At 41.4% G+C, this 237,584-nt stretch overlaps 19 protein-coding genes, 1 long non-coding RNA gene and 1 pseudogene across 34 annotated transcripts; 9 read left to right on the forward strand and 12 right to left on the reverse strand.

The window, feature by feature from the left end:
• Nucleotides 1-334: 334 nt before the first annotated feature.
• Nucleotides 335-1,941, forward strand: LOC146666032 (uncharacterized; annotated as a pseudogene).
• Nucleotides 1,942-5,129: 3,188 nt separating this feature from the next.
• On the forward strand, nucleotides 5,130-43,312 carry lrrc75bb (leucine rich repeat containing 75Bb). The gene is made up of 4 exons (XM_085411272.1): nucleotides 5,130-5,604; nucleotides 18,074-18,202; nucleotides 20,101-20,213; nucleotides 42,487-43,312. Exons 1-4 carry the CDS (start codon nucleotides 5,317-5,319, stop codon nucleotides 43,097-43,099), a joined length of 1,143 nt encoding a protein of 380 aa, XP_085267398.1. The 5' UTR covers nucleotides 5,130-5,316; the 3' UTR covers nucleotides 43,100-43,312.
• A 9,686-nt stretch (nucleotides 43,313-52,998) lies between these two features.
• rnf34b (ring finger protein 34b) lies at nucleotides 52,999-74,434 on the forward strand. Of its 2 annotated transcripts, none has more exons than XM_085413839.1 (8): nucleotides 52,999-53,128; nucleotides 62,439-62,657; nucleotides 64,627-65,142; nucleotides 68,866-68,928; nucleotides 69,051-69,252; nucleotides 69,345-69,368; nucleotides 69,564-69,605; nucleotides 71,159-74,410. In XM_085413839.1, the coding sequence occupies exons 1-8, from the start codon at nucleotides 53,123-53,125 to the stop codon at nucleotides 71,341-71,343; spliced, it is 1,257 nt and encodes a 418-aa protein (XP_085269965.1). In that variant the 5' UTR covers nucleotides 52,999-53,122; the 3' UTR covers nucleotides 71,344-74,410. The 2 variants fall into 2 exon arrangements, with proteins under 2 accessions (XP_085269965.1, XP_085269964.1); XM_085413838.1 differs by lacking the exon at nucleotides 52,999-53,128 and adding an exon at nucleotides 58,998-59,128 and having other exon boundaries at nucleotides 71,159-74,434.
• On the reverse strand, nucleotides 58,341-60,106 carry LOC146666035 (uncharacterized). Its single transcript, XR_014912718.1, has 3 exons — nucleotides 59,963-60,106; nucleotides 59,518-59,677; nucleotides 58,341-58,679 (listed from the first exon to the last, which is right to left on the reverse strand). It is a non-coding gene; the product is annotated as an uncharacterized LOC146666035 (long non-coding RNA).
• Nucleotides 74,435-75,510: 1,076 nt separating the features above from the next.
• On the reverse strand, nucleotides 75,511-105,693 carry kdm2bb (lysine (K)-specific demethylase 2Bb). Of its 3 annotated transcripts, none has more exons than XM_085413836.1 (21): nucleotides 104,947-105,693; nucleotides 104,253-104,397; nucleotides 104,071-104,149; nucleotides 103,882-103,928; nucleotides 102,655-102,833; nucleotides 102,393-102,499; nucleotides 100,204-100,297; nucleotides 99,905-100,058; nucleotides 99,677-99,792; nucleotides 98,987-99,107; nucleotides 98,201-98,607; nucleotides 98,006-98,092; nucleotides 92,480-92,710; nucleotides 87,047-87,190; nucleotides 86,871-86,957; nucleotides 86,407-86,733; nucleotides 83,483-84,558; nucleotides 83,228-83,391; nucleotides 81,722-81,883; nucleotides 79,751-79,969; nucleotides 75,511-77,712 (listed from the first exon to the last, which is right to left on the reverse strand). In XM_085413836.1, exons 1-21 carry the CDS (start codon nucleotides 104,989-104,991, stop codon nucleotides 77,531-77,533), a joined length of 4,173 nt encoding a protein of 1,390 aa, XP_085269962.1. In that variant the 5' UTR covers nucleotides 104,992-105,693; the 3' UTR covers nucleotides 75,511-77,530. The 3 variants fall into 3 exon arrangements, with proteins under 3 accessions (XP_085269962.1, XP_085269961.1, XP_085269963.1); XM_085413835.1 differs by having other exon boundaries at nucleotides 86,407-86,741; nucleotides 86,870-86,957; XM_085413837.1 differs by lacking the exons at nucleotides 103,882-103,928; nucleotides 104,071-104,149; nucleotides 104,253-104,397; nucleotides 104,947-105,693 and having other exon boundaries at nucleotides 86,407-86,741; nucleotides 86,870-86,957; nucleotides 102,613-102,750.
• A 534-nt stretch (nucleotides 105,694-106,227) lies between these two features.
• orai1b (ORAI calcium release-activated calcium modulator 1b) lies at nucleotides 106,228-108,325 on the forward strand. The gene is made up of 2 exons (XM_085413840.1): nucleotides 106,228-106,488; nucleotides 106,594-108,325. The coding sequence occupies exons 1-2, from the start codon at nucleotides 106,375-106,377 to the stop codon at nucleotides 107,149-107,151; spliced, it is 672 nt and encodes a 223-aa protein (XP_085269966.1). The 5' UTR covers nucleotides 106,228-106,374; the 3' UTR covers nucleotides 107,152-108,325.
• A 1,112-nt stretch (nucleotides 108,326-109,437) lies between these two features.
• On the reverse strand, nucleotides 109,438-111,868 carry morn3 (MORN repeat containing 3). Of its 6 annotated transcripts, none has more exons than XM_085411278.1 (7): nucleotides 111,779-111,868; nucleotides 110,979-111,146; nucleotides 110,722-110,879; nucleotides 110,477-110,636; nucleotides 110,204-110,388; nucleotides 109,709-110,040; nucleotides 109,438-109,619 (listed from the first exon to the last, which is right to left on the reverse strand). In XM_085411278.1, the coding sequence occupies exons 2-6, from the start codon at nucleotides 111,121-111,123 to the stop codon at nucleotides 109,975-109,977; spliced, it is 714 nt and encodes a 237-aa protein (XP_085267404.1). In that variant the 5' UTR covers nucleotides 111,124-111,146; nucleotides 111,779-111,868; the 3' UTR covers nucleotides 109,438-109,619; nucleotides 109,709-109,974. The 6 variants fall into 6 exon arrangements, with proteins under 6 accessions (XP_085267404.1, XP_085267401.1, XP_085267399.1 ...); XM_085411275.1 differs by having other exon boundaries at nucleotides 109,709-110,064; nucleotides 111,729-111,866; XM_085411273.1 differs by having other exon boundaries at nucleotides 109,709-110,064; nucleotides 111,699-111,857.
• A 235-nt stretch (nucleotides 111,869-112,103) lies between these two features.
• On the forward strand, nucleotides 112,104-120,987 carry tmem120b (transmembrane protein 120B). The gene is made up of 12 exons (XM_085413845.1): nucleotides 112,104-112,254; nucleotides 114,665-114,783; nucleotides 114,942-115,058; nucleotides 115,141-115,200; nucleotides 115,303-115,398; nucleotides 115,491-115,580; nucleotides 115,698-115,763; nucleotides 115,846-115,907; nucleotides 119,280-119,372; nucleotides 119,638-119,702; nucleotides 119,888-119,956; nucleotides 120,526-120,987. Exons 1-12 carry the CDS (start codon nucleotides 112,192-112,194, stop codon nucleotides 120,640-120,642), a joined length of 1,017 nt encoding a protein of 338 aa, XP_085269971.1. The 5' UTR covers nucleotides 112,104-112,191; the 3' UTR covers nucleotides 120,643-120,987.
• Nucleotides 120,988-121,339: 352 nt separating this feature from the next.
• Nucleotides 121,340-128,822, reverse strand: rhof (ras homolog family member F). 2 transcript variants are annotated; one of them, XM_085413847.1, is made up of 7 exons: nucleotides 128,554-128,822; nucleotides 128,138-128,184; nucleotides 124,905-127,258; nucleotides 124,589-124,676; nucleotides 123,500-123,609; nucleotides 123,036-123,170; nucleotides 121,340-122,791 (listed from the first exon to the last, which is right to left on the reverse strand). In XM_085413847.1, exons 3-7 carry the CDS (start codon nucleotides 125,031-125,033, stop codon nucleotides 122,627-122,629), a joined length of 627 nt encoding a protein of 208 aa, XP_085269973.1. In that variant the 5' UTR covers nucleotides 125,034-127,258; nucleotides 128,138-128,184; nucleotides 128,554-128,822; the 3' UTR covers nucleotides 121,340-122,626. The 2 variants fall into 2 exon arrangements, with proteins under 2 accessions (XP_085269973.1, XP_085269972.1); XM_085413846.1 differs by lacking the exon at nucleotides 128,554-128,822 and having other exon boundaries at nucleotides 128,138-128,275.
• Nucleotides 128,810-144,289, forward strand: setd1ba (SET domain containing 1B, histone lysine methyltransferase a). Of its 3 annotated transcripts, XM_085413844.1 has the most exons (19): nucleotides 130,720-131,103; nucleotides 131,362-131,513; nucleotides 131,762-131,860; nucleotides 132,151-132,421; nucleotides 133,307-133,428; nucleotides 133,816-134,904; nucleotides 136,547-137,266; nucleotides 137,848-138,021; nucleotides 138,110-138,203; nucleotides 138,295-138,503; nucleotides 138,600-138,681; nucleotides 138,777-139,121; nucleotides 139,259-139,390; nucleotides 140,009-140,547; nucleotides 140,807-140,974; nucleotides 141,060-141,185; nucleotides 141,302-141,421; nucleotides 141,762-141,899; nucleotides 142,007-144,289. In XM_085413844.1, the coding sequence occupies exons 1-19, from the start codon at nucleotides 131,043-131,045 to the stop codon at nucleotides 142,178-142,180; spliced, it is 4,815 nt and encodes a 1,604-aa protein (XP_085269970.1). In that variant the 5' UTR covers nucleotides 130,720-131,042; the 3' UTR covers nucleotides 142,181-144,289. The 3 variants fall into 3 exon arrangements, with proteins under 3 accessions (XP_085269969.1, XP_085269970.1, XP_085269968.1); XM_085413843.1 differs by lacking the exon at nucleotides 130,720-131,103 and adding an exon at nucleotides 128,810-128,911 and having other exon boundaries at nucleotides 139,259-140,547; XM_085413842.1 differs by having other exon boundaries at nucleotides 139,259-140,547.
• Nucleotides 144,290-146,870: 2,581 nt separating this feature from the next.
• On the reverse strand, nucleotides 146,871-150,604 carry car15 (carbonic anhydrase 15). Its single transcript, XM_085411279.1, has 6 exons — nucleotides 150,451-150,604; nucleotides 150,231-150,376; nucleotides 150,029-150,121; nucleotides 149,877-149,943; nucleotides 149,628-149,788; nucleotides 146,871-149,531 (listed from the first exon to the last, which is right to left on the reverse strand). The coding sequence occupies exons 1-6, from the start codon at nucleotides 150,542-150,544 to the stop codon at nucleotides 149,307-149,309; spliced, it is 786 nt and encodes a 261-aa protein (XP_085267405.1). The 5' UTR covers nucleotides 150,545-150,604; the 3' UTR covers nucleotides 146,871-149,306.
• Nucleotides 150,605-154,223: 3,619 nt separating this feature from the next.
• Nucleotides 154,224-177,691, reverse strand: dgcr2 (DiGeorge syndrome critical region gene 2). The gene is made up of 11 exons (XM_085413848.1): nucleotides 177,295-177,691; nucleotides 167,425-167,457; nucleotides 164,139-164,261; nucleotides 158,651-158,728; nucleotides 158,358-158,562; nucleotides 158,027-158,103; nucleotides 157,750-157,932; nucleotides 157,454-157,657; nucleotides 156,889-157,041; nucleotides 155,990-156,226; nucleotides 154,224-155,890 (listed from the first exon to the last, which is right to left on the reverse strand). Exons 1-11 carry the CDS (start codon nucleotides 177,374-177,376, stop codon nucleotides 155,658-155,660), a joined length of 1,608 nt encoding a protein of 535 aa, XP_085269974.1. The 5' UTR covers nucleotides 177,377-177,691; the 3' UTR covers nucleotides 154,224-155,657.
• Nucleotides 177,692-179,377: 1,686 nt separating this feature from the next.
• On the reverse strand, nucleotides 179,378-186,643 carry ess2 (ess-2 spliceosome associated protein). Its single transcript, XM_085413849.1, has 10 exons — nucleotides 186,252-186,643; nucleotides 183,697-183,865; nucleotides 183,482-183,565; nucleotides 183,102-183,271; nucleotides 181,581-181,698; nucleotides 181,319-181,452; nucleotides 181,041-181,143; nucleotides 180,636-180,745; nucleotides 180,437-180,552; nucleotides 179,378-180,338 (listed from the first exon to the last, which is right to left on the reverse strand). Exons 1-10 carry the CDS (start codon nucleotides 186,396-186,398, stop codon nucleotides 180,059-180,061), a joined length of 1,431 nt encoding a protein of 476 aa, XP_085269975.1. The 5' UTR covers nucleotides 186,399-186,643; the 3' UTR covers nucleotides 179,378-180,058.
• A 242-nt stretch (nucleotides 186,644-186,885) lies between these two features.
• On the reverse strand, nucleotides 186,886-193,080 carry LOC146666045 (visual system homeobox 1). The gene is made up of 3 exons (XM_085411281.1): nucleotides 188,047-193,080; nucleotides 187,733-187,965; nucleotides 186,886-187,594 (listed from the first exon to the last, which is right to left on the reverse strand). The coding sequence occupies exons 1-3, from the start codon at nucleotides 188,261-188,263 to the stop codon at nucleotides 187,514-187,516; spliced, it is 531 nt and encodes a 176-aa protein (XP_085267407.1). The 5' UTR covers nucleotides 188,264-193,080; the 3' UTR covers nucleotides 186,886-187,513.
• Nucleotides 193,081-195,167: 2,087 nt separating this feature from the next.
• LOC146666046 (uncharacterized) lies at nucleotides 195,168-198,324 on the forward strand. The gene is made up of 2 exons (XM_085413854.1): nucleotides 195,168-195,372; nucleotides 197,600-198,324. The coding sequence occupies exons 1-2, from the start codon at nucleotides 195,243-195,245 to the stop codon at nucleotides 198,310-198,312; spliced, it is 843 nt and encodes a 280-aa protein (XP_085269980.1). The 5' UTR covers nucleotides 195,168-195,242; the 3' UTR covers nucleotides 198,313-198,324.
• rnf185 (ring finger protein 185) lies at nucleotides 198,318-203,508 on the reverse strand. 2 transcript variants are annotated; one of them, XM_085413856.1, is made up of 7 exons: nucleotides 203,353-203,508; nucleotides 202,848-203,116; nucleotides 201,250-201,268; nucleotides 201,018-201,130; nucleotides 200,874-200,928; nucleotides 199,727-199,844; nucleotides 198,318-199,643 (listed from the first exon to the last, which is right to left on the reverse strand). In XM_085413856.1, exons 2-7 carry the CDS (start codon nucleotides 203,009-203,011, stop codon nucleotides 199,546-199,548), a joined length of 567 nt encoding a protein of 188 aa, XP_085269982.1. In that variant the 5' UTR covers nucleotides 203,012-203,116; nucleotides 203,353-203,508; the 3' UTR covers nucleotides 198,318-199,545. The 2 variants fall into 2 exon arrangements, with proteins under 2 accessions (XP_085269982.1, XP_085269981.1); XM_085413855.1 differs by having other exon boundaries at nucleotides 198,318-199,646.
• Nucleotides 203,509-204,326: 818 nt separating this feature from the next.
• LOC146666048 (chemerin-like receptor 1) lies at nucleotides 204,327-225,761 on the reverse strand. Of its 2 annotated transcripts, none has more exons than XM_085413851.1 (3): nucleotides 225,623-225,761; nucleotides 206,361-206,491; nucleotides 204,327-206,247 (listed from the first exon to the last, which is right to left on the reverse strand). In XM_085413851.1, exon 3 carries the CDS (start codon nucleotides 206,237-206,239, stop codon nucleotides 205,235-205,237), a length of 1,005 nt encoding a protein of 334 aa, XP_085269977.1. In that variant the 5' UTR covers nucleotides 206,240-206,247; nucleotides 206,361-206,491; nucleotides 225,623-225,761; the 3' UTR covers nucleotides 204,327-205,234. The 2 variants fall into 2 exon arrangements, with proteins under 2 accessions (XP_085269977.1, XP_085269978.1); XM_085413852.1 differs by lacking the exon at nucleotides 225,623-225,761 and adding an exon at nucleotides 207,348-211,802.
• On the forward strand, nucleotides 213,588-216,013 carry iscub (iron-sulfur cluster assembly enzyme b). Its single transcript, XM_085413850.1, has 5 exons — nucleotides 213,588-213,747; nucleotides 214,745-214,858; nucleotides 215,042-215,152; nucleotides 215,263-215,341; nucleotides 215,438-216,013. Exons 1-5 carry the CDS (start codon nucleotides 213,646-213,648, stop codon nucleotides 215,527-215,529), a joined length of 498 nt encoding a protein of 165 aa, XP_085269976.1. The 5' UTR covers nucleotides 213,588-213,645; the 3' UTR covers nucleotides 215,530-216,013.
• On the forward strand, nucleotides 221,119-223,544 carry LOC146666050 (uncharacterized). The gene is made up of 5 exons (XM_085413857.1): nucleotides 221,119-221,278; nucleotides 222,276-222,389; nucleotides 222,575-222,685; nucleotides 222,796-222,874; nucleotides 222,971-223,544. The coding sequence occupies exons 1-5, from the start codon at nucleotides 221,177-221,179 to the stop codon at nucleotides 223,060-223,062; spliced, it is 498 nt and encodes a 165-aa protein (XP_085269983.1). The 5' UTR covers nucleotides 221,119-221,176; the 3' UTR covers nucleotides 223,063-223,544.
• Nucleotides 224,330-229,714, reverse strand: tmem119b (transmembrane protein 119b). Its single transcript, XM_085413853.1, has 2 exons — nucleotides 229,220-229,714; nucleotides 224,330-227,278 (listed from the first exon to the last, which is right to left on the reverse strand). Exon 2 carries the CDS (start codon nucleotides 227,263-227,265, stop codon nucleotides 226,417-226,419), a length of 849 nt encoding a protein of 282 aa, XP_085269979.1. The 5' UTR covers nucleotides 227,266-227,278; nucleotides 229,220-229,714; the 3' UTR covers nucleotides 224,330-226,416.
• A 620-nt stretch (nucleotides 229,715-230,334) lies between these two features.
• LOC146666052 (uncharacterized) lies at nucleotides 230,335-234,373 on the reverse strand. 2 transcript variants are annotated; one of them, XM_085413859.1, is made up of 3 exons: nucleotides 234,083-234,373; nucleotides 233,717-233,820; nucleotides 230,335-233,291 (listed from the first exon to the last, which is right to left on the reverse strand). In XM_085413859.1, exons 2-3 carry the CDS (start codon nucleotides 233,738-233,740, stop codon nucleotides 231,990-231,992), a joined length of 1,326 nt encoding a protein of 441 aa, XP_085269985.1. In that variant the 5' UTR covers nucleotides 233,741-233,820; nucleotides 234,083-234,373; the 3' UTR covers nucleotides 230,335-231,989. The 2 variants fall into 2 exon arrangements, with proteins under 2 accessions (XP_085269985.1, XP_085269984.1); XM_085413858.1 differs by lacking the exon at nucleotides 234,083-234,373 and having other exon boundaries at nucleotides 233,717-233,988.
• Between the last annotated feature and the right edge of the window lie 3,211 nt (nucleotides 234,374-237,584).

A 237,584-nucleotide genomic window follows, 5' to 3' on the forward strand; every position in this document is an offset into this window, starting at 1 on the left:
ATTTTTATCTAAAGGCAGCTATGTCTGTGTCATGGTCAGTTTTGAGTTTGTCGGAGGTTTGGGGATTTTTTTTTTTTTTTTTTTACATTCTTTTTTGGGGATTTTTAAATTATTGTGGAATTTAGTTCTGCCTGAGAGTCTTACATCTGGGTCCTTTTCTGTCTTGCCTCACACACCATTTTATGACAGTCTGGCATACAAAAGCATATAAGGAGCTCATGGCAAAGCCTGACCCCAAACCATCTATGTGGTGGTGGTGCAACACAGGTTGGTAAATCAGTTCCTATGTTGCATGCAGGTATGTTGAACCACTGAGACACGTCAGCTAAGAAGCATGAGTGTGGCTGGGAAGGTAAAGGAATGCCTCACTCCACCGCCATAAAGAGCAGTGAGCAAAGTGAGCCACAGGTGTTCTCGCAGCACGCTAATGATTCTCCTTGAATTTAAATGTTAGCCCACGTCTCATAAACCACACGGTGACTGTGGTGTCCCTCAAGCAGAACAGAGAGAATGAGGAATCCAGGAGATGGAGCTGCAGATCATTAAAGATTTTTTTCCGTACACCTGCTGCTCCTGGAGTAGGCCTCCGCCTGTGAGCGCCGACACATCCTGCAGCACAGCATCCCAAAGGCTCTGCATCAGTTTGGAGACACAAGGGCAGATGAAAGGTGAGATCCACAGTAAACAAAGAGTTCGATTTCGTTCTAAAAGTCCACTTGCGTCTCTCTTCAAGGATCTGTATAAGATTAGTATGACTCTTCAGTACTGCTACAGTAAGTCAGAAATTATAAGCTTTCTCATTATCCACTTCAGTTTTAGAAAAAAGGCCTAGATTAATAAACTAATTTCTGTGTTGTTGTTAATCTTGTGTTTAGAGAAAGTGGCTGTTACCTGCTGCCATAGGCCATAATGATGGTGTCAAGGCAGAATTAAATGCAAGATGAAGGGGGGACAACCCCTCTAAATTAGATGCTTGACAGGGGTTATACTAGGTTTCCATACAAGGAAAGAAAACATGTATGTAGGTTCTCAGTCATCCAGGTCATGGTAATCTAAGGAGCTGACGTTCCCTGACATTGTTCCCTGACATTCAAACACAGCTGTTCAAACTACATGTCAGTGAAAAAGGATTTTTTTTACCTCTAGCCTCACTCAGCCTCACAGGTGGGTTCTCCAGTTCCACTTTCACAACTGCACCTAAATACTTTTGAGGTGGAGGGTTGTTAAACAACGTTAAAGGAAAGTTAAAGTTAAAGGAACGAGATTTAAGGGCCCACCAGCAATCTGGCAGTACTCGTCACCAGTGCATGACAGAGGGCACATCCAAAGGTCTCCGCGGTCCATTTTTGTAGTGACGGCCCATGAACTGTTCAAACAAGGATTCGCTGTTGGGACATGGAACTTCTTTGAGGCGATCTTTGTAAAGGGTGCACTGGGTGGTGTGGGAGGAGCCCTAAAGAGGAAGGCTGACAGTCTGGTCAGCAAAGGGACAGACATTCCTGATGCTACAGAACTGTTTGCTGCGTTACAAAAGACAGAAATGGTAATCAGGTTGTTTTTTGCCAATGATGATGCAGTAGAGAAAGCAGTTCAGGAGATGCCCAAAGATGTGCCATCAATTCAATCCACAATGAGGATACATCAGGCAGTGACCATTGCCCAGGCAAAACTGACATGCAGGGATGTCGGGTGCCTGTGCACACTAAATTCTGATCTGTGAGTGCTTTAATGCAAAGCATTTCACACTCAATCATTAACAGATAGCACCCAAAGCCACAGATATTCTGTGGCAAAGTCCTGAAGTTGTTGGCGAATGGTGTGTGGTAAAGTAGTGGTGACCTCCAACCAGGTGTCATCACAGATACACATGTTGAGGTGCATGAACAAAACTGGGGTCATCCCACCACTGAAGCCAGTCACAGCCTGCTATATGGAAATTGAAAAAGAGGCCCAAACTAGAGAGGGACTCTTAGAAAAGGTTACATAAGTTTGTTTTCACACACACACTGACATGCACACATTCTCAGGACATGTTCAATCCTGTTACTTTGCTTTGTTTCTGCAATTATGTCGCTTAATAAATATGATGAACTTGAGGTTTGTGTCAACTTGAACTGATAAATGTACCTTTGGATCTTTAAAAAACACAGTTTCTGTGTGTACATAAGGATTTTTGGTCACAAATATCAGTTATTTGACTTTCTTGACTTTTCTTGGAAAGTCAGTGGAATTCATCCATGCTTTAAACGTGTTTTTTGAGTTTTGATAACAGGACTGAAAAAAATGCAAGCATCTTTGGCTTACAAGGCTTGTTAAACTTGTTAACATGACAGCATTACACAGTTGCTGCAGATTTATCAGCTCCACGTCCATGATGTGAGTCTCCTGTTCCAACACATCCCAAAGGTGCTCTATTGGACTGAAATCGTGTGACTGTGGAGGACATTTGAGAGGACATTTGAGAAACCAATCTCAGATAATCCAAGATTTGTGATGTGGTGCATCACCCCGCTGAAAGCACCCATCAGAAGATGGGTACACTGTGGTCATAAAGAGACATGGTCAGCAGCAATACTCAGGCAGACTGTGGCATTTAAACGATGCTCAGTTGGTTCTAAGGGACCTAAAAAAATGCCAAGAAAATATCCTCACACTGTTACACCACCAGCAGCCTAAACTGCTGGCACTAGCCCAGATAGATCCATGCTTTTTTTTTTCAAAGTCTGATTCCTACCATTGTAATGTCACGGTGGAAATCAATGCCCATCAGACCAGGCAACATTTTTCCAATCTCCTGTTGTCCAATTTTGGTGAACCTGTGCAGATTATGACATTTATTTTACTGTTTTTAGCTTATAGAAGTGCTGATCAGTGTGGTCTTCTGCTGTTTTAGCTCATCTGCTACAAGATCCAGTGTGCATTTAGAGATGCACTTCTGCGTACCTTTGTCATAATGAGTATGTATTTGACCGACTGTTGCTTTCCTATCAGCTCAAAGCAGTGTGACAATTTTCCTCTGACCTCTGACATCAGCAAGGCATTTTCACCCACAAAACGGCTGATCACTGGATATATTGTTTTTCAGACCATTCTCTGTGAAGGAAACGGTTTCCAGGGCCTACTCCGTGGATCGGCTTCCTCCGAGGCGTGGACGTCTATCAGCAGAGAATGTACCTTCACCTATCAGCAGAGAATGTCCCTTAGTCTGTAACACAGTCAAATATATTCTCAAGTAATATTCAAGCATGCCATTCAGCGTGTTAGTACGAGCTCGGGAGCAGCTTGGGAGAACAAGAAAACAGAGACTGCTTCAGGTTGTCTTCCCAAATTGACTCAACTTTATTCACAAGTATAACAGTTTATATAGAGGGTAAAATTCATGAGACAGCAGATTATCAGTTTAAACCAGTACAGACAGTACATAAGGCAGCGTCTTCCTGCCCATGGGTGAAGAAGCATCCTTTGTGTAGTTTATCAGTTCAGCTACAATTGTGATTATCTCAGCGACATATTTTCAAGGCACAAAACAAAGAGTTCTTACATTAGTGAAATCTGAAACAAACTGTGACAAAGTGGGTGAGAAGACCATTTGTCTACATTCTTAGTTAACATTCTTGTTTTGATTTAACCATATTTCACATGTAATCTGCAATAGGCAAACATCTACTATCCCGGGTTTGTTTATGTTCTGCACTTTTACAGATTATATAATATAACATCTTGGTTTAAATCAATTCATGCAAGTTTGTTAAGTTAACATGTTATTTATTTCAACTGTTAATTTGTATTGTTTGAACTTACCTTTACCTACCTGTCTTCCAGAAGCAAAAGGAGGAAATGTAGTTCTACTTCCTGCTTTATACCTTCTGGGTTCATCTGAGGTCACAGGAAGAGACCAAGGGCAGGAGGGGAAGAATTCTTATAATTTAATAAAGTTGATTTTAAAGGGTTTATAAAGAAATAGATTTAATGTTGTGATATGTATTGATTACACCAGAGTTTGTTGCCAGTCAAGAGGAGTAGTAGAGGATGAATATAATCATGTTCATCTCACCTACCTACTGAATGGAATAGTCCAGAGGAGAAAGTGTTTGATTAAGGGGACTATTTAAGCAGACGAACTCAGGTGTTTCGGAAGAAGGGTTCAGGTCAGTGTAGCTGTGTGCAGTTTGACCTTAATTTCCGTTGATTTAAGTTCAGTTATGTTTATTTGAATTGAGTTTATAGAGTTGAGTTTCTTATTTGTTTCTTTGTAAATATTCTTGGGCCACAGAATGGTGAATAAATCACTTGCTACACTGGACAGCATCAGTCTCCTGCACTTCTTTGACCGCTTAAGTCGAGTCCTACCACACAAACCATTTGGCCTTCAACAGGCGTCTAAAAGATTAAGAAACTAATGTAGCTGAGGGAGTGATCTCTGTGGTATTTCAACCTTGTACCAGCCTGTGATTCTCACACATCAATTCTTGGGTCAAAGAGAAAAATAACTAAAACAAAGGGGCCTTATTGAATGACAGAGTTTTCCTGCATAATGTCACTATAAAACAATATCCAGTAAATGCTCCCATGGTACTAAAATACCTAACACTCTGTAAACCCTATTGATGACTGAGTGGGAAAATCCCAGTATGACAGTCTGACTGACACCAACAGCCATGACACGTTCAGTCAAGTCACGTAGGTCACATTTCTGGCCCACTCTGATGCTCACTTTGAACATTAACAGGTCGTGATTGTATATTTAAGTTGAACATGTGTACCTAACAAAGTGGCCAGTGAGTGTAAATACCACTGAAGGCAGGTGACCCATACAGACGCCCCAAATCTCAATAAACAGACGCATCAAAGCATCATGTTGTGATAACAAATTTCACCAAACTGACAAAAACTCAAACTAAACATATTTTCTGGATGCTTTTATTTTTATTCACTTTATTCGCACCCAGTTTCAGATTGTAGTTCAGCTTTAGCCAACTCTAATAGCTATGCAAGAAAACTCAGCTGAGTGTTTTCCTGCACTCTCAAGCTGTGCAGCGAGTACCGATCTGATTGGCTGAGAAGAAACACCATCCCCGAGTAAAGCGAGGGATGCCAGAGTGCTTAGGCAGTGCATGGACAGATGCAGACTGAGAGAAGACGGCGGCGAAACCAGCCGCACATTTACGGTGGCGATGCTGTGCGGTTGGTTAGTAGCCTTCAAACTTTGAGGCACTATTTTATGCATCTCCTCACATTTCAAGTTAAGTGTGATGTTTTGGCTGCACGCTGAAAATTCGCTCTCCGCACCAACAGTGACACATCCTCCCAGGAGTGATGGGCTCTAAGTTGACCAGACAGAGAAGTCTCGATTTTGATAGCAAATTGTCAAAAAGGAGACGCCAGAGGAATGATATTCCTGGAGAGAGCGAGAGGAGTGGCGGCAGGAGCGGAGACTTCTTGTTTACCTCCCTGATGCTCAAGTCCGACAAGCTTCCAGGGATGCTGCGGAAAACCAACCACAGCCCATATGTCAGGCGGGTGGCTTGGGTCCGGGAAATCCAGAGGCTTCTCCGAGAGCAGAAGATGGAGCAAGCGGCCGAAGTGCTGAAAGTGCTGAGAAAGGCAAGAGACCGAGCTTATTTTAATCATGCATGCGCTTACTGTGGAAGCTTGGGGGAGGGGGGACTACTTTATTCCTAGTGTACCTGAAACTTTGTGACTAAAGAATGGAAGGTGGTTTTTAAGCAACTGGCCTTCTTAAATCGCTAGGAAGCTGGTTTTGCGTGAAACTGTGTGCTTAATGTTTGAACCATCCACAAGTGCATTTGTAAAATTCTGTAGTTCAGTTTTTGCATGTCTGCTAAAACCTGGTCACGTCTAACAGAACATTCACTAAAAGCAGAAGTTCAGCATAATGATCACACCCCAGCTAGTAATAGCCTTTGGCCATCAGCGTTTCTGATTTCTAAAATCCTGTGCAACTTCTCCTCAAATGAAGGCATGCTGAATAGTTCCATAAAGTCTGTTTCTTTGGTTACATTCTGGTCCAATCAAACATTATTATACTATGAATAATGATTTTATTTTGTTGTTGTTGTACGGCATTTCTTAACACATTGTTGCAGAGCTCTTCACAATTACAAAAAAACACATTAAAGATAAGTATACACAATCCATCATGCAAACACACAGGCACACACAATCTTTTGATTGTGTTTTTTCATAAAGGCATAGTTCTGTGCATCCATTCGGTTTGAGTTATATCACAAAAATACTGGATGAAAGATTAGAGAAACATATGAAACCACAGAAATTAGTTCTCAGTAGTTATTTAAAACACACCCACTTATTCAGCTTACCTGATAAACTGAGGGGGCTGATGTACTACAACCTCAAAAGAGTTTACAATAAAGTCAAAAAGATTTCAAATTAGAGCTTGGGTCAGTATATAAAGACTGCTCAGATGACCGGAGCCTGGAGCCTGGCCATACAAGGCTATAAAGGCTTTATATGAAATTAGTAACACTTTGAAATGAATTCACAAATTTCACTGGATGTCAGTGAAAGGGAAGCCAGGATAAGAAGGGTGGTGGCCATGTTTTTTGTGAGCAGCTGCAATTCTGGATGAGCTGATGATGGGCTAAGCGGGACTGAGGGACGCACATAAAATGTGAGAGATGAGAGAAAATTAAAGTGCGTACTAAAAGCTCTAAATTATGGGTGGGTCTAAATGATCTGTGTTTGATTTATGCATTGTTTTTTGGTTGAACGAAATAGGTTTGAATGAGCTTAGAAATGTGAGATTAAAAATTCAGATGCTGGTGAAATATTAAGATTCAGATGATGAAGATAGAGATGATAAACTCAGGCTCAATATTTTTATCAGCCTTTTATATTAACACTGAAAGTGTGAGTAGGCGGACTTAAGAACCTGGGGTGACTCTGTTTACCAGTCAAGTTTATAGAGTATACAAAGCCTGTATATAATGTAAATGAATGGCATGTCTGTTCACTGTTTTCATTGTTAAGAAGGCTTAAGAAGCAGTTTATCCAAAAGTCTTGGAGGTTATAATACACCATTGTTAAAAATAGCTCTAATCAGTCCCCGATCGAAACACCTTTCTTTCCCCAGCTTCATAGCTCTGAAATAATATACAGGTCTAGGGTAAGGGAAGCCTTTCTTCTCTCATCTGTTACACATTGCTGTGTGTTGCCATCTCTGGGTTAATCCTTGCTCTAGATTTATACAAACTAGAGAAATAAGAAAAAATAAATATTTTTCAAGCTTGAAGCCTGAGCTTCCTGCTGCCTTCTGTTAGCTGTGATCAAAGGGAACAGTTCTGAAGTTCAGACAAAAGCAGTTTTGATCAAGAGGGCCTCCTGTCATGAAAAGTCCCTGCCCATCTGTAGGGTGCTGTAGAATAAATTATACAGATGTGTGCAGATTAAAGCAGGAAACAATGCCGATGGGAAGCTCTCAAAAGTCTGAATTAAAGACAGATTTATGGGTATCCTTCTGCTAAAACCAATAGCAGAGCACAAAATAGGATGAATTGTTAAGCTTCATACACTATTTGCATGAAGCAGGAGGGAAGTGACTCATACATATTCCTTTAAGACTTCAAAGTGTCTATGTTTATTAAAGCAGACCTACAGTCACTCATTTCTTTTTATTTTTTTAAAGGATTTTAAAGATCAACATGTAGATTTGTTGGTCGTGTGCAGGGGCTGCTTTCTCCATAGCTCGGCATTTAAACTGCTCACGAAGCACGAATAGTCTCTCCATCACTCAGTGAGGTGAAGCCAGAGCACTGCTACGTTGATGGGGCTGAAGCCAAGTGTCTGACTAATAATACTTCAAGACTGGAGGGAAAAAAAACTGCCAGTTGATCTCCTGTTGTTGTTCTCTAGCAGTAAAGCAGCTTTTCCTCTCAGGGACGGATGGTTTTGGAGATAATCACCTCGAAGTGATGGATGCTGGAACAAGTGTCTTTCACATCGAGGAAGTCGTTTCAAAGAGGAACGAATAACATCGGCCCCCACATGATATCTCTGTGGTAGATCTGCCTTCTGGGCCATTAAGTTAATTAGTTTGGGATCTTCTAGATATTTATTAGCAAACAAAGAATCAGCAAATACTGATATTAATTACCAATATGTAGCTATGGAGAAAACAGTAATTAAACTGCTCCACATTATTGTATGTGACCTTTTTAAAGATTAAGATTAGTTGTCAGAAGCACACTCATTTTATTAACTGGAAAAACATCCTAAATAACAGTGGGCTAGAAATGGATATAAAAAAAATACATGGAAATGCGGCATATAAAGCAAAAACATAATTTGTACAATTCTAACAAGCTTGAAAATCGATATTTGGTATGGCCACCTTTAATTTTTCAACACAGCCTAAACTCTCTTAGACAAGTTTTCTTGTCATTTGTTTAAGTTGTCTTCAGGAATAGTTCTCCAGGCTTCTTGAAGGATATTCAAAGCTCTTATTTGGATGTTGGCGGACTTTTGTTTCGCTCTCTGTCAAGATGATCCCACACTGCTTCAGTAATAATCAGACTCGGGGAAGCCAATCTATGACTGATAACATTCTGCTGTTTGTTCTTCATTGGCAGTGTGCTTCAGATCACTGCTGATAAATGCACCGGACGCTTTCCCAGTCGTATTGCATGAAGAGTCAAAATCTGACTCTAGTTTTCTACATTCAAAATTGATCAATTTTGACAAGATCTCTGACACCACTGGTTGAAATCCAGCCCCAAAATATGACAGAGCCTCCGCTGTGTTGCACAGATGGCTGTAGACACATCACTGTTGTACCTCAATGTAAACTGACGATGATTTAAACCAGAAATTTAACATTTGGATTCATCGTTTCATAAAACATCTTGCCACCAATTTTTAGTCCAGTTTTTGTAATTTTCATCCCGTTCTTTAAGAATGGCTTGTTGACAGCCAGCCTTCCACTAAAACCGTTTTGATGCGGGTTCAGTGAGCAGTAGATGGATCAGCTGAAGGGTCAGATGCATCTCTCGGGTCCTGTGTCTGATCTCTACAGGATTTTTCCTATTTCTTAATTAGATGACTTTCAGATCTTTTTTAGACCTGCCACTTCTTCTTTTGTTCACCACTTGTCCGGTTTCCTTTTTTAAGACACGCTACGTCAAGTTTTTGGCTCTTTGGGAATCACCTTGTTGGTCTAAAAAAGCTATTTTATGCCTGCTAACTGTGTTATCTTTGGCAATTTTTGGATATCCAAGTAAAGAAGTGGAGACGTGTGTTTTGCTGCTGGTAAGAAAATTTGGCTCTTTGCTAAGTTGTCTGTTATGCGTAGACACAATACCAGTTATTCAGTTGACTTAAAAGCCTTTTAATGATTGAATAAGTCAGAGGTTGGTGGTCAGTGGCTTAAAAGGAAAAAAAACTCTGAAATTGGTCAGGTGAAAGGACTGGACTGAAAATGAGTGAAAACGTAGTCAGTGTCCACTGTTAAAGTTTAAAATGTCCTGAGAAAGCTTGGAAAACTATTCCTCAAGACCACTTAAAAATTACAACAGCCTGGCTCCTTGGAATTAAAATACAAAAGAAAATCAACTTGCCTTAAGTTTGTTAATATGGTAATAACAGTATAGCTGGATTGCAGCCAAGATGCAACCCTCTTAATGGCAGCATTCTTGCTTATGTACATGCGAGGTAATGTTTTAATAGTCTAAATAAAAGCTTCACACTGAATCACGTCGGGGGGCTGCTTTGAATGGATTTTACAGTGTGACTGGTCCTAACGCTGATGAGTTAGCAGCTAACAGAGCTCTGATTAGAAAATCAATTATTTACATGTGTAGGCTATTTATTGCTAATCATTTTCAGTCAGCCAAATTAGATAGATAAGATAGATAACTCTTTATTGTCATTACACAGTCATACCTAGTACAGTAGTACAACGAAATTGGTGCCACGTCAGCACTTAATAAATAAAAGAATAAGTGAATGCTTATTGTACATTATTTTTATTGCACACCAAAAAAGTCAAGGGAGGTAGCCATTCAGGTCAGCTGTTAGCACTGATTAATATCTAACTGTTACTGTAACTGTTGTAAAAGCTGTCCTTGAGTGTGTTTGTTTGTGACCTCAGCAACCTAAATCTCCTGCCAGACGGCAGCAGCTTAAACACCCGGTGTCCTGGGTGTGTGAATCCCATAGGATGCTGCGTGCCCTCTTGAGACAGCGAGTGCTGTACGGGTCCTTCAGGGAGGGAAGAGGATGTCCAATGATTTTTTGGGCCATGTTGATGACCCTCTGAAGTGCCTTTTTGTGTGCTGAAGAATTATACAGAGATGCAGTATCTCAGCACACTTTAACTTGAGCAACAGTAGAAGACGATCAGCAGCTCCCTCTTCAGGTCCATTTTTCTGAGGATTCTCACAAAAATGGAGACGCTGTTGGGCCTTCTTTACAACCGTCGAAGTGTTTGAGCTCCATTGGATGTCTGTGTCTATGTGCATACCCATTAACCTGAAACTGGACACCCTTTCTACACACTTCCCGTTGATGCTGAAGGGCTGCAGCAGGGACTTCCTCCTTCTGAAGTCGACTACCAGTTCTTTTGTCTTGGTGATATTGAGGTCCAAGTTATTGTCTACACACCAATCCGACAGCCTCTGAACCTCAGCTCTGTATGCTGTCTCGTCGCCCCCAGAGATGAGCTCCACCATCGTATCATCTGCGAACTTAATAACTGCGTTGACTGGGTGCTGATACAGTCATGTGTGTACAGAGTGCACTGTAGGGGACTTAGTACACAGACTTGTGGAGAGCCGGGGTTAAGGCTGAGGGCTGAGGAAAGAAGGGGACCCACTCTAACTCTCTGTACACGGTCTGACAGGAACTCTCTGATCCAGCAGCAGGTGGTAGAAGGAAATCTGATATCGAGCAGTTTAACTATTAGTCCGTCCAGGAGTTTCGTATTAAAAGCAGCAGCCTGGCATAACACCCCTGTTGTTCCAGGTGAGAGATGGCATTTTGGACAATGGCATCTTCAGTTGATCTGTTAGCTCTGTATGCAACCTGGAGCGTGTCGAGTGTGAGTGGCAGGCAGGACATGATGTGGCATCGGACCAGTTTCTCGAAAAACTTCAGTATAACAGGTGTTAGAGCAACTGGTCGGTAGTTATTGAGGCTGCTAATGTTGGTACACTTTGGCAGTAGGACAATTGTGACCGACTTTAGGCATGGCAGGATGCAGGACTGGGACAGTGACGTGTTGAAGATCAAAGTGAAGACCCCAGCCAGCTGGTCTGCACATTCTTTTAGGACACTCCCACTCACCCTGTCTGGACCGGCGGCCTTCCTGGGGTTCACTGCCCTCAGTGTGCACCTCACCTCATATACCTGCACCATGAGGCTTGGGCTGCTGCTGTTGTCCGATGTTTGAGCTGCGGCTGCCTGTTGTCCCTTCACCGTGAAGCGTGCAAAGACGTGGTTCAGTTTCTCCGCAAGCGCCTCGTTGCCCTCAGCCATCGTGGTATTTCCAGGCTTGTACTTGGTTAGGTGCTGAACTCCCTCTACATTTTGTTTATTTGACTGTGGGGGTATGATAGATCTGAGCACAGTGAATAACATTTAACCTCCTAGTACAGGGGAGGGCAACTAGTACCTGGCTTCCACATATGTGAACATCACATTTTGTGTTGTCTAGACCAACATACTTAATTTTTGCTCTACAAGGGCTTGATAATTTAAAATGAATGTCCTCATATGTGGATCTCATTTTTCTCAGAAAAAATCTGGTAAAAAAAAAAAGGTAATTCTTTGTTTTTCCATTCATCAGGTCCCAATCAGCCCAAATAACAAAGAGAAATTAAAAATGCATGTCATGAAAGAGTTCAGGTCTTAGGAGGTTAATGTTTCTTCCAAATGGGTTAGGGTTAGGGATGTGCAGCTATAATGCTAGAAATGCAGCACCAAGCTAATGCAGGGAAAAGCCTGGCTTTGTCGAATTTGCTTCATAATACAGCCACCGAGGGAAGGACTTAGCTCAACTCTGTCTGAGAGAAACAAAGTATATCAGCAAGTGTCTTTAAAGCTTGCTAATTAGCATGTGTTATAAATGTTACAAATAAGTTAGAACTTCCTGAAGTTTCAGGTGACTAACAGGGCGCAAGAAGTTTTTTGTTTGTGTAACAGAACCACAGAAGACCCGTCCACGTTTGCATACTTTTCAGCATCTTTATTCACGGCTTTTGAAATGTACAAAACAGCTGCAGCTCTTCAGCAACAACAGTCAGAGAGCACAGACTTTAAGCCGGCGAGTCATGATTGCGGATGCCGTGCAGGTGCGTCTGCCTCCCCTGCAGCAGTACCGCAGACTACACCCCGCCACACTTTGTATCTAGAAACAGTTTGGTTTCTATACACAGGCTAATGAACAAGCTAGTTTCAGAAATACTTGACTTTTTGTAAAGCCAGCACTGGATGCAAGTGTCTACTTCAAAACCAATATGTAGTGACTCATATTAGCGTTCCCATGTATCAACGTGACAGCGAAAAGCAACAACCAAAATATCATAAAATACAGAAATAGTCATCTTACTGTGTCCTGACACCTGTGACCAAACATACAGACTCCATCCTACCCTTACCAAAGTGTTGTTTAAGTCTTTACAGCTTTCATTTTCATATTACAGCCATGATATTTTGAATTTAGTCCAGTCAGTGAAGAAAAAAAAAGGGTTAGCATAACTGGAGTTGGAGCATCCTTCACCTGACAGCTCTGGCATGTTTCTTCCTACATAAAATGGTGGGACTGGATTTGTTGCACTCTGCAATATATTTAATTGGATTCTAATGAACTGCATGTGTGGGATGATGTTCTGCGGTTTGGAGCTCATCGCTCGATTCAGACTTTTTTGTGACAAAGCACACACCAGATTAGATATGCAGCTTTCACAGGGGACATTTGTCGTGGGATCTGAAGGCACACAAGCGTATGCACAGGCATCGTCTCAGTGAGAAATAGCAAAACATTTCATGCTTTTATAATTAGGAATCGGTCGGATTAATCCACGGGATCAGATCTTGTTTTGCGTAGTTGAAATGTCTTTCGATTTAGCTGTGAATGCTCCACAAAGAAAAAAAAATCATATCTGATGCCGCAGCTGCGCTATGGTTAACACGCATCATGATCATAATCTCCAAAATCCTCTATGCCTCCACTTTTAGACGCATGTGGCACCTTCTGTCTCCAATTAATGAGGTTTATTGAAAGGAGAGCTGGTCTGGAGGATAGCCCGGCGTCAGGGAATCCCACAGATCTCTGCTGTAATAAATCAACACAAAAGCTGGAGGAGGAGAAAATGCTGATGGGAGTTTTCCTCTTTGCCTCCACTGTGCCCCGCAGTGTTATGGCTGTCAGCACATATAGAGCATGTCTTACACAGTTTCAACCTCCAGCCTGCAGTTTGAAAAGCTTTTCAGTTCATATAGAGCTGACAGTATTTATTTTTAAGCTCCACGGCCTCTTGTTGCATGCTTACATAAAACTGCCATCACAGTAAACTGTTAAAGGAAGATCGGCCAGTGAAACACGATTTTATATTCTTTTCGTATTTAAAAAAAAGGGTCTGTAGTCTGTTGATATATCTGAGTAGGGAAACTCTTTAATTTGTCTTGAACTAGGAAAAGACGTTGATGCTTTATGCCTTTAAAGACCAGATTTCCTTTGACTTCCTTTCCTTTTGCTGCCAGCCTTTAATCTTCGGATTATTTGGTCTCCTCCGCTTCGTTCATATCTTCTCCGCCGTTTGTTGTTTCTTTTTTTAATATGGCTTGTTGTGTGTTTACGTGTCGGCGTCTTCATCGAAAAGGTGGCTGACACTGCGTGCTGCTGGGGTTATTCAGCGCGTCTGAAAACATTACATCTCAAACACTCAAACTTCAATATACTCTATTTACATTGTCGCCACAAACGAAAATAAAGCCCGGTCAAAAAATATCATCAGCCACCCCACTGGGGATGTGACCTGTTTTATGGTTTTATTAAAATCTTCTGCACATCACACAGTCTTCTGGTTATGAACTATCAAGATAAAAAAAAAAGCGACGTTAGATTGAATCAAAAAGCATTATCCTCAAATGGATTAGAGGTCTTACATTTTTTCCCATTTCAACTGGTTAATGTAAGTATCCAGCTCCAAATATCACACTGATTGCCCATTTTAGCATCCCTGCATTCAGCCCTTTAGTGGTGCACCTGTGACAGAGGATCTGTTGTCTTCACAGCATTTTTTTTTTTTTTTTTTTGGGGGGGGGGGGGGGATTATTATACATGTGACGTCTGATGCATCAAACAGTTGAGAGGAGATGCAGTTCACAGCCTCACACCATTTCCTACAGTTTCAGGGAAACATCTCAAACCAGCAACAAAAACCATCCTCTTAGTTGTGACTGAACATGCTACAAGTTTTATCCATGTTGCAAAAGTTCTTTTTCGGTGTCTGTAGCTTTACCTTTGTTTAATGAAATAACCCTGGCCTGAGAACCAGGCAAAATAAACTTGTGTTCTTGCAGGTTGCACAAGTATAGCTATAGTCCTCTCACATGTTAACTGAACCCTGGAGTTTACCTGTGCGTGTTTTGATTAAAAACCCACATGAAACTCTGGCAGAAATTGCTACATTACGCACAATGTTGTCGGATGTGGTGGCATTACTACTAGATCTTCATTTCTCAGATGCCTGGGGGGAGTGAAGACTCTCGCATGTACTTGTGCAGGCAGAAACAGTTAAAGTTAGCAGTCTGACAGGTTTGTCTCTGCAAACAAAAAAAGGTTGCACTGTGGATCCCGGTGGGCTGTACTGAAAGCCTGAATGAGGACAATTGTACATTGTTATATGTATGTTTACAAAGCTGAACAAATTTTTAAGGTCCATAATCTCTTGTTGTGTCCTTATGTAAATCTGCCATCACTGTAAACTGTAAGAGGATGGGCCAGAGGAACATGTTTTTCTATTCTTTTCATGCTATAAAAATGCCAGTAATCTCTTAATATGTCTGAGTAAATCAACTTCAATTAGTAAAAGATTGTGATGCTTTATGCTTGTGTGCACGTCTCTGTAGATCAAGCTTTTTTAACATTTGCAAAGCAGATACAGGGCAACAGAAGTTTCATTTTCTCCACCACTGTGTTGCTATAATATGACAATGGTGCTCCCCACCCGTAGCACCACTCCACAAAATCTGCTCACGAACAGCTTGAGCAACATGACAATGAGGCACTGATCTACCCTGCAAACTGTCTAGCGCTCAGTCCAAATGAGCATCTGCAGGATGGATTGAAAAAAGCCCAATCAGCAGAGGCACTAACCAATAACGATCTGCTTGCCAGTGTCTAGATTGAAGGTTTAGCTTCAGCAACATTATGTGCCCAAAACTGAGTTTGGCTGACTACCTAAACATACTGAATGACCAGGTTTGTCCATCAGGTGATATTTTCTCCCCTGATGGCAGAGTCATAGTCCAAGATTCACTGAGCTCAAAATGTGCAAGAGTGGTTCAGGGAGCATGAGTGGTCAGATTCTTCCATCATTAACACAAGATGTTAGCAAAGAAGTAATGAAACCGTGGACAGAAATACATTTTGTGACACTGGATAAGTGTTTGACTTTTTGGGGTTTTCAGGCCAGAAGGTAGAAAGTCTTGAAAGAGTGACCAGACCCTAAAAAATAATGAGTCATTTCTGCTTTGTAGTCTTTCATGTGGAGAGTATTAGATTTCCTGGTACCAAATGGTAACACTTGGCAAAGAAGCTTTGATCCAGTTGTGTAAAATACACTTTTTGGCAATTAAAAGAAGCTTCTCCAGAAGTCTGTAGTGTAAATGGTAAATGGCCTGTATTTGTATAGAGCTTTACTAGTCCCTAAGGACCCCAAAGCCCTTTACACATCCAGTCATCCACCCATTCACACACTGGTGATGGTAAGCTACATTGTAGCCACAGCCACCCTGGGGCGCACTGACAGAGGCAAGGCTGCCAGACACTGGCGCCACCGGGCCCTCTGACCACCACCAGTAGGCAACGGGTGAAGTGTCTTGCCCAAGGACACAACGACCGAGACTGTCCAAGCCGGGGCTCAAACCGGCAATCTTCCGATTACAAAGCGAACTCCCAATTCTTGAGCTATGACTGCTAGCTACTGCTAGATGCAACTCTCTAAAGGATAGGCCTAAGAGGAAAACACCAGGATCATTTTAAATTTTCATTTTAAATATTCTACTATGTTCCGTAGATATAAATGACCACAAGCTGGAAATTAATTTACTCCCAGAAGCAATGAAAATATGTTCCCCAATCAGAAGAGAACAGAGAAGGGAGAGAGCAGTTGATCTTGTACAAAACAACAGGGGTGATATGCAATCTGTGAAGAATCTTATACTGAGTCGCTCTGTCTATTGCATATGAGGGCAGATTTTATAATGCTCCCTGCCAGTCATCCTCTATATATTCTGTGCCTGAATCCTTTTCCCACTTATGAGCAATATTAGGCAGCTCATATTCATCAGAGGAACAGAGAAGGGAGTAGAATAGCGAAATAAAAGACTTCCCAGATTAAGGCTCTAAGACAAACCGCTCTATGATGCTATAGGTAGGTAACTGAACCCTGTAGGTAGGTAGGTTAATAGAAGTAGAGGTGAGATTAGAAGATAAAAAGTGCCTAACTTTCAAATATCCAAAGAATTGTTCCTTTGGACACATTATCTCCCCGTCCCACAATAAGGAGAAAGCAGATGAGCCAGTGCCAGCAGGAAAGTCAGCATTTTGGACAATAAGGGACAGCAAGGATTTCATATTATTCCTTCCAAGGTATTTAGTAATATAGTGCCAGTCTTTAATACTGTTATATAAAATAAGATGGTGCTTTACCACTGGGCTTATATTACTGACATAACGTGACCAGACTCCATAGGAAGCGTGGAGAACTCCAAGAAGCAATACATGATTCCAATTTAAGATTTGCATTAGCCAAGACCAAAGATGTGAGCATGGCAAGTCTGGTTGTAGAACAGTAATTTAGGCATGGAAAGGCCACCCATGTCTGTATGTAACTGTAAAGGTATAAGCCTCTGTCTAGGTTTTTTGCCATGACAGATTCATTTAGAGAAGGCCTTTTGTATATCCTGAATATTCTTCTGGGCAATTACAGAGGAAGCATCTACAAAGTTTATAAAATATGAGGGAGGATATTCATTTTAATGAAACTAATGTGGCCTATCAGAGAAAGTGGTACGTCATGCCAAGGTCAATGTCTTTTCTTTTTATTGAGGAATAAACTGGAAGAAAATTAGGTTTCCACAGGTCCTTTAGGTTTGGCAATGTTTTGATTCCCAAGTAAGTAAAACCAAATACAGACCATTTGAAAGGAAAAATTGTTCATTATAGTTTAGTCCACAAATTTTACCAACCTCCAACAGCTGGTATAGTTCTTTCATTTGAAAGCCTCAGTTTTACTCCTCTTTTATAATTGTTCCTATTCCCACTCAGTATTGATAAATCAATTGAATCATGTCAAACAAACTTTTTGAACGCAAAGAGAAACTACAAATTGCAGTCGATCATGATCACCAACTTGAAAATATTAGGTCTTGTTTTTCATCTTTTTATCTTCTTTTTTTCTCTTGTTTTTTAAAGTCATCAAAGATGTTTACAGTGGGAAAAGAACAGTTCAGAGAGCTCATTAAATGCTCACAATTACAAAGACATTTGGCAATGATGAGTGGATGTTAACTACAACTGTATATTCTGTACACTGCCCAGCACACCCTAATCAGCTACGTTGGGTGGAGAAACACAGCTATGATGGGAAACACTCATCAGCTGACCTTGTGTTAAGGAGCCGTGATGAAAGGGAATAATGAACATAGCTGACAATACTGAAAGTCTATTTTCAGTTAACTAGCTATGAAATCTCAGTTTAATATTTAAAGTGTGGTTCAGTTGAATCAAATTCTGTTTTTGAAATTCTAATCCATGGGTTAGAAAGAGTAAATTGAATCACTCACATCCTTTTTCTTGTCTCTCCTTTAGGATTTGGGACTTCAGGGAACGTCACTCAATGACATTTTGTACAAAAATGCAGCGTTTCTAAACCTGGTGGACCCCATTTCCCACGAGTTGCTGCTCAGCCTTGCCCGGGACCTGCAGTGTCCAAAAAGGGTATGAATAAAACAGTTTTATTCATAGTGAACATTCAAAGCAGCTGTTTGTTTACAGACTTGACACCAGTAAAAAGGACAAGCAGTACATTTCACACAGAGGCTACACGCACGCCTTCATTAGCCACGCTTAGATGCTTGTGTCATATTCATTGTCATGCTATTGCAATAACAATGAACCATCGGTTTGCTTTGTGCAGGCACAAATGCAGAAGACAGGAAGAATGGAAAATATTGTAAGCGCTGACTCATTAGCATGACAGGTTAGGGATGAATATCAGGGCCAAACAGAACCAGGGTATGACTCTTCATTGTTACTCTGCGCTCGGTTAGCCCAGTTGCAAGTGGGAAGCAGCTATGCACCAGGTGTATTAAATTACCTGCTCTGGTTGGGTTATACTGGAAAGCACGGTCAGGTGCCAGGCAGCCAGAGGTCAACAGAGCTCTTAACCTCTAGCTGCCTGGCTTTAGGGGGCTCATTACCCTGGCACTAACAGTGAGGGAAGTTTGAGGGCTTTGATAAATAGCCAGAAAAATCAAACTGGGGAAGGTAATGCTTTCCTCTTGGAACTGGGAAATCTAGGAAAGAGCAAAGAGAGATTTTCCAACACAAAATTTGAATTCTGCCCAAAAATCAAAGCCACTTTTTTTTTTCTTTGTCCAAACTGGCAGTCGGCTCGTTTACTTGCAGCACAGCATACAAATCAGACACGTTGAAATTCAAAGTACATTTCAATCTAAGGTAAGAGGCTGAAGACATTACAGAATCTACTCAGAGTGGCTGTAAAACATGAACCCAGAAGCTATTACGGATACAGTTATGAAAGAATGGCTGCCACAGGGGGAAAAAAACGTCCTTGTGGTGTAGTTATTACTTACTGAGTTCAGATGATAATCACCTGGAAGAAACTCTAATCTTATCTTTGTTTACTTCAGCGAGGAAAGCCCTGGAGGTAGGGAAGAAAAGTGAGAAGCTGGCAGCAATGTTCTCCTGACTGGCTGGCGACCCATGGCAGGATACTGTGTTAAACGTGACAAGGGTGTATAGCGGCAATGTGGTGGATATAGGGCCCCGCAGGTGCTTCTGTGGCCAGTATTTTCCACCTTAGATTTATTTAGGCTGAGCATTCAAGGGCATACCGTGGGTTAAAACATACATCATATGCCAGTGTCTTGTTTTAATGCAGACCCATTATTAATGCTTAGCATTGCTTATAGAGTTACAGTACTGCACTCTGTCAATAACTCTGGAGCACGCATTTTTCTAAGAACACTTTTGCTCTGTAAATCAGCATGCGCTGCTTAACATCGTGCTCATTCATCCAAGTGGCTGAAAGAGAAGCACTGAATGTTTTGAAGCGCGTGACATGTTTGTTTGTCACCCAAGAAAAGAAGAGGCAGCGGGAACGGTTAATCGCCTTAAGGTAAATTGGCCCTGTCTTTTTTCCTCTCTCGCCGCATTGCCTCTTTCTAGTTGTCGTGTTGTACCATTAATTAGATTTAGCCTGCCCAGCGCAACCCGTTCCAGTGTTTGACGGAGGAGGGAGAGCGAAGAAAAAGAATGTAAAGAGGTGCCGGAGAATCAGGAAGGAACAGGAACGCAAAAGAGAAGCTGAATTACTGAGTCATGTGGAAAATGTTTAAAGCAAGACAAAGAAATACTTTGTAAACATGTAAAATTTGGTAGTTTCACAAGTATTTTTTTTTTCAGCAGTAATAAAGGAAGAAAATATATGCTAATTACTGACTTTTAGTATATCTAACATCTGGAAAAGCTGTCCAGTATCACATTGTTTGCTTAGTTCCCTGTTTCAGGTGTGCTCATGCATGAGGAACAGTTTGTTTATAGATTTGTGGCTTGCTTTTCTGTCCCTCATTCGCCCCTTTTGTGTGTTGCAGGAGACTGACTCGTTTAAGTCTACTAACAAGATATGTCGCCAGCTGATTTACCACCTGACCCCTCACTCCAAGTGGACAAGACAGAGCGTGCCCAGGAGAAAGTCCCAGGCCTGGTGAGTGTGTTCTCTTGGCTACCGCCTGAAACTGTGCCATCACACAGTAAATATATCCTCACCGTGTGTGTCAGTGTGATTCACAACCCTCCGGAGCATCTGTGGAATAAAGCAAGTGTGGAACAATCTCTGTGTCTAGGAATATGTTCCTTGACTTCTTGCTAAGCCCTGCTCCTCTTAGCTCATGCAGCTAATCTATCTCCAACTTACCAGGAGAACAGTGCAGATTTAAGATCCAGTCAGATCCCCTGGCAACCACCAGTCACTAGAGGAAAATGTAAAGTCCTCAACCAGCTTGCAAGTGGAGGTTGCAAGGATTTGGGGTTGCTTGGGGTTCACTGACCAAGCTCTAGATTTTCCAACATAAGGAGCCCAGACAGGAGAAGAGAAAAATCAGCGTCTCATTTGTAGAGATAAGCTGCTGAATTTGATGGCTGGAATGATTGTGTGCAACAGATTTTATATCAATTTGCGCACTAATAAAGCTACACAGCTAAGATAACTGCTCCAGTTAGCAGAAAGGGGTTTCTTTGGCTCAATTTTAAATTGTTCTTGCTGTTTTGTCTTAAAATAAGTCTTAAATATGCTACTAATTAGACAAAGTAAGGTTCTTTCTCAGTGCAGAGTGAATTTAACAATATGGGCTTTAAACTATTCAAGATCTGTATCATCAGAGCTGATCGGATCATTATCATTTATCATGTCATTTCAACAACAATCTGTAGAGCTCATCCTCTGACTGTGAATACATTTGACCTGCCCTGTCTGGATTTGTTTTCCATTTGGTTATTAGGTTATGATGTGAAAACTGGCAGTTGGAGTGGGATTTATGTTTCCTGCATGCTGCTCTTCTTAAAAACATTATTTCCTTGCTTACATTAGCCAGTCAGGGTTGCATTAGTAATACAACCAAGGGTACCATGACCACAAGGCGTAGCTTGCACTTCTAACCCACAACCAATCACAGGGGAACACTAAATGACAGGTTTCATTTTTTCTTTTAAAAAAATTGTTTACCTGATGTTTTTTCTTCTACCTAAATAACATTAGAGCTGATATGCCCTTACAAATCCTTGTGTGTAGCCAGTAATGATGTTTTTGTATCATTAATCAACACAAAACATAAAGACAAAAAATGTAGTATTCCACTGTTAAGGACATTTCTGTGCTTTTTAAGTGTTTCTTATATTCATTCACATAGTTTTGCTTCAGTTATGAAGCGATATGGTAAACTACCCACGCTGACATCGGCTCAGGTGGCAGAATGCAGACTTTTAAAGGTCGTCAGTTCATTACATGCAGCAGAAGGACCGATGAGCTTATGCCACAGAGAGGCGTCCCCCATCAATAATTCACAAAAATCGCTGCTCCCCCTACGTGTTGGTCAGAATTTGATCAAACTTGCATACAGAAATTACTTGATGGGTCTTCATCTGTGCAAACTGTGCTCAAGGTCAAAATCACATATGTTCAAAAACCTGTGAATTGTAATGGCTCGTGAGTCAAATGAGCATCACTATGGTTCTGGTCTTTACCACTTATCCTATTCATGGCTGTTGGTGGACTGCGAGCCTATCCCAGCTGTGATAATAACACTGGGATAGGCCGATGAACCGCTCTTTAATTTTTAATTTGTACTGACATTTATCTGATCACACCCCTGACCAAGATCCTTCCTAAGAAAAATAGAAGACGCATCTTTAACGCAGTTCTTTTCATCTGAACTTAAGTCCTCAGGTTACAGTTTTCCACCTTGTGCCCTGTATTTGTTTACATGGACATGTTTGTGATCCAAATCAACTTTCAGTGCATAGTCAGTCAGTCTAACACCACCACTAGCCTGCCTGTGCTCTCTTGCTTCATTTACAGTACATTTCTTAAACATCACTATAAGACTGGACTCTCACACACGTCACCACACATTTCCTATAATCCTATAATTCCTATAATTTATAATCCTTATCTTTATAATCTCTTCTGCTATTTGCACATTCTTTACTGTAAATTCCTAAGTTAATTTGTAAATTTTTGTAGTAAACTGTAAATTGTAAATATTGTAAAACTTTTCTTCTGTCATTTAATGGTCGGGCATTGTACAGCTACAAGCATTTCACCCCCATGTCATACTGTGTATGGTTGTGTGTGTGTGACAAATAAAATTTGAATTTGATTGACGTTTTAAATACAGCATATTATATCTGTGCATATGTACAGGTATAAGGTTGTATTATCTGCAAAATAACAAAGTCAAGAATGAATAAAGTAATTGTGAATCTTTTACTTTTGTTGTTTTACTTACTTTAGTTATGAAAAGTGGAGTTTTTCCTGGTAAATGTAATTTTTCTTGTTGTAAAATAACACATCACAATGTGTGCTTACTGGGATGTGTCCGTTTTCTCACTGGCCTCTCAACAGCAATGCTTCTTTTTTCTCTCTCTCTCATCCAATACTGCTGTGACTGAAACACTGCCAGTGACAAGTTTGACAAACCCAGAGCGTTAATCGCCCTCTCGTTTCCTCAGTAGTAAAATCTGCTACAAACCTGTCCCGTGTCACTTCATACACTGTTTTGAGTTTTATAAATAATTACTACAACAGTTCCCTGTTGTATTATTTTTATGTCTCTAGGTTAGTTGTAAATCGCTTTTCATTAGTTCCCTTCCTGTAACCTTAGTCATCTCTTTGTGCTTCGTCCTTTTGTGTCTCCCTGAAGTCTGCCGTGCCTCCCGGTTTGTTTACCTTTTGTCTATGTCAAGTTCATGTGTATTAGTCTCTGTCTGTGTTTGTGCTTCCTGTTTTATTTTGGTGATCTCTTGTTCGTGTGCGCCGTCTTGAGTTTTGCTTCCTTTGTGTCGTCTGTTATGATTCTGCTCGTCAATGCCTCGTTCTCCCCAGCTGTCTCCACTTCCCCTAATCACCCTCCTGTGTGTGTTGTCTGTCTCTCTGTTCTTTGTCAGCATCTGTTTAGTTCCTGTTTCGTCTTGTGCTTAGTGTTTTCTCAGTCCTAGTAACTCCGGTGTATTTCTTAGCAGTTTATAGTTTTCTGTTTTCCCCTTTTGGACGTTTGCTGCTTTTGTTCATTTTTTGCCATCAGTTGAATAAAGAGTTTGCTTTCTGTTAAACCCCGCCTGCTCGTGTCCGCATTTGAGTACAACTCAGCTTCCAGTCTGCACATCCTGCAGATTATGACACAGATCCCAAAGGTGCTCTAATGGATTTGAATCTGGTGACTGTGGAGGCCATTTGAGCACAGTGAACTCATTATCGTGTTCAAGAAACTAGTTTGAGATCATTTGAGCTTTATGACCTGTTGTGTTATTCTGCTGAAAGAAGCCATCAGAAAACAGCTACACTGTGATAATAAAGGGATAGATGGTCAGCAACAATAATCAGGCAGGCTGTGGTGTTTAAATGATGTTGGTACTAAGGGGCCAGAAGAGTGCCAAGAAAATATCCCCCACACCGTTACACTACAGTGTCATCACCAGACAATGTTTTTCCAATTTTCTGTTGTCCAACTGAGGCTATAATTTACAGGGGAGCCCCTGTATATTGTAGCCTCTGTTTCCTGTTCTCGGCTGACAGGAGTTGAATCTAGTGTTGTCTTCTGCTGCTGTAGCCCATCTGCCTATTGTAATGAATGGTTATTTGCATTACTCTGTCCTTCCAGTCAGCTTGAGGCAGTCTCGCCATTCTCCATGACATCAACAAGGCATTTTCACCCAGAAAACCGCTGCTCACTAGATGTTTTCTCTCTTAAACTAGAGATGGCTCTGTGGAAAAATCAGTTTCTGACATACTCAGTCCTGCCTGTCTGGCACCAACAACCACATAAATCAAATTTCTTCCCCAGGCTGGTGCTCAGTTTGACTTTGACCATGTCTGCATGTCTAAATTGAGTTGCTTCTTTGACTGGATGATATTTTAACCAACCCCTAAACTGATGTACTTTGTGAAGTGTGCTTTAAGTGTGTTATCAATGCTTGAGAGGTAGAGAGAGAGCGAGATAAAGGATGTAAAGGAGTAAACAAAGGACACTGATTTGATCAGCTCGAGAAAAATCCGTGTAAACAAATAAAAATGCTCAAACTCAGTTAAGTAACAGTTACATTTGAGGAAACATTATGGGGGGAAAAAGAAAAGAAAAACAGTGCTAATCATAATAATACGGCACTCTCCCCGAACAATTAACCCAGATCGAAAGATGGTTTGACAGCTAGAGTTGCCTTCCCGCCCGAGTCTCTTGGTTGCAATGTTTCGAAATAACACTCAATAAAACAACAAGGCAGACACTCCCAGTGTGCTCATTAGCAAGCTCTGTCTCTCTCACAGCTTCGGCTGCAAACATCCACACAGCAGCACTTTACTGTGGCTGTCTCTCTGCTGCTGGATACGATGCTGTCTGAAACATGCAGAAAACGTGGCTGCCTTTGGATTAGATTAAGCATCAGTTTACTTGATTTCAGATGCTTTTCATTACAGCTCAATCTTCTCTTTCTCAATCCCTCACTCCTTTCTTTGGCAATCTTCTCGCCCACCTTTAAGCTCTTCTCTTTCAGTAACCCCCCGACCTTCAGTTCAACCTATTTGAAAATCCCCTTCTTGCATCGATTTTCTCCCTCTCCCCCTTTCCTGTGGGATTTTTTTCTCTCCTCCTTGTGAGAGTCCATTTTGTTCAACAGTTGCCACACCGAGCGGTTCTGCAGTTTGAGTCGAGGCTCTGGGGAAACGCTCTGGGGGAAAGGCCTGTCAGTGAGAGAGAGGGAGAGAGAAAATCTGGAATCAGTGCAAGGTAGCAGATTAAAAGTCACACGCAGCCCCCGCCTGCCCTCCCCTTCTTCCAGACTCACTTTGAATCGATCAACAATTTGATCTTTTTATAAAATGAAAAGGCGATAGCTATTACGTAAGCTGCATTGTACCCTCGCAATCTTATTTTCTCCATTAATTGATAATGAGAACCCATCTGTCGAAGTGTCCCCGTGGCACACGGGAGATTACTTTCATGAAATATATGCAAGTGGTTCCAAATGTTCAACAGATGACATATAAACTATAATTCAAGCTTTATTACAGAGTCTTGTTTTTTTTTTTTCTCTAACACTGTAAGTGCAAAGCAAGTGTGTCGCGCATAATATATTATCGAGGCAGTTTCATTCTTACTCTGCAGCTGCTTGTGCCAGCTTTCTACAGTATTGCCAAACATCCAGTGGAGTTTTTAATGTTACCGTAATTGGTATTGAATTTCAGATTAATCAAGCTCATGCTTCATATTGCACTAAAATTGCGCCTCCAGCACATTTTGAAGAGATTGGAATCCAATTGCAGATTGCTATTTCATTACTCATCTTTACTGCAGGGCAATAATTGATGCGATGCTCTGGCAGCAGATATTAGAGGCGTCTTCAGGTAAAATTACTATAGCTCAAGAAGAGCACTCATCCTAATAGGGTAGAGAGAAAACCATCCAAGTATTGGAAAAATATCTGTGGAGCTGTTTTTTTGGTTGTTGTTGTTGTTGGTGTATTTGAGTCAAGATTTAACTGAAGCTCATCTTCAGTTTTGTTCGTCATGCTGTCCAATGCTGAAACCAGGCGCGGCTGTGACAGCTGTTTTGAGCAGGTGGGAACAGCTGCGGATGAGTGTTGATAACCCAAGTCCTGATATTTGACCCAGACCTCACACTGCTCAAACTAAACTGCTTTTCCACCCACATTTCACACTGTGAAGGATGTCCAGATGCCAGTTTCATCACTTTCATTTTGGCTTCAAGTTTTAACAACTGACATCTTCCAAGGTCTTGTTCGTCTGTAAGTACTCACGCTTTCATAGTGATGTAGCAGTGATTTAGATGTGTTTAGTGTGTTATGAAATAGTCAGAAAGAAAGCATCTGGAAACATCTGATAACATTTAACATCTGAGATCACTTTACTGTTGCACAACTCAAATATTTTGTAATAACACAAATTTACAACAAAGATTAAAAATGCCACGTGTTCATCGGGAATTTCAGTGGAAACCAGCAGAGTAAAGGGAAAAGAAACAAGAGGCAGATATCTATAATCTTGAGCTTCTGTCATGTATGAAGTATTCATGGCTGGACCATCGGTTATGCTTTGTTTTGCTCATTTTCAGCCTGATTTCTGGTCATACCTCAACTGAAGTCCAATCACAACATGTGAAATGTGCACCTGTCTTCCAGCACATACCGAGCAGCCTACTGGATCATAGACAGTATGGGACTATATTTTAATGAGTTGTTAGTTGGCTGTTTTTGCATAAACAATTTCGACATAAACATTAGATCTCAACTCAAGAAACAAGTACACTAATAGCCATGATCTGCCTAAATCTTGCATCTACTGCACAAAGCTCACAAATGTGTCATTCTCCTTTCTACCAGAGTTGAAATGCCCTTCCTACTTTAACAAGATCACCTTTTCCGTGCCTTTGCTCATAGGCTGCACTTGCACAAGTGGCACTTCATGTCATGTTGTCACTTCGGAATCACACCTCTGCAGCACTAACGAGTGAAAAGCCATCCAGGCATCTTCACTATACAACTAATTTTGGTTGAGTAGTGAAAATTCTCTAGACATCTCTTTAACAGTTTGGATGCCCATGACCACTTTTACAGCTTCAGCCCCGAATCTGTGACAGCTTTTCACTAATCACAAGGGAAAAAAGCTCAGTGGGATTTTCTAACTAGCTTTTTTCTGCTCTCCTCAGCCTCATTTGCTCTAATCTTTAAAGAACTCCCGTCTTCCTCGTTTCCTTGCTGTTATTTCGAGAATTCCCCTTTTGCACAATCCTTCCAGAGCCACAGCAATATTTGACTCAGAGCTTACCTCAAGACAACATTTACACTGATGTGGTTTTAAAAAATGTCTGTCTTTAATTTATCTTTCTGGGAAAGTCAGACCAGATGGGATATTTATGGTGTTTTTAAGGTGAAGTTCTGAAAGGACACCATGATGGAAGCAGAGCTACTCTAAGTGTTAATTTTAAGAAACGCAATAACAAAACGCTGCTTTGACTCATTGGCTTTAAAAAGGCTGAAATACACCACTCAGATCAAATAGACAGCAGTGAGAAATGCACAGTGAGGCGCTCATAAATTAAACCAGACAGTGATGAGAAGAACAAAGGCACATGAGGACACATTCAAGTTATTTCTATTTATTATTATCTTAAATGTTTAACTTAACTCAAAATTTCAAGTTGTTTTTCAATTTTGATTTAATTATTCAGAAGTCGAATCTGTAAGTCAACATTTTCAGCTAATAAATCGATATTTTGGCTTAAGAATGGTGAGAAATCTTTTTTAATGGCAGAGACTTCCTTAACACACATCCTGTGAGATACAGGGAAAAGAGGGGGAAACTGCTAACATGAGCAAAGGCAAAGAAATAAAGAAATTTCAGTAATCTTAAACACACTGACCATGAAAGTTTCTTGGCTCCCTGACGATGTATTCTACTCACTTTCATGTCATGATGTCCTGACTTTACCTCTGCTGCTGTGATAATTTGCTGGGAACACCAAGTGGGTCTCAACTTGGAAGTGATGTAACTCAAATATGCACCAGGGGATGGAATAATAATGCTTACCGACATTGGATGGCGTGGGAAACGTTAACACCGAAAAGAGAAAGCAAATAAAAGCAAAGAAAGCTGGATCTGTTCACTTCAGCCCAACTGTGACAATGAGAAACTTGTTTTAATTGTGGACAGGACTTTAGTTACCGGCCAGGTTTTTTAAACACTGCAGGAGGAAGTTCTTGGTCTTTGTGCACAAGGTCTGTCAGACTGTCAGAGTTCTTATTTATATATTCATACTTTGTGGTATCCAGTGTTAAGGAAAGATATTTCAAAAATGTATGCAAACATAATCTGTTTGAAAATAAGTGAATGAGAGGGAGATGGGTGGAAATGCAAACTGGGGCCAATCATCCAAAGCAAGAGAAGAGCATGCGGGCAGGGTGGAGCGGTTGAAGACAAGTGTCGGATTTCATGTGTGACAGAAAGAGTGAGAGAGAAGGTTAACAAGATGGTAGTGAGACCTAGTCTATTGTTTGGAGACAGTGGCACTGACAAAAAGACTGGAGGTCGAGCTGACGATGGCAGAATTGAAGATGCTCAGGCTGTCATTGGGAGTGAGCATGATGGATAGGATTACAAATGAGTATATGAGAGGGACAGCTCAGGTTGAGCAGTTTGGAGACAAAGTCAAATATTCAAGAGTGAGATGCTTTGGTCGCATGCAGAGGAGGGATAGTGGATATATTGAACAAAGGATGTTGAAGAATGAGCTGCCAGGCAAGAGGAAAAAGGGAAGATCTCATAGGAGGTTCATGGATGTAATGAAAGACATCCAGAGTCTTGGCGTGACAGGAAAGTATGCTAGGGTGAGATGTGGTGACCCCTAAAAAAAGAAACCAAAACAACACGATGATGTAAACACGATCTGTGGAGACAATCAAACAACAGTGTTACTTTAAGCTTTGTTAAAGTTTTTACGTCTGCATAAGGAAATACAACACAATGTCAACCGAGCAAGGCAAACTGGTCCTCAGCTCACATCCTTGGCCTTTCCGTGAAGGGAAACTGAAGAAGCTGACTGGAAACATGTGAACATATGTTTCATGCAGTGTAATGGTGTTATAGCGACAGTATAGCACTACACATTTCAACCCTGCTTTCTGGTTGAAACGTTGCCTTTCTCAACACAATACACAGGACACTGTTTTATATAGTAGTAGCAGCAGCTATACTAGTAATCCAATCATGTGTGTGTACTAAGTGGTGCAAATACACGGAAGAAAAAGCCTTTAAAGGTGTGTCGTTCATGGGACAGCACCTGATTAGGCATTTAGTCCCAGACAGTTCCTCTAACTCTGGTCTGAAAGCACCTTTTGGTTACTTTCTGACTTTAGCTGTTGTGCTTCCTTGACCTATTAAAACCATGAAACTGTGGACAGACATTTTTTTGTTCTTCTTTAAGCCATCAACAGTTGAAACTTACATCTGTCCAACACTTTAGCGTAGAGCTAAATATTAAGCTGTTACCAATAATGTGCACATCTGCTGCTGGTAAAATTAACTATCTAGTTCTTCTTTAATATTTTTACTGTACTTGTGACATCTGCAAACTAAGTTTTGTGTCATCTGCCTTTAAAGCATGCGTGACCTATTTGTCTGGAGCCAAATTACCCCCCTGAAGTGTACTCTGGTAGTCCAAACAGGCTCTGACACAGCGTGCCTGACCTCTGACTACGCCTCAAGGTCAACGCATAACTGAGGAGGGGAAAGAGTTTGTGGGAAAATATGAACTACAGATGTCTGTTTTTTGTAAAATGTGACCGTCCCTGTTTTTATTTCCCTTCGGCGATGGAGTACTCTACTTGAATGCACGCCACATTCAGTCTCCTCGATCTCCTGTCTCTCTGACCTCCACTTTTAATACAGCCTTAAAGATCCATCCACCATCCTTGTCCATGAATAATTGAGGGCTTCCCGTGGAGATCCTGCAGAGTGAGGCGGAGGGAGGAGGAGGCGCTCAGTGACTTCAGGGCACGGGGTGACAATTAAATAATTAGAATGATTAAATGTGTTGATCTTTTAACTGAAGATCGCTGGTGTAGTTCGTTTAACTGAAATAAAATCCTCTTTATGCATTTCAAGAGCTTCTTTCTGATGGTTTCTCCTCTCCTAACCGTTCATGTTTTTAACTGTGAATCAGAGATAAGGCTGCTTCACTAAAACATAAATAAGGATTGTTGTGTTTTTGATGATCTGCGGGGTCTCCTTCCTTGAAGGCTGACACAGATCACTCCACACGATCAAGCCCCCGGGCCTGTGTTTGGAGCCCTGCATTTTAATGCTGGTTTCATAACTGCGCCGTGACACGGTGTAGCAGAGACAGGCACACTCCTCCATGATATACAGTTATGTAATGCAAACTGTTTCTATGTGTTCTGTCGCAGCGCTCTTTCCTCCCAATCATCTAGTTTGTCACATGAAATCAAATCATGGGTGAATTTATAGCTCACCCGAGAAGCACGTGTTGCTTCTGCCACACTGCGCAGTTGAATTGTGGTACATCCTGTACCGAGAGGTTTAAGTATCATCGGCACAAAGGCAACGATATGCTTTTGGTTTGAATTTACATGTCATTAGAAGAGATCCGCGTCATTGCGTCGCTGGGCCGTTTGTGTTATTTTTGGTGTAAAATGAACATAACAGGGCGTTAATGTTAGTGGTATTTACATGGGAGTCAAAGACATTTGGTTTCTTTTGCGCTGTACTGTACATTACTTACATTTTTTGGTGGGAAATTTTTTTTTTATGAGAAAAAATGTCACAGCAGGTTGTGCAGTCTGACGTGTTTTCCACATCGATGTGTGAAGAGACCTCTGAGAGTTGTGTGATGGAGTAGCTTATAGTTGTGGTTTATAGAAACTCGACAGACCCTGGAGTCTTTTTTGTTCCTGTTTTTCTTTGTGCTAATTAAAACTCCACCTTCAGACTCGTACGAAAGGCGGATGGTGACTAATGGCGCTGCATCTTTAAGGGTGGGACTGTAAGTTGGAGACTGTTCGACCTGTGTTTTCCATGATTTGTGTCTTTCGGTGAGATGAGACAAAAAAACAAAACAAAAAATAGCGAGAGCTTTTCTCATTTTAAGGGCACACGCTGTCACTTCTTTCTCAGTCAACACCGACGTTTCCCCGAAACTTCGAATTCAAAGTTTCCAAGAACCAAGTGAATGATTTGAGATGTCAAAACACTGCACAGCCTCAAGCTGCTGCATTGACAGTGTACAATAGAGGCAGCCTTAATCAGCCCATCCGCTAAATGTTTCACTGAAATTTAATCCAAATCCAAATGAGCTTTGAGGCTATTTTTTCCTTCCCAGAAAATGTGCCATTATCCCCATGAAACTGGAGGACTCTGGATGGTGTATGTAATCACCACTTTCATGTTTCCTAGTGCATTTTCTGCAGGAACCGTAGTATCAGTATGACAGTTGCATAGTTGTGCAAATTCAACTCCATTTTTAGAGTCGCTGTAAAGAATCCTCATTAACACGGGCCAAAGTAGCCTGAGGCGTAAGAGTGACACATAGCCGATGCTATAACTGAGTCAAGCTCCACAAGCTGGTGGAGAAAATGTTGAGCCTGCAGTCAAAAGGCCTGAAGTGACATCTGCAGAGAACTGAAGGATCAGCCCTTTAGCAGCTCACTTTTCAGCGATGAGTTTGTACAGTACATTGGATCCTTGTAAGGCCCTCCCTGACTGAGACAGACTACCACGCATGTATTATACAAATGCCCGGAGGCAAAACAGTTCAGATCGATCTGAGGTATAAACAAGTCAAGACCAAAGCGTTGATGAAGCAGACATTGATCTGGTCGTGCCACGGGTCTGTGGTACAGCATCCACATCCAGTGTTTCTTAAGTGCTTTTATTTTATTGCCCTGAAATGAATCTGGTGTATCTCTGCATGCTCAGCGGGAAAAAATTCAAATCAAATTTGTAGTTCAGAGAAGTTTCTCCTCACAGCTGAGATCAGGGGCGGAGCGTGGGGGTGGCTTACGGGGCTTAAGCCCGGGTTGTTTTGTCAGAAGCCCGGGGTATTTTGGAGTGTAATTTTTTCATAGTTAGATGCCTGGCTGACAACTGTATAAAACAAAAAGTACACACAATATTCGAAGCACATAGTGCACACTGTGGGAATTTACGACTGTGCGTGAATCCCCCCCTGATATTGGTATGATCCAAGCTCAGGCACTAAGCGACTGAGCGAGGGGGCGGGGCAGCTGCTGCCCGTGAGTGCGCTGTTGGAGAGACGGAGCCAGCCATACTAAGGAGAGCTTAAGTTTGACCAGGTACCAAAGCAAATCATTCGTACCGTACAAATAATGTAAATATGACGGTGCATCACGAAAGATTGATATGAAACTGATCACTTGACCAATATTACGTTACTTGCTCTTCAAGTGAATCAACAAATGGCGAAATGAAAAGCCGAACAAATGCTATTTTTTAGAGAGTCTTAGCTTACGTGTGTTTATTTCATATTTTCAGTTCTTACCCTCCCCGACTAATTCGGTTTCAGTTATGTACTGAAATATAAGAATGGACATGAGAGGCTTCTTTCAAAGAAAAACTCAGGTAAATGTTATTTTATATATTATGCTTTGTATGTTGTTCAGTATATTTCTATGCAAAACAAGAGGGATTTCAGTACACAGCAGGATATTCACATTTGTAACCAGATATTTACATACACTTTAGGGAGAAAACATAAAACATTTTTACTGTACAACATCAATTTAGAGTAAACTTTTGTTTTAGATAAATATTGAAATATCTTTTGAATCAGTTAAATGTCAGAATAAAGAGAGACAGAGCTTCTATTTTTTATCACTTTCATTAAATTTAGGAGTACATATACACTAAGTTTATTGTTAATTAATAAGAAAACTCCAGACGATTCCATTCTGAGCTGAAGAAGCTTCTGATTGGTTAGTAGAGTCCATGTGAGTAAACTGGTGGCACAGCTGTGGATGCATATAAGACAAAACACAGAGCCTGTTTCTGTGACATGGGAACATCAAGAGATGTCAACCAAAACACCAGGAAAAGAATTGTGGAGCTCCATAAGTGTGGCTCAGTTTGAATACAATTTGGTGCCATTTACAGTTAAAAAACACAGACAGTTTCTCTCTTTACTCTTAAAGTTAACAAATATGTTTTTTATATTTATCAATCTAAAAAAATAAACATTTAGTCTGATTTGATGTTACAATTAAAAAAGTGTTTGTGTTTTGATCTGAAGAGTTTGTAAATATCTGGTTTCAACTGTATATTTGATGATTGTCAGCACAAAGAGAGAGAGAGAGGAGCAGAGATTGAGATGGAGAATGAGGACAGAACAGAGATGAACAAGAGCAGGTGAGACACACATGTTAGTCAAATGGTTGTTTACTAAAAGTATCACTGTATCATAGGTACTCATGTATCTCGTACCTAGTGTTTCTTTTTAGGTTTGCTATTTTTCAAATTCTATATTTATTAAGTTCTGCAGGCTTGTTTGCACAACAAGGCTAAATAATTATATAAACTTTTCTCAATCTAAATATTGGACTTTGGTAGAATTAAATAAATAAGTGTAGTGCAGGTCTATGATGATTTTTAGTGCTACTATCATCTAGTTCTGATTGTGGTTATGTCTTGGTTAAGTCCTCAGTAATCCTGCTTTTGAACTGTTGTAGTCCTGTTTTAATTCTGGATCAGTTCTGCGTCTGGTTGAATTGGGGTTTAGTCCCTGTGTCTTGATACAGCCCCGACTTCGTTCTGTCTTGCTGCTTAATTAAAAAACTAGTTTAAGGTGTCCTGCATGTGTGATATATATATTTCCCTATATGAAGTCATTCTTTTTTGAACAAAACTCAAAACAGAGCCTATTAATCTTTCAGTCATTTCTACACCCCCCCTCCCCCCCCTCAAAAAAAAAAAAAAAAATCCCACATGCATACTACCCTTTAGGGCTAAGCCCCGGGTGTTTCAAATGTCTGGCTCCTCCTCTGGCTGAGATACTGCTCGTTATTCTCTCTGATGTGATCATGGACATGCTGAACTTGGTCAGAGCTGTGCAAATGGACCACAGACCTTTTCTAATAACATGTTCTAATGAGACAGATTATATAATATAAATGATTTATTAATGGGTTATAATTTGTAATAAAGTATTCAGCTTTCATGCTTTTAAGAGACTGGAGAGAATATGGATAATGCCACCATCAAATCACCCACAAACTTCAGCTGTATGGCCCACACAGACATATCTGCTTAATAATGCTTCAAACCAAGAAATTAATATATTTCATAACAGAGACCGGAGACTTCTTGGATGGGCTGTTAGTGTAATTGATTGCACAGCAAGACCTTATTTGTCAAAAGAAAATTAAATAAAATAACGCTATGAAAACACTACTCAGAGGTGCTGTTAGAGGATTATAGAGGTTAGGGTTATAGGTTAGGGTAAGAGTTTTTTATAATTAAAGAAAAAAGTGAGAAAAGTAAGAATTATCACATTAAAATTATGAGGGGGGAAAAAGTCAGAAATCTACGGTGGCCCCAAGGGGTCAAATATACTGTAATTTAAGAAGACGCTTGTAAATTAACAATAAAAATTGCTGCAAAAGCACACAAAACACAATGGAAATTGAATAAAAACACAATAGAAAAAAGAAAACATCTGAGGGACCGGAACAAACTTAAGAGAAGCAGAGAATTCTTCAGTGTTGTGAGGGAGAAAAGGGGTAGTGTGTGTTTAAATCGCATAATTCATACAAAACCAGCGCATGTTTGCTATTAGCAGTAAAATGTTAGCTTGTCATTTCTACCGTCTCCACAAAAACACTTCCATTGTGTTTTGTGAGTTTTGCTTTGTTTTGGAGGGGTTTTTTATAGATTTTTTTTGTTCTGTTTTATTTGAGGTCAGAATTTTGACTTTCGCCTCAGAATTATAATTTTTTTCATCATTGTGAAAAAATAAAAACCCAAATTCTGTGATTAAAGTCAGAATTTCTCACTTGAGGAAGTTACTTGGAAACAAAACTCCCTTTTAACAGGAATAAAAATGCAGTAGAAACAGGCTCAGGGAGGGGCAGCCATCTGCCGTGACCAGTTGGGGGTCATTTTAATAACTTATAATGACAGTGAGGCATATTTAATATCATACATCTCATTATTGTTAGCAAGCTTTTTTAATTTTAAAAAATAACTGCTTAACAGTAATAGTTCTTTACAGAAACTATATGCAACTGCATGAGTGAAAAGATGAATCGAGATGTCAGCCATGCAGTTAGCATCTCAAGAAACAGATTAATGATTTTTCCCAGGTTCTCCGCTTTCCTCCCACAGTACAAAGACATGCATGTGAGGTTAACTGGTCAGTCTAAATTGGCCGTAGGTGTGAATATAAGCATTGTCTTTCTCTTTACGTTTGCCCTGTGATGGACCCGTGACCTATGCAAGAATACCCCGCCTCTCATTCTATGCCCAGATAGGGTTGGCTCTAGCTCCCCAGGATAAAAAGAGATCCATGTAGTCCACGAGTCATGAAGTCTGCAGATAAGATTTTCCCCACATTTCTCACCCTATCAGCTCTTTTTAAATGTGTTCATCTCCTCAGCCTTCCATCTCTGCCTGGTTCAGTGCTGAGAAAGTGTTTGGTTGCATTCAAGCAAAAATTGATTAGTACATTGGTGAAGGAGGGAAGCTGCAGACTAATGATGGGCACTTAACTTTTTGAGACAGCTAGACTGAGTGGAGACTAACGGGGAACAGAAAATGAGTGTGAATGCAGAAATCAATGGACCTGCTACGACCGAGCCTTAATGGAGAGGCTTTAATGCTGTCTGGGGATGTATAGAACAAAATTACAACTCCTACATGTATCTGGTAAATGTTTCAGTGAAAATGGGGAAAAAAGCCAAAGTTGTATATTTTACATCTGGAAATAAAAGTTGCAAATTGAATATGAATATTTTTCTATTCATTTTTGTTTAAAAAAAAAAAAAAAAAAAATCAGCTGTTATGTATTCAAAAGGCACAGAAGTCGCCGGGCAGCCTAGACTGAATAAATCTCTGTCTCAACAGCAGCAGATTGTGCAATAGATCAAGCCACTGTAGGTTTTTTAATCAGCGCTAACTCCATTGCAGTCTGAAACACGCTGAATCACTCGTGTAGCTCCTAAACCGAATTCTCAAAAATGTTTCATTAAGTCATTATTCTTTCAATTTGTTCTGACCCTTTTTGTGCACTCCACTCTCTTTGCCTGCACTCATTTTTAACGTCACAAACCCCAGATGTTTTAGTCTCCACCTCTGGGGTTTACATAACTACAAATCAACAAGGACCCTGGTTCAGTGGATAAAAGTTAACAACATCCCAGAGGAAAGACGGCATATGAAAAGCAATTAGACAGCCTGTGTGAACCCACATTTAAGCAGCCAATAGTTTGACACATGAGACTCAGCCATTATTGGATTCCTGCGCTGTTGTATCAGTTGCTCCTGAAGATGTCAATAGATGGATTTTCCTCAGTTATTTGCTTTTAAATTGGTCCCGAAGCTGGGGACGCTCTCGTTCACATCATATTTATGGGGACGTGCTAGCCTTTGAAGTTGTTTGTGACTGAGCTGGTCCAAGAGGAAACGCACCACTGCCTACAAGTGTGCAACCACATCAGAAAGAGCAAAATAAGACATTTTGTTGTTTATGTTGTTATCATTTTCATGCTGATGGACAGTTGCATACACTGTGGCTTTAGAAATCCTACTTATGCCCCCTGGGCCTGCAGCTAACTAAGGAGCCCGTGGGTGGAACTGAGCTCACGGAGCTGGGAGGAAGCACATTTTGGGGGATGGGGGGGGTCTTTACTCTGTCTCATTAAAATCATATTAGAGCCCCACCTCCCCGTGCACCACCTACTCAGTTGCAGCACCTACTGTGCCTGTCTCATGAAATAGCTCTTTCTACATGAATGCAAAGGCACCACAGGTGAGAGGGAAAGGTTCTAGCAGAAGGAGGAAAACCTCCTATAAATAAGTCAGAGAGAACAATAGTCACTTAGATGACAGTAAAGAGCAGAAGCTGCACAGTGGAACAGAAAACCTGTGGTTGATTAACCCAAGAAGACTTCTCCTGCTTTTTAAGTTGCTTCTTAGCAATGTGCAAACCTCATTCATCATTTTCTGTTTTCTGTATTATTAAACTGAGAAAAAATTATTGAATAGTAATTTAATTGTTAACATATAAGAGATCACAGAATTTGCCGAGAAACTAACGTCAAATATGAGGAGCGATCCCCAAACTAGGTGTAACAGGGGGACAATGAGAACGAATCAGAGGGGGACCATGGAAAATTAAAAAAATATATATTACAAATTAAGCAATGAAAATTAGCATAGAAGACTTTGGACAGTTTTCAGGCTCCTGTGCTGTGTCACATGCACTGGTACAGGTAGAACATAAAAATTACATGAAAAGTAGCACTGAAAAAAAAACCTTTGTTTAACTGAATCTCTGCAAATTAGCTTCTTGAAGGTCAGACATACTTGCACATCAATTGCCCTGGTTAGGATTTTATGTTGTTATTATGTTAGGTTCACTAACGTTCACTGTTATCAGCCAATCACATGGCAGCAACTCAAGGCATGCAGACGAGATCAAAATAACCTGCTGAAGTTCAAACCAAACATCAAAATGGAGAAGAAAGATGAATATCACTTTGAATGCTGCAAGACTGCTGGTGCCAGACGGGCCAGTTTGAGTATTTTAGAAACTGCTGATTCTGGATTTTTCACACACAGCCATCAGTTTACAGAAAATGCATTAAAAAGGCGAAAATATCTTGTGAGCAGCAGGTCTCATGGTGAAAATGCTTTGTTGATGCCAGAGGTAAGAGATGAATGTCAAGACTCCTTTGAGCTAATAGGAAGGCTAAAAAAAACATTACAACCAGGGTATGCAGAAGAGCATCTCTGAACACACAGCATATTGAACCTGCAGCAGCAGAAGACCACAATCGGTGCCACTCTTGTCAGCAAAACTTTTGTATGGGCTGAACAAGAAGATTGGTGTTGCCAGGTCTGATGACTCTCAATTTCTGCTGTGATTTCCAGATGATAGGGTTAAAATAAAATAAAAAACATGACAGCATGGATGTGTTGTAGTACAACCCCAACCTTTTTTGCACCACGGACCAGTTTATGCCCGACAATATTTTCACATGTTGCGGAATAATACAACAAAATAAAACCAGTACCGGTACCAGAAAAAAGAAGATTTATTTATAAGACACGGGAAAAGACCCAGGGAAACCAAGTTAACGATAAAAACAATTAAAAAAATAATGTTAAAAACCCTGAGAACCATCAATTTCACACCCGAGCCTCAACTCTCGCAGCCCAGAGCAAACAACTCGCGGACCGACACCAGTCTGTGGCCCGGGGGTTGGGTACCGCTGTTGTGGTATAATGATGTGGCTATATTTTCTTTCTTAGCATTGTTTAAATGTCACAGCTTACCTGAGTATTGTCCGTGACTATGCCCGTCCTTTTATGACCACAGTGTTGTGATGACCGTCTTCTGATTGCTGCTTCCACCACAATAACTCGCTGTGTCATTATCTCAAACTGGTTTCTTGAACATGGCATTGAGCCACTGTAATCAAATGACACAGTCAGCAGACATCAATCCAGTTGAGCATTTTACCCTCAGCAGTACAAGACTGATGGGGTATTGTCATCACCCCGCCGGGTGGGCGGCCAGGCAAGTGGCGTGCACACCTACGTTTGTGAATGCGATAACTCGAGGAAGAGGAGAGGTAGGCGTTTAAAATCAATAGCATAAGTGTATCTACTAAAAATATTGGACGAGTTCGAGTCTGACCTCAAGGTCAGAGGTCATGTTTTCTGAAAATCTTGTGAATGCGATAACTGGAGAACGAGGCGATGTAGGACTTTGAAATTTATACCATGCATGTATCTACTAGGAGGCTGCAGTGTAGCGCTGGCAGCTGCCAGTATTTTTAGGATGTGATGGAACAGGAGATTCACTTTGTGGATGTCCCCTATAATACATAACCCAAAAATACGGTTTTCATTCTCATATGAAAACTGTTCTAGGTCTTTTAATCTGTTAATTATTAGAGGTTTAGGTGTACCTGGTGCGTGCAATTCAATAACCTTTTGAAGGGAGCCATTCAAAAATGAGAGAATGAAGGGGTGAATATGTTTGCTTCAGCAGATCAGATTTAGAACAGGAGAGACTGTGAGGCTGTGAACAAAACAAACCGAAGAGGCCAAGAAAATAGAAAAGAGCAAGAAAGTGAGAGGCAGTGAGCAGGAGTGAGGATATGAGGGAGGGAGAGATGAATTATAGCCTACTCCTCAAATCAATAATCTTGCGAATCGCAGCCCCGGTGTGCTACAGATCTTCTTCTTTCCCTTAACCGAGCAGAGAGGGTGACAGATGTAAAGAGCACAGCCTGCCAATTTATGAGGCTCCCAGACAGACCAGAGAGCAGAGAGAGATGTAGGGATAATCCTTTATGCTGGCCTAGATCGTTCCTGTCTACATCGCCTTCAACTGGTGCAGAACGCTGCCGCTCGCCTGTTGACCGGTTCAAAAAAAAGAGAACACATCACTCCGGTTCTCTGCTCTCTCCACTGGCTCCCAGTTGCCTTTAGGATTGATTTTAAAATCTTATTGCTGGCTTTTAAGGTTTTAAATGGCACTGCACCTTCTTACCTGTCAGAACTCCTTAGTACTTATCGCCCCAGGAGATCTTTGAGGTCAGCCGACCTGATGCTTTTAGATGTTCCCAGGTATAAATTAAAGACAAAGGGAGAGAGGGCGTTTGCTGTGGCTGCACCCAGACTGTGGAACAGTTTACCTCCTCACGTCAGACTCTCCAAAAGCCTAGAAACTTTTAAAACCGCTCTTAAAACTCACCTCTTTTCATTGGCTTTTAGAAAGGTTTAATTTATTTGTTTTATATATTTTTATTTTATTTTTATCAGCGAGGTGTTATTACGAAATTGTGTTCTATTGTATTTTTATCTGTATTTACTGTACAGCACTTTGGTCAGCCTTGGTTGTTTTTAAATGTGCTCTATAAATAAACTTGACTTGACTTGACTTGACTTTACTGCGCCTGAGGAGGCAGAGGGGCGAGGAAAAGCAAACAGGACTAAGACAAAAACAGAATGAACCTCTGGTCGCTCAAACAGAGCGTTTTTCTGCTGTTTGTTGATTTTCTTTAACTAATTCTCCATTTGTTTGGCATATCTGTTTCCTCTGACTTCTTCAAAAAAAACAGTGTTCTGCAGCAGGCTCTGTCTACACACTCCTGTACCGCCCTAACATGTATGTTTCCTCCTTTTAGCTCAGCTATCCATATTCAACCAAGTTCTTTTATAAAGCAAATGTTTTGTTGAGCAATTCCATGACAGATCTGGAAGTCTGATAGTTACCGATAGTAGTATTTCACCTTTCACTGTGTTCCTGCTAAATGGAGAGATTCCGTAGTATCCATTCTGTTGTGGCGGGTGTGGTTTGTGGTGACCTGCAGTGGAGACTGACACCTGAGTTTGTTGTTGTTGTGCCGTATGTGTGGCTGGCAGCTGGGAAGCCAGAGTTAAAAGAGCAGCAACCGGGAATAGTGTTACAAAGTGCAAATATGTGGTCGGGTCCGTCCTTACTGCCACAAACTTGTTCTTATAAATGATGCTGTACTTCCTCTTATTCTTATAACATGCAGATTGCATGGGGTCCTAAATCAGGAGATGTAAACACAGAGGGTGCAAGGTGCAAACCACTGGTTACAGTCAAGAACAAGAATGCCAGATTAGACTGCCAGAAAAAAACCTAATAGAGCCTGCACATATATTTGGATGAAACCAAGATGAACTGATGCATACTGCAAACATGTGGAGGTAATGTTGGGCATGTGTGACTGCCAGTGGAACTGGGTCACTAGTTTTTATGGATGATGTAAGTGCTGAGAGAAGAAGCAGTGCTGCAAAACCGATCAGATGGCACTTCCCAGCGCACAGGGATAATGACCCAAAGCAAAGTGCAAAAAAAACCAAGAGTTTCTCAATTCAAAGAAATTGGATATTCTTCAGTGGCCAAGTCTGTAAACTGATCTCAACCTAGTGGGGCAGGTTTTTAAAAAACTGAAGACAAAACTAAAGAAACCCACAAACAAGCAGGAGGAAACCGCGTTTGGTAACATCCACGGGTTCTACACTCCAGGGAGTCAAAGGCATTTCCTCCAACTATCAAAAACATATATTATATATTTAAAATTGTGTTTGTTTGTCCAGTTACTTTGGATAAACATTCTTGAAATGTTAACATTTATAAAAAAAGATTGTAAACAGTTAATGCGAGGCTTTTGTAAAACCCCTTAAATTAAAGCTGAATGTCGGCACTTCAATCACATCTTGACTGCTCTGGTCCAACGTGGCAATCTACAGAAGCAAAACCACAAGAATTGAGTCTTTGTCCAAAAAGTTATGGACCTATCTGCATAGGAGTTTCCTTTCAGATGGTTTCACCCTAACATCTGTTATCCACAGTTTGACTGACATAGATGGTGACGTGTTGCTTTTATCACTTGTGTGTCTTGCCTTTTCGAGACTGTTTGTACGTGCATCATCGACTCTTTTATCCTCCTGTCTGTTCTACACAATATCCTAACAGCCATTTATCAAATCCTGACAGGGAAAAGTTCAGGGAAGTACATGTATTTGCCTTCTTGCTGACAGTTTGTGGAGAGGAATCATGCATCTCTCAAGTGTATACATTAAATTTAAAGCTAACGCCAGTTTCTGGCTAAATTAACTTAATAGGGAGTCAGTCCAATGGTAATCATCGCCTCTAACGCCCAACTTTACACTGTCTGTATTCTTATAAAGCGTACTGCAAAATGTGGCGCATCCTAATGCTCCTGGCATAAAGACTCAACTGCGAATACTCTCATCTCTAAACTGCATTCATCTCAACTCCAGTGGCTTATTAACCTGTCACTCACAATATTTCAAACACAAGTGGCCCGATTTTCTTTTTTCTAACCCCCAAAAAACCCAAACTTTCCACTGAATCCCTGTTTTCAAAATAATCCGTGTCCCAGGAGTGACGCTACAGTCCCAGATCATAGCAAGGAGACTCATTTGTCAGGGTAACATGTTTACTTTTGCTTTGTTTGCTCGGTTTGCTTAATCACAAATATTTTAATTTTCTTGTCTCTGTGGGGTTTATTTTATGGATTTTTTATTTACTAGTAGAACTGGAGGTGACACAGAGGTGAAAAAAACAGATGACACTCAAAGCTGAAAACACCTGGCGCCTTTCTACGCCGCACATTCAGCACCGGAGACAAAATTTGTTGTTTGAGAGCCTCGGGACGAAACATAAATGCAAATTCTCTTCTGCGTGTTATTGTGGGCTGAACTCAGCCTAATGCTGTTTCTTTTTTTGCAGTCTTTTTTGCAGCAGTGGAACATTTAGAGTCTACATTATGGAGCCCTTAAATCAATAATGTCTGTATCAATAAGTAACACCTACTTGTGTTTGCATAACTAAGCATTTTCTTGCACATTTAATGTCTGCAGCAAATCACCATTTTGTACCTCGGAGACCAAACTTTTGAACATCGTGATAATGATTTGTTTTTCTTTTAAACAGCCTGAAGACCACGCTGAAAAAGAAGCTTTCGGGAGACGTTGTCAACCTGTCGGGAATCCCGCTCTCCGGCCGGGATGTCCACCGCGTGGCCTTCTACCTTCAGAGCAGCAGTGACATGGTGTCCGCCGTAGACCTGAGCTTCACTGAACTGCAGGACGACAGCTTACGCATGCTGCTGCCCTACCTCAGCTGCTTGCCGAAACTCACCATACTTGCTGTTAATGGCAACCGTCTGACAGCGGCCATCCTGAAAGACCTGACAGATGTAATGAAGGAGCCCAAGAAGTTCCCCACGCTGGCCTGGATTGACTTGGGGAACAATGTGGATATCTTCACCATCCCGCAGCCGCTGCTCGTGGCGCTGCGGCGCCGCTTCGGTTTACGCAGCAGCCTCCCCACCATCTACGAGTACAGTGAGGCGCAGGCTTTCGGTAGCTATAACCCGAACATGGAGACCTCTGTGGAGGAGCCTAGTCTGTACGAGGAGGGAGATATAGTAGAAGATGATAGAGAGGAGGAGGAGGAGGAGGAGGACAGACTGGAGCTTCAAGCCTGGGGCTTTGGAGAAGAAAGCATGTCAAAAAATGTGCCGGTGCACTTCTGTGGGAGGTGATCGCCCAGAGCTGCTTTCTTTTTGACTGGCAGCCTTGCATATCCCTCTGTATCACCTTGCTCCTCCTGCGTTAGCCGATGTCAGTGTGGTAGAAGATGCTTACAGTGACCCACACGTTTCTGAAAATAACTTTAAAATAAGTAAATGTGCTGTGTGTCCCTCTGGATGCTCTGACTACTGAAATTAAATGTGAGAATATGTTTGCGGACTGATTTATCCTTCATTTATCCAGGGGAGTCTGAACTGATCCAGCTTCCAGTGCTTCATCTTACTGAAGTTGTGTGCTTGTCCCACTTGGAAGCTGGAGCAGCTGTGGATTAAGTGCCTTCCACGAGGGCACATCAGCAGTAGCTGCTGAGGAAGAGGGGAGTGTTATTAATTCACTTTCTCTAAGCACATCCTTTCTTTTTTCCATTCCTTGCCTGAATATGTCAGGGTCTGATATATATGTAAGTAACTATATATTCTGCACATGTGATGTGACAATAAAAGTGATTTGATTTGATTTGATTTTATCCTGCATAGGAAACACTTAAGAAACAGGAACATTTAACTTACTTAGAGAAGAAAGAGTATGGAAAGTATAAGCAACAAGTTGACTGTAATGAGTCGTTCATCAGCACTCCTGATCCAAGACTGTACACTGGGTAATTATTCACTAGAGCCAGCTGGAGGCACTATATTAGTGATTCGTTCATAGTTATCCATAAAGTGAGGGGTTTGATTGAAACACAAAGTGATAGAGTAGTCATGAGGAACTGCTGAGGCCACACAGACAGAGTAACAAATATTAAATATTAATTAGATTTTTAGTAATGAATAAGCAGTTATTGTTTTGGGTTGATGAATATTTGGATCAGAGTTGATGAATTTTTGTATGATTATGAACCAGTCCTCCTCTCCCTCCTCCGTCCCACCCAATCCCTAACATCCTGTCACACCAACCCTCTGCAATTACTCCTTCACTACATCTTTGAATCTCTTTTGTGGTTTTCCTCTTTTCCTTCTCCCTGGCAGCTCCATCATTAGCATCCTTTGTCCATTATCTCCACTATCCCTCCTCTGCACATCTCCAAACCGTCTCAGTATTGCCTCTCTAACTTTGTCTCCAAACTATGAGTACCACCATCTCCAAGTCATACACCACCGCAGGTCTCACTACCTTCCTGTAAACTTTCCTTTTGACTCTCGCTGCTATCCTTCTGGCACTCATCATCTCCACCCTGCCTGCACTCTCTTCTTCACATCTCTTGTGCACTACCTCTCTCTTTGGATGGTTACCCCCAGGTGTTTCACCTAATGGCACACTAATATCGTATTTTCCAGCTGGTTCTGTAGGAAGTAATTGTCAGAAGTTCGGGTGGGAGAGCACTGATGAACGACTGATTACATATCGGTTCATTCCTGAGTCATTCCTCTCTTGTTCTAACTAAGCAAGTTTTTTTCTGCCCTTTATTGTAAAATCTTAGAGCTTTTTTGTGATATGTATGTTTTATCTGGAAATAAATTAAAGTAATTCTGTTTTCATTAAATATGATTTCAGTTTTGCTACAGCTGGGACTCTGCATTTCTTCAGGAGTTATTTTTTTTAATCGATCAGTTATGATAAGCTAAAGCATACTGAATGATGCTTCAAGTCCGTGCTGATGTGCCGACAGAAGCCCTGATGCACGCATGGACACATGCTGGCAGGAGCACACAGAGTTTGTGAGCTGCTGATGAACTGGTTACTGCCTCTATCAGGGCTCGTTATGCCCCTTCAGTCAGAGACGGTGTACAGAGGATCTATTTTTTTTCTCAGCAAATAGGACCGTAGCCCCAGATCATTTCGTCCAATGGTGATCATCGAATGATTCCGTTTATGAATCAGACAACAAGAAACGAGAAGGAAACCGCCTATTTTGAAGATGTTCTCACAGTTTTGTAGACTACAAGCAGTTCTGCTTTTTCTTTCCCTTTCTGCTGTTACGCTCCCACGGACAGATCAGATTTTGTTGTGGCATGAGTTTTGTTTGTTTGTTTTTATATATATGGGTGGCTGCCACCCTTTTGTATTGGTTTTAACAAGTGGGCATGACTGTTTACTGTAACACAGCATTTAACCCGCAGACAGATAGCATCTACGTGTGCACTACATTTCCAAATACATTTCAAATTCTTTTGAATGGGGAGCTTGATGATTTCTTTTAAAAAAAAAACTGCTGTCTGTGAATACAGCTCACACTTTATCCTACCAGTATTAATGTGGTCTGTTCTCTTTCAGTGCTGTTATTCATGAAATTCAGAGTATTTGTGTTTACAGGGGGACATTAATGAAATGAATCCTTGGCTTTTGTGTGTCTGTGAGATGGTAATTAGACTGTGTGCATGAGTGTGTTTTGAACATGCAGAGTAAATTACTACCTTTGATCACAGAAATGAAATGTTTACTCATTTGCGCAACTTCGTCCCTGAATTCGCAATCTTTCCTGTTTTTATTGTTAATATAAAAATAAACGAGTGACTCAGCTGCATAGCAGAAATGAAAATCTGTCCACATTCTCGATTTGATAGATAAGACGTTGACCTTCCTGGAAATTCACTGCGGTAAAGTCGTTTGAAAGTTTACTCAAATTTGACTTTGGCTCGCGAGCCTGCTGTTCCTTCAGAAGTAAACACAGTTTGAATAACATTTCCCTTCTGTGGACTTGTTTCTCGCTAAAGTGAGAAATAATTCTGTTTGGTGAAGCATCTGGATCGCTCTGCTTACATAGTTTGTCTCCTTAAGAAGAAGGAGAGTGATCGCCCTTATTTACTCTGATACTAGTCATTCCTTTACCGTGTACCCACATCCATCCACGCTGACTTTGTCAAGCTGCAGTTTTGACAGCTCGCTTGTCTAGTTTAGAACAGGGGTGGAAAATCAAAACAGGGCACTCATGGGAGCGTGTGACCAGTATAATCACTGGTTCGTTAACACAAAGGACCGGTTTCACACCATAAACATTCATTCGTTACTCTGTAGAAACACTAAACAGTCTCTCTTTGTTTTAAGCCTGCCATGGGAAAACATACCCACATTTCTGTTTTTCAGGTTTTACCGGTGCTTTATACTCTGTCAGTCTTATAACTGGGAAATTTACTCATCTGACTGGAAAGATGTGTGTCAGATCTATGGGGGCATAAGGTATATTTGATGTTTGTATTTTTATGACATGCACGTATATATATATATATGCTTTAAAGAGATATATTCCTCCCACCACAAGTTGCACCTAAGTCACTCTGCCTGGAAAGCACATGCGTACTCTCATTCATCAGGAATACTTTAAACTTTTTCAAGGGGCTCCAATTTCAGCAGCTGGTTTCCATGTTTCATGTTCCATGTTTTTAGTGCTGCGTAGAGATGAGAACGGTTCCTTGTACGGGCCTGTCAGAGGCACCACCATATCAACATCCTGATGGCTAGTTGTGGCTCTGCTTGCAAGGCATTTTTATGTTTACAGGAGCAGAGCCTGAGGCTGTCCAGCTGTGATTCCTGTCTGTCCCTCTTAAGGAAACACGAGAGTGTCAGATAACAGAGGATGTTGTTCTGGTTTGTAGAGGACGCCGAAACACTATGCAGACATTTACAGAAAGAAAGAATGTATACTTTATTGATCCCCGTGTGGAAATTCCTCTCTGCATTTAACCCATTCACTCAGTGAGGCAGTGGGCAGCCATTGGGCACCCCGGGAGCAGTGTGTAGGGATGGTACCTTGCTCAGGGGTACCTCAGGGTAGCTGTTCAGGGGAATCGAACCCCTGACCTTCCGATCATGGGGCCACCACTCTACCTACTAAGCTATCCCTGCCCCTATTTACCTCTGGAGCCTCACATCTGTGCAGTTTGTGACTACTGTCTCAAAAATCAGAGTGGACAATAATAAAGCATATTTACTTATTGTAAATACTTTTACTGGCTGGGTTTAGTTTCTCTGCCTTTCAAAACAAAGATCAGAGGTGTAACACTGCCGTTGGGTGTATAACTATTATATTTCTTCAGGCATTCTCGTTAAGATGAAAATCGAGCACAAAGTTTGAACAAGAAAAAAATGCAGCAGCAAAAACAACACATCACACTAAACAAAGAATCATTCAAATGTTTTAGGAGTCCTAAAGTACATCAACGCTCACACACTCCTGTCTCATCGGTCCACTTTTAGCTTTGACGGCAGCGCACATTTGTCATGATGTCGCATCGGTAAGATTATGCAGTGTCACATTTATTTCTGTCCAGAAATTGCATTATGTTTTCACCAAGTGTAAAGTCTTCTCCAGAACAATCCCCAAAATTCTGAATCGGGTCAAAATGCAAACTCTGTGGTGGCCAATGCATGTGTAAAAATGATGTCTCTCACATTTTGAGCCAGATGAAACCCAACATTGTCATCCTGGGATATGGCATCCGGAAGAAGAAAAACCCCTGATGGAAAAACCTGGTTATTCGGTATGTTCAGGTACATGGTTGGCCTCATTTTTGGGCACCTGGTGTTTCTAAACCTAGACCAACAGTCCACTCCAAGCCTCTATTTGTTTAGTTCAAATCCAGTGGGAACACTTTTTTAGCCAAGAAGTATATATAAACATGTATTCTTCCTCTTTCTCTTTCTCTTAGTTTGACGTCATAGGTAAATGTCACAGACATTTTCTACAGAATTTGGAAAGCAGAAGACATCAAAGACTTCCCATTCATCTAAACCGAGGGTAATTCCTCAACAGGTTTTACTATGAATCTGAAGTTCCCTTAAACAAGAGAAATCCACCAGTAAAGCTTTTATGGATTACCTTTGAATTATCAACCATTACATCGTCCACCTAGTATGTGAGCAGCGGGAATAAAATGCTGCTTTCGTGTCAGTCCAGGAATCATTTATCACCAAGTTTTAAAATGGAGCTTTTGAATGTACGCCACTGGCATGTGCTGTAGCCCCCTGCTGAATATGATGTACATGTGATAAGGCAACGTGAGAACATAGCTGCAGTTTTATCATCTCAAAGTGTTTGCACATATTTTGGGATAGATTGCACTCCAGGGTTTTCTGAACCAACAGTCCAGTTCATTACTCATTGTTCTGGGTCTTCTCAGGCATGAAATGCATATTAGCAGGTTAGCAAACACACTGCATTACAGCCATGTTTCATGTTGGCAGCAAAGGGAGTTTATTCATTCACTCAACTTTCAAAACAGGGAGTGCTGGATTTTCTCTGGAGCTGAAAGTAACAATAAAACATTTTAAAAGACGTCATAGCTACAGTGTAAAAATCTGTTCGTTTGTGATAAATTATTATTGAGTACAAATAAAAAGTGAAATAAAGTAAAATAAAAAATGATTTTCTTCTATTAATTGCATGAGCTAGAGTATAAGTATAGCACAATTGTATTTCAGTAGATTTGCTCCATTCAAAATATTGTGACTAAAACTGCTTTTTCTGTGTAATAAAAATACAGTACACCAAATACTTGAACATTTGTTTAACTTCTCCTGAGATGTGCATGAACCCAAGCCTTTAGTGAGCAGTGGATTGCTCTTTTCTTGGAAAGCATACATGCTCCATCTAGTGGCGTTTGTTGGCTGCACAGAGCCAGCTCCGGATGTCAGCTGAAAGAAGAGCTTGTTAGTGCAAGCGGTAGTTCAGAGTTTATTCCACTCATCCATGCATTTCTGATCTCACCAGGAGAACAGATGAGAAACTGCGGTAAATGTGTAATTAATAAAGCAAACACACATGGCTTATTTCTTCCCTACCTCAACAAAAAGCGATGGGGGGACCGATCAGTCATTCCCATAGTATGCTTTGTTTCACAATCCTGGAGACTGATAGCTTCTGGACTCTCTCCCAGAGTTTGTAGTCCTTGAGTTTGAACTTGTCATATGGTTCTCATCCAAAGTTAGTTTCTACAGACAAAAGAACACAAACCACCTCCAGAAATGCGGGGGTTCCAAAAACACTGCTTCGAAAGTGGTCTTTGCTTTGGTCTTCCTCATTTGTGGCAGTCAAAGAATACAATTTATTTCTCACGGGAAAGCACCTTGTCCACTAATGTTGATTTCCTATCAGCGACAAGGTCTTCTTTTATAATTTGCATAACTAGCAGCGTAAATCAGTTACTAAATTTGTTCAGATTTGAGTGCAGCTGTGAGAGTAAAAGGCAAATGAGGGGCATGCTAAGAGGAAAAGAAGACAGTGTCCAGTGTGTGAGATGAAACATTAAGGTGAGAGCTTATTAATCAGTGACAGTCTTAAAAAGTCGGTTAAGGGAAAGCACCGAAGATAATTTGGCTACAGCCTGTGAAATCTGAAGATGTGCTGCGTCTCCTTATTTGGATCTGATAGACCTGAAGATTTATTTCCCTTTCACTCAGAGGTGAGCTTTGCTTTTTGTCACTTTGATATTTTTAAGCTAATTCACTTAAAAAGGATTTTTTAAAACCCGCCATGCAAGACTAAACTACTGATATGCATCATCCATGTACCTGAATGACATACAGGAGTGGAAACATGCTAGTTTAGTACTCCTGTGTCCAGTGTGCCATTAAGTTACAAATGGAGTGTGTCCAGATCTGCTGATGTTTATCAAGTACTTAAGATGGGTTGAACAATACACGGCTCAAAAACAATCTCCAAACTTTTCCTCTTCAAGCAGTTTCCCAGACAATCTGAGCACAAAGAGAAGCAGGTAAGTTAAGGTATATGAGCCAGGCTTCACTAAGTGCGGTGATTACAACAATTCCAATCGCTTCCTTAAGAAGAGGAAGTCAACAGCCTCAGGTGCATGATAACCCACAGGTGCAGAGAAGCCAGAAGGCGGGAACACAAAACACCAAAACCAGCACACCCGATGGTTACTGTACTTTACAATGTATCACTTTAATCTAATAATGAATTTGTGTAAAGTTGGAGACTGTAAAGTAATGAAAAGTTATGCCTTGCACAGTAAAGTCATTGTCCTGGGTCACTTTGACCCAGCGCCCTTGGTTTTCTGAATGCAACTGACACCCTCGTCTCGACGAGAAGCCTGGGTTCGGGAGAGCCCACTGAAGACATCCACCTTTTTGGAACCATGATAACAGGGTTCTTGCTGATCGGCGCTGGCTTGTCCCTGGCTTATCGAAGAATAAAGAAAGCGGAAACGGCTGTTCAAATCCCCACAAGGCTGCCCACTATGTTGATTGGAACGATGGAGCGAGCCGTGGCTTCTCAGAATGGGCGCATTAGACGCAGCACGGATGACATCTTGGAGAAGCTTGCAGCTGCGTTGAGTGCTGAGACTCTGACAACGTCTTGGAGAGGCTCACGGCTGTCGTGAACACTCGTGCTCTATGAGCAAACTGGATAACATCTTGGTGTAGCTGGATAACATCGTGGAGAGGCTCACGGCTCTCCAACGGGAATGGTGAGGAACCAGTGATGGACGTTAGATCGACTGTAAAATTGACATGCAGTTTTTCGCATATGCGGCTACCATATCGGCACCAGCTGCGGTCTCAAGGCTGGAGCTGAGCATAACAAACAACTTCTCCCCTGATAACAAACTGTGTTTGGACTCTTCGTTCCAAACGCCCTTGTATGCTTATCTCCAAGGCCGAGTCGGACGGCGGGTCTGGCCCAGCGCTGGATGAATAGTTGCAGGGCAGGATGGCTGTGTCTGGATCGGCTTACTTCTCACCCCTTACCCACCCCTGTTGCTTGTCACGTGCTTCATGATGTTGTGATGTGGACATTTATGTGCTCTTTGTGCAGAGGAGGTTTCTTTTGTTTTCTGTTCTCATGCTGTCCCCCCATAGGAGCCCAGCATGAGTAGAGGTCTCTTTTTTCCCCTCCTGAACTTGCCCATTGTATTGTACATTTCAGTGTTTTTCCATGGTACTACCGGTCTCCTCCCTATGTGATGTCTGTGTTGTGTATGTAAGGTCGCGGGGGGGGGGGGTCCCATTTCGCTGCAGGGCAACTTGCATGTGACAAAGGCTTTCTTGACTTGATTTTCTTGTGTTTTTGTATTTTGTTCTTTATTTATCCCATGGTTCCCAGGTTGTTCGGTTAAGTTTATTAGATTTACCCCATGTCTTTACCCCAGAGTCTGTAACTCTAATTGCAGAAGAGTGTAACAGTTGAACAATTACTTTTAACTAATAAAAAAGCAACCACATGAACTGATTTCCACACATCTTCTGTCAGTTACAAGCTAACTGTAACAATGTAAGCCAGGATCCATCTGTGGTCACCACATCAAAGACTTTATATAAAATCTGTCCTGTTGCACAAGAGTATGCTCTTCCTGTAAAACTCTAGAGTGTACCTCTAGAGTTTTACAGAATAATTTAACAAAAGATTTGTTTAATAGCCAAAAATGAAAGCACACAAAAGGAAACGGGGTCACAAACAATAAAGCAGAACATCACAAAAGGGACCATAAAAAGCAAAGAACTTAACAGCCAGACAAAGATTCGGAAACACATAGGACTACAAATATATAAATATATATCTCAGGGCACTGAGACAGAATGAGGGAGGGGCAAAAAAATCACAAAAGGAAGGAACAGAAAATAAAACTGTGTGACACAACACAGAACAGACATTGGATGTAAAACAGGATATAACTCCCAGAAAAATAACACTGAGACGTGGGAACCGCACTACACTAGAGGACAGAGAGAGGTCAAAGCAATTTAGACATGACCAGATCAGAAGGAGGAAACACAGATGGAAATAAATTAAAACAAGCGATCGTACACAAAGAGAAGAATTCAAACGCTTTAACATCACTGGAACAAAAGAGCCTTTGTTCGTGGTGGCTCTATCAGATCAGAACTTGAACAACTAGAAGCAGCAACCACCAAAAAGTAGTTTAAAGATACGTCGAACATGCTGGATTATATGTCTACCTCTACTTGGTTGCATGTTTTTAAAATGAAAGAAAAAAGTAGAACTCTTCCATCCTGCAGTGCAGCCACACAGTGCAAAAAATATTCAGGTCGAATCTAAAACTCTAAAGTCTGTCACTGCTGGCCTGAAGGGATCCACAAATTTATTTTAACGTGGCTACGTGAAATAAAATCACCATAAGGTCACTGTTTGATGTACTACTGTGGATGACAGTGAATTTAAAGAGAGTCGGCACTGTACTCACTTCACACACAACAATGCGTCTTGTGTAGTTACCTCAGATGCACTTTTTCTCTCCTGCACCACTGCTGCAGCAGCTGCGCGTATTTCAAAGACGCATATTTTCTGTAGGATTTCGTAATATTACACACTAAGAACATCGGGAGCATCCTTCATGCCTGCGGCTTCCTCGTGTCTGAACGATAATAACTCACTGAAGGCTATCTGCTGCCCCCTGCGGGCTTTCAGCAGGTACTGTCTATGTGAAGAAAGAAAACACCTCTAATCTTCTTACTGCAGACGATATCCTTGTGCGCACACAGACGCACACGCGCGCACACACAGAGAGGGGCTAAATGTGCCTGTAAATAAGACTGTAAACGCATTTAGTTTTGGTACAAACAGACAGAAATAACACAGCGTGTGCTGGTGCGGAAGATAAGCTTAGTTATCACCTCTTCCTGCAGATACGACCCCTTCAAGCTGATGTGTTATATTTTGCGATTTCAAGGAGTTTTCATTGTGAAAGGCACCAAATTTGTGTGAGAGCTGTTAAAGCTGACCACCTTATTATAATGCTTATTGCTGCTAAGTCACCAGAATAAACCAACGCTGAGGAGAGAAAAAATAGCGTGATTCGTCTGGCACGCTCAGATGCGTCCTTACGCACAGGCGTGAACGCCTACTCCGGTGATGTGTCGGGGCGGATTGGCTGCTAAAGATACCAGAGTCCGTGTGCTCTTTGTGATTGGCTGTGGCTGTCTTGGCCATTACGTTATGCTTACTCCATACACACTGGTAGCCGGAGAGAGGGAAGACGTAATGGTTTGATTTCGTGTGCACTTGCAATGGTCGTCGTTCTGACATTACTCGGCAAATTCCTCAGACGAGAGGTGCAATGAAGGTATGTGCCTGTTTCTGCAGCTCGTTTGTGATTTGGATTGTTAACGAGGCTCATGCGGTGCCGTGATGTGCAGGGGGTGCTGCATCGAGAAGCAGGGAATATCCCCATCCTAATGCCAGTTAATTTCATTTGTGTGCAGTTGTATCAACAGGCTTGAACGCTGCAGACACTCTTTAATTTTTTAACTTGCCATCACATTTCATTACTCGCCGCTGTCATTCCAGCGCCTGACAGTCTGGGGTTTGCATTATTTTCCTGTCGAGGGTGCAAGCCTGGAAACGCTTTCCCCACGTCTCCAGCCATCCTGATAAACACTGGGTACAGTGTGTAGCCTTTTAATGAGCCTGCTTTGACCCCAGAGTGCTAGTTCAGTGGCCAGAGCGACATCCATTCATCGTCAGGCTTTAATCCGCTCTAACGAGATAGAGACACTGCGGCCGGTGAGTGAGAGAGCGTGGGGATGTTCGGGAGACGTCTCGGGATACCGAGAGGGTCACCTCTCAGGTCCAAGCTGTGTCAGGCTGTGCAGGAGTCTCCTTCCTCTCAGTGTGCGCTTGTGTATATGCGTGTGTTTGTTTGTGTGCGCCTGTGCTGTAGCAGCTACAGGCTGCAGCATAGGAAGGAAAGGTGATGAAGCTGTCTGGCAGCTTAGGACAGATAATGATGAAGACTACAACGATGATGTCATTGGTCCTCTGGTGGTGGCAGGTTTCTGGTGGCAGTCGGTGTGAAAGGTGAAGTGAAACAGCAGCAGCATCAAGGAACGTGAGTGTACACAGTACGAAAACTGTGCTGCTGTCGGTGGCAGTTGACACTTAGTCATCTGTTACAGTTAAAGCTGACTGGATGATTTTTTTAAAAGCTCATCGCATGCATCAGTGATTACCTTAAAAGGGAAATGTCCCCCTTTTTATAAATAAAGCCTCTCTTAATTCCAGAGGTGCAAAATAACCAAATACATAGCTTTTTAACTCCTCACTAAAGCACTGCTTTGGATTGGCGTGTCTCTTTTTTTCTGTGAAATCCTTTTCCTACTATTCATAGTGAAATGATATGTTCTTTGTGCCAGGTCAGGCTGTTTCTTTAGTCACCCCGAAGTGGCCCAACACACAGCAAACTTATGGAAGCATCATCAGCACTGAAATGCTGCAGGGATTTCAGCAGATGGAACATTTTCTGAAACATGCCACTGAAACATTTAAACAGAAGGGCGTTTTAGCTTCTTGCGTGGTTTGTGTGTATGGTCACATTTTCTCACTTTGCAGCATTTCTTGTAAATGTTGAACATGTGTTGGCCCATCACCCCGTCGTCTGTTTTCCTGCACGTTTTAGGCTGCAGTGTGTTGAGGAGGGTTTTTTTTTTATTTTTAATATTATTTAGGTTTTGCCTGCCAAATTTTTACAGTCAAGTCTCTAAAGATTGCTGGATTGTTATAATATTTGATGTTTATTTGTGTTATGTAGGTTTTCTTTTACTAATCCCCCTTTTTTCTTGTTTTGGAGCTATGCTGCTCTTCTGTTTAGCTTTGGATTCATCAGTGTTATTGTAGCTTCTCATTTGGCTCTTAGTGGGTAAAAAGGGAAATATTTTTTCTATAGTTGCAATTAGTGGTGATGCACCCATCTTGAACTTGTGAGCCAATTCTGATGCTTAAAATAACCATTTGGCTGATTACCAAAGAAGTTGTTTGTTTTTGCAGTTTTCCTCCTGTGTGCTAAGAAAACAAGGGAATAAAACTCCCATCATATCACTATATTCAAACATTAAACAGGTGCAAAATTTATGTGGCACAGCAGAAAAGACATTTTGGCCAGAGTCATCAGTAAATGTCATCCCATTTGCTGGCAGGTTGATGGCAGCGAACAGGGACGATATTGATGTTTGGCTGATATATCGGTGCATTTGTAGCTCTTAATGGTTGCTTTTAACTAACTTGATTTTATGTGCAAGGCCCGTCCTCATAAAATAGAAGCTTTTTTGGAGAATAAGTGAGCTGGGGTTCAGGTTGAAATCACAGAGGACGTGATTTTTGACTGAAAGGCTGTTCTGATAAATTTTTTTTTTTTTTTTTTGCTTGCAGATTCAACTAAGACCTTTTTTTCTTTTTTAATGCCTCCCTTCCTCCCCCCCTCCTGTTTATCACAATATTGTGGCAGATAAGAAAACAGACGGCTTAACTCTGTGAAGTTAATTTTCCCGAGGCACATCATCACTCGCTGTGTCCCGGGAAAGCAAAATGGATGTGACGTTTTATTGACTAATCTGGTTTAAATTGAAAAGCAGCTTTTCTGCCCCTGTGGACGGGACGGCGCTGGGTTGTGTAAGCATGCATCTCAAAACGGGAAAGACTGCTGTACAGTCTGTGCTGCCAGTGCCATTTTATTCAGAGTTAAACCTCTGACTTAAGTGGTTGGCTTTTTCTTTTTTTTTTCTTTATTTTGCATTTAAAAATTCTCGTTTTCACGGCCATCTCGAAGCCCATACTGGGCATGGTGGGAGTAAATAGTCACAAATCCCCGCTTCCAGTGTATCACACTTTGTTCCAAATGGGACTAAACTGACTGAAGCTATAAAGAATCAAAGGGGTGCACGAGATTCCTGGTGATATTTCATGACAGTTTTTATATTGCAGGACTGCAGGACTCGGCATCTGTTTCCAGGGCTAAATCCAGCCAAGTCGTCCTTTGCCTTCAGAGTAGACTTTGTCAATTTCACATTTTGCACGCACAAATCCAACTTTGCCTGTAGCAGTTTGATTTGCACATGCATATTTCTCCAGACTTTGACATCTGCATCCTCCAGCAGACATCACTGACTGTATTTGTGTCATAATTTAAATGGAAAAATATCACATTTAGCTCCATCATCTTCAGACAAATGTCTAAAGGCGTTAAATCAATTAGTTGTTGTTTTTTTCTGAAACCATTATCTCCGGTATAAACAGGCAGCCAGCTGAATTCACTTTTCACAGTGTGAGTGACATTTGCAGTTGATACAAGAGGGGGGGAAACTGAGAGAGATTCAGGAGAGAGAAAGGAAATGAAAAGGCGGGAGAGAGGTGGTGGATGGTGGAAGATTAGCGTTGAAGGCCCCTTCAATAAAATATATGACAGTGCAGTTTTCTCTCAAAAGTCCTCATAATAGACTCTGGTTGGTCCACATGTGCGTGCAGACTTGCAGAAGTCAGCCCCAGGTGTCATTTGTATCATTTAGACAGATGTAGCCAGAGAACTTTGGGTTTTGTTTTTTTTTGTTTAGATTTCACTCCTTTAACAGAAGAATAATATCCACTTTTACAGATTTCCCTCTGTTTATCAAAGCCTTATGCTTACATTACCACAAACATCATTCAGAGGTTCACATTGAGTACTGCTACAAGAAGCCAAGACCCAGCCGATGACTTAATTCAACAATGCAACGTGCGTCAGTGCTTTCCGAGTCCTGCAAACACTTAAAATACATCTTAAGTTTTGCAGTTGTGTTTCTTGCAAGGGGGAAAAGGTAAAGGAAGAGGGATGGGGACGTGACATCAACAAAGGTCACCATCGATAATCAAATTATGCTATCGGGGCACTGCAATGCACCAGTAAAGCACTCCCATTTAAAGTATTTAAAGTTTATTTCCCTTCTACGCTGAATTCCATTCTTATTATTCAATTCCTACATTTCCCATAGTGCAACTTGAGTAATTTTATTAGAACCCCATCCTCGTGTTGTTTTTGTAGCTGGCTTGATACATGTTAGTCTATATTCAAAATGTCAGTTATAAGGACAGAAAATAAAAGTAAAAGCAGTGTCAGAGCTCCAAGTAAAACAAAGTCATTTATGTTAATTATATAGTCCAATTCATGTGCACTTATGTAATTTCAGCTCTGCGTGAGAGTCTCTGCTGCCGCTTTGCTGCTCTCCTGTCCTCTCTGTTTCACTGTGGGGGCAGCGTGTTTGCTTACTATTACATATCCACGTCCAGAGAAAGAGAAGATCTTTTGTTTGAGAGACTGTTTCTTCATTTGATGTTTAGTAGTTCAGAAAGTCATGCACAAACGCTATCAAAAGTCACCCAGTACAGTTTGAAGCAAGGTTAAAATCGTCTGTCTCAGTATGTGACTCATTTCTCCAGTTTGCGTCAGTCTGTCAGTGACCCATTTAAGCCTCATCTAGGTTCTCATCCCGGTTACACTTGTGGATGCTTGGGCAGTTTTTAAGTTTTTATCTTCTAGGCTCATTTTATGAGGTCGGCTAGCTGTTTGGCCACACAAGGCCTCTCCCCTGTGGGTTTTTCTATTTAAATCCATGCCTCTGTTAGATTTTGCTACTTTCACACTTTAAGCTTGTGTGTAGGGGCTAGTCAGTGTGATGGCTGAACCCCAGCAGCAGTGTGTGAAATGTGACAGGTGACAGGAATGATAAAAATGCACAGTACAGTATCCCCAGAGGTATCATTCAAGTTAAGACTGTTGAGTGAAGATAAAACAAACAAAACAAAGCACAAAAAAATAAATAAATAAAACGCTGCCCTACATGTGATGTTTGCACTTGTCACTTGTTTATTCAGGACTCCCTGCCTACAGAGCTCGCAGTGTGCTAATTGAAGTGACACGGGGAACTCGTGCTGCTGGCTTAAAGCCAAATAAGACTGTTTTCATGGCCAGGCTGCAGTGGCTCCTCATCCTGGAGAATGCAGTAAAATTCCTTTTAGTGGCTTCATTCCCTTATGAGAGAGGTTTTATCTAACCGGAGACTTCTTAGCAGCTAACCACGGGGTCAAGTTTGTGCCACAGGCGAGTAATACAAGATTTAGTGTAACTCTACATAAATATATCTGGATAAAGTGAGCAGCTTGTGGAGGAATGTACCAAGGATAAGCAGCAATCTATAAAAAACAAATAAAACCTATATAATAAAATTAAAAATGTACTTTTATTATATAGCGGGTTTTTTTTAAAATATATATGTTTATAGATATTTATTTCATTAATATAACATAATATACTGGTGGATTGGTAGCCAGGTAGCTACCAATCCACCGATAATGCGTGGTTGTATGGTTTGTTTAAGTATTGAGAAGGAGACAGTGAGTGAGGCATCTGGGGTCATCCTCTACAACAAATTTGACAATCAGAAAAGTTCAAAATCTCTTGTTTATTTTTATTTTACTTTTTTACATTTTTCTACAATATGTAATTCATCCAGTCACCTGACAGCAACTCGGCAGGTTTTGACATGGTCAGGAGGACCTGCTGGAGTTCAAACTGAGCATCAGGATTAGGAAAAAACAGGATTAAAGTGACTGAACGTGGCGTGGTTGTTGGTTCCAGAGTATTGTAGAAACTGCTGATATACAGGGATTTTTCCACACAACTACCTCTCAGGTTTACAGATAAAACTGGTGTGATAAAAGAGAAAATATCCAGTGAGGAAAAAAAAACCAAATAACCTCTTGTTACAATCAAGGTCCACAGAAGACCATCTCTGGACACACAACAAGTGAAGCGTTGAAGCAGATGGGGTACAGCAGCAGATGACCACGCCGGGTGCCACTGCTGTTAGCTAAGAAAAGGAAAATTGGAGATAATTCGGCATAAACAACTGCGAGCTATGCATTCAAGGATTCGGGCTGGTCCTGGTGTAATGATTAGGGGTGCAACGATACTCGTATCGATATTGAACCATTCGATACAGTGCTTTCGGTTCGGTACGCATATGTATCGAACAATACAAAATTTGTAATTTATTTTATCAACTTTCCTTCTGACGATGCTGTCTGTGTTGAGCGCTCAGTGAATCTGCGTTCGACTACTCAGCCTAGGCTGCACTGTCAAGCGCAGATCCACTGAGCGCTCAACACAGACAGCATCATCAGAAGGACGAGCGCAGGGCAAGCTAGCGAGACAGAAGTTAAGCTCTCCTTGCAACATGGCAAATTGAACCTCCCCCACCCTCATTCAGATGTGGCGTTTGGAATTATTTTGGTTTTCATGTGACGTATGACTCTGAAGGTAAGCGCGTCATGGACTAAAGTAAAACAGTATGTTGGATGTGCCACGCAATGCTCAATTACATGGGTGGGAACTAGTGTGTTAGCGAGCAGTTAGCTCGTTAACGTGTTAGCCGTCTAGCCCCAAGCAGGGGTAGCTCGTTAACGGAGATTTGCCGCTGACAGCACTAGTGGGAACACAACGAATATGACTGCACATTTACGCCGACGTCATCCTAGTGCAAAGACAAGTGGAAGCAGACAAAAACAACAAGCATGCATGCTACAAACTTTACCCGAGTCATTTAGACAGCCGTTAGCACATGATTCTCCTTATGGGGACCTGATATGTTTAATATTGTGGCGAGCTCAGACAAGGAGGAGATGGAGGTGTCGTTTGGTCTTGCTTACCGTGAGCTAGCCAGGGAGCACAGCCGTTTATTGACATCTGCAGAAGAACACTGCCGCTAGCTAACTCCTCAGCGCGGGAACCGCACAGCAACAACAACACACAGAGCGCCCTCTGACCCCGGAAGGACACACCGTCGCAGCGAGAAGGCGTCACCCGTCACTATGGCAACATAAACAAAACATAACTGTACAAACAGAACCCTGAACAGCCCTGACCCGCTACATAGCCCCCGCCTAAGGGGTCAGTCGTCCCCGACGACCCCATTGCCCCACACAAAGTCCTGCAAATGTCCAGGTGCCTTCTTTTGGCGCACCGGCCGGTCACGACCGGCGGGGGAAAAGTCACTCGGGTCAGAACATGGGGTGCCACCATCATCCCACTTCTGACACCAATGTGGCGAGCTCAGACAACGAGGAGACGGAGGTGTTGTTTGGTCTTGCTTACCGTGAGCTAGCCAGGGAGCACAGCCGTTTATTGACATCTGCAGAAGAACACTGCCGCTAGCTAACTGCTCAGCGCGGCAACCGCACAGCAACAACAACAACAACACACAGGGCGCCCTCTGACCCCGGAAGGACACACCGTCGCAGCGAGAGGGCGTCACCCATCACTATGGCAACATAAACAAAACATAACTGTACAAACAGAACCCCGAACAGCCCTGACCCGCTACAATATGCTGCTGAGAATATAGCCCAGAAGAAGCGTATAGTATAGCTTTTATTTTGGAAAGAGCCATTTCTCTGTAATAAACTCTCTTTTCCAAAGATGAGTGATTCCTCAATCAGATATATTTATTTTTTTAATTACTTTTGTTTCAGCAATATTAAATTTAAAAACTGTACTTTTGAGTTAAAATATATATTTATAATTTTAATAAATGACAAATTAAAAAGGCATGAACATTTTTTTTTGTATCGAAAAAATATCGAACCGTGACACCAAAGTATCGAACCGAACCGTGAATTTTGTGTATCGTTGCACCCCTAGTAATGATGTACTCAAATGGCCTTCCACAGTCATAAGATCTCAATCCAATAGAGCACCTTGGGGATGTGGTGGAACCGAGATTCACATCATGGATGTGCAGCAGCTGCATGATGCTAACATATCATGTCAATAAGGACCATATGGAGCAGAATCTCTGAGGAGCACAGCTCCCTGGAATCTATACCCATGCGGCAATGGGAGGGGGGTGTTTGTATCACTGTAAAAGGAAAACTTCCAGCGTTTTGGAAAGACGAAACGATCTCTTCAAAATATCACCTCGGGCCGAGAGTAATGGAGGAAGACATTTTCCTCCATACTTCATTTTACAGGCTAAACAATTTATCGGTTAACTGAAAAATAATGAACCAGTTGATGCCATGTGAATTAAGTAGTAGCCTCAAAAAATATGAATTGAAATCGGGCAAAATTGTTATTCATTAATTTAATGACAGACAAACAGAAATGCAGGCAGGGAGACAGAAAGATTAATGGTGCCCACCGGAAACAGTCATTCATTCATTTAATGAGATTAGTTAATGATTTGAACTGTGGAGCCGGTGGAAGTGGACTTTTCCCCTCCGCGTCCCGAGTCCACATTTAGTGTGTCTTTTCTAAGATTACATAACGCCATCCTTAAGCAGATGGGTGAAGTCAGATCACAGGGTGTTTGTGACAAGTCGGAGCAGAGGGCCGTCTTAAGAAAAGATGTGGCAGGATCCCGTGAATTCCTTTGTTTTTCCTTTGGAGCCATGAACCAAAGAGGGCTTACATTATGCTCATGTCAGCTATTGATTCAGCAGGCTGGGGAACAACAGAAGACATATTCTCTCCTCGCTGTCCTCCCCCCTCCTTCCTCCCCGCATCAGTATGCTCCAAGGAGCCGTAGCTCCCATCGCACCATCTTTGCTCCCCGTCTCTGGGCCATTTTTGAGATCTGCAGACGCATCCGATTTATTCTTTCTGCGTGGGGCATTTTGCTTTAATTTTACATATACCAACTTAAGTCTGGAAGCTACCTCGGGACGTTTAGAGTATGTATTTACATCCACCTCTTCCCATTTGAGCTACACAAGAATAGCCGTTGGCTTGGACTCTTTTAACGTGGCTCAAAATAAATTAAATTTATAAATTTAAGCCACAGCGCTGTTGGTAAAAATGTCATTAATATATTTTTGAGACGTCTTCTTTCTAATTATCTCTGACCTGCAGGAGCACTCTCAATAATGTGCTTCTCTCTCTTTCCGGTCATTGATCTCCCCTGAGCACAGTATTACTCAAGTGTCGTACTGTAGTTTGATATTTTATATGGGTCTTTATGCAATATTGTACTTTATCTTTATTTGTTTCATAACTTTGTAGGTTCTAATTAACAGTACAGTAATTATAATTAGTAAAGAAATTATGGCGTTATGATGTATTAAGATAAGATCATACTTAATTAATCTTCACAAGCTACCCAGAGGTGTAGTTTTAAAGTAATTAAAGTTGGCTCTACCTTTATCTGCCCCAATGTTAATGATGTTTCTACAACATAGGTTCTATTTTTCAGTCATTTGAAAGTAAGTTAAAAGACCTAAGTGCTGTTCTGCTCTTCCCTAGCTCCATATTTCTGTTTCTATCGGGGGTTTGATTGATTTACAGTTCAAAACAATCCTTATTCACCCTACTGACCTAAGTGCAGCCCCTCATCCAATCCCCAAAACTAACCGTTTTAGCTCCTCTTGTCTTTCATGCGACTCTGCCAACAGAAGGGCACAAACAAAAATGTTTTTATTATTACATCTGCCTGAAAAAGAATTTAAAATGTCATCCTCAAATGTCATTAATTTCATCGATGATAATACTTAAGTACTGCATAAACTTCTGTACTAGATGTCTCTAAAAGTCATATCTAAGTCATGTGGGTGTATTTCTGTCTGTGTTGTTATAGGCAGGAGCATCGTCCATGTGGGCGTCATGCTGCGGGCTGTTGAACGAGGTGATGGGCACGGGCACGGTGCGGGCCCAGCAGCCGGGGTTTGGAGCAGGCGCGGGGCCCTTTCGCTTCGCCCCCAGTGCTGGGTACTCCACCTACCCCCCCACCAGCTCAGGGAGCGCCGGGCAGCTGTGCAAGGCCTGCGGACTGGCCTTCTCGGTCTTCAGACGCAAGGTAAACACGGATGTCAGCGAGTGACATGTGACAAAGCAGTAAGTGGAGCCTATCCCAGCTGTCGTAGGGCGAGAGAGTCACATCATGCCAGTGCTATATAAAAATGAACTCGCAGAGACTGCAAAGGTGCGAAGTAATCCCTCACACTCAACATTTTACACACCTTTTTTCAGCCTTGTAATCATTCTGTGCGGTTGTGAGCAGCGACTTTTCCTTCCTTGTGCATTCAGGAAAACGCACCCTAAAGTTCGGAGTCATCTTTTTTCTTTTCTTTTTTTTCTTTTAAATCTTGCAAAAAATTTAGAAGTTTCTCAACCTTAAAATCCTATTTATTATATTTTAATATAAACCTAATAACTTATAAGATTTATACATACAATATTATATTCAATCCATAATAAATGATGTAATTCTTTACTATTTTTAAAGGGCCTATGTTGCTCTTCTTAATCAGCACAATCATTAATTTGAGATACCTTTTAATTTAAGGAGCAAGGCCAAATTTTCACTCTTCTGTTCTCATTTTCATTTTCTCCTCAGTTCTCATGGCTCTCATTAGTACATGGAGATCTGCCCAGCTCTGAGGTGCCCCCACCAGTCCTCACCGAGGCCTTCCCCAAACCACAGTCGTAGGCATAGATCCATCTTTGTTACAGCAGCCATTCTCTTACAAGAAACATTGTCAATCTAATTGGTCCCTGTTAGTGAAGAGTAATATTATTCAGACTGGTCTTTGATACTTGTATATATCTATCCCATTTTGGTGCAAGTCAAGAACATTGTTTTGCGCTATTGACAGAAATCCTTTAAAGAAAAGCTCAAGCTGTGCATGATGAGGCAGTTGTATTATTTTCCTACTTTTAAACTTTTCATAATGTGAATATTAGCCTCCACGTAAGCGTAGCCATTGAGAACTCACGGGCTTGTCTCTTTTTGACGTCTCGAAACTCTAAAACTTCAGATTTTTGAACATTTCATAGTATTTATTCCTCTAATGTATATTTATTCGCTGGTTTCTGCAGCAAACGCGCTGTTTTAGAGTAAAACTATTTTTAAGAGGACTCTGCTAAACATCTTACGTGGTTGTGTTAGAATGTGCGCCGTACCTTTCCAGGGTGTCTGCACAGCTCAACATGTTAGCATGGCAGAGTTTTATCTGCCTGGCAGTCAGACGGACTGATTAAAACTCTTCCTCTTTCCACGCAGCTTCACAGATGCCGGGTTGACTTCCATTTCACTGTCAGTGTGGTATTTTTATGGTATCTTTATAAAAAGAAGGGGGGAAAAAAACCTGCTGGGGGATTAACAACAACTGATTGAAGCAAAGTATCTGTTACGGTGCAAATGTGCTTCTTGTGAACCAAGAGCACATTTGTGCACAAGCGATAAGAAAATGTTTACAGCCGTGGCCGACCCGCTTTCCTGCCCATTTGAAGTGTCAATCTACTCAGAGGCTCTGTATCAGGAGACAGTGTTAAGCCTGTTAAATGTCAAACATCACCAGGAGCTACAGATGGTTTACGTCTCTTTTCTGGACTCTCTTTCCTAGAAATGACTGGGCACTGTTTCAGATGGGACTCTGTGTTCGTGGTTATTAAGGTTTCTCTTTGTCAGGGCGATTCAGGCAGAGCCAGGCGACTCCTGCATGCAGTATTTAAATAAGTGGCTATATGGGGACATGGCTGCACTCAGTACTGATTAAAAGGAATGTCTGTCAAAAGCTAAACTTTGCCCATTTTTCAGAGGTCTGATCTGATTAGATTTCTTTCAGAAGGTGTTTCCCTTATTTATTTATTTATTTTTAAAGTGGCATAAATGGTGAAGAGTTTATAAGTTAACAGGCCAAACATCATCACCCTTATGTTGCTGAAAAAGAACAACTTCAAGAACAAGTTTGTTTGCGTCAGTCAGAAGAGAAAGAATAACTGATCACATCACATCTGTCTTTCAATCTCTCCTCCCCCTGCAGCACATCTGCTGTGACTGTAAGAAGAGCTTCTGCGCTCTGTGCTCGGTGCTGCAGGAGAACCTGCGCTGCTGCACGACCTGCCACCTCCTGCGCGGCACGGCCTTCCAGCGGCCTCGGCTCATGCAGCTCAGGGTGAAGGACCTGCGCCAGTACCTGCTGCTGCGCAACATACCGACCGACACATGCAGGGAGAAGGAGGACCTGGTGGACCTGGTGCTCTGTCACCAGGGCGCGAGACAGGGCGCGAGGCAGACCCCGAGACCGGTGATGGAGGAGGATGAGGAGGATGAAGAGGAGGAGGAGGAGGAGGATACACATGAGGAGGAGGAGGAGGAGGAGGAAGATGAAGAGGAGGAAGATGAAGGGGGAGATGACACAGACAGCCTGCACTCGCTCCCGCACTCACGTGCCGCCTCGCCCCCTTCCGCAACGCGCTCCACCTCTGAACAGTCGGTCCTGTCCGCCTCTCAGGGAGACGTGCTCAGCCCAAGTGACAGCTCAGGGACCACCAGCCAGGTCTGTGCTCACAAACACACCGCTTTCATTCAGAGTGTGTCAGCATCCTAACAACGAGCATCCTGGCAGCCGCACGTGCACAAGCATCATTCCCTGATTTACATCCGCCATACTTCCTTCACATCTGTCCTCATTCTGTCCGAGATAATTAATTTCAGAGGTGAAATCAACATATTAAGTTTCAGAGTGGCTGTTTTAACTTCTTCTCTTTTTAACTCGCTAACAAACAAGCACTCTCGTGTGCATAGAGGGCTTAGATGTCTGTTTCATTTGATTTCATGCTTTACTCTTTCCTTTGTGCTGCTTTCTGTGTTTTGTTTTGTTTTCTGGTCTTGTTGCTTTGTTATGAATGAAAAATCGACTCCATTGAAGGGAAAAAAGGTTAACTCTCCTCCGTGGTACTGGTGCAGTGTTCAGCAAAATATCCATGTGACAGCTGAAAACAGCTGTGTTAGCTATGTGGGCTAACTCTGTGTGTAAGTGCAAAACCCTCAGACCAGCCAGCGAGGCAGATTAAGCCCTTTGCCTTTTTTTAGTACTGTTACATGTACTGAGCCTGTTATGTAACAGGAGCACAGGTTGAGAACTCCCCACAGCGTCACAGCTGCAACCAAACAGCAGAAACACCACTGTACACTCCTCCTCTCATCTCTTCATGGGATGGGCACTGTGCAAATTTTAGTTTGTGGCACTTTAAATTTCTTACCACCAAATTTTGACACAAATACTACAAAGACAGTCAGACAAGAAAGCAAAAGTCATCTAAGACATTTGTGCTAACTTCATGAATTATTGAGAAAACAATCTGTCAAAAAATTTGGACGGTCCAACTAGATCACTCCAAACGGCACTCTTAGACTAGACATATGTAGGATATGGGGCTTTTTGGGGGGTGAGATCTGAACTAATCTAACGTATGTACCAGATATATTTGTGCCATGGTCTTCCTAAAATATACCTCATCATTAAAATTAACTGAGAATTAACAGGCATCATTGCCAGTAAAAGTGTGGTGGCAGACGAAACTTCCACGTATAGTTACAAAAGCTCAGTGAATTAACATAAAGACACAGTCACGTTTTAGGTACATCTGATTTTTGCTGTTTGAATATCAGCAAATCGCATGACAGCAAATCAGTGCATTTAGGCCTTTAGACAAGGTCGGCAGCTCAAGTTCAAACAGAGCATCAGAATGGCGAGCTGAGCATGTCAGAAACTGCTCGGATTTTCTACGGTTTATGGAGAATTGTCTGAAATAAAGAAAATATCCAAGAATCTGCAAACCTCTGGGCAAGAAGATGCCAGAGGTCAGAGTAGAATAGCCTGATACGAAGGCAAATGCAAGTCAAGTAACCACTAGTTAAAACAAAGGTATGCAGAAGAGCATCTCTGAGCATGCAACACATCAAAACTTGAAGCAGATGGGCTACAGTGGAGTCTCTATTTCTGCTCCAGCAGAAGGACCGATGAGTGACAAAGATGCCCGGTGCTGGAGTTGGCACCATTTCAGCAGGACAAGCCACACAGATCCTGCATGTTGCAGATATATATGTTATATGTTGAGATCTGTGGGGTTGTGAAATAATTCCTGATAATGTCCCTAGTGTGGTGTCTGCTTTTGTTTGTTTTGTTTTCTTTTTTTAAATGACAGTGTCCACTTTGCTCAGGGCTCTGCTTTGTGATTGATTAGTGGTTAACATCACTTGTCGTCTATTAGCTTTAGCTTCTGAAACTACACATTGCAGTGAAATACCTTTTTGGGTGATGCAGTTTTTTGTGTGATAATGCAAAGCCACTGCATGAACTGAGTAAGATTTTCATGCTCACTTAGATATTCAAACTCTCGAGTTGATACCACTTCAACCATTTTCACAAAAAAAAGGACCGTACACATCGTTGCTTTTGATGAATAACCCATTTTCTCTGAGGCGATGTTTGGGGGATATTGGTGTCACTTTTCAGACTGGAGCTGGAAAATAGACTGAATATCAAAGAAAGGGGGGGAAATTGGATCAGTTGCTTTGAGATTTAACATTTCAGTGCACAGGATGATTGACAGGATTGTTTTATCACAATATAATGTCAAAACTAGAAGCCTCTTTGTTTGACAAGATGCCGTAATTTCTCTTTTAAATTACCTTGACATTTGTAGCTCTCTGGCATGAGATACGACGATATCGGCATCCATCCAGGAGGTTATGGCCCTTGAAAATGTCTGGACATTTTTTGCTAACATTTGGTATCAAATCTATGAATCAGTAAGCATGTGATGGAACCTGACACATTTCAAGGAAATCCTTCTGTGCAGAGCCAAAATAAAAACTATCTAGCCCGTGTATGTTTTGTTGTACACAAAAGCCTTCTGAACGTTTTGTTTCTGCTTGTGCTTCTGCAGCCTTGCTGGTTAATTCAAGTGCTTTCTAGTACTTCTATGTCGTTTTGATGGTTGAATAAAATCTAACATCATTCATGTGTTCCACTGAGGTTCGGCTCTCTGTGAGAGTCGAGACTGCAGCTCATGTTTGTGTCTCTGAGGAGTGCCGTCTGAGCAAAAGCACGATGTCTGCACAAAGCGTTAGGCACCTAGCAGCGCTCCTGATGGATTCATTATTAACACGTCTTTATTCAAGAAAGACAATGGTCTGCGGGAATGTGCTGAAGCAGAGAGAGGGAGTTTAGTTTTTATGGTCTAGAAGGAGAGGCGCTGAACTCAGTGGTATCAATTAGAGCTTATTTCAGTGCCTCACGAGTTCGTTTTGTCACACAGATAAAAGAACAAAGAGGGCAATATCAGCAGTGATAGCACAGCTACACAAAACAGAGCCTAAACTCTTCTGTAGCTCCTTTCGTTCTCTTATTAAATACAGCAAATTCCTGACCTCCACCTTCAAAGAGATTAATTAACTGCTGAGCTAAGAGGAGCTGTGACAGTGTTTAAACATCTCTGTTCATTCGTTGGCTTTCTGAGCAGTTAAAGTCACAGATAGCGGTAAAGTAATTTCTTTTATCGTGGCAATGATGAAACCTTGTCACACAGAGCAGGAACAATTTATTTTATTATGCTTTCCATAAAGGTTCCACATTTGTTACTTTGACCAAAAGAGGTCTAAGCCATCAGGTAAAATGGCAAAGTATGTAATGTTTATCTCTGCAGTGTCTTTTTTTTAACTGCAATAACCGAGTGGTTCTTGTATAGAACTTTTTATTGTGATGTAACATTTTATGCATTCATTCAATAGTGTTGTAGCACATGTATTCTGAAAGAATAGGTTGTTCTAACAAAAAGTCGTGTAAATAACTTCAATTCAGTTTTATTTATGTAGCACCAACACAACAGTCGAACTCAAGGCGCTTTATATTGTAAGGTAAAGACCGTACAACAATACTGAGAGAACTCCAGTAATCAGATGGCCCCTTTGAACTAGCTTTTGGCAACAGTGGGAAGGAAAAACTCGCTTATAACAAGAAGAAACCTCCAGTAGAACCAGGCTCAGGGAGGAGCATGAATGTGCATTATATACCTGAGATTTTTAAAGTATTTTTACACAGGGAAAAGAACTAATATGGGATGTGCATTAGATCTTATGAGTTAAACTACGAACTACGAAAATCAGTCATTGTCACACCTGAGAAGTCTTTGGTATTTATCTTAACAAGTTCAAAATCATTGTGACAGTTGGATCTGACTTAAGTTAACCTGACTGTTTGTCTCCACTCACACAGGAGCATGATGATACTCCAACAGCATCCCTCTTGAACCTGGAGCCCACGGAAAGTCTCATAGAGGTGTGAGACCCGCTTTTGTGCACATCTACAGCGTCGAACTGTCCGTATCTTTAAAGTCAAAGGAAATGCTATCCTGTTGCTCTGTAAGTGATTACGGCTCTGCTGCTGTGTGTGGATTGCAGGTCAGTCCGGCGACACAAAGGAGGATCAGAGCCTCGCTGTCGGATCTCGACAACGAAGAGGCGATAGAAAACCTGTCCGTCCGCCAGCTGAAAGAGATTCTCGCCAGGAACTTTGTCAATTACTCTGGCTGCTGCGAGAAGTGGGAGCTGCTGGAGCGAGTGCATCGACTCTACAGAGAAAACGAGCAGAACAGGAAGTCAAGTGAGAGCTTTGAATTTTCATTGTTTCTTACAAATTTCACTATTTTTATTTTTTGCTTGATGAACACTTTTTTTTTTCTCCTTGTGCTTTAGTGGAAAATGTCAACATAACTGCAGGTAACTTACATTTAATTATGTCTATTCATCTGTGATTACAACATTGCATTTATGCCGCTGATGTGCTGTAATTATGTGAGGAAGCATTTAATGCAAAACAACCTGCTTATTTGCTGCTTCACTTTTTATATTAATGAGCAAGTTCACGTCCCCCAAACTAATCTTCTTTGTTACTGCCCCTTCTTAACTATATAGTGGTTGCATATCCTCCACCTCTCTGCAACAGTGGAGTTGGAGGTAAGATGTGTTTCTAAAAAAAAAAGCCACATCACACACTATTTCCATCTCCTCCATGATCGCCATTGTACTGATACTGCATTTGCAACTCATCTGCTAGACCAGTTAAGGCATGCTGCAGCTGCTTTTACTCACCCCGTCCTTTACCATCTTCCTCTTTGTTGTGATCTTGCAAGGGTGCTTTTTATTAAGTCATTATTTCCTGCCTGGTTCGGTGTGTCTGCATTCTGTCACTCGTGCTTCTTCTCCTGTGTACATCATCTCTGTTTATTCTGAAGGACAGCCTCTCATGCCGTCGTTAATGCCCTCTTTAAGGGCTTTTACCTCTTGATGAGCCGTCATGGTGCTTCAGTGGCAGCATGTCTTCAGGTGTAATTGCATTGTCAAGCGTCCTCGTTGACATGAAGGGCTTGCGGATCACATTAGCTCCTCTTATTAGTCAGCTGTGCACAGGCAGCAGACAGGCTGCAGCTGCATTGGTCTTTTCCTGTCACGCTAGATGTGAGCAGCAGGACCCAGATTTAGGCCAGTCAGCTGATCAGTCAGAAATCATTTAAGTGTTAGTAAAACCAGAGCACTGATACAATTTGCCGCTGTGATTTTAAATGGTTTTGATGGGAGAGGCTGTCTGCCTACCATCAGCATGTGTTGATCATTATGCATGGCTCTGTTCACAAGCTGTCACAGGACGGCTCAGCAGTTTCCTTTTGTTAGTATCGATATTTTATCTCCATCTCAAAAAAATAAAACCCCCTATTTTGCCCTGCACATGGAAACATTTAGCACAGACAGGTTTATGTTGCTCTATTTGGCACTAACACACACATTTCAAAATAGAGCCTAGACTAAAACCAGAGCACAGACCTCTTGACATGTCTGCTAGTTCAGTTAACCATACAGAAGGCCATATTGTTTGCAATATACAGGGCTCCAAAAGGAACCAACACCACAAAGACAGTCAAGCAAGCCTCGTTGGCATCGACATGTCAATCAAAGTTGCCGTACCCCTAATAATGCCTGTCTTTAATCCTTAATCAGATTTAAATGAGATGGCAGCATCTTGTGGCATTTTAGAGCTTCACCCGTTTTTAGTACCTCAGTACTGGCTTCACTGTTTCAGTCCAAGAGGAAGGACCACATGCTTTTAAGTTTTTTAGTTTAGTTTTTTGTTCTTTGTGTTTTTTTACTTTGGCATGGAAAGTGCAGGGATTTAGATTAGTCCGAGAACTAACTTGTCACCAAATAAAATGAATGGTAATATTTTTAATCGCTGGAGATGGAGAGCTTCCACCTCACAAGAAGTGTAGATATAAATATCTGCAATAAAGCTTCAAAGTACTTTATCATTTTAAATAACATCTCAAACCCACAGGGAGTGTAGGGCTGTAGTTTACTGGGCCGAACATTGGTGATGGTGTTTGTGCTTATTATTCTGTCTTGCATCTGCACCTCAACGCTGATCTCCATACACTCTTATGAGCCCACAGCAAAGAAGGATTTCTTATTGAAAATATTTATTTTACATATATATATATATATATTCCCATCCACAGATGGCGTCAAAGCTCAGCTGGCGGCTGATGAAAACCTGTGTCGCATCTGCATGGATGCCATCATTGACTGTGTGTTACTGGAATGTGGTCACATGGTAACTTGCACCAAATGCGGAAAGAGGATGAGCGAGTGCCCCATCTGCAGGCAGTATGTTGTGCGGGCCGTGCATGTCTTCAAGTCTTAAAACTCAGTGTGAGCGTGGGTGAGTGGGTGAATGTCGGCGCGGCTCTCAGGCGTGGCCCGAGCCCTGAATTTATCACTGAGAATGAACTGCTGTGCATGACGTCTCACAGGGCCTAATGCTGCAGCAGGCGTGAGCAACTTCTCGGTCTTGAAAACCAGACTGTTGTATCTGGCCTACCACGGTTTGCCCCCCTGCCCTCCTTACTAACTTATGTTCCAGTCCCCTTTTCTGTACCCTGGTGGACCGGCATCGGCTACATCGGGACTTTCATTTTCTCTGTCTTTGGTCGTAAAACACACAGAAGAAGCCCCTGCCATCACGTTGTACTCGCCAGTTTCTGTATAGATTCGACCCACAAGAGAGGAGTGGGCAGGAGGTGGTCCTGCGGGTACTTGAAGTGGACCGCCTTGTTATTTGTGGGGAAGAGAAGCAGTTAAAATATAAGATCCCAGGGTTTGAGTCAGTATGGTTTACACAGTCATGCCACATGGCATTGTGTCATTCTCCTTCAGTGTTGTTTTGTTTGTTTCTTTGTTTCTTTTTAGGATGTGCAATATCAGAAAAAAGTAAAAAATAAAAAAGAAGTGTTCTTAGAAAATATTTATTATGCACCAGGTCGTCTCACACAGGAGCATGTAGGGTGCCAAAAAAAAATCATGCCTTGAGTTGATATTTGGTTAAGTTTCACAGTATATGCATCACATAACCAGCAAGCTTGGTGTGATACCTTATTCTTATTTTTCCATTTACTCAAATGAACTTTGGGGAAACAGAGTGTGTACACGTGAGCCGGTTAACACTTACTGTGTGAAGGATCGTTTCTCCGTTGTCTCATCCAAGACTCCTGCAGTTTGCCGGTTGGTTAAGTCACAGTGTACATTCCTGCTAGATCTACTGTGCGAATGTTTATTAAGACAACGACAACAAAATGAACTCAAGGCCCACTTTCAAGCTTGTTGTAGAGCTTTTTGCTGCATTTTACAGTCTCTGTAATGTGATCGTTCATTGATTTGCCATTGACATGTTCCTTGATGTCGCATGACTTAAGGTGGGAGATCATGTGAAAGGCCTCCTTCTTCTCCTGTGTACATTTTATTTCCCCACATCCTTTCTCCTACTGGTCCATTTCTCCTCACAGTCATCGTTAAATGTACCTTAGGAGCTAAACTGATTTATAAATCTCACACGTCCACCAGTGATTATAGACAGGATGCACGTGAGACAGTTTTATTCCATCATCTCACAGTAACTCTAACACAGTGGAATATAATTTTACTGCAAAATTGTGTAGCAGTTGTTACCAACTACGTTTCCTGATACAAAAAAGCAGAAGAGATAACATATCACTTATCCATGAAGGACTTAGAAGATGATTAAATCAACAACTGTAACACAGCTATAAATGCACAACTAAGTTAATCAGTTTAAGTCTTCTTGCATTTTACCAGCTTCTAAGGGAATTTTTCTGTGGACAGTAGAACCAGTCGGGCTGACAAATGATCCTGCTGTGCAGCCTATCATAAATAAGTGATGTTGCCTAATAGGTCTGACACAATGGAAGCAAGAGTTTCTCATTTGGCAGCTTCTGTACTCAAATCTCTCTCCCATCTTTGCCGGGAGGAGCTGAGAGGTGAGGACGACACAGGAGCGAATGAAGTGAGCAGCTTCATTTAATGAAAACAAACCCATGACATGCTGCTGGACGTCCCAGTAGGAGGTACTAAGTGGACCTTGAGTTTAGCCCCTATATTTATCTACATTTTAAAGTTGGTTTAGTCTTCTATAGCTTTCACCAAGCAATACCGTTTCATTTCCAAATTGATCACGTGTTTGTGTCATCCTTTTTAATGTCAGATCGTAGGAAGGCAACAGGTGCTACTCTTTTTTTTTTTTTTTTTTTTTTTTTGAGTGAAACTTCCTCACGCAGACGTTTTGCCACGTCGTTTCCAAATATCCATCACACAGTAAGAGGCAGCCTGATTTACTTTAACCTGTTATGCAAATAAAACATTTTGTTCTTGTCACGAGATCCAGTTAACTCGGATGTCACTGAAGTATCTGTGTGTACAGTATGCCTGTGGTAAATAAAATAACTGCAATTTAATCGCTGTTAAGTAAATTGCATAGATAGCTTTTATTGTTGTTTACTGATACTTTATTAAATGTATATTTTTCCATTTACCTTGGAGTTGACAGGATTAAAAATTCTAATCATTACAAAGGTTTAAAAAAAGGAGAATTTACTGTTTTTCAGAATGTATTTCTGCTAGTTATGGTCACATGAGTTTGATCATGTCTCTCACTATTAAAGTTGCATCATAGTCTTGCTTTCTACAACCTTTCTGTTGTCTTCTGCTTCCAATTCACTCGCACCGTGCGATGTAGCAGTCGCTGTTACTCTGTCAGTTTGTTGTTGCTGCTGTCTCTCAAAGATGTCACTCACGGGCAGCTAAGGTATTATCAGAGTGAGAGCACATCATAAGCACTCGTAATCCTGGATCTTTATATTTTTGACTGTTCAACCTTTTTATTTTGGTAATCAAGATATTAAAAAAAGAATTTATTCGATTCAATAAAATGCAGTACTACAAACCAGAATGTAAAACCCTGCTTTTCATTTTATAAAACTGTGATATTCTCACTGATTGATATACTGTTTAAAAGTCTTGAGCCAATCCATGACTGATAGTGTTTTTCTATCCAAGTATGCTTTTACTGCAATGGCGGTGTGTTTGGGATCATTACAATACAAAAAAATTAAGGTAATCAGACACTTTCCAGACAGCATTGCAGCTATAGTGTCAATGGTTTGGGAATCATCCTGTTGAAGTAAAAATACATTTGTATGCCTGTCAAACTGTGTTATATTGGATTTTTTTTTCCAAGAAATGGGAACAAATGATGGATAAAAGAAACTTTTCTGTGAAAATGGTTACAGAGTAGGACTGGACTCAAAATTACTGAAAAAGTAAAATTTACAGCACCTTTTAAGAAAAAGATAAGTCCCTCACAAAAAAGGAAATCGTTACCTAAATGCAAATCTAGAAAGTTTTTAATTGCTGGTCCATGTCCATGAAGAGCTGTAAAAGTCAGAACCAGAATCTTGAAATGGACTCTCAATTTAATGGGGAGCCACTGCAGTTGGATCAGCAACAAACTAGGCATAAATCTCTCAGGGGCTCAAAAAGGGGCTTAATGACGAAAAAATTAAGTTGGACAAGGCTAGGCACTTATTCAGGATATGCAGCTTAGAAACATCTTGGGGCTTAAAAGAGATATACAAGGGAATATATAGCAAATGCCCTCAAAGGTGCTCAAAATGTGCTGAAGAGGGAGCAGATATAATAGAAATATTAAAGGTCCTAGTACAGAACCTTGTGGCACACCATAGCTAAAGGAAGAAGACAAGGACCTGAAGCAGGAAAGCTTCGTTCAGACAGATGATGCGAACCACTCCAGAGCAGATCCAGATATACTCACCCAACATTTTAGCCTATAAAACAAAATGTGGTGGTGAGCAGTATCAAAAGTGGAGATCAGGTCCAATATTAGTAGACCAGAACAGTCTCCAGCCTCAGTCGGCATCAAAATCTCACTGGACACTAAGAAATGCAGTTTCAGTAGAATGAGCTCTAGAAAACCAGATTGAAATTTGCCATGTAAACTGTATTTGTCCAAGTAAGCTGCTTAGCCACAGCCTTTTCTAAAATCTTAGCAATAAATGACATTTTAAAATTGGTCTCTAATTGCTAAGAAGAGAAGGGTCAAGCTTGTTTTTTGTTTTGTAAATGGATGGATGATAGTGTACTTAAAATTAGCAGGGACTTGACCAGAGAACAGCGAGGTGCTGATTATAGTGAGCACAGAGGGGCCAATAGAGTTAAAGACTTTTTTGAAAAAGCAGACAATTTCCAAAATCAAACTTTGAAAGACCTCCAGAAACCCAGGAGAAATATTGTTCAAGACCACTTTTAAAATTCTCAATAAAGTCTGGCTCGTTACAAGTAAAATATAAAGAAATGAGGGGTGGCTCAAGAGTTTTGCACAGTACTGTATAGGAGCCAGCGTGTATTAAACACAGAGGTAAATCTAACATGACCAGCTTTCCAGTATAAGATACAAACCTGTTACTGATTAAACCCAAAGGACGAAACTCACACACTCATCAGTATTTAAAATGAATTTAATATCTCAAAGGTCGACTCTGAAGAGGCTTTGCGTGTACATTATGTACAGATAAATAGATCTGAAGTAATGTACTAAAATATTTCATGGAGACACGGCCTTTTAATAAAAACATAAAATTTTAAATGTAAACCCATCCACTGAACTGTATGGACTGGAGTGCTATTCAAAAATTACGCAAAAGACTTCATTTTAGAAAAATCTGGAGTTTTAAAGAGGAAAACGAAATTCTATTAATCACTAAACTCATGAGTCAGTCAAAACTTCCAACGACTTCTGAATGTCTTAATACAATTATAAAGAGTATAGGTGCACAGTAAGAACATTGCTTATGAATTTGAAACTTTATCACTGAATGACAGGTCACAATGTACTTACATCAGAAGATCAACTCAAAATATCATAAAAAAATAAAAAATAAACCAGTGTTAATGTGTTTTTTGTTTTCAGTGAACTTTCTGGCTAACAAAGAAAAAAAGCCTTTTTTAACTTTTATATTTTACAGAAATCTTTCATACAACCCTCTGCTGACCTTTTCACTTTTCTCCTACACTGGATACAGTGTATTTGGTCTCATGCTGAGTTTCTGGTGAAGGCCTCACATTTTGAGATTGGAATGGCTTCACTGTTATTGGTTTCACTTGTTTTCTCAATGTTGTTGTCAATTTCCTTGGAACATGACACTTTAGGCATATAAAGCCCAAAATAAGAGCGATTTACAAAGTAGAGACACTCAGCTGCATTTTTCATTTGTATGTCTGATCCTCTTTTCTAAATTTAAACCTTATGGGCTTTACAGATTCTTTACTCCTTGCATGATTCAGCACAGTCTCTTCTTTATGGTAACGTGGAGTTCAGCAGGAGTAAACATGGTTATATCGTTTAACTGTTACTAACTCTACTGACAGTGGTGTAAACATGTCTGCATGCAGAGCTAAAACGCTTCCTTCCACAAAGCACCGGGAATACTAAAGAGTAATGGAGATGTTTTTATCTTATAATAGCCCAGTTACCTACAAGCTGTTAGTAAAATTAGCAGAACGTTTTAGTGTTTAAAAAATATGCTTTATACACTGTACACTGTATAGTGTATGTAAGAATGCATTCATGTATTCGTATTGACCACATCAGTGCAAATAACTAGATATTTCATCCAAACAGACATGGAAAACAAAATATACAGTACCTTTATCTAAAAGGAAGCAGAACTCTGGCATATACAATAATAAAATATAAAAACACCCACACAAACAAAAACTACCATCCTACAAGTCTGGCAACAAATCGTTAGACCTTTGTCTCTCGACAATAAAAAGCTTAACAGTAATGCCAACTAATAATCGCTTTCAGTGCTGTGATACTGTACAGTGGTGCATTTAATAAAAGCTACTTTTAGCCACTCCCTTATTGGAAAGGGGTCACCACAGCGGGTAGCTCCGCGTGTTTTAATTTGGCTGTTGTTTTTCTTTTTTTATGTCCGAATGCCCTTCCTGACGCAGTCCTCAAAGGGATTCGTGTCTCCTCCCCGGATACTGGGGGTTCCTTCGCTTATTAGGCGAATTTGAAAACCACTACAGCATGGAGCCACTACAGTGGTCCATTTAATACTGCACATAAATGTATGAAACACTTTCTGATACAAAAATATTCTTCTATAATGCAATAAACTTTGCATTGAAACAAAAAATAGTCTATAAACACCAAAAAGATAACCAGGATACAATACATAAAACAATCAATATAAAGAATAAATAACGTATAAACAGGTGTGACAACAAAAACTTATATATATATATATACATATATATATATATATCTCCATTACAGGACCATTTTTACATTCTTGCTTAGCAGCGCAAACTCCCTTTATATCAGTTTTACAGGAGTCCTTCACGCTCTTTCACACACAAGTAAGCAGTCTTCTGCTGCCTCCATGTGGACGGCACTTTTACTACTTGTGAAAAAAAAAAAAAAAAAAATCACACCAGAGTTGTCCGTGTGCCTAACTGATCTTCTGCAGCAGTTTATCCTCAATGAGTTCAAACTGCACACTGACGGACATTTCGGCGATGAACTGGTCACATCCTTCCTTGGTCACCTGTTTGCAGTATCGCAGGTCGATATGGCAAATGCTTCCACAGCGCTTGAAATAGGTCAGCGACTGGTCTGTGACCCTGTTACAGACTGCAGGGAGAAATTGGGTTGGGAAAAAAATTAAATGGTGTATAACAGGTCACCTGCGCTGAAACAGACTCTGCACACGCATGGATTAATCAGCCTTTTGGGACAGGAGCTCAAACGGTCTCAGTATGGTGAGGTTTCTAAAATGGCCCTTTGATTTACCGCGTTTACCATTTGATAATATTCTTGGAGGAAAAGTATTGAGTTATTTTTATCAGTTCTGCACAGGCCACTGAACAAGATTTCCTCTCCAAAATTACAGTACTGTGCAAAAGTCTTGACTCACCCCTCATTTCTTTATGCTTTGGATCCAAGGAGCCAGATTTTCTAGGAATTTCTTCATGCGATCTTAAGCAATAGGCTTTGTGAAGGCAATTTTTCTTACACACTGGCTGCTTTTCACTATTTTTCAGTCCAGTCCTTGTACCTGACATTTTCAGAGTAATGTTTTTGTTTGTCTGTTTGTTTGTTAAGCCAAAGCCACTTAAGACTGACCTATGAATCATTTAAGAACCAAAAAGGTACCTAAATCTAGGGATAAACCAGTGTTGTGTCAACACATAACAGAAAGCTTAGCAAAAAAGAAATTTAAAAAACATTACTAGTAGCCAGTCAGCTCTGCCTGGTGCGCAATGCAAAACTAAACAAGCACAGGACCAAAGAAGAAGTGGCAGGGCTACAAAAATCTATCTACAACAGATAAACAGTATCTGAAAGCTGGGTCCTGAAGAACTAGAAAAACATCCAAAGACTGAACACAGGACCTGAGACATGCACCTGGCCCCTCAGTTGATCCATCTACTGTTCACTGAAGCCTACTTTGCGGTCTACAAACATCAAGTCAGAATCAGTCTCAGTGGATGGCTGGCTGTCAAGACGCCACTCTTAAGGATTTGAAATCATCAATTATCATCATCGTTCGTTTGTATGGAGATACAACAGTGAGTGTCTACAGCCATCTGGTATTGTGGATCTTGTCAAAATTAATGGAATTATGAACGCAGGAAAGTACCGTCAGATTTTCATTCACCATGTAATACCATCTGGAAAGCATCTGATTGGCAGCGGCTTCATTTTTCAACATGATGCACTGCTAATACAGTAAAAGCATACCTGGATAGACAAACACATGACGAAAACACCATCAGTCATGGATCAGCCTCCTCAGAGCCCAGACCTCAGCATTACTGAAGTAGTGTGGGATCATCTTGACAGAGAGCAGAACAAAAGGCAGCCGACATCCAAAGTAGAGCTTTGAATGTCCTTCAAGAAGCCTAACCCTAAGAGAGTTCAGGCTATGTTAAAGAATAAAGACCGAATATTGACTTTTAATCTCATTAAAACTGCACAAACTGTTTTTGCCGTATATGCTGTACTTCAGTGTATATTTGCACAATTTTTAACAAACTTCTGCACCTAATTTCAATTTTCCCAGCAACATATAAAGGAATGAGGGGTGATGGGAGTTATTTGCACAGTACTATAACTGCATTATTTATTAATATTGGACCCAAGTTTTCTAAAGCACGGTGTTGCTAATGGGGCTAAATATCAAGCTGTTTTATACATTCAATACTCAATACTTGAAATGTGCAATTCACTTGTATTTTTATTTTTTATTCCTATTTATTCTATTTATCCCCTTTGTATATTTTATTTATATTTGTCTCTGTATTTATATATATGTGTGTGTGTGTGTGTGTGTGTGTGTGTGTGTGTGTGTGTGTGTGTGTGTGTATGTATATATATATATATATATATATATATATATATATATATATATATATAAATATAACAATTCTGTAACTGTAACTTCGGTCGTTGCTGTGCTTTTTGGAAGTCGAATTTCCCAGAGGAACCCACCCGAGGGATTAATAAAGTTCTATCTTATCTTATCTTATCTTATCATTCACTGGGATTATCTAAAGGGGACAGAGGTGATAATTCAGTATTCAGGTCTAATACATTTTGATTTCAGCCACAAGTCAGTGCAATGAGTCTAATCCAGGCAGATTTAGAGCCTACAAAGACAGACTCATACCTGACAGATTGATGTCAGTGAGTGAGTCTCTGGTGGTTGTCCCCGCAGCAGTCAGGATGTTAACCGACTGGTCAGTAACGTGGTTGCAGTAGCTGAGGTCCAGCTTAGATAAGAGGGGCATGTAACGAATGATGAGGCGCAGAGACGTGTCAGTGATGTCCAACCCTGCCAGACGCAGGTCCTCTACGTTACGCAGTTTACTCCTGTTGTCCAACTGACCTACAAAATGTGTAAAAACACAGGGGAGGAGATTACCAGAGGGATTAAGTAAAGAGAGATGATTCATGGTATATAGTTAATGAGCATGGAAAAGAAACAAATCCCCCAACAGTGAAGTAATCCTACTAACAACTGCTGTCTCTGGATCTAAAGCCTGACATAACTCATCTCTCTGCCACAAAGCTGCATTGTTGTCTACAAACAACATTAAAGGCACACATCGCACATCTGGGTGACATGTTCCTACAACATGGCTGCTTTAGCCAAGACTCCAATTTTGCATTCATTCATGGCTGATAATTCTGCATTCAACAGAAAATACACCAGTTACAGCAATTTGCTAAATTGGAGAGGCCAGACTTTTTAAATGTATGCAGGTCTTCAACAGGAACCAGTGGGTTGGCTCTCAGTCTGAGTTACAGACCAGGTAAGGAAGTGGCCAATTATTGATAGACTGATTAATTTGATGTTTTATTTTGGTCAGTTATCAGAATTTGTTGACACAGAGCTCTTTTCATTCATTTCTGATACTACTCAAAGGTCTCAATTTAGTTTAGGTCAGGATGCTGCCTGGACAGACCCTGCAGGACCACTTTAAAGTCAAACAATGAATTGCTCTATCTTCACATGGGTTCAGTAAGAAATCAGACAAACTAAGAACTACTGAGCAGGGAGAGTAAAGTATGTTTAAAATCCTGCCCGAGGCAGTATTTATAGTCTACATATTATTTATGATAAATGCAATTTACACTACTCTTGCTCAATCTCAGTCTTAATTTTGACTCTTCTTTAACTTTGCCTCATTTTTATTTTTATTGGGGGGGGGGGGTTTCAAAGTCACTGTTGTATGCAGATTTTGCACACATCCATCACACAGTAAAGGCCCTTCACTATGCACCTGAAACATTTTAACTTTGTTATTTATCTACAGTACACGGTACTATTGTTATTCTTAATGCTGTAACACAATAATTTCCCTTTTAGGATCAATCAGTTAATCTATGCACCAATCAATCTACTTTTCCTATCTATTATGGCCAAACACCTCCACTTTGGTCTCAAAGTCTTGTGGTTTGCGCAGATGCAAACCTAAGCCTCTTTTTTAGAGAGAAGATACGTTCCCCTGGCAACCCTTTCAAAGAAGTCATACTTGTTCAGTCTTTTTTCCAATTTTGCCGTCACGAGCTTTGACATGCAAAATGCTAACAGAGACTTGTAGTCTCTGAGATGTAGCTCTTGTGTTTTTCTGCACATTGCACAGTCTGACTTTGGGGAGAATTTGCTGGGACATCCATTTTGCCACTGAGGTGCTCACACTTGCTGATGATCACTTAATCAAGTGCTTTTTTTTAGCAGCACCTGGCTGCTACTGACCTTCTTAATCCCTATGAAAGCTGTAACAGTGTATTTGGCTTTCACTGGACTCTATGCATGTGATAGAACTGCCATTTGACTGTGGAGGCTTTTTAAAAACAGTTTTAACAGGTTGAGATAAATTCAGGGGAAGGGCATGTGTGAAAACAGCTCTCAAAGATATTTAGTTTAGTACATAAACTTCATCTGAGCTTGTCTTTAGATGAATTTGTATTCTACCATTGTGAAACGGAGTGACTTGAAGTATAGTGATTCAGAAAAGAAAACACAGACAGAGTCACTATACCAACAATCTCCTTTCCCCCCCTCTGTAATCAAGCTCTCTCACTCAGTCAATAATGTTGTCCTGGTGTTCTGTGACAGAAAAACGGTTGGTACCTGGCCTATTATCTGTGGGAGGCGACAGCAAGTCTCTCATCTGAGCGTCTTTCAGTCCCTCGACCCACTGAACATCCAGAGTTCGCAGGAGAGGACAGCTGGAGGTGCAGAGAGCAGAGACGGCTACCCATGAGCATCCAGAGAGAAGCAGCACACGTAGACCTGCAAGGACACAAAAAACCTTGTTATAGACAGTTCTTAAAGTTTGGTTTGCTGTTTGATTTCATGTGGACAAATGCAACAATGTGGCATCTGCTTCTTCGTTTTCTGTCTCAGATGCAGTATTCTTGGTGTAGCAAAGAAAAAAAAACATCCTCTACAAATGTCAGCACAGAAAAATTACATTTAATCAAATACTCCCCCCGAAAAAATAAATAAATAAATAAAATAAAACGCACATAATGAATGGATTTGAATTAGAAATTCTCTGGAAGATTGAACAGTGACATACCATCCACTCCGATACAGTATTATACATTATAACGTATACAGCTGCTGGCAATGACCACAGGGTGAATCAATGCACCCTCGTGGCTACACAGGTGTAAGTAAAACCTGTTCACACCACTCTTCCAGAAACCTTATGAGATGAGCTGCAGCGACGACTGTGGCTGCGATTTGGGCTGTGTCTGGAAAGGTTTAACACCAACTACATGCACTGGTTGCATTACATTTATGTTGCAGTATTTCTGAACTCTTGGAATGCTAACACATACTAACACGTGAACTATATAAGGACCACAGATCTAAATAATTTTATTACCACAGAATCAGCCATAAACTCCAAACCATAACCACATTTACCTCCACAACCAGGCAGAGCAGCTGCAGCAGAGCTAACAGGCATTAGCTCCACACTGCGGCCACTCTGCCTGTTGAAACATCCTTTCAATAGACTGCAAATATCCTCTAACAGTACAGCATAAGCCTCAAGAGAAAAGGAAAAATGATTCTGAATGATTCCCAAAAGTAGTTTGAAAATATTTTTTCCCATATGTGACCATTAGGGGGCTCTGTAACATGATGAGCTCACTACATTTGGTTTTGCAGTGAGACAAACGTGCTGACCCCCCCCCCCCCCCCCCCCAAAAAAAAAAAAAAAAAATTACATGATATTGCCTTATATCTGGTTTATTTGCCACAATTATGGCCAAAGGGTGGTAAAACTGTTTTGCAGCGAGTCTCTTTCTTTTCATGACTAAGCTGAGAGTGAAGACGTAAGACAATTACAAATTGTCCCAATCCATTTTGAGTCAGTCCTCAATGGACTGACACTACATAATGAGTTAGTCTCAATACATATTGATTGAGATTAACTAGTTTTAAAAATGTCTCTTTCTAAAGCCCGTCAGACCAACTCCCTAAATTGTGTCATGTTTCCGGTGTTAATAAACGGATAAATACACAAAACTGCCACATAAAATCCTTCATCATTACCTGTACATGTCACTAAGGCTGTTTCATACAGACACAAACACACCTGTGTAGATGGGTGGATTTACTTACCTGGAAGTCTGTTGATGAGCCAGCTGAGCTGCTTCTTGGAAATGTTGGTCCAACTGAGGTCTAGGGCTACCGGCTGTCTGCGGATGATCCCGCTCAGCATCAGGGGAGTGATGGACTTGCAGCGGTTCAGATTGATGTGCTTCCAAAGCCTTTTGTCACAGCACCTGATGAGAGAGACAGCGGACGTTTTCGCTGGACTGCTGTGTGATGAAGTGCAGAAGGCACGTTTTTCATCTTCACCATCTTTCTACTCACCATCTGTTCCAGGTCCGGCAGACACGCATGCAGACGCAGAGATCTCTGTGACTGAGGTGACCGAACACCATCATCCAGGTCTCTCGCTGCATCACATGCGCTTCGCCGTCGTTCAGGGGCAGTCTGTCGGGCGGGGGGCTGATGGGAGGGGGCCGGATCACGTGGCGCTCCATTTGGATACACTTCGGTGGCGACCGGCAGGGAAGCGGTCGAGGGCATATTGGTGCGATCGGTGTGTTTCTGTTCCAACTGAGCGGCGAGTAGCCACGCGGCATCCCGTTCATCTCCCGCCCCCGGTGTCGCAGCCAGTCGCCCAAGTCGCTGCTGCCATTATTAAGAGGCCACCTGGGCTTCTGTTCGTCCACTTCACTCTCGGGCTCAGATTTCACTGGCCTTTGATTCTGATTGGTCAAGCTGTCTTCTGTTTTCAGCGGCAGTCTGTTTTGATTGTTTACGCCTTCTTCCATTTTAAGGGCTTTACGACTCGGATTGGCAGGTGGGTCCTCAGTTTTTAGTGGTTTTCGGTTCTGATTGGTCAGGGAGTCTTCGGTCTTAAGTGGTCGACGATTGAGGTTGGCTGGGCTGTCCTCCTCCTTCTTCACTGAGCCCAGCTTCTGGCTGCTCAGACAGTCTTCTATCTTCGGAGTCTCCTGGCAGAACTCTTTGCTCGCCTCCTTGTTGGGGAGCCGCTTACGCTGATGTCGTGCTTTAAGCTGAGCGGAGCTTCTCTCTTGGGCTTCTCCCGACTCACCGCTTGGTCCCGCTCTGGGAGAGTTAGAGGATGTCTGGTCACTTTCTCTGGCTGCAGACGTTCTCAGCAGCGGGCTTAGAAGGACTTTAGCTTTGTCCTCTGCATTATTGTCCCTCTCTTTTTTCACCGTCACCTCTTCCTCAGCGTCCCCATCTTGGTCCTCGTCGTCATACTCATTTTTCTCCCTTAAATGCATCCTCTCCAAGGACAGCCCATCTTCTTCATGATCCTCCTGGTCGTCTTCTTCATCACCGTGATCATTCTCTCTCTTAATATGCTGAAGCAGCTTCGAAGTAAATGAGTCATCCGGTTTTGAAAGCTTCTTCTAAGAAAGAAAAGAGGGAGTGTAATTATGTTTTGAAAGCAGACAGAATTATCAGTTTTTCCACATAAAGATCAGGACTTTCAATTAAGTTCTTGTTTCTTTGACATATTTTAAATATATTCGAGTTTTTAATTAAACATCTGCAGACAAATATTTGAAAACTTTAGTGCCTGTCTGCATTTTATGCAACATCTTAAACCAAAGTTGACAAAAAAATATCGTACTCTGCAAAAGTCTTGAGCCTCATTTATTTAATTTTCACTGGAAAATTACCACCTTAATCTCAAACACAGCCTGAACTCTCTTAGGCAGCTTTCTTGTCATTTCTTCAGGTCTTTAGGAATAGTTCTCCAGGCTTCTTGAAGGACATTCAAAGCTCTTTTTTGGATGTCGGCTGGCCTTCGTTCTCTTCTGAGGAGGCCCATCCATGACTGATAGAGTTGCACTCCGTGTTTTCCATCCTGGTATGCTTTTACTGCGTGCTTTCTACATGAGATTGCATGGTGGATCAAAATCTGACTGTAATTTTCTGCTTTCATAATTCCAACACCACTGGCTGAAATGCAGCCTTAAACCATGACAGAGCCTCCACCATGCTTTACAAACTGCTGTAGACACTCACTGTTGTATCTCTCCTCACCTCCTCCATGTGTATAGTTGTATAGTGTAGTTGTATAGTTAGTAATTATTACCTTTGTATCCCTTAATTTTACCAAAATTTAGCATGTTATTTATTTGTAATTTCTAGTTTTATATCTCTTGGAGATATATCTTTTATATAGTTATAAATGAACCATGGGGGCTTGGGGTGAAACAGAATTTCGGTACACTGTATACTGTGTATACTGCTGTATTGACAATATGAATCTTGAAATATATTGATAACAATTAACTAAAACTAAAAACTTTATCACTGCATAAGGCCCGTTGTCACTGATTTTCAGTCCAGAACTTGTGTAGTTTGTCATACCTCAGTCTGTTTCCCTTCTATAAGAATGGCTTCTTGACAGCCAACCTTCAACTAAGACCCTTTCTGAGGCATCAGTGAAAAGTAGATGGATCAACTGATAGCTCAGATGCTATGCAATGTGTGAAATCTTTGCTAAATGTTTTCCAATTTCTTGAGGACATGACTTTTGTTTTAGGCATGTCACGCCTTCTTTTTGTCCAGCTTCCTCAAATGTTTTAAGGACATATTGCACAGTATGCACTATGCTGTGAATGCATAAGGCATATGGTTTTCAGCTAGTTGCTCTTTGGAAATCACCTTCTGGGTAACGACATAATTACTACTTTATTTTTATCAAACTGTGTTTTCTTTGGCATTTTTCATAGATTCACCAAAATAAATGGGAACAGATTACATGTTTTAGAAACAGCCCGCTAGTAACAAAGTGCCAAAATATAATGGTTTTCGTCTGTATTGTCTATTACATATAGACACGGCATTGGTAGGTGTCTTTTTTTTTTAACCTTAAGGATTCATAGATCACCGTTAAGCAGCTTACCTGGCATTGAAAAAACACTGATTTGAAAATGGTCAGATACAAAGACTGCTCTGAAAATGAGTGAAAAAGCAGCCAATGTCCAAAGAAAAACTTTGGAGGGCTGTAACAAAGCCAGGTGAACTATTGCTCAAGATCACTTAAAAAAAAAAAAAGACAGTCTGACTTCTTAGAAGCAAAGTATAAAGAAATGAAGGGTGGTTCAAGAATAGTTATATTCTTCCATTTTTGGTTTTCTGCATCTTCACCGTTTGTAACATTTCCGACAACATTAAAAAACTATTTTAAATATATTTTTAAAAAGCCTAAATAAAAAAACTTTACAAAGAGACATGAGTCTTACCTTCTTTTTAACAAAGCTAGGCTCATCATTTGTGTCAAAAAGTTTCCTCTTTTTCCTAAGAGGATTGTCCTCCAATCTCGGCCGGGGCATACCATCTAGAGAAAGCAAGGGGGGGCGTTTTTTAGGAGGCTCCTCGTCATTTTTCTTTGCGATTACATCCCGTTCCACCTTCCTCTTCACAGCAGAAGTGGTAGTCAAGGCAGCAATAGGTGTTGGCGCCACCATGGGTAGGTCTGGCTCTTCCTTTGAATCTCGGTTTAACCTCGGTTCTTTGAGCAGCGAGCCAGGAAGGTTGGATGCATACTTAAACCCTGGGCCTCTTTTTTGCTTTGAGGCCAAAAGGTTAGGAAAAAAGAGAGCACAACTTTATTTTTCTGGTTCTTAGATTCTTAACTAAAACTCGGCTGTTTAACAAATGCATCACACACACACACACACAGAATAAAGTCCATACTGATGCTTACTTTTCCAGTTTTCCCAGCATGGTTACATTTTGGGCACTCCCAGCAGTTTGGCAGCTCATCATTGACTACTCCATTTGAATCTTTAATCTGAATAACAAGAAACACACTGGCTATTAAACAGCGTTTGACATGAAACGAGCAATTATTCAACAGCTGACTGACACTCAGGTCTTCACCTTGAGACAGTTAGGGTGAACGATCTCGTTACAGATGGAACACTCCATGAGCATAAGGTTAAACTTCTCTTCCTCATCCTCCACGGTGTCCTCCTTGCCTGCCTCGCCACAGACGAGACACACTGCTGTGTGGGGTAGGACGGGCTGGAGGAGGGAGAAAAAAAAAACAAAGAAAAGACAGTGCAGAAGATAAAGGCTCTGCATCAGCTCACTCTCGTCTTTTTAAGCAATTCTTTGTCACAACAAAATTTAACCCACACTTTTTCAGAAGGGTGAAACAAAGCAGAGCTGGAACTATTTGCTGCCATGGCTTTCAACAGCCTACTCCTCATATGACTCAACTAAGGACCCAGAAAATTTTAAATCCAATCTGAGTGATGGAAAAATGTAAATTGACTGGCATTTATATAGCTCTTTTCTCGTCTTATCGACCACTCAAAGCACTTTACACTACAAGCAACAGTCGCCCATTTACACACACGTACAGACAGATCGTTTTATTCTATACATCCAATACTTTCTCCATCATAGACACACACAAATCACTCACTGGAGGCAATCTGGAGTTCAGTTCCCAAAGATCACATGGACCAAACGCACAACATCAAGCCATTTGCTTCAGCTCCCAGCTTCCTCTATCTCCTCTGAGCCACAGCAACCTCAAAGTAATAATAATGTAATATTGATGGAAGATTGACTTCACTAATTGCTAAGACAGTAGCTGGTTTATAGAGTTGTATAAGCTACCCTTAATTGTGATCTAAAAGCCTGACAGCTCAAGTTTGCCACCATAGCTTTAAAAAAAATGACCTGATTTATTCATTCATTTATATTCCATATGAATCCAGAGTGTTATAGCCCTAACAGCTAGTTCATCATTTACCGTGAGGTTCCAAACAGATTTACAACAACATTAGCCAACTAATAAATGGGCTAAAGCAACAGAGTGGCTCTTGATGAACTGTGTGTAATCGCTGGCTCTGATGACTGCTCTCTATCTGTGTTAGAGTAAGTTAATATGAAGGGCGAGTTAAGCATGTTTTGCATTATTTAAACACGAGTCACGGTGGCTAAAAAGCCGAAGACCCGACAGCTCTCGCTATCTTTTAACTAGCATGATTAAACATTAAAACACAGTCCTTCTCATCATATAAAAGGCAGAAATAATCAAACTCAGCCTCTCTACAAGTCTCTGTCCTTGGTACTGAAACATTTAGACCAGGCCATTATCACTTTCTCTGTGCGTCTATATAATTGCTACTGTAACAGGTAATATCTGATACTGCTACTTGGATTCTTTTTTATTACACAGCTACAACAAACAGCAACTAAAAAAAAAAAAAAACATTCAGGCAGCTACTCCAGAACCAAACATAATAAATTATAGTTATACTTATATAATAATATAATTACTATTTTCTTATAATAATTATAATAATTATAAGAAAGCCAGGCTTATGAGTTTCTCACTTTCTCAGTCATTGAGGTCATGAGCCATTCGGTCTAGCATTTGAGTCAAAGACAACTGGACTTCTTTCTATAGATTCATGAGGATGTTTCACCTCTTCATCAAGTGGTATCTAATCCTGGGATCTTTATGTTTAAGGTCACATGAATGTGTGAATGACAGCTGAAGCACCTGGAAAAGGACCTCAAGAATTGTCTTAAATGTGGTACCAACATCTGAAACTCTTCAATCAGTTCTGAGAACTCACCACACTCGAGAGGCTTCGTGAAACACCTTCACAAACCTAAAAGGAACTGCAGTTTCCTTCAATGCTTAAGACTACCATGACCTGGATGACTGAGAATCTACACAGAAAATATTGCCTAGGGAGGGAGGAACACCCTTCAATTGGTGCAGGAATATGAAACAGTATCAAGGAAGTTGACTAAAGGAACCACCTCTGCTTTAACCTAATGTGCAGACGCCTTGGGTCCACAGTCGAGGGACATAAAGCTAAGCAGAACCAGCTGCTGAGTGAAAGGATAACACTGGTCTATGTCACTACAGATGCACTCAAGGACAATAAAGTGATTGTGACTGAGACTTTTAGTTTAGCTAACAATAGATACAACAAACAGCTATCCTAGCTCTGTAAGTACTTTAAAGCTCACTGAGGCATTAGAAGTTGTTTGTTTAATCTGTAGAGAAACCAAGCTGTCGTTTGATCAGAGGTTAAATACTTGAATTATTTCTTGTCGAGAAGGTTTGACTTCTTCACTGATAGTGACACCAATATGCAAGAGACTTACATTTAAATAACTTCATCATCAAACAAAGAAGATACAGTAAGTTTTAGATAGCTTATGTAGGCGTTTCCATTCATTTTCAGTATTCATCCAAAGTGAATCACCCACTGGGTGTACCTCCTTATTTCACCAAAGGCTTTGAATTTGCCACCAATCAGGGACTTCAGGAAGTTAAAACAGTGAGTACCGTTTATATAAAACAGAAATGGAAATGTGAAACTAACAATTTTGAATATAAGTATATGAAACTCGTGGAGAGTCCTAGTAGATATGTCACCACAGCTGTGCAGACGCCTGCTCAGGCTCTTCAAGGTGCTGGAGGCATGTGGCTCCCAGGAGGCCAATCATTATCACTTGTTGTCGAGCTTCGAGCAGCATCAGTGACTATATCTGATGAGAATTACTTTCAATTGGAAAGAGCTGCTTGTTGGATTCCTATATTTGAAGCAGTGAATACAGCTGCTCTACTGGTATGAGTTTGGTGAACTTTTGTGATGGAAAGGAATCAGCTCTCCCAATTTTATTCTATTTTTTTTACATTAATGTGTGTTATTTATGATGCTTGTTCCCCTGTAGCCAACAAGCATACCACGATTTGTTTGTGCGTTCTCCAATGAGCACAAGAACCAATGTTAATTCGTTAACCAATACTTTTCCTCAAAGATTCTTTTTTTCCTGATGAAATTAAGATAATAACGGAATAAATCAACAACAAATCAAAACAAGTTGAAAGTACTCAGGACAGATGAGATCCAATCAGAAATAATGAAGCTGTGATGAAAGGCAGGACAAGTCGGAAGTGATCCAATGAGAAGTAATCTCCTTGTAATTGTGTAAGGAAGGATTCAGCTAGCATCCATGCTTCCTGTTTCTAATGAAAACGCGACAACATGTCAACGCTTCGGAACAAGAAAAGAGCAGATATGTGGAAGCTCTTCACATTTGATCTCAAAGATGAGAAGCTTTGTAAACCGTGCTGAGCGAACCCTCACAGCCCAACATTTACACTTTATATTTTAATCAACTGAATCAGCTTCAGATTTAGCCTACTATAATGATATTTAGTCTAATAAAACTATAAGAATTTAGATGCCTAACTTATGACTAAAACTAAATGACCTTTTAGTCAACAGACTACAACTACATCGAAATTGCTGTCAAAATTAATGCCCGAACTATACTTCAGCAGGAAATCTACCCTCTTTTAACCCTGCGGCATAACCTTCCACGTACCCTGACATCTATCTTCCGAGAAATTTAACTACATGTCAGGTCACGGCGTAGGGCTAAGATAGGTCATAAGTAAATTTCCTGCAGAAGCCTAAATCAGGCACACTTAGGAGTACATCCATCCATCCTCTTCTGCTTATCCTTTTCAGGATCACAGGGGGCTTGGAGCCTATCCCAGCTACCATACGGCAAGGTACAGCCTGGACAGGTCACCAATCCTACACAGGGCTAAAACAGTAAGAAAGGCAACCATTCACACTCACATTCACACCTACGGGCAATTTAGAATCACCATTTAACCTAACCCCACTAACTGCATGTCTTTGTACTAGGGCTGGGCCATATTATACCGTTCACGGTAATACCGGTATAATGTTAGGCAACGATAGGAAAATGAAATATCGCGATAGAATGGGAGTAAAACGCGCATGCGCAGTGCCTTTGTTTTCATACGCACATGGCCGATTGTTGAGTGAAACAGATGAACCAGAATTGGTTTGTAAAAATGGTGCAACTTCCGTGATGTGGAACTGGTTTGGTGTTTGTCCGTCAGATACACAACAAAGCACATTTTTTTGCAGAACATGCAAGCGGCCGTTGTTATTGTCGTATTTGTCGGACTAAGATGCTCTTAAATCTGGGAGTAATCTGGGTCCTAAACTCCGTATGCTTCAGGTCAAACAACACTGCAGCATCACTTAGAGTTAAAAACTGTCTAAATTCTTTCATCTTTAATAAAACGATCAGCATTGCTGCTTTACCAGGTGTAACTATAAAGTTTAACTTCCAGGCATCCATGAAAACAAAAGTTATTACATTTAACGGAGTTAGAAGTTAGCAGGAAGCTAGCGGAAGTTAGCTCGCTAGTTTCGCTAGTTACCTAAGCATGATATTGCATGTTCTGACTGAGAGATTTCTGAAAAAAATCAAACGTACAGCTCTGCTATCACTTCCAACATAAATGAAGACAGGAAACTAAACAGCAGTGACGTTTGTAGGGTTACTGAAGTTGGGCTAGCTGGTATATAATGATGTGCTACGTGATTGCTAGCGACACAGCTATGTTAGCATAACATAAACAGTGAAGCTGGAGGACGAACACTAACACTTTTCCACTTATAAAAGTTAACGTGAAGGTTCTTCATGGTTAGAAACAAATGCAATCGCATGGCAGGATGCTGTAAACGGACCAAACTTCAGTCAGGAGAACAACTGAGATAATCCATCCACAATACGAGGTTAGTCATTACTATACTGCAACAACATGGGAATAGAGCAGCTGCCAGAGAATTCAACATTAATGAATCAATGGTACAGAAGTGGAGGAAGCAAGAAGAATGAGTTTAATAAAGTTTGATTTATCTGACTGCTTTGTTTCGCTTAATGTGCCTTATAATCCCGTGCACCTTATGGTCCGAAAAATGCGTACTGCACACTGCAGTTTAATGTTGCAAAGCACCTCTTTTTAACTTCAGTGGATATTATACATGGTTATGCTCAGGATATGTCAGCCCATTTCTACTGGAAATGCCTTTTGGTTAAACTTTCAGCAAGGAATTTGCATTTGCACTGTTACATTTTTATAAAGCTTTAATGTACATAAAAACCAGCTTCTTGTTTAAGTGAAAATAAATGGAAGGTTGTCTTTTTGCGCTAGTAATGTTGTGGAGTTGTATTTTGTCTCGCATCAATTATATCGTCGGTTATATCGTTATCGCAAATTTTCAAATATATATCGTGATAAATATTTTTGGCCATATCGCCCTGCTCTACTTTGTACTATAGGAGGAAGCCAGAGTACCCAGAGAAAACATGCAAACAGAAAGGCCCCGGCCAGATGGTGGAGTCGAACTGAGGACCTTCTTGCTGCGACCCAACACTGCTAACCACCGTGCTGCCCACACTGATGACTACACCACACAAAAGTTCACTCACACACATCATACTTACAGCAATGCACTGCCTCATGATGCAGGACTGCTTCATGCGTCCCGGCCCGCCGAACTTCTTCATGTCTTTGCAGAAGTGACACTCTCCGCACTCCGTCCGCAGACACGCCTCGCATTTCCGACAGCGTGTCCGTCTCCTCCTGGCTCCAGATGTACCCCGGCTGGCCGACAGCTTGACCGCTGATGCGGGAGATGCTGCCATCTTAGGTTTTGGCCGGTTGGGAGGCCGGGGCTAAGGAAAAAAAAAAAGAAAAAGGAAAAAAGAAATGGTAAATGGCCTGGATTTGTATAGCGCTTTACTTAGTCCTTAAGGACCCCAAAGCGCTTTACACTACATTCAGTCATTCACCCATTCACACACACATTCACACACTGGTGATGGTAAGCTACATTGTAGCCACAGCTGCCCTGGGACGCACTGACGGAGGCGAGGCTGCCGGACACTGGCGCCACCAGTAGGCAACGGGTGAAGTGTCTTGCCCAAGGACACAACAACCGAGACTGTCGGAGCCGGAGCTCAAACCGGCAACCTTCCGATTACAAGACGAACTGCCAACTCTTGGGCCACGATCGCCCCAAGAAAGACAAAACAGAGAGGAGGACAAAGTGCGGTGCATCAGTAACGATAAGCCAACAAGTATGCACTTAAAGGTCAGATAGAGTCATGTGTTGGCAAAGAGTGAATGTTCAAAATATTCACCAAGTACATGTTAAGCACGCCGCGGGATGCAGCGCAGCGCAGTTAATTAATATAACAATTAGGATGTCATTGGCAAAGTACTCGCATCATTAGCTTTCACTACCTTTGGTTTGCATTGTTAATAACAAACCGCTGTACATGTTTATCATCATTCTGATGACTGATTATCTCCATTCTAATAATGAAGCTCTGCAGTCGAGCGGCCCTTTTAGAGCACACTTACAATCATGTTACATAAAAAGAAAAAAAAACAAAAAAACCAAAAAAAGAGGCAATTAAATCCAGCTGCGGTTGGTGCTACAGCTGACGTCTAAAGTACTGCCTGGACCCTTCTTTGTTTCCCCCCCATCTCTGGGTCAAGATTTCCAGGCGCAGACGAAAGCAAAAAGGAAAAAAAACACCTGCATTTATATACGCAAAAACAGCACATAACACATATCCACAAACCTGATCGAAACATGCTGCGCATAAACACATTATTCACGCCTGGTATAGCTCAGAGTACGAGAGAAAACAAACACATCAAAAACGTCCCTGGAGGCGTCTTCCAAATTTAGCACCTCAATTGCTTGCGTGTTTCTACTTCAAAGAGGAGCTGCACTTATGGCTACATTTCACACATGGATCACTAGGATCTATTATTCCATGGTTTACAGCCGTGCGCGTTATTAAATGTGCTCTATTTAACAGAAGTGGCCAATTGAAATGAGGGAGTCTTTGATCAGCATCATTATTTTTCTTGTGTCATATATATATATATATATATTTTGCCCCCACCCCCTCGGGCTCACATCCCCACCACAACAATGTATTTTTAACATGAAAACCACAAGTCAAAACACTGCCAGCCATGCCACATGAAGAAAAAAATCAAAAATAAAAAGAGTGGAGTGTGTGAAATGAAATAAACATGAACGAGGAGTGCAAAACACTGCAGCTCCTGGAAATGAAGATCGGATTTCTTTAGTTACATCGGCAGTGCAGATTTTCCTAGTGTCAGCATAGCAACAGCCACGTCCCATTCCCTAACAGAACAGTCTATGACACACGGACTTGTAACCAATAAGAACTGTAATGAGACCATCTAACACAAAAAAAAAAAGAAAAAAAATTAAGTAGGCTCTGTCTTGCGCACATTGTAATAATTTATTCCAACAATAGCCACAGAATTGACTGACATAGGCAGTCAGATATGTGGTGACCAGACAGGATTAGCGGGAGATATTGGTGTGTGTGTGTGTGTGTGTGTGTGTGTGTGTGTGTGTGTGTGTGTGTGTGTGTGTGTGTGTATGTATGTGTGTGTGTGTGTGTGTGTGTGTGTATGTGTGTGTATGTGTGTATGTGTGTGTGTGTGTGTGTGTGTGTGTGTAGGATGGGATGGTTGGGGAGGGGGTGGGATTAAGAAGAGAAGAAACAATGAAATGAGACCAGATTACCCAGCAAAACAACACACATGATGTTCTGCAACTCAGCTTTTGCCATTTTAAGTGTCAGCTGATGGGCTGAAGTTGCAATAGATTCACACGAAACAACAAGTAACCAGGCCGTGCAGGAACACTGCCTCCATTCATGTTTGTTTATGTCTGTGACATGAACCACAAGGAGGCAGGTTTTGGATTGTAGTCTATATTTTCCACCAATTCCCCCTCCAACTCTACTCCCTCCCTGCAGACAGATAAGTGGGGTGATCTCTAAAGCAGATATCCTTCTGACACACAATTTTCAATCACAGGAAAGGCTGGCAACAGCAACATCACCAAAGACAACCAACTTCCCTTAAATCTCAGTAAGTACTCCCTGTATCTGCTCATGTTTTTTTGCAATGATATCCAAGAACTCCTGACAAGAAAATATGTCACCGGTGGCAGCTAAGCCTTCATCAGCATGTTTCAGGAAAAGCAGCCAATGAAATCTGTATTATGTAGCGTGTGCCTTTTTACAGCAAGAAGGATGGACATTTGTCCCCTTTGTGCAGTAACAAGGACAGCATGGGTGACCCGCTAGTGATTTCTTAGCACTACAGAGCTCATTCAGCTGGAAAACATTATGAGGAGCAGACCCTTATGTTCAGTGACACAGCCCTGAGCTAGTAGGAAGATACCCATCATTGCAGTGAAGACAGCACACACACGAACACACACTGCACACAATATGGCAAACTTCACAATCAGATAGCTGACAGCAGTAATACATGGAACACTGTGATGATCTAAACTCTGCACTGACATAAACACACCACGTTCACGTTGCTCTGATGCAATAACGGTTCCTGGTATTCAATGGAGATCAATTACAATGTCAATCAGTTTTAAAATCTCCATATATACAGAGCATGCATCGGAGATATTGAGACCACACAGCACAAGCAGATAATCGGGCAGTGATATTTCACAAGTTGCTCAGGTTGAAGTTGAACTGCTATGCTTTGGAGCAACGCAGTGATTTAACAGTTATACAACCTGCTGTGGACGTAATACATCCCAAAGATGTTTGAATAGTTGAACTTTGGGATAAAACTTGGAGGGGGGAAAAAGCCTTTTTAATATCTGTCAGCAGAGCAGAATTGACTCATTCATCTGCAGTCAGCATTTTTTTAATCTAAATGCAGGCACAGGCTTAATGTAAGGGGGGTGTGGTTCAGAGTAAAGAGTGTAGGGGGGGAAATATTTGAATTAACAATTTCCGTGCAAGTCCCATCGTCTAACGTTTTCACAAAAAATTATGTCTTTTCATTAACGCACACTGAAAGAAAAACCTTCCCCTTTTGTTTTGGTTTACCATGACATGTATTCTGATATCAATCGATAGGTTTACAATCAGACCGTTAGAGATTCAGCTCCTGCATCTTCACACAACCAATAGCAACCTCGAGCTACATAAACAGAAGCTCCTATTGCTGGATTTATCTGATAATAAAAATGCAAGCACGCACGCACGCACAAACAACAAATCTACCACAAAAAAAGAAGCAAAAAAAAAATAAAAACAAAGGCAAAAAAATAAAATAGAAAATCAAAGCCCAAGCACAGAAGATAAACTGAATCAGTGCTTTTGTCTTCAGGTATCTCCATTACTTCACTGCCCTGTGATGCTGCACACTGCTCTGTCTCACACAAGCATTCCTCTGGCGGCCTGCTTACGCCTGCCTGCAGGGCTTTTAGGGTGCTAACCTGCTCGGAGTCTGAGTCGTAGTCCTCATCATCGGCGCTCAGCGACATGGCCATGGCTGGTTTTCAGATACCGTCCAGCTTACAGCAAACTGACATGGCTGCAGTCTCCTCCTCCTCCTCCTCCTGCTACTGCTGTCAGGCCTATAGCCCTCCCTCCTGCTCCAAAAGCTCCACAATACCACAAGCAGATGTAGGAAACACATACAAGCCTGCCTCATTAATATGGATCGACTCACTGAGGAAGAGGAGGGGGTGCTGGGCAGCGCAGAGCCAATGGGAGGCTGCTGTGAATCAGAATATGCACTCGGGGGGAGTCTGCCTCCATCCAATGTGGAGAGAAAATGCAGTAAAGGTATTATCATATTTATGATGAGTAGCAGAGGGAGAGGAGAGCAGGCTCTGCACAGCCAGAGCCAGATGGCATCTCATTACAAAAGGCAAACACAAAGAGGCCCCACGACCAGCAGCTGGCCTTTGGAGAGCCCGGTGGGGGAGATCCTGAGGGTTTGTAAGACCCATACAAACTTCACTTTCATGCATTCCTGTAAAGCACATCTCATTCTTAAACTTTCAGCTGAGGCTCCGATGTCTTGTGTGTTTGTTTGGATACATTTTTAATCACACATATTCAGCGACTAAAATAGAGCAGCACCGTGGCATATTTAAACACTTCTAATTGAAATTGCAACCATCACACAGATTAAAGCCATTTATTCACATTTTGATTTGTTTTGGGATATCTTATGTTACACCGTGAGTGAGATAAGAATTGTACTGATATTAAGGAGCATGTTTTTTTTGTTGTTGTTGTTATATTTGGATAATAAATGAAAAGCCTCAATTATGACCTCACAGTCTGCTGCTCAGCTCATGGCTAGAGAAACTCAGGTAACATGACATCAAATGCACTTCGAGCCTTCTGACATCAACAACCATTTTCGTCTTACGATATCACAATTTCAAATGAACCGTATCGCGGTGTTTCGAACAAATGCGAAACACCGCATTTGTGGAACTCGACACCACTCAAAACATATGACAGCAAAAAGGCTAGCGAGGGCAATATTTCTGGATCTCTGTAAATATTTAGTCCCCCCAACGTAAAACGCGAAGGCTGTGACATGGTGAGACATGCCATATAATTTCTGCTCTTAGTAAACAATGTTTTTATGGACACTAAAGGCTTGTTTTGGATTCGGAAGGCACACCAAAAAGCATTAATGACAACAAAACACATGTCAAATTATGCAGAGGAGCAAAAATATCTAATCATTTACTTCATTAGGCAATACTGCAGCCCGTTATGACAAAATTATGCAAACTGTTAAATCTCCTGCTAAAGGGAAGGAGTGCAGTGAGTGGTGGGATGAGTGAGGGAAGACAGGACCTTAGCCATTAATAATTGTCCTGTACCAGATATGTACCTATATAACATAGGTAAAGAAATATATAAAATATGCACACCTGTATTGATAGGTAAATATCTATTTAAAATATACTCAGTGATGTTGCTTGCACCACAAATTTAAGCAAAAGGTGCATAAGCTTTGTACTACACAGGTATGTAGCACATAAAATGATTCTCAAGTGCCTGAAAATTAAGTAAAAACACTATATTTGCTGGAAAACAGATGTATTGCAGGTGACACTTTCTTACCTTTATGGTTTTCTTAGGCCAGTACACCACAGGATATCCAGTGATGGCTAATTTAGGGTCATCATCAGTATGTTCCTTTAAGACAACCTAGACGGGCACAGAGAACAAAATCAAAATAGGGCCGAACTATGATTCCTGTCTGTTAAGTAATCTGAAGGCATGCCGCAAACATGTTTGGTTTTTTGGTTTTTTTACCTTTAAGTCATCCAACAGCGCTTGGGGGTTCTCTATTCCCATTGGAATACATTTCCTATTTTCCGGGAGTGACTCGAGCTTTTCAATCAGCGTCCTTAGCCCATTCAGTTCAAACTCTGTTAAATGAATCCATTTATTCTGAGGCTCTGAGTTTGGAGAGTCTGAAGGAGTTTTAAGGAAATCTAAAGAGGCCGAGCTGGGGTTACAGCTGTCCTCAGAGTCGATGGATAAAACAGCTTTGAGATGTTGGCCCTTCCCATTGTCGGGTGTGCAGGGTCCATCCTGAGGAACTCTCTCTAGTTTTTCACCCTGCTCATCTCTGACATGAGTCCCACACGAGTCCTCGTTCATGTCTTGACTCCTGGAGTCAGAGGAGGGGCTTTCTGTCTTTGACTTTGTCTCAAAATCTGCAGGGATGAAAGCAGATTTCCTATAATGGATGTTTTGATAACGGGCATACCAATGAGCAAATAATTTCTCTAGTTTGGGGAGCACCTGTTAGTAATCCTGAAATTATGGGTCAATTTGTAGGTTAGCACATATAACAAAGCAACAACAACACATCCAAACCCCTGAAACATTCAAGTTTGATCTAAAGTGACTTCCTGTGACATACCAGCTGGGTTAGGCTCCAGTCAGTGCCCCTTCCCCTCCCCGGCAACCACATGTCGCTAGGGAAAAATATGTATTACCCAACCAGCCGGCGAGCAGTTGCTGGTGGTTGTTGGTCACAAAGAGGTATAGAGTGCAATTACTTTGGTGCCGTAATTGAGGTTTTTCACTCACCCATAGATTCTTTACGGATCTCCTGAGAAAAGTAGGACCGTTTGGTAAGGCAATGCAGGTATCTCTCCAGGACATACCAGCATATCTCATAATAGAAGGGGAAACGAAACTTGGAATGAACCTGAAGGGATGACAAAACAAAAAAAATTAAAAATGACAGATTCAATTAAAGAACCATTAAAAAGTAAATGAAAATCTCAAATGGATGCTTTCAATGATTGGTCATTTAAGTAAGGTTAAAACAAAGTTGGCCTTCCATTACCACAAAAGCTTTAATGCATATAAAAAACAGCTTAAAGCGTAAGTCAAACTATAAAGGACTATAAGGAACGAGGCGGCTGCTATCTGTAGCAGTATCTTGTGCTCTGACAGTCAGAGGCTATGCAGAATTCTCAGTAATGCAACTGTAATCCCAGCAGACCAGCTCACATTTAACAGGAAGTGGAAAAAGATAGCCACAAAGATGTTAATGCACAACGCAAGTAAAATATAGAAAGAACCCAAGAAAGGGTTACTTTATCCAAAAATTAGTTTTGCAAATGCCCACACCTCTTATTCTCCTGTCTCTCTCAAGGGTAAACTTTTCACCTTCCCCTGGTTCTCAGAGAGATTAATTTCTCCCACGTGGAGTTTACTATATTGCAGTCCAGATCAGAGTTAAGCCACAAAGTGGAGAAAATAGACTCCTACCTTTGTCCTGTTCTCTATCTCATAGATGGTAAGCTGCATAGGAATGTTAAAGCTGTGCAGAATGTTGCCTCCAAACACCAGTGTGTCCACGGGAGTGTAGACAGCGTGGATCCACCCTTAATTACAGAGAGTTAAATGTGTTATAAAATGGTCAAATATTCAAAGCTGAGCATTAACGGAGCCTAATCTATTCCTGCTGGCTACTTTAAGACAACCATGCCAACACACCAGATGGGATGAAGAAGGTGTATCCTTGTTGAAGCTCCACTCTCTGGCATCCATCAGCTCGGTCTCCCAGGAAGACATCACTCTGCTTGCCTGACAGGACCCAGTCCTCATACAGGGCAAGGTTATAGGGAGTTGGAGGCACAAGCCAGAACACCTGAGGAGAAGCAGTCATTTCTACTTAGAGTCTGTAACTGTTAACAACATTCAAAGCTTTGAGGAATATTAGCAGACGTCTTCGTAGGTGTGATCAGTATATCCTAAAGAGGCAACCAAGCTTTACAAAGAAAGAATAAACTTACTTTCTGTCCCTTGAATACGTGATACCAAACTGAAGTTCCCCCAAAATCGATGTGGAAATCTGTGTAGCAGCCCTTCACGCTCATCAAACAATACCTACAAAGGAAATTAGAAAATCATCTAAGAGATAAGAAGTAAATAGGTAAACAGAAAAAAGTGGTAAACACAACATGGCTAATTACAAGGCAGCAATAATCTCAGGATGCTACCGACACAGGTAACTCTCGGGAGCGACACAGCGTAGAAAACACTTCACAATAAGGCAATTCTCCTCTAGAAATTAATTTAGGAATGATTAGAACCCCAAGACACAAATGATTTGCCAATTTAGCTAAAGAGTATAATCTCTAAGAGAATCCCCACTGACTTGGAGACATTTAAAGGAAAGCCCTTCTAAGGACATCTTGCACACGATGATACTGTGAATGCCACTGAGAGAGAATCTAACACCTTCACAAATAAAAAGAAGTTTGAATTTTGCCAGTTGAACCATCCGTCAAACAGCAAAGCCAAAATTAAAAAAAAAAAAAAAATCCTGACATCATTATTGACTATTTCACAGCTTTTTAATTTAAAGACTTGTGTGTTATCACCGCATGAAAGAAGACTGAGTTCCTAGTGAATCATAAATGAGAGCATATCCAGGGTAGCTTTCACTGCAACAATAATAAAAAATTTAACGCTCCACAGCTATATCACTAGTTTCACCTCACTAGTTCTCGGCTGGACCCCGTTATGCCTTCAGAGCTGGTTTAATTCTTCATGGCATAGATTCAACAAGGTGCTGGGAACATACCTCAGATGTCGGTTCATATTGTTTTTGGTTTTTTTCCTGTTTTTTTTTTTTCTTTTTCTGAACTTTATTTGAAATTATAAAGCGAACAGTCAGTCATTCCAGTTCAGATGTTGGTTCATATTGATGTGAGGCCATTTGAGTACAGTGACATCAATGTCATGTTTAAAAGAAAATCAGTTTGAGCTATGTGATCTGGCACATTATCCTGCAGGAAGCAGCCATTAGAAGATGGCTGAACCACTGATACAATGCAGGAAGGAAGGAAGGAAGGAAGGAAGGATGGATGGATGGATGGATGGATGGATGGATGGATGGATGGATGCTTTCATGTTGGTCTGCCCCCATCTTAAAAATGTCAGTGTGGTCTTCTGCTGCTGTAGTCCAAGATATGCATTCAGAGATGCTCTTCTGCATAACTTGGCTGTAACAAGAAGTTGTTTGAGCTTCTGTTGCCTTCGTATCAACTCAAAGCAACCTGGATGGGTTGGCTGTGCAGTAAATCAACATTTTCATATGACCAGCGAGTCTGGGACCAACAACCATGCCACGTTCAAAGTCACTTATGTCACCTTTCTTCCCCATTCCCCACTCAGTTTGAACATCAGCAGGCTGATTAGATATTTGTGTTAATGAGCAGTTGAACAGGTGTACCTAACAAAAAGCTGGTGTCCAATTAAATAGAACAGGAGGTGAGAAACAACATGGGATGTGTCTTCATGCAACAGTATACTAGATTAACAATTTTAAAGTGAAGCCTCTAGGCAAAGGGGACACCAGTGAGTGTGCTGAAGGGAAAAATACAAGAGTACAGATGACTGAAATGTTTATATTTTAGAAAATGGCTTTATTTTAAGTAATAGATTCTAAACTAGCTTCTGCACAGTGTGCTGAAATTGCAGCAGTAAAATAGTCTTGTTTGATATTCTACTCTGTTACACCCTAAACCACTGCCAGCATCTCCCTAACCTCTATGAACAATACAGGAGATTAGCAGGGTTTAAGTGTAACAGTAGAAAATATGGGCAGCTGACATTAAAAAGACAGGCAGCCCTGGTTTTGATTCATTTTGACTCTTCAACGGCTGATTGGCTGAGTGGTGTGTGTGTGCAGTCAGACCACAGTTGTTAGAAACCTTTCTCTTATGCGAGGGGGAAAAAATCCTGCTGCCTAGCAACAACAAGGAGCACGTACAGGAGGTGACAGTATGCAGTACTCTACCGTGATGGAGCGATGGATGAGAGATGGGAGGAGAAACAGACATTTTCTACAAGTGTTTTCTTTTTATTAGTATTTATTTTCTTGCTCTACACACAGTTTTTTTTCACCCCTCGTAGACTGACACACAGCTCCAAAGAGAACTTCATAAAAACAAAAGCACAACAGTGCAATGCATACCTTTGCACTTTGGGGTATTTCATCTCTGAGATGATATTGGTGGCTTCAGTTTGGCTTTGTTTCAAACCAGGAGGCCACATGTTGTCCACCCAGTCCACTTGATCCACCTATAAGAGCAATCAAAGCAGCACCATTCAGCAACCAATCACAGTGTTCTATCATCTTCTATTTTTGTCATTCTTCTTTGAATCTTTCACCAGATTTGTGACCTCTATCAAACCTCTTATAGTATGATACACAGCGAGGGTCGGGGGCAGATTACCACTGTGGGACGCTTGATGAGGTTCTCCAGCTTGGTGTGGCTGAACTCCAAGCTAATGACATTGAACAGTTTGTCCCGCTCTTCCTCTGGCGTCTCATAATAGCGGACAAACTGAGCCATGCTCATTTCAGAACCTTTCTGAGTGCTCACATCCATAACGTCCACAGACCGGCGACTGCCTGCGAAAAACAACCAGGATATGATGAATTTAGCCAATGAGATCATACGCATCAACATCAACACACAATCCAGTGCAGTCTGTCTGTGAGTCGGCGTATGCTTTGTCATATTTATACACAGAGAAGTTGTACTGTTACAAAATATTCTACTATGAACAAGAGCAGTACTTCTTATTTGTAATTCCCAAATTTAACCACTAGATGGGGCAACTACACCCCAATCATACCCTGGCTCAATTTCTTCCAGGGCACACTTAACATAATTATATTTCACTGCATTAGAAAACAGTCGCAAACAGAAAACAGCATGATGAGACCTTTAACATAACCCCACAATATGAGCAAGAGGCCCTGGGTGAACCTATCGTGATGATCCTACACACATAACACAATAGTACAAGAGGTAGACACAGACAGAGATACAGGCATACAGCAGAGTGACTAACAGATGCATGCTCACTAAATAACTTATTTCCTAAGAAAAATACAAAAAACAACACTGATGTATTAACATGCATGATTAAAATGTGACTTTTTTTGACGTTCTCTTCTATTTTTTATGTCCATTTCTAGCATTTGGCATCGGCAACATCCACTAGATTTGGATGGTTGGTAGGCAGATCAGTAAATAAATCATTTCTACTATATCTTTCAAGTTAGCAATTTCTATAATATCAGATAAAATTAGCAAATTGTTGTGACAAAACTAAAACAGCTACTCATTATCCTGAAACTTCCCACATGCCTAGTCATAGTTAGTGCAGACTGAACATGTTTCATCATAAATTAAATTAAAAGGAAATTTGACCATGAAACATGACTTCATTACATTTTTTTAAGTCAGCATGGAGCCTCACCATATCACAGACTGTTTTGGGGTTTGTTTGTTTGTTTGTTTGTTTGTTTTTTTACTTTTTACAACAATGCAAAAGCCCTTATTCTCTGAAGAAGATGCAGATATACTTTGGTCGTGTTTGCACACAGGCTAAGAGTAATAAGTATATGCACGGGTAAAAATATGCATGTGTGTGCATCGGTGTCTACTTACCAACTAGTCCTTTAATTTCACTGACTGTGAATTCTGGATCTGGCATTCTGCATATTTATAGGAAAGGGATGCATGTTGTTTAGTTCCCAAAGACTTAAAACCATAAATATATATATAAATAAAATAGAAAGTAGGTTGAATCTACAGCATGTGCACAGGCATTGCACATTTAAAGGAAAGGTTTCTCACCTGATCCCTAATTGATCTTTCTCTTTAAAAATGAGAGGGATCCTTAGACCCTCCCTTTGCACATACTCATAAGTGAAGTCTGCAAGACAGTAGTTTTACATTTAGGTCCAAAGCAATTATTTGAAAACTACTGCAGTCACATGTAACCTATAAGAAAGCTAATATGCACCGTGCTGCTTTACCTTTACCCTCCATCACCCGGACAAAGTCTGCGCTGTAGCTGTCACTGAGGACCTTTTCCTCCACGCTGAACCCTCTGATGTTTACAATTTCCTCCACGTCAGACAGGTCCTCGTTTTCGTCGTACATCGTCCGGGAGATGGAGCGCTGCCATTGAAAACGAGATGTTTTACAAGACAAAAACAGAGCCACGCGGAAAGAGAGAACTCTTTCTACCCCAAAAGGCCACTTTCTGCCCCCCTTGAACGGTCATTGTGACTCGTGTGAGGGAACCGATCGTTAATTTTACGTGTGACTTTCAAACTGGAGCAGTGGGTTGTGCTAAAGTTTTGATAGTACTATAACAGCAGTCATTTCTTTGAATGTGTGAACTAGTGCAAAAACTACAAAGCCAGCTGTTTGTGATATTTTATGGAAGCGATTGTAAAATGTTTGCTCGACTCCGCTGCTCCAGATATTGATTTATCTCGTTTTAATTACGCTACGCTCGCTCAACTACTGCGATCAGAAAAGAAGTTATAGACTCTAAAATGCGACAGTTAGCCGTTTTTCCTCGTTTTGCTTAAACTTGGACATCTTAAGTGACTTGACAGATATCCCAACGCTCACAGTGGCGAGGGTTAGCTTAGCTAACTAATTAGCTCGCTGCCAGTCTCGCCTCATAAGCTAACATTTAACATGGCAGATGGTACACACCAGCCTGCGTCCGGATTCAGCACACGTCTCTGCGGCCTGAGCCATCGTCTTTTACGATTGTTTTCCGGCCACTCAGTTTCGCGAATGCATCTCCGTGCGTGGCGAAGTTGAGAGAAAACACTTAGCACGCTTTACGGGTTCAAAACAAGGGAACCATGTTTTTGTGTATTACGTCACCGCCAGGAACCAAAACATTGTTGGACAACGTCACGGCATGTCAGTACGCTTTTTAACCTCGCTCACCAACAATAAACATTCCCCACGTCACACGGTTTTATTGTAGTAGTGGGGGGAAAATGATACTAATACTGGTTAAACCCCCTGTTATCGAATAGCGCTGATATCTATTTTAAACATCAAGCAATAAAAAGGAGGTATATTTACTCACGTTTATTAAACTATAAAGAACGGTACATTTAACTTAAAAAGTTTATTTTTTATTTCTTTGTTTATAAGTTTTACACGTGCAATTCTAATAAGCTTGTTTCCACCGCTGAAAAATAAGATAAAATGTAAAAAAAAAATAGTTATTATCTTAAAATGTTAACTAAATAGCTTGAAATTTCAAGCTATTCAATCAGTTTTTTTCTCCTTTTTCCCTAGTGCGAGGAAAGTACAGAGTTAATTCAAAATTTGGGGTTATTGTTGCAAATTTTTTAATTTCATAACTCGAAACTGTTAAGTCATATTTTTATCTCTTTGAGTTACTCAATTTTTTTGAGATAACTCCAAATATCGACTCACCTCTCCCCGGCATCATTTTATTTTTATTTTCTACTTCTTTTTTTTCCACTGGGAGAAACAAGGGTCCGTAAAACGTAGCTCAGTCGAAATTATAGGTTAACTCAAAATCTTGACTTACCAACTTAAAGCGCTGAGAACATTTTGAGATAACTCCGAATTTGAACTTACCTCTGCCTGGCATCATTTTTATTTATTTATTTAAAAAAAAAATCAATGGCGGAAACAAGCCTCCATTAAGCGTAGCTAAGCTGAATTTTCCGGTTATTTTCTCAAAATTTCAACTTAACATCTCGAATTTCCAAATACTTCCTCAATTTTCGAGTTATTTACTCATACGGTTGAGTAAGTACCGGCAAAATGTGACTTTAGCCATTTTTTCAAAAAATGTATGTATTTATTTATACTGGCAGAAACAAGCTAACATATATAACTCCGTAGTTACACTATTATCGCTGACTAATTAATAATGAGTAGCACCATGTTTTTAAAGCAAATGCTCAGCAGCGGATGTTTCCATGGGAGCGCGCAGACTTATGGGTAATGCAAGGTGCAGGCGGTACAGCGGCACGCTGAAGAACGACAAGAAATTGCTTCCGCAGTTCAGTTAGCGTGCGAGGTTAAATGCTGTGTAAGTGTACGCTGTCCTTTTTTAAGTAACAGAGTGTTTTTGCTAAGTGTCGCAGTATGAGTCTGAACGAGCATTCCCTGCAAGCGCTGTCCTGGAGAAAGCTGTACCTGAGTCGAGCTAAACTGAAGGCTTCCAGTCGGACCTCGGCTCTGCTGTCTGGATTTGCTATGGTAACACGGTCTCCTGGCAAGCACTGGCACTCTTCCGAATCTGTTAGAGGACATTACTGACCTGTGTTGTAACGTTGTGTTTCCCGTTTCCTTCCGTCTTCTCAGGTGGCTATGGTAGAAGTGCAGCTGGACAACAGCTACCCCTACCCACCTGCCCTCCTTATTGCCTTCAGTGCCTGCACCACTGTGCTCGTAGCCGTTCACCTGTTCGCTCTGATGGTCAGCACCTGCATTTTACCCAACATAGAGGCCGTGAGCAACGTCCACAATCTCAACTCGGTGAAGGAGTCCCCACATGAGCGAATGCACCGGCACATTGAGCTGGCGTGGGCGTTTTCCACAGTCATTGGTACTTTGCTCTTCCTGGCAGAGGTGGTTCTACTCTGCTGGGTTAAGTTTTTGCCCATCAAGCCCAACAAATCCAGCAACAGCACAGTTTCCTCCGGAGTGGCTGCTGCCATTACCTCCACCTCCATCATGGTGCCCTTTGGTTTGGTTTTCATAGTCTTCGCTGTGCATTTCTATCGCTCCTTGGTGAGCCACAAGACTGACAGACAGTTTGAGGAGCTGGAGGAGCTCTCCAACCTCACCAGGCTACAGAACGAGCTTGATAACAGAGGAGAATCTTCCATCTTGCAGTCGCCAAGCTCACATTTCCCATAGTCGGGTCCAGCTGATGCACATCTGTGTTGGAACTCGTGACCCCTTTGGGAATTCTCCAAGTCAGAAGCCTCGTTATTGGCTTCTATGGTTTTTACAGGAATGAAGATTAATCTCACTCTTTATTGTGAAACTTATTTTGTGAAGAACAGTTGTATTTTTTAGAAAACACACTTGATTGACTGTGAACTCGTATATCCGCCGTGCTGCATGTAGCTTGAAATCGGAAAGTCTTAACAGTGGTAGCTGCCTCACTGATCTCCAACGGTATGGGAGAGATGTCTGAACAGTAACCTGGAATCCTGTCTGTTGCTGCCTGCTGTATTTATTTAACCGTCTGTCAGTGAATACTTCATTTGTTTATGTATATTACCATGTGCACCACGTGTATTTAACCCTTTATTTACACGGTCTTATTGTTTTTGTTTTTTTAAATGTTCATCATTTGCATTCAGAATGCTCTCCATTTGTGTCGACTAATCAGCTGCACAACTTACAGTACAACTTCAGTATGTTTTGCTGTCTCGTTTTGCACAGGCTGTGGTGTTCAAATAAACACCTTTTCACAAAGTGATGTTAAAAGTTAACGATCATAGCAAAAATCAAAAAATGTGACTGCGTGTGGAGAGTCTGGTTTGGGCTTCGTGAGGATGCTGACTTGCCAATAGATAGATGTTCTGTCCTTATATTACACAGACTTTGCACTATGGAGCTGGCAGGATAAAGAGCCTCTAATGTCAGAGCAAGCCAGACATTTGTGTTATCACACACTAGATTATCTAGAAAATTATGCAGTATATGTATGAAAAAGAGCTTAGTCCTATCTGTTTGCCTTAGACTGCTGACATTTTTATACACACTAACACAGCTTTATAATCTCATTGGGATCTCTGCTGGAAACTTAATGTTAATATTAATTGTTAGTGCTGTATTTTGAAGAGTCTGAGCACTCACATATTCTGAACTGGCATTTTGCCTTTGTGATTCAGTCTTGAAGTACATACGGAGAGCTTTCCAATTGTGTTTTTAACATAAAAAGTTTTGAATTAAGAGTCTATGTGAGGCTGTAGTCCAAATGTGGTCAGAGATGTGTTTACTTAAGCAGCTGGAACATTGATAGATGGCCATAATCCAGTTGCTAGTGAATTCTAAAAAATTAAAATATAATGAAAAAGTTTTTTGGGTTTTTTTTTGTATTTCTAAAGGGGAAACCATATTACACTTAGAGTGACATTTTAAGCTTTTTTTTTGTTTGTTTTAATTTTGATGAGTATGGCTTGTAGCTCATGAAAATCTGAAATCCAGTCTCCTGAGTTGGCTGACCACTTGCACACAGTAACGGCAGAGTCAGCACACCTTGTAGTAGAATGCTTGGCTCTGTGGGAAGGGGCTGAGTCCTGCTGGAAAAGAAAATTGGCATCTCCTTAAAGCTTGTCAGCAGATGGAAGCATGCAGAGCACTGGAAAACCCTGGCAGACATCTGTGTTGATTTTGGAGTTGATGTAAAACACAGGACACACACCAAAACAGCGGCAGATAATACAGCACCTCAAATCACCACAGACTGCAGAAACTTCACACTGGACTTCAGACACTATGGAGTCTGCGCTTCTCAGTTCTTCTTCCAAACCTCTAAGACTGTAATTTGCAAACAAAATGCAACATTTGCTTTCGTCTTAAAAGAGAACTTTGGACCGCTGAGCAAATTCAGTTCTTCATCTTTAGCCGAGGTAAGACATTTGTGATGTCTCTGCTTCAGGAGTGCCTGAATATCACTTCCTGAGTCAGCTGTTTTTGACAATCCTCTCAAAGGTGTGATTATCTTTTTTGCACCCTTTCTTGCCACACTAGCAGTCAACTTTTTAAATCCTGTGATGCAGCACTCTCGAGAACAGCCAGCCTTTTCAGCAATGACTTCCTGTGTTCATTCGCAGTGATGATCATCATCATCTAGTCAACTGTCAAGTCAGCAGTCTTCCACATGATTGTGGTTGGTGGTATTGAACTAAACCGTGAGATACACTGTATTTATACTGTTTGAATAGTAATTTACTCAAACTCTAAATTAAATATTCTAATAATTTTAGATACAGGATTCTTGATTTTCATCTATATTCCATAATCACCAAAATTAAGAAAAAAAGAAATGTAGTGAAATATATCACTGCGTGTGCGATGAATATAGAATAATATGAAATTTTATCTTTTTGTATTTCTTTGAGAAGCAGTAGTATTTTTCAAGGTTTAGATGTGGTAAACATAGCAAAATATCATCCTCTTACAGACTGGTTGTTAGGACTAGTGTTTTATTCTTAGGACAACTACACAAACTATAAACAGAACAAAGCGGCTTGTGTGTTAGTTACAAGTTCACAAGGATTTACACACTCAAGGCTAATGTGTGATCAGACACCATATGACAAACAGATGGATGTGTAATACTGAATTTATCATATGACAATCTCTTTCAACTGTGTGCTCATATTTTTATGAAGTCATCCAATATAATGTTTTCAATCTTAAGAGGTATATATATATATATATACACACACATACATACATACATACATACATACATATAAAAAATCTGATGAGGCATTTTTTTCCTTTATGATCTATTATCTAAACACTTTTAATTGGCATTGGCAACAGATAAATTTGTCACATTAATGGATGATTAAAGGATTTTGCCCCTCTGACAAGGACAAATAATCTGTGACAAAATGGATACATGCTGCGAACCCATTATGCTTTTTTTTTTTTTTTATTCTTTATCAGCAAGCATGCGGTGAAGTGGAAACTTGCTCTTGATCCTCTTGTTGTTTATCAGAACCGGCCAAGGTAAGCTGATTCGGCTTCCCTTAAAACCAGCTGAGTATCGATCAGGTGTACCTGAAAATAGAAGATAAGTGCATGCTTTCATGCACAGTAGTACAAATGGAACAGGGCTTTGTTGTCAGTGCTCATATGATTATGTCATGTAAGCAGTGTAATGTAATTAGTCGTGTAATTTAATTTTGATCCATGGCTGTAACAGTCAGAAGCAACGCTGTACCTTTGGAATCTGATATTTTGCAGGCATTGGTGCGCCATCTCTCCCAACATCAGACAGGGTCCCACATTTTGGCACTCCATCCACCCAAAGGCCTTCATAAAGCTGGCCTTTGTCACAGTAGTAGAACTTTCCATGACCATCCTTCTTCCCCTCTCGCCAGCTACCTTCATACCTGTTTCCATTTGCTTAAACAAAAATTTGAAAGTCGCATTATAACATCCAAATTATAATCTAGTTTTGATTCACATGCATGTATAGAAAATTTTCTCTTACAAAATATAAAGATTCCTTCTCCATGATTCTTATCCTTCAGCCACTTGCCCTCATAGATGTCTCCATTTGCATTGTATATCCTTCCCCAGCCACTCCGTTGGTCCTCGCTCCACTCCCCCTCGTACACTGATGAGTTTTTGTAAAAGTATGTGCCATACCCCTGAGAAGCCGGACAAGTACATCACTGACCATACATACCGATATGTCTTGTAGCGTGCATGTGAAACATTATGGCAGATACATACATGCTTCTTTCCATCTGTCCATTCACCACAGTACTTCTTCACATACTTCTTTGATTCTGGGAGTAAAATGCTGTAGGTACCATACCCGTCACGTTTTCCGAATTTCCACTCTCCATTATAAATGGCACCAGACTTCTTCCAAACCTGATTTCCCTTGCCTTATAAAAATAAATAAACAAACAAGCAAACATGACAGCTGCACTATACTTCGAACCTCTCAGGAGTTGAGTGGAAGCTGACGACAAACTATATCTCACCATGCTTCTTATTGTTCTGCCACTCCCCGGTGTATTCGTTTCCACTGGCTGAGAAAACTGTGTGTCGTAGTCCACATTTCTGTGATTTAATGTCCAGCAGTGTTGACAATGGGGGACTAGTTGGAGGTCTTTTGAGAAATGGCATTGCTAGTTGTAGCTTGATGAAACCTGTAAGCATTAGAATGAAATTTAAAAAAACAAATACATGTTTGCTGTCTTTCTGCCACTGAAAATGAAAACAAATATTTTTATTTGTATTTTTTGCCACCCATAAGTCAAAATCTAAAGTTATTGTCTCAAAATATGACTTAATAACTCAAACTTTAAAATTATTTTGTCATGTTTGAGTTAGTAAGTTGATATTTTATTTTTTGAGATACCTAACATACATTTTTGACTTGATAGATGTAAAAAAAAAAAAAAAAAAAGTTTTGTTGGTGGCACAAACAAGCTTCCATACCCATTAAGCAGTACGTATCACCAAATTCATACAACAACAACAAAAAACACTGCCCTTCTTTGAGGTTTTAATTAGGAATTGACAGTATTTTAAACACACTTTTCCATGATGTCTAATTGTATATCAAAACTGTATTTTCTAATTCAGAATATGAAAAGTAGCCACAAGGTAATCTAAGGAAACTAGTTAAGCTCTCCAGCTTAGTTAGCATTACAAGTAAAATAGAAACGTGGAAAAGCAAAATAGCAAAGTAGTTGTACCTTCGCGGAGTTTCCAAGCGGATAACTTACTGAAACTGAATCCGCTTGCAAACTTTGCCAAACAAAAGCCATTAATTTACCGAAGAAATCCAGAAAACATGTTACACGACTAGCCGTACACAGCTTCCCTGGTGACCAGCAGCAGCAGGCGAGCAAGTTTGTATGCTGTATCCTAGCAACAGCAATGTGTACAGTTATTGGTGACTTATAAATGTAATTGGGAGACCATTTAAAAATTCGAGTTTAACATGTTTGGGTGTCATTTTTAATCCACAAGTCATGTTTTATTTATCTGCCGTTAGTTTTTTTTATTTACTGTTTGATGGCTTCAACCGTGGTTAAACCACAGTGTTTGGTCATCACGGCGGTTTACGAAGTGCGCATGCTCCGCACAAGACAGTTAAAACTCGCCTGAGTGGCCGGAGCAGGAGCAGCCCGTGGGTGAAAAGCCTTGTGAAAGAGTCTTCTTCGCCGAATAAGCTACAACACTGCAATGTCCAAGCCGAGGTTTCAGGCGGAGTGGGAGGAAATTGATGAGGAATATCAACAATTACAGGTGACTGAAAACTCTTAAACGAGTATAGTATAATTTGTGCTAGCGTGCCGTCGAGGACATGCAGGGTTCTGTAGCAGTTTGTCTAGCTCTTTCCTATTCGCCATTCATTCTCAGGTCATCCGTAAACCGAGCATCGAGCCAATAAGTGCGCTGTTGGCAGCAGTATCCGAGGGATGCAATATATTTGCCGTGCGTTTTATAATTTTTCTGACTTTACTGTAACATCGCTGTGTTGTAGTCGCTAACATTAGCAATAGTCCTCTTAGGGCTAATGTGCTTTGCTGCTAATAAGCAGATACAGTAACTTAGCTAACCGCACACTGCATTGTTGTGCTATTGACTAATTTTAAATCATTGCTACCGAAGTTGAGGTAGAGGTTAAAGTGGCTTCACAAATTAGTTTCTGGGTCTTTGGCTTGGGTGATTTATTTAGGAGTCCTTGGGGACATCAGCAGCCATCGTGAAGTTGACACCCTAGCTCACGTTAGCCATAGTTTGCTAACTTTGAACAACATGAAGATAAGAAACTGTATTGTTCGCCTAAAATCTCTGATTCTGAGACACCTCACAGTTTGTGCACACGTGGATCTGAAACTGAGCAGAAACCGCCTCCCGTTCATATTATAGCTTTTATATTTCAGCTTTATTTACATCTTTCAAACAGCTGCAGTTCTTTAGAGAATGTTAATACACATATTTTGACTAAACTTTTACAACTATAAACAAATGTGTAAACAAATTTTGAAACGATAAAAGAAATGTCGTAAAGCTTTAACACGTACAGAAATATTGAGCCCACTTCAATTAAAAAACAAAAGTCAAGGGTTTTTTAAATTGCCACTGAGGTGGAGTCATTCACCTTCAGACACTGGGGCCACGATGGCTAAAAGCTGATTCCTCCTGTGTGTATAGATCTTGGGACCAGGAGGCCAGTTGCATAGCATCTGACTTATCTGTTTATCTGTATATGATGATTATGTGACCTCTGAGAGAGAGAGACTGGTGCCAGACCCATAGAAGAATTTAAAACAGATTTTGCATCGTTTTCGTGTCAGTTTGAATGGACGTGTACTTAGATCGTGTGCTCAGTACTGGCTGACTGGTATAACCCATTCTTTTAACAGGCCATTTGCCTCATCATAACTGATGTCAGGAAATGATCATGTGATAAAACAAAGAATGCTGAAACACAACAAATGAGAGCTGCATGTAGATTGCTTTCTTTTACCTATTAATTGCTGGGGAGTTCTCCCTACTTTTTGTAGTGTCGCTAACTTTGAATTATTTCATCATAAGGACACTCATAGGACAAGTATTAAACAATTACTGTTCTCTGCTGAAGAGATCAGTCCTGCTTTTGTGATGGTGTGCTGGATGGATGGAGGTACAACAAAGGGGGTTGAACTGGCTCTAAGGGGGATAGGAATCTGACCCCTGATTAGCAAACTTACATGTAGTTTACATGTATGACAATAGGATCCGCTTACGGGGACTGTTTCACTGAAGAACAGAGTATTAAAGGCTCAAAGATTCAGAGGATAGTGAGTCACTCTCAGCATGAATGGATGAATGAACTTTTATTGTCATTATACATAGGCAAACTTTCATTGTACTTTCTCTTAGGATTAAAATGACACTAAATGAACAGAATGAATAAATAGGATTAATAAAAATGGGTATGTAATTAATGATAAAAGAACTTAAACTTAGAAGCATGACTATATATGGGTGTGTCATCAGTTTTCAGTGTTTAGCCAGGACATTTCTATTTACATTTTGAAGTCTACTAATTGTTTGAACTGCAGTTCATATTTCCAAATGATATAATTTACTTTTAATTAATTTATAATTCTTATTGAAGCTGTCAGGTAAAAGACAGACGTGTGTGTGTGTGTGTGTGTGTGTGTGTGTGTGTGTGTGTGTGTGTGTGTGTGTGTGTGTGTGTGTGTGTGTGTGTGTGTGTATCAGATGCTTCATGCTTTTTGATGGGGAGAAAGTGATGACAGTGTAGCTATGAGCGCAAGTAAACCTGAGTATTTATTTTACTAAAAAATCTTGTGGAATTTGCGGTTTGTCTTCATACAGAAAGGTTGGACAGTTTTTCCACTACTGCTGAAAGAGACTATGAGCCAAAAGTTTCATCTTTTGTTGTTTTGTTTGTTTTTTAAAGCTTGGCAAAGACTTGTGTGGGATAATAATGCATTTTTATTCTATCAAACAAGGTTTTCAAGGGAATATGACAAATTTCAGTTGAAGTTAATCTGTAAACACCCACTGGCTTTTCTTTGTATTTGTATTTTGATTCAGTTGTGGCTGTATTTATCTTTAAGTCCTAGCTGGTTGTGCTTAATCCTTATTTCTGCATTTCAGCAGATGTTTCTAACCAGACATGTATTTAATTTATTCACAGGAAACTCACAAAATATACAGACAAAAACTAGAAGAGCTCACCAGTCTTCAAGCAACTTGCAGCAACGCCATCAGTAAACAGAGGAAATGTCTGAAAGACTTGAGGCACAGTTTAACCAAGTAAGTACACCTGCTATAAAAGTAGTCAAGCAAGTAGTCGACGGTTTCCCACGACTAAAATAAGCACTTAAATGATCTGGTTTTGATTTCGGTGATATCATGGAGAGTGAAAAGTATCCTTCGTCTTTTCTCTTTTTGCCCTTCTGCTTTCCTTACAGGTGCGCACAGACGTGTGACGAGAAAGAGCTGAAACTAATAACTGACATCAAAACACAAATAAAAGATAAAGAAAATGTTTTCTTTGACATGGAAGCATATTTGCCAAAGAAAAATGGGTGAGTACTATTTGTTGTTAGTGAGAGATCTGCTGTAATCACTAAGCTTTATTTCATTAACTTGCATGCTTTTCATTTTCAGACTATACTTGAATTTGGTCCTGGGCAACGTGAATGTAACCCTTCTCAGCAACCAGGCAAAGTATGTGTCACCTTTTAGCCTCAGGAGCAGGTTCCCGCTGTGGGTTCAGATTGTTTTTTATGTCAGTCTCTTATCATCTCTTTCTTCCGTTTATGTACAAAGATTTGCCTACAAAGACGAGTATGAGAAGTTCAAGCTTTACATGACAATAATCCTGATGTTCGGAGCAATAACCTGCCTCTTCTTTCTAAACTGTCGGTGAGATAACCTACCTCCCCCTCAAAGCATGACTGGTGGTGTTATTTTATTAAGGATTGGCTTCTTATTTATTTGTTTTCTGCCTTGTTTAGGGTCACTGATGAAATCTTCAACTTCTTGTTGGTGTGGTACTACTGCACATTGACCATAAGGGAAAGCATCCTCATAAACAACGGCTCCAGGTGTGTTGCTACTATCGGAGCATTTATCCTTTAGTGGGTTATTTTTAAATTAAAGCCTTTGTCTATGGAAGATTTTTAGTTGGGAAAATTTTCAAGTTCCTCCTTTTTTCTTTTCAGGATCAAAGGGTGGTGGGTGTCTCACCATTATGTCTCCACCTTCTTGTCAGGTGTTATGCTGACATGGTGAGATATTGTCTTTGTTGATTCAGCATTGTGTTGTTTTTATTTTGGGAAATGTGAATGAGTTGGTCTTTTCTTTCCTCAGGCCAGAAGGAGCTATGTATCAGATGTTCAGGAGCCAGTTTCTTGCCTTCTCCATCTATCAAAGTAAGATGAATCCATGAGATTAATTCATTTACTTAGTGGTGCTAAATTAGCTTATTTTTTTACACTCACTGGCCACTTTATTAGATACAGATGTTAGTACCAAGTTGGGAACCCTTTTGCGTTCAGATCAGAATTCTTCATGACATGTAAGATTCAATATGGTCCTCGAAACATTTGCTCCATATTGACAGTTGCTGCAGATTTGTCAGCTGCACATATGTGATGCAAAACTCCAGTTCCAATAAATCAAAGGTCCTCTATTAGACTGAGATCTGATGACTTTGGAGGTAATCTGAGTAGAGTGAACTCTTTGTGATTTTTAAGAAACCAGTTTGAGGTTATTTGAGCTTTCACATGGGGTGTTGTCTCGTTTTTGGACCATTTTCTGTAAACTCTAGAGATGGTTATGTGGGCAAAATCAGAGCAGCTGAGTAGTTTATGAAATATTCAGACAAGCTCGTCTGGCAGAAACAACCATCCCACAGTCAAAGTCTCTTAAATCTCTCACCTTTCCTCATTCTGCTGCTCAGAACTTCAGCAGGTATTCTTCTGTTTTTCCAACTCCCCTTCCTGCGCTTCTTTAAAAGCAACAGTTCAAGATTTAATAGTTCAAAGTCCAACATAAACAGCTCAGTTACATCATGACAGCAGAGCAATCTGGGCACACCACTGAAAAGTATAGATGAAGTACAGTACTAAAAGTACTTAGGGTTGACTTAAACCTCAGTTTAAAAAAAGGGGTTTTAAGCATGAAAGCCTTTCCTGTTTGTTATAAGGAACCTCATAACAAATAATGCATTTCACATGGTTTTCTGTTGTTTCGTCAAACATTGCCACACTGCATCACATTTGAGGCACCATGCTGTCGCAGTGCCAAATAAATGACTACCAATTGCATCAATAGTTGGCAATACGAGTGTCTTCCTGGAGACGGAGACAAATATATTTTGATTATTTGCGGAAGTAAACAAAAAGAAATATTAAAAAGCAAATTGTCAGACTGGAGGTGCTTCTATCACATTTTATTTGGCTTTTGTGATATTTAAGGGATGAAAATAATAATTTCTGCCCTTCAGCCAATTATTGCATAAAACTGTGCATGGAGAGAGAAGATGCACTTGAGCTTAAGGTCTAAAATCTGGGATTTCAATATTTAAAAAAAAAAAAAAAAAAAAAAAAAAGGGGAGACACACACACACACACACACACACACACACACACTCTGTAAATCAAAGCTCTAGTTGAGGACCCAGAGGGGGTAAAACAAACTTCAGATGCTTTCATCACTATTTTCCCTCGAATGTTCCCATGTCAGACGCTCACATGCAGTCACACTGTGGTGTGATGCCACACTGTGCCAGAAGAGGGCAAGGTCAGGTCACTTGCAAAACCAAATTTGTTACATAACCCCCCAATAAAACAAAAACTTTGAATGACTTCAGGATGGGGCAGCACTTAAAGGTGATGACTTACAAGTAGGGATGGGTATCGTTTAGGTTTTATCCGATACCGGTGCCAAATCGGTACTTTTGAAACGGTGCCGGTGCTCAAACGGTGCTCAAAGACTGGAGAACACAAAATTGGTCCAAAAACCTCTCATGTTCAGCTGGTTTTTTGTAAAAAGATAACAATGTTAGCCTTTTCTGCAGCTATGGGGCATATATGGTATCACTCTTGGCTGGAAGCAGTGCTTAAACAATGGAAAAAACACAAACTTTGTCCAAAACCTCTCATGTTTAACTGTTTTCCACTTTTTCTTTGGTCATTTTAGCCTTTTTGGCCAGGGTGAAGGGAGTATCTACCATCAAACAAGAAGACAGCCGCATGTAGCTATGATGATGTTTGCTAGTTCACCTTACATGCATTAATGTAATAACGTGGTTAGCCTACTCAACGTAAATTACACGCGAACAACATTAAGCTACTCACGCAGAGAAGAACGGCTGCTGCTGCTGCATCATCATCCATCATCATTTCTGCTACACTGACAGGGCTAGGGGCCAGGACTCTCCTCTTCGTGTTTTTGGGGGATATTGCTAACTCCGGGTCCGATAACAGGCAACCCACGCACAGTAGATGTGCTCGGTGTGAGGTCTCGCAGCAAGCTATCATACGGCGCATTTCTGGGCTTTTAAAAAAACCCGCTATGCGTCGCCAGGTGTTTCATCGGATTTGAGGTGTTACCTCCTTTGACAGTATCACAGTATCACCTTAAAGCACTTGTTGCAGGTTGCTGAGTTTGCATATTTTGCTGTGAAGTACAGCCAGACTTATGACCGCTTCGCCTTGGACATTTTTAATCTGTAGCTCTGCTCTAAAAGAACGCACGTACCTGGACCCGCCTACTATCCTCGGAAACGTAAAATTATTGGCTAGAAGTGTATCACAGCTCAGGAAAAAAAAGCACCGAAATAAAGCACCGAAATGTGCGCTGCTTTTCGGTCTGGTTACTACCGTTTATGTCAGAACCGGTGCCATCATCGGTACCCATCCCTACTTACAAGTTTGTACTACAAAGAAATACAGTAGTTAGAAAGTCATGTCACAGTATCTCATGTTCACAATGATGTTGGAAAAACTGGATTTGAATACTTTTCCTTTCCATTTGTAGGCAGCTAAGATTTATTAGTGTGTCTGCAACTGCTCTTGCAAACCGTGTCTCTTTGTATTATGTGTCTGTATATTTACTCTTAAACTGTACAAGTCATTGGATGGAGCCATACAACTGGATTGAGCTGAGGTACACAAATAAAAAGCTGTCAGTGAAGAGCTTCATTAAATCTTTGTTGTAGTCTGGGATTAGATTTGATCTGTATTTGCAGAACTTGCTGTAAATGTCTGTAAAAAGGTTCCTGGTGAGAACCTTTTTAAATAAGAGCTTTAATAATACAGATGATTTAAAGTTGATAGTTGGATTTAATAAGGTTGTAGAAAGGCCTAAAAACTAACCGGACTATAACAAAGAGCAGTTTATTTAACAGTGATGGAAAATGATGAGATTGTAGCTGCTTCATCAGCCGTTGTTAAGCAGTTTGTGGAAATATGTCTTCTCCTGAGTATAGAAGGGAAGTCATGTGACACACTGGCGGTTGTACTTGTTGCTATGTATATCATGAGGTGTCAACTCTGTGAGGGTGCTCTCTGGTCAGGGTTTTGGATGACAAGTCAAATGTTTGAAAGCGTAATAATTAAAAAAAAAAAAAAGTCTGCCTGACAGATTCAACCGAATGTAGAACTTGTGGTTTTGAGCCAAACTTCACATGGAGAGCTGCAGTTTGTTGATTGTTATTGTTGCCATCAGTGCTCTACAATAAGAACGTGGTTACAAAGTGCAGCGATGAATAATTATTTTTAATCTTTTTGTTCCTCCAGGCTTTGTTCAGTTCCTTCAGTACTACTACCAGAGCGGCTGCTTATACAGGCTGCGAGCTTTGGGAGAGAGAAATCAGCTGGACCTCACAGTGGGTAAGCTATTTTTGATGATAACCATTTCAGTTGTTTGAGTCATCTGCAACATCATGTCTGGGTGGGGGAAATGGGGGATGGGTGAGAGATGGGGGCAGTTGTTAACAGCGTGCAGGGTCACAGATGTCCCAACACGCTGGAGCACCGATGACACAGATCTGCTTCCTCAAACATCTCAAACGTCAAGCTGTTGAGCAGTGAAATCGGAGTGAGAGCACTCCAAAAAAACAAAACATGACAAGTGACTGTTTTTCTGTCTCTGCAGAGGGATTTCAATCTTGGATGTGGAGGGGACTCACGTTTCTTTTGCCTTTTCTATTTTTTGGCCATGTAAGTTTTCATGTTTTTCTACTTGTATCCAATATAAAACTTCTATTGCTCGATTGCACTTTTCAGGAGGACTGCACAAGATCCTCACTGGGCATTAAGAGCATAAAATGGCCTGGCGTTTTTTAAAAGAAACATGTGTCTGTGCAGCAACATCATGAAAGATGATGCCTCCTCTTCTTTCACAGTTTTGGCAGCTGTACAACTCTGTGACCTTGTTCCGCTTGGCAAGCCATGAGGATTGTAAGGAGTGGCAGGTAAGGATCGCATTTGCAGTTCAAGTGCTTAAATGTCAAACCGACATGTTGAAGCAGCGCTCAAAGATAATTTTATGTAAGAGGAAAATGTTTGAGACGCTTCTTTTGGATCTCATTTGTACATTCCTCATGTATATTTGGTAGCAGTATAAGCTAAGGCCACATTTGGGGTCGTATTCAGAGTTATATTTACAAATTCTGACCCTACCATCTGAGTCTCATCCTCCGTCTCATTTCCTCTAATCTCTGACATGAAGGCTTTTTAACCTAGAGAAGTGCCGCTCACTGAATATTCTCTGTTTTCGGACCATTCTCTGTAAACCCCAGAGATGGTTGTGCGGGAAAGTCCCAGTCTGACACTAATAACTGTGCCATGTTCAGTGTCGCCTACAATCTGTTGAACTTTGCTCGCGCTGTGCCTGCACTTTCCTCATCACAGCAAGAACCGTCTGCGAACACAAGTGTTAGGAAATGATGCGTTTTAGAACAGTCGTCTTCATTTTCGTGTCCTGTTTGAAAGACGCACAGCTGCACATGCCATGACTTGTAACCCTTTTTTCTTCTTTTAGGTATTCATGCTGGCTCTAACATTTCTCGTCCTGTTCCTGGGAAACTTTCTCACCACGGTAAAAGTCGTCCACCAAAAAGTTCAGAAAAACCCGGAGAAGGTCCAAAAAACTGACTGAGAATAACCTCAGCGAGGCATCTTCAATGGCCAGTCATTTTGAAGTAACACGCACAATCGCTTGATGGACTGAACAGAGTGTGATCAGGTCGAGACGACGAGGCTGAAGCCACCGTTTTGTCTTGGGCAGCAGCGTCCGGCCAAAGTTTCTGACAAACATGTTTTTACATATGTATGACTGTGTTGATGTTCATATGGGCACATCACAAAGTGACGTTCACCTGATAGGTGTGTGTGTGTGTGTGTGTGTGTGTGTGTGTAGGTGTGTGTGTGTGGAAAGAGTGCGTTTATTTGGGTGTTTGTGTCTGTGCATGAACCTTAGCGGAGAGCCTCTGTTCAAATCATATGCAAGTAATGAGGGAAGGTAGCATCGTTTAACAGAACAGAAAATAGTTTGCCTTTGAAGACCTAACGTCTGTCACACACATGCTTCATACTTCTGTGAAGTAATGATGATCAAAACGTCTCCCGAAAAAATTGATCACTTTCAGTTTGAGGCTGTACTTCACCACCACCTTTTTGTCTCATCTCCCTGTTGTGTGATATTATTTTTACTGCTAGTCTTTAGGTCCTGAAAATCTCAAATGTAGGTCCAAAGCTTAAAAAATATATATATCAAGCTGATACTTGAGTATTGAGAATTATCTGAAAGGGTGGAAGAAAAAAAGAATCCCTCTGCTGTCTCGAGTGAGAGCAGCTGCTCTGTCTTTACTGTCACTGTTTTGTTTCCAGATGAGTTGGGACTACAAAGGGAGCACTACATTGTTTGTCTTTTTGAAAGCAGCGGTTTCAAAAGCCATAACTTTTTTTTTTTTTTTTAATCCCAAGAAGACGCACATAACATTTAGCGACACAGTTTTTGGGGAAGATGGTTCAAATTACTGTTCTGAGTTCCCGTTTTGTTACATGTTGGAGAAATGTTTTGATTAAATGCTGCTATTGGCACCAGTACTGTGAGGCTGATTATGAATTTTTTTTTAATGTTTTCAATTATTTTTCTAATTCCACAGACCCATATACCCTATAATATTTGAATTAATTTATGGTGAGACCTTTCACTTTGCTTCACATAGTTTTCTCTGATGCCTTACTTTTTATTCATGGGATGGGGGAGGGGACAAAAAAAACCACTTGTTTTGTGAAAATGGTTTCATTGATTGTGTCATGTCTTGTGCAATCATGCTCCTGGAGAGAATCTCAGTGTCTGTGTACTCTTTTTTTTTTTTTTTTTTTTGAGGGAAATTGATCACATCTGATGTGATTAAAACACTTTGTCTTTAACACACAGAAAAATTGTACGTAGCCATTTTTCAAGAATGCAATTTGCTCCCTGAGTTTTTCATGTGTCCGTTATGGTTAAATCAGCACCTGATTAAGAACAGTAACTCGTTTTTTCTTGTTCTCACAGGTGTTCACTGTATTCATTACATTGTTTCAGTCCAACCTGTGATAAAAGCCTAAATAAACTGTGCAGCCGCTCTAACGCGTTATGGTTTTTCAACTCTAGTGGGCGCTATTGGTAAAGCTAAGAGTCGTGCTTCAGACTGACGGCCACAAAACAACCTAACAGTCATGAGTTGGGTTTTTTGGTTTTTGTTTTTTTTTTCTTCTCCTTCACTCCTTTAGATTGTAAAAGCTACATCACAATACAAACAATAACTCAGTGCCTCCAATAAATATGTTTTTGGTAAAATAACAGTACAAAAGTAGAGAGAGTACAAAATTCCTCAGGAAGAAGAAAATACATAAAAATACCAGACATAACATATGAAAGTAAAACCCTCCAAAAGAGGGTGTTTCAAGCTCCACGTTGCAACTTGCAAAATTGTCTTTCCTGTTGTGTCATCACTCATTTCCTTGTAACACTGAAGGATCATGTGCAGGCCCCCAACTTTCAATCTCTGCAAGACACTGAGCACAATCTGTCTCACTGAAGAAGAGGGTTCTTGTGGCTTTTTGTCCTTTTTTAAAAAAAAAAAAAACTTTCACAAAATGATACATTTCTTCTTCCTCTTGTTATTCCTCTGTTTTCGGTTGAAGGCCAAAGCCCTCTTCGTTGCCTCTCTGAAAACGTCTTCCACGTTCTCCTGATACTTCGCCGAGCACTCGAGGTAGAGCTCTGCGTTCATGTGCTGGCGAGTCTCCTCACCCTGGGTGAGGGGAAAAAAATGAACAAAAATCAAAGCAAGTTTTAGAAAAAAGCAAGAATTAGACTGTAAAGCTGCGAAGACAACGATCAGTAAAGGAAGAAGGAAAAAACATGTATCTGAAGGAACTCTGTAGCTTTTAGATGTGGTGATGGGTTCTGGTTAGCGTGCATGCTCTTGTATCCTGTAACATCAGTGAAAACATGTTTACAGAGATCGGTGAACGTCTGCATGGTTCGCTTCTTACTTGCATGTAAGTGACATGAGCCAGATTCATAGCCTTCAGCTTCCTGGCACACTCTTTGTCCTTCCTGAGGTCAGTCTTGCAGCCAATCAGGATGACTGGCGTGTCCCGACAGAAGTGCTTCACCTCTGGGTACCACTAGGCAAACAGAATAGGGAGTTTAACGGTGTGATACAGTACATGTCTGTTATTTCCCCTATTAGATTTTTGAATTATTTGGCATTACTCTGTTTGTTTGCAGCACTGATTGGTCCTGTATTGTAATCCTTGCTCACATGAAGGCTTGCACAACATAAGAGTTAATAATATACGAGACAATGCAAGGCAGCACCAACATACCAGGCGATTAATGATTAATCGTAAACTGGATCTTAAACAAAAAAACAAGAACGTTTGGCGACATTCCTGTGCCTGCATGAGTAACTTGGCTCATTGTTAACACTTATTGTAAAATAGAAAAGGATCACCTTTATCAGGACGTTCTCATAGCTGGTTGGGTTTGTGACATCAAAGCAGACTAGAACCAGATTAGCTTCTTGGTACGAAAGTGGCCTCAGTCGATCATAGTCGTCCTGTCCTGAAAGGAGAAGGGCAAGAAATATGGGTTAGCCGATAAATGTAGAAGTGTGAATACGCCCATACGCTACAAAACTCTGTGTGTGCGTCTAAAGAAACAAAAGAACAAATATTCTGCTTTAAATGCAACAGTCTAAACATAAAAATGCTACAAAGTTTATGGTGGCTATAAGAAACCACATCCTGGCTTCAGTTTCCTCTGCAGCTGATGTAAGGCACCCTACAGCAGATAAGCTGACAGACCAGACTGCCGTGGCTTTTCCTGACAATGAAATGTCTTCTTAAAAAAGCTCTTCAGATAACATGGAAATGTGTTAAAACTGTCACTTTTGAGTCACGCTGACCACTTTACGAATCTAATTTTGGTACTAGCAAGTCGACGCTGTACAGCTGGCCATACGTGCTCTGTTTCAAAACATATAAAATACTGTTATTAATATATATTTAAATGGTTTGACAAAGCAAAAATACATAAAATTAGTCCATAAAATGTTTTGAGGGTCTAATCTGAGACTCCAGTCAAGTTTTTGGATATTTACTTGATTGTAGGTGTTTCATTTGGTTTATTTACCCTATAAAAAAAACCCTCATATTAACAGCTGCTTAGTACACTTATATTTTAGACAGTTCCTGAAATATCATGATGATGATGCTCTGACATGAGCGTCAACCTTTACTACTTCCTTCTACAGTGTTTCTCAGAGCACGAAGATAACAACCGAATTCACAAGATGGGAGTGTGGTTGAACTTTAATATCTTAAAAAGCAAAAAAATAAAAGGGTGTTTCTCTTCCACTCGCTTGATAATCACATTAGATTAGATACAATACTTCTGTTTTATTCCACCCAGAGGACAAATAATGTGGCCTCTGAGCTAAAAAATAAACCCTGATGTCTTCTCATACAATGTGAAATTTAAGTGAAGAAAAGAACCCTGAATCACAGAGATGATCATTGATTTTTTATTTTTTTTGTCTTACCGGCTGTGTCATACAGGTTGAGCTTTATCTCTTTTCCTCCGAGAGTGATAGTCGTGGTGTATTTTTCGAACACTGAAGGTGCATACTTCTGTTTTTGACACACAAAAAAGAAAGATTTCCAACTTTAAGAGACAGTGTCATGTTTATATATCCCTTCATTTATACCGATTTGAAGTGTTTCAGAGGTGTGCCTCGTTAATCTTTGGAAAGGCAGCTTACAGTGCTGGGTGTGACAGGTTACAGTCACACATCTGAACTGCGTTCATAAATTCAGAAAGCTGTGATGAGTGAAAAGTGACATGGGAGCTCTTCTTACCTCTGGAAAATCACCTTTGGCATAAACCATCAGAAGAGATGTTTTCCCGCAGCCTCCATCTCCCACAATTACAATTTTAAGTTCATCTCCCTTTTTCGTGGTGCCGCTCCCGGCACCGTTTTGTGTCATCTCGCCTCCAAAGTGTCACGCAGGTGCTCCCTCCAGATTTAACTTAAATACATGACACAGCCTAGCGAGTCTATTTTTTGAATGGTTGAGATGATTTACAGGGAGTGTCAGGCAGAGTGAGGAACAGCCAAGCCTCATGTTTTACCAGGTAGCTCACTCTGCTCACCACTTCCTGTTCCTGTCACACTGTCTGCCTCCAATTGACCCCCCACTTCTCTCCTCTCCTATTATGAGCCTGTTCACTGAAAGCATGCCGCTCTCTCGCCGAATTACACATGTGAAGCGACTGAGTCTGGCTGCTCCTACTTCCTCTACCGCAATGTGTTTGCGTATTTCATTTTCTGGGTGGGTACTCAGTCTGAAGCACTGCCCCCACTGACCGTGTGGCGTGTGTGTGCGAGGGATAACACTGAGAAATGCTCACTTTTCACGCTGATCCTACTGATGCAGGATCAGCAGGTTTTTGTTGACGCTGACAGCTGTCACTACAGAGGTTTCTAGACTCCTGCCTGTGGAGGTGTGAAGCATTGTCTTGGTGAGACTGAGTGGGTCACTGGGTGCACCCATCTAAATGTGAGCTTTTTCCAGGTAAAAAGCCTGTTTTGGTTATCTTTTCCACTGTCAGGCTGGAAAGATATAACAGTTGGAACCTTAAGGAAGCATGCAAGCAGCTTGCAGGTAGAATATTTAATATATCTGAAACAGAAAACAGAGCATCTGAGCACCAGCGCTTCCAGATTAGATCAAAATAACTGTATATTACTTTAAAATTAAAGTGTTTTCTGTACCATGTGATCATTTTGAGTCCTCAGCAGGATGTGAGTAATGCTTCTCTGCTGTGACATCACAGATGGTACCATCAGGACAAACTATTTTCTCTCTTCCCAGGGTGCAGTTTATGGATGTGGGGGTTTTTTGGTCTTTTTTTTTATAATGTGATGAATCTTTTCAAGGGCGTGAGGATTTTTTTTAAAGTTTATTTTTGTATTTTCCAGTGTTTTGGGTGTATTTTCTTGTCACAAGGGTGAGTGTTACAAACTAGAGCTAAACACTGATGTGGCTAGATATTAAAAGACAAACACAGCAGAAAGTGTGAGAAAGCAGGTTTGGGAACGTGTTTCATTCGGCAGTGTAGATGATTGGTTATCAGTGACTGTGGGTGTCGGGAGAGAGCAGATCACAGGGAACAACCATATATGATCACAAAACGCCAAACACTTAAACATGCTGACGTGGACTAAAAAGTCAAATTAAACCCAGGGATGTTTAATGATATGTTTAGCTGGATCATGGAAGTGCTGAAAATGTGAACAACCTGTCCCTTTAAGAGAAAAGGCTGACACCCTTCCTCCATTTCAAAAATTCTATTCTTAAAATGTGAATAAATTGGCACAAGATAAACGTGTTTCTACTCAAAATTCCTCCAGTAATCTCACCCCACAGCATGTGAAACATGCCATATATTGTGTCATCACAGCTAAGGCACAGTTTTAAGGATGGGCCCAAAAATTCAACAAAATCTCCTTTTAGTTTCCATAAAAAGAAAACAATAAAATTAATGCATAGTCTATTTATTTCATCATCTCACAAACACACACACACAGCCAAGAGGTAATAAAACTTGCAATGAGAGTATGTTACAGATCATTATGTGGAATAGTACAGCAATACACTACATATGCAAATATTTAAGAGCTAAGAAGAAGAAATCTGGCTTTTTTCCCCCTTTACAGTACCAATCAATCTCTGCACGGGGAAGAGGGGGAAAAAATCCTTGAAAAAGCCAACTGTGCCCATAAATAATGAAAAACACGACTCCGAGGAATGTTTGATTTGATTCAGTCCGTCGGGATTTAAAGCTGAAAGTACAAAAAGCCATAAAAAATAGACACAGCAGTGTACCTGTCAGTTTTGTACAGTATTTAGCGCAATAAATTTTAAAAGAAATATGTTGAATAAGTTACATTTTTTAAAGTGCTTGATTGACTTACAAGGTGTAACTGGCAGTATAACATATGGCTTAAAAGGATATTAAATTGTCCTTACATATCCACACGCATACAGCCCATTTTCATCAGTTAATAAAGAAAGAACAATTGTCAAAATATTATCACTCCGAAGAGAAAGAGACAGCTGTCCTGCAGGGGAAAAAGGCCAGTCTTCTCTGTGTGGAATATTCCAGACTGTCAGCGGCAGCGCTGAACGGGCACAACCCACTCGGGAAGCTTTTTTTTTTTTAACAACAGAAAAAAGAAAAAGAAAAGGCCTATAAGTAACCAAATGGGTGTCGATTTAATCGCAAATCCATCTCTAAAGTAATGTCACATTTTCACTTTTATGTTGTTTGTTTTAAACATATCCATAAAACCCTCTACATGCCGTAACCGTGGGCTGGCTGTGAGCAAGGACAAGCTTAACATAGAGAGAGGGGGGGAGGGTATTGAAGCCCTGTGACCTGAATGCGCGCGCCCGGCAGCTTAGGGCCGGCAGTTGATAACAAGAAAAACAGGCCTCTGACACGCACACTGACACATAGAGAAAGACTGCACCATTTAACTAAAGAGGTGTATCTAGAGACCCCCCGCGCCCCCTTCCATTTTACGTACGTGAATAAAGACCCTCCCCTTCTGTATATTTAACTCCTTCACCGAAAAAAAGAGGTTCATGTCATGTTTGTCTAATCTGGTAAAGCAGCCGTTGATCCGCTGGACTTTGAAGCGAGAGATCACGCGCACGCTGCGTGCTATTTTCGCCTAGATACCAAACAACAGAGCTGCCGCTGCAGTGGATTCTTCGTGACCTTATATGGCAACGGTGTGTAGGAGGGGGAGGGGGTTCCAACGAATGCGCTGGAGCTCTCGGCGCGAGTCAGCCTAGCAACCGACCGCCTGACTACGCCGGTTTTATGAAAGTTTCCTTCCTCACACGCAGTTGTCGTCTTTTCTTCTCTTTTTATATTCGTGTAAAAGCAGCCACCATTTTGGATTAAATAAATAAAAAATAAATCACCCCCCAGTGGCGCTTATTGTGGTTACTTCCAGTTGAAATTACCCTCGGATTAAAAAAAAAAAAAAAAAAAAAAAAACCGCTCTCCTGAGCCTCACCCAGTTATGGCGCAGCAGCTTTTTCACGGCACAGTGCTCTCCTTTGTCTGTAAAGAAGCCATTTTGAGACAGAGAACAGCAGAGAAAACCACAGAACAAGTGTTGCCTACATACCACTAAAAAGGTCTCTGTTTGGAGAGGGGGAAGAAGCAGTTTAAAAAACACAAGATTTCTTCCCATAAGATTCTTTTTTGGTGGCTCGTTTAAGACTTGGATTACATGTTTTGAATACTGCCTGTAAGTTTGCAATATCATTAAAAATGTGGGTTACAGTTACTCATTTTTCCCTTTTTTAAACAATTACGCTGACGTCGTTTTGTATCAACTGCTTCTTTGATGTCTGCTCTCTTATGAGACTATTTAATGTAGACACATAAAGCTGGCAAATTGAGTGAAATAGCTCAAAAATCCATTACCTGTCCAAAACATTATCCTTGCAGTTTTAAGTGAAGTGTAGATCAGCTAGAAATGTCGAAAAAAAGCAAGAGAGGCTATTATCGACTGCAATCCTGTCTTCAGGGAGAGAGAAGAGATGGTTTTGCATATTGCCCACACAGATGATGCTTGAAGATGCATATTCGCTGGCTGAGAGAGGCAAAGCTACCACTGATCAAAAAAAAAGTTATCAAAAGAGCTCTATCTTTTCGTGCTAATGGATTCCTTCCTTTTCAGGAGACGCATTCCCACCCCTTATTAATGCCATTATTAGAGGATCCGAAGATGGAGCTGAAAACATTCCTCCTGCCCCTGCGTTTAGGCCTGTTAACTGCTGAGGTAAATATTTTCAGCCTGAAAGTTTTCCCTCCATCTCTTTAATCTGAGGTTGTGTTTTTAAAAGGAAAAAAAAATCGCTGTAGAAGCTGGAAAAAAAATTAAATAATTAAAAATGGTGGTGGTGGTGATGGGGGACTTCCTAAGTGGGCTTCTTTCTAAATTTAAATTATGCCCTTGAAGTAAGGTCAAGTCGACAATTGCACATTTGGCTTTCTTAGTTGGACAGCACAAACCTAGTCGATTCAAGCTGTCTCCACAGTTGCAGTACAGGACACAACAGGAGACACCAGGGTGTTTAAAGCGTTGCTGTTGTGAGAGGAAAAGTGGGAGACGTTGTTAATCAGAGCAAATGGATTATCAGTCAACAAACTATTTAACAAGCGGCCATTAGGTCTCCGTGGCCTGCTTTCAGTCATTTGAGGAGCACTGATGTTACAAACCCTGCACCTTTAGCCTTGTATGTTTTAATGTCAGCATGCCAGTGGACATATTTTTTTAAACAATAAAGCTGCAGCATTTTTATGTGATCACATAGCTCAAGTAGACAAAAGTGACAGACATACTTTTAATAACATTAACTGCATGCCTCACATTTTACATTAATTTGTTAAATTTAAAAAAAAATTATGATAAAAGACTTGAACTTACTCATTGCAACTCATATCCTACAAGGCCATAAGTGCAATGCCAGCAAGCTGCCATTGCACATTTTGTCACTTTGTGTTTTTCCCCCACCCCAACCTCTATCATTTTAAACATCTCCAAAAGCATAAAGCTGTTTATTCACAACACTTTTGGTTTCTTTTCACTTAAGAAATATAAATACTGTTATATGGGTGTGCCATGACCTAGTTAAGACAAAGATGGATTCCAAGGCAGAGGAAAAAAGGCTCAAAATGTCACGGGGTAATTGCATCCAGCACATTCTCTTCCTTCTTCTCAATCCTTTAAAAGGAGCAATCATAGTTTTATCATAGTCCGTGAGAGATGAGGAAATCAAATGTAAGATCCCTTTGGAACAAAGGAAACCCATATAGGCCATTGAGTCCTGTTTAAGGAAAATGGCTGCCGAGAGCGCTCAGCCCCCTCTCTCTGCTCTCTGTTGAAGGACTCCTGAGCCGTGCCTCTAATAGCAGACGGCTCCTCTGCTGCTGCGCTCTGATTGGCTCGTTGAGCTACCGCTGTTAACCAGCCAATTGCCCGAGCACTGCAAACAGCACCAGGCAATGTCAAACAAAACCCAGTTAGTCCGATAGCAACGCACCTCCACTGAAATAATTTACAAACTAAGAGAAGCACAGTCAGGTTTAGTATTATATAAATAAAAGCGCCACCGTTTAAAAAAAAAAAATGCTAGCATAACATTAATAATTTTTAAAAAGAGGACAAATGGGGAACATAGGCGACGGATTGGCACTAGTCTGTTGCTGTAACCAAACAAACCGCCGCGTTCCAACGGTTATATAGCCGGGTAGCGAAATCGAGCTGCCAGACATGCGAGTGTTCGTATTAAAATTCCAATTCCCGTGTTTGACATTTTTATATTAGCCGCCATCACCTATTGCCGTGTCGCCGTAATGACTCTTTTACCCTAACATATCAACCGACATGTCCTGAATGTACAAACGCCCGCAAGACCGCACAGAAAAGCTCGCCACCAAAGCAGTTTTATTAGCCCTTTAGTGGCAGTTAAGAAGATATTACCCCCTGTGTCTGTCTTGTGTTTGCCAGTTAGGTAAATACAGCCGGTAGATTCAACACTATGTCGTTTAGAGGATTTGTGAGACACTAAACTATCGCCAGACCTCATTTAGTCGCGGATATAAATGGGAGCGTTTCTGCGTGGCCTGCCTAAAAACACGTTTATTTTATTGTTAGGCTAATGCAGCGTTAAATAAGCTGCGGCCATGGAGGCAAGTTTGTAACGAAAGTGCCGTTGGAGGTGGGCAAGCCTAGCGGTGTATTGTGGGAGAGACAAGCAGCTACAGACCAGAGGCACACAATATGTGTTGGCTCTCGCCGAAAAGGAGGCAGTATTCTTTAAGCTAAATCATGTAATGTAAGCGGCGAAAGGAAAGCGATTTCGTCTTTTCATCAATTACAAAGAGAACAACACTCGATCGGACGAACCATGTCCAAGCCAGGGGAGAGGAACAGATTGAACGAAGACCATGGCAGAAAGCAGAGTTCAAGTAAGCTTGTTCTTTTTTCCTCTTTCTCCAGCCCTCCTAATGCCTGTTTTCCGTAAGTGGGATATACACTAGATCCCATTTTTCGCTCTCGCTTGGGGTTACCCCCGCCACCGAAGTCATGCATCTGTAACGTTTGGCTGTTTTAAAGTGTTGGAAGGGGTGGAAAGGGGGGAGGTTTTGCTGGTAGGAGAACCGTGCTTAGCGCTTGGCTCCCGATAACGTTAGCTCTCCTCTCCTTGTCGCTGCCTGTCGTTTCAGGTTTGGCGAACGGCATGGACAGTCATCCCGTCTGCGGCTCAGCGGAGAAGCGGAGTCACCACTGGAGAAGTTACAAGTTGATAATCGACCCGGCGCTTAAGAAGGGATCTCACAAACTGTATCGCTACGATGGACAGACTTTCAGCATGCCCGTAAGTGCCGCATTTGACGCGGCGGAGCGGCTACAATAGTAACCGAGTAGCCGACCTCCATGATAGGTTACAATGTGGCTGTGCTGGCCGTGGGTTTGTCACGGGCACGTTCAGCATCTTGAACACGGTGCCCGGAGGTGTTCGTGTTGATTCACCGACGCAGGACAACTTTGCAACAAGTTAGTAGCGTGTGGAGCTGTGAATGGATAACGGCATTGTGTGTGTGTCTCCCCCCTCTTCTCCCACAGAACCCCGGGATACCACCGGTGGACATCGTCCGAGACCCCAGGATCGGTCGTCTGTGGACTAAGTACAAAGAGACGGACCTGCCGGTGCCAAAATTTAAGGTATCCACTCTGGCTTGAAGATCGATGCCACACTTTTCCTTGCGGATACGGGGTGCTGTCAAAAGTTGCAGACACACCCCCCTCTCACTCATCTCCGGGATGCGAAGTGAAAATGTGCCTGTCGGTGACCAAAATAATACGCTCTGCTCTGATGCATGTCTGCTTTTACGGACTCGACCGAGTGCATCAACGCGATCTTTGAAACTTCTCCTAGCAGTTGTTATCTCAGCTGTCAGAAATGACCCTCCACACACGCGGTGCAACATTAACTCCTGTCATTCTTCTTCCAGATCGATGAGTGTTACATCGGCCCCGTGCCTCCAAAGGAGGTGACTTTCGCCAGGCTCAACGACAATATCAGGGAAGGATTTCTTACCGACATGTGCAAAAAATTCGGAGAAATCGAGGAGGTCGAGATCCTGTACAATCCGAAGAACAAAAAGCACCTGGGGATAGCCAAAGTTGTTTTCGAGAGCGTGAAAGCCGCCAAAGTGGCCGTGCAGTCGCTTCACAACACGTCTGTTATGGGAAACATCATCCACGTGGAGCTGGACCCGAAAGGTAAACAAGAGCTTAAGTTTGCTTAAAAAAAATCAGAATCATATGTGTTATAAGAGTCGGGAGCACAGAAATATGACAAGCCGAGTGTTACCTTTAGAGTGACAGCGTTCACGTGTGCATATTTACGTGCGTTGCCTGGTTACGTGGATAATTGAATTCATTCATTGAATATAAGCCTGCTCCCACAAGCCCAGAGCTGACGGTGCTGTGCACTCCCACTGTGCATAATTTCAGACCTGCAAACAAACACAAGCCAATCTGTCCGAGTCCTCTGTACTTTAAATTGTTTGCATTTAACTTAAAACTAAGAAAAGAAGTTAGTTTTTCTGTTGTTAACACTGTTTGAATTCCAAGTCCATGCATGTTCTGTCTTGTTATTTTTTTTACTGATGCAAAACTGCAGCTTGAACGCATCGTAACATACCACTTTAGCAGTTTTGCTTATTATTTAATGTTATAAATACTGGCAAATATTTTGATTCACAGCTTGCACTGTTTTCATTGTCCGTAGTAATGTCTTTATGTTAAAGTATTACCCCAAATTGATGGATTTTTTTTCCCTAAGTGTGATTGATGTCTTTTTAAGAAGTGCAGTTAGGGTTTGCTTTTTTGATCAATATGCTAAAGGAATGCATGCTTTTTTAAATTAAAATATGCTGATCAGTGGTATTTATCCCAGAACATAATGATGCTTTTGCAGATACAAATAATAATGCATCATATTAGTTTGCAAACCCCCCTCCATAAGCACAAGTTGTTGCTTTAAAATGTTTAGCTTGGAGTTCAGCTACTGGAGAATAATCACTGTCACTTAAATGATGCCCGATGAAGTCTGTTGGCTTTGTAAACCTGGCATCAGACCCAGACATGTTTACTGTTCTGCAGGTGAGAATCGCCTGAGGTACTTCCAGCTCCTGATGAATGGCAGCTACACTCCACGCACGCTGCCTGTTGGTGGAGAGGAGGCCAGAGAAGTTTCCCCTCGAAGCCTGGCAGAAGCCTTACTGGTAAAAAAACAAAAAGAAATAAAGCTTAGGTTGTGCAGTTAAGAGTAAAATAGTAATTCAGTAGTAGTTTTGTGCTAGTTTGTTGAAGGTCAATTTGGAGGAACTGTTGCACACTCTTGTGTAGATGCTTTATTGTGCTTTGTAGAAATGGTTCAAGATACACCTGAGCAGGAACTTAACTGAAAGTCAGGCAAACCTGTGGCTTTGTATCTTGAGATGTCCTCACACTGCTGTGCCACCAGCTTGCTATTTTGATTTTAAAAAATCTTACTTGCTTTAGTTGTTTGAGAAACTGATTTAAAGAATCTTCTCGAACCTAAAGATGTTCTCAAGAAAATGCCCAAATTAGAATTCGCCTCTAACAATTTCATATTTGTGTCCTCTAAGGCTTGCGAGCCCATCCGCAGGTTATCAGAGAGCAGCGTGTCTGCTGGGGGAGGAACATTGCCGCCCAGCAGTTCCTCCACCCCCCTGACCCTGGAGACCGGCTACTCCAGCCTAAGACAGGATACGCCACAATCCCAGGGAACCCCTCATACCCCGCGTCAGGCTGGTACGCCTTTCTCTCAGGACTCTAGTTATTCCAGTCGGCAGTCCACGCCTGCCTACCAATCTAGCCGTCCTGAGAGCTCCGGAGGTTACAAATCTCGCCGACACGAGAGTAAATTTCAGGATGCGTACAACCGGAGACCGGAGAGGCCTCAGTATCGCAGCAACATGTATCGAAGTACGCCTGAGCAGCCTCCTTTCAAACAGCACCAGCTCACACCACCTGAACCTCCACCTTCCACCACTTCTTTCAACTACACAGCGCCTCCCCCCGCTACACCCAACTTCAAGTCCGCCTTCTCACCCTACCAGCCCCCTTTGCCCCCTGCGTTCCCTCCAACAGAGCCAGCTTTCCATCACCCAGCCCAAAGGGAGGGTGAATACCTCCGACCGCCAGAGCCGCCCCTGACGGCTGCTGTTGACTTTTTGCCCGCCAAGGAGCGACCAGAGACTCCTCCAATCCCGGAGCCTCCGCCACCAGAGCCCGCTCCTCATCCAACCACCCCTCCTCCTCAAACACCAGAGCACTGCCCTTCACCCGGTTCCCCCATTCTGGATCCAGAGAGGAACAGCCTGGATTCTCGCATTGAGATGCTGCTCAAGGAGAAAAGGACAAAACTGCTGCCGTTCCTGGACGAGCGGGACTCGGACAACGAGGTGCGAATGGAGGGAAGTCCGATTTCCTCCTCGTCCTCGCAGCTATCCCCGATCCCTCCTTACACAGGTGGCTCTCAAGGTGGTCAGCAAAATTCCCGTCCCTCCAGCACAGGTTTGGAGGACATCAGCCCCACGCCACTGCCGGACTCGGAAGATGAAGAGCCAATTCCCGGGACTGCCTCACTGATCAAGAGAATCAGCTCTCCTGTCCACGAGAAAGAGAAAGAAGGATCTTTTGGAGGCCACTCTCCCGCTGAGAAAATGGACACGGTAAAGCAAATATTTATTTTCTTAATTCCCTGATATTTGTGTCCAAATAGTGCCATATTTACCTCCATGCTTGTCACATTTGACAAGAAACGGCGCACAGGTGCTGCTTCAATTACCTCTCATTAATGGCACTGATTAAGTTGATGGAAGCGCGGTGCTGATGTTTACGCACAGCTGTGAATGACAGTTACACAGAGGACGCAGGAAGTCGGGTCTAGTTTCAGTGTGCGGCGGTAGTAGTAAACCTTCCCTTTTGTTTCATTCTTTTTCTTCTTCTGCTTTGTAAAGGAAATTCCGGTTTCACAGCAAACCGTGCTTTAAAAAAAAAATAGGGGCCATACCAAAAAGGTGTTTGCTCCTCCAGTTTACCACTGGCATTTTTCTTTCTTTATTTTTCTGCAAATGAAAAATGAAGAATAAAGCACCTGTAACCTTCTGAGGAAGTGTGTTTGTTTGCCTCATGTGCGCACACGCACTCCTTGTCAGGCGCAGATAAAAGAGTTGCAGCAAGTTATGAATGAAAAAGCTTTCGGTGCAGCCTTACAAATGCCTTCGCATTCATGGGAAGACAAACCACCTCTCTTTGTTTTAAAGTCGCAGTAGCACCGTCTGGCCTGTCAGGTTGCGTTTCAACACAGCGTGCTGCGAGGAAGAATAACAGCCTCTCTGCTGTTGGGGAATTGAACACTCTTGTTTCCTCTTTCTAACACTCGCAGCACACGCTCACATGGACGAAAAGCACGGTTTGGCTGTTGGCCCCTTTCAGCACGCCACATTTCCTGGTTTAGCTGAGCCTGACAGTCAGGATTGGCCGAGGCGTCTCTGTTCTCATATTTCAAGTTATCGCAAAGCAAACAGTACAAACAGGTCATTTGGGTAACAACGCCACTCCCATGCTGAGCTTTCCCTGCTCGGTTTCATTTCTGCAGCAGCTGAGACTTATGAAATAAAACAGAACAGATGAGAGTTCAGTGCTCAGATGTTTTTCAGAGTATTGCATTTGTGTTTTGCACTGCGGCGCTTTAGTTCGGTGCCTAAGCAAACATCTCGGTTTGGTAACACGCTGATCGAAGACTCGGGTCGGCTGTGTTTGACTGTGACTGAACTTTGAACTCAGACCAGGTGTAGAATCATTTAGTGCTCTTATTTTGAAGGTGCTGTGAGTCCAAGATAATATTTGGTACAGTCTGAAGTTTTCCTGTAGCACATCAGTGAGGGCAATAAAAGAGAGTTGGCACTGAATGCCTACTGAGATTTGTAGGGTTTCCTTTTTTAAATGTTGACAAATGTAACATTACAAAACCAGTGTTTTTGTTGTTGTTGTTTGTTCATTTGTTTTGTTTTTTAAAGTGGTGTATCCCAAGAAATCATCCCTTTACTATCATTATGTTTTATTCAAACATCTCAAACATTTCCACACAATGCCCAGCGCTGTTTATATTTAAGGGGCTGCCACATTTCTCAAGTCGAGGTATATTCATTTTGCTTTGGTTTGTTTTTTTTGTTTTTTTTTTAGTCTGATAGTTTGACCTCATTTTAAGGTCTTCATAAGAAAATAACATTTACTCAGGTATCAGGTGAAAAAGGGCAGGTGATTGCACAGATTTGTTCAGTCCTGACAGGCTGTCCTGTCTCCACACAGGGTCAACAGTCATCGGGAGAGGATATGGAAATCTCAGACGATGAGATGCCCGGGACTCCGATCACAAGCGGAGAGTGTGGCAAAGGCATCGTCGTGAACTCTGCCGTGTCCCCGATGCAGACCATGGCCATGCATCCTTCCAGCTACCACCCCCTGTCCCACCAAGCCGGCTTTGCCATCGCGCATCACCCCCTGGCCCCTCACCTGGCCGCCCATACCGGAGTGCCTCACCCCATGCTGCCGCCCATGGGTCCCTACCCTCCGATGCCGGTGGTGCCTATGGATCTGATGAGCTGCTTCCGGTGGGAGCAGTGGAGCACGATTCCGATGTCCTTCCAGATGCAGCAGCAGATGCTGAGTCGCATGGCTCAGACCAGAGGGCCCTATCCCTATCCACATTTTATGGACAATGGCGCTTCCGGACCTTTCGGGGGACCCTATGCACCTCTTTCCATGGGTGCTACACCTGCAGGCAGCACAGGGGCACCTGGACAACAATGGCAGCATCCCAGTTTACCAAAGTTCAACCCCACCGTTCCTCCTCCTGGATATGAGACTAAAAAAGAAGATCCCCACAAGGCCACTGTTGATGGCGTGCTCCTGGTCATTGTCAAAGAGCTGAAGGCCATCATGAAGCGCGACCTGAACCGCAAAATGGTGGAGGTTGTGGCTTTTAGGGCCTTCGATGACTGGTGGGATAAGAAGGAACGTTCTGCTAAGGTAAGCTATCAAGAGCTCCAGCGGGAAAATCTGCATGTACTGACTGCTTATTGTACTAGTTTTGAATTACGATCAGTTAAATAGTGAAATAAAATTAGATCCATAGGATATGAATTAATTATACGTACCAGAGGCCACAGACTGCAGTGACATTAATGTTGGATCACGTGATGCGTTTCAAGATTATTAAGGAGAGTAATAAAAAGGCACGTTTGCAGCTGATTTTCCTGTTTGTGGTCCGGCGTGCTTACACAACGAGGAGATTTGCATTAATACGAGATATTATTTTGACAAGCGTCATAATGAATTCATCTGATGTGGTAATGAATTGTTATGAATGCAAGAACAGCTGAAGAGGTCACGCGTTTCATCTTGTAAATTAATTATTTTTTTGTTGTTTAAAATCACTTAATTCATTTGCATTTTTGTGCCTGATTGGATAAAACAAACAATCAGAGGATGAAGAAGTAATTTAAAATCCCTTTTCTTTGATCACTGAGGAAATCTGACTGAGCTACTTTTTGCTGTTCGTGGTAATGAGAAACACAGGGTTTCATTTAGTTGACGTCTTTCTTTCCAAGGCATCTTTGACTCCAGTAAAGGGCGCAGAAGGGAAAGAAGAAGAGAGACCTAAACCCAAAGAGACGATTGGTTCAAGTCTCCTTGAGAACTGGAACAAGGGTGAGGGGCTGGGCTACGAGGGTATGGGCCTAGGAATCGGGTTGCGAGGGGCCATCCGCTTACCCTCCTTCAAGGTATCATGATTTCTAAATTTTATTTACTGAACTGTAGAAGGAAGCATCATATGCACCAGGTGTTTAAAATGGTGCATGTCGTGCTCAGGTCAAACGGAAGGACCCTCCTGAGGCCGCAGCTGCAGGCGACAACAAACGAGCCCGACCCTCCACGCCTGTGGACGACGAACTGGAGGACGAAGGTAACCCTCCACCGTTTACACTCTCACTCGGTCCTCCATGCGTGCAGTTCTCTTTCAAAACCCAATTTATCTTTTGGTAATTTTCTGTCAGACCGGGAACGAGACCCAGCTGAGCTCCCCTCAGATGATTCCAAACTGGATGGCGACAGCACGTCGGCAAAGAGACGCCACTCTCGACCGCTTGAGCTGGACAGTGAGGGAGAGGAGGAGGTGGACACCTCAGGGAAGGAAGAGTCGCTGTCTGACAGGGAGGAAGAACCTGTTAAAATGGAGGTTGCGGAGAGGCTGTCGCTTGGCAAAGTAAGTCGCCTCCAAAATGAAAGGGGGGGGGAAAAAGCAGCAAGTGTACAGAAATTTTGTGTGTATCATAAACCTTTTCGTTCTGATTTCTTCCAGGAGAGTGGTGATGAGGAGGGCGAAGGTGAAGATGAGGGAGACTTATCCAGTGAAAGCTCCTCTTCAGATTCGTCTGATGATGGTACTTCAGATATTTGACAGAAACAGCTGGTTGGCTTTATTTATTTTAATGCGTTTCCAGTAGTTATTCATTTGTTTTTGCCTCTTTTCTTACAGAAGCTGAGAGTTCGTCTTCTTCCAAGGCCAGCTCAGACTCCTCGTCAGAAAGCTCTGACTCCTCTGGCTACGGGTTAAGCTCGGAAGAGGAAGACGACGATGAGGAAGAAAGGGAGGCAGCAGAAGATGCGGAGGTTGACGGCAAAGATGCCGCGACCTCCTCATCTACTTCATCCTCTACATCTTCATCTTCGGAGGACGAGGAGGAAGAAACAGAAGCTAAGCCTCCGAGCTCTCCTGCAGTACCGCTCCCAGAGGTCAAGGAGGAGCAGATACGCAGACCTCCTAGTCCTGAGGAGCCGTCAGCAGAGGACCTGAAGCCACCGTCACCTCAACACATCCCTGGTAAATGTTTGCTCCCATTTCTGTAGTCTAGCGTGCATCACTTCAACAAAAAGCATTTCTAATTTTTAAAATGATGCTGTCAGAGGTTAAATGAAAATTAGAGAAGGGGGAAAAAAAAACTGTTTCTTGTCTTTCAGTCCAAGAGCGAGACATCAGTGACAGCCACATTCCTGCAGTGAAGTCTGAACATCAGGAGATTGTAGCAAATCTTCGGCCACCCACTCCCACAGGCGTCCTGTTTGACAGTGACCAGGAGACAAAAGCAAAAGGTAAAGCAGAGCCTGAAGATGTAGCCAGCACCCCTGGTCGATTAGCTTCCTCCCAATTAGATTCAAGCATGGGTCTCCCCAAATCGGCCTCCGCATCTGTAATGCACCTCCCTCTCCCTCCTCCCTCTCCGGCAATAGAAGGCCGATCCCTTCTCCATCCGCCTCCAGGCCCCCTGCCCGACTTCCCTCAGCGGCCCCGGCTCCCAACAGATGAGGATATCCCCCGCACGCCTGGCAGGGACCTCATGGAGCGTGCCCGAAGTCTGGGTAAATCCCAGAGCACCGACACAGTGCCCAACACACCAGGCAGTGATGCTCCGCTCACGGGCAGCAGTCTGTTGCTTAGTTCCCCTCACATCCCTGGTAGTCCTTTCTCCTACCCTGCTCAGTCCCCTGTCCTTAGCGCTGGAGTGCCCCGTACTCCAGGAAGGGACTTAACATTCGCCCCTGTCTTCCCTGACCCTGCAGCAATTAATAGGAAAGTGTCCTTGGAGAGCTTGGATGATAGACCAGTTTTTAAGGAGCCGCACATCAGCGCTGTGCCAGGCCAGGTCCTGGCAGCCGGCACAGAGCACTCAGTCAGCATCCCTGAAGATCTACCTACTGGTCTCTCTCTAGATGTCCCTGTGCCGTCCGATGTCACGCCGTTGAAGAAGAAACCTGGACGACCCAGAAGCAAAAAGCTGCCAGCGGCTTCTGCGGCTGAGGAGTCTTTGGAGCTCTCATCCGAGTCCATCCATCTGCCTGATGAAGCACATCTCGAAGCTCTCTCTGTACAGACGATCTGTGCACAGTCCCCCAAGCACTCGAGCCTGGACTTCCGGGAAGGAGAAGTGGAGCCTCAGACGGTGTTACCTGATGAAGACAACTTCCTGACCTACAAAGACGAGGCACCCACTGTGGTCTCAAAGCCGGCACGAAGGGCGCGGCGGCCCTGGGATGAGATCCTGCTGGGAAGCCTGTCTCCTGTCACCACGCCTCCACGGCCATACTTCACCCGACGCTCTGATTTTGAGGAGATGACCATCCTGTATGACATCTGGAACGAAGGCATAGACGAGGAGGACATACGGCTTCTGCAGATCACCTACGACAAGATGCTCCAGCAGGACAACGGTAACGACTGGCTCAACGACACGCTCTGGGTCAACCATCCTCATATCCTTTCATTCTCAAAAGTCGATGCTCAAGTCTCTAATTTATATCACAGAGAGAAACAACATAAAAGTTCTTATTAAAGGTTTTTTTCTTTCTTTTTTTGTAAATGAAATTGTATTGCACTGTATTTTGAACAGCAGCACCCTCTGGTGGTGAAAAAGAGGAAGTTGGCAAATTTTGAGTCAGGGTTCAAGGATTTTTCTGGCTTTCTGGAATAATTTTCAAGGTGTTTTTAGTCCCTTCCTTGACTTCCCTGCACCTACCAGCATCCCTGGAGTGAAGAAAAAGAGGCGAGATGACGGAATGAGGGATCATGCGACGGGCTGCGCGCGAAGCGAGGGATACTACAAGATCGACAAGAAGGACAAGATCAAGTACCTTCAGAGCACGCGGCTGCAGTCGGAGGAGCCGCCGGTTGACACACAGGTGGGCAGGACGTGTGGATTGTGATGGTGTGTGTAACAAAAACTTGCTGTGGGTGAACACGTTTAGCTTCTCTCTGTCTCTGCAGGGCATGAGTATTCCTGCGCAGGTCCACGCCTCAACCAGAGCTGGCTCGGAGCGGCGTTCGGAGCAGCGGCGCTTGCTGTCCTCTTTTGCGTGTGACAGCGACCTGCTCAAGTTCAACCAGCTGAAGGTAAATATTATGCAGGAGAACCTGTGCAGAGGTTGCCTTACTCTACAGTTTTTACCAGCAGACACTTTAAAATGTTATCAAACTTCCTGTGACACCCAAGTGTTTGTCTGTTTCAGTTCCGTAAGAAGAAGATCAGATTCTGCAAATCACACATCCACGATTGGGGTCTGTTCGCCATGGAGCCCATCGCTGCTGATGAAATGGTGATCGAATATGTGGGACAGAACATCAGACAGGTGAGAGGCAGACAGCTGGTTTGTGTAATGTGGGTTTTCTTTCTGCATGTATGTAAACAGTTTTTTGTTTTTAACCTACTTTTATGTGACTCACATGTGTCTGATTAACCTACAGTATAGAAATAGTGCATCATGAGGAATTTCAGTACCACTGAAAGTAACCTTTCCTCAGGTTAGTCCAGGTAACCAACAATTGTGACTTGACAGAAGCCAGAGGGTTAGGTTGTTAAGCTCTTCACCAGTGGTTCTAAGGAGTGAAGCTGTTAATATGTTCACGGGGTGTCAGCAGATATCTGCAGTATTAACATACCATCTAATGATTGACGTTCTTGTCTGGCAGGTGATCGCGGACATGAGGGAGAAACGCTATGAAGAAGAGGGCATCGGCAGCAGCTACATGTTCCGTGTCGACCACGACACCATCATAGACGCCACGAAGTGTGGCAACTTTGCTCGTTTCATCAATCACAGCTGCAATGTAAGGCAACATCTGCATGGGGAAAAAGGTTTAGCAGCATGAATATAAAAAAGAAAATTTGTTCTTATGCCCTTCTTTTTTTCCCCCCCCTCTCCTCCCTCTTGCAGCCTAACTGTTATGCGAAGGTCATCACTGTGGAGTCTCAAAAGAAGATCGTGATCTACTCCAGGCAGCCAATCAACGTTAACGAGGAGATCACGTACGACTACAAGTTCCCCATCGAGGACGAGAAGATCCCCTGTTTGTGTGGGGCAGAGAACTGTCGGGGAACGCTGAATTAACGTCAAGTCGAGGTCAGAAAGAAAGGTCTCCCCCAGCTTCTCTCTAAGCTCGCCCCAAACTCGGCGCAAACTCCGTGCTTGAAATCTCGGATCAGGAGGAACTGAAGAAGGAACGCTTGTTTGGGAGTGAGGAGAAGAAAACCGGCAAGTCACCCGGACAGAGTTCAGCTACCTGTCTGGCCCTCTTCACATATTTAACTCTAGATTGTTTACGAATTATGGTGCTCTTAACATACAAATTAAAAAAAAAAAAAATGAAGAAGAAGAAAACTTCTAGTTTTTTATGTGCAAACACTTGACTTGCGGGTGCAGCGTTTCCTCCCCTCCTCTCAACATCGGACAGTATTTCAGCGTGGCTGCTTCTACGCCTGGCTCGTACAAGTTTTACACCTTTTGTTTTTTTCTTCTTCCTTTTTTCTCATTTGTCTCGTAAGCTTTACCCACACCACACGTGGTACATAGAAACAACACAGACTCTCATGTTCAGCTGCTCACTAACACTGTTAAGACGCACAAGCCCACCAGGTAAACGCCACCCTCTTCCCCACTTGTGGGAAGAGAGGCGGATGGCAGACGGTGCCGTTTCCACGCGGGTGGTTTTCCTGGACGTGAATCAAACTAATGAAACAAAAGGAAAAAAAATCAAGCTTACCATTGCAAAATCTGGAATATCCAACCATCTCCTGCTCTCACCAGCCAGCGACGGATCATGCTGCTTCCTCTTAGTTTATGCAAAAAAATGCTAATTAAGATGTTCAAACTTTGTATTGATGATATTCCAGTGTTTTGCGGTTTCGTTTAGGTTCTCTTCTTACTTCAAAGACACTATATTCGTGTGTGAATGTGTTCGTTATCGTGTCCGGATAGAGCGCGAGACTGTGAGTGCACTGACACCCCCCCCCCCCCCCCCCCCCCCCCCACCTTCCGTGGGCCGCAGCATGGAAAAAGCCAACCAATCATGCAGAGCAAGAAAGACTAAAGATTAATCAAGTCCTGTCTACTTCCAGAGCAAGTGAAGGTACAAGTTTTCAGCTGTGGAGAGAGTAGTTAGTTCTCATTTTAAGTGCCATATGAATGCGTTACTGTCTTTGTTTAACCCGAGGAATCCAGAGATGCGTTAACATGGATGTGCACAGAAATGCTTCCTGTTTTTGGCTGATGGAGGATTTTTCTTTTCCTTTTTCTATCTGGGTTCACCGTCTCGTGTTTGTGTGCTCACAGATTTCTGTCCTCGTTATACTACCAGTGTTTAATGTTCCCCGCGAGGCAGAAGAGAGCCGATTCTTTCTTTATAAACTCATCGCAATGAAAAAGACAAACTTGTGAATGCACTCGGGGCTCGCACTTATGCGTCCCCCCCCCCCGCCCCCTTTTTCACCCACTCAGTCCTCCCGCTAAGACCAAGTCTAACATTTTGCTTTTCATTCAGTTAAATTGAAAATGGAGATTTTTTTTTTCCACCAGTGATGTTCATATTGTAAATGATGACTTGTACAGAAGATCTAATGCTTTTTTTATATACATCTTCACAACTTTTAAAATGCATCTTTCTCTCTCTCTTTGTTTTTCACAAAAGACTGAGTATTTAAAAAGACAAACAAACGTATTTTCAGGGATCTGTAAAAGAAATCTGATGGTTTAAAAGGTTGTTTATTTAAAGAAAAAAAAAAAAGGTCCACTGTGTACAGGACGAGTCTCCACCTCCCTTTAGAAAGATTGTTTCTTGTAGAAACGTCTTCATTTTTCTGCCCATTTGCTTTGTAATCCTAATATGTGTAAATAGTGTAACTGTGAATACTATATAAATAAATATATATATATATAAATATATATATATTTTTGTTCCCTGGGATTTGCTACATAAACACAGCTCAGACATCTATCAGAATTAGATGAGCTGGTAGCAGGAAATTCAGCTTGTGTCAAGCTTTGGGGTTTTTTTTTTTTTTTAATTTTCTGTTGTAAATTCTATGAAAAGTTTGCGGTGTGGAGAAAAGAAAGGTGCAGAATCGGCATGAGAAGAGGACTGATGTGTCAGCCTGTTTCTCCTGTCTATTTATTATACAACAAATGTATGAAAAAGGAAGAAAAAATGGAAATAAAGCATTTTTGCATACATCCATAAACGCTGGTGGTTTGTTATTCCTGAGGCTGCACGATGTGAGATAGAAATACGACTGATGGAATGAAGATCGTCCTGCTGATGCAGGCGGCAGCTGATCAATCAGCTGCCGCATCAATCATGCGACTCAGTGCAGGTTTCATAATACTACAGGTGGGGGGATTCTGCTTACGCTCATCATGCGCTCCACTGCTACTGTCGAGCCACTTTCAACTCCCAAATTCTTGAATGCTCCTATGAATGTATTACTGATGATTTGAACAATATTCACATTTTCAAACTCCGATGGACTGATGACCTCCCAGGCTGTACCACATAACCCTGAATTTGCTGGATCATTGGATGGATGGATTGCAGAGAGGAGCCAAATTGTTTATGGGAGAGGTTTGTTAAATTTCACGTGACCATAGGTGATTCAACCTGACTCTAAAACAATTCAAATTAAAACTGTCAACATGCTGACTTTCTCTCTCGCTATATACACAAACATGAACGCAAAGAGACTTTTAGTCCAAACCAGGTCTTGCGTCAGTTCACTGAGGGGTCAGTCACAATTCTCCATGAGCAAATGGCAAGTCAACATACATGCATGGGACTTGTGGCCTGAGGGTTAGAGGTAGAGGGTGCCCTTTCATCCATGACTGCTCCAACAGATCTGACTGTGGCTGACAGCGAGTACAGCACCCTGGCAGAAGAAGCATTGTAGTGAAGCTCATCTAAATAAACCCCAGAAAAGGCATTAGATTTTTTTTCCAAGGCTTTTTTTTTTTTTTTTAATAAAACATTCACCAAACCAACGAGTTGTCAAAGCAAGACTCCAACTACTTTGATTCAGTGCTCCAACCCTCCTCTCTGTAGTTGGGATTAATAATGTGTTTGATCAGTGAATTTAGAAGCTTTTGTGTTTATCTGCAGTGAAAATCTGCAGAAGCCTGGATTCACATTCACACAGTCCCCAGGGAGACAGAAAAGGCTCACAGTGTGGTCTCCCTGTGTGCGCGCGCCGCCCTAAGGCCGTGACAGGAGGAGGATGGTGTGACCACAAGCGGGGAGGCTGGGCTCAGAGAGCGAGCTTAGACAGCATGGGAGCCCAAGTCGCACTCGTCGCCATCTGCTTAGCGAAATCAAACACAGGATCTGATTGGTTGGTCGTTGTCACTCCAACTGTGCTGTCTTGCTTTGCCGGTCATCTTTGCAGCTCAGATCGTCTTAAAATGTTTTCTTTGATTCTTTTGCTAATCCTTATGAAAAGGGCAGTTAGAAAATAAAAGCTGAAAGAAAAACTGATATTTACATTTTACCATTATTGGGGATGATGTGCAGGTGTGCTCAGGAGTTTACACTCACTAATCATGGGCATGAAGCTCAGGGTTATTTTGTTGCTGTTAAAGATTTCGTGGAGTTGTTCTGTTTCCAGGGTGGAATGATTGTACAGCGTACGCCTTTAACAAGAACTGAGCACACAAGGTTTTCACAGTTTCACAGTTTTCATGTGAGACTGGTTCCCTGTATCAAAATTTCAACCATCTAGCTGTTGATTTGACATGAAGTTGAAGATTTCGCAGGTAGTTTTTCACCACCAGTACCACTGGCAAAAACAGCCCCAGAGCATGATGCGGGCAGGTGCAGATGCAGCTGCAGATTTTAGTTGACTTTGAAGGCGTCAGCAGCCTCTCAGGCTGGTGACAGTAATGCTGTTTCAGCAGTTTCCCGGTCATGGCAGGGAAGAGACCTTTCCAACTTGTGTAAATCTACAATTCAGCTTCTTACACCTTCACTGAGGTTCTTGGACTGTCCTATTGCTCGGAGCATCGGCCTATCCAGTGAGTCAAAACAAATCCTTTCTATGCTGGCAAAGAGAAACTACTAGTTGTAGTCAATCATAATCCCTAATGAGAAGATAACAGGCCATGTACATGCCAAGTTAAAGGACACTGTAGAACCTTTAGCACCTCTTATTAAAAGATTTAAATGAATGTATGTATATAATTTGACTGTGTGGCCTCAAGAAGATCTAAAAAAAATAAAATACAGCCACGTGCACCTAATTCTTGCCATTAAAACCATTAATGACATATGCTGTACAATCATTCCACCCTGACGTCAAATAAATAAAGGTCCAAAATTATCATGACAATCATGTCCACGGTGACTGGATGCAAACGTCTGAGCCCAGCTGCAGGTAGCTGCTTGGTGGAGTATTTGCATTTATTTGCTTGTGTTATAAAAGGCCTGAAATGCTAAATTTAGAGAGATTTACATCCCAGACTTGGTAGATGATTAAGGTCACATGGATGTTGTCACAGTGGTGACCATGATCACCATATATTCTACACCTGTGTGAGTCGGCTGGCATGTTTCCCCATTTATTGCTGACCACAGTTCAGCCACATACTTTAACCTATACTGAAACCTTTTTGCATGAGGAATAACAAAAAAACAACAGCAGCAAATAGGATTTTAAAGAATGATTTTATTGTTAGGATACACAAGTGTTATAAGGGAGCGAGTCACACTTTAAAGAACAGTCACACAGAAAATATTAAGGCTTTTGTTTCCTTGCAGGTTTCTTTTTTTCCTGGCGTAACCCGCAGTCCTCCTTTACACGACGTACGGCCACACTTCAAAATTCAATGCAGACTTGAGCACTGAGTACAAACTAATGTTTGCATGTTTTTGCGTGACGCTGGTAAATCGGCTCATTAGGCAGCCATTACTGTGCTATATTCTAGCACCTTTCCTTAACGCCCTCTTCTTTTCAAAACAGACCTTTCCTCCTGCTACTGTAGGAAAAGCAGGTGAGGCACCATGCAAAGTAATGTAACTTTGGATTTCAAAATGTCTGCAGTGAAAACGTACTGTTGCAGGAATAACCGTAAAGCACTAATGTTCGTCCCAATCAAAGGCTAACAGTGCCCAGGGGGACATTTTGCTTTAGCCCAAGTCATTTGGAAAGGAATGTACAGGCCTGCATGATGTAATAGTATCATAAATCTTTTAAACAGCCAGCTTAAAGTATGGCTAAATCTATTAGAGTTGAAAGGGTTAGAGTTTATCGCTAACCAACACAAGCACACAGTTAAGCAATGAGTAGCTGGCTCGGTGGTTAAAACAGCTAAGCATCCTCTCCATGCTCTCTTGACTACTTTCTGAACTAAAAATTAAACCCTTAGAAAACACACACAGTTAACCTTAATCAGTAATGTTAATATCACAATTAAGGTGCTGAAAGTAGTTTGGAAAATTGTTAAAATAGCTATGAGTAAATTATAAAGAAGTTAAATCCTTAAAAGTATTGCATTACATAAAAAAGCTGAAACTACTGATGTTAATATATAACTTACACTAATGAGTAAATAGGAAATAGCTACAAACGCGGACAGTTTAATGGGTTATAATCTATCAATTTTCATATCATTAAGTGGTATTAAGTGTTAAATAACAATAATTTTGAATGGTGGTGATGCTGACGGAGCAGCGACATGTCTGTGCTTCAGAACAATGTTGCGATTGACTCTGCATCTATTGAGGTTACTGAACAGAGGAGTTACACTTAGAATTAATATTAACCTCCTAGGACCTGGCGTACACATATGTGGACATCACATTTTGGGTTGTCTAGACCAAAATACTTAATTTCTCTCTACAAGGACCTGATATCCACTTACGAGGACGTTATACTGCCACTGTTCTATCAAAGTTTAAAACGAATGTCCTCAACTGTGGATCTCATTTTTCTCAGAAACTAAAATTAGGTTTAAAAAAAAAAGAAAAAAAGAAAAGAAATCTGCTAATTCTTTGTTTTTAAATTCATCAAGTCCCAATCAACCCAAATAGCAAAGAAAAATTAAAAATGCATGCCATGAAAGAGTTCAGGTCTTAGGAGGTTAATATTAATTAATATGAATATATTTTATAGTTTTGCCTCATTATAACACAACAGTGGATACTTTATATTAAAACAAAATCAAGAAATGATTGAAGGGTAAGACCTTCAGCTTCATATAGTGGCTTTTCACTCTAATTTTAAATGTGAGGCCCATAAAGGTGGAAGTACAAGTAAGGGAGACCTCTGTTAGCCTGAAATACATAAATCTATCAGAGCGATAGCAAAAGCTTTAGCAGTTCAGTTCAACCTTAAAGGGAATAAATACTAGGCAGCTTGGCGACATCAAAAAGGTCTGAAAGACCACAGAAATGGTGAAGTGGATGACCACAGAATTATTTCGATGGTAAAGAAAAAACAGTTTCACATCTAGTCACACTCTTGAGGAAGTAAGAGTGTCAGTTTCAACAATCTTTATGTTTAAATTCATATGGTTTGTTCAATTAATTAAAAGACGGTATATAAATTTTATAAAACGTTTATAAATTAAAACTGAAATTCTCATTTAAATCACATCTCAACTGTTTGAAATCCACTGTAGTGACATACAAGGACATGGAAATTATGTTGTCTAATGAATTATAGATCTAATTGTATTTTTCTTTATATATTTCTTTACTTTTTTCATAAATCTGCATTACTGCGTTATTTGGGCATATTTTTAAATCATTATCATCAGCTTAAAATGCCTGACCAATACTTTTAATTTTTCAAATGTTTTTTAAACAATCAATCTTGTTAGCATGCTAACATGCTATGCTAACCAACCAAGTTTTGCTTTGACTTAACTTTGCTTTTATTTTTATTTTTTAATTGCTCACTACAGAAAAACAAAGGTATACGCATGTACATTAGGTTGTAGTTTTTAAAAGCACACTTTGAATGCAAAAGGCTTCACATTAAACGGTTAGCAACATGCTAATAAATTCAAATTTCCTGAAAACACACGAGACGTTAAATAACACTTACAGTACTCTTCTTCACAGTTTGCTTGTTTTTCCTAGAGTATTTCTAAATGTCTGAAAACTTCTCCTTAAATGAAAAGTTCAACTAACCTGTTCTTTATTTAATTTTAATTTTGGTGTTGTACTATTTCACGCCTTGGATTTACCATGGTGCTAAAGTCCAGATAAGAAGCCTCCCAGTAAAAGGACTGGAAGCAGATGCACTGATGTAGCAGACAAGAGGCTTCGACCTGCCGCTCCTCTGAGGAGTTTGGCATCTATGGAGGCTGAGACAACGCGACTGAAGATGTGATGAATGTGTCTGAAATTGTTCTGGAGAGGGGTCACCTGCTCTGCGTCCTCCTCTGTGGAGAAGATCTGCGAGGTAAACTGAGCCAGCTGAGGAGACAACCAAACCCAAAAATAATATTTTAAAGCAACAAGTAAGTCTTTTAAAAAAATAAATAAAACCTGATCTGAACCTAGGCGACTTACTTGGGACCATGAAATGTAGATGGGGACCTCATACAAAGTCCACACAACCGCTTCAGAACATGGAGGGGTGGTAAGGCTGCCGTAATATCGGTAATACTGACTCATGTTGTGCTTCGGCAGGAGGCTCATTAGAGGAAATGGCTTTACTTTAGTTGCTTGCCCTGGGGGAAGGATGCACAGACATAATGAGAACATTGCTACGACTAACACAAGAAGGCAGGAGTGGATTTTTCTTAAGGCTCCACTCACCTTTGTAAGCAACAGAGGAGAGTTTCTGTGAGATGTGTCCAAAGTGCACATTATCTGCATACACAACCTGAGAAATATGATAATGTCTTAATAGTTTTGCTTTAAAAATCCTTAAAAATGTAGTTCAGGACTAGGCTGAGAAATAAACTGACATCAATGAAGAATCCAAGAACGGCAAGTCCCGTTGGATCGTCGAGGGCTGCAGACAGATTTGGATGGATGGACTTCATGTTGACTATGTGCATCTGGAAGTAAAGAAAGTCCACAGAGACATTAAGGGAAGGCTGCACTGCATCTGTGTGCTTACACAGGTGGCTTGTGACTGTGTAACTCCGTCTACTGACCATACTGTACCTCCATTGGGTATCTGCGTCTGTCCACAGTGTGCTCTGAGCCGTTGGACGCCGGACCTCCCCAGTGGAAGTGCAGCTGGATGGTGTGGTACACATCTGGAAGACCGCCACCACTCACCGCCATGCCGCTGCCGACCTGCAGTATGACTGAGAGCAACAGCGCACGCGTCACCCCCAGCGCCCACGCGACAAAAACGCGCTACAATATGCGGGGTATTCACCTGAGTGCCCGTCGTTTTTGATCGTCCAGTGGCCTGTTTGCGTCTCCTCGAAGCCCTCTAGATACAGAGCGCCCAGAGAGGCGTTTCTGACCATGTGTTCGTCCAAGTTGATGGGAGAGTGATGGTGATTAAGTAAAGAGTAACAGGAAGGGACCATGTCTCCCCATGAGTAAGGATCTGAGGATGTGAAAGAAGACTCATGAGCTCCAGACAGACAACTAAAAAGTGTAAGAAGAACCTTGCTTGCTTAACCTTAAAATCAGCTCACAGCAATCAGTTTTGGACAACCCATGCTTTCCGAATATCTGATATTTTGGCTTTTATTTTGAAAGGATACTTTAGACCCAGGGTCCCCAATCCCAGTCCACGAGGGCCGGTGTCCCTGTAGGTTTTAGATCTCACCCTGGGTCAAAACACCTGAATCACATGATTAGTTCATTACCAGGCCTCTGGAGAACTGCAAGACATGTTGAGGAGGTCGTTTAACCATTTAAATCAGCTGTGATGGATCAAGGACACCTAAAACCTGCAGGGACACCGGCCCTCGTGGACTGGGATTGGAGATCCCTGCTTTAGACTTTCAACAGTGACTTCAGCTTCAGATCATCTAATATATAAGTCTTTTTGCCTTCAGCATTGCCTTAACTCTTCATGGCAGAGATTGAACAAAGTGCTGGAAAAATTCCCCAGAGTTTGGTCCACACTGACATGCGAGCATCACATCCATGATGTCAGTCAGCTGTTCCAGCACATCCCAAAGGTGCTCTGTTGGGTTGATGTGGTCAGCAACCATCCGGCTGATAGGCTGTTGAGTTTTAATGATGCTCAGTTGGTACTAAGGGCCCCAAAGTGTGCCAAGAAACCCACACCATTACACCACCACCAAGTTGATACAAGGCAGAATAGATCCATCCTTTCATGTTCATTTCTGATCCTCGCAGGCAAATGTTGCAGTAGAAATCGAGACTCATCAGACCAAGCGTCAACATTTCAACTCTCTATTTTCCAGCTTTGGTGGGCTCATGTGAATTGTAGCCTCGGCTTCCTGTTCTTAGCTGACAGGAGTGATACCTAATGTGGTCTCTTCTGCTACTGTAGCACATCTGCTTCAAGATTCACACACTTCTGCACACCTTGGTTGTAGCAACTGGTTATTTACTGTTGCCTTTCATTCAGCTTGAAGCAGTCTGCCGCTTTATTCTCTTCTCTGCTGCCCACTTGACATTTTGTCCTTTATTTATTTATTTTTAGACCCCGTACAGTAAACTCTAGACATGGTTGTGTGGAAAATCCCAGCAAATCAGCAGTTTCTGAAATACTCAGTCAGCTCATCTGGCATCATCAATCAAAGTCACTTAAATACCCGTTTTGAACTTCAATATGCCCCCTTGACCATGTCTACATGCCTAAAGGCATTCAGTTGCTGCCACGTGACTGACTGTTGTCACATTCAGATGGTCAGAATTTGGTGTGAACCATATGAAAGCATGAACTCATCCTGTGTGGTATCAATGGTTCAGGCTGCTGGTGGTGCAATGGCAACTGAGCATTAAAGCACTGCCACCAGAGTATTGTTGCCGGTCACGTCCATCCCTTTATGACCACAGTGTGGCCATAATCTGATTCCAGTAGGATAACATGCCATGTCACAAAGCTCAAATCATCTCAATTTCTTGAACATGACAATGAGTTCACTGTACTCAAATGCCCTCCACAGTCATCAGAGCTCAGTCCAATAGAGCACATCTGTGATTTAGTGGAACAGGAGATTTGGATCATGGGCGTTCAGCTGACAAATCACTGAGTAGTATTTCCAGCACCTTGTTGAATCAAGAATCTGGCAGATCTGAAGGCAAAAGGGGTACGAGCAAGGTGTAACCAAAGAAGTGGGCATTTGGTCTGTATTGTGCACTGTAACTGTGTCATTGATGGAATTTGATAAAATCCTTTCTAAAGATTTCATACTATCATCGTGAATCCTTTTCACCGTTCTAATCATAAAGTGAAAATGTGACATCGTGACAGCGCTCGTTTTAAAATTAAAAACCAAATAAGTTACTCACCACAATGTGGCTCATCATAACAGTAGTCATCTGCGAAATGAAAACGGCACAGTGACGACAAACATCACCTTTCTTTCCCTTCCATCCAATTACACGAAATTGCGCGTAAGAGACGTTCGCAATATCTTTTCACCCCGCGAGACCAGAGTCGTGCCCTCACCTGAGTCAGCGTATGAGCCGACGATCACAAGGAGAGCTGCGGTCCAAATCATCCCAGGATCCTGGTGGAGCGCACAGTGAGGTAGACTGAAACAATCGAGGGCGAACGTCCGGCTTAAATATAGGAAGGAAGGTGAAAGCTGAGATTTACTTTCTCCTGGGCTGATCAGTCAACCGTGTCATTACCAGTCTAGTGGTCTTTTCTGATAAACAGGCTCATTGATACAGGGAGAGCTTCACCCCCCCTACACCCACACACACCCCCACCTCCCCAGCTGCTGCTGCTGTAAGCATAGATGCCCAGTGACTAGTAACAAGACCCATTCATCTCATGGGAAAGTCAGAGGATGTGTTAGGAGGCTGGATTAGAAGTGAACAGAATATATATGACTCGGTATAAAGAGGCTGTAAAAATGACACCGTGTTTAAACTTCAGAGGTTCTCTTTATATTTGCTCATCACTGCCCCACGCTTTACAGTGGGAGGGACCACCCTCTAATCAGTGCCAAGCTCTGGGAATCCAGTTAAAAACCCTCAAATTAACACCTAATTTTACACTTAAACGCATGTTTTTAAGTGATGTTACACTTCCTCTCCTAACAGCTCAGTGTTAAGTGTTACGTGTTTCCCATCCAGGAATAGATTGTGCGACTCCGTCATTACATTGCATGAACAAAGCCTCTTTTCTCCGACGGTGCTTCTCGGCTGGGTATCACTCTCTCCTCTCCGCCTGCCCCCTTGTGAGTCACCGCGAGGTGCACTATATCCGCTTTCTTTAAATTATGAGAATCTTTTCATTGCCGTGTATTGGACACTGGTGCGAGGAGGCGGGGGGATTTCCCTGCATCCCACCTTAATCTAAATTGACATTTGGTGACCGCAGACGAAGGAATTTCCTCCTCAAAGCCTCGCAGACCAGCTAAATGTCACGATGTAGCGAGGTTCAACGTAAAGTTCAGCATGTGTTCAGAGCCACTGACGCACAAGCTCGTCCTTCATGGTGCAATTTATTTGGCATTTGATTAGATGTACATCTACCTCAGAAAAAACACAAGCTCCCCTGCAAATTAAGCATTTCTTTTTTAAATGGTAAAGGCTATGAAATAAACATCAATGAAATGTAGCATCTGCTGTATTGTACATAAAACATTTCAAACCCCGCTCCCCCTCCAAATCCAAAAAACAAGCTCTCACGCCACCATCAACACCACCTTCTAGCACAGAAACTACAGTGTAAATGCAGCCGGATGGGTTGTGGTGGGCACGTTTTGGATGCATACGGGGATATTAAACTATATGCAGGAGTCTTTTGAGCCTACTGTACAGGACACATGGTTGAGCATAAAACATTTTTGTCCAAATCAAAAAGAACAAAAACTAAAACTAAAAATCTCTCAGCATGCCAAAAGATTAAAAACATGCACCACAGGTCGAAAACGCAAAAAAAGCAAAAGAAACTTGATTTAAAATAAGAAAAAAAAAACATAAGAAAAATCAAACTGAATACATCATTTCCTAAACACACATGAACACTTTCCCACAATTTCTGTGAACATGATTTTGTTTCTTGGACAATCCACTGTGGATTGTCAAAGTAAAGAAAAAAAAAGGGGGGAGGGTAGTTTAAACAAAAATAAAATAAAATAAAAACAAGCAAACCCCCCCCCCCAAAAAAAACCAACTTCTTTTTACATACAATACATTCAAACATAAGTTATACAGATGTGCACAGTCTGACATGTTTAAGCCGTTTTTCCCTCCTCGAGGCAGATCATGAGCGGCTTGGATGCTGGTGGTTGTGGGTCAGCTCTGATCTGCAGACGATTACTCCTCTGATGATTGACACCGTAATTCTCCCCAAGTATACAGACCCTCATCACTGACACATTAAAAAAAATAAATAAATCCCGCCGCTGCAGTTGGTGACATCCCATCACTAACTGAAGACAAACCTCAGTAACGGAGTTGCAACTGCATGAAGAATAGCACAGAAACGCACCTGATCCAACCGAGGGAGGAATTAAATCACAAAGAAAATGCAGAATTATCCTGGAAAGAGTTGGTAATGAAACAGAAGCAACTCTGGGACCATCTGGATGATTATACGACTTAATGATTGGAGCATTTATCTCATATAAATGATTTTTTTTTTTTTGGGTTTTTCAAACTTGATCTTCACATATACGCTCATAAAGCCTTTTGTCGCTTTGTTGATGGACAGGGAAAGAAAATCAGCCTATATCTATCCCACAATTAAACAATCAAGGTAACGACCTGCAGCCATAAATTATTATCAAAAAAAAAGAAAAAGAAAAAAAAGAGCACAACATCCTTTGACACTACGACGCCACATGTCAGCTTCGCCCGATAAAAACCCCACAGCAGGAAATTTAGCCGTATCTCGCGAGGTTGAACCTCTCAACTACAAAACATGTTTTTCTGCAAACTTGCTCTAAAAACCTGGAAGACGGCTTCGTGTGTCAGACTAATAAACACCAGGGGACAGTTTCTGTACGCGCTGCAACAGACTGTGGGGTGGATGAGAAAGTTATCGTAGCCTGAACACTGATTGATACGTATGTGTTTGAAAGTATGCCGCAAACACAAACAAAAGTTGGCTCTTCTGTCCGTATGCGGTTATTTTTCCTCGTGCTGTTACAAATCTGACCAAAGGGTGTATTTGCACTAGGGGCTTTGTTTTTTTATGACCAACAGGCCCGTTTTGAGATGTTTGAAAAGCTTTTCTCAGTCTGGGCTAAAAGCAGAAGTGTGGCCTTCTCAGCCTGGATGTAGAGTTTTTGTCTCTTTGCTCCTTCAGATGTCATCGTCTTTAAAAAAAACAAACAAAACAAAACAAAAACACTCTGATGAGTCTGTACAAACTGTAACTGTCCTCTCTGCAGTCAGCATTTTGTGCTCCTGGTACGGAAAACATCTACGACCCTCCTCCAACTGTGGGTAACGTGCAGGTGTCTGCCCACAGTCTTATACCACGGTGCTGAGGGAGGAGGCGCAGTCTGCAGGCATGGAGACGGGGGCGTGGCCATCTGTCGGTGTGTCGGGCCCCACCAGGAGGGTGCTGCTGTCTATGGAGTCCTCCCTCTCCTGACAGGACGGCGCGGAGTCTGGCACCGGGCCTGTCGCGTTGGGAATATTGGCCTGGAGCCCGTCACCCATGGCGTTCATCTGGCTCGGCACGATGGAAACCCCACCATGCCCTGAAGATACAGACGCAGACAGAGAAGTGGGAAACGAGCATTTATCACTCCGCACATGACGATGTTTGTAAAGAACAAGAGAAAAGGATGTGCGCCTACCGAGGTCCACGTAGAGGAGGCTGTCTGGGTTTATGGAGGCTTCGTATGGAGGAGGGGGGTCGTCGGGATGCTGGATGTCGGGGTATTTGTAGGCTGCATAAGGCGGAGGAGGCTCTTGGAAATGAAAAGCGCCTCCCTCCCCATCATCGGACAGATGCAGGGGAGTGAGACCAGTGCCGAAGGCGTCTGGGCCGTAGTCAAAGCCTGGGACTCGTCTTCCAAGGTTAAAGTGGTGCACTGAGATTAAAGCAGAGTTTAAAGTTTAAGGTGCATTTAAAGTGAGCTTTTTGGATTATTCAGACCATCTAAAAATAATAATAATAATAATAATAATAATGGATTGCATTATCATCTCTGTCTTATTGCTGTTTTATCGCACTTAAGATGCTTTGAAGATGGCAACTGACTGAGTGGTCGCAGATCTGGTCTCCGTTTCCAAAGCAACCACTTCAAAAACAACAAGATTGTAAGTTGTCACAAAAACTTTGTGCTGCCATCTCCAATAACCTATTTCCCCAATGTGACTGCAGCAACAGCCAAGACTGTTGTTACTCTCATTTGTATGAAGATGCAGAAAAATAGAAATAAATGTAAAATAGAAAAAAAACAAACAAATACATTTTAGCTGTATAAAGCATAAAACAAGAGGGGAAATTAAACGAATTAATAAAAATAAGTAGCTTAAAACATAAATATCAATATTTAGAATTAATTTCAACAATTATTTTATTTATTTATTTACTGTTGTTTGTGGCCGTTTTTGCCATCCTTATTGAGTTTTCATTTTTAGAAAGGAAGATTTTTATCTCAGCTTTTTAAATCGTTCCTCATACAGACAAAGATTAAAAAGTGACCACAGGTGTAAACTTTGGATCTCAGTGCTGCAACACTTTACTCACAGTTTCCTCCAATCAGCGTTTCGATGCGTTCACGTCTTCTCTGACGGAGTCTGTGTACCATGAAGAGCAGCAGAGAGAGGATAAGGAAGGACGAGATGCAGCTGACGATCAGCCTCATCCCGCTGGCCATCGAGTCAAACAGACTATTCCCATCTGACGGAGAAGACGGGAAAAATCTAATCAAATCAGGATATGTCCTTGCAAACGTACTTTGTTAAAAACGTTCTTTTGCTGAGCTTCGAAGGAAATTCTGCACCGTTTATGTGTGAATGTGACACAATTTGCACATTAAACAACACTTTCACATCTTTTCCTTGCAGCACTATTTAGAAGAGGAGCAGGAGCTAATTGTTTATATAAATTAGGCAATTTGAATCCTCCTGACTCATTTAACTTAATATACTGAATATCAAACAGTGTAAAAATGTGTAGGTGACGAATCGTGATGCAGAATAACATCTTATAGGACTACGAGCACTGGAAGGCTTCTAATCACTGATAATCATTACACACTGGTGGTGGTGGTTTGTAACCAGTGGGATGTGTTTGGATGCGGTGGTAGTACCTGGATCGAGGCAGGTGAACTTGCAGCACTCTTTGGGATCCTTGCGGAAGTGCTGGCAGCCTTGTGGCCGCTCACACAGCGCGGCGACGCACATCTCAGGCTCGCCGTCATGACACGTGCAGCTGAGACACGGGTCGTCTCCTTTGGGGGTGAAGTAGTAGCCCTCGTTTACGACATTGTCTTTTATATCCACGCACGTTTGCCCTGTGGCACAGAGAATATCAAAATAAACACATGGCCCCAGCGGAGCAAATAACTGACACATTTTTGATAACAAACAGAAAATTAACCCGTACTCCTCTTGCACAGAAACGGAAACTTCTTGTAGCAGTTCTCAGCGTGCCAGCTGTGCAGGCCTCGCTCGTTCATGCTTTTGTACTGAAAGCGCTGCAGCTGTGCACAGAAGACATTGTCTTGGGTGGCGGAGGCCTCCCCCAAGTCTTTCAGACCCTCAGGAGGCAAAAACACCTGCATAGAGCCTGAACACAAACAATTCACACATTAAAGCATTCAAATAAATTACAGAAGACAAACAGCACATGTAGGTACTTCACAAAGCTGAATCTTTTATACCTTTGTATGCTACTTCCCAGCGGCCATCCAAGGAGTGGCTCTGATTGGTGATCACATACTGGTAACCCACCCAAAATCTGAAACAAACAACACCACTTACACCATGTCTAGTGATGACGCATTAGCTACTACCAGCCACTAGATGGCCTGCAACCAGCTACAGAGCAGTATAACATCTAAAACAACAGGCACACGCACTTCTGCAATATCTTCCTTATTAAAAAAACAAAAACAAACCAGAATTAAAGCAGAAGTTTAAAGACTGAAATGAGATCTCTGTTCAGGAACTGAAACCTGGTAGCTTATTTCTGTGGCAATAAAGAAAACTTACTTGCACTGATCTCTGCACACTTTATCGTCAAAGTCCACCTCGATCTTCAGTATGAACTGCAGCTCCTCGTTGGTCACAAACGTGGCCAACGAGCCGTTGACTTTCTGACACGTATCCACGGCCTGCCAGTAGTTCTCGTTCTTCAGGTACACTTTGTAGCAGCTCGCTGTTTTCTCGTAGTGATGCCACCCGCTGGGACATTTCTCTGCAGACAGAGAAGACAAGAGTGAGCACATGATCGCCATGCAGATTCGATTCAAATAAACCTGCTGAGAGCAAAGTGAGACACTTACTGTTGAAGCGCACCGGCTGAGCCACACCGATGACGTCTTCCACCTGGTCGTACCCGCTGCCATAACGAAACCTCTCCTCTTTTATAACAGCACAAATCAAGACAAAAAGGTTAAAAAAGTGGACTTGTTTGTACTCTCTGCCATAACAAATGTAACTGAGAACAACAGATGGTGTTTTCAGTGTGTAGGATAATTGTTAACAGCCCGCGATAATATTTAGAAGTCAAAACCACCACACATCAGTGAAAATAAGATATATACTGAGGCTGATTCTAATCTGAGGAATATGAAAGCAGAAGCAATGCTTTGCTGACCGTGCAGATAGCATCCTCTACTATGTTTTATCAGGAGTTCACAGAGACTAAAGTCTAGACTGAGGGAAGCACCCCAGTACCGTCTATGTGCAACACAATATAATATACACTTTTTAATGACAAAGTTGTTAATGCGATGGATCTCTTGCTACTCTTTGACTAGCTAGTAAGAAAATAAAGTACGTAGGTATGTTACAAACTATAAAGAAAACACACTGTCTCAATTGTGGCATCTTTACTACTTTTTCTTAGTATAAACTAGAAGAAAAAGATCAGATTTAAAAACGGGGAATATGCTTGATCTCTTAGAGCACATATGATATATCAGCAGATAATAGGTGTTTACTGATATTGGCATTTATAACAGCTGATAAATGAGCATTTAAAATGTAAAAAGACAAGAGAAACAGCCTTCAAATGCTTTTCTGTGTTGATGCTGCATAATCTGTCCACCAGAGGGCCCTCTGTAACTTCCCTGTTAGCAAAACACCTCTGGCACAACAACCAGAGGTGTGTTGCTTTTTTTGATGGTGGCTATATTGGACAACGGATGCTGGATTTGGAGCAGGCAGGAAGGAAGAGAGGACGACCTCAGAGGAGGTTCATGGATGTGGTGATGTAGAAAAGAGGACAGGCTGGTGTGAGACAATGGTGACCCCTGAAGGGAGTAATGGGTAGCAGATAAAAAAAGACTATTTCTCTGTTACATGACTCAATGAGATTTTGTTCTTGACTGATGCTTCAAAAAGGAAGGAACTGCAGGCTATAAAAACAGCAAATACTGAAGAACTTAACTGAAAAAAACCCACCAAATTTGAGGAGCATACACTTTGTTTACATTTATAACAGCATTTATTTTGATTTTGCACTGAGATTCATGACAACTAGAGATGGCACGATACCACTTTTTTAATGTCCGATATAGATATCATAAATTTGGATATCTGAAGATACCGATATGAATCCGATAGTGTAATTTTTAATCAATAAAACTTCTTTAAAAAAAAAAATAAAAAAAATATCTTGCTGCATTTTGTATAAGTTCATATTCAAGTCTAAAAACAAAACAAAACACTAAAGCTATTCTGCTATATTTGTATGCAAAAAATACACTGCACCCAAAATATTTCATAGTTCAGCAATACTGATCAATCTAATAAACTTAAACCTGCACCATCCTTCCTATTCTGGTGTTTTAAAGAGTACTTAGCAGAAATATTAAACAACCTAACTAATAGGGATGTCAACTACCAGCAGAAAAAAAATAGGGAACAGCTAGACATTTTAAATGTGCCCCCGTTTCCCTGTTAATGCCCTATCGGCCCCCTGCATAACTTTGCTAGATCCGCCCCTGCACAGTTGCCAGCCGTCAGCTACGTAGAAAAAGATTCTGGTGTAGAAATTAATATTAAATAAATTCTAACAACAGCTTATCACGGTTAAACTTGCTGCTGTTGTTTAGCCGCTGGTTTCCTTTTTCTGGTGCAAAGTGGGCCAAAAACTAACAAGAGAGACGGACTCGCGACAGAAAAGCTGATCAGCCGATCATTGATCAGTTTCATGATTGAAGTAGCAACAGGAGAGGGAGGGAGAGAATGAGAGGCAGTCGCTCCATATATTGGTTGTTAAGCTTAACGTGGGAATGCTTTACAAACATTCACAGATGAACTTACACACTTGCTTTACTTCTCTCTGGGTTAACTTTCTCTGAGATGAAATGCCGGTTTGGTAGCGAGGCTCCAAATGCTCAACCAGACCGCCAAGAGGTCTCGCACGCTACAGCCGCTCTATCATGTGACACATATTGGACTGATGTGCTAAGGTTATGAGCTGAGTTACGCCATGTTGCAAGTTTTGTGAGGTGCTTTCGTGATATTTAATGGATTGGATTACATTTTTTATTTCTCTCCGACATCCGATCCAGTAATTTAGGTCAGTATTGGACTAATACGGATACATAATATCGGATCGGTCCATCTCTAATGACAACAATCTGTAGCCACAGTTTTCACTGCATACAGTGACAGGCCTTCAGCTGGGTATTTTCAACTTTTCAAGTTTCTCAACTGTAAAGTTGAGACGTTTCTTCTTGCATCGGCCACTCTGCTGTTATTATAAGATTGAAGGATTGCTTCACCTTTTAGTGTTATTAAAAAAAGTTAAGATAAGATAAGATAACCTTTATTAGTCCCACACGTGGGAAATTTGTTTTGTCACAGCAGGAAGTGGACAGTGCAAAAGTTATGAGGCAAAAATTAGAATACAATAAGAATAAATACAGTACACAACTGTACAGAATAGAATAAAATAAAATACTATATACAGTAGAATAAAATAAAATAAATATACAATAAGATAAAAATAGAATACAAATACAAATACTATATACAACTGAGTAAAAATACAACGATGAGTGCCCTAACAAGAACAAAGACTCTCCAGCAAGCCGCTGATTAACGTGACAATAAGCCCTTGACTTGAGTAAGGCTTGCATTTCTCAGTAAGCTCACACTTAAAAAAAACAAAAGGTCAGTAGTTGTCCCTCTAAACATGCAGACTATCAGATATATGAATTTGTCCAGTTTTACTGCTGAATAAACAGAAAGAAAAAGAAGCAGAAGGAAATTACTTCTCAACTTCTTAAGCTGTTCTGTTAAAAATGGGGTTTTACTGCAGAATGAATAGACTTCAGTGTGAACCCTTAATCGTTTAACAGCAGTGCCGGCATGGAGCGTTAACTCGGAGCGTGGACGGCTGCTGTATGGAGGTCACATGCTGCACTCAATCCTTTCACTAACTCCTGTTATGCTGTTAGAGATCTCGGGATAAGGTCTTTCTAGATTTAAGCGGAGAACAATAGGATTTTGTGGTTAGCACTGTTGCCGCACAGCAAGAAGGTCCTGAGTTCAATTCCACCATCAGGCCGGAGTCTTTCTGTGTGGAGTTTGCATGTTCTCCCCATGTTTGCGTGGGTTCCCTCCGGGTACTCCGGCTTCCTCCCACCGTCCAAAGACATGCAGCTTGTGGGGATAGGTTAATTGATTAATCCAAATTGTCACTAGGTGTGAATGTGCGAGTGAATGTGAGTGTGAATGGTTGTCTGTCCCTATGTGTTAGCCCTGCGACAGACTGGCGACTTGTCCAGGGTGTACCCCGCCTTTCGCCCTATGACAGCTGGGATAGGCTCCAGCGCCCCCCGCGACCCTGAAAAGGATAAGCGGAAGCGAATGGATGGATGGACAATAGGATTTTGGTCAAAGGCTTAGTGACATCTATGCAGTGTAGGACAGATGAACCAGCAGTAAACAAAAACAGAGACACATGTGCAGCCACTCAGCCTTTAACCCTTCTTCCCCCTGCCATCTGACGCTGTCAATAGAGCGGACTCACTGTGAGGGACTATGAGGACTACAAAACCACATCTGAGCAGCTGAGCAAAAGCAAATTAGTAAGACAGGACTGTTTATGTGGGTGGTTATTGTATTAAATGCAACTATGCCATGCTGCAGTTCAGACAGGGACGCAAGGGCCAAGATTTACTATTTTTACGTTTGGTAGGAAAAACCTCTGTGATAAAAACAAAGCTATTGTCAGTATCTGTTGAAGAGGTGCACTGAAAGGAGTGGACGCAGGTATTTAAAAGTCATAAAACCTGATCTACTAATGCTAAAGGCAGGTGATTTTACTGCCAACTGTGCTCAATTTAACTCAGTTCTCCAACTTCTCTGGAATGAGAAGGAGAGATGGCATGTGTTCAAAGTAGAAAAACTTAAGGCTGAGCGCCGCATATTTCTGGCCCTCAATACTACCGATATTCACCCAAGTGACATGTAATTCCTAATTTTCCACTTCCGAACTTGCTCAGTAACATACATACACACTGAACACCAAACGTGTGAATGCTCAGTGTCAAAAATAGCACTGTGAAAAAAATAAAAAACACTGACATGGGGCCAGCTGATTTTTCTGAACAAGAAAAGAAAGAAACAGATATTCTGGCTTCATCCAGTTCAGACCCAGTTAGTATTCCAACCGTCTCCTGTAGTGCAAAAGCATGTTTATGGATGGTGTGCGACTTGCTTTGTAGCCGTGTTCCTGTGGGATTACGCTTTAGCAGGAAATCTACAACCTAACTATGTCGAAACTCAACGCATTAGCCTTACATGCACCTCCCTAGAAATGTAACCACACATTGGGTTAATGCAGCCCACAACTACTCTGATTGGTCAATTATTCCTGTGTATGTCTGGCTACTTTTTGGTTCAGTTTTTCAAATTTATCAGTGAGAGCATAAAATCATCGCCTCAATGTAAGGAATAATAATCAATATTAGAACTCACAAATATCAGCAAATTCCTGAAGGGAGATTGTTGAAACTATCAGAATGAAGACGAGGGAGTGTACAAAGAAATGGAAAAAGTCCCCTCAAGCCCCCGAAGAACACTGACCACAACAAAGCATTGACATTGCCTGGCATCGCATGGAAAACACCAGGACACGACCACACTGTAATTAACATGTAATGCACCAGCACAAGAGTAAGTGCAAGCTGTGGGCTCCACAAAGCTTCCCTGCACAGGTCTGGTGCACTGGCGACCTGTCCAGGGTGTAGCCAGGTGGGATAGGTGGGATAACTCCAGCCTCCATACAACCATGAGCTGGATAACCGGTTTAGATGGAAGGAGATTACCCAGAAAACAAAAACATATTGATTTTCCTTCAGCTGCCTCTCATTGATCTGAGCTGCCATGCTCTTTCAAAGAGAAAGCACATGTCCTGTTCATCCTGCTCTTTTACTCCATCATATTCCTTAATACACACTCACTCAATCAACTCTTCTGTATGTAGATGTCACTGCTCATTAATGACATGGACTAACAGCGTCTTTGTTTACAAACTGAGGCACTGATGGCTGATCACCTGCAGATAACTTCCATTTACCCTGTATACTAAATCTGTGCATATATTCACCTGAACATCTCTCAGTTTGGCTTGATTAGATTGCGCTACATCCTCCACACCTGTATTCAGAGCTGCTCAGCTGTGGTCTGATCATCCAAGCGTGAAAAGGTTCTAAAAGGTTCTGGGTGTTGCTAGACTTTCCAAAAATCAATCATGTTATGGGTGTTAGGTAACAGACTGAGTGTGAAAGGGCTTAAGTGAGCTGCACTCACGGGGACAGTCCATCTCGTCACTCTTGTCCTCACACGCTGTCCAGCCGTCACACTGCCAGGACATCGGGATACACTGCATCTTCCCACTGCGGCAGGCAAACTGCCCGGGGCTGCAGCGCTGCTCTGAAATACACACAAAAAAAGAGGGTTTATGTGGTTAAACCTGCACATAACCAAGGCCTTTTTCCTAAGAAGAGAAAAACCATTTAAACTCAGAGTGCAGCAGTCTGAATGGCGCCGTGTGAGCTTTCAAGGCAGTTAATAAAATAAGATGTCTGAGATGGCGAATGGGTAAATGTACATCATCACCATTACTTCGTGAGTATTGACATTGGGATGATTTAACACAACTGCTTACACGCTCAAAACAAAAACAACAACAACAACAAAAAAACCACAACAGGCCAAATGCAAAGGAAAGGGATGCACTTTTTGGCCAAACAAGAGCATTATTGGAAAACACACAACGTTATTATGTTAATAAATGAGTGGAAGACAAAATTGTAACTGAATAAAAATTCAATCAACTGTGCTTCCTGTGATTGTGACTGTCCTAATTATTACTCTTAGGGTACTCTTAGGGCAGAGCTACTGTCCTAAGAGTAGCTCTGCCACTTTAACAGAATTTGTCTGGTATTTCCTTTGACGTAGTGGTGTCATTTCTGTGCCTAGGAAGTAATAGTGACCCTTAAGCCCCTTGCTTAAGGGCCTTTTTCCGCCCCTTAAGCAAGGGGCGGAAAAAAGCCACAGCCGCTAGCGATCACGTATGTTTGGATTTCTTAAACTTTATCAGAGATGTCGATCAACTGCAAGGAGGAAGATAATCTGCAGAGCCATTTCATCATGTCTGCAAGCCACTGCGTTATGTTTATAGCCTGACATTAATAGAATCTGCTGCTAAGAGTATTTCATGATATTCAGTAACATTAGAGCGCTGAGTACTCCTGCAAGCAGTTCAGTGATGACAGCAACTCAAGAAGAAGCCTAAGGCACACAGCAGACAATACTGAACTTCTATGTTCTGTCTGTTTAGCGGCCTATGAAATAAACTGAGCTTTCCCGATGCAGTTAAACAGCTCAGTGGGCAGTGTCAACATTACTGATCATCAGATCAATAACTTATCACTATTTGCTTGTTTTTAGATTGTTACAGAAAAGGGTAAGTTCAACATACTCGGGATATCGCTTGCCTTTACTTAAGCTGTCATATGAAAGTACATATACTTCTGTTAAGTGTTTCCAGCTGGGCATCGTGTACCTGGAGTTAGGGCTGCTCAATTAATCAAATTTTAAATCACGATTACGATCTGGGCTTTCAACGATCATTAAAAATGACTGAGCCGATTATTAGCCCCTCCCTCATTTATCCGCGACACCTTAAAGGCCGGTCCGTGAAAATATTGTCAGGCATAAACCGGCCCTTGGCGCAAAAAAGGTTGGAGACCGCTGATTAAGAGGACCCGAGGGAAGCTCGGAAAGCTAAGCAGAAGTTATTTGGAGAGGAGAGTGACTGCCGTTGGTTGAAAAGAGAGGTAAAAAAAAAAAACCTCAGTGGTGTTGTACACTATTTTATATTATTTTTTAAAGTCATTATTCAATACATTGTTATTGTTAACCCTTTAAAGCCGGTCAGAGCACCATGCTCCGTTTTGTGTAACATTTTTAAATCCCTGTAGAACCTGAACCGTGTAAGCGAGGAGTTTTACTTACATCTTATGCCATCAGCTTGTCCTCGGTCACGGTTTCCTTCCACATATAGCTTTGCAAAAGTTGCATAAAAAGCGCTTGCAGGAACAAAAACATAATATTCCAGAAACACGCTTTGCCGATCCGATCAGCTGTTCGTAACACTTCCCACAGTGAAACAGACGTCAGCGCAAACTATCGCATGTCCGCCATTTCCTGCCCGAAACCGGAAGTGACATAATTTTCGCGGAAAATGTAGTTTTTTACTTGTAGGCTTTAAAAGCCTATACTGGTGTTTTTATAAGTCATGTTTGACTTTTCTGAATAGTTTCTGGGATGCTTGCAACTCGAATTGCACTGCTGGAAATAGTTTATTTTGATGCACCTGCTGTTTTTAGATTTCCTGTTGTTGTAAACTATTTTTTGCAACTTTTTTGTATTTAAAAGTTTTGAGGGATAAACCTCTTAAATTTCTCCAAGTAGAAATATATGTAAAAAAAAAACAAAAACGATTTTCAATTTTTTTCTAGTTTATTGCACTTTTTTGCAATTAATGTAGTTACTATGGACTTAATGCATACATATTATTAAAATATGGGCTATAACAGTTGTATAGCAACTTGAAATGCTCCCACAAATGGCACTACAACATATAAAAAAATAATATAAGCTCTGGCGGACTTGGTTCTATAGTAGGTCGTAAGGGTTAAATAAATATTGTCAAATAATCGAGATCTCAATTTCAGTGAAAATAATCGTGATTATCATTTTTGCCATAATCGAGCAGCCCTACCTGGAGTCAAATGTTTTAACCGATGCATGAAACAATACATTTTTAGACATAAGTGGTAATGGCTGCCGTTTTATTTGTGAATATTTATTACACGGCGTGCTGCGGGGAAAAGCCTGTTCTAACGTTTGAGTCTAAGGTTTAGTTTTTAGCACCTGGCGGCTCTTTTTTGCTTCTCATCCGTAAATAATCTGCTCTTTCACGTGATTCAGTTTATTTTGAAAAGTCTCAACAGGCTCTTGATCTTTATTCTGAAAGGTTTATGTGGAAAATAAACAAGCGGACACCAATGGTTTTATCGTTGTTGTTGCTAACGACAACTCATAAAAACAGGCGCTTGTCCGACCGTACTGTGGTTATATTAAATATAAGAGAAAGAGAGAACTTTAAGAAATTAATATAGCCACTACAGTGACCATCAAAACGATGAAAAAATATTGCCGTAAACAGTTTATTTTGCGACACCACAAAACAAATGATAGCGTAAAATGAAACGATAGATGTTTTTATATCGTCATCCGATATATATCATTATATCGAACAGCCCTAGGACAGAGTGAATGAAAATAAAAACTGAAATTTAAGTTCCTTTCCTTAATACAGGGTATTATTTTCAACAATAGATTTAACAGTCCTGCCCATTAGAGATCAGACTGTGCTACATGAAGCCCATTAACTAAAATCTGTTTTAGCCCACCTGGTTTATATTAAAATATAAATTTGACTGCTTTAAAAGGACTTTTAGTTTAATACAGGGTGACTCTTATATTGAAAATCTGCTTGAAAACCCCAAAAACATACTGTGCTTACCTGACAATAATCTTGCCAGAGCTACCCGTGGACCTGAAACAAATAGAAAAAAAAAGAGTGACTAGCCTGTATATCAGTGTGTCGTCTTTCAAAAAAAAGTAAAAATATATTTCATTTAATCCAGTCCGATTTAAAAAAAAAAAAAAAAAAAAGTTATATTTTTTTAATCCTTTTTATGCTGCTCGTGATTTTTTTCTTTATTTCTTACTGTCACCTGTTCTCTCCACCCTCTTGTTTGTGAGGACACAGGTAGTCATGTAAACCTGCAGAGGAGCTGCATCACCCACTTGCCTGACAAATATAGCAACACTATTTTTTTCTTAGAAGAGAGAGAAAGGGAGAAAAAAAAAGCTTATTTAATTTAAAACCAGACCTCCAGCTTTGAAAATTAACACAGCTGCGACCACAACCTAAACTGGACTTCAGTGTTAAATATTATTTATTTGTACTACAGGTGGTGCAAAATAAATAAGCAATTACAAGAAAAAAAAACAAACAGATTTCCCAAATAAAAGCTGTCAGTTAGTTATAAGAGTTAGTTTTGATGTCAGATTTTCTAAATAAAAGTTATTTCCCAGATGTCTGACTTCATTACCATCATACTTCAACTTTTATAGCCAAACTATTTAGCTACCGTTCTTTTGCAACAAGCATTAAAGCCCAACAACACCACCGGATTTCCAGAAAGCCTAGTTCTGATTGCTGCAACCTTACTGCACAAGGATTCCTTAGACACTAACAACCCTGTGGGAACTTCTCACTGGGCTTTACACCATGATTTAAGCATTAAAAAGCTTTTTCTAGTACTGGACTGTACATCCCTATTTTATAGAGAAGCAGGATGAAGAAAAAACCCCACATTGTGGCTGGGATGAATTCATTGCAATTTGTTCTTGGAAGCATTACAACGCTACCAGTTCATCTATATTTCAGTGTAATGCTTGTCCGAGGGTTAAACAGCGCTAGAGTTGTTAATTTAAGCTTCGGAAAGCTAATGTTAGATCGAAGCAGTGCTACTGAACCTGTAACCCTTAAGGTTAACAAGATCACACAGTCCACGGGTGTTTTAATAGCCATCTCACACAGAAATGTCACCTCTTGGTTAATGCTAAGTGGACTGAGGTGCATTACAGACACATCTCAGTCTCCAGGGAGTGAGTGCATCATCAAACTTGAATGTGTGTCAAAATGACAGATAACTTTAAAGACATTAACAATTAAACACATTAGAGGGAGCTAATAATAATAATTCATCCTTAAGTTTATGATAAATAATTGTTGGCGGATGGGTTAAAAAGCTTTGTTTACGGTAATCAAACAGGGGCAGAAGGTGATGGCCCTTAGTTGGAAGCAGGCTTGTTTTAGAGTCCGATTTTTTTTAAAATCTAATGCCCCAGTTCAATCAGTGCATTGAATGAAGCTTCGCTCAGATTCCCTCATATTTGCCCTCTTAAAGTCATGACATTATGACTGCAGGCAATCATATTTCAAAAGTGAGGGGATTTCCCCTTTAAATGCTTCCACAGGGGGGATTTATACACTTTGGGAGGGATCAGGGTCAGTTTGAGGATCAAACTGTTGGGGGGATAAGCCGAGTGAGCTCAAGACTGGAGGTCCGAATAACCGATAAGTAACGTGCAGGTCACTGGTTTGAGTCCCTGTTCAGATGAAGGCACTTCCTTTTTCTCCAGAGTGTGATCCTAGGTGTCTTAAGTAGATTTAGATGTCTGCACTCTGTCAATTTCACATCTTTTAAGTCTCATAGAAACATGGAAGGAAAGCACATCAGACGTTGTCCACATTGGATGTCAATTCATCTTTGGAGCAATTTGGACCAGTCCGGTGCAATGCTTTTAATTGTTTTGGGTATTTTCCTACATTATAAATGCTAATTTGAGGCCCTAGTTTCTGATATATAGTATTCTCCATGTGCAGGAAGCAAACAAGACTTTTATTAGCAGTTCTGGTTTCTATTTTGAGTCTTACTGACTAGCACAGACTTGGAAAATAGGAATACATTGGCTGAAATGAATCTCAAACACATCAACACTTTGTCCAATCACAATTCAGCTATTTATTGAGTTTAAATAAAAAGCTCCTTACTCATAGTCAGACTGCAAACAGTGACTGAAACACAAAAAAGGACATCCAGACTTATGTGTGATTTTTCTTTTATGTGGATACCCACCGGCTATGGTAGTAGCTAAGGATTTTGGGAAGTGGCGACCCTGAAAATTGATCATGAGGACAGGTTGACTTTCCATGCTTTTTATTTACAGAAAGATAAATAAAACACAGCCCAATAAAACCTCTGATAAAACCTCTGATATGCCACAATAAAAGCTGCTTCAAATCAAAATCCCTAGTGTTTCAGTGGACACTAGCAATACAGTTTATTGAAACGCGCATGCTTTTATTGTGAAACATTTTCTTGTGTATTAAATATATTACAAACGAATTAACCAATTACCTTATAATGTACATGTTTGCAGACTTGCTAAAGAAAACAAGCCTCTTGCTGTGTGTAGCTGAATAAACACTTTCATCAGAGAAGGATGTGAGCCTTTTCCTCTTCCCTACAAGGCTGCCAGATAATTGTAACAAATCCTCCGACAGGGAACAATATTTTAATTTAAAAAATTTTCCCCATACATTTCCCACTAATGAATATTGCAATAAGACTTGTTGCTAAGGCTAAGAAGCAAACAAAGCCAAATCCAGCTTGTTACTGGCTGACTCTTTATATAGTTACATGTGCTCCTTCAGAACTATAAAATACAAGCATATGTGCTCCATTTGAATGATGACTGTCTGCGCACATCAGTATTCATGCTTTCAGTGCATAGCTGGTATCTGTACTGCTCGAAAACCCACAAATGCTACTGGAATCAGAATAAGATGCCAGCAGCTGCCTGCTTTAGGTTATCAGACATTACAAGCTGAAATCAGGACTTGTGCATATCCAACCTGTTCATATATCAGAATAACAATGATTAGGCAGTTATTGTTTTGTTACTGCTGCGGGAAAACACAAGGTCAGAAAATCAGAGATCTCAGTTTAGTTAAAGGCAACAGGGGCAAAAAAAAAAAAACAAAAAAAAAAACAACAACTAAAAAACCCCATCCCTTGCCGAGGCTTTTTTTCAGGATTTTATGATCTGTACATGTTGACAAAAGAATCAGCAAACACTGGTTACCCTGAGCGAAGTGAGCCTCTGCATCTCTTATATAACCGACAGGAAAGCACAATAAAGACTATGAGACTGCCCCAGCTCGGTCCCGCTCAAGTGTAACGGCACAGTGAACCGGCCTTGTGCACACGCTGCATCATCTCCAGCTGCTGATGATTCATATCAGCACTGAGCTTTGCTGTTAAAAGCACTGTGTGGGTATGGACATTCATTTATTTCTTTTTCATTGCACCATCTCACATTAACAAGCCATATTTTTATCTGCACCTTGTGCATGAAAGCACTGCTGGTCAGCTTCCTGTGATAATTAACCAAAGTAAAGCGCCTTTCCTGTGCTAACACTGTCAGTTCAGCTGTGAGACACACTTAATATTTAAAATTGTAAACAAAGCTGTGTGACTGGAAGCTACAATGTTATTAGAAAAAGTTAACACTGTTTCCAAAGTAAGTAGTGTCAAAGGGGCAATACGGATTATCTCTATAGACCAATTCACCATGTTAGCTATAAGACGCCTTATGAAATCAGTCCTTGAGTCACTTCTATATTATTTTAAATTCCTCTACAAAAGCAGTCCCCAGTAGGGCTGAACGATATATCGCATTTGCGATAATATCGCGACATGATCAAGTGCAATTTTCTAACCGCAAAGGCTGCGATTATACTCTGGACATGTCCAAATTCATGGGCTGCATCCTCCTGAGGCCGCATTTGTAGACCGATTACGTCACAGCGACGTGCCGAAGGCTGTCCAAATTACTACCATATCCCAGAATTCATAGCGCGGCCCAGCCAAACTCCAGTTTCCAGCAATGGCGGCCGCTACTAAGTTTTAAAATTACTCATACTAATCTTTCTGGGTCACAAAATAAACTTTTAACATATTTTCAGGTGAGAAAGTAGTTGTGTAAACATCAAATATCTGCTCGGTTTATCAAGATATCCCATATTTGCAAAAGTGCTTCGACGTTTTCAGAGGCGTCTGCTACCCACCAGCTCGACAGCTAGCCGGGAGCTCGAGGGTTACTGATGCGGCCGAGAACGGCACAACTCCCGGCACATCATTTTCAGATCACCGCGGAGTTTCGCTGCTCGGGTTAAACGTAATATATAAGTCACTTAGACAACCTAAAAATGTTATTGTTGGGCTTTTTTCAGTGTTTTGTTTGTTCGTGAGTAAATCGGTTTGGCTGAGATTAAAGTTATTAGATTAGATAAAATAAAACTTTATTAATCCCCCGGGTGGGTTCCTCCTTGGTTTTCACACAGCTGACTAAACGTCAAACAGAAAACTTATTAAACAGAAGTATGAGACAGTCGAGAATTTACACCAGTGTCTGGTTATATTTTAGATAGCAAGAAGCAGACGGCCGAGATTATTAAACTCCACCGAGACAGCGGTGACGCTAATCAGAACTAGACCGTCCAATTTCACGCCTTGAAATTTTAAAGGCGTGTTTGTGTGTGTGTTTATACAATTGCTATTATGTTTGCACTTTATGTGTAATGTTACTGACTGCAGAGATCAGTAAGATGTGTGCATTTTTTATTTATTAGTTTTATTTATTTAATATTATTTTTTAATTGAATGACTGTCTAGTAGTTCACAGATGTCGAAAAACTGAGTGTGGTAAAGCCACTGATTTTTTTATGTATATTTCTGCAATCTGCACATTGTACTGACTTTCATTTTAATGTTTACACCAGGGTTCCTTGTCAGCACTTTATGCTCAGATGTTTGTAAGCTAAAAATAAACTATTGTGTATGTTCAAATATACTGTTGTGATTGAAGAAGTTAAATAAAAATGTCAGTCATCAATTCATGCATCACCTCATGTCATCATAACAGAGGTCTGTCTTCCAGGAAAGAACAGTTTAAAATTAATGTAATATAGTATTGGCCATACTATATGATGTATTGCTTGTCTTTGTTTAATAATACAGAAGACAAAGACCTTAAAAAATAATCGCATATCGCATCGCAATCGCAATATTGGGGCAAAAAATCGCAATTAGATTATTTTCCATAATCGTTCAGCCCTAGTCCCCAGCAAACCAGGACGAGAAGTGTCAAAGTGAAAAAGTTTTGCTCTACAGCCAGAAATGTGAAAGGGGATGAGGGCTGTCTTACAGCAATCCTGCAGAAGGAAGTAATTCACCCGTATAGACACTATTTACCCCATAAAACAACCAAATGGAAACCATAACTTAGCCTCATGTCTGGACAATGTTGACATCAAATTTCACGAGTTCTCTCAAGCGCCATATTATCTCATTTACTGCTTTTCGCTAGCTGCCAGAATACACGTACACAGGGTTATTTTGCCCACATGTCATGTTTCAAACATTTGCCTCAGTGACCTTTCAATAAACTGCATCACTGTATTATTGCGTGGCTGTACTTCAAGTCTACCTGTTAAAATCCTCAAACGATAAATGGCACAGGTTGAAACACCGCCAATTTTTTTGTGAAAAACAGACTACTGAACAGCCGACAGTGCAACACAAATCGGCTGCTCAGACCCACAGACAAGACCCAAAGATTAGCTGACTGCAGCTCAAGTTTAAGCTGATGGTTGTGTCAGTCACACTACACAAAAACAACCAAGCTCTGTTCACTTTTATACGCTGTTGGCTGTGCTTAACCTCTTGACTCTTTTTTTAGAGCGCACACTGAAGTTTTTCACTCTCAGACAGCTCGGTTCACCTCTAGTCTCTGTAACCCACAGGACACATGCTAACCACTGGGCCTATCATGTGCATTTCTGCTTTTATCTTAACCATACATACTGCTTCTAGCGTGTATTGTTATGCATCATGCAAATGCAGGAAACCTGCTGATTTGCCTTATTTGCACGTGAAACTCAGCTGGCCAATTGAGATGATCCCGATCACATAGATTTGCCTTAAAATGTGTGACACTTCAGTGTTGCCTCCCTCATTGGAAAATGCATAATCTGAACCTTTGAGAGTTTGCTGGAGTCAGCTGTGAAACAAATGTAGAAAGCAGGTATGCCCTTTATAAGTGTTAAAAATGTATGAGGATGATGTGGTTTAGCGGGTTACATCAATACCAAGTTAATGTCTCCACAACACGAAGTCTTAAGCAATTATTTACATGTACGTTCAGATTTGGAGTTATACTCCCGCAGTCTTGATCTCAAGTCAAATGACCAAGTCATGGTTGAAATAGTGACAAAAAAAAGCCAGCCCAACTTATAAAAACACAAGATGATGCATTCACTCCTGAGCATTTAAGAAAATCATGACTGTACTATTTGGAAACTCCTAATATAAATAAACATTTGCCCAGGGAACAAACCTCGACACGACCGATAAAAAGCACGCCCTGTTTGGTGTGCCAATTGTTTTCTAGGTGGGAGGTTTCTCCTTTGAATCGAGGCAGACAATAAAGTGTTTATTCATGAGGCTGAACTGATAGTCTGAACTGAATATCAGGATCACAAGACCGGGATTAAAGCAAACCACAAGACGCATTTGGCCTTTCCCTGCTCAAATGGACATCTAAACAGCACCTTAGAAGCTCTGCATTTGAAACAAAAGTAGAACACACTTACAGCAGAGACAAATAATAATTTTTTTTTACCTGTTTGGATCTCTATGACCTTCCAGGTGTATTTTATAATTATTCACTGTCACCAGGGGGCAGCATTTTACCAGTGGATGTGCTCAGGTACTTTCAAACAAGAGCTGCTGTTTAACTGTTGGCATTTCTTTTTAGGTACTGCTGTTTCCTTTGTGCCAGGCTGCAATTATAAAAAGCCTCATTGAAGGTTACACTGACTCACTAAACCATCTTCGAGTTTAAAATGGTATTACACAAAAGTATAGCACAGCACTAGTTCTTATTAAGTGGGCATCTCTTCAACACAATACACACAAGTCAAAGTGATTGTTCCTAAACATCAGTTGATAAGCTCTTACTTTGGGTGGTTTTTACAGATATGAAACAATATTGTGTTAAAATGGAGAGTAGTTTTAAACAAAAAAATGCATTTCTTTGTTTAGGGATTTGATTGTTTCTTTTTCCCTTTTCAAATGTTACAGTGTGTCCTGTGCAGGGGTGCCATGATATTTAAAACAAATACTGCCATGATGTTAATAATAGACATAAATCAGGGTTCCTTTTGCTCAAAATGAGCTTTTGGCAGTGACTTTTGATATTGATCAGGGCGCATGTAGTTAAGGCAAAAAGCCTGTGTTACCTGATTTAACAAACCTTTTCCTTTTATTGTATTTAACCTTAAATCAACTAAACTCAGCTTTAGAAAACTGATTTGCAACACACAATCCCCGTCTTTTGTGGACTCTAAAATATATATAATCATCTAAGAAAGGTGTTTTTCTGGCTACACTCCCTTACCCTACCTCCCTGCTAGGGCTGGGCCATATTATACCGTTCACGGTAATACCGGTATAATGTTAGGCAACGATAGGAAAATGAAATATCGCGATAGAATGGGAGTAAAACGCGCATGCGCAGTGCCTTTGTTTTCATACGCACATGGCCGATTGTTGAGTGAAACAGATGAACCAGAATTGGTTTGTAAAAATGGTGCAACTTCCGTGATGTGGAACTGGTTTGGTGTTTGTCCGTCAGATACACAACAAAGCACATTTTTTTGCAGAACATGCAAGCGGCCGTCGTTATTGTCATATTTGTCGGACTAAGATGCTCTTAAATCTGGGAGTAATCTGGGTCCTAAACTCCATATGCTTCAGGTCAAACAACACTGCAGCATCACTTAGAGTTAAAAACTGTCTAAATTATTTCATCTTTAATAAAACGATCAGCATTGCTGCTTTACCAGGTGTAACTATAAAGTTTAACTTCCAGGCATCCATGAAAACAAAAGTTATTACATTTAACGGAGTTAGAAGTTAGCAGGAAGCTAGCGGAAGTTAGCTCGCTAGTTTCGCTAGTTACCTAAGCATGATATTGCATGTTCTGACTGAGAGATTTCTGAAAAAAATCAAACGTACAGCTCTGCTATCACTTCCAACATAAATGAAGACAGGAAACTAAACAGCAGTGACGTTTGTAGGGTTACTGAAGTTGGGCTAGCTGGTATATAATGATGTGCTACGTGATCGCTAGCGACACAGCTATGTTAGCATAACATAAACAGTGAAGCTGGAGGACGAACACTAACACTTTTCCACTTATAAAAGTTAACGTGAAGGTTCTTCATGGTTAGAGACAAATGCAATTGCATGGCAGGATGCTGTAAACGGACCAAACTTCAGTCAGGAGAACAACTGAGATAATCCATCCACAATACGAGGTTAGTCATTAATATACTGCAACAACATGGGAATAGAGCAGCTGCCAGAGAATTCAACATTAATGAATCAATGGTACAGAAGTGGAGGAAGCAAGAAGAATGAGTTTAATAAAGTTTGATTTATCTGACTGCTTTGTTTCGCTTAATGTGCCTTATAATCCCGTGCACCTTATGGTCCGAAAAATGCGTACTGCACCTCTTTTTAACTTCAGTGGATATTATACATGGTTATGCTCAGGATATGTCAGCCCATTTCTACTGGAAATGCCTTTTGGTTAAACTTTCAGCAAGGAATTTGCATTTGCACTGTTACATTTTTATAAAGCTTTAATGTACATAAAAACCAGCTTCTTGTTTAAGTGAAAATAAATGGAAGGTTGTCTTTTTGCGCTAGTAATGTTGTGGAGTTGTATTTTGTCTCGCATCAATTATATCGTCGGTTATATCGTTATCGCAAATTTTCAAATATATATCGTGATAAATATTTTTGGCCATATCGCCCTGCTCTACTCCCTGCACTAATGTGCTGCAGATTTTTAGTGCAAGCAATTTGTCAAAATAAGACAAAACATCCAATAAATGAAGTTAAACTGAATTTTTCTATACAGATGTTTTTTTGACCACTATATTCATATAGTGGCACCACTAGCCCTGAGTATTAGCTTACGAGCTTATGTTGCCACAGAGACATGACGCATTACCCTTTAATCTCTATTCATCAACTAAGAAGTTTCCTTCAGACAGCTTTATCGTTTTAGTCATCACACTGGTGTGTAGTGCGATGTGCCTGGGCTTGCAGCTCTATGATGTGAGACAGGTTTAGTGATGCAGGAGCATGAATCTCTGACATGCATTTCAAATTGAGGCTTCACGGCGGAAGCGGAGACCAACCCTGGAATGTAGTGAAGCCTAAATACACCTACATTGTTTACAAAGCTTTGGATTGAGCCAAGATATCGTTTCCACCTTGCGTAAGCACAATTAAGTGAATAAATGATTATGAGCTGTATCAAAAGGTCAAAACTAGACGGTTGACTCGAAGCGACCTTGTTTATTTTGAGAACAACACACAGCCTTACTTGATTTTCAGGTGAAATAAATTATAATTTCGTTTAGAGATTTCAAGCTGGTGGGCATTACTTTAAAAGATTAAACATAACAAGAGTGCCAGCAGCAGCAGTAAAGGGGTCCTCCCCGCTGTCCAGCAGCAGCAGGAACACGGGTTAAAAAGTACCGGAGTCCCCGGCTTGTGGAGCAGGCCTCCCCGGTGAACCTGCCGCCCCCTGCCTCCAGCTCTAATCCGTTTCTCCCACTTTCTAGCAGAGCCCGGGGGGAATACATGCACAAGAAAAACAACTCGGAGAGGCTATTTACCTGCCCGTGGTGGGTCCGTTAAGGTGAGGACGAAGAGAAGAGAGAAGAGGACGAAACTGCTGCTGTCAGCTTTCGGCAACATTTATCCTCCATTCATAGTAACTCCTCTATCCAGAAATGTAAGATATATTCCGAGGATCTGCACCGCCGCCGCCCTTTCCGAAACTACACCGCGAAAAGCTGAACGCAATTTGTGCCCATTTTCACGCAGTCGGAGCGGCAGCTGAGGGAAGAAAACAGCGTGTGCACAAGCATAGTCGTACCGCTCAGCGACCAGGGTCGTGCTTCCGAGGGGCTAACGTTAGCTAGCTGAGCCGCTCTGCCGTTAACGTCCCGTCCCGCTGCTCGGTGCCGAGCGACTCTCATCCAAGATGGCCGCGGCCTCCCATCACAACAATCCCAAACATGCAGCGCGCACACACAGGCCATCAGCTGGAGGAGCCAGGGGCGGGGCTTACTGCGCGCGTGCGTGTGTGTTTGTGTGTGTGCTGAGGCCATTCAACTCTAAATATCGCTAGTTAAATAATTTCTTTGACTCAAGATAAAACTAAAAAGGCACAAGATGTACATCATACTATTATTATTATTATTATTATTATCATCTCTGGGAAATAATAATAATATTTAACGTGAGAAAAGGGTTTTAAGACTAATGTATCGAATAAAACGTTCTAAATATAACTGTTATTCTTGTAAATTTAACTGATTGTATTTAGTATTGTCTTTTCTATTTTGTTGTAAATGTATTTAAAACAGTCAGTTCAGTTTAAAGCTGAAAATATTTACTTTCAGATAATTTGCACATATTTCAAGCTGTGTGCACATTTTATGTTTTCTTTTTAGAACTTTTTTTTTTTTAAAGAAAATTAAACTTTAGATAATTTATCCTGCAAAGTTATACAAACCTATGTCAATTCTGAAAGACTTTAAACCAAATAGTCTTTTTCAATAAAAAATTAAGGAAAAAAGCAGCTGAGAAAGAGTATAGTTTAACCCAACAACACTAAATCGTGCCAGACATTTGGAACATGTCTAGATGAAGTTTGTGGAATGTGGATGACAAACCTTGTCCTAAAGCTATTATGAATCTTACTTAAGTTTCCATTCAACCCCTCCAGCCGGTTGGGGCAGATGGCTACCTCTCCCTGAGCCTGATCCAAACAGAGGTCACTTCCTGGTAAACTGGAGTTTTCCCACAATCATCTAGTGCTTGCTCACAGGGGATCATCTGACTGTTGAGGTTTTCTCCAAAACTACTGCAGAGTTTTTACCGTAAAGCACCTTGAGGCAACTGTTGTTGTGTTTTGGCGCTGTATAAATAAACTTGAATTGAACTGAAGAAGCTTACATTTAAAATAAATCACATTGTTTGTGCACTAGAAGACCTAATGATCAGTGGAATTATTCTTTCAGACAACACAGACAGTGAATGCAATCTCTTCCCACTTTACTACAACATCATTTAGAGTCAGTAGCTTATTAAAAAGGAGTAAATTCAGCTGAAACAATAATGATGTTTTATTATTCACCCTTACCTCTATCAAAAAATGATGGAGGTAAGAGGAAACAGGTGAGACCTTTGTACGAAAATAGCTGTATTGTCAGATGACACCTACTTATGGAAGCTCCTTTCCACCACTGAACAAAAAACCCAAAACTTTTTTTGCCATCTGTAATCAAAACTTTGAGATAGCAACTTAAAACGTTGACAAGCTTTCATAACTACTTGACTGAAGTTTCGTATTGGCTTTATTTATTTTAAATGTAAATATTGTCTCTGCCATGTCTTAGTGCTGTCCTGCACAAGAAAGGAATCTCTAACATTGGAAAAATATATATTTTTTTAGTCAGGCCAATCATTCTTTAAATGGACATGAAAAGTGTGTGGCAACTCTACACAAGCACCTTTTTCTTTGAGATAAAACATACTTAGATCAAATAAAATGTTAACTTTAACTAGGATGCACACAACTGACAGGGTGACACTTTAAATCTGTGGCAAGTTAAAAAAAAAAGAAAAAAAAAAAAGGGGCCTCTTTACCATCAGTTCTGACAGCAAACCAGACTGAAGGCAAACTGGAGCATTTGAAAACATAAAAGCATGACAGGTCTTTTTATTTGGACCCTGACCCAACTCCTTTAGCACCAACAGATGGGAGAACAAAACTATACGGCTGACAATTCATTATCTGATTGCAAACACAGATTTTAGCCCCAAAAGGTATATTTTACATTTAGAAAGTTTAGGAAAGGGTTCTACATCTTTATGATGGTGAGAGCAGGCTCAAGCTTTAATAAAACACATTTTCTTCTCCCATTTGGAAACACGGCAGCCGGAGATTCCTGTTCCTGTCCTGATTAATTCCTGTGAAGCAGAGAAACTCTGAAATGTCATCTCATTTATCTGTGAATTTTTTGGGAAAAACGTTCAATGACAATACAAATGATTTAAAATATGCAAATATTGTCTGTTGAGAATGTCAGTCTGTTAGAGTAGCAGGAGCTGTTTAAAAAACCCCCAAAAAAAACAACAAACAAAAACCCTTGTATGCGAGATAAAGACAATAAAATCAAAATAGAATTCAGACATTCAAATTATTTCTCTTGGACCTACAATGACCTTTGTTGCATTTTAGTGCATAAAGTTTTTATAGTCTCTACTCCACCATTTATTTCTTTTTCCAGTCCTCCAGCAAAATGATGTGCTCTTTAATGTATATGTTAAGTCTTTTTTTTGTACAATCCAAGCAGAGAGGTGCTGCTCTTAGAAAAAGTCCGATGCTTTCCGTCTTTTGGGAAGCTGCAGCAGATTGTCTGTGAGCGACGTGACGTCCTGAGAATTTGGAGTCTTTGCTTTGTTTGGCGTTGGCGTTCCCGAAGGAGTCGCCGGGCCCCCGAAGGGAGACTTGCATGCAGCGAGTCTGTGTGAGGGTGATGGGGTGTAACTTGCTCGCAGTGCTTTGTCTGTGTATTTGCTGGAAGTCCGATTTACGAGCCGTTGCAGGGCAGGCGAAAGGGCCGGGCTCAAACCTTTAGGCGTCAGGCTGCAAGACAAAGAATATAATGTTAGTTTCATTTCTTCAAGACTTCACAACTTTAATTCTGGTAGAAATGAAATGACAGACGCAGTGAGCATCAATACCTTGCAAGGTTCTCTGTGACTTTTCGTAACGCTTCCTGTTTCTTTGCACGGTTCTTAGCGGCAGCCTCGTTGGCCATCTTTAAACCAAGCCTTTCTCGTCTCCCTGGTTCTGGGATCTTTAACAAAAGGTAATTAAAGTCAACTATTTTACTTAAACAATTACAAATTAACCATCAATCCACCTGTAAATTCTCAGCACCTTAAAAGAAGGTCCATGATTCCTCTCAACATACGGGGTGTCTGATCCATCCAGACGAAATGGTGTGCTCTCGATCTCACCCCAGGTCATCAGAGGTGACTCGGCTACACCTGAAAGGACAAATGCATTAAGAGATCTAGTGCCAAAGCAGCTCCAAGCTGATTGTGGAAACAGATACTTTGGTATTCATGTTTTATCTGCTGTCTATCAAATACCACAATCGCTAACAATGAGAGGGGGGGGCTTGATTTTTGGCAGCAGGCGAAGCGAACAGACGAAACGTAGTCACATCACGTCTTTGATAAGGAAACAGTTCAATGTGGTAAACTTTTAATTCTTTAGCTGCCCCAGTCAGATAATGGAACAGGTCTGTTCTATGCAAAGCACAATAATAAGATTACTCACCAGGTGCAGGTGAAGGAGTTTTTACGTAACCATATCCATTCATTGATGGGGATTCATGTGGGATAAGCTCTTTCCCATCAGGACCTACTTTACCCTGTTTGAACTACAGAAACAACACAACATATGTTCTGCATCATCAAGAAATCCACTTTTTTGCCTCCCCTACCTCCATTTGAACAGACTGGCAGGCAGTGCAAGCACTTCATTCAGAAATAAGTGGCACATAAAGGCAACGACAGTCATTGTTTTAAATACAGTATCACATTAACAACACCTACCTGTGCATTGAGAGCTGCTGCCTGCTGAATCTGGCTCTTGTTGAGAGCTTTGCTGAATGGGTCTCCAACAAAGCGAGTGTTCTTGTGAACCACCTCCCTTGGTTTCTTGAAGATGGCATCATCATCTTTAACACCTGATTTTAAAAAAGGAAGAAAATAATAATAATTGTAGAACAAAATAAAAACCTCACTCACTGACACACACAAGTGAATTTAGCCAATTTTGCAAATTCACACAACTACCGACGCTCAAGCCTCCTACCCTCTGGATAATACATCAAGGCATTCTTGGCTTTGTACTCCCAGGTCTCCAGTCCAGCTTTGGTGCATTCGAGTGCTGCCTTCTCTACTGATGGTAAGGCAAGGTTCTGCTCATGACGCTGGAAAACAATCACAAGCTTTTATAAATGATTTGAATGCAGCCAAGAGGTAGGATCTATTAACACTCACCTAAGTCTATTTGGTGACTCAGTTTAGCATGTTTTAGGTGAGTGGTTTACTACTCAGGGGCAGGGATAGCTCAGTAGGTAGAGTGGTGGCCCCATGATCGGAAGGTCGGGGGTTCGACTCCACTGAACGGCTACCCTGAGGTACCCCTGAGCAAGGTACCGTCCCTACACACTGCTCCCCGGGCGCTGCACTGGTGGCTGCCCACTGCTTCACTGGGTGAATGGGTTAAATGCAGAGGAACTATTTCCCTATGGGGACTAACACGCACACTTTACACTTTACACTTTTACTTTACTCGACAAGCCTGTTGCTCTTATTTTGAAAGACTGTGAAACAAAGACTCCTGTTAGGAGTCTATCTTTAGAATAAGGGACTCATACTCATCCTCTTCAACTCCAAACTCTTCTCAGAAGTTACACTACGTCACACTAGCTTTACCTGGTGGAGTGACTAAAGTTTATTTACATTTATTTTGTCTTTTGGTTTTTTTTTTAAGGAGTTCTGCACAAGACTGTCTTGGTAAAAATCTTTATAAAAGCAATCTTCTGTTTGTACAGTAGCATCTGGGAAATAGCTTCGTGTTCTTGTTTATTGGCAGCTGACAAAGCTTCTGGGTGCACTAATGTCACCTTCTGGTGGCACAAGTCTATTACGTCATACCAGACATGAGTTTCTTTTTTCTTGTTTTAAAAAGAATGGAAAATGCTGTTTATCCTTTAAGACAAGAAACAGCTGCACAAAGTATTTTTTTAAGCAATGTAACTGCTATTAAAGGGGGGAATAAATCCTGAGTATAATTTAATTAGTTAGTATATAATTAGTTAGTATATATACTAAGTGAATATATAATGCACCTCTACCAGAAGGAAGTGGTATTAATGGTCCTACAAACTGTTCGCTGACCACCATGCGATGAGCAAATAGAAGAAGCAACACATTAGCTTCCATTTGCTGGCAGATAAAAGGCGTGTGGCACATTCAGATGCGATGCTACTATATAAAACAGGGGAAACATGCAGAGCCAAAGAGGACTACAGCCTGAAAAACAAAACAAAAAAATCTGGTTCACCGCAAACTCCACCAGGTAAAGCTAGAGTGAGCAATCTCAAAAAAACTGTTTCTAGTTTTTGGTGAATAACAATTCTAGTTTAAATGGTCATCCCTAACATACGTGCTCCACATCGCCACAAATTATGAGTTTAAGTCTGTGGGAAACTAATGCAATGATTTAAATACTTTTACAAGTTTTTGCGATAAATTGACACTCGTGAACATATGAAAGCCCCAGAAAACAGATCAGCACACCTGCATTTACACAGCTAACCATCCATACCTGTTTGAATTCAGCTTCAGCCTCATACAACCAGGCATGCTTCAGTTTCTCCTTGTCTTTTGCCAGATCCATTATCTGTTCAAAGGATGCATTATCCTCACTGGTATTCTTAGCGAGGAAGCGGTCCAGGCTGGGCAGATTTTGTTCTTCTGTGTCGTCAGCCCTCTTCTCTAGAAAAAAAGAAAAAATACCAATAATTTCTCATAGTCGATCAATTTAGTGCCAAACATGTTAACCACTAATGAGAAACAGAATGGTATACAATATGGGAAAGCATGTAAATGTCAAAAGAAGGATTAACAGCGAGACGTGGATGTGAAGCTTTAACAAATTACACATTTACTGCATGTCGTTATGTGTTCATCACCCTGCTTACTTACCTCCATCTACAGCTTTAGCAGAATAAGTGGAAGCAGGGGATCCCAACTGGCCCACTGGTGTTTCAAAGCTAGCAGGCGTCACATCTTACACAAACAGAAGAGAAAGAAAAAATTTGAATGAGAAAAAAAACACCTGTTGAATTCAAGTATTTTATCATTAACAAGTATTTTACTTGGAGAACACATAATGTCTTATTTAATTCCACTTCACTCACATGGTGCAGAAGACTGCGGTGTAGATTTTGTCAACGAAGATCCGTATCGGATGGAAATTTCTCTCATCCTCTCCAGGTCTCCATTTTCCTCTGCTTCAAGATATTCCTTCTGTGCCTGCAGCTTTGTCACATCCGGGAAAAAGTCCCTCTGGATAATTTTCTCTAAGCTCTGTCAACAAAAACAAAACACAAGCAGAAGGTTAATACAGAGGACATATTACCAGGAAATATGGGCTTATGGCACATAGAGATGTGTTCAGATGTTTACATACACTCATCATGGGCATGGATGTCATGGTAATTTTAGTCTTAATTTTTTTTTTGAATAGTTTGTTTCCATGGTGCAATTACTGCACAGTACACGACTTTAATCAATTAAAAAATTAACAACAACAAAAAAACAAGAGTGTACACATTTGAATTCACTTTGGATTTTCTCTAATTCAAACAGGGTTAGATATATGTAAACAGGTTCAATATATACACACACTAAAATCTTTTGAGTGTTGCTAAAGGTTTAACAAAGCCAAAACAAGGGCAAGGACACAACAAGGACAAAACTTTGTGTAACTGATCACGACTGACTACAACTGGTATTTTCTCTTCACCAGCATAGAAAGGATTTGTTTGACTGTAGTCACTGGATTGACCAATACTCAGAACAATGGGAAGGTCCAGTGAACACAATGAAGATCTAAGAATGAGAAGTTTAGATTTACACAAGTTGCAAAGATCTCTTGAATCCATTTCTAAACAACTGCAGATTACAAGATCATCATTTCAAATAACTGTACGTAAAAGATTAACAGATGTGTCACCACTTTGCAGAGGTCTTAAAGAAAATCCAAACTGTCAACCTCAGATGACAGGAAATTGGTTAGGCTGTTCAGGAACAACCCTGTAACCACCAAGGCATAAAACCTGCCATGAACTGAAAACTGCTGAAGAAAAAAAAAGTTTTTCCACTCACTGTGGACCAACTGGGAGCTGACCAAGAAAGAAGCCTCTGCTCTAAAATCGATACCTTTAAAAACTCGACTTAAACTTGTTGCTGCCCACATGGAGAAGCCAAATGCCTTCTGGAGAAAGGTTTTATGGTCAGAAGTGACAAAGTTTGAGCTCATTGGCCACAATGTCAAGAGTTACATTTGGAGGACTAAAGGTGAGGTTTCCAAACAGAAGTTACGAAGGTAATTATGGTTCTGTGAATTCCCAGAAGACTGCCAGTGACAATAAACAATGCAGCTATGTCTTCTTGTGCTCAGTGCAGGTTGAGATTTCATATAAACAAAGTCAACTGTGTGACCTGTAGGCTACCTACGCGTGTACACCATAAAACCCCCCCGGTACCCTACATCCGATCTCTATAAATGTTCTTGCACTGAGATGCTCCAAGTGAACTGCATGACTGGCAGTTATCTGGGAGTTCACAGAACCGTGGTAACTTTTGTAACTTTAATTAGGTTTCTTTCCCTCCTGCCTACAGAAGTTGCAGTAAACAATGAAGATGACTTATACTAGCAGTGTCGTGAGGAAAAACTTACTGGTCAGCCAATGGCAGAATAGTTGAAGCTTGAGTGGGTCCTGAGACCAGATTAAGTCAGGTGACCCTAGCAACCGTGTAAGGCACTGCCAAGGATTCTGCTGCACAGATTTCCCCTCATGGAACACCTCGAATTACTGCCCAGGCAATGTTCCTGGTAGTGTGGCAACTAATATCTGAAGAGACTTTTTGTACATCTGTTTTACTGTGTCAACAATCTGGTGGGAAAGCTGTTTTGGCAGAGCTTTTCCCTTTTTCTTACAAATATAACATATAGCCCTGCTCTGAGCTTAAACTCGGAGTTGCCACAGTATACAGACACACAGGACCCCACTCACCAGACTGAGGAGTGTGGAGAACCAGATCCTTGATGGCCATCTAGGTCCTATCAAGAGACCCTGTGGTCTGACTGCCCCACTGTGTGAAACAGTAGCATTATTAAAAGACCCTCTGGATGGCATTGTGGCAATGGGCTGTGTGCTCCAACACAAGAAAATTTGTAAAACTTGTGGACTGCGGTTAAAGCCACGTCTGTGCCAGGAACCAAATCAGTTTAAATGAACTCTAACAATTCTTCTAAGAAGAGTGATCCAATATCCAGCTAGATTTATTTAGGGCTTTTTGATAGCTACTTAAGTGTCTCGTCGTGGTGCAACTGGTTAAACAATTTTTAACCAAATATTTTCGGGGTATAAGCATGCCATTACCATGCTATTCATGTAAATTTAGTAACTTAATCCTTACTTGAGCAATTTGCTATTGCACTTTCATATCGTGAAGTACTGTCATAACAAGCACCTTACTTTAAACCTATACGTAGATTTGATAAGTAAACACGTTTTCCACACTGACTGCATAATATTTGGAGCTGTTATACACTTCTATGTCTGTCCAGACTAGTACAATAAAGTATTTAGTCTAAAGAAATGTAGCTGTGTTGTACATTACCTGCCTGCTAACTTACAGTTGTTAGCTAACACAGTCGCGCCTGTCTATGTCTGCTATTATTTACCTCAATGTATTCCTCCTCATCCAGGACGTTTCTCTTCAGCGTTCCCTTCTCCTCATCCTCTGGTTGCTGTTGAAGAGCCACTGTTGAGACCGCCAAAGGGACGAGAGTCCCGGACAGTGCTTTCCTCACGCTGGCGCTGCCCTCCATTGTGGTCCCTGTTAGCCTCCTAGCCAGATGGCTAAATAATCTTCTACTACAAATAGCGACGAAAATTAAGCTATTAGAGGGTGTTTCTTTCAGTGGGTTAACACCGTTTAAATAGTTAACCAACAACGTAAAAACCCGATACTTAAAAATGCCCAACGCCACCAACTCTAACACATTAGCTGACTTTTAGCCACCAGCGTACAAACAACGCACAGCCGAACAATTACGTCACCGGAAATTTACGGCTTCGCTAGAATTTTCCAAAATAAACCCTGAAAGCCAACAGCGGTTTGATAGTTCGCAGACCTTAACTTAAATTAAAAAAAAAAAAATAAATAAATATTTATATATATAATTTTTAAAAAGGCTTTATATAGTTTTTGTTTCATGAAATACACTTACACTCCATTTACAGTACAGAAGACAAACTCTAGTGTCATGTCTCACAGTGGCTTTACAAAAGCACAAGACCTTCACATGTGGAGTTTTTAGTGCCTAACAATTTAATAATTTTTTTATATATTTATTTACAGTGTAAACAATTAGTCAGAAGTGATTTAAACTTTTGAAACATTTTCATGCCTGTCATCACCAGAAACGAACAACATTTTGTGGGAAAATTTATATTAGACATACTAAACATATTAATGACTTCATTGTAATTTTCAGATATAGCAAACCATCCACTGAGCCATGTTGGACTCTTTGGCGGGCTAGTTCTGACCCCCTGGTCGTTTGTTTGACAAAGAAATGCTAAAGAAATCGATAAAGTAAGGCGTTAAAATTCTATTAAAAAAAATAAAAAAAAATAATAATAATACCGTAATAATAATAAGTTAGCTGCGTTTTCTATTGGTGGCACAAAAAAGGCATTTCTTCTTTTCTTAAAAAAATCCCCAGACAACTGTATTTTTTCTCAAGGACACGTTTTTTTTTAACAGTCTGTGCAAACTACAACAACCCATTTACAAATTCAAGGTTTTACTTACAGTAATAGTATCAATACATGCCAGGATTTTACATATATGGTTACATATAAGAATTATATGTTACATATAGGTATATGCAAACTATTTTGATTGGATCACACAGAGCCATGCAAACTTCTTTTTTTTTCACTTTTTTTCTGTGTTTCCCACAACAAATGAAAGTCTTTTCTGACGTCTCCACTTGGCTCTTCTGTTTTTAAACCAAACCTGATTGACAGAAAAGAGGCAACATTGTTGAGCTGTCATTTTATTAAATTCAGTATCTACAGTAGTCTTTATTCACATTTACATTATTAGCAGACCATCATATTTAATAAAAACAATTATGTGATGCTGCAGTGTTACCTCCACTCTCTCTTCTCTTAAGTGAGTGCGCTGTGCGAGTTTCTCTCTTGTGTTCACATCTGGGTACTGGTTCTGCAGGAACAGCTCCTCCAGTGCGTCCAGCTGTTCCTCAGTGAAAATGGTCCGGTGACGCCGGGTTCGCCTCTGTTGACTGGGTGACTGCTCCTCCCTGTGAGTGTCTCCCAGCCTGCACGAATCTGAGAGGATTGCTGGGTTCCAGCCATACTGACAAGCTGCAGGGAGGAGGTCTGATTTAAGGTTGGGGGAGCAGAATCAAGCTCAACCACAGACAAAAGCGGAAGGTATGGTCCTACCTTCGTGGATGAAGTCAGGCTGGAGTATGTCAGCACAGTGGGAGCAGTAGCAGCAGCACAGGCAGGCATGATGAACCGCCTCTGTTTGGCCTCCAGCAGGACTCACTGTCTTCTCTTTTAAGCCAAGACCACTCGCTCCGTAGGACCGTTTATCTCCACTCCTGCTCGGATACTTCAGGATGTTCTCAATAGTAAAGGGGAACTTCTGCCTCTCCATCCTGATCAGTCCACCTCCAAAGAGGTTTCAGTGAAAGCTCAAAAGCAGTGGTGATCACAGGTTATTGTGACACACACACAGAGGACTTTTCGAGCCTCAGTTGCTCTTCTCCTTCTCCTTCTTCTCTTTACAGCAGCGTGTCAAGCCCTTATAGTGAAATTGGGAGGCCAAAAAAAAAGAAGTAAAACCATAATCCCCCCCTATGGACCAGACACATAAAAACGGTTGAAACTTAATTCCTTGCTAATCTGGGCAGTTTTGTGAAGAGGTTAGGGAGGATGGCAGATTCAGTTAATCTCGCCTCATTCCTTTCTTCAAAAGAAATCAGATTTCGCTGCATAAAATGAGAAGTGGAGAGCTCCTAAGATCCTTATTGTTAAGGTTTTAGAGGAAAGGGGATTTCTTGGTATTAGAAACCTGGATTTAAAGATGAGCGTTCTTGGTGTGGCCACAGACTTGTGTATGCTGAGTCTGAGGATTAGTTCTTCAAATTCACTTCATAATGTCGCTTCCACGTATAGCTCTGTCAACAAACGATCCTGCATAAATTGGTATATTTATTTACACAAGCTGGGGCTACACTGTCAACAACAATGCAGACTTAAGGTGATTACAAAGTGATTAGGGCGCTGCAGATGATGGGGTGACTCATTTGGCCCGTGTATGTTTGCACACAGAGAGAGAAAATTCAGAGATATGGATCCATCCCAGTCGTTTGTATTCACGATCGTGCATCATGTGTCTTATCTTTGTGCTGCAGTCTTTTCAGTCTGACTTTTCTGACAATGTGCGCAGCTGAGGTAAAGCTATTACAGGTTAAATTCAGCCCCCCCACCACCACCACCTCCAACCCCGACAAATCCTGTGATTTCATACAAGGCAATACACCTTTTTTTTCCCCCTCCCAGAGAATTAATGGATTTCCACAATCTGTCCTAAGCTCCCTTTATAAGCGCTTTTTGAAAACAGATAACAATAAACACCATCTCATCCTTTTCACTCGGGTTTAATAGCATCCAGATTGTTGATGTATAGTTTGCGCAGAAAGTGAGATCCTTATCTGCAGTTATTGTGGTTCTCAATAGAAGGAATTGTACTATATCCATGTTGGTTCAAACAGTTCAAAATTCATTACTGGGGATTACAACAATAAAGATCCATTTTATTGTTGTAAGCAATATTTGGTACAAGGAGTAAAAGAGAAAAGAACCACAGCCGATGGGTGGCAGATGAATTCTTTTCCGCATTTTTAGGAGATTCAAAAATAGTATAAAACTCTTTGTCTTAAGGAAAAATCTTGCTTGATATGCTGGAATTTATTACACTGAATATCACATGAATTGTACAATGTATTTTTAAAAGTGCTTTATAAATAAAGTATGTTGGTATGGTATTATAAGGTAGTTGTGAATGAATAACTGTTCAAAATAATAATTTCATAATCATAATCATTAAAATGGACCTTGGCTCAGCACCTCTGTCAACATTCTTCTGATTGGCTGCCTCTACAATACACAGGTGGACAGGTTGACTATCTCCAGTGCAGAAGGTCTGCAGAAGTCTGGGGAGGATGTATCTACACAGCATCAGATAGTAGTCTGTAGGATGGAAATCAACAAGAGGAAGCGCGTGAAGGTAGAGGCAAGGATTAAATAGTGGAGGTTGAAAAAAGTAGAATGTTGTGCAGATAACAGATAACTGTTAAAGTGCTGAAGGAAACTGGCAAGAAGGCTTTTGCTGTATCCTCTGGGCAGAAAAGCAAGAGACTTGGTTGTGAAAATACAGGAAAGTATTTAAAGGAAGGAGTTGGCAAAGAAAAAGTGGGATAATCGAAGAGATGAAGAGAGGAGGCAGGGGTACCAGGAGGCTAGGCGTATAGCAGCAAAGAGACAAGAAAAAGGCTTTCAAAGAGTTATATTTGAGGCTGGACGCTAAGGAAGAAGAAAAGGACTCATGAGAGATTGAACTGATGGTCAGGGTGATTAAGGACAGAGATGGAAATACACAAAAAAGTGAAGAGAGTGAAGGTGAAGAAGCAAAACATAATATGTGTGTCAGTGAGAGGAAGATGGGTGTAACAGTGAAGATGCAAGGAAGAGAGGTAGTGAAGGTGAAATATCAGGCTGTACCTGGGCTCAGACATCCAAACCAGTGGACAGAGCACAACAGAGGTGAAGATAAGAGCGCAGGAGGGTGGACCGAGAGGACACGAGTGTTAGGGGTGATTTGTGACGGAAGGATAACAGCAATAATGAAAGGATGATTAGACGACAGTGAGACCTGCTGTGATGTATGGTTCGGAGACGATGGCACTAACAATAAGACGGGAGGTGGATCTGAAGGTGGAAGAGCTGGATGCTAAGATTGTCAGTGGGAGTTATAGAGGCAAGGTTGAGATGGTTTGGAGATTTGGAGAGGAGAGATAGAGGAAAAGAGGAAAACCATAGAGCAGATTCATGGATGTAGTGAAGCAGGACATGCAGGGGGTTGGTGTGACAGAGGAGGAGGCTGGGGAGACGATGAGATGAAGGCAGATGAACCCTAAAGGGAGCAGCTGAAAGAAGAGAAGAAGACGACACTGTCTGTGTTTTATGAGAAGACTGAATAAATAAACTAAATGAGACGGAGGGTGAATGAGACACTGTAATCATTATAATAACTTCTTTTTTGTTGTGTGACACTGCATTTGAAAGACAGAGCCTGGAAAATATTAGTTGCCACACAGAATGTTGATTTGCTTGGATGCTTCTGAGCGTGTGCGCTCTTTAGGGTTACGTGTCACAGTCTTATATTTTAAATGGCTATTCAGACAGAAAGCGCGTGGGTGGAAAAAATGAGAAGATTAAAGGACACAAATCAAATCAGTGCACCTCAGACAGGAGACACTGGATTATAAATACACCCACACACGGACTGTTGATAAACGAGCAGGGAGCTGTGCAAGGCAGCAGAACGCTGACGTGTGAAAATGCTCAGCTTCTCTGCTTGGTGCTTGGTGTTTGGACCCAGGCCCAATACCTCCTGCAGAAACAGAGATTGAATCAGGGCGACCGGGGGATCACACCCTCCTACTCTTTCTGTTTCCTCCTGAACTTGTGCAGAAAAAAAAAAACTGTAGACATAATGCACCAACAGGGAGGAGGAATCTGGAGTACCACTCCATTGTTGCATAAAGTATTTTTTAATTGCATTGCACAATGTTTTTCTTTATTGTGTTTTTAAAATATATATATTATATCCCCTCAAGGACCTGAAGTGGGATCTGGTGTTTAGTTTGTTTTGCTTCAAAATCATGGCGCAAGACTGAGCTTGCAAGAAAAAGATGGAATCAAAAAGGGAGTAACAGGGAAAAATTGCGCAATTTCTTTTTTTGGTCTGCTTTTTTCATTCTGCAGCTCAGGTTATAGAGACTCGCTTCCTCTTCACACTCATATTTACAATTTTATTCATTTCCCAAAAAATAAATAACAGCTAAACAGACAAAAAACACATTAAACAAATTAAAGATTCGATTTGTATCATTTTCATTTCATTTCACTGACAGCTCAAATGCACACATAAACAAAGACTTCAAGAGGTTTGTGCAGATGTTCTGCTCTTTATCACCTTTTTAATTTTTTTTTTAAAGGAGTGCACACTTCACTGTGGATTGATCGACACAGGCCCTTAAAAGGCCTTTTCAAGCTTTTTCCAGTCACCTCTGAGGACCTGTGAAAGCTGTTGTGTTAGATGTGCACTTTGAATTTAATCATACTCTGTGTGCGTTCATGTAGGGGGAGGGACGCCCCTCCAGCCCATGCTTCCAGTTTCACCTCTTACATTTGGGACACTTGACTTCAGCAGTTGGAGAAATCTGTAGCACAGGGGTTTTGGTTCACTTAATATTTTTTTTATCCCTGCACCTTAATTGATTACTCGTGTACTCAATAAAGACATGAGAATAAAAGCACTGAGTACCTTATTGATTGTGTTTGTCTATAACTGTGACTTAGATGAAGATCTGACAACGTTCAGTAATAAATGCAGAAATCCTGTAGGTTATATGCCAGGGTTTCCTTACCTTTTTGACTTTTGACTCCTTAAAATGAAATAAAGTCTACTTGAGACCCCCAATCACAGGTTAACCTATAGAGGTGCCTCAGTATGGTGATGACATTAAGGAAAGCCTAGGGTGCCAAAATAACTTAAGTAAGTACATCATTAAATAATGAATGAAATGTGTCTTTAATTAATAAAATATTAGGTGATTAGCTCCCAACAAACTAAACAAAGAGCACTTCTAATCTCCCACGCTAATCTGAAATCCGTGTATGTATGACTTAAAACATAAATACACATAAATCCTACATGTACAGTTTTACAGTATATTTGAATGCAACTTTTCCAGCTAGGTAAATATTGTAAGCCAGAAATTAAGCTAACAAAAGCTCCGAGGACTGCCTTCCCACAGAGTCAGCCGGCATCTTTCCTGCCTTTATTGTAGCTGCATTTTCTTTTCTTTGTGGAAGTAGCTTGTTGCTTTGTACTGTGTCAACATTTCCTCTCTTGGGAGCTGTTTAGGTGCAGGAAAAGTGGCGAATGTTAACATGCACTTGACCCACAATGGCAGTCTTTTGTGCTTTCTTCATAACCACTTTAGAAAAGTGTGTGCCCTGCAGTGTTGACTTCTGAATACTAGAGGTAGTCTTCATGTGGTAAACTGTCTTAACTAGATTGTTGATTTGTGTATCTGTGGTTTTGCATATTTTTCTCTTCCAGGTGTTGTGGTTTTCTAATTATGTTCTATCATTTTATTATATTCTCTTCCCTTTTCTTTTTTCTTCCAGACTTTCCCCCAATGTGCCAGCTTTGATATTGTTATAATACACATTAACCAAGTAATAATAATAATAATAATAACGACAATTTTTATATATATATATATATATATATATATATATATATATATATATATATAAGGGGTGCAACGATACACAAGATTCACGGTTCGATATTTTTTCGATACAAAAAAAAATGTTCATGCCTTTTTAATTTGTCATTTATTAAAATTATAAATATATATTTTAACTCAAAAGTACAGTTTTTAAATTTAATGTTGCTGAAACAACAAAGTAATAAAAAAAATAAATCTATCTGATTGAGGAATCACTCATCTTTGGAAAAGAGAGTTTATTACAGAGAAATGGTTCTTTCCAAAATAAAAGCTATACTATACGCTTCTTCTGGGCTATATTCTCAGCAGCATATTAAACATATCAGGTCCCCATAAGGAGAATCATGTGCTAACGGCTGTCTAAATGACTCGGGTAAAGTTTGTAGCATGCTTGTTGTTTTTGTCTTTGCACTAGGATGATGTCAGAGTAAATGTGCAGTCACATTCGTTTTGTTCCCACTAGTGCTGTCAGCGTTAATCTGAAATGATTTTAACGCCACAACACGGCAAATCTCCATTAACGAGCTACTGCGGATCGCCCAGTGCGTGGGGCTGGACGGCCAACACGTTAACGAGCTAACTGCGCTAACGCACTAGCTCCCACCAATGTAATTGAGCATTGCGTGGCACATCCAACATACTGTTTTACTTTAGTCCATGAGCGCTTACCTTCAGGGTAATACGTCACATGAAAACCAAAATAATTCCAAACGCCAGATCTGAATGAGGGTGGGGGAGGTCCATGTTGCAACGAGAGCTTAACTTCTGTCACGCTAGCTTGCCCTGCGCTCTTCCTTCTGACTATGCTGTCTGTGTGGAGCGCTCAGTGAATCTGCGCTCGACAGTGCAGCCTAGGCGGAGTAGTCGAACGCAGATTCACTGAGCGCTCAACACAGACAGCATCGTCAGAAGGAAAGTTGATAAAATAAATTACAAATGTTGTATTGTTCGATACATATGCGTACCGAACCGAAAGCACTGTATCGAACGGTTCAATATCGATACGAATATCGTTGCACCCCTAATATATATATGTATATATATTTATTAGGGGTGCAACGACAAACTTTACCCGAGTCATTTAGACAGCCGTTAGCACATGATTCTCCTTATGGGGACCTGATATGTTTAATATGCTGCTGAGAATATAGCCCAGAAGAAGCGTATAGTATAGCTTTTATTTTGGAAAGAACCATTTCTCTGTAATAAACTCTCTTTTCCAAAGATGAGTGATTCCGAACCGTGAATTTTGTGTATCGTTGCACCCCTAATATATATATATATATATATATATATATATATATATGAAAATAAAGAAATGTGACAAAGATGACACTGGTAAACTGCAACAGCTACTATTCTGTAACATCTCTAACAGGAAGAAAACTCAATGGCTCCCTTCAAAGCATCCTATGTCACAAGACATTAAAGCTGTACAATGTTCCCACCACTAACACATGACCCTACGCTGTGTTCACTGCATCATTCCATGTTTGGCACTGATCACCACCTGCACTCATGTATATATCATGTATATATCTATCTGTCTACTTAGCACTTTTAATTCTTATTCTCATTTTTATTTTCATGTCTATTTAAGCTTAATTTATAACAGTATTTATAACAGTATGTTTGCACTGAAGCACCGCAGCAATTTCCTAATGTTGTAAACCCACTCAACATTTGGCAATAAAACCCTTTCTGATTCTGATTCAATAATCATAAAAAAATTCAAATAACAGACTTTCTGATAAAAGTTTATATTTAAAAAGAGGTTTCAAAAAGAAAGACACATTTTTTGAAATTTATTATTGTTATTATTAAGCATACATATTAAAGCTTCCCCGCTCAATAGTTCAGGGCTGACAGGTGACGTGCGCCCCCGTGTGGCGGAAGCCTGCAGTGTTGACAGCAGAGCGGCACGGCACGGCGCGGCAGGCGGCCCGCCACTCGCGATAACACGCGCTAGCAGCAGCTGCTGGGCGGAAAAGGCGGGAGAAGACTGCCGCTTCCGCGTCCGCGCAGCACAGACGACGCTGGGGCAAAATGGACGATAAGTTAATATTGGCTGTATTTAATTACCCGGAGCTTTACAACGTTACACTGCCAAATTACCGCTGCACAGAAAGTCGGACAAATTCCTGGAGAAGCATCAGCATGGAGCTGGGACTTCCGAGTGAGTGTGCCGCTTGTTTTTTCTGTTCGCTACAACTTTAATGGCAGTTATTATTTGTTCAGCTGTTTTCGGCGCGGAGGGCTGAAAGGACGCGAAATGTTAACTGCGCTTTTCTGAGAGCTGCGGCTGTTTCTCACACTGACCTGGGGGCATCTGTAATGGTTTTTGTGTTTCTCTGCACGGCTGACCTGCGGTGTGGATGCAGTCGCGCGCACCGTGCTAGCGGTAGCGGCTCGCTCGCACGCCGCCGTCGTGGGCCCGAGGTGCGCAGGCCGCGCTGCACCGAACCGCACGGTCCCGCTCCTCCGCGCTCCCCGCCGCGTGCTCAGCACCGCTCGGCGGAGGAAAGAAGATATTTGCGCTCCGGTACGGAGTCGTAGAGCCGCGTGCCTCTTTCGAAAGCTCGTGGGCAGGGAGAGCCCCCAGCCTCAAATACAAGCAGGTGCACTGCTTCGCGGCCAAGGGGTGAACTCATGACCTCCAGACTTTGCAAGGAAAAAGGAGCACAAATAAAAATTGTACAAAGAGATGAAAGTATCGTCAAAGCGCGTCACTTTTCTTTATAAAGAAAAATTCTAAAAAAAAAAAAGAAACGACCTTTATTCTCCCTCATTGGGCAAATTCAGGTGTTCCAGTAGCAAAGTGACAGACATGGAAAGTCACTCAAAAGTAAAGAATACAAAATTTAAAAAGGAAGAAGAAAGAAATAAGAGGCAAAGAGTTAACCTGGAGTGCCTGGTGAGAAATTTGGCCCTCCCCTAGACTAAACCGCATGAGATAAATATAATTCCTTTTGTTTATTAAATGGCTGTAAATATGTTACTTCAGGTTCACTGTCTTAAATAAAAGCACAACTAAGCATGGATATAAAAACAAACAAACAAACAAAAACAACAACAAACCACCTAAAAAGGCCATTTCTGGGCCAGGTAAAACTCTGGTCTAGTATAAAAACACACACTCACCAGTGTTGTTAGGTACAGACATGAAAGTATGGATCCATGCCACCTTGTACCAACACTTCAGGCTGATGGTGCTGTAATGAGGTGGGAGATGTTTTCTTGGCGCACTTTGAGCCCCTTGGTATCACCTGAGCAATGTTACATGGTAAATGGCCTGTATTTATATAGCGCTTTACTAGTCCCTAAGGACCCCAAAGCGCTTTACATATCCAGTCATCCACCCATTCACACACACATTCACACACTGGTGATGGTAAGCTACATTGTAGCCACAGCCACCCTGGGGCGCACTGACAGAGGCGAGGCTGCCGGACACTGGCGCCACCGGGCCCTCTGACCACCACCAGTAGGCTACGGGTGAAGTGTCTTGCCCAAGGACACAACGACCGAGACTGTCCAAGCCGGGGCTCGAACTGGCAACCTTCCGATTACAAGGCAAACTGCCAACAGCCATTCATGCTACATTAAAGCAGATAATGAATTATATATGACAGAAAAGGTCCTGTTTTTTACTGTCTACTATAAAAATGTTGGTTAAAACAAAATTTTCATCAATTGCGAAAAACTGCCAAAACTTTTTTTTTTAAATATATACACATTTATCATGTTGAAAAACTGAAATGTGGTGTTGAACTGACACTTCTTTATTTCATAGTAAGATATCTTAAGGATTAAATGTGCAATTAAATGTCTTTACACTGACAAAAATAGTTTTACTGGGCCACTTAAGATCAAAGTGGGCTGTATGTGCCCCTCGATGCAAAATGACTTGACTGATCAAGTCAGCAGTGGTAGGCTTTACTCTAGAGATGAGGGGAAAAAAATCAGTTCAATACAGTAGGTCTGCATCATTTCAGATAATTTAATTATAAAAAAAATTCTCGACAGATATTAAGGCACGGCTTTGTAGCACGCAGATGGGCTAAACGATGTAAACGCGAGCATTTCACCCACATTTGCAGCTAAGAATAGACCTGCAATGCAAACAGATTTAGGAGCATGTGAATAAAAAGTTTGACAACATTAAGCCCACACAGCCCCCAGTTTTAAACAGAAACACTGTATTACACGTCAATACAATTAAAGGTTTTAGTTGTTGTTTTGACAGATGTTGTATTCAGTTTTTAAATATTTCTAAAATGGACAGCAATGAGCAGTTCATTTCAAAAGACCATTGTTTTACTCTTCTGAATATTTATTATTGCTCATTAAGAAATGATCCTGTGGCTTCTTGCTTCTTACGTTCTGATGTTCTACTTTTCAAGCCGAGGATTGCAAAAGAAGATGGAAGAACATGAGAGACAGGTACCTGAAGGAGGTCCGAATGGAGCTTAAAAGCAAGAAGCAGGGAGAAAACGTTCAAAGCAAATGGAAATACAGACAAGTTATGAACTTCATTGCGCCGTTCACTGGGTCAAGAAGTGGACTGCAGGAAATCTCTGCCAACAATGATGAGGACCACGACAACCCTGAAGACTCTAGCAACGTGGATGGAGAAACCGCTTTGTCAGAGGCAATCAAAACACCACAGAGTGCTGTAAAGGTCCCCGCGAGTCTGCCCGACCTCAAACCACAGGTGACATTTGTAACGCAGCTTCCTCCAGCGACTCAGGACACACAGGTGGCTCAGCTGGCTGTTCTGGCCAAGATACCATCACCCCCACAGGTCTCGCCTGTCACTGGCGTTACTGGACAGAAACGGAAACCGGCCCAAGAGCCGCCATCTGCACCTTCCTCCCAAAGTACGCCCATGCCGACAAAATGGTTGGTCAAAGACAATGTCCCCTCTTTTCCCACTAAGCCGCGGGACGAGGATGAACTGTTCCTGCTGAGCTTTGTTCCCGCTCTGAAGAGACTCGCTCCACAGAAGAGGTGCGAGACAAAAATAAAGATCCAGCAGATTATGTACGAGGCAGAGTTCAACGTTACACATTCAGCGTCTCAAGAAAAGAAGGTGGAGACAGAAACACAGCACTGATTACATTTAAACTTTTAAAAAAATACTTTATTGTATTTCTTTTATATAAACTTCTGCCACAGAATTAGTAAAAGTGGTAGATATTGAAGAAATTTTTTATGTGAAGTAGTTTGTTTCCCCCTGATTAGTGTATTTATTAGGCAATAAAGACTTAGAGGCAATGAGGTCATTAGATTTACACCATAAACAGACAGTTAATCTTTATTTACATAACTTTATCAATAGATTTCAAACATATTTCGAAAAAGCTGTTTCTTAGTCAGTCTTAATTTTTACTCTAATAATTACAGTATTTTACATGTAATTACAATTGCATACAGTAAACTGATGAGAATAAATGCGTAGGTGAACACTGTTTAATGAATGACTCTTTCTGCTTACATGCTTCTTTTTAAATCTAAAATAAAGATTCTTGTATTCTGAAAAAGTGTCCGTTTGAAGTCACCCTCAGCTATTTAGTGGGATTTATGCTCTGATCGGGTAATTTCATTTCGAGCAGTTCCTGGACAGATTTGTTTTTTTTAAGGTCACTACCATCTGTAAAGGTCGACACACAGTTCAACAGCTTCAGATTACATTTAAGTAATTTTGTTATGTTGCAAAACTCAGTTAAAATAATCACTGGATCCCCAAAGTATGTCCCAAAGGACATGCTCATTGTTACTGTAGCCAAATAACTTTAACTGCAAAGTGCATCAAGCCAAAAGTCCTGTTTGGCAAACTGTTTTTTCTTGTCTTTTCCCAGCATGCCTTCCATGCAGAATAAAGTTCTGTTTTCTCTTTCTGGCTGTAGACCCATACACTATGTCGCCATCACTAGCAAGACTAAACCACTAATTGTGTGATGAAACTTTGGGGTTTCTGAAAACTTTTTTTGCAACAAATGATCAGCACTGAGGTTGACCTTGTTTCAGTGACCAGACCCAGGAAAAAAAATTAAATACAATTCCAAATAATCTGGAGATCTTTAGATTTAGATGGCAACAATAACAACATACACTTCAATAAATTTAAACACTGTACATTTCACTCATCAGTCCCTAAAGAATGTTTGTATAAAACTTTGAACTGCTTTTATAAGTAGGATCATTTTGCTTTTTATTATTTATAGCATGAAAATGACAAAAGTTCAGTTATGTGTCATTTGTTTATGTATAATCACATTTATTGCAAGAGGGGGGGGGGGGGAGAAGTATGAAAGCAGAATCACAGATGTGTCAGATCTCTTGAGTTTTATGCAATTAGCAGCCAAAACATGATCACGAGAGCCACAAAGAGGAAGAGTCGAGACAGAAACTGCTCGTCCGTGTGCTGCGGTGTCCCCGGAGCCGCTGCTTGGGAAATTGTTTTACAGGAGGTTATTTGACATGCTAAATGCTTGGAGCGGTCATAGTGATGTGTGACAAACAAATACCTGGAGGAGGTCTTCCATCATTGATGTTAAAAGCTGTTGCAAAAATACCAAACGGAAAGGCACCGATCCCAAACGACATTTGGAAGCCTCCATCTCCAAAGCCAAATCCCTGAAAACCCTGTAATACGTATCATCAAAAGTTACGAAAGTCTGAGTTGCCTTAATGAGCAGACGTGTCTTTGCAATATCTGAGGTACAGTTTAATGTACAGCAAGTGAGACGTGACGCAACAGAAAGTGCCAAATGATATCATTCTCTGGAGACGCGCTGGCTCTCCACACTTATTATCCAACAGATCCCGGTGGGGAATGTCAGTCTGTTAATGGATACAGCAAACCTACATCACTGTATGCAATGGTTTCATCATGAATTCATAATATTGCTGGGCAGCTTACAGGGCTATAAAACACTACACTATGTCTAAATTCTTTTTTAAAAAGAGCTTAAAATTTGGCATACTTCAGGATGATAATAAAAATATACCAGGGCTCTAGACTAACTTTTTGCCACGGTTGCACTGGTGCACCTAACTTTTTTTCTTAGGCACACCCAAATTTTTCAACTGCATCGCTTAACACTAAAGTTTTACCTGTTTGCTGCTGCCTGCTGCTGAAAGGCAGAGGGGGGGAGAGGGGACACTTGGGCAGTGCATTTATCGCAGCATATGTGTTTCCTGGGTACACTGTGCTTTTTCAGAGTTCAGAGATTGATGGCTCCGTGTCAGAGCACTGGCTATGAATTTCAGACGGATCAGGCCTTAACTTAACAAAAAGGTTATCAATCGTTCTTTTGATCTTTTCTGTGTGGTGTGTAAGCATCACTGCAGATGCCTTTGTGTCAAAGTAACTGAGAATAAAACACAGAAAAACATGAAGATTTTCCTGGCCTGGCTTTTTATAGCAGATAACCTTAAAAATATTCTGCAATTTTGCACAATTTTAAAAAGTCTAAACTTCTTCAGTATTGAACAGCAGAAATTAGGCTTTCTTGACAGACAGCAGCCGACAGCGCTGTAAACAACAGTAGACTGGCGGGTAATAATAAGCGAATGAATAATGCAGAAAACAGAGATTTGAGATGGGAAACTGTTCTTGAAGTACACTTTGGTCGCACTCTAGAGCCCTGTATACTGATCTATAGTACTTACCCCACGGTTTTCTGGCTCGGGCCTTTGTCCTTGTGGTCGTGGGGGTGTTTTTTCTCTGTAAAACATAACCAGAATTACCCAAAATGACTCCAAATCACTAATATTTAATACTATCTAATTATCACAGTCACCAATTTTACCCACCTTGGATCCTGTTGACCTGTACTTCCGCGCCCATATATGGGGATTACTTTATCTCGGCTGATACCAGCTTTGCATACTGGACACACTTGTCTGTTGGGTCGAGTCTCCAGCCACTACAAAATTTAAAAAAAAAAAAAAAAAAAGTGAAGAAGCTAATTGCTTCCTTTATCTGTAACGATGTGCTGCTTCTGGTGGAGTGCAAAAACAAGAGGAAACAACGGTTTCAGCTTACCTGATGCAAACAAGGCCAGCTAATCAGGAGGAGATGCAAATGAAGATGGGAGAAGCTTGATTAGTTAGATATTAAATGTCCTTGAGCACCTATGAGTCACAAAGCAGGAACTTAAATTTGAAAATTTAACTTAATTTTGCCCAGAAGGGGTGTACTACAAAGCATGTTCTACAGGGTCAGGCTTTCTTTGCTTTAGGCCGGGATTATGCTTTCTGTGTCTGTAAGTCTGCTGGGGTTTGCTTGGATCCTAGTAATGTAAAGTTCATCTTGCATGCTTGGGTATTTTTTGTGAACACAAAAGACTCATCCAGTGAGAATTTACACCCCAGTGCACCAACTACACAGGCATTCCAGGTGGCTTCAAAGTAGTATAACAGGAACGACTACTCAACCAGCAGGTCTCCAGCTGTCTGTGTACACAACAGGTACACTGTGTATACTACAGGAATAAAGATATATCAAACATAATAAAACTGCAGAAAGGAACGCTGGAGCTGCAAAAGTGTCAGATGACAGAGTTGTTGTGAATTCACAAGTTGATTTATTTCTTTTAGCACTCCTGGAGCTGCTGCTTATTTGTGACAGGACAGCTGCACATTGCTTTCAGAGCCCTTGGTGTTGTCAGGTCAGGTCAGTGTCACAAAGCCTCATGAAGAAGATCTGGTAATCACTCAGTTTGTGGCCTAATCAAAGGGAAGTATATTTGACTGATTTAATATTCTCTGTGATAAAGAGCTTACAAATAAAATGTCCTTCTGACTGTTCTTGTTTTTCAGGAGTTCACCATGCATATTTGATTTTGCACAGATTTCATAACAACGGCCAACCCTGGCTCAACCGTCCTAATATTCGTGGGAGTGCAGGAGCTTGTGAACCCCCAGGGCTCGGTTTGTGCCTCCTCCCCGTCTCATATCAGAGAGAAACTTCACACACTGTAAAGCCACTTAATAGCCCACAAATACACTGATGAATTTTCTAAAACAGGCTTGGCAACTAATCAGAACTAAGAATCAAAGCACGTTTCACCAACTGAATGCATGATGCATGGTTTGCTTCATTTGACAGTGTTAGTAAGGTGAAGGACCACAATTAGGGCAAATGTGATACTTATTTAAAGCAAAACTCTGAATATAACCTGTTATGAACCAGGTTGTGTGTTCAGCGTAAGTTACCAAAGTGATCGAGCCACATCTGAGACACTTCACTTTATAGCACACCCCTTGGCTATTCTGTGTGGACCGAGGTTGGCCTGTATTACATTCGCAGAGGCTCAGAAGTGGAGGTGAACTCAAACCATCCCTGTTTACATGTTGGATGTCACACTGCACATCTGAAATTTTGTAGGACCTGCCTCACAATTTACTAATAAACAGGCAACATTAACTACTACTATTAACTTCTACCAAAACTTAGCATTTCCGTTCAGTGTTTGCCAAGTATGATGTGATAAGTTATGCATGCTTGGAAATGATCTCGTCATGTCTGCCAGTTACAAACCGATATTGGTCTTTAGGAGCTATGCTGATGTGTCCCCGACTCACCTGTGGCTCACAATTAAAAATATAAACATGTGTCACAGACAGCAGCACGCTTCTTACCAGAAGAGGTGTCCACATAAACTAATCACGGCGTCCTTGGCGGTGTCCAGGCATATGTTACATTCAAAGGTGCTGTCCTGGTTGCCACTGTCAGCGGCAGCCGAGCTACTAGATCCGGGACTTGCGTTTTCAACGCCCGGAGTCGGAGGAGCAGCGTTGGCCATTTGTCACACAGCTTAAATCCTCTAAACAAGTAGCTGGGGTGACTACAATGGCACCCGGGGTCTCAATACATACACATAAAGAGGTCCAGTGGCCAGGAAGTGGGGCTAACGAGAGGAGAAAGGAGTGAAAACAAACAAAAATACCCTGCTGGAAGAAACGTCCATGTCGAACATTTACGCTAACGTTAGCAAAAAAGGCAAACTAAGCACAAAACGACAGTTTCACAGAGATTAACCAACAGCTGAGCGACAGATGTTAAACGGTGTCACTCAGAAAATGATTGGATGGTGAGTGACACTCATAATTTGTTGTGAGGAGTCTAGAAAATAGCCTTACAGACCTTTGCATCACTCTTTCAGCAACGCCACTTAACCGGTAGTAGATCCCTGGAGGGGGCGTGGCTAAGACTGAATCCGTGGGATTTTGTGGCCCTCAGTTAGGCCTTTCAGGTGAACCTGACAAAAGGTTCCACCACTTTTAAGCAGAGCTTTAAATGGTAAATGGCCTGTATTTATATAGCGCTTTACTAGTCCCTAAGGACCCCAAAGCGCTTTACATATCCAGTCATCCACCCATTCACACACTGGTGATGGCAAGCTACATTGTAGCCACAGCCACCCTGGGGCGCACTGACAGAGGCGAGGCTGCCTGACACTGGCGCCACCGGGCCCTCTGACCACCACCAGTAGGCAACGGGTGAAGTGTCTTGCCCAAGGACACAACGACCGAGACTGTCCAAGCCGGGGCTCGAACCGGCAACCTTCCGATTACAAGGCGACCTCCCAACTCTTGAGCCACGATCGCCCCAAGATGTGGACATTTTGTGAAAGTTTGGTCTCATTTAACTGTGAAGAAGAGGTCAGAGGTCTAAAGTAACGTGATATTTAAAATCCCCATATATCATTTGCTGCATGCCTATGTTGTCAATCAACATACAATGGCAGTAAAAAAAAAAACAGCAAATAGCTCCATATGGCATTATTATCACTTTGACCTTCAAATCAGTCTATAGACCTTGAAGGAGAAGTCAGAGTTCAAATGTGACCTGATATTTAAAATCTTCATGCAGTACTCTCTATATACACCACACATGTAAGAATCATAGTTTGTAAGTTAAAAGGCATTTTATCAATTTTTGACCAATAAATCATTTGCTTGACCTTGAAGACCCTAGTGGATGAAAGTCAAATTTTAATGGATAGTTAACATGACCTCACTCTGGACCCCTACAAAGTTTGATCAGAATAATTAAAAAAAATTCGAGCTCTTGAATGAACTGAATGACACGCACGCACACAACCGCTACCAAAGACATAACCTTCTTGGCAGAGGTAAAAACTATCTACAAAGAAAAATAATCTGCAGGAACTTCAAAGTCAGGTGATAGTTTGATTTTTACTGGAAAAATGAATACAGGTACACTTAATATTTATTAATTAAAAGTACAAATATAAGTAATACAGTAATTTAGAGCAGACTTCCTTGACTGTACTTTGAAATGTAAGTCTAAGTAGCTTGGAAAGAAAAGCGTCTGGACTAATCACACGAGCTAAGGTGTGAAAATGGGTGCAGGTCGGGTGTAAGTTTGAAATGTAAGAACTTTGACAGAAGAAAGTGACAATAAAATACTACTATTTGTCAAGTTCCCTTTAAGGGAGACTGAGTGTGTATCTTTTTTTCAGTATTTTATTACATTCATTAGTGAGTCCACAGTTTTTGGCACTCATATTAATATTCATATTAATATTTACATGCATCACTTTGCTCCTCACAGTTCATCCATCTTCCCATTTTCTTGTGCTTATCCATTTCAGGCCTGAAGCCTTTCCAAGCTGCCAGGGAGCGAGAGGCGCAGGTACACCCAGGCCAGGTCACCCATCTATCGCAGAGCTAACAATGCAGTACAATAAGTAAACTTAAAATATAAAATTCAAAGGAAACATGACAATAATCAATAAGACAAGACAGTCATTCACACACACAAAAATACCTGAGCAAAGATATGCTTTGTTTAACCTGAATGGATTAAGAATTAATAGCAATTTCCCAGATTTCTGCTTGTCTGAATAACCGATTGTGATCACTTTGTCTTGAAATGTGATATTGTGCAAAAATCTATTAAAGTTACCATAATAACCTGTTAGTTCAACATTCAATATTATCAGTGTCATTGAGAACGGTAATCATATTTATGCACTGTGATGTACTCCTTAGTAAAAACTCTAATTTAGGCCAGTTTCCATTGTTTTGGACCTTGAGTGATTGAGACCACCTGTACGAATATCCTCTGCCAGAGCATCCTCAATCCTTGATGATAAAGACCGCCTTAGGGTTTTCTTAAAGTCATTGCCGATGAACACATAGAGAACTGGAGATAGGAAGCTGTTTGCTGCAGCCAAGGTGGCCCCAACTTTTAGTCCAGTTTTAATGACCTCCAGGTTGTGTTTCTTAAAGTCTATCTCCAGCAGGACAAAGGTGTGGTAGGGGACCCAGCAGGCGAAGAAAGACAAAATGAGCGCAGCCATGATTTTGTACGGCTTTGTTGACTTGTGGGTCAGACTTCTGAGCTTTATGGCAAGCACAGAGCAACAGAAGACAATCATTAGGATAGGAATCAGGAACCCACAAATGAAACGGGTCAGTACCACCGCTTTATGTCTGACCCCATAGTCCGTGTGGCACTGAATGACCGAGCCGTGGACCGTGGTTTTCCTGTACATAAGTGAGGGCACTGTTAAGAATGCAGAAAGAACCCACATGAGGATGACGGCTCCAAAGGCTTTTCCTACTTTGCGGTGGTTGTGCGACCACACAGGAAATAAGACCATGATACAGCGGTCAGTGCTGATGAGAACCAACAGGAACACACTGCTGTGCATGTTGAGAAACAGGGCAGATGAGGCGAGCTTGCACAAGCCTTCTCCAAAGGGCCAGTGTGAAGTTATCATGTACACAACTTCGAAAGGCAACAAGGCACAGAACAAAAAGTTTGAAATGGCCAGGCTGATGTACCAGATGGTGATGACTGTGGTTTTCATTTTCCATCCACAAATCCAAATCACCAGGGAATTTCCTGCAAGCCCCAAAACGCATATGATGATGTTGACTGCCACCAGAGCATAAGTTGAAGAGGACGAGGCGCTATATAAATTTAGGGTTCCTTCAGTGGTGAGGTTGCTATCGATGTCTGCGGTGTAGTTATCATAATCAAAATACTCCACGTCCATGATTGTTCCTGAAATATATGGAACCACGACTTTTAAAAATACAAACATTTACACATATAAGCTTTAAAATTATAGGTTATAAATAACACAAAGTTTTTTTTATAGAGAAAAAGATACTTACATAGGGATTTTATGTCTCGTGTGAAAATAGAGAGTTTAAAGTTGCTTGTGCCGTTGGGTGGACTTTCTCACTTCTGTTTCTTGGGCAGTAGTACTCAGTAAGTACTGACGTAGGTATTTTGCAACAGGAAACTAGAAGAGAAAGGGAAAAAACTGCTGTAATATCCAAAAAGAGATATCCTCCAAAACTTAGGCAAAAAATATCACATTTCTTGACCAGGATTGTGCCTACAGATCATTTTAGTGGAATGGAAGTTATTGTGTAAAACTGTAATCTGTGGTTGAGCTCGCATTAGACCTCATAAGAAATAATTAAACTGGTTTACTGCAGATGGGAGACATACAATACCACAAATATTACACATGGCATCTAAAAAAATTGAATTCCCACATTGTAAAAACCAGTTTACACAACATTATTAGGTAGAATCAGTTATGGCTCAATTAGCTCACGTGTACAGGACATTCTGAGTTCTGTGCTAATGTTCCTTTTGCAGTTCCCCAAAATCAAATACCAAGCTGTTATGCAACAAACCAAGTGGGGAAAAAAGATTAATAAACAACTTTCATTTCAGGAATCACAAGACAAGGAAGCAGTAAATAAATCTCACTCACGACACATTTTAGATCAATATTGGTACATTTATACAGCTCCTCTCTGTTTCTTATTAGTAAAGCTCAAGGGTGTGGCTTTAACCTAGCAGCAAAAATACACAAGCCTGTGACAAAGTGGCTAGGACAGAATTCATTTGCCATTTGTCACTTGCATATATTGTTATTTTGTGTTCTGTTATCCTGTATAGTCTATCATAATGCTTTAATGTAAACACAACACATGTAACCTTGGCTCTACATACTATCCTGGGTCTGTTTGTGGTAGCATTGGTTATATTCATTTCATCTGTGCAAATGTACTTAAAGCTAAATGTCACTTCATCATTAATTGATTTGGATCTTTCATTTGTTTATGTAGTTTGGTTATACTTACCATTGTGTGTTCCTTTGAGCAGGTCCTATGTGTAAAACAGGTATGTGGGAAGGGCCGCCCCAGTACTTCCTGATCATGTCAATTGGGTGTAACCAAATGAAGGGGTGTTTCTTTTGTGTAAAATTGTTTATTTCATTTAAAATAACCTCATGAGTCAGATTACGTGAAGAGATTGACTTTTCAAACTGTTTCGTTGGGTGAATGAGTTTGTTAAGTGGAAAAATGATTTTATTCCTGTTTCTTTGTCTAGACTGTGTTATTTAGTCTACCCTGTTTTCCCAATTGTAGAGGTTAATGAGATCCAGGTGTGAGTGGAATTCTATATAAAGCAGGAGAGCTTTTGACTGACAGGTACACAGGAGGGTGATGTGGGGTGAACTGAGTGGTGGAAGGGAACTTACATTTGGACAAGTGGTTGATAAGTTAAGTCATGGTGAAGGGAAAGTGGTGGTTTTTCGTTTTTGAGAAGTACTGGTCTCATCAAGAGGATCTGAGGATTCAGGAGTGACGGACGGTTAACAGCCAGGAGATGGCAGTAATGCAACAGTTTTGGATGCAAGCTGCCGTTAAACTTGACTGAAGAAGAAGAAGACTGACAGGTTCAATGATTAATGATGTGTTTAATGACATAGAGGGTGGGGTGTTCACTTTTTGCTGATGATGGAGGAGAGGGAGGAATGTTGGTTTTGTTGTAAAGAAGTTACAGGAAGCGGTTGGTAAAGTGGAAGAATGGTCGTGGGGATTCAAGTTTTCAGTTGATAAGACTAAGACAATGTTTTTTACAAGTAAGAGGGTTAATGAGGAAATTAAGCTGAAGCTATATGGCATAGGATTAGAAAGAGTGAGGAAATTTAAGTTTCTGGGGTTGTGGTTTGATGAGAGGTTAACTTGGGGTGCACACGTTCAGGAATTGGTGGATAAGTGTAAAAAAGTTTTGAACATTTTGAGGTGTTTGGGAAGGATTGGGGAGCAGATAGGGAGTCCCTGAGGGCTATATACACTGGATTGGTGAGGTCAACGTTAGATTATGGTTGTGTGGCATATAATTCGGCAGCAGACACTTCTCTTAGAAAGCTAGATTTGATTCAGTATCAGGTGTTGAGACTTTGTACAGGGGCGACTCCCACTGTAGCCTTGCAGGTGGAGATGGGGGAAATGCCACTAGGGTTGAGGAGGGAACAGCTTACATTGACATAATGGGCAAACCTACAGGGTCAGGGGACAGATCACCCTGCATTAGATGTACTTAGACCTTGCTGGGAGAAGGGCAGGAGGGAGTTAAAAAGCTTTGGATGGGTGGTGGGGGGAAGACCTAGGGAACTTAAATTGGACCACTTAGACATATGTCGGCGAGTGCCTAGGCCTGCAATCCCTCCATGGATACTTCCTGAAGCAGCTGTAGATTTTTCTTTGTTGCGCCAGAAGAGTAAGGACGGGGCAGGCGGTCTAGACTCTAATATAGTTCAGGGTTTCAGAGATCAGTATTATGGGTATGTGCAGGTATATACGGACGCTTCGAAGAATCCAGCTAGTCAAGTGGGGGTGGCAGTGGTAATTCTGGACTTTATGGTAAAAATTGGGATGAGGATTAATAATGGTTTGTCTGTGTTTACAGGAGAAATGATAGCGATTCTATTAGCAGTGCAGTGGGTGGAAGATTTGAGGTCATTGAACACAATTATTTGTTCAGATTCCAGTGCAGCCTTGGTTAGTCTACAGAATGGTCATTCGAAAGGTAGGTCAGATATTTTATTAGAGGTTCAACAAACCCTTTACAGGATACATATGATGGGTCTATCGGTAGTGTTTGTATGGGTCCCTGCTCACTATGGGGTAAGGGGGAATGAAGCAGCGGACAGGTTAGCAAAAGCAGCCACTAATCATGAGATAGTTGATCTGGCGGTGAATTTTGGTCAGGAGGAAGTAAAGAGTATTATTAAGCTAGAAATCAGGGGAAGATGGCAGAAACAGTGGGACGAAGACAGGAGGGGAAGGTGGTTATATAAAATTCAAAGGGGGGTGGGAGTGAGGCGATCCACAAGAAGGAGTAGGCGAGAGGAGGCGGTGGTGTCAAGACTGAGATTTGGGCATACGGGTTTGAATTCCACACTGTTCTTGATAGGGAAGCATGCCTCAGGGAAATGTGATTATTGTTGAGCGGATGAAACTTTGGAGCATGTTACTTTGCAGTGTCGGAAATATATGGTAGAGAGGAGACGGTTGGTCCGAAATCTCAGTAGCATTGATATGAACCTTGATCTTGTAGGGTTACTACAGAAGGAGTCGGGGGATAAATGTTATCAGGCATTGTTTCAGTTTTTGAGAGAAGGAAAGTTGTTTGGGAGGATATGAAGTGTTTTGTTTTTGTTTTTTTGTTTTTTGTTTGTTTTTTTTTAGCGTGATTTCTGTCCATACTCCATACCAGTGGTGGCGGTAATGCACCATGCAGTTGTTTGCCAACCGCCAATAATACGTAAAAGGAAAAAGAAGAAGACTGAAAGGTTCTTATGTTTTTGTGAAACAATTGTTGAAAGGCTACGCCAGAAAATAAAGAACACTTAAAAGAAACTTGAACAGTCTGCAGATGCTGTCTTCCTATCACTTTCCATGCTGCTTATGTTACGCTACTTCACAAATGGTGGCAGCAGTGGCTCCAGGCCAATAGGTGATAGCAATGCAGAAATCAACCAAGTCAAGGAAACCTCAAGGGCCAACAGATTGTCCCCCAGAGGAGGCCCCAGATGATGGCAACCTGCCAGAAACTACGGGTGAGCACAGCACCAAAGCACAAAGTCTCTCTGAGCTCTCAACTTTATTGAAAGGCCTGATGCAACAGCATGCTGACCGTGAGGCAAAATGGGAGCAGGACAGACAACGCCAGGATTAACGGTGGCGTAGAATGCAACACCAGTTCAGCCAACTGCAGCAGGAGGTCCAGTCGGAGCGCCGGGAGCATCAGGTGCTGTGGGAAGGTGCAGTAGCTGATTCCGGAGTGCCACTGAGACCCTCAGTTCGGCAAAAGGTGCAACAGCCTGTTCAACAGCGAGGAAACCCCCCTGAATCTTTCGCAGCACCACATTCATCCAATCTGGGCAGAGTAAGCGGTTGGAAAGGCCCGAAGATGCAGCCCTATGGTGAGGATGAAGATATTGAACATTACTTAACCACTTTTGAGAGGATTGCAACAGGATGTCCATAAGAAGAATGGGCACTGCATCTGGCTCCACTTCTTAGTGTTAAAGCACGTGCGGCATATGTTGCTATGGACACTGATGGACTATGATAAAGTAAAAACCGCCGTTCTTGAAAAATTTGAAATAAGTGCTGAGACTTACCGAATCAGATTCCACGACATGACGGTGAAGGACGATGAGACACCCAAAGAGCTGAGAACGCGCTTTAAAGACCTATATGAAAAGTGGATGCTTCCAAAGGAGAAGACAAAGGACCAAATAGGAGATGTCATAGTGATGGAGCAGTTTCTCAGAGTTCTTAACCCAGAGCTGAGGACCTGGGTGAAAGAGTGCAACTCCACCACTTCAAAAGAAGCTGCAGAGATGGCAGAGGCTTTTCTTGCAGCCGGATGCCCACAAAAAGGGTACATGGTAGGAAAACCCAGTTCAGCCCTTGTATTTGTGGGTAAGTCAGGGGGTGGGAATGGGTCCAGAGCTAAAGGCCCTAAACAAAGTTCTCCAATCACTAGCAGTAGCCACGCTAGAGAAGTAAAGCAGAGAGGCCCATTGGTATGTCATGCTTGTGGTCAAGTAGGTCACTTTAAGGCAGATTGCCCAGGTCAGCAAGTCAGTAAGACTTACATGTGTCTTTCACCACAGTGTTTTGACTTGCTAGAGGAGGAAACTGAGTCTCTCGTACCCTCCAGTGATCAGGAGCACACCATCTGTGTTTTCATTGAGGGAAAGCCGTGTGTTGCCCTCTTGGATTCAGGCAGTAGCCGCACACTTGTCAGGCAAGATTGTCTCCCTAGCGACACCGCATTTTGTTAAAGTCTGGTGTGTTCATGGTGATAATGTTGATTATCCTATTGCCAATGTTTGCCTTCAAGTTAATGAAAAGGAGTACGTACTTACAGTACCAGATTGTCTTGGACCCGGACATGCCAATTCTTGGAGAGTTATTAGCAAAGACAGAGAAGAGAAGAATCTGCATGTTGCATGTGAAGGTCTGCTAGTCGTCACTAGGTCTGGTAATAGAGTGTCTCAGTCAGAGCTAGGTTTGAGTGAGTTGCCCTTTTCAGTCAGTGAAATTCCGGATGTTGATGGACCAAATAGGCCACATTTAAAGAAAAGTAGAATGCAGAGAAGACAGGAAAAAGTGAGGGGGACAGAAATTGCTGAGTCACTCCCTGAACCAGAGATTGAGGAGCTCCTGGTTGTCCCGAGCAATATTGTCCAACTCCAAAGGGAGGACCCCTCTTTAGCACCCTTGTTTACTAAGAGCATCCAAGAATCAACACAGATTACAGACAGAGTACGGGAAGTATTCATTGTAAAGAACGAACGACTGTATTGTCGTAGCAAAGTTGGTGAGCAGTTGGTTGTTCCCAAAAGCTGAAGGCCTGTAGTTTTGCAGTTGGCTCATTCACTCCCTAAAGTTAAAGACATTACAATAATACAACGAAAGCATGTATGGAGGAGTTCAGGAGAGAGGTACAACAGTAAGTGTCTATCTGTCAAACACGGTGGAGGCTCTGTCGCGGTGGAGACAGTCCAGTTGGGCATCTTGTCAAATGAAATGATAAAACTGTGAACACTGAAAAGTACCCTCAGATTTTAATCCACCAAGCAGTAACATCTCAAAAACTACTGATTAGAAATAGCTTCATATTTCATCATAACAGTGATACACAAACAAACTGGCAATGCAGTAAAAGCATGGATATCACTCAGCCTCTCCAGAGCCCAGACCTCAACATCACTGAAGCAGTGTGAGATCTATCTGACAGAGAACAGAAGAAAAGGCAGCAAACATCCAAAGAAGAGCTCTGAATATCTCAAAAAAAATAAATAAAAAAGTTTCGTCTCACTCCCATTTCTTCTTGTTGCACGTTGAAGCTTGACTTGGAACCTTGTTAAGGTCCAACCATGCACAATATGATTTTTTTTGCCATTTTTCAAGTGGACTTAAATTTTTGATCGGGACTCTATGAATATGGAGCTGCCAGGCAGGAGCAAAAGAGGAAGACCACAGAGGAAATTCAGGGCTGTAGTGAAGGAAGACATGCAGAGGGCTGTACGACAGAGGTGGATGCTAGAGATAGGGTGAAATGCAGGAAGATCTGTTGCGCCAACCCCTCAAGGGAACAGCAGCAAGAAGAAAAACCCACATATAAGTTGAATGTAATCTTTTGACTCTGGAGAACATAAAGGTTTTCTTTAAATACTAGTGCGATGCAAATATCAGTATCGATCTGATACCAAGTAAATACAGGGCCAGTATTGCTGATGCAGCTTATGTAGTGGAGAGCAGTGTGTCTTGATTTATGACATGAATCATCATCAATTAGCAAATTCTGAACACATTTTACTCCCTACTAAATCATTGTCATTTTCTTTCAACTTCACAGATTAATTAGTTAACAGAACAAAACCCACCTTTCAGCTTTTTCGTGTATTTTGAAACTTGTTTTTTGTTTTTTAACGTGACTGTCTCCTATTTTGGGTCAACGCCTGCCATTTAAATGCTTCTTAGGCTATAAATAAAATGGACCTAACAGTCAACACAAAAGGGCTCAGGAATTTTTCAGAATTCATGTCTGAGGTGTAGTTTTTCATTTCCAATAAAATAAAGTATTTAACACAATTCAGTGGGCTGAATATATTATTTGAATGTCTGAATATAGTCTATTGTTAATCAGTTAGCAAACCTAACAGCCAAGACGACCAATAACACTTTATTTTTATAATTAGTTAATGTCAAAGTGACTGCATGAGTGGAGCAGCGATTGCACAGGCATGTTTCTTTTTTGATGAACCTTAGAGGACAGAAATAAACTAAAGTATGAATCCTGTGGCACTCCATATTTGGCTTAATCTACCCACCTCTACTAAATGCTTGATAAAGACTCGTAAAGAGAGATAATTTGATCAATTAAAATACAAAGAGAAAAAAAATAAACAAATGAAAGTCTAATTGTATTGTATTATCAAAAGAGCGTTTTTTGTAAATTGCATAAACCAGACATGCGCAGATGTGATTATTGTAGCTCCTCCTCCTGTCAGTGACGTGTAGTTCCATTCTCTTGAGCTGCGAGCTTTCTTAACTGCGACATTGGATCAACATGGCGAGCACCGTGGCGAACAAGTGTCTCAGTCCTCTGGCTTTCCTCACTAGGAGGCTCTCCGCTCCCGAGTTCATCACTCAGTGTTGCTATCACAAGAAGGTAAGTGGTCCAGTCTGTAGCTTCTCTTTAACGGGGAGCTCGGCTTACAGCGTCGCAGCTGCTTGTTGGTTCATGTTTACTCCTACTGAAAGCATCCTGGAGTATATCAGCTAACTGATCTACTAAACACGGGCAACCACGACTCTGTAAGATCTTTCTGCTCGGGCATTTTGTTGACAACCATAGGACGGTGGCTTATATTTAGCTGGCTGCACAAATGTTTCAAGTTACATCAGACTGCCTTTACGCTGGTTATCTCAAACCCTTCACCTCCATGATGCTAGCCCGTTAAAATGAACAAATGTATTGTTTCATTGTAGCTATTTAGCTTACTGAAGGCTGGAATAACGTCACTAATCTGCAACCAGCTGTCCACTGCCACAGTTTTAACCATATCCGATTGATGCGCTTTAAAGGGTGGCAGTATGTTGTGCTAGAGTCAGGTAAATGTTATGTGATACCTGTGAAGGTGTACTGATGCAACAGCAGGTTAACCGGGTCATGGCAGCCATAACTGTGATGTATTTATGTTTAGCTGGATGTTTTTGGGTGATTGTGGAGGTTTAGACATTATATGCCTTTTATTAAAATTATTTCTTGGATAAGAGGTCATGTTTTAGCCATCAGCTGAGGAATCTGGCTTTAAACCTTTAATTTCTGATGAAAAATGCAAAAGGTTTTGCGATGCTCGGCCACTTCACACTGTCTTGGTCAGAGTGACTCAGCAAGAAATAGAGTAGGAGGGCTGAAGGACAGAGTTTGCACTGTGTAGACCATGAAATCCAGTCCTAATCTGCTCATGCCAGTGTCAGTTATGCAAGTGAGTCAAGTTGTAGTTGTGTAACAAGGATGCCAAGACTTGTACACATTCTTTTTACCATTGTATCTGAATATAGATGGCATTTCCTTCCTGCAAATATGTGATTGTTGAATTCTGACAGCAACAGGAAGAGTGCATTTGGCCTGATGCTCCTTTTCCCCTCTCTGTTGTCTGAAGGTGGTGGATCATTATGAGAACCCCAGAAATGTGGGCTCGCTGGACAAAAACTCCAAGAATGTTGGAACTGGTTTGGTGGGTGCCCCGGCCTGTGGGGATGTAATGAAGCTTCAGGTATGTTTGTTACGAAGTGTGTGTGACTTAAAGGCGTTTATTTTTGTTAGTTTAGTAGGGATACATTTTAAAGAATGGGAGAGATTAGGATTGTTTGGGGGTTTTTTTTTTTTTTTTTGGTTTGTTTTTTTTTCTTGCTCATTTTTTTTTGGTCACATGAGTAACAGTCAAAACTTTTCTCAGATTGAGGTGGATGACCTGGGGAAGATTGTGAATGCCAGGTTCAAAACTTTTGGCTGTGGTTCTGCCATCGCCTCAAGCTCTCTGGCCACCGAGTGGGTGAAAGGCAAATCTGTGAGTGAACACATTACAGACCTGCATCTCAGCTCCTTTGAATGTTTAATCTATTAAATATTTAGCGTGTTCTGCTCCGCTCATGGCTGTGTGTGGGCTTTTATTTTCAGGTGGACGAAGCTTTGAAGATAAAGAACACAGACATCGCCAAGGAGCTCAGTCTTCCTCCTGTTAAGCTTCACTGCTCCAGTAAGTTTTCTTTTAATACGTCAAGGCTCTTCTTTTTCTTTTTTCCAAACTTCTCTGCACATGTGCACATTTAACCTCCAATTATTTCCTGTTCAGTGCTTGCCGAAGATGCCATCAAGGCAGCCCTTGCTGACTATCGTCTCAAGCAACAAGATGACCAGCAGGAGGCAGTCAGAGCCAGCAATTAAATGGAGCGCTCACGCTTTGTGCTGGGCCCGGTTTGGCTCCCTGCTGCCAAGAAGAGAAATAGTCCAGCGTCAACACCTCACTTTCCTGCGGCAATGATGACGAGCCCACCACCTTTCAACCCTCTGTAGCAGTGTTACACCAGGCTGTTTTTATTAGTCTGCGATCCTCTAACCGTGTATACTGTATCTTTTAGCCTGTCACGTAAACGCACAATATAAGCACTGTTTTGGGTTGTTGGTACAGAGATGAGCCTTATTTTGGAAATTGCTTTGTACAGGTGGAGTTTTTTTTTTATTTTGAAAGGTGTGATGGAGGTATGGATGAAAGCTAAAAGCTGTTTATACCCTCTGCACTCTAAACGCACTGACCTGTTGATTAAGCAAAGTGGCTTGAACCAAAGAAAGGGGGTCCAGTAGTTTCAAATGCAACTTATATTTACAAATGCTTCTTTAAAAGTCTGTAATAAAATTATCCCTAATTGTACTTTTTGAATCCTGTTTATTATTTAAACATTTGACCCTCCAGCTACAGAAAAATACAGGCATAACTAATGAGGTTATTCTTAATTCTCTTTAAATAAGTCATCCTTGTGATCCATTTGAGTAAGCTGCACATAGACACAGAGCCTGCAAATACGCCCATGTACTTCCTGCTACAATAACGCACCAACTTAAATTGGACCACTTAGACATATGTCGGCGAGTGCCTAGGCCTGCAATCCCTCCATGGATACTTCCTGAAGCAGCTGTAGATTTTTCTTTGTTGCGCCAGAAGAGTAAGGACGGGGCAGGCGGTCTAGACTCTAATATAGTTCAGGGTTTCAGAGATCAGTATTATGGGTATGTGCAGGTATATACGGACGCTTCGAAGAATCCAGCTAGTCAAGTGGGGGTGGCAGTGGTAATTCTGGACTTTATGGTAAAAATTGGGATGAGGATTAATAATGGTTTGTCTGTGTTTACAGGAGAAATGATAGCGATTCTATTAGCAGTGCAGTGGGTGGAAGATTTGAGGTCATTGAACACAATTATTTGTTCAGATTCCAGTGCAGCCTTGGTTAGTCTACAGAATGGTCATTCGAAAGGTAGGTCAGATATTTTATTAGAGGTTCAACAAACCCTTTACAGGATACATATGATGGGTCTATCGGTAGTGTTTGTATGGGTCCCTGCTCACTATGGGGTAAGGGGGAATGAAGCAGCGGACAGGTTAGCAAAAGCAGCCACTAATCATGAGATAGTTGATCTGGCGGTGAATTTTGGTCAGGAGGAAGTAAAGAGTATTATTAAGCTAGAAATCAGGGGAAGATGGCAGAAACAGTGGGACGAAGACAGGAGGGGAAGGTGGTTATATAAAATTCAAAGGGGGGTGGGAGTGAGGCGATCCACAAGGAGTAGGCGAGAGGAGGCGGTGGTGTCAAGACTGAGATTTGGGCATACGGGTTTGAATTCCACACTGTTCTTGATAGGGAAGCATGCCTCAGGGAAATGTGATTATTGTTGAGCGGATGAAACTTTGGAGCATGTTATTTTGCAGTGTCGGAAATATATGGTAGAGAGGAGACGGTTGGTCCGAAATCTCAGTAGCATTGATATGAACCTTGATCTTGTAGGGTTACTACAGAAGGAGTCGGGGGATAAATGTTATCAGGCATTGTTTCAGTTTTTGAGAGAAGGAAAGTTGTTTGGGAGGATATGAAGTGTTTTGTTTTTGTTTTTTTGTTTTTTGTTTGTTTTTTTTTAGCGTGATTTCTGTCCATACTCCATACCAGTGGTGGCGGTAATGCACCATGCAGTTGTTTGCCAACCGCCAATAAATACGTAAAAGGAAAAAGAAGAAGACTGAAAGGTTCTTATGTTTTTGTGAAACAATTGTTGAAAGGCTACGCCAGAAAATAAAGAACACTTAAAAGAAACTTGAACAGTCTGCAGATGCTGTCTTCCTATCACTTTCCATGCTGCTTATGTTACGCTACTTCACAAATGGTGGCAGCAGTGGCTCCAGGCCAATAGGTGATAGCAATGCAGAAATCAACCAAGTCAAGGAAACCTCAAGGGCCAACAGATTGTCCCCCAGAGGAGGCCCCAGATGATGGCAACCTGCCAGAAACTACGGGTGAGCACAGCACCAAAGCACAAAGTCTCTCTGAGCTCTCAACTTTATTGAAAGGCCTGATGCAACAGCATGCTGACCGTGAGGCAAAATGGGAGCAGGACAGACAACGCCAGGATTAACGGTGGCGTAGAATGCAACACCAGTTCAGCCAACTGCAGCAGGAGGTCCAGTCGGAGCGCCGGGAGCATCAGGTGCTGTGGGAAGGTGCAGTAGCTGATTCCGGAGTGCCACTGAGACCCTCAGTTCGGCAAAAGGTGCAACAGCCTGTTCAACAGCGAGGAAACCCCCCTGAATCTTTCGCAGCACCACATTCATCCAATCTGGGCAGAGTAAGCGGTTGGAAAGGCCCGAAGATGCAGCCCTATGGTGAGGATGAAGATATTGAACATTACTTAACCACTTTTGAGAGGATTGCAACAGGATGTCCATAAGAAGAATGGGCACTGCATCTGGCTCCACTTCTTAGTGTTAAAGCACGTGCGGCATATGTTGCTATGGACACTGATGGACTATGATAAAGTAAAAACCGCCGTTCTTGAAAAATTTGAAATAAGTGCTGAGACTTACCGAATCAGATTCCACGACATGACGGTGAAGGACGATGAGACACCCAAAGAGCTGAGAACGCGCTTTAAAGACCTATATGAAAAGTGGATGCTTCCAAAGGAGAAGACAAAGGACCAAATAGGAGATGTCATAGTGATGGAGCAGTTTCTCAGAGTTCTTAACCCAGAGCTGAGGACCTGGGTGAAAGAGTGCAACTCCACCACTTCAAAAGAAGCTGCAGAGATGGCAGAGGCTTTTCTTGCAGCCGGATGCCCACAAAAAGGGTACATGGTAGGAAAACCCAGTTCAGCCCTTGTATTTGTGGGTAAGTCAGGGGGTGGGAATGGGTCCAGAGCTAAAGGCCCTAAACAAAGTTCTCCAATCACTAGCAGTAGCCACGCTAGAGAAGTAAAGCAGAGAGGCCCATTGGTATGTCATGCTTGTGGTCAAGTAGGTCACTTTAAGGCAGATTGCCCAGGTCAGCAAGTCAGTAAGACTTACATGTGTCTTTCACCACAGTGTTTTGACTTGCTAGAGGAGGAAACTGAGTCTCTCGTACCCTCCAGTGATCAGGAGCACACCATCTGTGTTTTCATTGAGGGAAAGCCGTGTGTTGCCCTCTTGGATTCAGGCAGTAGCCGCACACTTGTCAGGCAAGATTGTCTCCCTAGCGACACCGCATTTTGTTAAAGTCTGGTGTGTTCATGGTGATAATGTTGATTATCCTATTGCCAATGTTTGCCTTCAAGTTAATGAAAAGGAGTACGTACTTACAGTACCAGATTGTCTTGGACCCGGACATGCCAATTCTTGGAGAGTTATTAGCAAAGACAGAGAAGAGAAGAATCTGCATGTTGCATGTGAAGGTCTGCTAGTCGTCACTAGGTCTGGTAATAGAGTGTCTCAGTCAGAGCTAGGTTTGAGTGAGTTGCCCTTTTCAGTCAGTGAAATTCCGGATGTTGATGGACCAAATAGGCCACATTTAAAGAAAAGTAGAATGCAGAGAAGACAGGAAAAAGTGAGGGGGACAGAAATTGCTGAGTCACTCCCTGAACCAGAGATTGAGGAGCTCCTGGTTGTCCCGAGCAATATTGTCCAACTCCAAAGGGAGGACCCCTCTTTAGCACCCTTGTTTACTAAGAGCATCCAAGAATCAACACAGATTACAGACAGAGTACGGGAAGTATTCATTGTAAAGAACGAACGACTGTATCGTCGTAGCAAAGTTGGTGAGCAGTTGGTTGTTCCCAAAAGCTGAAGGCCTGTAGTTTTGCAGTTGGCTCATTCACTCCCTAAAGTTAAAGACATTACAATAATACAACGAAAGCATGTATGGAGGAGTTCAGGAGAGAGGTACAACAGTAAGTGTCTATCTGTCAAACACGGTGGAGGCTCTGTCGCGGTGGAGACAGTCCAGTTGGGCATCTTGTCAAATGAAATGATAAAACTGTGAACACTGAAAAGTACCCTCAGATTTTAATCCACCAAGCAGTAACATCTCAAAAACTACTGATTAGAAATAGCTTCATATTTCATCATAACAGTGATACACAAACAAACTGGCAATGCAGTAAAAGCATGGATATCACTCAGCCTCTCCAGAGCCCAGACCTCAACATCACTGAAGCAGTGTGAGATCTATCTGACAGAGAACAGAAGAAAAGGCAGCAAACATCCAAAGAAGAGCTCTGAATATCTCAAAAAAAAATAAATAAAAAAGTTTCGTCTCACTCCCATTTCTTCTTGTTGCACGTTGAAGCTTGACTTGGAACCTTGTTAAGGTCCAACCATGCACAATATGATTTTTTTTGCCATTTTTCAAGTGGACTTAAATTTTTGATCGGGACTCTATGAATATGGAGCTGCCAGGCAGGAGCAAAAGAGGAAGACCACAGAGGAAATTCAGGGCTGTAGTGAAGGAAGACATGCAGAGGGCTGTACGACAGAGGTGGATGCTAGAGATAGGGTGAAATGCAGGAAGATCTGTTGCGCCAACCCCTCAAGGGAACAGCAGCAAGAAGAAAAACCCACATATAAGTTGAATGTAATCTTTTGACTCTGGAGAACATAAAGGTTTTCTTTAAATACTAGTGCGATGCAAATATCAGTATCGATCTGATACCAAGTAAATACAGGGCCAGTATTGCTGATGCAGCTTATGTAGTGGAGAGCAGTGTGTCTTGATTTATGACATGAATCATCATCAATTAGCAAATTCTGAACACATTTTACTCCCTACTAAATCATTGTCATTTTCTTTCAACTTCACAGATTAATTAGTTAACAGAACAAAACCCACCTTTCAGCTTTTTCGTGTATTTTGAAACTTGTTTTTTGTTTTTTAACGTGACTGTCTCCTATTTTGGGTCAACGCCTGCCATTTAAATGCTTCTTAGGCTATAAATAAAATGGACCTAACAGTCAACACAAAAGGGCTCAGGAATTTTTCAGAATTCATGTCTGAGGTGTAGTTTTTCATTTCCAATAAAATAAAGTATTTAACACAATTCAGTGGGCTGAATATATTATTTGAATGTCTGAATATAGTCTATTGTTAATCAGTTAGCAAACCTAACAGCCAAGACGACCAATAACACTTTATTTTTATAATTAGTTAATGTCAAAGTGACTGCATGAGTGGAGCAGCGATTGCACAGGCATGTTTCTTTTTTGATGAACCTTAGAGGACAGAAATAAACTAAAGTATGAATCCTGTGGCACTCCATATTTGGCTTAATCTACCCACCTCTACTAAATGCTTGATAAAGACTCGTAAAGAGAGATAATTTGATCAATTAAAATACAAAGAGAAAAAAAATAAACAAATGAAAGTCTAATTGTATTGTATTATCAAAAGAGCGTTTTTTGTAAATTGCATAAACCAGACATGCGCAGATGTGATTATTGTAGCTCCTCCTCCTGTCAGTGACGTGTAGTTCCATTCTCTTGAGCTGCGAGCTTTCTTAACTGCGACATTGGATCAACATGGCGAGCACCGTGGCGAACAAGTGTCTCAGTCCTCTGGCTTTCCTCACTAGGAGGCTCTCCGCTCCCGAGTTCATCACTCAGTGTTGCTATCACAAGAAGGTAAGTGGTCCAGTCTGTAGCTTCTCTTTAACGGGGAGCTCGGCTTACAGCGTCGCAGCTGCTTGTTGGTTCATGTTTACTCCTACTGAAAGCATCCTGGAGTATATCAGCTAACTGATCTACTAAACACGGGCAACCACGACTCTGTAAGATCTTTCTGCTCGGGCATTTTGTTGACAACCATAGGACGGTGGCTTATATTTAGCTGGCTGCACAAATGTTTCAAGTTACATCAGACTGCCTTTACGCTGGTTATCTCAAACCCTTCACCTCCATGATGCTAGCCCGTTAAAATGAACAAATGTATTGTTTCATTGTAGCTATTTAGCTTACTGAAGGCTGGAATAACGTCACTAATCTGCAACCAGCTGTCCACTGCCACAGTTTTAACCATATCCGATTGATGCGCTTTAAAGGGTGGCAGTATGTTGTGCTAGAGTCAGGTAAATGTTATGTGATACCTGTGAAGGTGTACTGATGCAACAGCAGGTTAACCGGGTCATGGCAGCCATAACTGTGATGTATTTATGTTTAGCTGGATGTTTTTGGGTGATTGTGGAGGTTTAGACATTATATGCCTTTTATTAAAATTATTTCTTGGATAAGAGGTCATGTTTTAGCCATCAGCTGAGGAATCTGGCTTTAAACCTTTAATTTCTGATGAAAAATGCAAAAGGTTTTGCGATGCTCGGCCACTTCACACTGTCTTGGTCAGAGTGACTCAGCAAGAAATAGAGTAGGAGGGCTGAAGGACAGAGTTTGCACTGTGTAGACCATGAAATCCAGTCCTAATCTGCTCATGCCAGTGTCAGTTATGCAAGTGAGTCAAGTTGTAGTTGTGTAACAAGGATGCCAAGACTTGTACACATTCTTTTTACCATTGTATCTGAATATAGATGGCATTTCCTTCCTGCAAATATGTGATTGTTGAATTCTGACAGCAACAGGAAGAGTGCATTTGGCCTGATGCTCCTTTTCCCCTCTCTGTTGTCTGAAGGTGGTGGATCATTATGAGAACCCCAGAAATGTGGGCTCGCTGGACAAAAACTCCAAGAATGTTGGAACTGGTTTGGTGGGTGCCCCGGCCTGTGGGGATGTAATGAAGCTTCAGGTATGTTTGTTACGAAGTGTGTGTGACTTAAAGGCGTTTATTTTTGTTAGTTTAGTAGGGATACATTTTAAAGAATGGGAGAGATTAGGATTGTTTGGGGTTTTGTTTTTTTTTTTTTTGGTTTGTTTTTTTTTTCTTGCTCATTTTTTTTTGGTCACATGAGTAACAGTCAAAACTTTTCTCAGATTGAGGTGGATGACCTGGGGAAGATTGTGAATGCCAGGTTCAAAACTTTTGGCTGTGGTTCTGCCATCGCCTCAAGCTCTCTGGCCACCGAGTGGGTGAAAGGCAAATCTGTGAGTGAACACATTACAGACCTGCATCTCAGCTCCTTTGAATGTTTAATCTATTAAATATTTAGCGTGTTCTGCTCCGCTCATGGCTGTGTGTGGGCTTTTATTTTCAGGTGGACGAAGCTTTGAAGATAAAGAACACAGACATCGCCAAGGAGCTCAGTCTTCCTCCTGTTAAGCTTCACTGCTCCAGTAAGTTTTCTTTTAATACGCCAAGGCTCTTCGTTTTCTTTTTTCCAAACTTCTCTGCACATGTGCACATTTAACCTCCAATTATTTCCTGTTCAGTGCTTGCCGAAGATGCCATCAAGGCAGCCCTTGCTGACTATCGTCTCAAGCAACAAGATGACCAGCAGGAGGCAGTCAGAGCCAGCAATTAAATGGAGCGCTCACGCTTTGTGCTGGGCCCGGTTTGGCTCCCTGCTGCCAAGAAGAGAAATAGTCCAGCGTCAACACCTCACTTTCCTGCGGCAATGATGACGAGCCCACCACCTTTCAACCCTCTGTAGCAGTGTTACACCAGGCTGTTTTTATTAGTCTGCGATCCTCTAACCGTGTATACTGTATCTTTTAGCCTGTCACGTAAATGCACAATATAAGCACTGTTTTGGGTTGTTGGTACAGAGATGAGCCTTATTTTGGAAATTGCTTTGTACAGGTGGAGTTTTTTTTATTTTGAAAGGTGTGATGGAGGTATGGATGAAAGCTAAAAGCTGTTTATACCCTCTGCACTCTAAACGCACTGACCTGTTGATTAAGCAAAGTGGCTTGAACCAAAGAAAGGGGGTCCAGTAGTTTCAAATGCAACTTATATTTACAAATGCTTCTTTAAAAGTCTGTAATAAAATTATCCCTAATTGTACTTTTTGAATCCTGTTTATTATTTAAACATTTGACCCTCCAGCTACAGAAAAATACAGGCATAACTAATGAGGTTATTCTTAATTCTCTTTAAATAAGTCATCCTTGTGATCCATTTGAGTAAGCTGCACATAGACACAGAGCCTGCAAATACGCCCATGCACTTCCTGCTACAATAACGCACCTAAAAAAGCTCTGCAGCTGAGATCCGCTGCAGCCAAAACACACCAGATTGTGGTTTTATACACTTGACAAATCCTGACTGCTTCGCTTTATCTCAGTGTCTCAGCTTCTCTCTCCCTCACACCCGCTTTCTATTTCTCTGACTTACGTGCACACAATTTTGAAAAGCGCCTTTGCAGAACACAGCGACGTTCAACATCATCTGCACTCACTAGCTTTATTGGGCTGTTACATGAAGACCCGACATGCCGTCCGATTGCCGTTTTGATTAATTTGGAGGCTTTTCACAGAGGCGGCTGCGTTGGAGTCCCACTGAGATGTGTACGAGCCCACATGTTCAAGCGGTCCAGCGTGTGATGTGCAGTGATAAAACCAGTCAGACGGGCTCCGTAAAAGTATGGAATCCTAAGCTTGCACCCTAAAAAGAGAAAAATTTAAAACTCCACAGTTTTACTCTTGGAGTCTGCTGGAGTAGCTTTACATGACTTGCAGGTCAAAAATCATCATGCTGTTTTTTTTTTTTTGTTTGTTTTTTTTTTAAAGAGCATTGCCTCAATGCATCTACTTCCTGAAACAAGCCATTATCAGGAATGTGTACCCTGGTGATGTCACAGAGAACTTTTTATTTGAAACTCCGGACATGTTTAATATAAAAGTCCACCCTACTGTAGCAGTGTATATATGACAGAAAATGGGGAAAAGCATAACAGGTTCATATTAAAAATTCAAAAACGGAACTGAGTCCTAGTTGTTCAATTTTGTTTTTGTTTTTTTTGCATAGAAGCAGAGGTGGGACCAAGTCATTGTTTTGCAAGTCTCAAGTAAGTCTCAAGTCTTTATCCTCAAGTCTCAAGTAATGTCAGGCAAGTCAGAGTCGAGTCTCAAGTCACTGGTGTAAAAGTCCAAGTAAAGTCACAAGCCTGAAACTTTGAATTTCAAGTCCTTTCGAATCTTTAAAAAAAATATGAAAAAAGCATGTTGCAGTTATATGCTAAATGTAAATATTAGACCATGTAATTTTAAAATCTGTGTTTTTCTCAACACATGACAAAATAGTGAACTTAGAAAATATACACAAATTGTGAAATTGCACCTCTTTAAAATGCAGCTCAATTAAACCTAGCTCCTAGAATAATTTTCACCGACAGTTCTGAGATAAGCTGCATGTTATTCTTGGATGCGGTTGTAGGACCGGCTTTAAAATCGCATGACAAAAATATCATACACATTAAAAAAAACTGTATCACCAACATAGCCTGGACAACATTTGCTAGTTAGATGAAGTCAGCTATCTCATCTTAGCATATTTATATGCATATTTATAATCATACGGTTCTTGGAGTGAGTGCATACACTCATGAAGTTTAGTAACTTCCGGTCACTGCAACAAGCCCAGGTACAGTTTACCGACGGATGGGTGCAGGACCTTGAAATGCACCGTGTAGAACGAAAGACCATCGTACGTATCATAAGTTTACCAGTCTCACAAATCGTCTTCATAAATACACATTCGTTAACCGTTTATTAATAGGACCTTTGAGCTCAACGGTAATTAATTAGTAGTGGAAATAATTTCTGGTAGCATCACAGAAATGTAGCAGTGACAATAATACTGTATGCTGTAATCGTACTGGGCAATTAGTGATACAAAAAACCTGTTTTATCCTGTGAATAAAAGTATATGTTTTTGTCAATGTACCATAATAACAGAGGAGAAACGCAATATTGTGTCAGGACAATTCACTATTTATGCACAATAAATAAAGGAGCATAGCGCGACAATTTCTGTTCAGTGCCAGACTTGCTTGTAACCTATATCACCAATTATGTTAAGAAAATGACGTATTAACTACTAAAAAACACTGACCTTCGTGTAAATGCTTGGAGCAGACTAACCTGTGAGCTGGAGTGTTCTGGGACGTTATATTTGATCTTTGAATGGCTGCAATCCAGGCCATCCGTCGCGTCTTTGTTACTTCGGAAACATGGCTCGAACAATTTCTCTTCAACGACTAATCCGATAACAACCGATCTCTTTACCCGTCGGCTTCCCGTGGCTGTCATGCGTCATTGCAGTTAATAATACAACGGCTTCTTGACATTTTTGTGTTTCTTTTTATCGCTGTATAACTGATTTTAATTGAAAGCCTGCGTGCGCTAGTACCGCTTGCCACGAGTTCCCAGAATCCTTTGCGGTTCTACCCGTGAATGACGTCACATTTTCAATCTCTATATAATATGCATGTTAAATTTTATATTTGGGGTAAAATATCAAGTCTTTTCAAGTAAACCGGTTCAAGTCCAATTCAAGTCCCAAGTCATTGGTGTAAAAGTCCAAGTCAAGTCACAAGTCTTAGAACATTTTTTCAAGTCAAGTCTAAAGTCATAAAATTAATGACTCGAGTCTGACTCGAGTCCAAGTCATGTGACTCGAGTCCACACCTCTGCATAGAAGCGCAGAGTAATTGGGACCACACCACCTACTGTTACCAGCAGAGATGTTTAAATTCAAACACAGGAACACAAAAAATACTAACACTATTTGTGTACTGTGAAACTTGTACAAAGGTGCATAAAGAGAGTATCATGTATCATCTTCAACTCTGCCTGCTGTATCTTTAGTAACTTCTCTGCATTTCCTCAAATAAAATCCTGCAGAAATCTTTGGTTTTCTGCAAAAATGTGATTTCTTAGAAGGCAGTTTTCTCTCCTGCGATGAGCTGAAGTGTAGCAGAGTCATTGTGAATGTGCAGAGAGGAGGGCCGCGGACTCCTGCCCGTCAAAGGCTCTTGTGAATCAACTTCCTCTGACCGAGGCAGCTCAGGAGGATTCGGCTCTGAGCTGCCCTCTGTGGTGGTGGCCTCACTGTCGGAAAGCTCGCTCGGCTCATTTTCCTCTGGGAGACTTGGGAGCTGATGGTCTAGGATGCTGTCATCTGCTTTTGAGCTGTCCTCGGGACTGTGGTCTGCTACTTTCTGACTGGGATCGCTTCTCTCTGCAGCATCAACAGATTTATTTGGAGCGCGCAGGCTCTTGGCAGCCCTCATAATGTCAGCCTGGAGCTGCTTGTGAGAGTCCACTGGCTTGCTTTCCTGCCCCGGGGAAGCTTTTTCTTGAACTTCGTTAAAGGGTTTAGCACCTCCACTTTTGTCCCTGTCATCCACATACATCTTTGAGGGGAAGGAGGAAGGATAGTAAGCGTTGACTTTGCGTCTGTGGCTCATGAAAACTGCCCCGCAGATGATAAGGAAGACGAGAAGGATGAGACTGGCTGCAACGAGGATGAGGAGCATGTTCTCATTAAGAAAGTTCACAAGCTGATTCAGAAAGTCAGTTTCCTCCTGGGCTGTGTTGGCAGGTGCGGTCTGGTACTCTGTGGAGACATTGGTAATAGGCAGATAGAAAGTGAAGTAGTTGTTGTCTTCCTCATCTATGCTTCCCTCCAGAGTATCTGAGTAAGGCAGAGGTGTGGAGAGGCTGCTACTGATGCAAAGCACCACGCACAGACCAATGTGATGAAGGGCCATCAGGAGCGGCATTTCCCCTCGGAATCTGTAAATAACACTTAACATCAGTGACACACGTCAAGAGAATATGTGCTTTGTGTGTATTTGCTTAACATCTTTTTTTCAGAAAAGTAAAATTAGTAGTGCTGCTCTTGAGACATTCAGTCTGCTTTACAACAAAAACAAAGATGGATGACTGAAATTCCACAGTTTACAAAGTACGAGAAGATCATGTTTTATTAGTTATATTTGTCTATCTTAATGTTCACTTGGTTGCACTGTTTTAAATGTCATGAGTAAAAGTTAGAGTAGAAAAGGCTCCCAGCTCTGGGTTAGTTGAAATTGCACTTTGAAAGAAATACATGTAAACTTATACTTATGCCTTATACGCTTATTGCCACTGTATTAGGCATACACTTTCAACTGCTTATCAATGCAAATTTCTAATCAGTCACATGGCAGCAACTTAGTGCATTGATCTGTTACAGTTCAAACCGAGCATCAGAATAAAAAAGAAAAGTGATTTAAGAGACTTTGTTGCTTGTGTCAGACAGGCTGGTCTTGATCTTCTCTAGGGTTTACAGAGAGTGGTCCAATAAAGCAAAGCTATCCAGTGAGCAGTTCTCTGGGTGAAAATGCCTCGTTAATCCCAGAAGTCAAAGGAGAATGGCCAGACTGCTTCAAACAGATAAGACGGCAACAATAAACTAAAATCACCACAACCGAGGTATGCAGAAGAGCATCTCTCTTGAAGCAGACTGACTACAGCAGCAGAGGACGACACCAGACAAGAAGACAAGCGTGGAAAACATTGTTTAGTCTGATGAAATCCAGGTGTTAAGGTCAGAATTTAGCATAAACTACATGAAAGCATGGATCCATCCTGCCTTGCATCAATGGCTTAGGCTGACGGCTTCTTGGCACACATTGGACCTAATAGTTCCAACTGAGAATCGTTTAAATGCAACAGCCTACCTGACTTTTGTTGCTGATTATCTCCATCCCTTTTATGCCCACATGCTCCCAGGAGGATAACGCACAGCTCAGATCATCTCAAATTGGTTTCTTAAACATGAGATTGAGTTCCCTGCACTCAAATACCCTCCACAGTCACCAGATCTTGATCTCGATGGGATGTGGTGGAATGGAAGATTCACATCACGGATGAGACACAGCTGCAGCAACTGTGTGCTGTCATGGTAATATGGACTAAAATCTCTGAGGAATGTTCCCAGCACCTTTTTGAATCTCTGCCATGAAAACCCTGAAGTGCATCCAACCCAGTACTAGCAATGTGTATCTAAAGAAGTGACCATAGAATTATATCTCAAGCAAATTAACCAAATCTCTACAAATTACAATTTTTACTACACCTTTTTACATATTAGAATAAATTATATTGAGCGTATCATTAACCCGAGAGGTGTTGATTTAGCAGGAAAACTTCCTGCTCAGATATAACCAAAAGTATCTTACATGGCTTTCTACAACAAGAAGTATAAATAGTATGTGTGTTTGCAACTTGATTAATTTAACCGAACAACCAGAATTCAACCAGAACTTTGATCACACTAAGCTACGTGCTCAGTCTGTCTCCCAAATCTTTCTGCGCCATCTGTGTGCAAGCTGCGAGACATGAAAGTCTGGGAAACGGGTTCTGATGTTGTTGTTTCTTTCTTTTTTCCCAAATCAATCACCCTGCTCACCCTGGACCTAATAAACACTGACACAGTAACACGCACAGAAGGAGGTCACAAGCACACACAAATCTTCACTCAGCAGATTTAACAAGTGCGACTATTTTATTTGCAAACGTAATGTCGAAAACTTTTAATGTCTAAATCTGAACCTTGTCTCTACTTTTTTATTATCATGTTCCTAATTCCTGAGTTTGAATCCTTCTATCATGATGCTGTCAAACAAGGTGTCAAGATGCTGTTATTGAATTTTAAGGACAAAACCTTATGAAATGACACATTTGACTCACCATCCACTGCAGAAGAAGAGCTGTCTGCTGAAAAGCCCTCAGAATGAGGAGGATGAGACTGGAAAAAAGTGAACTTAGCACAGCAAAGAGCGGCGAATGCTCAGTGAAGCACGCCCCCTCCGCGAGTTTCAGGTTTCAGTGTGGAGGTTTGTCTGGGTATTTAAAAAAAAAAAAGCAGTTTACCATGAGGAGAAATCCCTCCTTCTGCCTATCCACTGTTCTCCTCCCCCTCCAGTTTCCCCCGAGAGTGTCTGAGCTCTCCGGCCTGCACACAGATTGTTCTTGTTATGTGGGAGTTTATAATGTGCTGTGGGGGCAGGGACCTCTTCTCCACTCTGATGTTTGGCTCAGTGGATGTGGAAAGCCAATTCCACAAAACAAAATTAATTCTTAAGAGCTATAAAAGCATCACAAATAAATAAACCCTCTAAAAATAAAACAGAGCCTCTGACTGACAGCCTTTCCTTCGTTTTACCCCCTTAGTCCCTCACACTGATGAATAGCAGCAAACCTCTGGGGCTAAAAAAAGAGTCAGAGAGCAGCTTGTATGAGTGATCTGCCAATGCAGGAAAAGGTTAATGGTTCCTGTGTGGACAGCAAAGAGAAGGGGGAAGGTAAAGGCCACACGCTGGAGACTGTTAGAAACAATGTGGAGCATTTTATCCAGAGACGAGCAATTAAAGCGTGTGTGTGTGTATGTATGTGTGTGAGACCACTTAAGGGAGAGAGTGTGACTTTGTTTGAGTGATTGCATTTTTCTTGCATGTCTGTTTTGCTTTTGATCGCTCACGACAAACGTAGCTTTATATGGTCATGAGGAGCGTGCGATGGGTTCCTGCATCCTCCAGGTTTACATTTGCCTCAGCTCTGTTGATAGTCACCGACGTCTGTAAATGTCGGGGGAAAATTTAAAAAGAGAGAGAAAAAAATGTGGTCTCATGGCCCTAATATGTATTCAGGGAATTGTTTTCTTTTCTCAGGAAAGGAAGTGAAATTGAGATCCAGTCAGGAGCAGGAAAAAAGCTTTTTTTGTGAGGGCTTTCATAAACGAGGGCACTGACGGAGATCACAGAAAGTTTATTTCTATTTTGACTGTTTAGAAATTTACAGACAGTTTTTTTTTTTATTAAAAAGGCTACTTTTAATGTTGAAAATATTCATAACACTAAGCACAATATGGATTGCAAGGCATAATCGTTTTGAGGAAATCTTTCAGATAAGTTCCTCAAACTTTTGTTGTCATGAGAGAACCACAGAATATGTTTAACTTCTACACTGAGAAGTGATCAGTTCTAAGTTTGCAGAAATGTTTTATTCTTTTTTTCATTATGACTCTTAACCTGAAGAGTTACTAAAATGTTAAAGTTAACAAAGACATTTATTTAATAAATTATCAGAAAGTAGATCTCTTCACACACACACTTAAACAACATGAAATTAGTTTTGTGCATTGTGACGACCCCCATGTTGGTTTGTTTTTATAGGTCATGTGATACTCAGGTGGACCGAAGGTGGCCTAGTCGGGTGATCCTATTTTCTTACAGGCTTGCAGGAAGTCCATACAGAAGAGGAGAGGACAGGACACAAAGAGTCACCAGGACTGCTCCTTATATGCCACAATCAGCCCCTGATGAATGAAAACCCTACAACTAAGCCATGTTAGCTCCATGCCAGGGTCACATGACCTACCAAGACAAACTGACAAGAGGGTCATTACATCATCAAGCGTTCAACCATCTATGTATCTGCTCATCTTTTGGTGTGAATTGCACAAAATTGGTGATATCCATCCATCCATCTCTTGTTTTTTCTCTTATCTCACTTTTTTATTTAATATAATGGTGTTAGATATTAAAATTATGGTGCTCACAGCTTCAAAAACTGTCTTTGAAACCTCCCTGGCTCTTATCAATCATAACAACCCACTTATGGAAAATAAATCCACCATAACGAGCAGTTTTGTGTGGTTACATTTTCTTTTTTCTAAAGTGCACCAGCCAATTGGATCACTTTGCAGAAGGAAGTGTGCCACTGCACAACGACGTTGTGACAGGATGTAAACACCGATTGTTTCCCCCCTTAGCTGAGGTGTGATATTAGCTTTTGACTGGCTGATGCAGTTAGGTCGAAAAGACATAGTTCCTGCATAAAACTGCTCACAACACCATTTGAGGATGATTTCTTGAAAAAGGAAATTTGCAATGAGTAGCAGAAGTCAGTTGTAACCTGGTTCTGGTATATTCAAGACAAGGAAGGCAACTCTACAGTAAATATCTGCAAACACCGGCACATCAGGTGGACAAATAGCACTACAGGCCAGCAGAACAACATGTAAATTTGACTTGAGGCTGAACTGTCCCTTTAAGCGTTCAGCCACCTGGATAGTTCTTGTAAACTGAACAGTGTCTGAACAGAGCAATAATATCCCTTTGCACAGCAAGTCTTCCTGTCCCCTGTCGTAAAGTGAAATACCAGCAGGGCTCAACTCCGGATGAAAAAAAACAAAAAACAAACTTTGATCACTCTTCATCCTGTGGAGGCTAAAGTCATGCAAAAAGCACAGACCTTGTCAAATACCACATGCAGTTACAGGCACTTGCACATGAAACCGTGAATGGTTGTCTGTTTGTGGTTTCTCTCTTCCTCCACTGAAATACGGCAGGTACTGAAGCAAAACCAGTAATATCAAAGGGGAAGCAGGAGTTTATTAAAAAAGCAGCTATTTCCATGCTGACTGATAGCAAACAGATGAAAGCATAGTAAAATCCATCTACACGTAGCGATCATTCTCTGGAAGGAAGCTGCTGAGAGTCAGATTATCTCCCACCTCGTCATCGCTGTCTTCAGCCCTTGGCATCACCAGGACACCATTGGGCACCGGATTGTGCTGTCTCGTATAGTTGTAGCTCCTCTCGGGCAGCAGAGCAGAAATGCACATCATTTCCGTTTCCTTTTGAGGTTTGCGCTTGCGCTTCCTCGATGACAGTTTGGCGCAGAGGACAATGGTAGTAAAGATAAAGATTGTGCACACCAAAGCCAGGCAGGCGATGACAATGAGGCACTGCTTCACCACGTTCTGGGTCAAGCAGGGTTGAACCTCGGTGCTGGGGGTTGATTTTGAGATTTCACCGTGTGGCGATTTAGTAGCTGGGGCTGGCTTAGTTATTGGATGTGGTAACACCGTGGGCCTACGGGGGAACGGGATTATTGCAATGGTGGAGTTGGGAGATTCAGTTGACGTAGAGGTAGCATTTGACTGTGTGGAGATAGAAGAACTCGAGGCAGAAACGGACTGAGTTGCAGATGAAATCTCAGGGCTGGTTTTCAGTGTCTTGGCTGTTGTGGGGGGCAAAGAGGTGGACACCTGTGGCACACGTGTTGTCTCTGAGATCGACTCTGCCGTCAATGGGCGTGCAGTAGAAACTGAAAGGCTGCTGAGGTTCTGAGTGCCTGGAGCTGCAGTAGATTTCTCAGAAGAGAAAGTGGATGATAACACTGATGTCATTGCAGACTCAGTGATGGATGTGGGCTGTGGAGAAGACACAGCTGCTGTTGATGAGAATGTTGCAGGAGCAGTGGTGTCTGGCGCTGTGGTTGACTGTGGATGGGACCCGTCCTCTGCATGTGTTGTTGTTTCTTTCATGGTCACTTGGTGGGTGGGTTGAGTTTCAATCAAAGCTGTGGAGGTATGAAGTAACTGCGGAGCGGAGCTGCTTGGGACTGCTGCTGCAGGGCTTGTAGGAATCAAAGTGACTACACTGTCAATGGAGCTTTTAGTTTTGTTACTGATAGCTGCCGCGCTAGTTTCCACTGTGGTTACCACTGTGCTCTGTGCCGCTGCAGAAACAGTAGTAGCTGCAGGTCTGTGAGTTGTTCCCCACACTGCAGGGTGTGAATCTGTTTTATTGTGAAACGCAAGTGCAGTTGTCAGCTGGGCGCTTGTCTTGTTGGGCTCAACAGTGTAGGTAGAACCACTGGTTTCTGGGGTGGAAGCAGCCACGATGAATATTCCCCATAAAAAGGCTGGAAATGTCTTCATGGCGAGGAGTGTCATAGCTGCGTTAAACCAAATCTGAAATTGCAGAATAAGTTAAAAGTTAAAAAAAAAAGATACATGGAAAAAAGATACATGGGAGGAAAAATCATTGTGTCAAGTGTACCAGTTACATCGTGTGATGAGGCAATCATGTGTCTGTCACCACACCCTTTGCTTTACGTTCACACCAAAACTCAAAAGTATAGCACTGAATATTAAATGTGAAAACTTTTAAGCAGACTGACAGAGGATTCACATTTTGTATTTTCAGTCAGAGAAAATTCTAATCTTTAAAAAACAAAAACAAAAAAACAAACCAAAATGTAAAATATGTAGAGAGAAATAAAATCTGATAAATCGGACTCCTGTGCCAGAACTTATCTGGCACCATTAAACATAACGAGATAAGCGGTAGATCCTTAAGTCAGAAAAGTTTAACCACAGCAGTGGACGTGTCTTACCTGTCTGCAGGTGGAACAGAGCATGGGTGAGGACGAAAAGTGATAAAAGTTCAGCTCATTTCAGCCACTCTCAGAGGACAGTCTCGCAGTACTGACTGTAGGTGCTTGACAGAAAGAAGAGAATAAAAGAAAACAGGAAATGTTCACACTTTTTTTTTTTTTTTGAAAAACCCAACACGGCACTATGTAATGTTTTCAGATACAGACAGTTCCTTTTGAAGCACACAGCTTAAGCTTGCATCAGCCAGGAGGCAAACCGTTTCACAACCTTGTTTCGTTTTTATCATTTTTATAAAAAATAACATTTGAAGACATAACCAAGTCCTGTCAGCTATAATCGGGTATGTAGCAGAAGATCTGTCTTACCTTTCTGATGGAAAGCTCAGAATGGATCAGTTGTTGCTCTTTGGCCAGTCTGATTACTACTTCATCTAACGTAACAGGAAGTACTCAGTTCTGCAAACTGCTCAGATGCTTCCCGCATGTCACCCTATGGTCACATTTCTGTCTAAGATTTAAAGCTACATGTCATGCGCATATCATGGTTAACCACAGCGACAGGACACAAAGTTACATATAAACGTATATACGATGGATGGATCGTGTGTAATAGACGGATACCTGATTTGGTGTCTTATGATTTGAAAGCCTGTCACCTTGTAACAGTCACCTCACAAGAAGCTTGGACACCCACATTTGCACGCTGGGGAAACTGAAATGCTCATCTTCTGTGGAAATGATAACTGTCACTTCCTGTACTGGTGAGTCACACTGAGATGTGGCTACAAAAAAAGCAAAACGCAAGCTTTAAAAGACAGTGACACAAAAATGAGATTTTTTTTTGTTCCGTTGCCAAGAAGTGAACAAAACAAACACACACACACACACACACACACACACACACACACACACACACACACACACACACACACACACACACACACACACACACACAACTACCAAATTGAAAAACTGACAACATAGATCTATACAGATCATGCAACGAAGCTCTTTATCTAAAACATTGAGCAGTTAGATGATTACATGTGGCTTAAAATAATCCATCAATATTGGCTAAATCTCACTGTCAATATCTACAGTTTGTCTTCTATTATTGTATAGTGGATATTTATAGCTAGGTGCCAGTGCTGTCAGATATTGTTAACCTGCTTTAGATGAGAAAATTCACTGAGTAAAACTGTAACTGCATACAGACTTTTTTCTTGTTGGATTTTTTGGAAGAAATATTAAGACTAAAGCTGTGCAGCTGTATCTTCTAGATCAGACTCAAAATTGTCCAATCATGGCCATACACTGTACTTGTGTAGTGCCTTTTCGACTTAATACAAACACGTCTAATTGCTGAGGAAACTTCGACATGCACACTGTGGGAGCCTTCTGATCAGCTGCTCCAACGCCTGAGCAGCAGCTGTCTGAAGTGTAGCACCATGCTTTTAACCAGTGCTTTATTTTATTTATAAATTTTTTTCTGGAGCTAACAGTGATCATACCAGGTGTGTTTAAAGAAAAAAAAAGAAAATCCTGGAAATCAGTCCAAAAAAACTAAAAAAAAACCCCTAGTTTTTTATCTGGCTGATACCTCCTTAATAGTCACCTCTGGACCATTTTAAGTGTTCGTACTGTTTTTGCCACTATGCATACGTTATGGGCCTCTTGTACCCGTGCCTCTTCATAATGGTAAGCCTCCAGCTTTACTAACAAGAAGTGGCCAAAGCCGCAGAGAGGCAGATTTGGAAAGTAGGTTTAAGGTGGTTTTGTTGTGGATGAAAAAAGCTCACTTCCTGGGCACAATGGTGGGCTGGTCTGCACAACAACTAAGGTTGTTTCCTTCTGAATGCCCTGCCCTCCACTCAGGGCGCACTGACAGCCAGTGTTGAAATTCACAGTGCATGACCCTGTTAATTGTATTAAAAGATGATGCGTACGCTCTTGACCTTACTCCTTGTTCCTGGAAATGCTGGACTCTTCAAAGTTACAGTTGGAGAAACTGGGGTCAGTTTGAAATAAACAAGTTTGTTGCCGTCTAGAGAAATGACCTTCAAATTGAAATCAGTTAAGGTTTCTGATTTGTATGAGAATTATTCTCATTTCCAGAACTTTTTAATCACACCGCATATTTAGACATAGGGTGGATGCTAAATAAAGCAAGCACCATCCAAAAGCTCAATTAATTAACAATTAATTAACTCAAAGTAATAGACTGATTAACCACAAGAATTTCACTCACTCACTCACAGTCTAAACCACACAGCAGGCCATAATATTACAACTATAACTCCAGTAATGGCACCACCAGCACAGTCAGAGGTTCAGTGACTCACAGACAGCGGTTTTACGTGCAAATATGTGAGGAATGACTCGCTTTTGAAGTGAGCCACAAATGGCCATTAAAGAAACTGCGGATCACCTCCAAAGTCGCAATTCAAGCTTGTCTATGTGCATAGATATTTGGCCATGCAGAGTGAAGGACTCCAGGTATACAACATCCGCAGATGTGCAAAAACCCAACATTAAGTAGCTCACAATGGCTCTTTGTGGATGATGTTGTGCACAGAGCTAATGCTGATTGGTTGAAAATTGGGCCTGAACAGTTAAGGGAGAACCACTGGAGTTAACCACTGAGGAGAGGCACAAAAACCATTTAAAAAAAGACGAAGAAAAGACCATACAGGGCCTGCAGTGGACACATTCAGTTATCTTTAACACTCAGTTTCACTTGAGCTCTTTGCAAGTTTGAACTTCAGTCGTCTGAGTGATGGACCAACAACAGCACAAACACAAATAGCTCACAGTCCAGTTGGTCCACCTCACTTTTTTTGCCCCCTGCTGACAGTAAACATGTTGACAACGGTCCACAGAGCTGCGTGTTGGCTCTGCACAGAACTAACCCATAACTGTCCCTGCCCCTTTATACTAAAACAGTTGATCGCAAACATTTTTTCTGACATTCCCCATCTTTACAAGGGTCAAGGTATTTAAAGTCAACACTACAGCAAAACCAAATTCTTGTTAATTTTCCCTTTAAAAAAATCATTTTAGCTCAGCTTAGCATAGGTTAGTCCTCCACTTCTCCCCTGTGTAGGCTCTGTGCTCTGCCCTCATAGTTTGAGAACCTCTGTTCTGAAAGCAGAGCCCAAAGTTGGAGCAGGAATCTAGTCCCTCCTCAGACCACTTCACAGGTTACTTTAGATTTAGAAAAAACATAGCCTGACCTTTTCTTTAAAGCATCACAGTGCCAAGGGGCCTCCTGGATTATCATTATTGGTCTATTTACACATTAGAGAATTGTAATAAAGGTGCTGGTCAGCTCAGAGTACAGGTTAAATGATCTTGATGATCACGGGGGCCCACAGGCCATTGTAGTGCTAGCACTGGTACCAAGCCTGGATAAATAGGAAGGGCATCCTCCATTAGACTTCCATTGACTATCAGCTGAGGCCTACAATAACAATGACCACCAATGATACTGCTGTGCTAGTGGAAGCTGTGCTACTGTTGACTAAAAACAAAGGAGGAGAGGAAGAAGGTATGCATGGAGGCAGCGAGAGAGGAGGGAAGACAGGAGTGTGGAGGCGAGAGTGATTTGAAATGTAGGGACTACAAACGACACAGAATATAGATCCGCCAGGCAGGAGGAGAGGAAGACCACAGAAAAGATTCATGTACATGGTGAAGGACGACATGTAGAGGACTGGAGCGAGGGGGAACAGATGGAAGCAGCCAAAGGAAGATGATTTCAGCCAAGTAACAACACATTTGAATGCTAAATGTTGTGAAATAACTACAGCTGTCATAAGCAAAATGGAATCTGGCAACCTTGTGAGATTACCTTGATCTTGTAAACCTG

Source organism: Rhamphochromis longiceps, linkage group LG7 (genome assembly GCF_057381845.1).
Source record: "Rhamphochromis longiceps isolate RC_006_pf linkage group LG7, R_longiceps_female_GT1.1, whole genome shotgun sequence".
Lineage (NCBI taxonomy): Eukaryota > Metazoa > Chordata > Actinopteri > Cichliformes > Cichlidae > Rhamphochromis > Rhamphochromis longiceps.

Coding starts and splice junctions, on each gene's coding strand:
- LOC146666045 (XM_085411281.1), bottom strand. CDS start 188,263: ATGGAGAGGCAGAAGTTCCCCTTTACTATTGAGAACATCCTGAAGTAT. Junction 187,966..188,046: donor GCCTGACTTCATCCACGAAG/GTAGGACCATAC, acceptor TCCTCCCTGCAG/CTTGTCAGTATGGCTGGAAC. Junction 187,595..187,732: donor TAAGAGAAGAGAGAGTGGAG/GTAACACTGCAG, acceptor TCTGTCAATCAG/GTTTGGTTTAAAAACAGAAG.
- rnf34b (XM_085413838.1), top strand. Junction 62,658..64,626: donor TCTCGGTCTTCAGACGCAAG/GTAAACACGGAT, acceptor CTCCCCCTGCAG/CACATCTGCTGTGACTGTAA. Junction 69,606..71,158: donor CTGCAACAGTGGAGTTGGAG/GTAAGATGTGTT, acceptor TCCCATCCACAG/ATGGCGTCAAAGCTCAGCTG.
- lrrc75bb (XM_085411272.1), top strand. CDS start 5,317: ATGGGCTCTAAGTTGACCAGACAGAGAAGTCTCGATTTTGATAGCAAA. Junction 5,605..18,073: donor TGCTGAAAGTGCTGAGAAAG/GCAAGAGACCGA, acceptor TCTCTCCTTTAG/GATTTGGGACTTCAGGGAAC. Junction 18,203..20,100: donor ACCTGCAGTGTCCAAAAAGG/GTATGAATAAAA, acceptor TGTGTGTTGCAG/GAGACTGACTCGTTTAAGTC.
- car15 (XM_085411279.1), bottom strand. CDS start 150,544: ATGGTCAGAAACGCCTCTCTGGGCGCTCTGTATCTAGAGGGCTTCGAG. Junction 149,944..150,028: donor TTCTTGGATTCTTCATTGAT/GTCAGTTTATTT, acceptor CATATTTCTCAG/GTTGTGTATGCAGATAATGT. Junction 149,789..149,876: donor CTCCTCTGTTGCTTACAAAG/GTGAGTGGAGCC, acceptor TCCTTCCCCCAG/GGCAAGCAACTAAAGTAAAG.
- setd1ba (XM_085413842.1), top strand. CDS start 131,043: ATGTCCAAGCCAGGGGAGAGGAACAGATTGAACGAAGACCATGGCAGA. Junction 134,905..136,546: donor CCGCTGAGAAAATGGACACG/GTAAAGCAAATA, acceptor GTCTCCACACAG/GGTCAACAGTCATCGGGAGA. Junction 141,422..141,761: donor TGGGACAGAACATCAGACAG/GTGAGAGGCAGA, acceptor CTTGTCTGGCAG/GTGATCGCGGACATGAGGGA.
- rnf185 (XM_085413855.1), bottom strand. CDS start 203,011: ATGGCCAACGCTGCTCCTCCGACTCCGGGCGTTGAAAACGCAAGTCCC. Junction 199,845..200,873: donor CCGAGCCAGAAAACCGTGGG/GTAAGTACTATA, acceptor TACGTATTACAG/GGTTTTCAGGGATTTGGCTT. Junction 199,647..199,726: donor TGATGGAAGACCTCCTCCAG/GTATTTGTTTGT, acceptor CAATTTCCCAAG/CAGCGGCTCCGGGGACACCG.
- ess2 (XM_085413849.1), bottom strand. CDS start 186,398: ATGGAGGGCAGCGCCAGCGTGAGGAAAGCACTGTCCGGGACTCTCGTC. Junction 183,866..186,251: donor ATGAGGAGGAATACATTGAG/GTAAATAATAGC, acceptor TTTTGTTGACAG/AGCTTAGAGAAAATTATCCA. Junction 181,144..181,318: donor CAGCAGCTCTCAATGCACAG/GTAGGTGTTGTT, acceptor TTGTTTCTGTAG/TTCAAACAGGGTAAAGTAGG.
- LOC146666046 (XM_085413854.1), top strand. CDS start 195,243: ATGGACGATAAGTTAATATTGGCTGTATTTAATTACCCGGAGCTTTAC. Junction 195,373..197,599: donor CATGGAGCTGGGACTTCCGA/GTGAGTGTGCCG, acceptor CTACTTTTCAAG/CCGAGGATTGCAAAAGAAGA.
- tmem119b (XM_085413853.1), bottom strand. CDS start 227,265: ATGCCGCTCCTGATGGCCCTTCATCACATTGGTCTGTGCGTGGTGCTT.
- rhof (XM_085413847.1), bottom strand. CDS start 125,033: ATGACACAAAACGGTGCCGGGAGCGGCACCACGAAAAAGGGAGATGAA. Junction 123,610..124,588: donor CAACCTGTATGACACAGCCG/GTAAGACAAAAA, acceptor TTCTCCTTTCAG/GACAGGACGACTATGATCGA. Junction 122,792..123,035: donor CTCATGTCACTTACATGCAA/GTAAGAAGCGAA, acceptor CCCCTCACCCAG/GGTGAGGAGACTCGCCAGCA.
- orai1b (XM_085413840.1), top strand. CDS start 106,375: ATGAGTCTGAACGAGCATTCCCTGCAAGCGCTGTCCTGGAGAAAGCTG. Junction 106,489..106,593: donor TGCTGTCTGGATTTGCTATG/GTAACACGGTCT, acceptor CCGTCTTCTCAG/GTGGCTATGGTAGAAGTGCA.
- LOC146666050 (XM_085413857.1), top strand. CDS start 221,177: ATGGCGAGCACCGTGGCGAACAAGTGTCTCAGTCCTCTGGCTTTCCTC. Junction 221,279..222,275: donor AGTGTTGCTATCACAAGAAG/GTAAGTGGTCCA, acceptor TGTTGTCTGAAG/GTGGTGGATCATTATGAGAA. Junction 222,875..222,970: donor TGTTAAGCTTCACTGCTCCA/GTAAGTTTTCTT, acceptor TTTCCTGTTCAG/TGCTTGCCGAAGATGCCATC.
- LOC146666052 (XM_085413859.1), bottom strand. CDS start 233,740: ATGCTCTGTTCCACCTGCAGACAG. Junction 233,292..233,716: donor TCTGTTCCACCTGCAGACAG/GTAAGACACGTC, acceptor CTGCAATTTCAG/ATTTGGTTTAACGCAGCTAT.
- iscub (XM_085413850.1), top strand. CDS start 213,646: ATGGCGAGCACCGTGGCGAACAAGTGTCTCAGTCCTCTGGCTTTCCTC. Junction 214,859..215,041: donor GGGATGTAATGAAGCTTCAG/GTATGTTTGTTA, acceptor AACTTTTCTCAG/ATTGAGGTGGATGACCTGGG. Junction 215,153..215,262: donor AGTGGGTGAAAGGCAAATCT/GTGAGTGAACAC, acceptor TTTTATTTTCAG/GTGGACGAAGCTTTGAAGAT.
- dgcr2 (XM_085413848.1), bottom strand. CDS start 177,376: ATGTTGCCGAAAGCTGACAGCAGCAGTTTCGTCCTCTTCTCTCTTCTC. Junction 158,104..158,357: donor GTGTGCAGAGATCAGTGCAA/GTAAGTTTTCTT, acceptor TGTTTGTTTCAG/ATTTTGGGTGGGTTACCAGT. Junction 155,891..155,989: donor CCTCCTCTACGTGGACCTCG/GTAGGCGCACAT, acceptor CTGTATCTTCAG/GGCATGGTGGGGTTTCCATC.
- morn3 (XM_085411275.1), bottom strand. CDS start 111,123: ATGCCATTTCTCAAAAGACCTCCAACTAGTCCCCCATTGTCAACACTG. Junction 110,880..110,978: donor GCAGAACAATAAGAAGCATG/GTGAGATATAGT, acceptor TATTTTTATAAG/GCAAGGGAAATCAGGTTTGG. Junction 110,389..110,476: donor AGAAGGAATCTTTATATTTT/GTAAGAGAAAAT, acceptor TTTTTGTTTAAG/CAAATGGAAACAGGTATGAA.
- LOC146666048 (XM_085413851.1), bottom strand. CDS start 206,239: ATGGACGTGGAGTATTTTGATTATGATAACTACACCGCAGACATCGAT.
- tmem120b (XM_085413845.1), top strand. CDS start 112,192: ATGTCCAAGCCGAGGTTTCAGGCGGAGTGGGAGGAAATTGATGAGGAA. Junction 115,581..115,697: donor CTCATAAACAACGGCTCCAG/GTGTGTTGCTAC, acceptor TTTTCTTTTCAG/GATCAAAGGGTGGTGGGTGT. Junction 119,373..119,637: donor TCAGCTGGACCTCACAGTGG/GTAAGCTATTTT, acceptor CTGTCTCTGCAG/AGGGATTTCAATCTTGGATG.
- kdm2bb (XM_085413835.1), bottom strand. CDS start 104,991: ATGGCTCAGGCCGCAGAGACGTGTGCTGAATCCGGACGCAGGCTG. Junction 99,793..99,904: donor CACCTTCTTCATCCCATCTG/GTGTGTTGGCAT, acceptor TCTGTAATTAAG/GGTGGATCCACGCTGTCTAC. Junction 98,093..98,200: donor CGCTGTTGGATGACTTAAAG/GTAAAAAAACCA, acceptor GTGCCCGTCTAG/GTTGTCTTAAAGGAACATAC.